General features: G+C 43.9%; 4 protein-coding genes and 1 long non-coding RNA gene across 7 annotated transcripts; 2 read left to right on the forward strand and 3 right to left on the reverse strand.

The window, feature by feature from the left end:
* Positions 1 to 3649: 3649 nt before the first annotated feature.
* Positions 3650 to 33788, forward strand: LOC146058881 (myoD family inhibitor-like). 2 transcript variants are annotated; one of them, XM_083171091.1, is made up of 4 exons: positions 3650 to 3769; positions 18397 to 18465; positions 28675 to 28884; positions 33224 to 33788. In XM_083171091.1, exons 1-4 carry the CDS (start codon positions 3724 to 3726, stop codon positions 33478 to 33480), a joined length of 582 nt encoding a protein of 193 aa, XP_083027217.1. In that variant the 5' UTR covers positions 3650 to 3723; the 3' UTR covers positions 33481 to 33788. The 2 variants fall into 2 exon arrangements, with proteins under 2 accessions (XP_083027217.1, XP_083027216.1); XM_083171090.1 differs by lacking the exon at positions 3650 to 3769 and adding an exon at positions 3834 to 4062.
* A 7995-nt stretch (positions 33789 to 41783) lies between these two features.
* Positions 41784 to 107175, reverse strand: TFEB (transcription factor EB). 2 transcript variants are annotated; one of them, XM_083172953.1, is made up of 9 exons: positions 106937 to 107175; positions 68495 to 68725; positions 67634 to 67888; positions 55259 to 55339; positions 54988 to 55108; positions 52489 to 52545; positions 47767 to 47842; positions 45465 to 45615; positions 41784 to 44737 (listed from the first exon to the last, which is right to left on the reverse strand). In XM_083172953.1, exons 2-9 carry the CDS (start codon positions 68690 to 68692, stop codon positions 44372 to 44374), a joined length of 1305 nt encoding a protein of 434 aa, XP_083029079.1. In that variant the 5' UTR covers positions 68693 to 68725; positions 106937 to 107175; the 3' UTR covers positions 41784 to 44371. The 2 variants fall into 2 exon arrangements, with proteins under 2 accessions (XP_083029079.1, XP_083029078.1); XM_083172952.1 differs by having other exon boundaries at positions 41786 to 44737; positions 45465 to 45618; positions 106937 to 107169.
* Positions 107176 to 113453: 6278 nt separating this feature from the next.
* Positions 113454 to 138881, reverse strand: LOC146060083 (gastricsin-like). Its single transcript, XM_083172954.1, has 9 exons — positions 138826 to 138881; positions 133959 to 134115; positions 133757 to 133874; positions 132234 to 132352; positions 129079 to 129278; positions 117467 to 117574; positions 116439 to 116586; positions 116124 to 116222; positions 113454 to 113606 (listed from the first exon to the last, which is right to left on the reverse strand). The coding sequence occupies exons 1-9, from the start codon at positions 138879 to 138881 to the stop codon at positions 113454 to 113456; spliced, it is 1158 nt and encodes a 385-aa protein (XP_083029080.1).
* A 31373-nt stretch (positions 138882 to 170254) lies between these two features.
* On the reverse strand, positions 170255 to 172647 carry LOC146058883 (uncharacterized). Its single transcript, XR_014470022.1, has 3 exons — positions 172251 to 172647; positions 171991 to 172068; positions 170255 to 170285 (listed from the first exon to the last, which is right to left on the reverse strand). It is a non-coding gene; the product is annotated as an uncharacterized LOC146058883 (long non-coding RNA).
* A 6345-nt stretch (positions 172648 to 178992) lies between these two features.
* LOC146060085 (uncharacterized) lies at positions 178993 to 189487 on the forward strand. Its single transcript, XM_083172955.1, has 11 exons — positions 178993 to 179057; positions 179418 to 179480; positions 179968 to 180048; positions 180442 to 180501; positions 180702 to 180782; positions 182583 to 182660; positions 183317 to 183385; positions 184771 to 184947; positions 185771 to 185821; positions 187661 to 187696; positions 189156 to 189487. Coding segments are annotated over exons 1-11 (774 nt in total). The 5' UTR covers positions 178993 to 179056; the 3' UTR covers positions 189233 to 189487.
* The last annotated feature ends 76859 nt before the right edge of the window (positions 189488 to 266346 follow it).

Raw genomic sequence — 266346 nt, forward strand, 5'->3', positions numbered from 1 at the left:
AGCAAATTAAAATCCATCATTGCAAGCTCTTGCATATACATTTCCCCAGGGCCGGATTAACAATGGGCCTGAAGGAGCTACATCTCCAGGCCCATTCTCCAAATAGGCCCATTTTGTAGATGATGACTGGGGCTTTCCAACGAGCCCAGCCCCGCATTGCTACCCCCCCGGGAACCAGAGATACCGCCGGGCAAAGCTGGAAAGTTTTCCCCATAGGATAACATGGGGCCCGCTAATTCTGACCCCCACCCATGTCGGACGGCTGCCAGTTCCCCCCCTTGGCATCACAGAAGCTTGAGGTTGATCTCATTCAAACTCGAATCACTGGGCCTTCAATCTGGTACCAGGCTGGTTCATATGGCTTAATTGGTTCCAGAGATATTCTTTAAGGGCAGATTTCTCTGGAACCAAATGGCCCAGTTTCATGGGTCCAAAATCATACAAAGCCCACGTAAAAGTTCTTCAATATGATACTGGTCTCCTGTAAAATGGGTCACTTGGTTTCCGAAGCTATAGCTTGTTAAACAATATAGCCGGTTAAAAGGGGGTGGGGGGTGGAGAGGTGGTTTTCTCTCCCCTTCGCACAAGAAAATGCAGGGACTAGGCTGGTGTAAAAGGGGCCAGCCTGGGAATGTCCCTGCATGATCCTGGGACCATATTCCTGGGTAAGTCCCTGCATTTTCTGGTGTGAAAGGGGTATTATTTCAAATAGCCAGGACCTGCAGTGCTCTGAATACAGCCGGGCAGCCCCCTGTTCTCTGCCTGGCTGTCAATGGCTACCGGGCGCCGGCTGTCCCCCAGTAATCGCGAGAATGTATTCCCCCTTGGCAATGAGCATGTAATCCCACATGGCAACGAGCATGGAACCTCTGGCAATGAGTATGGGACCCCTGGCAATGAGCATGTAGTAGCATAATTTTTAATTGGCATTATGGTGTTTGGCATAATACATAATGGAAATTATGGTGTGTGGTTTAACATGTAATGGGCATTAGGATGTAAATTTTGAGTGCGCACCTTCGGCGCGCAATGTCCCTGTTTGTGATCCATATTATGAATTTTGGCTCAATCCGTTTGGTATAGTGTGTATTTTGGCTCAATCCATGTGGCAAAATGTGAATTTTTCCTTAATCTGTGTGGCATAACGTGAATTTTGACTCAAGTATTTTTTGAATTTGGGTCCCAAAAAAACACTTACCTGTTTACACACAGACGAATTGGTGAGTGCCCTTAATTTGACCCAAGTGGCCCTATGGACTAATATATATATATATATATATTAGTCCATACGCCAACGCCTACATGTATATGATTGAAGATGAACTCATGTTGTCTAATGTGTTATTTGACCAGTACGCGTTTTTTTATGTGAGATACATAGATGACCTGTTTGTCATGTGGTCTGGTCCCAGGGAGACCATTGAAAAATTAATTAATGACCACAATAACTCTAAACATCCGGTCCAATTCACTCACAATATCAGTCATGATACTGTTAACTACCTTGATGTTCAGGTGAGCATCAGAGATGGGAAAATTTGCACTGAATTGTTTCGCAAGCCGACTGATAGGAATACCACACTGCATGCTTCCAGTTTTCATCCCCCTAAACTTAAGTTCTCACTACCTTACTCCCAATTCCTGAGGGCTATAAGGGCTATTGCCACTGATCATATTGACAGATTGATACGTGACTTTCTTATAAGGGGCTATGACAACAAACAGCTACAGTTGGCCAAACATAAAGCTTTGAGATGCCAACGTGATGAGACACTCAGACCCACTAACAAAAACAAGGACATGGAGACACGCTTCCCCTGGGTTAATCATTACAGCACTGCTAGCGACACCATCCGTAAAATCTCCAATGACTTATGGCCCATCGTACAGATCGACCCGGAATTACAGCTTGGGGCTAAAAGACTAATGCCTTGCTACAGCCGCGGTAAAAATCTTAGAGACTGGGTTATGAATGCAGACATTAGTGGATTGGACTCTATGCAATCCTTACAAAGCAACTTTTTGCAAAAAAGACCCGGTTGCTATCGGTGTCTTAATTGCGCAGTGTGTAGGGCACTCATGACGGGCAGCGACTTCGCACACCCCTTGACTGGCAAACGTGTCCCCATACGACATGTAGTCACATGCACGACTAAATTCATTGTGTATCTCATAATGTGCCCGTGTGGCAAAGGCGATGTCGGCAAAACTGATCGCACATTGCGGGAGAGAATTGCCGGCCATAAGTCGACATTACGTGCTGCGCTTGTGAGTGGACATAGTGACCAGCCTGTGGCTCGGCATTTTGTGACAACCGGCCACAGCATGAATCAATTAAAATACATCATTATTGATCATGAACCTGCCAATAAACAGGGAGGTGACCGGTCATTACGGCTGCTACAGAGGGAGGCTCGCTGGATTCACAGCCTGGGGACTCTTGCCCCTAGAGGGCTTAATGAATCCGCGGGACTACATTGCTTCCTGTGACCTTTAGTATTTTTTGATTTTTGAGTTACATGTTATTAACCGCTGCACATGATTTGCCATATCTATGTATTTTTGCATATTTTCGCCTCTAGCCGCAGTTGCGTACAGTACCTTCATTACCCTGGCATTTACTGCAGTACCCGTTACTATGTTTTGCGATCGCATACTATATTAGCTTCTTGCTGTTACCTTTTGCTCTATATCATGCAGACTGCACATGTACTATATGTGTTAACAGATTCTTGTTTTTATCTTGTATTGTGTATATTCAATATGTTTCACTGTTCCGCATTTTGTTTAGATGGTTGTCCGGGCAACGGGAGGTGGATGATGGCGTCATCAGTGGGCGCGTCATTCGTGACCGGAGCCGTCGGGATGATTTCACGTGGTGTGGTGTTCCTGATATAGGTATGTGCGTTCACTTGTTTTTTGCATCCTGATGAAGAAGTAATTAAACTTCGAAAACGTTCGATCCAGCTCTGCCTGATTTGCCTTATTGAACAGCCTCCGGGTGCCGCTTATTGCTCTCATATTATTGGATACCGTGGTATCATTCAGCTTGGCACCGGAGCAATTGTATGTGTGTTTGGACGTGCTGCCCTACTACCACTTTATATATATATATATATATATATATATATATATAATTATTTGAAAGTATTAAAGTATTTACACAAATAGAGACACACCCTTGAGCAGACCACCCAACCAGAACACTGATCACACCTCCCACATTATTAGGTGCTGGCCACAACCCCTATTATTGCGCATAATAGGCCCTTGATAATTTTCAGCTCCAGGCCCATTTAGACCTTAATCTGGCACTGCATTTCCCTGCACTGACTGTATAGTATTTCAGAAAACTTGAAACAGTCCCTGAAAAAAATTGTCACTTTATGAAATGGATGAAAACTTCAGGCATGGCAGAGGGGATTTAAAATAGCCCCCTCCAATTGTAAATAAAAACATATATTTATGGAGCTTGTTTGTAGAACCTGCTTATTAAAATCACACAAACTCCCACATTGTCCCCGGAGAGGAAATTCACAGACAGACTCCAGAGAGACTTCCAAAACCAAGGAGAGAGAGAGAGAGAGAGAGAGAGAGAGAGAGAGAGAGAGAGAGAGAGAGAGAGAGAGAGAGAGAGAGAGAGAGAGATGGACATTTAAGAAATAGGTAGAAGTTTTAGGAAAGCACAGAGAGCCACAGAAAACGTGAAGCGAGCAAATAGAGATGAATAGAGACTGTATTTTGAATGGAGAACCAAGTGAATTGAAAGGTATGTGAAAGGGGAGTAAATTGGAATAGTCTGTAACAAATTAACTAATTGTAATTCAGAGTTGTGGGGGGAGGGAAGGAGCTACCAGCCAGACAGGCGGAGGGAGGGCGAGACAGGAATGAAAAGATAGAAATAAAAATATTGACATGTTAAAGGAAATAGCAGGGTAAGAGGTACAGAAACAGGACGGAGGATGATTTTATGCAAAAGTAACCAAGATAAAGAGAATTCGGAGATCAGCCGCAGTTTCTGTGCAGATGACACTGGCGCCTCAAAGAAAAAGAACCAGGAAGGTGAGTGACTGTAAAGGGCTGCAGTGCCCATTTAGTGTCTGACAAATAAATATTGGAAACTTTTGCTGTACTAAAAGGACTTACATTTATTTAGTATCTCCTTATTTTACTCTGCATTTCTGGTTTAAGCATCCTATTACACTACATAAACTAGTTGTATCACCATCCTCAGGGACACCTACTAATCGCTTACCATTACCACTGGCTTATTGTCTAGCTTAGCAACAAAATCGTTGAAATGAATATAGTGGAAAATGCTTTATGTCTTCAAAAAAAATGATCCATACTTAAATGTGTTACATAAAGTGTGTCAGGAACCCTGAATTTGATGATATGCCTGGCAACATTGTATGTTTGTTTTCTGCAATTTGCAGACATTAAGGGCCTGTAGTAGCTATTACTACAATGTTCTTCTAGTCAGTAGAATGTTCTGTGTTTTGTATGGCGGTCACTGGGCTGCTCCTCGTACAATATATAGGTCACTGATGCTCTCTGTATTGTATGGTGACTAATAAGACTCTCTGTATTGTATAGCAGTAACTGATGCTCTCTGTATCATATGGTGATCACTGATGCTCTCTGTATTGTATAGCAGTAACTGATGCTCTCTGTATCATATGGTGGTCACTGATGCTCTCTGCATTGTCTAGTAGTAACTGATGCTCTCTGTATCATATGGTGGTCACTGATGCTCTCTGTATTGTATAGCAGTAACTGATGCTCTCTGTATCATATGGTGGTCACTGATGCTCTCTGTATTGCATATGGTCACTGACACTCTTGGTATAATATGGCGGTCACTGTAATGCTCTTTGGTGATGAAGGTAGTGTATAATAGGCAATGATGCATACCTTTGAGTCTTAGGAAAGTGTAGCCTGCATTCTCCATGTAAATGAGAAGAAGACACCCCAGACCCAAAGAATAAATGCAAATGTTGTTGACATCTCAATGTAATGGGAGCAAACACTTAAATCTTTACAAGCAAGACAAAAGTGACCACTATGGATGAGGGGTAGAATGTGGGAAGTATTCCTCTTGGCTGACACAAAGCCAATGTTCACCACTGGCTAAATATGTCTACAAGAATCAAATATGAAATACGATACTAGCAGTCCAATGAAAACACAAAGGTCCTGATGCTCAGGTACATGTGGTTGGGGCCACTTTTGTTGTAGACATGTCTATGACTTTATGCTAATGCTATATCAGCCATTCCAATGATGTACAAAATGTACAAGCACTTTGCTTGCTGGAACAACACTTTGTGCAGTTTTAGATGCCACCATCAAAACTTGCACCAGCCCTATGGAATGTACAGAATGAGTATGACCTCCAATGAGAACAATTATGCGTTTGTGCATGCAGACACTTCAGATACACACCTTTGACACTCCCATAAGGTAGACCATTTATGCAAATCTGAATAGCCACCTCCCAGTCAGCCCCCAGGAACACCCAGCACATTTCTGATACCGTGCATCTCAGTTGCAACTGTGCCTCTGTATCTGCACACAGTGTAACTCATGTACTGCTGGAATACTTGTCCATGTGCAGTAGCGACCTGTGCTGTCATATATAAGTCCAGTAGTGCTGCAATGGACTGTTGTATATTAGGACACTAGTGCTGAGCTGTGTAGCCATATATAAGTCCAGTAGTGCTGCCCTGTGCTGCTGTATATTAGACCAGTAGTGCTGCCCTGTGCAGCCATATATAAGTCCAGGAGCACCGCCTTATGCAGCCATATATAAGTTTAATAGTGCTGCCCTGTCCGGCCATATATAAGTCCATTGGTGCTGTCCTGTGCTGCTGTATATTAGTCCAGTAGAGCTGCCCTGTGCAGCCATATGTAGGTCCAGTCAGGGCTGGCAACCGAAATATTCAGGCCCTGTACAATTATATTTCTGGGGCCCCCACCTAATCCCAAATCCACACAACCCTCTTCTGTACGATCCTCATTTAACCTTTCGTTGCTCCAGATCCTGCTTGCAGACTTTTCTCGTTCTCAGTCCTGTCGGCCTGGCTCCTGGCTGCTGCCTTCTGCTGGCCTGTCACTTTCACAAAAGAACGCTGATCACTACAAGCAGGCATGGAACAGATGACCCACACATGTGTTATAAAGTACAGGAGCTAGAGACTACAGTGCCAGTGGCGGGTATGGCTGTGCACCTGTGGCCACAGGCCATGTGCACACACAGAGTAGATGGCTCTGAGCACCGAACGGCAGGGCGCACACACACAGTAGACAGCAGTGGCACACAGTGTCAGTCAGACTCAGCCACACACAGATAGTGCACAGTAGACGGCCTGGCCGCGAGGGTCACTGACAGGCCAGTGACCGTGATGGGGCATGGAAGCTCTGGGGCCCTTGAGATTGCTGGGGCCCATCACACTTGTCCCCCTTGACACCCCCCCCCCCCTGTCACCTGCCCTGGGTCCAGTATTGATGCCCTGTGCTGCTGTATATTAGTCCAGTAGTGCTGACCTGTGCAGCTATATATAAGTCCAGTAGTGCTGTCCTGTGCTGCTGTATATATTCCAGTAGTGGTGTGTGTATTGATAGAGAAATGGAGGACACACAATTTAAAGATCAGGAACCACTTCCTACTAGTGCTGAAACTGCTGCCACCAGTCATGACATTTATAATGCAGGTCCATCAACGTCATCTGCTAATGCCAATGCCCAGTGTCATAGAGGGCCTATAAAAAACAAATAAACAATTCTTCTGCTAATAAAGAAAAGCAATCAGTTAACGAGAAACTTAAAATTGGCAATATGCCATTTATGACATAAAGTGTCAAGAAAATGTTAAGGCCTATTTTCATGACTGATAGTTCAGCTTCTCATGAATATGGAAGACCTTCTCCCTCTCGAAAAATTTTAAAAATAAAACTGGTTAAAGCACAGATATCACAAATCTTCAAGGAGAGTCCAAAGGATTCAGTACTGAATCCCGGCGGTCGGGATCCCGGCGTTCAGAATCCCGACGCCGGAATCCCGACAGCCAAAATCCGACAAGGGGGGGACGTGGATCGCCCCCCCCCCCCTTGCTCGCCACGCAGCGGGCCCGGTGCCTCGCTACGCTCGGCACACTAATTTATTCTCCCACCAGGGGTGTCGTGGACACCCACGGAGGGAGAATGTGTCGGGATTTCGGCGGTCGGGATTCCAGCGTCGGGATTCTGAATGCCGGGATCCCGACCGCCGGGATTTTAACTGCATCCCAGTCCAAATATATCCTTGGTTAAGATGTCTCGGTTGAGATGTCTAGGCCTTATGTTTCTAACATGTCTAGGCCTGATGTTTCTAACACTAACACCATTTGCATGCCCTCTGCAAGTGCTGGGAGGAGCACTGCCAGTCCAGTTGCTGATATTTAGATTGAGGGTGCCACTGTAGAAATACACCAGGATGAGAAGGATATTGGTGTATCTAGCGCTGAGGAGGAAGTTGATGATGAGGCTTCTGCTGGTAATGTGGTTTGTTTGAATAAGGCACCGGTAGAGACAGTTGTTGGTCATGGGATGAAAAAGCCCATTGTCATTCCAGGGCAGAAGACCAATAAAACAACTCTTCGGTTTGGAATTATTTCTATCCAAATCCAGACAACTGTCTTGCCACATGCAGTCTTTGTAAAAACGTAATAAGTAGGGATAAGGATGCTAACCACCTAGGAACTCTCTCACTTATGTCACATGCAGCACATTCATCGTAAGTCATTTTCAAGTTACAAAATTTTGGCTAGGAGTGCAAGCAGTCCAGTGACACCTAAATCACTTTTTCCTGTTGTATACAAGCACTTACAATCCACACCCCCAACTCCCTCAATTTACTCCTCGATCAGAATAGGAAATAGTCCTGCAGGCCATGTCAATAGCATGATTGACTCCTCTCATATCCGGGATTCCTTTGGAGGATCCTTGAGTGCTACGCCTAGCTGCTGTGAGTCGACCGTCATCCCAGAGAGGAAGTTGGAAGACCAGTTTACTTTAATTAAGCAACTGACTGTTCAACAGTCCTTTACAAGGAATATGAAGTATGACAGCAGTTACCCTGTTGCAAAGCAGATTACAGAGGCCATAACATATTTGCTGGTGTTAGACATGCACCCAGTATCCGCCATCAGTGCAGTGGGATTTAGGCAGTTGATGGACGTACTGTGTCCCCGGTACCAAATCCCATCTAGATTCCACTTCACTAGGAAAGCAATTCCCATACTGTACAGGGATACTAATAAATGTGTCCTTAGTGTCCTCAAAAATGCCTTAGCTCCCACTGTCCACTTAATCACTGACATGTGTACAAATGGAACGGGGCAAACTAAGGACTACATGCCTCTGACAGATTACTGAGTAGATGTATTGCCTTACGCAGCAACAACAGCAGCACCAACTCATTCCTAGGCAGGCTTTGCTGTGTATCACTGATTTCTGTAAGAGACACACTACAGAGAACCTCTTAGAGGAATTCACGGACATCATCACACAATGGCTTACCTCATTTAGACTCTCATGGGAATTTGTGAAATCTGACAAATCCAAAATATTGTGCAAGCATTATATCTTGGCAAACTTTATTTGGTGGTGCAGAATTTTTTAAAGGATTGTGCAGGAGATGCTGTCTATGGCACCAAAAAATTGGGGTCATTTTCATCATTCAGCAACTGCATGTCAAAGTCTGGAGTGCCAACAAAATTGAACCTGCCCTACCCTAACCTGAAGCAAGAGGTAGTAATGAAGTGGAACTCTACCCTCTATATGCTTCAGAGGATGGAGGAGCCGCAAAAGGCCATTCAGGCCTATACATCCACCTTTGACAGGCAAAGGAGATGGAATGCACCTGACTCAAGCACAGTGGAGAATGATTTTTGTGTTGTGCAATGTTCTCCAACCCTTCGAACTTGCCACATGTGAAGTCAGTTCAGACACTGCCAGTTTGAGTCAGGTCATTCCACTCATCAGCCAATTGTAGAAGCAGCTGGAGAAAGTGAAAGAGGAGCTAAAATCAAGTGATTCCACTAAGTACAGTATGTGGGACTTGTGGATGGAGCCCTTCATTTTCTTTGAAGAAAAGCCCCGGTGCACTGAGTTCCACCCTGATTGGTTTGTTAAAGCATGCATGTCATATTTATACACCATAAGGGACACAAGGTGAATTCCATCTTGCACCTCTTTTCTTTGCATTATGTGCTCTTTGGGGCCTAGTTTTTTAAACTGCCATCCTGTCTGCTACTACAGTGCCACCCCTAGTTGTGCCACATGTTTGTGCCACCCACATGTGTCGCTTAGCTTAGTCATCGAGCTACCTTAGTGTAACCTTTTGGCCCAAAAACAATAATGTGAGCAGAGCGTGTTCAGAATGGACTGTAAACGGGTGGAAATTAATGTTATTGAGGTTAATATTACCTTAGGAAAAAAAAAACCTCCAGGAACAGTGGCTTTGTGTGTTTTTTAGGTCCAAAGTCCTTTAACTCTAAGGTGAGAAATAGAAGCCAGTGAGACTATGGTGCTCAGTTTTAACTAGTTCACGGCTCCTGTTCCCAGCAGTATAGAGGCATGCCCACTATGTTAGTAATTCAGACCTGATCACATGGCCACAAATTGGCAGCACCAGAGATCAGGTAGACACTGCCCACTTGAGTGAAATCCCACCTTGCGAATTAATGCGATCGCAGTGCGAAAAGATGTGCACAGCATTCGTAAGCCACTAACCATCAAATTATTTATTCACTGGGACCCATTCATTGCGGGCTCATCCTGACTGTTGTTGACGTCACACACCCTCCCCAAAAATGGGTGTGGTATAGGGGTCCGACAGTCAGGATCCCGACAGTCATTATCCCGACATCGGGATCCCGACTGGCCGGACCCAGACAGCATGGTGAGCGCACGCTGCGGGCACGGTGGCTCGCTATGCAAGCCACCTATTCTATTCTCCCTCTATGGGGGGCGTGGACCCCCACAAGGGAAAATAGCCGACGGCCGTCTGGAACCCGGCTGTCGGTGTTTTGACAGTCAGGTTCCCGACGTCGGGTGAATGCCTGTCGGGATCCCGACTGTCGGGACCCCGTCCGGCACCCCAAAAAACTTTTGGGCATGCCTGCGTTTTCCCTGTAACTCCCAGCGTTTTTTTCCAGCATGGCTAGCGTTTATGTTGAAATGAACGGTTACCACCAACAGATGCCTATTTCCTGTCAATCATCTTGCAAATGGCCAGCGATCAAAAAATGTAGCAGGCTTTCATCACAGGATGGCCTCGCGAATGCATACCATGGACCATATGCATGCGCAGTCTATCGATAATTGTCCACCGTGTGATCAGGTCTGAATATTACTCTTTCATTGTGCAGGATATCAGGTTAATAGACAGATTTAAGCACACTGCACACATTCGCAGAGAGAAGGGGGCCTGGCCGGAGGAGGCTACACATGGCCTCCTCCTCTCTTAAACACCCCTGCTGATTACCCTTATGTATCTGCATGCGATGGGCTGAGCCAGGGGCGGATTGGCCCACCAGGAAACCAGGCCGTTTCTCAGTGGGCCAGCACATTTATTAGCAGAAGTGGCCGCCCACCCTAACAACCTGGGCCACGACATCTTTGTGCAGGGCTTATTAAAGATGGCCGCGGCCAGCCTTGAGTTTGCCAAAGTTAAAATGGCTGCGGGAGGGCTGGTGCGCATGCGCACACAGCTGCTCCCGCGGTCCGGAGGTAGGATGGCTGCGCTGCTGCTGCCCACGTGATCATCTATCCCAGCAGCAGCGCGCAGGACTGTGTTGTGCATGCTGTGCTGGATCTGATGGGCGGCGGCGGCAGGAGCTGGCAGACAGGCCAGCGCAACATAAACAGCAGGTGACATTGACACTCTGACAGTCTGACACATAAAATGTGACAGCCATCGCACAGCCTGAGTCAACAGGATCTATGTCCGCAGCTGCTGCCTCTGCAAATGCGGATGACGGCACTGTTGTTCCTCAATAATAACATTTTCCTAGATCTTGTTTTTTCTGTCTTTTTATTGTTCTTCTAATTAATTGTATTCTCATGTAATCAATTTTTTCCTAGTTCATCTTCATTTTTAACTAAAAAAACAGTTAACAGTTAACACATGTCATCATTACTGTCAGGTGTATGATTTTGCAGGTGCGAATGTGTTCCTGAAACACCCCCACCATCCACGCCATCCCGAAGCGTGGCGAGCGCAGCAGTACGCGTCCTCCCGACCTTTTCATACCCCCACTATCCACATCAGCGTGGAGTTGATTCTATATAGTGTTGCGAGCACAGCGAGCCACCAAGCCCAAAGCCTGGCGAGCGCAGCATGCCCCACGAGGGGACGCGGAATACATGTGAAGTTATCTGCGTCCCTTTGCGGGGCGCGCTCCGTTCACCACGATTCGTGTTCGGTGGCTCACTGCGCTCACCACAATATATAAAATCAACTCCACGCCGACGTGGATAGTGGAGGTATGAAAAGGTCGGGAGCTCGACCTTTTCGTCCGTTCGCTACGCTTCGGGATGGCATGGATGGTGGAATAAACAAGGTCGACAGCTGTTATGTCGACTACTGTCATTGTGAACAGGTTTAATAGTGTTTTGCACACTGCACCCCTTTGTACCCCTATACCGAATGAATTTTGCGTCTACTACTTGGACTCTACAGCGTCCAAGCAGTAGCCGATTTTGCTTGTACTACTTGGACACTATAGCGTCTAAGCCAGGGGTGTACAAACTTTTTGCAAAGAGGGCCAGATATGGTGATGTGAAAATGTGTGGGGGGACCATTCAGCCTGACATTCTTTGAACCACTAATCACATCAGAATGGTCTCCCACTCTGCCCTCATTCACTGTATGTCCCCCAGGGGTGTGGTATGGGACTCCGACAGTCGGGATCCCGACAGTCATTATCCCGACGTCGGGATCCCGACTGGCCAGAGTCAGACAGCATGGCGAGTGCAAAAAAGCCCCTTGCGGGCTCGCTGCGCTCGCCACGCTGCGGGCACGGTGGCTCGCTACGCGAGCCACCTATTCTATTCTCCCTCTATGGGGGTCGTGGACCCCAACGAGGGAAAATAGCGGGTGGCCGTCGAGCACCCGGCTGTCTGTGTTTGTAAATGATTGTCGGGATCCCGACTGTCGGGAACCAGTCTGGTACCCGTCCCCCAGCGTGCCCCCACTCAATGTATGTCCCCCAGCGTGCCCCTTCACTGTATATTCCCCGCCTGACCCCCCTTCTCTGTATTTCCCCCAGTCTGCCCCATTCACTTTATGTCCCCCACTCTGCCCCCATTCACTGTATGTCCCCCATTTTGCCCCACTTACTATATGCCCCCACTCTGCCCCATTCACTGTATGCCCCTCGCTCTGCCCCCATTCACTATGTCTCCCAACCTGCCCACCCTTCTCTGAATGTACCACATACTGCCTCCCTTCACTGTATATTCACCTGCAGAAGACCGATGCTTGGGCTCCCGCCGCCGCCCTTCTCAGCTCCACATATCACGGGAGCAAGCTTCCCCTTTGCTGCTCCCCCCTCTTGGCACACTGCTGTCACTGTGATTGCGAGTGCTATATAATTGCAGGAGTTGGACACATACTCATCTGAAAGACGGCAAACAGGTCTCACAGTGGCAGGCGGCACCCCCTCACCAATGCAGACAGCAAGCCAGCATGGTAAAGGCGCGCTCGCCAGAGTCCCACCTCTAGAGTCCTGTGCTGTGCATCCCACATCAGCCTCCAGCCGCCCGCTTCTGGCTGGAGGCTGCGGGCCGCTTGAAGTGACATCACGGGCCGCAATTGGCCCTGGGCTGGACTTTGGACATGCCTGGTCTAAGCAGTAGACACAAAATTGAGATGCACTGTCAGCACTGAGGTGCCTCCGAGTCACTACACTGACAGGTCATTGTGGTGCCACAATGACCTGTCAGCGCACAGATGAGAGTGTATCATTGCATTGCTGCTGGAGCGTCTGAGACGCTCCTATGTATCACAAAGATGGAGCGCCTCTCCGCCGGCGCCCTCATGATCCCCACTCCACAGGAGAGAGGATGTCATGCGGGCACAAGCGCTGTGTGAGAGGCGCTCACTAGGCTTCACAGGAGGCTGATAACGTACATTACAGAAGTAAGGCGACACACGCTGCCGCCCTGAAACTAAACAACTAAGCAGCTGGCAAGCTGCCAGAATTCATAGCTAGAGCATCCTCGCGCTGCTGCCGCGAAACTAAAAAACTAAGCAGCTAGCAAGCTGCTAATATTCAAGCTAAAGCGTCTCGTGCTGCCGCCATGAAACTAAACAAGTACCGTGAATTTTGGATCATTCCATGTGTCATAATGTGAATATTGGATCATACTGTGTGGCATAAGGTGTACAGATTTTCGATATAGAAAGGGGCCCTATTGTTATGGTGCATAATGTGTTTAAAGGAGGTGGCCCAGGCTCAGTGTCCCACAGCAGGGGGGGGGGGGCAGTTGGGAGACCCCCTGTCACCCCCCTGTCTCTATCTCCCAGCCCCACAGGCTGCAGAATAGACGCTGTGCGCATGCTCAGAGAGTCACTAGCCATGCCCCCACAGCGGCGAAAATGGGGCGTGGCCTTGGTGAAATAGGCCCATGTCACCCGGCGGCGCCCCCCCCATCCCCCCCCCCCCCCCCCCCCCCCACACACACAAAAAAAATTGTCCATGCAACCGGCACGCAACAGGTTCCCCCCCCCCACCCCATTAGGGCTGCTTTAAGTTATTTCCCTGGTTTTAATTCCCAATCCACCCCTGGACTGAGCAAACCCTGCAACACCCACCCATCTAAGCAGTGCTTAAGTGTACTGAAGGATTCAATCTCTCCACCATCAAAGCATCATTGGTTACAAAATCAACTGCCCCTGTATGGTGCATAGTTTCCCTTGTAACTTTCTTAAGATATGGCTACTTCAGTGTGTATTTCTGAATCTGTCCCTCTATACCTTACCATCCAGAAGTGGTTTTCATTGCTTTAGCATTCCGTAAATATAATGCTCTCAAATAACAGTAAATGATAGGGGTGTGCACCGGCCACTTTTCGTGTTTCGTGCATTGTGCTTTGTGTCTTTATCTCTGGACATGTTTTGGATCTGGATCTGTTCCAAAACACCACCATTTTTGTGTTTTGTGTTTTGGATCTGGATTTAAAAACAAACAAACATAAAAACTGCTAAAATCGCAGAATTTGTTGTTGCTGTTTTTTTTTGCTCCTACGCTATTATTGACCTCAATAACATTAAATTCCACTCAGTTCCATTCTATCCTTAACACCTCACATCTCAGAATGTTGTTTTAAGGCCGAAAGGTTGCACCGAGGTAGATGGATGACTGCACAGTGACACAAATGGGTGGCACAAACTCTGGACTGATACAGCACACTTAGTAGCACCCCTGGACTGATCCAACACACTTAGCATCACTCCTGGACTGATATGGCACACTTAGTAGCACCCCTGGACTGATCCAACACACTTAGCATCACTCCTGGACTGATACAGCACACTTAGCAGCACCTCTAGACTGATACAGCACACAGCATCCTCCCTGGATTTACACGGCACACTTAGCATTACCCCATGATTGATACGCAGACTTGGCCCACCTCAGGAATTATACGGCAGATTTTGCTCACCCCATGCATTTTTAGACACAGATAGTGGCAACCTCACCTGATAAAGCACACATGGCAGCACACATGGAATTATACGGCACAGATGGCGGCACCCCTGAACTGATATGGCACACATGGCGGCACATATGGAATGATACAGCACACATGGCGACACTCCTGCAGTAAAAAATATTTTTTATTCTTTTAATTAAAAAAGGGCAGCTCCCCTGGACTGATACAGGAGACTTAGCAGCACCCCATGAATTATACAGTACACTTGGCTCACCCCTGGAATTATACAAGATACATGGCAGCACCCCTGGAATTATACACAATATATGGCAGCACCCATGGAATTATACATAACATATGGCAGCACCCCTGGAATTATACACAACACATGGCAGCACCCCTGGAATTATACACGACATATGGCAGCACCCCTGGAGTTATATGGCACACATGGGGCACCCCTGGAATTATATATGACACATGACAGCACCCCTGGAATTATACGGCACACATGCAGTGGCAAACGCAGGATTTTCAGAAGGGGGTTTCCAGAGGGGCGGAGCAAAGCACGGAGATGGACACTTAGGTGACCCAGTATATGCCGGGTCAGTTAAAGTATTATATATAGACCAAATGTATATAAATAATAATAATAATAACAATAATATATATACTGTATATATACACACACATATATACATACATATACATATATATATATATATATATATATACACATACAGGGGCGTCAACAGCAGTGTAGACCCCTGGGCATAGCAATGTATTGGGGCCCCTACTGATCCTCCAGCTGTAGGGGTGGGGGAAGCTTTGATGTCCCACGGGTGGTAGGGGGTATTATATCAAGTGCTCAGCATGTAGGGCCTGGATCAGTAATTTCCATTAATTACCCCTTTACTGCACAGATGGTGGGAGATGGGGTGGGAGAAGGGGGCATTGGTCTGAATGAAAGGGCTCTGATACATAACTTCCAGGGTGGTAGAGGATGTTTAATATGCAGAGGAGGGGTGTATAGTGGAGTGGGCTTATTATTCATAATTTACTGGTGGGAGGACAGCTTGCTTGACTGCAGATATCTCCAGTTGCCAGAAATAGATTTCTTAGATTTTAATGGAATTAAAAACTAGAGAAACCCACCTACCAAATGGTATTGGGGACTAGGGGATCAGAGTTCAGGAGGCAGAGCAATCTGCCAACGAATATATAAAACTACATACCAGGTGTGTGGAGCTGGAGCAATAACCAGCTGCTGGAAGGCTGATATCTCTGGTTCTGGGAACAGTAGAGACAAGTTACTAATGTCCACCAATGGGGGAGAGTCCCAGCTTTTGGAATATACCCTCAGAGAAACTCTAATGGCCCATACAGACACTACGGATGATTCCTTAATGATGATGAACGACCCCATTATAAATCACCTCCTGAACAACTCAGAACGACTTCGTTCAGGGTCGTTCAGGAGGTGAATCTTTCAACATCGTCTAGTGTTTATGCTGTGAATGATGGACGACTACAAACGATGCGCGTACCCGTGGGTCGTTAAAGACCATAGCCATCGTCCATGCATGCAGGTCAATTTGGCTATGGTCGTTAACAATGTTTGTTTTTTCAATAGAAAAAGGACCTGCATCGTTTGTGGTCATTTCTCATCTGTCGTGCACCAGCGATCACTGCAATGCTGAGGTCTTTCATTTTCACTTCAAGGGTGAAAATGAACGATGGTAGTTAAGATGTGACACATCGTAGTGTCTGTATGGGCCTTAAGTCAGACAGAACCTGAAATATCTGACTGGGAAGAGCAATTAACAGGCTTGGATGGGAAACACTGCTTTGAAGTCAGATATCTCCGGTTCCCAAGGGCCGATTTTTAAAATTCATGGAAAGAGGGGTCCCTCAGCTTTCAGCCTAGGGCCCTTAGACTCCTGGGGGGGTTTCTGGGTACCCAGAAACCCCCCCCCCTGCGTGCGCTACTGTCATGGGGAACCCCTGGAATTAAACACAACATATGGCAGCACCCCTGGAATTATATACAACATATGGCAGCACCACTGGAATTATACAGCAGTATTACTGGTCTGGATTTTAATGGCAGAACCAACGGATTTATGCAGCAGTACCACTGGACTGGAATTATACAGCAGAAACACTGGACTTGAATTATACAGCAGTATCACTGGACTGGACTTTAACGGCAGTATCACTGAACTTTAACTGCAGTACCAATGGACTTTAACTACAGTACCACTGGACTGGACTTATGCAGCAGTATCACTGGACTGGACCTATAAAGCAGCACCAATGGACTTATGGCAACACAGGACACCAGCACTAGACGGCACAGGACACCAGCACTAGGCAGCACAGCAGCACAGGACTGGACTACACAAGGTCACCACCCACACAAACCACCACAGCATCAGAAACCCGTCCACCCACTTCCCTCTCCAATGCTGGAGTGAAAGATGGCTACGACAGTGTGGGACTCATATCGAGTCAGGATCTTGCGAGATCCGGCGAAGGTTGATGATGTTTTGTCACGTTCTGAGCTCCGAATCTGGGCAGGAATACCCGAACAGTGCTGGGGTCTGTACTCGGATCAGGGGTATCCGGGTGTATTCGGATTTTGGAAATCCGAACCTGCTCACAGGTAAGTAAATGAGTGAATTCATGGGTTATGCAGAATTTATATACATAAATCCTCCAAAGACTATCCAAAGCCTTCTTTCATAATTAGGTAATAAGAGAGTGCACTGTGTTGAACTAATTAATATTTATTAATTATAAAAAGGAATACATGAATAAAATATAATCATACAAATTAAAAATAAATAGTAGCTGAATGAATTCATTAGTATAGCAACAACACACAATATCCACGTATTAATTCAGAAAATTCACAATATAGTAATATTTCATATGACCCTTTATAGCTCTTATCTGCTTAAAATCATTCAGCTGGGGAATTGCAAGGAGGTGGCCATTTTTCAATAATCCTTCTTCATAAGTAAAGCTCTTAAACAATGCTCCTTTTGGGGATGATAATCCAATTTCCAATATAGGCACACAATGGGTTATGTTAATAACAAATTGTTGGTACGCTGTGTATCCCGGTAATAAGAAGGTGCAGCACGTAAGGATCAGTCCGGTCTGCTACTACCGGTGTTGCTCTGATGGTAGTAGAGCCGGCACCGGGAGCAGACCTTACCGCTGGAGGTGGCAGGTGTGTATCCGCTAGCAACCAGCGTGTCTCTGATGGAATGGGAGCCGACGCTGGGAGCAGACAGAGTCCGCTTCTATCAACGTGACTCCGATATGGTGGGACCCAGCGTTGGGACCTGACAAGGTCCCTCTCGTGCGGTGGCCTTCTAGGTGTTAGTAGTTACCGGGGTGGGTGTAATTCACCACTTGCAGCTTGGGGGGGGGGGGGGGACGACAAGAATGTGCAGCGTCCTGGATGGTAGCTGGACCTTTAAGGAACATATGGTGAATGGTGGATATCGTGTAGATAGCTTGGCTCGACGCGTTTCTCCGTCCTAATAGCCCGGCGGTTTCATCAGAAGATCTTTCATAATTAATGGTTTGTGATGAGATATGGTTCAGTTTCATAATAATACAGTAATCTATATTTAGTTATCATTCCACTGATTTCTAAATCTAACAATTTACTTTATTTCAGGCACTTGTCTGATGTCTATGAAACCTCCTGTTCCTCTGGCAGACACTAGCGATTCCAGCTTGGACTCAGGTAAGCTTGGACTCTCTCTATATTAATTAATACCCACTTTTACACCAATGACTTGTAGCGGTTTCCACTACCAAAAATCCCAGGAAGGTGCATGTTTATGTGCAAAAACCTGGTATTTTTATGTTAGTGGATAAGCGGTATCAGACAAAGTGCCGGATGTACTAAGCTTTAAAAGTTATAAAATGGAGAGTGATAAATCACCATCCAATCAGCTCTTAACTGCTGTGTCACAGGCTGTGTTTGAAAAATGACAAGTAGGAGCTGGCTGGCTGATGGTTTATCACTCTCCATTTTATCACTTTTCAAGGCTTAGTACATTGTGTCCATAGCAAGACTCCCTGGTTTTAGACCAGACTTGGACAAACTAACCGGGACTTGCATTTGTCTGAAATGTACTAACATGGAAACACGTTCCTATGTTGACGCTCTGGCTATTAACCAGGGTTTTCCAGGACTTTTAATCCCACATCACACTTATGCCTGGTACACACCAGGACGACTAGGGCCCGATCCCCTCAATCTAGATCCAATTCCGACCAATTGGATGTAGATTGTGTGGTGATTGGGCCCTTTTCTGTCCTGGTGTGGACCGATACCGATCCAATGCACGGTCCCGCGGGTCGGTCGTTATTCAGATCCTGCCTGCTGCAGATCTAAGAGGATCTAAATTAGGACCTTTGTATATGTGTCTTTCGAATGTGTGCATCACGTTTGGGTTAACCCTATACAGGGTTGGGTATATACCCGCACAACCTATTTGGAACTTGGTCCACAAATATGGAAAGAGAGACCCCCAAATATTATATCCACAGCGTGGGGGGTGCAGTTCCCAACAGAAACAATGTATTTGTACAAAACGCACAAAATGTTAAAACGTAACTTTTATTAGTATATTCTAAGATGCCCTATATCCAAATCAGGGGCACTACATAAATAGCGAAAATAATGAAGAGGTTAAAAAATACATATAATGCACAGACAAAGTGAGTGATGGAAAAATAAAGAATTAGTGTGTTAAAAACACATTTGTTAATTAGGGAGAGATGTTATAGGATAGATATTGAGACAAAAAACCTCTCTCGAGGATCAATTCTTTATGTCATATATTTGACAAATAACCGTGGAGAAATATGGATTGTGGGCGAGTGGTTTGTATTACAGTCAAAACCAGAGTTATCCACTTGTGATGGGTAATCCACTCTCACTGGTTCCCCAATCACAAGTGGTGGCAGATTAGTGTTGTTTGTGTGTTATACTTGTAGATGGGCACTCGTTGTGGAGGGTGATCCCCTCTCACTGGTTCACCCCTCACAAAAATCGGGTTTGGGATGGCAGTCCCAAAGTATTCAGAGATATTTGTATTTATTTCTCTATTATGTTATACTTTATTGTAGTATCCCATTGGTGCCCTTTATAATTTTGACACACAGAGAAAAGGACCAACACGGTTGCCACCAATAAAGATATATCGCCACACTAGTATCTAGTGTTATTTCAGGAATGCCACTCTCACTGGCATTACCTGTTAGTACTAGTTGTTGGGTTGTATTACCCTCAATGTAGTAATAGGAATGCCACTCTCACTGGCATTGCCTGTTAATACTAATTGTTGGGTTGTATTACCCTCAATGTGGTAATATACTAGTACAGAGACACTATAAATTATTGCACAGTTCAGTGTGAAATTTCCTGTGTTATAGTAATTCAAGTGGTATTATTTGCTGGCTTAGATTGCCCTCTAATGGTTAGACCACATGAATTACAAGCATACTACTGTTGCAACATTGTGTTCAGTACATATATTAGATACATCTCTGATACAGTGTCTTATATTTCTCCTGACTCAAGTCTATCCAAGTCCTATCTCATGCAATAAATTTCATTTATCATAATGACAATTATATAATAAACTGAGAGGACTTCTCCCTAATATGACAGATGCCAACGCAGCGTTTCGCTATTAAGCTTTTTCAAGGCCAACCAGATAGCCTTACATGGAATATATTTATCTATTCGTGGCGGCCAATCACCAGGCCGTTTGGGTGTCACATGGTGCTCATTTGCGTGTGACTGCACTCATTAGGTACGTCGTCACGTGACCGGCGTCCCGCGTCACGTGATCGGCGTCCTGCGTCACGCGATCGACGATCCGCGTCACGTGACCGGCGTCCTCATTATGCGGTTAACATGCCGCGTCATCTGACCAGCAATCAACGTCAGGTGACAGGCTCATACTATATTGTAGCCAGTCACATGATCGTGCAGCGGCCAATCAGAGGGCTGTGTGTCATAGACCAGGAAGTGGAATCAATGAATATTACGATGCCCCAACCCTGGAGCCTGGATGGTTGATAACCTTTTGAATTCACATGAATATAATAACCTTAATAAATATATTAAATCTCTGCCGTTTCCAGTTGTATCTATCTGGTGCTATTTGGGTTAAATATAGATGATTTACATACTTTTGGAGTATGTAAATTGATGTTATTGTGGATACACTCAGTAAAGGTATTCATCTCGTTTCATGGGGCAAGGTATTGCTCATATTATAATAAAATTAATAGTGAATAGGTAAGTATGCATATATATAAAAAATAAAAAAATAGAAGTGAGGAAACAAGTGAAAAAACAAAAAATACAAAAAATACGGTGTGCTGTGGGTGATAACAAGAATATATATACTGCAGTCTGTTATATAATATATATGTGTGCCAAATCCCCTTATTTCAAGATTGGGGTTTGGAATAAAGTGAGGTCTTAATATAAGTGTTAATACGATGTGCAGTGAAAAATGCTGTACAAAGACATCTGTGATGATGGATTGAATATTGTGGTATGGGTATTAGTCCCATAGTATATAGTATAATAAAATTGGAACGTGAATTTCATCATTATGTTGATGAGTGTCAAACTTAGGGGGGGGGGGGGGGTTGTGTAAGGTGAGTATGACCTAGTGCTAGGTTCTGTCAAAATTTGATATATACCCTGCTATCATAAAGATTAATAACAGCAGAAAGTATCATGCTTTTTATGTCATATGTTGGCAGTGACTGATAGTTTATAACTTGTAGGTGATTGACAGGTTATTGTAACCACCCTCTATAGAGAGGAATCCCTACCGTCCCCTCCAAAATTGACAGCTCAATTGCAGGTACCAGTTATATGGTTAGAGATGAAAGAACTTCTAATGGATACGCATGGACCCTCATAGTATCTAAAATTGGTCATATACTTGTATAGTATGGTTATTATATTCCTTGATACAAAAAAATATAGATATACCTTCTCATTCAAGAAGTGAGAGGAAGGCAATTATATGGTATCTTCACAAACACAGGTTGTATTTGTAAAATCTCAAGGACTGTGATAAAGTCATAATATCATGGTGTGTTGTCCCTACAATCTATCAGTCGATATTCGTATATTGTAGATTGAGAGAGATCAGATTCAATAAGTATTATTGTTCATAAATCCATGATATTCATATCAAACAGGTTGTCAAGGTCAGGTTATCTGGATGTTATCATAAATACGGTACAAAACTGTTGTACTCGTTGAGGCCCTTTGGAAACAAACTGTCCATTAAAAAGATCATCTTGGTCTCAAATTGTAGAAGTGATCTATCAAGGTCACCACCTCTTATACCCAGCTGAATGTGTCTCATGCCAAACACCTTCAACCCATTAGGGTTTCCCCCATGGTTCATTAAGACGTGTCTGGCCACAGAGGTGAGAGTTTTATATCTCTGAGAATCTCGTGAGGCGTTCCGAATTGTCCCAACATGTTCCAAGATGCGTACCTTTAATGGGCGTGCTGTTTTGCCGATGTAGATTTTACCACATGGGCACTCAAGATCGTATACTGTGCCCACTGTAGTACATGTGATAAGACTTTCTATCTTCCAGGTTTTATTGAATTTATCTGAAAAATTCTGTTGTGGAATCATAAATCTACACGCTTTGCAGTTTCCACATGCCTTGGAACCTTTGTATATAGGTTTAGGTGTATTTATTTTGGACAGATGACTGTGGACCAGTTGATCTTTAACATTCTTAGATCTTCTCCAGCTCGTCTGGATGTTTGGAGGTAATATTCGGGCAAGATCTGAGTCCAATTTGAGGACTTCCCAGTGCTTCTGAAGAATTGAGTTAATTTCTCGCCAATGAGTGTTGAAAGTTCCGATGAATCGTATAGTCTCAGATGTGTCTTCTTTTCTTTTTGGTCTCAGAAGTTCATCGCGGGAGATATCATTAACTTGTTCTGTGGCCCTTCTGATGAGTCGATTACTATATCCTCGACGTTGAAATCGGTTGAAAGTTCCTTCTCTCTCACATGAAAAGAATCCGGATCCGACACGTTCCTTTTTGTCCTCATTAATTCTCCTTTTGGAATAGCTTTAATGGTTGAGGGCAAATGGAAACTGTCAGAATGCAATATGCTATTGGTAGCTGTTTTTTTCCTAAACATGTCTGTGGAAATTGTTCCTTCTTCATCCACTCGAATTTTTAAATCCAGGAAACTAATCTCTTTCTGATTCACCTCAGAGGTTAGTTTAAGGTTGAGATCGTTCTGATTAAGAATCCCAATGAATTTCTTTAAATCAGCTAGATCACCCTCCCACAGGAAGAGTACATCGTCAATGTACCTGAAGTACATCAGAATGTTTTGTGTGTACTCCTCCATGGATTCATAAAAAACAAATTCTCTCTCCCACCACCCCAGGTAGAGGTTCGCATATGAGGGGGCACATGCCGTCCCCATAGCTGTCCCTCTAACCTGGAGGTAGTGGGATTCCTGGCATACAAAAAAGTTTTTGGTTAATATGAATTCGAGCAATTCCAGCAGGAATTCGTTGAATTCTGAGAATGTTCCCATTTCCAGGAAATATCTGATGGCCTGGATACCTCGGTCATGTTTAATGCTAGTATATAAGCTTTCAATATCACATGATACAAGCCATACTCCTGGATTGACACAGACCCCGTCAAGTTTTATCAAAACATCTGTTGTGTCTCTAATGTAGGAGGGCAGTGCTGTTACATGATTCCATAAATATTGATCCATGAATATACTAGCTTTTTCCGTAAGACTACCCATACCCGACAGGATTGGCCTCCCTGGTGGTCTTTTCTCCTGTTTGTGTACCTTTGGGAGGAGATATAGGGTGGGTGTCTTGGGGTTCTTGATGGTAAGGAAGTCAAGATCATTCTTTTTAATAACTCCATTATTGTATGCCGTTTGAATCATTGAGGTGTATTGCTTGGTGAACTGCTGTGTCGGGTTAAAAATCAATTTTTTATAACATGAGGTGTCATTGACATGTTTGTTCAGCTCTTCCAAATACATTGATCGGGGCCACAGAACAACGTTACCGCCCTTGTCTGAGGGCTTGACAATGACGTCATCCCACTCAGCAATATCTTTTAGGGCTTGTCGTTCTTTTTTACTAATGTGTGCATCAGTCAGTTACGCGCAAATCTCTTGCTTGCACTATAAAATGATGCTTGCTGTAATGGAAAACTAGTGTCGTGTGTTTATGACCATTTACATTTTTTATGTAAAAAGAAAAGGTATATACTTCACTATATCCAACATAGAAGGCGTGATTTAAAAGAAGGGTCAAGTAAAAATGTCTGACATTTATGAGATTTATCTCTCTAATGCCCTGGTTGGGTACCAATATGAGCAGTCCTTAGCTATTGCTACATGGAGTGATGCAACAATCAAAGTATGGAATAGCTAAAAGCCTGAAGCACTAACTGTAAAAGCCTCAAACACTCACTGTTCTTTTGAGTCGCACCTTCTTTGAGATATATATATCAAAGTAGTTTTCTTTTTAACTACATAAAATAATGTAAATGGTACAAATTTGAAAGTTAGCTTTCCAGTACAATTAGCATCATTTTATACTGCAATTGCAATTGTCACTTCTGCAGTCAAAAGACTGTATGATACTGTATATGTGGTTTGCATTACCACTATCCATGTATCATACAGGAAGTGTTTTTGTTATTAGAGGAAGTGCTGCTGCAGTCAGTGTTCAGTATGACTTACAGGTAGTAAAGTCCTTCTTCAGCAGTTCTCCAGAGTCCTGTGGTAATAAGCACACAGACCACTTTACATTGAACCTCAATACCCTAAAGAAAATGAAAGGACAAAAGCTAGTAACACAAGAATGTTTGCTTTTTTTTATTTTTTTTATTATATTTTTTTAGAATAAAGTAGTAATGGTTCACAAACGGTACAGTAATTTTGACAATTAAGCATATGACAAAGAGAGAACGAAATGGTGCATAGACATAATTTGTGAAAAGGCACATTGTTAATCATAAAAGAGAACACATCCATGAAGTATGTCCGTATAAATTAAATAACAGTCAAATATTGAGGTAGCATGGGACATAGAGCTTGTGTCAAGTAGACATAAAATGTTGCTGCACAATATTTGAAGGTGAAGTGTGGTAAGGTCCAAATAAGGATTATACCAACAAAGTACGACAGCTTACATATAGAGCAATCAAGCATTGAGGGCAGGTCATCAAGCAATAGATTAGAAAGGGGGGTGTCCCCTTTCCAAAGTAGCCAAGTTGTACCAATTGGTAAGCTGGACTGCCTGTCTTACACGGTCTTTTTATGTTTGCTTTTTTAAATGGAAATTAATGCCATGGGGTATGAGGCCTCAAACATGACATATTTCTGCATATTTTAGAAGACATTAATATTTATTTTCCACATTTCTTAAATTAAACCATGATCATGGTATGTTCAAAAGTGTGGGCAATCTCTCCAATCCCAGCCTAATTCATACGGAGAATAAGAGAATTCGTAAACTGAGCTATTATTGAACGTCTGCGTACCGAAAGTCTGTGTACCGATGCACAGAGAATTAGTGACAAACAATGCATCTGGATCATAATCCTCCTGCAGTTTGAATGACATACATCCGACATTTGGGGGTGGAAACCCACAGTTTCCTGGATTTGTCTGAAAAAACATAGGTGTGGCCAGGTGCTTTCGAGGAGGGTCTATGATGATAGCAATGACCACTTCCACGCTGTCTCATTAGCACAGTGATTTTCAACCTTTTTATCTTGTGGCACATCGAACAACATTTCAAAACTGCCAAGGCACACCATTAGTCCCGCATGGGGAAAAATACAGACATATTGACACCCACAGGAAAAAAAACAAAAACAAATCCATTGGCCCTTGCATGAAAAAAAAAAACATTCTCACTGCCCCTAATAGAAACCCAAAATAAAAAAAATAAACACATTGGCCTCCAAGTGAACACAGTACAGTAAAGACCAGGGTCTGTGCCAGGACTATTTGCTTGTAGAAAGAGGAGAGACCTTATGCCAATACCATCTGTTTTAAATGTAGAGTGCACCAGGGTAAAAATTCCCTCGTGTACACCAATGAGTGTACCAGTGGCCAGGTTTGAACCTACTGACACCAGAGAGGGACTGGGGCAGGTAGAGATCAATACTACCTTAAAAGAATCACTGAATTGATGGTGGTGGCTGTACGCTGGCATAGTTATCGCTGACTCTGGTAGCACACTTGAGAACTGTTTACAGCACACTAGTGTGCAGCGGCACAGTGGTTCAAAAAGGCTGCAGAAGCAGATTAGTGGAAGCCTCAGGCTTACATTTGCACAGACAGTAAAAACCTTTCGATGGTCTGTGAATTGCATATTGTGTTTGCGATCTCCCAATTGTGGGCAGTTACTCTTTCTGGCTTGGTGGAAGCTTACTTATTGCAGCCCACTGATTATTCTCACATTAGTGGTGAAGTCTGAATGAGGCCCTCAGTGACACGCACTCCTTTTTTGCTGCTAAATATTTTTCTATCCTTGCTGTTCTCACACTCTTTCGCACTCTTGCTGAAATCTCCTAGCTGAGAATTATTGCTGTGCTTCCTGGTGTGATGCCATCCATTTGGCGTCTACATAGATTTTCAATATTATTTAAGTCCTGTGACTGTGAAGTTCGTCTCAAAACCAAATTTTTTGTCCCTGTAACGAGTATGGGCATTATTCAGACCTGCGTATGTTCACAGCCTAGCGAAGAGGTAAAAGCCGCCCACCGGCCCTGCCGACTGCTCCCCTGCAGTGCAAATTCCCTAACAAATCCACTTGCATGTGGCCGAATGGGAGAGAAATCCTTCGATGGTCGCACATCATAGAATTATTTTTCTCCACTTCGGTAGCAAAAGTCAGTCGAGTGAACGAAGTATCAATTGATATGTAAAAATAGGGACAGTGTGTGGCGGAGGCGTGCAACAATAACTTAGGGCAGGGCCACATAATAGTACCAATTCACAATACACACTGTGCCAGCCAGATTCCCTTAGATGCACTGTGCCCGCTAGAGTCCCTTAGACACGGCACCATTACACATTGTGCCACATGCTGTGATGCCCATTACACATTGTGCCACACACATGATGCCCATTACACATTGTGCCACACACTGTGATGCTCATTACACAGTGTGCCACCTGCTGTGATTACACATATATATTATGCCACATAGGTGTCACTTACCTACAGTACATACAGAGCTACCTCTGCTACTTTAAAGTAGGTATGCCAATCCCAGTGCATTTTTTCAATCCCGGGATTTGGGATTGAAAATTTTTCAATCTCGGGATTCCCTGGATACCTAGCATTGCGCCACCCTAATATATATGAAAGCCACCCTAATATATATGAAAACCATCCGCCTCACACATGGGCTGGCTGGTGGTCAGTTCGGTGGTGCAGAGATGCGGCAGCAGAGAGGTGCAGCAGGTGGTGCGGTGGCCGGTTGGCTGCAGAGAGGTGCGATGAGCAGTGTTCAATGGTGCGGCAGGTAGTGCGGTGGCCAGTGTGGATCCGGTGGCCTGCGGAGAGGTGTGGCATCCGGTAGGAGCCGAGCATTACAGCAGCGGGATATGCAGTGTGACCTCTGACATATCATACTGTGCAGCCAGTGACAGCAGCAGCCGGGCAGCATCTGAGTGGGTACTCAGACACTGCTCGGCACTAGATTGCAGTGTAATCCTGGAATCCCAGGATCGGAAGCTCCAATCCCGGAATTTAAATCCCAGCGATTTTAGGGCTAAAACATGGGATCATGCCAATCACGATCCTGGGATTGGCCTACCCTACTTCAAAGTTAGCAGCATCAACAGCAACTCCATGCACATTTGAATTAGCTTCATGGTGAGAATAAATATAATGGAATGGATACCAACAATGGGGAATGGAAAGATGAAGAAATTATTTGTTTCCATACCAGAAGAAATAAACATAATTTGCATTAGTGATTACATTATGGTGAGATACTTACAGAAAGAGTGTTAGAATATACAATCTATCTCTCTGAGTTGTTTTAATGGGATGTGTTTGGCATCCCTGAAGTCGGGATGCTGGCGTGCACAATACAGTCATCGCCATCCCGACTACCACCAGGAGACTAACATCAATGAGGATGCCGGCCCGGTTTGGGTTAAGATGGGGAAGGGGAAGTTACATAGGAGGGAGGGTTTCAAGGTTGCCTCCTCTTGAAAAGTGGCTCAGATTCTGATAACAATAGCAATGGTTTATATACATCATGCAGTGTAAGGGACAGAGCAGAGCTGCTGCACATGCCCAGTGTTAGCAGCTTCTTGCTGTGTGTGTGTGGAACTTCTGTGTGGAGTTCTCAATGAGTGCACTGAATCAAAGAGTATCTACCAGGAAGAAGTGAGAGGAGCCTTACCATGAGGTGGGAGAATGTCTGAAACTGGTTCTGTTATGTTTGTGTATTTATTTATCCCCACTACTGGTCATCTGTAGGTATCCTTTTTAAATCTATAGAGTACCCCTCCAGGGTTGAAATATATTTTATAGCAATAATACATTTGTCACTCTAATTAAAAAAAATAGTTATCTTGGCCAAGGCACAAATTAGGTATTTCTCTATAATGTACATATTTGGTAGAAGAAGTTTTTTTTAAAATGTACAAACGCAAACTATATATAATTTTGAGAATTTCTAGAGAACTGCAATGTTCTTCCTCATAATAAATATCAAATTAAATATACACATACATCATTAGATCATAGTATTTGAAGCAATTAGGATTCAATACAGCAACTTGTTCTCCAAAAGATTGTGACCATATTTGGTATATATTTTTTCTTACTGAGAACAAATTTGCCCAAGCTTCTTTTTGCAGGCCTTTCTTCCCTGGCGCCTGCTGTGACCCAAGCTCCCAAAGCGGCAAATGGGACACAGTGCTATCCTTACCCTGGGTTGATTCCTGCTGAAAATACTAAGACCAGCTCTCAGAAAAAGTCATCTTCCCAGCCACATCTAGGAAAGCAGAACAGCCGAGCAAGCAATGAAGGGAACGAGCCAACATACCTTCCTCCTGGTGCACAAGAAGGTATGTTCTCTCTGCAGTCCTGTCTTCCACTGTTACTTTATGCCAACCTAACATTATTTTTATGACCTGAAAAGAGTGTTGATACATTCATTCTCTAATGCAGGGAACCTTTGGTCCTGCTACAGTTTTGCTATTTGGCCATGCTGCTCTGACGCTTAAATTAACAGTAACGCAACTACAGTAGTACAAGCATACACTCATCATTAAAGAGAACTGAGAGGAATCATTACATCAATCACTCACTTTTCAATCACTTTTAGTTATTAGGAGTGATTTTCAAGGGGTCCATTCACTAAAAAGCAGATTTCAATATATAACTATTTTGTTTTTAAAAGAAATGTACCCATTATTTATCCTTGTATTTACCTGTTAGCTTATGTCCAGTTACTATCAGTAATGGTAAATTAACAACGGGAAGCCCCATATTTTTAAATACAAATATCTGCGAAAAATAATCTTAGAAAATATTCTATTTCGCTCCAGCCAAACACATTCTGCATGACACTGAATGGTCTTTACTCACAAACAAATGAATAAATGAATTATGAAAATAAACAAAGAATCCTGAAAACCATAATTATGTCCTAACCTTAGTCCACTCCACCCAATCATTCTTTTTCTTCACCATAAAGTTTGTGCAGAAGTATGTTCTTCCTACCAATGGTAGGTTGGTTGCAGGCACAGTAATGCTGTGTACACACAGTGAGATTCCCTTGCTATTCGACTTAAGATTCGATTGCTATGCAATCTTTGTACTATTTACATACAATCCATGCTATCTACATTCGATTTGCACTATATAGTCATTGCTGCCCTGTCTATCTGGGTTTCGATTTGTGCTGTCACGGGAGCGGGCATCGGGATCGCAAGGTAAAAAAACCTGTGCGATCTGCATGCGATTTTGACTATATAGTCAAAATCTAATGTCAAATCTCACCATGTGTACACAGCATAAGTCAAACTGTACAGTCCAAATAAATTATATTTTGAACATACAGTACTGTATTTTGAGGAATAAATGTAACCGATGTTTAAAATGTTTTTTTTTTTGTATTTACAGTTTTCTATTTTAATGTCTATAAAGTTTACTAAGGGAATAAGAAGTCCAGTGAGAGATCTAATGAAAAGCCAGTATGTTCTAAGTTTTCACACGTGGTATTGATTCATCTGCTCTAACTCAACTTTTCCCATAATCATAACCAAAAACAAGGACTGTATAATTAATTTTATTTTAGAAAGCATTTAGAATAATAATAATACTAAAGATTTTCCCAATACCATTTGAATAACTGGATCCAGGGACTTTTTCCCTAGGTCAAGATTACTGGTTCTCTGTCATGACACACCGAACAGTAACATCAACAACGTGACACGAAAATGTAAAGATATAAATATAAATAGATATACATACTGGTGAGTCCAATTTCACAATAAATTACATCCAAATTGCCAGTCTGCTAAATGGATTGTGATAATCAGAATTTTAGGCGCTCCTCTCTGTTTGGACTATTTAATAAAAAGTGATGTTAGGAAAGATACTTCCCTCAGTACGTTTTCTTTTGTGTCGGATGTCTCTTTCTTCTGGGATTTCTTCTTTATTGTATGTTGGTGATCAAGCGATGTGTTGCTTCAGTGGGAGAACAGCAGCCATCTGTATCTACAGTAGCGGCCGAGACATGAGGAAAGAAAGTGTAGCTGTAGCAAACAAGGCCTTTAAACTCCACACAGACATAGGCATTCATCCACACTCACACCACTTATCTAAGAAATAAAGACGCATACAACTGAATGGGCTTAAAGGGGACGGCTTATTTATTTTGAGCAGGGGCGGCCTATTTGAATCTAACTAAAATTTATGTCCCTGCTCTAACTAAGGTGGCGGGCAAAGAACGGCATGCAAGATAAATAACATTGCTGGAAAATAACAAAGTAATAAAAATAACAAACTCCGGATCTAAGGGCCACCTGCCCTTAATTGCCAAGGACCGGCCACCTGCCAGCGTCCAAGACAACAGCTCAATTATGAAGCAGACTTTTCAAAGGGGCCAATTGCCCTTAAGGTCAGGGGGTTGACCTTCTGCTTCTGCCCCTGACCTCGCAAATATCACTAAGGCAGAGCTCACCACTCTGCCCGAGTCATCAAAAAATTGGGCCACCTGCCCTCAACTACAAATGTCCGCAAGAATTTTCGCTATCCGAAGTAGATGATCGTTAAGGTCCAGATGCGGGCCCACCTGGATCGGTGATGCCCACATCTCGACATCAACCACCAGCTAAGTGTAAATACAGCTCTAATTTAACTACCGTTCTTTCCGCCAAGACAAAAATAAGCCGACAACAACTAAACGACTAAATGCAAACGACTTCTCAAAAACTAATTCTAACTCATAAATGGGGCGGGCGGGAGGGCAACGTTTCCTGAAGCAAGAGACAGAATCTTCTGGAAGCAAGAACATCACCCCATCAATCTCCACCTCTGACCTCAACCAGCCTATCCTGAACCGTCATTCAAATCAGCCAACCCGTCAATCAAGATAAGCCGAACCCCCGGGCCCAGATCAAGTGTGTGAGCTAAGGATTCCTGCAAATAGCCAGGTGAGTTTATGCTGTTTTCAGCCAGACAAGCTGGCTTCTACAGTCTTATTCAGATCTGACCGCAGTACAAATTTGTTTGGAAAATGGGCAAAACCATGTGCACTGCAGGTGGGGCAGATGTAACATGTGCAGAGAGAGTTAGATTTGTGTGAGTTATTTTGTTTCTGTGCAGGGTAAATACTGGCTGCATTATTTTTACACTGCAATTTAGATTTCAGTTTCAACACACCCCACCTAAATGTAACTCTCTCAGCACATGTTACATCTGCCCCACCTGCAGTGCACATGGTTTTGCCCATTTTCCAAACAAATTTGTACTGCAATCAGATCTGAATAAGTGCCAAGCTGCCTTGTCTGCTACAGCTCCTTTCCTCCTGTCTCGGCTGCTATTGCAGATACAGACGGCTGCTATCCTCCCGCTGGAGCCCAATCGCTTGATCACCAACATACAATGTGGCGCGGCTCACAAAAGGCACTCTGGAAAGGATTCAGACTTTGTGTATACGTCGGCATGTAAATAAACCTTTTTGTAGCAAAATAACACCCCCAGCAGTTCCTAACATACTAAGCACTCCTCTATCCACCCCCCAAAAACTTACCTTAGGACGCTTTGCTTTTCATTTCCTCTTAAGCTGGGTACGCACCTAATGATTTATATGTCCAATCTGTCTGGTTAGATGCCAGAGGTGGATTTTACGCAAGGCATCCTGGCCATCCAAAACATTCCTAGAGGAGCATTACGGGAATACTGCGTGATTTATGACATAACGTAGACCTGCCCACACTCTAATAGCCCATTTGATATTCTTTTATAGGATAAAAAAGGCTTAGACACACAAAACCCCGATATCAGGGTGTTTACCGCATCTCTGCTTTAGAGAATCCCGCCCTTCATGAGGTAAAAATCCACCTCTGTTAGACGCCTCTATATCAACTCTTATTGCTCACAGCCTCCTTCCTAGGATGGGCCCTCTCAGGCTCCGCCATTCCTGGACATGTCACAAAGAGAAATTCTGCATTCTGAGCACAAATTGCACAGCTAGACTAGACTGCAACTCCCAGAAGCTCCCGCGGTACTAAGCGACGCACGTCTATTTTAAACGAGGCCGTACAAATGACCGTACAGGCCTTATGGTACTTATGTAATATCTGGGCTCCCGTTTTTCTTATGACACCACGTCCGCTCACCACGCTTCGGGTACGGTGGCTCGCTGCGTTTGCCACACTATATAAAATCAACTCCATGCGTAGTTGGATAGTAGGGGTATGAAAAAATGGGGTGCATTTAATATGGGAGCCCAGATAATACATAAGTACCGGCATTTTTAATGCGATACCTACTGTACACCCATTTCCTGCTCTTTAGTTACTATTATAGTACCCTTGATAATATATTTAGTGTCTGTTTTTTTAAAAAAAGGCTTGCTTATCATTCAACGGCAGTAACCACTATATAATTACAACACATGCACTATAATGCTTCACAAACATAGCTGACAAGTACTGTATTTAATTACAGTAATACATGTATTCACAGAATAATTCTATTGGGATCATTTAAATTTAACATTAATTGAGTGTAATTAGAAATGATGAGTCATTTTCCTGTGTGCAATTTTGTAATATTGTAATTTTACTTGTTTCCAACTAGATAGATCTGGTATTTACAAACTAAGCACACTTTAACATTTACACGTCCTGGTGTCTCATTTAACTAACACAGGTTGTTGTTTCTCCTCCTCAGATTGCTGTGTACAGTGTACCTTGGCCCTGTTGTTCTGTCAGTTCCTGGCCCTGTGTAACTTGCTACTGGACATCCTGACTTGTGGTTCATGCTCGGCTGACTCTGCTGGGTTCTGCTGCTCCTGCTGCTCTGCTGGTGGCTGTCCTGACTGTGCTGACTCCTGTAGCACTGACTGTGGGATTATAGATGCTTGTTGTGAATCCGGGGACTGCCTTGAGATTTGTATGGAATGTTGTGGTCTGTGCTTTTCCTCTTGAAGGGCAGATACAGAGATGGGGTGAAACGTGAACATTAAAATTGTGAAGTGTTGATGTACATGTACAGATTGATGGGAAGTCCTAGGGAGCTGGGTATTGTGAAGCTTTAAAGTTACATCTTCACAGACTGGATACAATACGCTGTAGGCAACACACAATGGAATGTCTGGAGTTCTTAAGAAAACATATCCAGCATTTACTGTGTAACACACCTGAGCCATTTAAAGTAATCATCCCCTGAGCCCTTTTTTCTAACTCATGATCAACCTTGTGAGAAAACGTGCTATAAATAAAGCTACTGAACTTTGCCTTGTAATCTGTGTGTTCTCTGTATAACACTTTACCTAGAAATATGTGAGGGGTTTAATGGTAATTATGGCATTGGAGCCCATCATGGATTTATGGGGAGGAGCCAATCGCTCTTCATAATTTGGAGATGGGTCAGTATGTGCCAAAACCCCTTTCCTGTGGCAGCATCACCCGGGCACAGAAGAACCCTGATGCAGCTCTGTCTACCCAGGAATGTGTGTTAGAGTCATACCATACCTCCCAACACAACCCTCTCCAGGAGGGACACAACGCTCTGGTCCTGGACTTCCCTCTTAATATATGATTACAATCACCTGTGTGGAAACAGCTTGCTTATGACTTAACACAGTGGTTCCCAACCCTGGTCCTCAAGTACCCCCAACAGTGCACGTTTTCCAGGTCACCCAGCAGGTGCACTCATTATTCAGGCACATTTGAAAAGATCCACAGGTGGAGCTTATTATAGCACTTGTGATTCTGTGTGGAGACCTGCAAAACGTGCACTGTTGGGGGTACTTGAGGACCAGGGTTAGGAACCACTGACTTAACATATCGAACACAGGTGCTGGCAAATATACATTAGCAGGGAAGTCCAGAACCAGAGCATTGGAATGGGTCATGTTGGGAGGTATATCATACATCAGTCTTACCAGACTCAGGAGCTCCTTCCTAGACAGGTGTGTTCCTCTTTCTGGTAGAGCCCCGGGCAGAGAGATTAGTGAGATGGTGGGCCACTACAAGAACTGAGAGCAGAGCGCGAGGAAAGTTGCATCCCTCTCTGTAGTAACTAATTCTGACTGGTGCACTGAGCTAAGAAACAATGGCTGATGCACAGAAAAACGAAATAAATAAATAAAACCAAGCTGATAAAAACTGATGTCAGGTGAAGGTGAGAGGGGTTACATGGGTTAAAGGTTGGCAGAGCTTAGCACTTAAACCTTTAAGTGCCAATATTCCTGTAACAGCCCTCTACCCACAAGTCATTGCTACAGTGTCCCCCAGACTGGATGCAAGAGGAATACAGCATGTTCTTGATCACATTTATGATCACTTTCGGGATCAAATCAGCAAATCAAGGATTTCCAACATGTTTGATTTCACCAATTGAGAAAATGTGGAACTCAATTAGTTGTGCAGGCCCCTTAAAACAGAACAAATCACAGAGTAGTAAATATATTTTGTGCAAAGCAAAAGCATTTCATATAAACTAAAGAAAATCTAGAGAATATTAACCCTGAAAAGGGGAGTCGGTAATCCAAACAACATTTGGGCAGATGTATTAAGCCTTAACAAAAGATAATGTGGAAGGTGATAAAGGACCAGCCAATCAGCTCCGATCTGCCATGTTACAGTCTGGGTTTGAGGAATGACAATTGGCAGCTGATTGGCTGGTCCTTTATCATCCTTCATTTTATCTCTTGTTAAGGCGTAATACATTTGACCCAGTGAAATAATATTTATAACTACTCTCTAGTGACTACTGTAAATACACTGGATGCAGTGGAGATACTACCATTACACATCTCTCTTGGACCATACATGGAATATTTTGTTATAGGGCAGGGGTTCCCAATCTTTTTTGATTCACGGCACCCTAGAGAATCAGAATTTTTTTCACGGCACCCCTAGGTCACAAAAAAATTAAGTAGATTGGGTTTATATGCGATTCTTAGCGGCAGTTATGTGGTAAAGGGCAGGATTTGCTTCTGTTTGTACACATTCTATGATTGGCAGCCACCAGCACTGGTTTTGCTCATAAATAATTAACCATTAATAATTTGAGTTGGTCCTGGACCACCAACCCGCGGCACCCCTGCATGTGTCCTGAGGCACCCCAGGGAGCCGCGGCACACAGTTTGGGAACCACTGTTATAGGGTGAAAGCGATAAATAAAAGCAGGAAAAACAATGAAATTAAATGAATTAGCCTCCAGGGAAGGGGAAGCAATAATGTAAGACAAAGTTGTCATACATGGTAATTATTAAAATGAACCCCTATTGTATATGTATCAGATTATTTATATTAATACTCTCCCCCTGTCACACAATATGTTATTACATATTTTATATTAGATGGCGCTGTTTCAATAACTTGAATTGCTTTGTATCCCAAGAGATAGCCCAATGCCCAGCAATTGCAATATTATTCCCTAGTCCCATCTAGATTTTATTAGACTCACAAAAATTTGTTTAAAGATTAGTAAATTCATATCATGTTCTTGGACAGTATGCAGTGTATTGTTAGCAGACAAACTAATTAGAATATTCTAATCGGCCGCTGTGTCTTAGTCCTTAGTGATTTATGTTACTGATTGTTTTGGGAAAAGCAGAATTAATATAACTTCCCAATGTTATCTAGATGTAACTGCTTTAAGATTTCACCTCGTTGCACAGCTGATCTTTTTACCTAAATACTGACTATTGCTGGGAAATGTACACTGGTGATTTAATGGTGGGTGCAATAAATTGTACCTTATTTTAATTAACCAGAACATAATGATTAATCGTTATGGAATGCAGTGTAGTTTACTATATGAAACCCAAACAAAAACCGCTGATTGTATTGTGACCAGCAACCAGCAATATGAGCACATCCAGAGGTAAAATGCAGAGAAATCATCTGTTCCCTCCTTCAGGTTCACAGAAATCATGCAGGATCAGTGTCTTCCCATCTGACATGTATTCAGCCATGCATTTTCAATCTTCATAGGGAATGCTAATTAATTCACATGTTAAACTAAGCTAATTAGCTGCTTAATTACTTGGCATAACATAATTAGCAGGGTGCTTAACACTAATTAGCAAGTAGTGAAAGGAAATCTGTCGCGGTGCTGAGATGGCAAGAGAAGTACTGATGCTACATCGAGACCTACTACAACAGTTCTCACCTGTGGAGTGATTGAAGACTATTACAGGCTATGGAGGTTATTGTGATCATTCAGTTTCTCTGAAAGAAATGTAGAAATGTATTGATGTGTCTAAAATAAAAATTCACAACACTCTCAGGCACCGGGCACTTTGTAGATACTGCTTACATTTTAATTCTTCAAGGGTAAACTCAGCCACAGTATATGGCTTCTTGACATAACACTTCTTGACACTTGAAGGCAGAAGGTGACGGGGGAGCAGAGGGTGACATTGGAGAAAGAGGATTAACAGGGGGAGGCAGATGATGACAGTTGGGGGCAGAGTGTGATAGGGGAAACAGAGGGTCACAGTGAAAGGCAAAGAGTGACAGTTTGAGACAGAGGATGACAGGGAAAAGCAGAGGGTGGCAGAATGATGCAAAGGTGACAGGGGAGGAAGAGGATGGCAGTTGGAGGCAGGGGTGACAGCTGGAGTAGAGGGTAACAGGTGGGGCAAAGAGTGACAGTTGATGGCAGTGGATGACATAGCAAGGCAAAAGGTGACAGCCGAAGGTAGAGGGTAAAGTGATGGGTCATGGGGAGGCAGAAGGTGACGGGAGCAGCAGTTAATGATGGGAGGAGCAAGAAAATTACAGCTGATCACCTAAAACTATAAACTACAGAATAAACCCAAGCTGCGAATGGATGTTTATGCTAAACATATGGGATGTTGCCCATAGCAACTAATCAGATTCTATCTATTATCAGAAGTAGAAACTGATTGGTTGCTATCGGCAACATCCCATCTTTAATTGAACTCCCATCTTAGTAAATGTACCCCTATAACCTAGGGATCGTATTAACATTATTTTTAATGTTGGTAGTCTATTTAATGATACATGGATAGAAGAGCTATGTCCAATTCTTGAAATGTATCTTTAACTCTAAACGTAACATAACAGCTTTCATCCATTCTCCACTTAAATTATCTCATCTAGGGTATAACTGCAAAAATGAATGTGAAATTTATCGAGCAAGAATGTTCTCTCTAAGGTGTATACACACAATATGATTTGAGCTTCCAATTTTGACTACATGGCCAAAATCGGAAGAAAGGTTAGCACAAATCGCACAGTGGCCCTGATTCAGGTTGACTCGCAAGTCTGCAAAATTTTGCAAGCTTGCAAGTCCACCAGTCACCGCCCGCCACACTCACAGCCACCTGCCCCCCTTGCATGGCGCTATTACCCGCAGGCATGCGAATGGATGATTTGCATAATCATCCATTCGTAGCATTGCGTTCAGGCACAAAATCATTCGATCGACGCAGACCATCAAATGATTTTTCAAGCATTCGTACATGTAAGACACCTCTTTGGTGTCTTACATCTGCGACTGCCTGTACGGGAAGCGGGTGGGCAGCGACATCCACTGACATCAGATGCCCGCCCACTGCACCCACCTCACCAGGAGAACGACCAGTGGTTTTATGGGAACGCCCATGAAACGCTGGGCATTCCCATGGGCGAATCCCCCAGCCCGCAAACCCACGCTCCTCGCCCGCACTGATGTGTGCGAGCGCTAGTGAATATAGTAAATATAGTCAAGATTGTATGGTTCCGGGCTCTGGAGAGTTCAAGGGAAATGGCATAGTCAAAATCAGCCATAGACAAATTCTAACCATGCGTATGCACTTTTAGAGCCTATATAGTTAGATATGAACCTGAAATACCATAGAAACTTCCATAATTAATCTGCCATAAAGATCTCTTGCATGGAATCAAATATCTTCTCTCGGGGGGATTGATTCTGGGTTGTGCATAGGTGCAATTGTGTCTTTTGCCGCAGCCAAGTATTAATGCTAATGCTGTGGCGGAGATCTTGCAGTGGTGCATATCATATACATATATACACACACACACACACACACACACATATATATATATGTGCTGCGTAAAGTGCCTTGGATGCACTACCTGTCAAGGCTTGATCGTTGGGAAATTCTTCTGCCATCCACACAGTGGGAGAAAGATTGCATTGCGACACAAACTACACTGCCAACTGGACCATATAGTATACTTCCTTACATGCCCAAGCGGCCTAATGTATGTAGGGAAAACTGTGAGGACTCTGCGTGAAAGGATGGGCCAACATAGGTATACCATCAGATTGGCGCTGACAACAGGCACCACGGACAAACCTGTGGCAGCTCATTTTTTGAAAGAGGCATCAAGTTTCCAGTCTCCGTTATATGATCATAGACTGGATAGCCCCTTTGCCCAGAGGTGGGGATAGAGGATTGGCCCTCTTGAAGAAAGAGGCCTTTTGGATACACCATCTGGACACTATATCACCAAGAGGCCTAAATGAGAAGAATTCCCTGACTATGTTTCTTGATAATTAATCCCATTGTAGTTGCCATATCACAGAATATCGAAATAACTATTTAGTGAGGTATAGGTTTTCTCAAATTTTTATGGATAAGTTGTACGATAATAAGTTGTACGATAATAAGTTGTATGATTTTGAAATTTTTCTTGTTTTGTACATTTTCCTTAGTTGTGGTACTGTTTATTTTCTATAGTGTTAGGGTGGAAATGTGGTGTGGAGGTGAGCGGCAGGGGGCGCATTCATGTGGGGGATGACATTCTGCATTTGGAGTGACTCCCATTATGATTGACGCGCCATATTTCGTTTTAATATAAGTTTTAGATTTGATGCTGGGCCTCTCTAGATTGGTCTATAATGCCTGCAGCAGCCTTAACACAATATAAAGAATAGGATATGCAAATAAGAAAACATGGTGTAAATTGGTACACGCTTCCTGACATATGGAACGCACAAAGCGGATGCTGTCAGTGACAGTAGACAGCTTGAGCCGCTGGACGTAGCTGACAGCGTGATTTCCCCCTTGGTGGAACGCACGCTGCTTGCGTAGCGTGACGCTGCCGGGGGCACTTCCTGGCAATGGAACGCAGGCCGGAAGTATAGTAATATACAGCGCAACTTGCACATTGATGGCGGTGACGCGTGCTACCCGGACAGACGCCGGCAGCTGCACTGACTAGAAAGCTGTATGAGACAGGTATGTCAGCTGAATTTAATCACATAAGCACTACGCCTCTCTGATAGTTTGCAAGTAATGATTGGATGGAGTGTTAAAGAAGTGGGCGGGCTGCTTGTCATTTAAGGCTGATCTGGAGTGGTCTAGGTATCATTGGCAGCAATGAACCTGACTGTTTGGAGGTCTTGAAAAAGGGTCGTGCAAGGACCCGAAACGTTGACCATTGTGATGCAATTTTTAACAAGATGAATTAAAGCATTGGAATTTTATCGTTTTCAAGTCTGGTGAGTGCGCTGTGTGGACATTCCCTCTATGGATATAAATTGGCACACATGGGATTCCCCTAAGTGAGGCCTGGGCTTACTGGCACCCCAGCTGTAGACCTTGATGAATTTTGTGAGTGCAGCTTTCTCTCGTGGATATATATAGGCTACAGGACTATGAGATACTTCGCAGAAGTCTATTAAAGCAGCATAATAATGGATTAATTCACAATGAAGTGAATGATCCTGTATCATGTTTCATGTGTATGAATAACGGAAGCATGGAATTAAGGGAGATTTCTATGCAAGGGTATATTGTTTATTTACTAACACTGCATTTAGGTGTAAAATATGCACTGAATTATATTAACTAATCAGATGCTTTTTTCATTGTCTAAGCCAAATGAATTGCATTTGTTCCCATGCAAATGATATGTTGATAAACAATTCATCCTGTTATCATGTACTTGGACTTGCTTTTTTTTTTTTAGGCCAAAAACTTTTGACCAGGGGTGACTCAGGGGGTTATTCTGATTCACTCGGAAAGGCACAATCACTCTCTAATAGACAAAACCATGTGCACTGCAGGTGGGGCTGATGTAACATGTGCAGAGAGTTAGGTTTGGGTGGGGGTGTACTTCAAACTGATATCTATATTGCAGTGTAAGATTAAAGGGCACTTATATGTTAGTTGGGCACCCACTAAGCTATTTGTTTAGTTTTCCGTGTCCCCTTGCGGGGTTCGCTACGCTCGCCACGCTTCGGGCTCGCCACACTATATAAAATCAACTCCATGCCGACATGGGAGTGGGGGTATGAGCGTACTAACTATAGTCGGCGCCCAACTAACATATAAGTACCGAATAAAGCAGTGTTTACTCTGCACAGACACAATAAACACCCAAATCTAACTCTCTCTGCACATGTTACATCAGCCCCACCTGCAGTGCACATGGATTTGTCCATTAGAGTGATTATGCCTTTGCGAGTGAATCAGAATAACCCTCTCAGTGTAAAAACTCCCCATTACACGTCAGTCCTGCCCCTTCATCCATAAGTGTATTGTAGATATGATCTAAATCAGTGGTGACAAACTCATGGCCCTCCAGCTGTTGTGGAACTACACGTCCCAGCATGTATCTGTGGCAGGACATGCTGGGATGTGTAGTTCCACAACAGCTGGAAGGCCAGGAGTTTGACACCACTGAACTAAATGCTTCAAACTCACTGCATTGAGGTTGATTCGCAAGGCTGCCAATTCACAGCCTTGTGACTCCAGCAAACCCGCCTTGCGAATGGTTGGCTGGCGCCACCCATTGACAAGGGAGACTCACACGCAGGGCATGCGAATGGATATTAGACAGTTAAAACTTAAGGGATGTACACTTAGGGTAATTCTTCTAAAATCACATCGTAAAAATCACTTCGAAGAATGCACGGCCCCACAGCATCGCTATCACCCGGCCAAATAGTCAGTGCAGGCAAGAATATTCTTGGTAGACTCTGGATCTAGCCGCGGCTCCCGGGGCTGGAAAGATGTAGAGGGGGTTGTATCCAGAGGACTGGCTTAGTGAAGCCATTATACATCTCCCCCCACCTTCCTTGACTATCCTACCAAACATATAATTCACTTGTTTATTTTAGTCATTTGTTCAAATACACTCCTGTCAAATCTTGTTTGTAACTATGCCAATTTATGGTCAGATTGTTGCTCCTTTTACATTTTATGTGAGCCAAAGTTTATGAGAACTGTGTAAAAAGAAAGTAACATATTTTAGGCTGATGCATTTAGTTTAATCTCATCGAAGGTGCTTTAGGCTGGAAATGATGAAGGCATTCCCTTGGCAAGCACGATTGTCAGTGCCTTTGTCAATCAGCTATTTTATGAGGACTCATTCTGTAGAAGTTCATTTAGCAATTAGCACAGAACACTATAAATAATCCAACATTTGGTTTTTGCTGAATTTATTTAATACAAACAGCACCCTCTTGTGGCTATTGCTGGAAATGAATAGCATAAGAAATTACAGGAGCATAATAATACAACAGTGTTGTAAATAGATGCTTATATGAAGCAGAATCCAGTTATTATAAAACTAAACATGTGATTGAATCAAAACAATTAATTACAGAGCTTAACAGCGTTGGACATCTGTGAATTGCGTGCAGTCATTTGCTCCAATTAGACATTGGGAATTCTCTATAAAAAGAAGCCCTTTGGTGAAGGCTCTATGGTTAGAGCAGGCACTAAGGTGGGTTGGTACCAATATCTGGGGCATTGCTTTCTCTGCATGTGAATTAGAAATGTTAATTGAAAAAAATATATAGCACTTAAAATCCAACAGCAGGAATTACAGATCCAGTGCTATACATGATCAGTAAGTATTACAGACTATGTTGCTCTATGGAGGTAGTGGGTAAATTAAGTGGACTTTTGGTAAGGCTTCACAAGTCTGTGCATGCCTTAAGCTAAAGTGGTTATACTCAGATAAAAAGGGACAGAAAGCATAAGCTGTAGTAGACATTTCTTACAAAAAGAAAAAAGGTTTTAACTTTGACACAATGTAACTATAGTATAGTGACACAGGATTTTGAAATACATTATAATCCCTTTCACACTTCTTTGTAGAACAGGTTTGCTCAACATGCGGCCTTCTAGCTATTGTGGAACTACAAATCCCAGCATGCCCGGACACAGATTTGCTGTGGCCAGGCATTTGGGGATTTGTAGTTCCACGGGAGCTGGAGGGCCGCACGTTAAGCAACTCTGCTGTAGAACCTCGGTGAGGTTTTTCTTCATTTTATTCTAGTTAGTCCCATTTTCATAAAGATAAGCCGCTAAGTGCAATAACATGCTCAAAATACCCCACGCAGCTTAGCAGTCAATACTTTGTAACAATTATATTTTTAAGCAATAAGCTTGACAGGAGCTGGAAAATAAAAGTCTAAGGTATGTTTTACTAAAACATAGGCCTGCAGCATTTATCATAGTGTAAATGCAGCATTTCTTAACCCTCTGTCTTCAGCAAGCAATGGGGCAGATGTATTAAGCCTTAAGAAGAGATAAAGGCAAGGGTGATAAAGAGAGATAAACGTCTAGCCAATTACATCCTAACTGCCATATCACAAGCTGTGTTTGAAAAAAGTCAGTAAGGAGCTGATTGGCTGGACGTTTAGCTCTCTTTCACCCTTGCACTGATCTCTTGTTAAGGCTTAATACATCTGCCCCATTGTGTGAATTAACCAAGATGAGGCAGTTATGTGCTCACACGAATAATCCTTAAAACATGTCCTGTTGGAGGCATGCATGGGAGTTGAGTTATAATATCTAGACAGTGTTTCAATCCCACAGGTTCTACGACTGTAAGCATATCCTTCATATGCACTAGGACAATCTGAAATCACAGCACGCTACTTGGCAAAAACTCAAGCAGGCTGCACAAAACGTGAATGCCTTAACAAAATGTTTGAGAGAACGTCACAATCGTCAATGTGTTAGGTTGTCCTGAGTGTTTAGCAGAATTCTGTAGTCCAGTAGAAGCATTAAGGCACCCAGTGATCACAGTTACACAATCGAAGTCTGAGCCTTACATAAATCAACTGTTATATGTAAAAAGTGGTTACAAAAACAATGGAAACAATTAAGGTTGTGGTGTCAGCTGTGGATTTTCTCCTACGGTTATTGCTGCAACGGAGTTGAAGGCTCAGGTTAAGATCTGATCACTTGGTGGACAAGGCAAAGACAATACAGAGTGAAAAGATTGCACTCCCATAATTACAGATACAGTATGATACAGAACAGTGATCGCTAAACTAAACACACTCCAAACATTCAGAACAATGAAATTAACTCAGAATTGCAAATAATCATTAATTTAGAAAAGTTACAAAGACATGCTTACAATATATAAACTTTCACTGTCACACCCATTCGCTCCAACATTCATACACATGGTGACACTCAGGACCCAATCCGTCCACGCACATGAAGGCACTTCTTGTTTTTTGGCAAATTTTCCATGAGGAATTAAAGGCAGTGACAGAGCTGTGCCACTCATACACCGCTTTCAGGAAATCGATCCATGCTGGTACACAGTAACTAGCTATTTCTTGTGTAGACCGGCTGATAATCGCATGAAGAGGTGGAATACACATTTCCCGCATGTCTTGAACCATGCTACTGCCACTGAAATAAAAGCATTTATGCATACTTACCTGTGGTAGCTACACAGTCTGAATATACATATTTGCATATGTCAATGCATACATTTTGTTAGTCATATATCTGTCTAAACTGTATAACCCATAAATAAGGCAAGGCGATTCCAGGCTCTATGTCTTGAGTGAAGTCACAGTCCCAGGTACCCTTACTGGGTAACACAGAGGTCAAAACCCCTGTAGTCCATGATGTCACAGGCCATCTACTTCATCGATGCTGAAGCTGCTTCGCCGGCTGCTGGCCTTAGAGGTGCCAGGGGAAAGTGTTGACAATAGTGGGTCACAAGCCATTATAGGATCAGAAGTTAGCATGGTGTCCTCCATCAGCATGAGGTCTAGCTCTGTCCTAGAAAGAGCAGGAAAAGAGGTGTCTGCGCAGGCACTGGTTTGGTAACCAAGCCCTGCAGGAAAGTCCATCTGCTGCTGGTACTGTGCTTGCTGTGGGGCTGTCAGCTGTTGCTGAATACCTGGGATGGCATCTGTTTCTTGCTTGATGGGATCAGCTGGGCTTAAACCTGGAGGGGTGAGACCATGTGCCTGTGCCTGCAATTCCAGCTCCTGGAACACAAGTGTGAGCTATTAGCCAACCAGAGAGACAAATTCAGCTGATTCACAAACAGCACATACATCATCGCTACGGGTGCACACATTCTGATTGTAGACATGTAAAGAAAATCGGTACATAGAAACTCAGTGGCAACTTTTAGAGGTGCAAATGTCATTGCAAACATGTAATCAGCCAATCGTATGAGTGCAACTAAATGCATTAGAGCATTGTCAGGAGGTGCACACCAAATGCCAGACCGGGGTAGAAAAGTGATGAAAGGCGCTGACTATGGAATGATTAGTGCCAGACAGGGTGGCGTGAGTATCTCGGTAACTGCTGTTCTCCTGGAATTTTTATGGCCAACATTTTCTAGAATTCACATAAAATGGTGACCAAAGAAAGAAACAAACAGTGAGCCATGGTGGAAATGTCTTCTTAATGAGAAAGGCCAAAGGAGACTGGGATGTAGGGTACATTTAGGAAGTGGTGGAACGTGAGATTTGTTGCATGAATGTGCAACCAAAATCTGCAGCAACTGTGTAATGCTACAGTAACTACAGTGTGCTCAAAATCTAAGGAATGTTTCCAGCAGCTTGTTGAATCTGTCCCACAAAGTATTAAGGTATTATCCAGTACTAGAAAGGTATGCTGAATACAGTGGCCACCACATGTACATCACCCTGCTGTAGCTGTGTGGGACAGCCTAGATATGAAATAAGTGATCTGTAGTGCAGTCACCTGGATCCGAAGCCATAGCTGCTTATTAGCCTGTTCCAATTGCTTGGAGTGGCTCTCAAGATCTCGGCTCCGATGTTGCTCTTTCTGCATGTGCTTGATATAGTCCACAGATGCCCTCAGGATGGTGCCTTTATTCCAACGTGCATCACTACTGCTGAAAATAGGGAAAGTACTCATTCTGCTGAAAACAAAAGTGTGGCTCAACATTGTAGTGCTGTAACTAAAGACCCTTGGTCCTGGATGATAAATCTGAGCACACCCACCCACACATAATAACTGTCTACTAAAGCACCAGAAACATTCTGTCTACAGTATCTTGGTCACAATCATTTGCTTTCCTTTCTATGTGCATCTCAGCTTACAGTATATCCCCATGTCCCCCTCATGTACTTTTTGATCAGCACTTGCATCTTACTTTGTGTTACCAATTGGATCCTAGCCTAGTCATTATTGCAATCCCCCTTAGGTGGTTACACACTGGCTGATATATTGGCCATTCAATTGAACAACCGATATATAATGTGGACACTTCAGTAAATGTGTAAGAGCAATGCGGCAGGGAATGACTTTGTTTGTAGACATATTGCATCGACTGTGCAACATCTGCAGGCTGCCCATACACTTGCCGCTGGCAATTGGACAGAAACATGTAAATGCCCATCCAGTCAGTCTGTACCCAGACATATTAGAGGTGACTGGTGCTGTAAACATAGCAAGGTCAACATGCTTGGGATAGGCATATAAATATCTATACAAAGTACAAAGGATCAAATAGGGTAGAAGTTACCGAAAGGTTATAACAGGGGTTAGACTACATGAGACAAGTGGTTCTTATCTTCTGTCAAATTCGATGTTTCTACAGTATGTTTCTGTTACTATATGGCTGCTATTTCCTAACTGAAACAAAACTTTTAAAAATTCATGATGTTAAACATCATGAAGATTGGAACAATATAAATATATTTTTATTGTTAGCCTGAGTGGTGGAAATAAACTTTCTGTATATTCCATGTGGCTATTTGTGCTCACAGTAATAATTTTCAAATCTACCAAGGGTTTTAACAAAGTACAATAGGGAAGAGAAGTATTAGAACCCAAGGAAACATGCTAAAACTGGATGGAAGTAGGGTCAGGGGAAATTTCCTGAAAAAGGTAGTGGATAAGTGGAATAGCCTTCCTTCAGAGGTGGTAGAGGCTAAAAGCTATTTAAATATGCTTGGTATAGACATAATATCCTTACAAAGAATGAAGAATTAAAAAGGGTTGAGATTATACCTGAAGGATAAAAAAAAAAGGCGGACTAGATGGGCAAAGTGATTCTTATCTGCCGTTAAATCCTATGTTTCTATGTTATGTTTAGGAAAACTAGATGAGATCCTTGCACCTTCATCGGAACCATGCATTTTTCCTTCTGGACAGATTACCAGGCACAACAGCTATGTTGAGCACATTATATTGGTTAAATTGTTAAAATCAGTAGTACATAAAAACGAAAGACTCCGACACATCAGAGCCCTCCATAATCTGCTGATACAGACAATCTGTTGATCGGTGGCCATTGATGATCAGAAATCTGTCTGGAAATTAAATATGTTAAAAAACCTTAATTTCTTGCTGCAAACCAAAAACCTGGGAAACGGGCTTTTTAATTGTTGAATATTACGGATTCCCTGACTTGACTGTCAGTAAAATTGCTACAAAATGCCAATGATTTATTAAACATACAAGGATAAAATGAAGAGTGAGCTAAAAGTGAACACACTCTTAAACAATTCCATGGGAATACATAAAAAGAGTATTTCCGTAATAGGCAGTTCAGGAAATGATATATTTGTATATTTGTATATAGTCATATGCTGGTATCTGTCCACGCTGACCATGCTTCTTCCTTACAGAAGACACATGCACATTTCTCACCAGGAGCTACCACATATAATGTGTCCCCAACACCTCTTATTTGGTGAGTTCATTTGCACAGGACCTTCGGTTTTATGTCAACGGGGCAAATTTACTAAGAGGCGAGTTCTATTTCAGATGGGATGTCGCTATGAACAACCACTTAGATTCTATTATCTTCTCTAATGGTGCTAAATAAATAAGAAATAGATTCTCATTGGTAGCCCATATTAACAGCCCATCTTAGTACATAACCCTCAATGTGTGTTCTATGCATCATGTGCCTCTGTATAGTATAGCAATGGTATACTGTAAGCTGGCAGGTAAATAATGAGAAATTAGTATTCATTTGTGTTAATGTCACCATACTGCCAAACATGATAGATCTGCATGTTAAAGAACTTACAGGTCATTTGTTTTTGGGATCAAAGTACCCAGCTCTTTTATGCGATCATTGATGTTAAACCTTCTCCTTCTCTCAACTGAAAGATAAAAGAATAAACACAAATGAAAAGGTGGATAGAACTAGTATGCCTTATTTAACATTGTAAATATAAACTGTGTGTCTATTTTATGGTTGCATATAAGTGATGGACTTGGTGATTAACTGTATATCATATATCATGTACTGTATATTAAACCTACTCATATAGTCAGGCCTTTTGCAAAACTATAAAGGGCCTAATTCAGCATGGATCGCAAAGCAAATTTTTCTCTAGTGGACCAAACCTTGCTGCACTGCAGGTGGGGCAGATGTAACATGTGCAGAGAGAGTTACATTTGGGTGCGTTATTTTGTTTCTGTGCAGTATAAATACTGGCTGCCTTATTTTTATACTGAAATTTATATTTCAGTTTGAACACACCCCACCCAAATCAAAAGCTCCGTACACACGGAGCAATATGATTGCTGAACAATATTGGCTTAAAATCGCTCAGCAATATATTGCTCAGTGTCCCGGTTTCATCTGATGAAAATGAGACACTGCCGGGGGAAGCCGCAGGGGGAAACAGCTGATCGGTGCAAAGCCACTGGTCATAGGAGCCTGCTCCTTCAAGCATTGCAGTGCTGGTTGAGGGAGCGCGCTCCCGGCGACAGTCACCCATACGCACGGGAGCGACCATATCCCTGGTGATTCTTGCTAGAATAGCACCGTGTGTACGGGGCTTAACACTCTTTACATGGTATGCAGTCATGAGGTCGACATTCACTAGGTCAACCACTAGTGGTCGACAGTGACTAGGTCAACACCTTGAAATGGTCAACATACCCAAGGTCAACATTGACTAAAGGTTGACACAAGCATATAGTAGTCACGAATAAGGCCGAAATGAGTTTCATACGTTACTAACCATTTGGGCATATAAGAGCAAGGGGACGCAGTAGACTTATATGATGTCCATGTAGACATAGACCCCCCAAAAAGTGAAAAAAAAAAACAAAACATGTAAACATTATTCATGTCGACCATGTCTATGTCAACCATAAGCACGTGTTAACGTTTTGTCAGTCTTGGCCTTGGGTATGTCGACCATTTTGAAGTGTCGTTACTTGTGTACTTTCACGGCTCCCATCGCATGCCATATGTAGTGGCATGCGATTTTTGCCGTTTTTTAAGCATTTTTTTTTAAAAAAACGCATGCGATGCGATCACATGCGATTTTTAACAGAAATGCATCCAAATGCATTGAAATTAGTATCAAACATGTTCAATGGCCCCCAAATGTCATTTTTCAGGCTGTACCACCCCCACTATCAACGCGAACCCGAAGCGTGGCGAGCGCAGCGGTACGCGTCCTACGACCTTTTCATACCCCCACTATCCACGTCGGCATGGAGTTGAGAATAGAAAGTGTGGCGAGTGCACGCGGACACCTGTGAAGCCCGCGAGGGGACGCGTATACCTGTGTAGGTATCCGTGTCCCCTCGTGGGGCTTGCTGTGCTCGCCACGCTTCGGGCTCGGTGGCTCGCTGCCCTCGCCACACTTTCTATTCTCAACTCCATGCCGACGTGGATAGTGGGGGTATGAAAAGGTCATAGGACGCGTACCGCCGCCCCTCGTGGGCTCGCTGCGCTCGCCATGCTTCGGGTTGATAGTGGGGGTGGTACAGCCTCAAAAATGACATTTGGGGGCCATTGAACATGTTTGATACTAATTTCAATGCATTTGGATGCATTTCTGTTAAAAATCGCATGCGATTTTTTGCTATGCGATGGACATCGTGGGAGCCGTGATTGTACACAAGTACCGAAGTGTCTACCTAGTGACTGTCAATCTAGACATCGTCTACCATTTATACCATAGCCTCTGCATGTTATATTTGCCCCTTCTTTTTCCCCTTGGAGAAAAAAAATTGCCTCGTGAACAACTATGAATCAGGCTGCAAGGTGTACAATATATGGCTCTTTTTGTGCAGTTTAGCAAACTGATGCGTACTGTAGTACAATTTGCATGGATTCCTGGTCACACTGTGGCGGTGTGCCCTGACAGTGGGGGGTATTCAATGCTGTGGGCGAGCAGCGACAGCGAGCAGAGCTTCCTGCTCGCTGTCACCACTCACTCTGTCAGTATTCAACGCAGCCCCCCCCCATATGCCAATTCCCCCTCGCTCCATTTTTATATAAGGGGGAATTGGCATATGCGGCTCCTGAACCAGCGAGACTCGCGGCTAAATACAGCGAGTTTTCTGCATTAGCCGCGGGTCTCGCTGTTTGGGGGAATCCTCGCCGTCCTGTGACAGCGAGGATTCCCCCGGAACATTGAATAGAGCGAGGGGCCGGCGCGGGGGTTAAACAGCGAGGATCGCTGGTTTTCTGCAATCCTCGCTGTTTAACCCCCTCGCCGACAGCATTTAATACCTGCCACTGTGAGAAAATGCAACTTAATAAAGTCTTCACTAATAAACAACACTGTACAAAAGTGTTACGCAGGTGTGGAAAAAATGGTTCATAGTAACAATGCTTTAAAAAATAGAAGTCTTAATAGTTTTATTTTTATCAATTAACAAAATGAAAAGTGAATAAACAGTAGAGAGATCTAAATAAAATCAATATTCGATGTGACCACTATTTCCCTGCAAAACAGTATCATTTCTACTAGGTACACTTGCGCAAAGTCAGGAAGTTTGTAGGATTATGCGGCCTGATACAGATCCGATCGCACTGCCGGTAATTTGCGCGTCCAGCGTTCAGTTAAGATGCTGCCCCGCAGTGTAAAATCCCACATTGCGAAATGGAGGTGTATGGTACACATCAATTCACAGTCCTGCGAATATGTCCAAAACCCATCGTAACAGGCTCAAGATCAAATTATTTGGCCTCGTAGCCAGAGACTTACTCGGCGGTGCGATGGAAAAAGGCATATCCGCCACATGCGCCATATCCCAGTGTTTTTCTCAGTTTAGTAGAAACCAGTGTGACCCAGGTACACCCATATATTGTCTGGAGAAGTCTGCCCAGAAATTATCTTCATGGAAAAATTGCGGTCAAAAAGCCATACCTTCGACATGCAAATAATGCCTTGCAACTCATCTATGCATGAAAACATAGGAACCAGGGTATCGAAAAATGTCAGCAAGTGCCGTGGAATAAGGAGTCAAAATTCAAAAGATATTTGGCAGTAACAGAAGGCAGTTTGTTCACAGAAGGGCTGGAGTGCGGTACAATAATGAGTGCCTGGGCAACAATTATGCAGGATGGAAGTTCCATGCAGGTTTGGATCTGAATTTCAGCTAATATATTTGTGGATTTGGGTCCTAATCCAGCATGAATTGCTAATTAGAGTATTCGTAGTAGACTGCGAGGAGACAGCTAGCCGCCCAGACTTGCAAAATCACAACATAATTACAAATACATCGCTAATCACGATCCATTCACAAATCGATACGTAATTCCCTAAACATCCCAAAAAAGTTGCCGTCTGTAGGTCTGACGCTTTCTCTAATCTGCAACTGAGACAGTACTGACATCAGACCCTCCTCAAAAATGTCTGGGCAAGCCTGCGTTTCTTCAACCACACCCAGAAAATGGCAGTTTTCCATCCCCAAAAGCTGGCATTCTGCAAGTAAAGCGTGGACATCACTGCGTTTATGATCCACATGTATTTCCATTCACTATTTTCCCGCACGCATGTGCAATGCTTATGGTACTCATGCACAGTCCTTCGATAATAACTCGATTTGCAAATTCTCTATTTACCGATCCATGCTAAATTAGGCCATTGGTCAAGATTAATCAGTGCTGAGAAATACAAGGAGGTCCTTATCCAGAGGGCAATACCCTCAGGGAGGTGTCTTATTGGCTCCTAATTTATTCTGCAGCAGGACAACAACCCTAAACAAACAGCCAATTTCATTCAGAACAATCTTCAGTGCAAAATAGACCAGGGAGCAGTGGCGGTTTTTGACTATGGGCTGCAGAGCTGCAGCCCCCCCAGGTAGCATCTGCCACCGTGTGAAGCCAGATGCAGTCTGTGAGACTGCACTGGCTTCACTGTGACTGGCAGTGACTTCCTATTGGAAATCCGACTTGCTCACCTCTGTCACCAAGGCAGTCCAATTGGGAAGTGTTCCCTCCCTCTAAATAAAGGGTTCTGCGCATGTGCAGTACCGCTGATGATACTGCACATGTGCCGGACCCGGGCCATATACCATACTATGGGTCTGCTCCTGAAGCAGCACCATAGAGGCAGGGGCCACTGGCCGCACCGGAGGGCGTCATCGCAACCCCTCTCCTCTGCCAAGGTAGGAGCCGCTACTACCAAGGAGTCCTGGAAGTGATAAGGTCGACGCACAGCCCTGATCTCAACATCATGGAATCTGTGTGCAATTACTTGAAGAGACAGAAGGATTTCAGCAAGCCCATATGCACAGAAGATCTGTGCGAGTTCTTCAAGATGTTTGAAACAACTTCTCTCCCGAGTTCCTTCAAATATTGCGTACACGCATGCTTAGAATAATTGAGGCTGTTTTAGGCAAAGGGTGGTTGCATCAAATATTGATTTTAGATTTCTCTTCTGTTGATTCACTTATTTTGTTAATTGATAAAAATATTAAGGAATAGAAGTATAGACTGACAATAGAATGTATACATGCAGATTAAATAGTGACTGGAGTGAACACTACTGACTCATGTTATGTGTGTCCTTCTTTTGACGTTCACGTACAAGTGCACGATTCTCTGCATCTGTAAAAACACAGTGGAATCATTGCAGTATAAAAGCAGCATACACACTATAAATACAATAATAGTCATTTAAAAAGATGAAAAATGTGGCATCTTCCCGCAGCTTAACCCTACCCATGAGTGCCTAACCCTATCCCCTGTACACTGCCGCCTAAACCTTACCCCCTCGCAGTCCTCCCCCCCCCCCATCCCCTTCAAAGTACCTAATCCTAACACTCCCTTCTGCAGTCTAACCCAGAGTTATACTGGTGCACAGATATATAGCGACCAGTGTGCCCACCAGACTAAGGGCCCCATTTATCAATCCATCATTTGTGGCTATATCGGGTGTTTTGGGGGTTAGCCACAAATATTAAGTATCCCCCGAATGCATCAGGAGGGACCGCAGCAGGAATCTCCGATCAACATCGGTCAGCAGCGCATCGCATCCCTGGGCTACCGCCATTCTGTGATGCCGGTTGCCCATTGTAGCCTATGCAATGCTGCCGGGACAGTGCTGTCAGTGGGGTCGGTGGAGGGTCAGCGCTTACCGCGTATGTGCAGACCTCCTGGCGCCCGGCTCAACACATCGCAGGGACATCTCCTTTCGGTGCCCTGTCCCTGCAAGCGGGGGATTTTACAATGCGATCCTGGGAGGTAATATTCTGCCCAGATCGCATTGTAAATGCGATCAATGATAAATGGGCCCCTAACCTCCTTCAGCTGCAGACAAGTAAATAAGTGAAGGGATATGGGAAGATCTCCACCATCCTGGAATCCATTAACTTCGGGTAATCACATTGAGCAGTCACCAGATAATAGTACCTTGAACTATGGAATACAGATGTGTCCTCTATCTTGTTTCTATGCATACTCATCAGGGAAAGCTGCACTAAGTCGCACCTGCCACTTCCCCTATGTAAGCCAATGGATAGTGGGTGCATGCCTATGCACGCTCCAGCTGTACCATGCATGCCATGTTGCGGAGTAAGTGTGAGGACACAGCTGTACATTGTTTTCAATAGATATGGGAGAGCACTAAATGAAGGTCGACGTGGCTTAGGTCAACACATGAAATAGGTCAACGTGGCTGTTTGAAGAGGTTGTAAGGTCAACACAAGCATTAGATCGACATTGGAAAGCTCGACAGTCAAAAGGTCGATATGAGTTTTTCATGTTTTTGTCCAGCCGACAGGCGGTATTTCATGCCCTACCATCCACTAATGCATGGTGGGAGAATAAAATGGCGTGCTGGGCGTAGCAAGTCACCGTGCCCAAAGCACGGCGAGCGAGCCATGCGAGGGGCTGCGACACACTTGGACGTGTCCATGTCGACATTCGGAACAAAAACCCATGAACAAATCATGTCGACCTTTTGACTTTCGACATTTTCATTGTTGGCCTAATGCTTGTGTCAACCTTCCAACACTGTTGCCCTTAGCAATGCTGACCTATGTCATGTGTCAACCCAAGGACCCATACCCCTAAATGTCACCTAACGTCCCCATGCTGACATCTGCACATTATGGGTTAAATTGACCAAGATATGAGTTCTATTGAAGATGGGATTCTGCCCATAGCAACTAATCAGATTTCCTTCTAGGAGAGAAGAGAGAAATCTGATTGGTTGCTATGGGCAACATCCTATCATCAGTAGAACTCCTATCTGAGTAAATGCTATTTTTTCTAGAGTTGGGGGAATCTAATGCCTAGATCTCCCCTATCCTGGGTAAAAAAAAAGCCACATTCTCCACTATTTTCAAAACAGACTCTTGCCTTAAAAAGTAGAATGCATTCTTAAGGTGCCCATACACTGTACAATTATTGTATGCAATTTGGATTAGATTGCATACCTTTTGCAATGCAATGAGATGAGGTCTAATACAATAAGTATGTACTTATAATGTAAGTATGTAATAAGTATGTACTTATAGGCTGCAAAGATGAGACCTGCTACATCTGTACATACTTTTTGAGCTGTGCGATTGGATGTGTGCGCATCTTATCGCACCCGGCAATTGTACCATGTATGGGCACCTTTATATAATTTCTATTTTAATTTGTTTTAGCTATCTTATACTAATAAACACATACAATGTTTAGGCATAATATGGTAGCCTAACAAGGCATATTATTTTGAAAGCATATTGCATTAAAGGATGTGATCTCTGTTTTGACATTTTGGAAAAAGTGGATTAATGGTAAAGCAAGAGCAACAACATTTCTTTGCAGGGTTTAGGAGGAAAATATAGGCTCAGCACTGTGTGAGACAACATTCAGCGACACAGTGCCACACAGAACATGGATGCACTAGAATACATATTGGATCCAGGAAGCCCTCTTCCAGTAAGCGCATTATATGGCGTTTTGCTTACAATGTTGTGTTCCACAGACTAAACCCCCCAATAAAGGGAAAAGGGCAGATAACATAAAATGCAGCAAAAACAATTGTTGGTGTTTTACCTGATAATTCCCTTTTTACTGGTAGATCTGCAGGGCATGAATTGCTGGTAACACCTACAACAGTATCACTTAGATGTGAATCCTCACTGTACAGTCCCAAGTGACTACTGGAAAAAGGCAGCTAAAGAAAACAAGAGAATAAGTACAGGAGGTGTAATAACAAAGAGAGAAAAAGGAAACACTGGCAAATATTTACATAATAAACAGAATAGCAACAGTCACTACAGACACATGTAAAGTACTAGCAAGTGATTTACACAAACATACATACCGTATTTGGCATGGACAGAGCAGGTTCTGTGTACCCAAACATGTCATCTAGACCCATGATGCTATCAATCACATCATCCATCTGCAAAGTAACAGCAGTAAATGAGTTATGCCATATAAATCGCCAAATGGTTTTATTGCTCAGATGTTAGTAAATGTATGTACTATACATACTATCAAGAAGCTGGGTTCACACTAGATGATAGTTTGAATGATTTGCCCGGTACTAACGGATCGGAACAACAAATTGTTAAACTCTTTTAGTGTGTACGGGCTCAAAAGAGCCTGCAAAGCAGGAATATGCCGCTGTATGGAATATGACGGGCATAAAACAAGACAAGGGCCCTTATTCTGATTGATGCGTACTTTTCCGCATACTTTCGGATAGCGTCTTTACGGCGTCTGCGCATGCGTGGAGAACGCAACGCGCATGTGCCACGCATTGACTCCGTACCTGTTCGGCCAAATCCCGTACAAAACTGTGCACCGCAATCAGTCTGGAAATATGGGCGTATTATGGGCGTCATGCGGAATGACACATGGGCGTAGTTTAAAAGTGGTCAAAACTGGGAGGAAACATGGGCGGACACGGGGGAGTACACTTATGTTGGGGGGCGTGCATTCGGATAGCACTCCGAATGCACGCGAACAAAACCGATAGAAATGTGCGGTGTCCATAAGTCAAGTATTGCTTTGCGGAAACCACTCGGTCTTGCGGTAGGCGAACGGACCGCCTAATGACTACAAGCATTAACACCTGAACCCAATACAATCGACTCCTTTACTCATTACTCACTAATAGGACGCTTGTCAGTGCTTTAATTGAAACCATTGCACTTCAATTGCTGTAAGGGTTAATGTGTGCAATGCATGTGTTAGGCATGGTTGTAAGGATATATTGGCATATAATTGATTCCAATTCCAAATAAACATTTTTTTATGAGGATAGGTAATTGAATAAGTGGGTCATGTGATGTATTGCAGAATAGACATAATAGTGGGTAGTTTTGCGTAAATACACCGCTTCCGTGCGGACGGACCGCTTGCCATCCGTTCGGATGCGGTATTCCCGTGCATACTCTGTAATACCGTGCAGAATCTGAGTGTTTCCCCCGCACACGCATGGTTTGTATGTCGTCCGTAAACACGCCCTGTTCTTAAAGAGTGAGTCCGTCCGAATGCGGAGGACACGTGGGCGTTTCTACGGACGATGGCCGCACGCGGCAGCACAGCGTGGCGTGCGGACCGCACCGTAAGAATTCGGGAATATCCGCACCGATCAGAATAAGGGCCAAGGTAGCGTGTCTGTCCTCTCTCCCGCAGGAATCGGCCAGGCTTCAGCGAAAGAACATATCCCCCCTCCCAGTGTTCCCTCTAAGCTGTGCGCACGTGCGCGCGCACACAACTTGACGAGCGTGCGCACAGACATTACAACAGAGCGCACAAGGCAGCAGTGGTCCCTTTTTGCTGTTGTGGACTCAATTATTGTGTGTTTCACCTATTAACTACATTGTGTGCTGTGTTTTTAATGTTTAAATGTTTAATATCATTTTGAAGTAAAGTTAACACAAATGCTGAACATCATTTTCCAGTTATATATAAATGACGCACAAAATATTAAATTTCCTTCCAAAGTTGCACAGCCCAAATCTTTGGCCGCACACAGCCCTCGTAAAATTAGAGGGAACATTGCCCCCTCCCCTTAGACCCGCGCAAGATTACAGCTCCGCCCCTATTACACACCGCAGAAGTTCAAATTGCTGCCGCGGCGGGCCACGCTGTGTCCCTCCGCGGCTGGCTAGCGTAAAGCTCAGAGATTCCGCGCAGAGTGATCGGCGCACGCTACAAGGCGGCATCGCGTCTACCGGGGACAGAGACAGACAGACAGACCCGGAGCCTGCATCCCATGCAGGCGACTCCTCCAAGTGCCGTAGTTCAGGTCACTTCCACTCTGGCTCACCCCCATTTGTTCTATCCTCGCCCCCCATGTTCTGTCACTGTCCTCTCTGTGTTCTGTCACTCTATCACACCCCCTGTGTTCTGTCCCTACCTGTACCCTAGTGTCCTGTCACACACACCACCGTGTTCTGTAACTCTATTAAATGCTCTATGTGTTCTGTCACCAACCTTCTGTCAGTCAAACTCTGTGTTCTGTTACATCCCCCCCCCCCCTTGTCACTCTATCCTTCTCCCCCCTTCTGTATTCTGTCAGTGAACCCCCACCCCTCTGTGTTCTGTCACTTTCACCCCCCACCCCAGTGTGTTTTCTCACTCTGGGTAGGATGTTCTAACATCCGCTGCCCCTCTCTGCCACACATCGCCAGCTACCGCATGAATTCTAATAATCACATGCACTAACATATGCAATTAGTAAATGCAAAGGATGATAAGAGCTGTCCTTTGTGGTGCGGAGTGACGGCACCAGTCTCAAGGTACACTGGGAGGGATCTGCTGCAAAAGATGCCAACTCCATACCTCCCAACTTTGTGGTCGCTGCACCCGGGACACTGCTGATGCGTGCCGAAGGCGTGCCAAAATTTCCGGGGGGCATGCCCTAATTTCGGGGGTGTGGCCTATACGTGCAGCTCTCCCATGAGGCCACGCCCCTATTTTGCCGCTATGGGGGCATGACCCAGAGGCTCGGTGAGCCTCTAGCCATGCCCCCAGCCCCCTGGCTGCGGGAATAGACGCTGTGCGCATGCATTTTTGCCTTAGAGCACCCCCCCCCCCCCCATGTCACACCATTTCATTGAAGTAGTAACTGTTAATATTTCTGCTTTGCTGACAGAATGTGGGAATTCACAAATATTTCTCTTCTAATTCATTAATTGATGTGCTCAAAGACTTTAGTTTCTTTGGCAGTCCCCTGCACCCACAGAAGAGTGGGCAGACCTCCCGCAGACTGTCTGCTTCCTAGTGAAACATGCAAGATGAGATTTCACAGAGAATTTTGGGTTGGCAAGGAGGTGGTGGGGTTTAAGGTGTCATTTTGTGTCATCTAGCCCTGCTCTCTCTTCGCAGACCTGCAAATTACAGCCTATTGGTGAAGGCCTAGTGACTTTGGGAGAACCATGGATAGGAGGCAAAGACGGCAGTAAACTATGAGCAAGTGAAAATAGGGTGTGCAATACCCTTACAGGAATGAAAAAAAGGCAAACTTCACTGCACTAGTTAAATTTTCTATAAAAGTCAAAAAGCAGTTGTTTGTGTGCATTCATTTGCATCCATTATTTCTTGACACAGAGGAGATGTTGGCAAAATAATTTGAGAGTGATGCTGTAGAAGGGGGCCATCTGGTTGTTGCAGGCCAAGGTGGATAGGGGAGAGAGTAGGGATGGCCATCGTTGCCATTGCCATCGATGGCAATTCTGCAACAGGCCATCGATAGTGCTAAACTATGCAATGGATGACCATCGATATTTTTACATATCGATGGTCATCCAATGTGTTTGAATGATTGGTCTGTGGGCCAATCAAAACACGGGGGCGGGGCTTGGCGGGTGTCAGGGGGCGGGGCTATGCTCCGTGTCCCGGCACTTGGGGAAAAAAAAGAACATCGTTTTGCTGTTCCATCGATGGAGGGAAACCATCTGGTTCTCCCCCATAGATGGGAAAAGTATTTGACAGCGGCCAAGAACAATCGATGATTTCGAATCATCGATGGTCGATGGCCATCCCTAGGAGAGCGTAGAGCAGACCTGGCCTAAAGGGGGCATTAACCCCTTGGGTGGTATGCCCGGAAATTTCCAGGCATACCACAAATATGAAATAGGTGTGCACCACTGGCACAGCACCTCTTGAGCCCCCCGTCACATCCCCGAGCTCCCCCAATCACCTGTGCTCCGGCAATCATACGCTGGAGCTCTTCTAACCCCTGCCGCTCCTGCAGCCTCTAGCTGCCAGCCGCCTGTCATTTTGCAGCAGTGACGTAGGCGGCAGGCTCGGGGATGTTTGGGGCGGCTCGGGAGCACTCAGGAGTCCTCCCGAGCCATCGCGAAACATCCTTGAGCCTGCCGCCTGTGTGATGATTGACAGGCGGCTGGGGAGCTCCAGCGTACTAATGCCGGAGCGAAGGTGAGGGTGAGGGGGCTCCTAATGATCTGTGGTGGGTTTTGCTGGGGCAGGACAAACCTGACCTGGTAGGTTTGTCTTGCCCCAGCAAAACCCACCACTCAAGGGGGTTAACCAGTAGATCACAACAAACATAACAAATACAAACCTGTGTGAACTTCTAAGGACTCAGAAGCCCAGCTCCCGGTAATCCAGTGAGCTTTTTGTGTTTGCAATTAGTTGATACCTGTGACCATATTCATAGCTGCATGGATCTCCCCGATGTGTGCAGCAGTTTTATTCATAGAACAAACATTATACCCATGGCAGATTGGCCCTAATTACTGGGTTCATGACTGTTTGTTGCTGATTCGACCCGATAATAGGTGTTATCTGAAAAGGCTTACCAGGTCCAGCATCCAGTCATTAACGACCCGGTTCCCGTTCACACTGATGGAGGAGGCAGTGTTTTAAGCAGTGCCAGCTCCAAGCGCTGCCCCCTACCCTGCCCCTGATGACGTTGCTCCAACCCCGCATGGTGTCAGCGAACCGGCAATATTGCCAGGTCGCTGAAGGGGACAAAGTGCGCAAAATGACACCATGCAAATGATATCATCAATACAATATTCATAAAGTTTCGGCATATAGATGCTTGGGGTTGGGATTGTTTGGTCTACAACAACTAGGTCTACAAGCATTGGGTCGACACCACTAGGTCGATATGGGTTAATGTCAACATGGATCAAGGTCGACCTGGATCTAGCTCGAGGTGACATTAGGTCGACACAATCATTAGGTCGATGTGGGCTAGGTCGACAGTCAAACGACATGGGGTTTTTCGCAGTTTTTTTACCCGAATTTCGACATGGACAGAGTTTGAAGTGCACCGCATCCCCTCGCATCGCTCTGGGCACGGTGCCTCGCTACACTCGGCACACTATTTTATTCTCCCACCACGCCCTAGTGGATGGGAGGGCATGAAATACCACCGGTCGGCACATGTCTGCTCAAAAAACAGTGATAAAAAACCACAGGTCGACCTTTTGACTATCGACCTAGCCCATGTCGACCTAATGCTTGTGAAGACCTAATGTCACGTCGACCAAGACCCATGTCGACCTAGTTGTTATAGACCTAATGACCGTATCCCGATGCTTGTAGATCGTCAGTAAGCAAGTAAAGAAAAAGTAGATCCCAGGTCTCAAAAGTCCGGCCACCCCTGGAGTAGAATATCCAGTGAGGAGGACAGGATAGTGGGGTTGAGTCTTGACATTGCATCTGAATATCACAAAATAAATATGCAGGAGCTCATTCTGACAAAATTAACCTTCAAATTTCAAGCATAAAGGCCCTTATTCTGGTTCGCTCACAAAGGCAAATTCCTTCTCAAATGGACAAAACCATGTGCAATGCATGGGGGGGGGGGGGGCAGATGTAACTTGTGCAGAGAGAATTCCATTTGGGTGGGGGTTTACTTCAAAGTGATATCTATATTGCAGTGTAAAAATAATAGCAGTCAGTATTTTCCCTGCACAGAAACAAAATAATACCCCTTTTAGACATTTTACCCAGGAATTACCTGGAATTTTGACTGCCAGGTCATTTTCCCGGGTGCAGCCTGCACCCTTTCACACTTACAGCAGCAAATTACCGGGTGAAGCAGTTCTACCTGGTAATTTGCTAAAAAAACGGAAAAAAACAACAACAGGTTTTTCTTATGTCTTAAAGGGTCAACCTGGGTTGCAAATCCCAGGTCCTCAACCCAGGTAAAAAGAAGGGTCGGAGACCCGGGTTTTAACAACCTGGTTGACCCTTTCAGACATACCAAATTTCAGGGTTGATGCGTGTTCATGTTACATCTGCCCCACCTGCAGTACACATGGTCCATTTGAGAAGGAATTTGCCTTTGCGAGTGAACCAGAATAAGGGCCGACATGCACCCTGAAAAAAGGAATACCGTTTTTCACTTGCAGGGTTGCCTGTACATGCAAGATGCATCCAGCTCAGAAAAATTATAATATGCTAAAGTGATCGCAAATATGCTCCATACGACATGCTGTCAATAGTATAGCTACAATAGTAAGCCTGCAGTACAGTACTGAAAATGTTACATAGCGTTCTGCTTCGAGAGGGTTTAAAATTGTGCCAAAACAGCTTTAATCAATGGGACCAAGCACAAGTATATAGTTATAAGTAATTCTGCAGTATCTCCCCAGCCAATCACCGCTCAGTCACTGTGCAGTATATCCCCAGCCAATCACTGTAGGTGTGGAGCATGCACTCTCTTGCATCTGTCCACACAAAGCCACACACAGCAAAAAGAGCAGTCAGATGTTTGCCCAACTGTGAGTGGCTGCATCTCTAGTGCAGCCGCTATATTCTTTCCTTCATCTGCATGGTAACGAAATGCTCACAGTACATATATGTACACATTTTTTTCTAAAATATATGTTTTAATCTATTAAATTTGGAGGAAGTGATGCTTTGGTATCAGCATTAGATCTTTGAGTAACATATTGCCACAACTTTTCTTTAATATAATTTTATCTTTTGATTTGCTACCTATTAAATAGACCATTTACGGTAGCGATATATTGCACCACCTTCTCTTATTATATTTCATATTGGTTTCGGGGGTAAACCCAGGTGTGAGGTAGTGCTGATTACATCCAGTGAAGCCCCATTGTCTATTCCCTATAATTGCACGTCAATATTGGCTCTATGTGTGCATGACTGAGGGAGATGGTTGTGGCTGTACCATAAGTGAAGGAGACGATTGTGTCTGTCTGCGCTTGAAATGAAGAGATGGATGTGTGTACTGTGTTGATGATTGTTTGTTTGTGACTAGACGGAGGGGGATAAATGTATGTCACATCAGTACATAGCTGAGGCGACGGAGTGTGGGTTGTTACTGTGCTGAATAATGCGGGATTTGTCTGTGATTGTCCTTTCAGTAAATTGCTTTGGTGTCTGTTCTGTGGGAGGACAGTGTGTGTTGTGCCTGCATAAATAAAGGTGAGAGTGTGTGTTACATTTACGGATTGATGTAATGGGGCCTACAAACATAGCGATATATATTCATTTTGTAAGCAATCTCACTAGATCGCTTACAAAATGCCCCAACATCACTCCATGTGTAGGGGGGGCGATAGCGGAGCACGGCCCCGGGTGTTGCTATTACCTGGTGATTAATATCCACTATGCTGGATATTAATCGGTGAGGGCCCTGGCCCTGACAGATCGCTCAGCACACAGCTGTGTGCTGAGCGATCATGCTAAAGCATTCTGAGCGATCTAGCATCACTCAGAACGCTTCAGCATCGCTACGTGTTTAAGACTGGACAGGGTTAATAATAAATAAACCATTGTCAGGTGAAAGGAAATGAAAACATAGAAGTATTAATTAAGTTTAAAAAAAATCACATAGTCACTACCCTTTCAAAACTAAACAGAAATATGCTTTAATGCCGCAGGTAGAATGCAAATAATAATGTAACGATATATTGTACATAAATTGCAACAGCCACATAATGGTATTCATATCAATTGGAGTATGCAGATGCATTTAGCCAATAAAATCATCATTACCAGTTTGCATTTTGTACCAGGGATCGAGTACCTGCGAGTCATGTGCCTCCAAACAGGTATGTTTGTATATTTCTTGTGGTAAGCATGGAATACATTTCAACCTTGCTTCATTTTGCCATCTTGCTTTATCTAGGCTTATACACTCCCACACTAAGGTCAACAACACTTAGAATGGGGCGAATTCGGCCCAGTTACAATGTTTGGGAATCTGTGTATGCGCAACCGCGTATTTGCACATGTGCTGACCCAGGTAACGAACGGCTTCAATGCGGGGAGGATAAAAGGAAGTAAAATCTTACTTTTATCTATGAAGGGGAAGAAAAATCATTTGATGGTGAGCGACTATCGAATGTTTTTCTTCAGTTAGAGGGGATGTGTTATCTTACACATCTCCTCGCATCATTCCGAAGGGAGTTGGTGGCAGGGAGGGGGACAGGCATTCAGCTGTGCGGTATTAAGCTGCTTGGTAAGCAGTGAGCAACTGTTGCTTAATGAGCGGTAATGAATCACCCCCTAAGTGCCATGGGATGTGAATACAAGATGTGACTCAATAGGCTAAGGATTTACAATGACCAGATAACCAACAAATATCAAGGATTTATCCCAGGATAAAAGTACAGAATGCACTACAGTCAGTCTTCATATACAGACTATGGGGTGTATTCAATACGGAGGCGAGCGGGGTTTGTACGGCGAGGATGGCTTCTTTTGGCAAGGAAAAGCCATCCTCAACGTCCAACCCCCTTTGCCGTATAGGATGTTTGGGAGAATTCTCCTTAAACGGCGAGGTTCACTGCAAATGCAGCGAGCCCTCTGTGATTTGTGGAGAGCCCCGCCATTTTGATGGCCACACTTGCCGTTTCCATCTCGCTGAAAGGAACCAGCGAGGTGGAAAAGGCAAGTAAAGGGGAAGGCATTGAATAATCGTACGGTGAGCTATCGGCACTGCTTCGTCGGGCACTGCCCGTCAGGGGCTCGCGGACGGCATTGAATATGCCTCTATAGCTTTTGTGATAATAGGACCTGATGAGTGTGGACTTCTTTACTCCCATTACCCTGATAGGGGGACAGGTCTCTCTACCCAACTATTTGGGCATATAATTATCAGGTGCGGATTATTAGGTCAAAGGATTCTAGGTCAACGGTCAATAGTTTGACCACTATTGGTCGTCAGGCAATAGGTCGACACATGAAAACAGTGGACATGGTGTAATTTCGACTATCGCAAAAGGTCGACATGAAAATGGTCGGCTGAGTTTTTACACTTTGATTATGACGGTCAGTTTAAAAAAAAAATCCAGAAAACTCATGTTGACCTTTTCATGTGTCAACCATTAGCATGTCAGACTTTTGTCAATGTCAACTTATTGCATGTCGACTTTTTCATGTGTATCTACTGCATGTTGACTAATAGTGGTCGACCTAGTCACTGTCAACTGGAACCAATAATTATCAATGCTGTACACAATGATGATCAGGTCAGCTATATCTTCCTTGTACTGGTGCAGCGATTCCCAAACTTTCTTGAACTAGGGCACCCTAGAAAATCAGCATTTTGTTTATGGCACCCCTATGATAATAATTCTTAATTTAATATTTTTTTGAAAAATGTATAATAAAGTAAATTGTGCCTGGACGCGATTTTTTAATTGTCGGGGAAAAGGCTAAAAATAGCCCTGAAATCGCGTCGGTCGCATCCATCGCATACCTTAACTTAAGGTATGCGATGACCCGCGACGGGCGCCGTGCTAGGAAACAAGTACCGTCAAAACTATTAGTTTTGTTTCCTGTAATAAACTGCAGGTGTGTAGTTACTATATGCCATACTAAAGATACTTGAAATATGAAGAATAAAAGCAAATGGAATGGATCATCTTATTTTTATTTAGTCTTGTAATGTAATTTATTTAGTCTTGTCATGCTTTCTCATTGAAGCTTCTTCAGGACAGACCATTATATATGGGATTAACCCTGCATCACTAAGTGAGCGCTTCCGAAATAGATGCAGGCACCACAGTAATCGCCTTATAAATACTGTAAGCTATACCCACTCACAAAGCGAACAAAAGAACAATATACCGTAAATGATACACATAATCATATTTTCATTCTATCACAATTCTATTACAAATCATGTTGAATATTTTGCTGGAATCTATTGTAGTGACAAACCACCATGTTTTAAGTTGTAGAAATAAAAGATTATATTTTATATTATAATTATCAACAAGGCACCACCCACGAGGAGTCTCTTCTTTTATCTATAGTATGCTGTGTAGATCGCATTGCTCTTTTTTTGGCCTTCATTAAGCCTGCTAACATGTTCCTTTCAAGCAATTTATCCAGAAATAAATCAGGATTACAGGTGCACAAAATCCTAGTTCCAACTTGGTTCCCTTTTAAAAAGTCCTTACCACATATGCTTCCTGGTAATCTTATGGCTTCGGTTATAGCTTTGATGGAACCACCCATCAAATAAATAACTCTGCCTGGCCCATGAACTGTGCTTGTTTGAATTCACACAAGATACGCCAACCAAACAGAAGTGTTTTCTCATTTCCTACGGTAGTTATTTAGACTTTTTTCACTGTTTCCCTCTCCAAAGAAAAGGCTGCAGAATGACTAATGGTCATTAACGCGGTATCTAATTAGTGGCCTTCCCAAAAACACATGGGATCGTGGACTTATCCCCGATCCCAATGTGTTATCACAGGTCCCAGCAGATGCTTATAAGGGATAATGATTTGCGTGCCTCAGGCATGTGTAGTAGAATACCTGATAACAGCAGGTATCGGGAGAAGGGACACCGGTATTGGGGCTTATAGGATAGCCCAGGCCAAACCTATTAGCAGTGGTGGATCACCGCTGCTAATAGGATATCCACCGTAGAAGGTTTTCCTTTTTTTTTTGTTCTTCCAGTCTGAGGGAAGTTGTTGCACTGCAGCTGTTCCCATATGAGCATATTACTCCTCATAGTTGGTAACCTTTCAAACCACCTTTGAAATTGGCATACAATATGTTGAGCTATACATTTAGCTTGTATAGGTGGGTTCACTGTGGTAAGAGATATCCCGCACTCCTTTTGGTCCATTGCCCACTTCAATATCGTCTCCTAATTGCAGCCAGGCTACTTCTCCGTATCATCCATCATATTTAGGTCTCATCCTTTTCTTGTTTCCAGCATCTAGCTCATCAGTGAAAATGTTTATGTTCACATGCTGCTGCTGCTCTGTTTGCAGTCTCCTCAGCTCTTTTTATTGCAATAAAATAAAAACTAGCGGTGTAGCGGTTATGCTTTTGTGGTTCAGCTTTTGCTAGTCACAACAACTGACCCATCAATCCATTGAAGCAAATAAATCTCATCATTGATAACAAATCTGTTTGAAGCACACATCTGTCCATACAAGTTTTTAAACCCACTTACACAGCTATGACACTCCATAACGTGCCCATGAGATGGCTTGTTTTGTTACCTTCATGCCAGCGATCAGTCACTGTTCAGAAACGTCAATGGTTTTGCATTGATAGTGCTTATGGCAGCGACTCAGTCTCTGCATAGTCATGGAAACATATGAGCCTAAGGGGTTTTAGGATTTTTTTACACATGTGCAAAGATCATACAAAATTCTGTGTTCATTTGTTATACCCCCTATTTTATAATTATCTTCCAACAACATTCATTTTATTTCACTTATTTGTTATAATACGTTTTCTAACACAACTCCCGATTACTTATTCTAGTGATGGCTAGCCTTGACACTCCAGCTGTTGTTGAACTACACATCCCAGCATGCCCTGCATCAGTTTTACTATTTGGCCATGCTTAAACTGATGCAGGGCATGCTGGGATGTGTAGTTCAACAACAGCTGGAGTGTCAAGGTTAGCCATCACTGTCTAGGCCCTCAAACAACTTTTCTCCAATAACCCTTGACTAAACCCTTTCCCTGAGTTGATTATTTTACACACTGCTTCTAATGTCTACCTCCGTCAGTACCAGGAAGCATATAGTCACTGCCTAGCAGGCAGGCGAACGCTGCCACTCCGCCGAACAGAGCAAATCCCTGCACTAGCATGCGAGCGGATGTGTACGCTTACTCATCTGCTCGCATGCGGACGCACAGAGGAGAAATCATTCGATGGTCACTCACCATCAACAAATTTCTTCAGCCTTCGCTCTGAAAAGTAAGTTTATACTTACTTTTTAGATGCTCGCTATCCGCCGAATTGGGGCGGGTGCTGGCGTCATGTGACATCAGCCGCCCACCCATGCATGAGCATGCTTGCATTCGCAGGGGTATGCCCAGCATTTCCATGGGTGCGCCCACTATTTTTGTGGGTGGTCCCCTGCATCCGCCTCCTGCCCACCCCTTTTCTGCCCACCATTGAGCGAGCACCCCGGCGAGTGTGAAACTCCTTTCATATTCATGCAACTGCAAACTCCCACCATCGGGGCGAATTTGGACTTGAGCGATCAGGTCTGAATCATCACCCAAGTTTAAAACCTCACCCTGCACGCACACCAAAAAGTAATTTAGAGAGGATCAAATCCAGCTAGCATATAATAGAAACATGACAAAGAAGAAAAATAAATAGTTTCCTACTGTGTTGAGCTATATTCTTTCGTTAAACGAGGCACCTGCATCATTTTCATGAATTAATTTAAAGGTAATTGCAAGAGTAAATTAAGTTTGGTAGCAGTGCATTGTGTAAGAATGCAAGGTGTCGGAGTACACTCACTTCTCTTTCCGTGTTGGTGCACAAGTTCATTCTGGCCATGGGGCTGTTAGGAGCACTGTTTCCTGTCGAAGATGAAAGGCGCGCTGCCCGGTGTGCAGGAGATGTAGGAGCAGGTGGAGGCTTTGGCGACAGCCTGAGAGGACTAATGTGAGAAGCAAATTTGTTCCCGAAAGTGTCAGACAGGTAATCTCGAACTTTCTTGTCTCGGGACTGCTGTATGTGGTAAGTTGTTGGATTCTCAAGGTGCGTCTGAACCTGGAAAAAAAAATCAGATTTAGAATCTTAAACAAAGCTCAGGATGTGTACAATAACCGTAAAGTACAGTAAGAACTGTAAAGAAGTATATACTGTACATTTTAGAAGTCATGTAGTATTATAGATTTGCTTTATGTTCCCAACTAGTGAAATGGCCGATGTCGAATACTTTTGCTATCGATTGGGGGAGAACCAGATGGTTTCCCTCCATCGATGGAACAGCAACGATGTTTTGCTTTTTTTTCTTCAAAGTGCCGGGACATGGAGCATAGCGCCCCCCCCCCCCCCCCCCCATGTTTTGATTGGCCCAAAGGCCAATCAATCAAACACAATGGATGACCATCGATATGTAAAAATATTGATGGTCATCCATTGCATAGTTAAGCACTATCGATGGCCAGTTGCAGTATTGCTATCCATGGCAATGGCAACAATGGCCATCCCTAATTACAAAGTTGCTGTTCTACTTGTAGAATTGTATTTACCCCTCTTTGAGCTTTTGGTTACTTATAATATCCTTACAATTTACAATAAGGCATACTAGATTAATTACAGTGTTCTCCTGTAATGTGAAGCCTTCTAGAGTCGCATAGAGATAATGGTTACCTTCAGGACCTCCATGGGGACTGGTGGTGGTGCTTGATAGGAAGCAGGGGTGCTGATTGCAGGTGATGCATTGGAAGGCATGATGTGCTGCTGTTGCAGGAAATGTTGCTGATGTTGCATCTGCATTCGTTCACGTTGCTCTTCTTGCTGAGCCTGCTCCCTCATCAGCTGCATACGTAGTCCAATGCGGGATGCCATGATTGCAGAAAGACGACACCTCGTTCTAAAACCCTACAATAAAAATGATATCTTAAAATACCTTTTTGTAAATTAAAATGTTTCAACTTACTGTACATACATGAATAAACCAATTGTAGAAATAACCCCTTTTTAAAAAATGGCTTAATAATGACAAAATTATTTGTCCACCCTGATACACTCCTAATTTATGTACTTGAAGGGAAAAGGGGAGGGGGTGGTGACCGGTGCACAAGAGATAACAATTTGTTTAAATTTTTATGAAGAGAAATAGAAAAGATCCACAATCGAGAATAATTAGAGGGGATAGTTAGTCTCCCTATTCTTCACAATTTTTCGGGTGGAGGTGCGCCCTGGAGAGTAAATGGGTTACTAGAAAAGGAAGAGAAAAGACTCTCTCTTTGTTGGGGCACTCTTGGATTATTAAGATTTAAACAGTAATAATAGTCTCACATATATAGGTATTGAGTGAACCACACAGACCACTTGCCAATATGTGGCCCAAAAATAGAAAGAGTGGCCGGCTGAAAATGCTAGATAACAAAGTATTTAGGAGAACAGAGCTGCGGTACCCATGAACGGGGCTGTCTCCGAGTCCTATTTGTGAGAATGTTGCTAATATTAAAATATAGCTTTTAATGAAAAACTCTTAAAATATACTAGACAAACATGTAGACAAGACAAGGACATATATACGTGTAAGCAAACATTTGTGCAGCAGGGTATTACAGTGCAGCACAGTCTGATACCGCTATTGGTAACAGTACACAATTTAGCTCCTGTGTTGTGACTTTCTACATGCGTAGTTAAGTTATTGCAACAAAATTACTGTATGCAGTAAGGTCTGGATGGGTGGAAATACACCCGTCACATTTACACACAGGAAATGTTCCTTTACCTCAGTGATCGGTTACTGCCACAAATGGCCAATTCTCACACGCTGCAAAATTCAGGTATCAATATTTAGAACATACAACACATAACTGCCACAAAGGGCCAATCAGAACTTCTTTACACGTTGTGGTCCTATTGCTGCCACGGCGGGCATGAGAATTCGCTAAAGAATTTTTAAAAAACCTCAATCCAGCAGAGCAGTCAAAATATGTAGCAATACGTGCATGCAGTACAGACTATTAACATTCAGACTTCACTGCCGCTGATACACAATTCTAAACACCGGTCACAACACAGGAGCTAAATTGTGTACTGTTACCAATAGCGGTATCAGACTGTGCTGCACTGTAATACCCTGCTGCACAAATGTTTGCTTACACGTATATATGTCCTTGTCTTGTCTACATGTTTGTCTAGTATATTTTAAGAGTTTTTCATTAAAAGCTATATTTTAATATTAGCAACATTCTCACAAATAGGACTCGGAGACAGCCCCGTTCATGGGTACCGCAGCTCTGTTCTCCTAAATACTTTGTTATCTAGCATTTTCAGCCGGCCACTCTTTCTATTTTTGGGCCACATATTGGCAAGTGGTCTGTGTGGTTCACTCAATACCTATATATGTGAGACTATTATTACTGTTTAAATCTTAATAATCCAAGAGTGCCCCAACAAAGAGAGAGTCTTTTCTCTTCCTTTTCTAACACTCCTAATTTAATTAGACATGATTTCCATTATGGCACAGCGAGTGTTAATGTCCTCTCGTCCCTCATTACCCACATTAAGCTGCATTTAAATCAGAATCATCGGTGCTGCTAAGTGCTGCAGTATGAACTGGGCATTCGGGGACTGGTGCAGTTCTACGTGGCTGCAGTGTTCTCTTGGAGGGGGTCAATACTCTAAGCCTATTTCCTGTATCTTTTTAGCGAAAGCTTTCTGCTCAAATACATAATTGACTCAGTGTTGCTAAGGCCATAGGGAGGATGAAGTGAGTGGGCCTCCCTCCCTACGGCCAAGGAATGCCTGTGTTTCCTGGGGCACTCAAAGAAAAAATGGTGGCTTACCACCCCCCAAATGCCAGCAGGGTGTCACTCACCTTATGCACAGCGTACCGTGCGCATGCACGGTCATACAATAACCGCTTGTGCTGTTAATTTGCAGCACAGCAAACATGTCTGATATCGGACCCCACGTGCTGGAGTGATATCTCCAGCACAAGTTGGACCTAGAACTCCCTCTTGTTCACTATGTAGCAGTACCAGTCTCTGAGCTTCCCCCTGCAAGTTCTTTAGTGTCGCTAATCTAATCAACAGTGAATTATTAGTTTCATCCAGAGTAGTAATTGTAGTAGTAACCCTCTCACTCTTCATCACTTTACTTGAAATGTTCCAAATTTATCATTACAGTACAGCTGGGTACACACTAAATGATAATGGAAATGATTTTGAATATTCTGACGGGTAGAAACAACAAAATCTTCATATCATCTAGTGTTTACGCACTGATGATGCGTTCTCCAGTGTGTTGTCAACTACATTCTCAGTCATCTGTACATGTAAGGTGATGGAGGACATTGGCCTTCGGAATGCAGCATTGTCCCCCATACTCCGCTCCATTGCTGTAGGCACCGGCAAATGTGTATGCCCTTGCTGATGCACTACTTCCCATTTGCTTGATCTCTGGATAGTGTGACACACTAACCCTACCATGCATTCCACTGGATGTCCAGGAATAAGCCTCAGGTCACAATTCTGTGAACGGATGTGGTATAGAGATCCGACAGTCAGGATCCAGACAGTCATTAGCCCGACGTCGGGATCCCGAATAGCCGGACTCAGACAGCATGGTGAGCGTAACAAAGCCCCTTGCGGGCACAGTGGCGAGCGCAGCAAACCACCTATTTTATTCTCCCTCTATGAGGGAAAATAGCAGGTGGCCGTTGGGAACCCGATGTAAATGCCTGTCGGGATCTCGACTGCCGGGACCCCGTCCGGCACCCCTGTGAACATTTCACAAGTACCACTACCTTAGGGTGCTTATGAGGACTTTCTGACAAGAGATGTTCTTCCTCTTCAACCTATGCTGGGTGGTCCCCCTTTCAACTATTTTGGGCACCACTAGTTCTAGCACAGAGGGACACACAGTTCATCAGCTATTCCTTCTGTAAGGCACATAGTAATTGCAATAGAAGATTTCTTTATTGGGCCAACATACTGTCAAAATTGCACTCCACAGACTTAATCACACATTTACTGTATCTATATCTAGCTCAACAGATGCAGACATACTGTAGCATCTTACGTTGGGTTTGTTATGCTGTGGAATCTTCACTGTATGTTTAATTAGACCTCTTTCCACATCAGTAGCAAGTACAGAGTGAGATGATTAAGCATTGCAAGTCACAAAAGATGCCCACTTTATTCCTATATACATACACCTCAAAGCATTGCTCAGAAATAGAAAACAGTTCAGCCCTGTCGTATTCATTATTGCCATTTTCAAATGCATCATCAATTATTTCATTATTAGTATTGCTTGTGGCATATAAAACACTTTCCATGTCTTCCAAATGAACCAGGTGGAGGTTCCAGGTAAGGGTAAAATCTTTTTGTGCGGGCATATCTCCTCTCCACCTGGCAGCACCAGCCTTCCTAGTCACTGGTGCGTAGTGGGCGGCATATGGTATATAACTGCAATATGTGCTGCCACCACTGCTGTCACTCAATCCAGAACAAGCTGCCTTACTTCAATAGGGCAAATATGCAGGGATAGATCTTTCATTATTAGGTCCTTTAGACCTTGAAAAGGTATTTACAGCAAGTCCTTTCACCCATTGATGCAGTATGATCCTCAGATTATCCACAAAATAACAATAGAGGTCGGTAGAAGTGTGAAGTCCTAAACCTTTGTCTATAAATCTTTGCACTTAGATAAAATGTCATAATTAAGGCCTGCTTTACAGACTCATAATTGCCATCACTTCCCTGGGAAGATATCAGGCCCATTACCGCTGGGGGGCAACTGAAATTTCCATCAAGTCATTTTAAATCCGTGCAGGAAAATATCCAAGTTGTTATCCTCAGACATAGAAGGGAAATACTCATAAAAAACGAAACTGAGTTCACATTGCTGTTAGGGATCGCTTCTCCTTTACAGAGTTCTGAGTTCCTAATCAGAATCTAAGTTTGCTCTATTGTTTTCCACAAAAAATAAATGTCCATCACAAACACCTCCTGCTACCTCTGTTCTTGGACTAGTCCTCCGCGATCATGATGCTCTGCAACATATTGTACCAGCTCATGAATCAGTCTCTCCTTAATATGAAAAGGTCAATCAGTACCTCTTTGTCTGATCACTTGTAAACAGCTGTCGTCTGTCTCGAATGACTTGTTAAATAAAAAGATAGAAGAGAGGAAAAATGGGAAGGGGAGGGCATTGCATCAAATAAAAATCTCTTATTCTACTAGCTGCCAACCACTTATGTCAGGGAGTTTGCCCTTACTATGGTAACACTGACCACGTGGCTTATTCTGGCCGTGTGGCAAGGCAAGAAATGGATATGCCTGTCATACAACAGAAGGCTTCCATACTTTTCCCTTTGGCATCGTGATATAATGACCATGACTGACTGGCTTGTTAATGTAATCAGGGCTGTGCCACAATTGTAACTTTTAACCTATGTAAAACTGTAAATAAATTTTCCCTGTGTAACATTTACAGGAAAGTTGATATTATATTAAACTAATTTTTTTAAGTAATAAAATGAATGTAATTAAAAGCGGTTTTGGATCAAAATCTCTCACTTTCTGATTCTCCCACCGAATTACATTTGGCCCCTAATTTCTTCCAATAAGTCCCAAATGCAACTAACCAGTAAACAAATATCTGGCATAATTCCATTTCTGAAGTTTCTCTCTACAGTAGTAGAGATATTACTTTTACATGAGAGAACACATTTTTTCAGAAAAAAAACTGATGGGTAAAATAGGTGGCTATTTGGATACCCCTCTGTTTTCGGAGACAGTAATATGCAAAACCTGTTTTCCAATCTCCTCTATCTGGGGAACATGGTCTGCACAGGTAATTTTTTCCTGCTCACAGGATCATAATGAATGTACATACTACACCAATCCCTTCTTAGGCTTCATAAGTGATTTACATACTGTACTAAAAAAAAAAAAAAAACTTTCATGTGCTCTACATTCAATAAACTTTAAAATTCCTTGACCTCCTGCCTTTTGTGGATGATGAATAATAAAAGGGCATTCAGTTTACATTTGAAAAAACAACTATATATTAACTGTTTTATTGTATTAATCATTTGAGCAATAATTTAATAATTTTTTAGCTTGTTATCTGGACGGAGCATAGGTTCCGGATATAAACCTAGCAAATACTGTACTCAGATACACATTGCAGATATGAATTGTAAGCTTGCAGCAGGGCCCTCTTACCTCCATGGGCAGTATTCAATGAGGCTGATTCGCCATGTTCTGTGGCAAATGTGTGCTATTTTCATGCTCTAAGGTGAATTTTTTTACTGAAAAACTGATTCGCCCTATTCAACATGCACTATTCCCCGAAGGCGAACAGTGAATGATGGACAATTCGTCGTCTGATAGTCACCGTAATTCGCTGTGGTTTTTCACCATGTGTCACCGTGTAGCAATCGCCATCTTTTTAAGGTGAACTGAACTGTGATCTTTTAAAATAAAGTTTTTTATTTATTATTTGGTGTAAAAAAAATCTGTATTTTTTTCATGTGCTTACTGCACATAAATATATTTAATATTTTATTTTTAAAAATAAAAATTCGCTGTCAGGGATACCGAGCCTCTGCTGCATTGAATCAGGAGGGCTGGCAGCAAATGCTCCAGCCCTCCGGAACACGGCAACTGTGCAGAGAATCCTGTTTAGCGATTATTCACATTGAATACTGCCCCATGTCTGTCTGTTGTTACTCAGTTTGTTTTATTACTGTCTACAATTGTAGAGCAACTTTGAGGGGAAAAGGGTATTGGGAGTAGACCAAGGCACAGGTTAGCGTGTATTATCTGTAACAGCAAAAAAGTATATATAATCCACAATGTTTAGGAAGAATAACTCGGGCTAGTGTACTAGCGTCCTTGCGGAACAATATAGGTAGTGGAGGTGCTCCCTGGAGAGTATTAATAGTATTTTAGAAGAAAAGAAGGGAAAGACTCTCTCTTTGTTGGGGCACTCTTATAATGAAATTTTAGATTTCAATTGATCAAAGTAGTATTAAAGTATAAGGAAGGGACACACACAAAGGCCCCCCCAAAAAGAAGAACGGTAAGTATTAATTTGGATAATTAGTGCGACAATCGCTTTACATATGTATATGAAAATTTTTAAAATTCTCTTTAATAGTATATTTATTAAAACTAAGCACTAAACACAGACAGACAAAAATACATGTAACATAGAACACTGATGGAGCTTTAATTGGGCTTTGATAGGTAGTGGTAATCAGAATAATTAATTTGATCGGTCCTACGAAGACAAAATATGTTATCTCTAGAAAAGAGAGTCTCTTCAAGGCTCAAGATCAGTATCACACTGAGGTCATAGTCCCCAATCTTGAACTACTTCCCAAAAATGAGCTCAAAAAATAGACGTTCTTAATAGGGATAAGTTTCAAACACACAGAAACAGTAAGAAAAGAAAAGAAGGATTAATGCTGTATTGTGCGGCTTATTGCAGTTAAAGTGACATAGAAAGTATATCTTAATCAAATGATGGGCTTCTGTGCTGGCCCAGGTGTCCACAATGGTGACACGCTATTATCTGGTATAGATTGTCACTTCTTAAATAGTGCCACAATGAACGTCTGCATCAAAACTGTTATTTCTGTATCATACTGTCTGATATACGTCCCTATTAAACAGTCAGTAAAATGTGTATCAAATTATACAGTAAATTAGTAATCACACATCAATCAAAGGATAGCGAAAATATAGTGTACATTTTTAAGTAAATACAATGGAAACACTGTCACCTCTCCCCTAGAGGGTAAGTATACTGATAGTAGAGAGGAAAAGTAAAAATGGAAGAAAAGAGAGAGAAAACCACAATGATGGGGGGCAAGAGATTATGTGGGAGTAGAAAAAGAGAAGAAAGAAAAAAGAGAGGAAAGGGGAGGAATGAGAAAGAGGAGTGTTGCCTCAAAGGTTGACAGTTCACCAACTTTGTATACCTATAGTGTGTCAGGAAGGATGAGTTCTCGCAAAGAGGTCTCCCTCAAATGTTACTTGTCACCACCTGATACACCAGCTGCCATCTGTAATTGATGGGCCTTTGAAGGTATTGTGGGAAGTCAGACCTATGCTCCCTGATTTTGCCCCCCAGGGCTGCTGCTGCCCAGCTATATATACCTATGACCAAAAGGGGGTACAACGATTTCTTTAGAGGGGTCTCCCCCTACTGTGTACTCAGTTGTACCTCAAATTGGTCGGCTTCCTTTAGCAGGTAATGCAAAAAAGGGCTTTTTGAGGTATTGCGGGTGAGCGAGTCCTATTGATAGGGGTTACAGGGAGAGAGGATGGCACAGAAAAGAAAGGAAAAGAAAAGAAGAATTGGGAGAAGAGCAGGAGAGCTGGAAGTACCTGAGAACGATTGTTACCTCAAAGGTGACAAATCACCAACTTTATATACCTACAGAAGGCCAGGAAAGGTGAGTTATCACAGTGAGGTCTCCCCCAAGTGTTACTCGTCACCACCTGGCCTACCAGCTGCCATCTAAGGACGATGGGCCTTATAGGTATTGTGGGCAGTCAAACCTATACTCCCTGACTTAACTCCAAAGGACTGCTGCTGCCCAGCTGTATATACCTATGACCATGAAGTAGTACAACGGTTTCCTTAGTGGGGTCTCCCCCTTCTTGTACTCAGTTATACTTCACCCTGGTCAGCTTCCTTCAGCAACTGGTGCAAGAAGGGCTTTACAGGTATTGCGGGTGAGCGAGTCCTGGTATTTAGGAGTTATAGGGAGAGAGGATAACAAAAAGAAAAAAGAGATATAGAAAATCTCCCAAGACAATAATGGATTGGGATGGTTTAAATTCCCCCGGTTAAGGTTAATATGGTTTTAAATGATGTGTTTCTCAGCTACCTAGCTGAGAGAGGTGTCTCAGGCGGTATTGTTTCTATATTTCAGAAAGAGGCAAAACAGCACAATATGAAAAGAAAATATGAGAAAAAATAATAATAATATATAATAATAAGTAATAAAAGAAAAAAGGGGTAAATAAGTTGGGGGAGAGGCACAGTGGATACCTATAGTTTCACCCCGGGGATCTGGTCCTAGATCTCCACCGGGTCTGCCGCTGTGACTGGAGGTATGTGAGTCCCTGCTGTCTCAGAATTTACTGATCTCAGGAATGCTGCCGTCAGGTCACTGTATTAGCGGCTACAGAGTCTCAGGATCGTGGTCTCTTTGATGTTATAGATCAGCCGCATAAGTATCAGGATTGGAAGACATCAAACAGATATGCCGGCCGTATTGTAAGTCAGCGTTCCTATCCGCCGCATAGATGTAGTGCTGTGAGTCGGCGTCTCTCATAACACGCCGGATATCTCAGTAAGAGTGTCAGCAGGCAAGCGGGCAAGTGCGCCGGAGTCACCTGTATGCTGTAAAACAGCGTTTCTGTCCAACGGGTGCCGCCGGTCTGCAAGTCTGTCACGAGCGGGATGCACGGGTGTCAATGTCAGGGGGCACTGGGTAGATGCGCTGGTGTCCCCTCTCTGCTGTAAATCAGCGTTGTTCTGTCCACACAAACGATCGTTTCGCCACTGGAGGCTTTCTCAATGTGTAACAGTGAATGAATGTGACGCCCTTAAGTAGCGTCTGGGTCTGTAATTAGTGCTGATTGATCTGCAGCCTAAGAGGGAGTAAAAATTCTCCTTGCTTGTAATGGTAATTGCGGTATGCATATCTATCAGATTACTATGTATGGGTTTATACTATGGAATGAAAATAGAAGAAATGTATAACATGATTATGGAATAATGTAAAGAAATCTGAACAGGGGAAAAGGTCAAATGTCAGAATGACGGGGATGCTACGCTCTGTAATTGGCCGTGCTAGGAGGAAAAACCGGTAATGGATGGAGAATACGGTTTCTTTCTGAGTAGGTCGAAATATAAATAAATAAATAAATAAATATAATAATAATAAGATGGAGAAAGGGGAAAAGTGAAGTTAAGAACAGAAATTACCAGTATTAATTATAAAACTACATAGTTAGTATTTTGCGCGATATATAGGAGAAGTCGACATGAAGAAAAAGATGACACCAACCTATAAATTATAATTCTGAGGGCTATAAATAATAAATATGCCATTACAGACTTGATTGGATAATCTGAAAACGGTCCAAAGGAAGTTAGTATAAAACATAAGTACCACATATAATTTTTGAATATAGTGTTGTTACTAGTGGGGCAAAACGAAGGGTGATGCTGGTCAATAAAGTTTAAATTTATATGATAGAGAAAATTACATATGTCGGCTATGTCGTCTACTGTTCTATAAAAGAAAAAGAAAAGAAAGAAATAGAATTTAAACATAGATCGTAATGACTTGGTGCTATCTTAGTAATATCTATTTTTTAAATTTTGCATATGTATGAAAGGTTGATTAGGTTATCAGATATAGGTGATAATAGTGAGTAGTTGAATGAGTGTAAAAAAAAGGGGGGTGAGGTAGTATTATTATCCTTTGGTGGTAAGAATGTGTACTTACGTGAGTGAAGATTGTTCATAAATTATTTAAAGGGGAAGAAAATGATATATTAATTTCTTGTTTTTTATTTTTTATTTTTTAATTTTTTATTTTTTATTTTTTGGTAGATATAGTGACTAGGAGAAAAAAGATATATAGTGAAACAGGTGAATGGTGAACACTTCTAATATGTAGTGAAAAGAACTGTGAAGGTGTTTTGCCTAGGAAGTGATCTATATGGTGTAGATGCACCATTCTTCAGTAGGTGATCCAAAAAGGTGAGTGAAAGTCCTATCCTAATAGGATGGAGATCTGTGGATGAAAAACTGGTGTGGGCATAAAAGGCCCTAAGAGGGGACCTACCTAACCTACATAAAACTGACTAAGAGGTTTAGAAGGGAAGAAAACGGGAGAAGAGGAAAATGTAAGCAGGGGGATATATTTGGATAAAAGTATAAGAGATGGTTATTAGGTTAGGCTAATGCCTAAAAGAGATGTATTGTAGAAACAGAATTATGATTGGATTATATTATATGGTTCTAGTATGTAAAGAAGGAATTTACTGCAAAAAGGATCCGAATGTGTTGTTTTCATTTAAGCCGTATGGATTTACGGTATTCAATTCGAAAATCCATTTGCATTCCTTCCGTAGGAGCTCTTTTGTTAGATCTCCACCGCGTATTCCCATTCTGATATTCTCCAAACCATAGATTTTAAGTCCCTGTGGGGACCCTCCATGCTTGGTCCGGAAATGCCTTGCTACTGACGTTAGTTTTTTCATTTTCTGGATGTCAGTTTCGGCATTCCGGATATTGCCAACATGTTCCAGGAGTCTTTGTTTTAATTTGCGGCTGGTCATGCCCACATACTTCATATTGCAGGGGCACTCCAAACAATATATTACTCCTGAAGTTTCACAGCTTATGAAGCTCTGAATTTTGAGTGTTTTGCCAAATCTGTTGGTTACCTGGCTTTTTTTGACAATATAACCACATCCTTTGCATTTTCCACATGGGAATGTGCCTGTCACTTTTGGTCTGAATTTGGGATTTCTCTGAAAATGACTTTGTACCAAGTTATCCCTTAGATTTTTTGCTCTCCTCCAACTGAACTGTGGGCCTTTGGAGGTTATAGGGTCGAGGTCTGGGTCCATTTTGAGCACTGGCCAGTGTCGTTGGATGATACCTTGCAAATCTTTCCACTGATCACAATAGTTTGTGATGAATCTAGTGGTTTGTTCTTTTTGGTCTGATTTATTTTTAACAAAGATGAGGTCTTCACGTCTCTTGTTGGTTGCTTGGTATCTGGCCCACTTGACTGACCTTTTGCTGTACCCTCGTTCAATTAATCTGGTGGTCAGCTCGGAGCTCTGTTCCAGGAAGGTTTGGATATTTGAGCAGTTCCTTCTCAACCGTAGGAATTCACCTTTCGGGATGTTTTTAATGGTGGGAGGGAAATGTGCGCTACCTTGGAGTAGGAGGCTGTTTGTAGCTGTCTCCTTTCTGTATAGCTTGGTAAGTAATTGATTGTTCTCTGAGCGATAGATGTTGAGGTCCAGAAAGTTGATTTCATTTTTATCAATACAGTGTGTCAGTTTTAAATTCAGGTCATTCTCATTAAGTCTATTGATGAATTGTAGCAGGCTTGTCCGGTCCCCTTGCCATATGAGCATAATGTCATCTATATACCTGACCCAAGTGATGACTTTACTGGTATATACTTCATTGGCCTCTGAGAAAACATATTCCTTCTCCCACCATCCGAGGAACATGTTAGCATATGTGGGCGCACATGCAGCGCCCATTGCTGTTCCCCGGATCTGCAAGAAATATCGATCGTTAAAGGTGAAACAGTTACGGTTGAGGACAAATTCCAGCAGTTCTAAGAGGAATTCCCCAAAGTCATTGATACCTTCCATTGTTAGAAAATATCTAACTGCTGAGATACCAAGATTGTGGGCGATGCTGGTATACAGGGATTCTACATCCAGCGTGGCCAGCAGCTGATCCTCTTCCAAAATGACATCATGTATCCTGGCCAGGACATCCCTAGTATCCTGTACATAGGATGGTAGTGTGTGTACATGATGTCGGAGATGTTTGTCTATGAAGATGCTGGCTTGTTCTGATATGCCATTGATGCCCGACACTATGGGTCTTCCTGGAGGTTTCTGCAGGTTTTTATGCACCTTCGGGAGCATATAGAAGGTCGGGGTTCTGGGATGTTCCGTTTTGAGGAAGGCATGTTCACTTTTTAAGATGGTACCTTTTTTATAGGCTCCGTCAATCAGGCGGTTATACACAATCCTATAGTTGTCAGTTGGATTAAACATCATCTGTTTGTAACACTTAGTGTCCAGGAGTTGGCGGTTTGCCTCTTTGACATAGAGGTCTTTGGGCCATAGTACAACGTTGCCCCCCTTGTCTGATGGCTTAATAATGACATCATCCCATGATGAGATGTCCTTGAGGGTCTGTTGTTCCTCTCTGGTCAGATTTGGGATGTTACTAGGTCGAGTTTGTGTTGTTAGGTTGTTCATGTCTCTGGATACCAGGTCCAGGAATATCTTGATCTCTGGACTCAGGTTCTCCTGGGGCATGAATGTACTCTTTTTCTTGTAGATAGTTCGGCCAGGGGTATCCTCCGTTGTAGTAGGCGTATCTTGTAGTTCTTCCAGGTATCTTATCATTTGTAGGTCCTGGTCGACCAGCATCACCCTTCGTTTTGCCCCACTAGTAACAACACTATATTCAAAAATTATATGTGGTACTTATGTTTTATACTAACTTCCTTTGGACCGTTTTCAGATTATCCAATCAAGTCTGTAATGGCATATTTATTATTTATAGCCCTCAGAATTATAATTTATAGGTTGGTGTCATCTTTTTCTTCATGTCGACTTCTCCTATATATCGCGCAAAATACTAACTATGTAGTTTTATAATTAATACTGGTAATTTCTGTTCTTAACTTCACTTTTCCCCTTTCTCCATCTTATTATTATTATATTTATTTATTTATTTATTTATTTATATTTCGACCTACTCAGAAAGAAACCGTATTCTCCATCCATTACCGGTTTTTCCTCCTAGCACGGCCAATTACAGAGCGTAGCATCCCCGTCATTCTGACATTTGACCTTTTCCCCTGTTCAGATTTCTTTACATTATTCCATAATCATGTTATACATTTCTTCTATTTTCATTCCATAGTATAAACCCATACATAGTAATCTGATAGATATGCATACCGCAATTACCATTACAAGCAAGGAGAATTTTTACTCCCTCTTAGGCTGCAGATCAATCAGCACTAATTACAGACCCAGACGCTACTTAAGGGCGTCACATTCATTCACTGTTACACATTGAGAAAGCCTCCAGTGGCGAAACGATCGTTTGTGTGGACAGAACAACGCTGATTTACAGCAGAGAGGGGACACCAGCGCATCTACCCAGTGCCCCCTGACATTGACACCCGTGCATCCCGCTCGTGACAGACTTGCAGACCGGCGGCACCCGTTGGACAGAAACGCTGTTTTACAGCATACAGGTGACTCCGGCGCACTTGCCCGCTTGCCTGCTGACACTCTTACTGAGATATCCGGCGTGTTATGAGAGACGCCGACTCACAGCACTACATCTATGCGGCGGATAGGAACGCTGACTTACAATACGGCCGGCATATCTGTTTGATGTCTTCCAATCCTGATACTTATGCGGCTGATCTATAACATCAAAGAGACCACGATCCTGAGACTCTGTAGCCGCTAATACAGTGACCTGACGGCAGCATTCCTGAGATCAGTAAATTCTGAGACAGCAGGGACTCACATACCTCCAGTCACAGCGGCAGACCCGGTGGAGATCTAGGACCAGATCCCCGGGGTGAAACTATAGGTATCCACTGTGCCTCTCCCCCAACTTATTTACCCCTTTTTTCTTTTATTACTTATTATTATATATTATTATTATTTTTTCTCATATTTTCTTTTCATATTGTGCTGTTTTGCCTCTTTCTGAAATATAGAAACAATACCGCCTGAGACACCTCTCTCAGCTAGGTAGCTGAGAAACACATCATTTAAAACCATATTAACCTTAACCGGGGGAATTTAAACCATCCCAATCCATTATTGTCTTGGGAGATTTTCTATATCTCTTTTTTCTTTTTGTTATCCTCTCTCCCTATAACTCCTAAATACCAGGACTCGCTCACCCGCAATACCTGTAAAGCCCTTCTTGCACCAGTTGCTGAAGGAAGCTGACCAGGGTGAAGTATAACTGAGTACAAGAAGGGGGAGACCCCACTAAGGAAACCGTTGTACTACTTCATGGTCATAGGTATATACAGCTGGGCAGCAGCAGTCCTTTGGAGTTAAGTCAGGGAGTATAGGTTTGACTGCCCACAATACCTATAAGGCCCATCGTCCTTAGATGGCAGCTGGTAGGCCAGGTGGTGACGAGTAACACTTGGGGGAGACCTCACTGTGATAACTCACCTTTCCTGGCCTTCTGTAGGTATATAAAGTTGGTGATTTGTCACCTTTGAGGTAACAATCGTTCTCAGGTACTTCCAGCTCTCCTGCTCTTCTCCCAATTCTTCTTTTCTTTTCCTTTCTTTTCTGTGCCATCCTCTCTCCCTGTAACCCCTATCAATAGGACTCGCTCACCCGCAATACCTCAAAAAGCCCTTTTTTGCATTACCTGCTAAAGGAAGCCGACCAATTTGAGGTACAACTGAGTACACAGTAGGGGGAGACCCCTCTAAAGAAATCGTTGTACCCCCTTTTGGTCATAGGTATATATAGCTGGGCAGCAGCAGCCCTGGGGGGCAAAATCAGGGAGCATAGGTCTGACTTCCCACAATACCTTCAAAGGCCCATCAATTACAGATGGCAGCTGGTGTATCAGGTGGTGACAAGTAACATTTGAGGGAGACCTCTTTGCGAGAACTCATCCTTCCTGACACACTATAGGTATACAAAGTTGGTGAACTGTCAACCTTTGAGGCAACACTCCTCTTTCTCATTCCTCCCCTTTCCTCTCTTTTTTCTTTCTTCTCTTTTTCTACTCCCACATAATCTCTTGCCCCCCATCATTGTGGTTTTCTCTCTCTTTTCTTCCATTTTTACTTTTCCTCTCTACTATCAGTATACTTACCCTCTAGGGGAGAGGTGACAGTGTTTCCATTGTATTTACTTAAAAATGTACACTATATTTTCGCTATCCTTTGATTGATGTGTGATTACTAATTTACTGTATAATTTGATACACATTTTACTGACTGTTTAATAGGGACGTATATCAGACAGTATGATACAGAAATAACAGTTTTGATGCAGACGTTCATTGTGGCACTATTTAAGAAGTGACAATCTATACCAGATAATAGCGTGTCACCATTGTGGACACCTGGGCCAGCACAGAAGCCCATCATTTGATTAAGATATACTTTCTATGTCACTTTAACTGCAATAAGCCGCACAATACAGCATTAATCCTTCTTTTCTTTTCTTACTGTTTCTGTGTGTTTGAAACTTATCCCTATTAAGAACGTCTATTTTTTGAGCTCATTTTTGGGAAGTAGTTCAAGATTGGGGACTATGACCTCAGTGTGATACTGATCTTGAGCCTTGAAGAGACTCTCTTTTCTAGAGATAACATATTTTGTCTTCGTAGGACCGATCAAATTAATTATTCTGATTACCACTACCTATCAAAGCCCAATTAAAGCTCCATCAGTGTTCTATGTTACATGTATTTTTGTCTGTCTGTGTTTAGTGCTTAGTTTTAATAAATATACTATTAAAGAGAATTTTAAAAATTTTCATATACATATGTAAAGCGATTGTCGCACTAATTATCCAAATTAATACTTACCGTTCTTCTTTTTGGGGGGGCCTTTGTGTGTGTCCCTTCCTTATACTTTAATACTACTTTGATCAATTGAAATCTAAAATTTCATTATAAGAGTGCCCCAACAAAGAGAGAGTCTTTCCCTTCTTTTCTTCTAAAATACAATTGTAGAGCGCAACAAAATCTGATGCGTTATATAAGAAACTGTAAATAATAAATGTGTATGCACCTAAATCAGGAGGGTGGGTAGCATGAGTAAAGCTAAGTTACTTTGTACAAAGACTATCCAATTGATCTGTTATTCCTCCCAGTAGTCTTAAGGGGCTTACACAGGGAAGATGTCGCTGAGCGCTCTGATCAATGCTAGATCACTCAGCACACAGCAATATGTCAGCCTATTTTGGTCCTTCAAGTTAGTGGCGTAGCTTGGTTTGCCCCCCCCCCCCCCCCCCTCGCCGTTAATGGGGGGGGCGCCTCCCCGCTAGCCCCCCCATCACCGCAGGCTTACCTGTCTGCGCGTCCCGGCTCCCCTCCTGGCTTCAATTAATAATTCTATGCAGACGGACCACGATAAAATGGCCGCCCCCATACCGCAGACAGTTTCAAAGAACTGTCTGGTTTATGGGGCGGCCATTTTATCGTGGTCCGTCTCCATAGCATTGATTGAAGCCAGGAGGGGAGCCGGGACGCACAGACCGGTAAGCCTGCGGGGGATGGGGGGCGGGGGCATTACTATAGCACTGCAGCGGTGCTATAGTTACGCCACTGCTTCAAGTGATATCGTTTGTAATATTGTCTAGTGTGTATGCTCAATATTGTTAATGATGTGAGCTCCTGTGGGTCATTAACGAGGTCCCCTGTACATGCAGCTCAATTTTGGCTATGTCGCTGACAACTGCATGTATGGTGCGGGGACAGGATGATGTCACTGAATGATATCGCCAAGGTAGAACGAATCCAAAATGTATTTCTTTACTCACAAAAAAGCTATCTAGAAATTATTTTGAACACACAAGTGTATGGAAGGTTTTCAGAAGAAAAACCCAGAGGGAATATTTCTGTAATTATTTGTATTTAGGTTAATTGATATTTAGAAGTATTGGAGAAAATGTATTCACTGTACAATTGTGTCCATGTCTCACAATAATCTAATTGTACATTATATTTCTACTGAGGCTTAATGTTCATTATAGAGTCAGAACAAACATGTACAATATCTAGCCACAAACCAAGCACAGCAATTTTACACTTTGTTTTTGCATAAGAAAATGGATTCCAGACACAAAAAAAGCTATAAATCTAAACAAATGGTAAAAAAGATTAATTGATTATTACATGATAAGAAATAAATTCAATCCATGCCTATTATCGTGCAAAGCACTATGGACTGTTGGTACCGTCTCTGGGTTGCCCACAACATAACACAATATAAAAGGCATCCAGTAATTCTGGTTATTATATATGGTATGTAGCATAGATCACCGCTTTATAGTGGCCCATTCAGATTCTTTTTTATCGATCAAAAAGAATATGGGCTGGGAATGCACATCGCCACAAGAAGATGGACTGCAGTGTGCCATCCCAATTACCTTTCACATTCAAAGACAGACTGCCTTACATAGCAAAGCTGGTCTGTTAGACATAAAATATATATCTTACAGTGAAGTTATATTGATTTTCCATCTTCCATTTAACTAGGTACAGTTGACCTGACATGGTGTTCTGGGTTTTAGGACTCGAAGTTTAATTCATTCATGGGCCAACGTTTTACAGCTTGGAAGTATGTGAAAGGGGACCTGCACTCACTCATAACTCTTGAATTTAGACGCCTATGATTCATAACTTAAGCACTAAGCAACTACTCTAAGAGATGAGCACGGGACCCTATCTTCCCTTTTTTACTGCTTGCGAAGAATCATTGTTATGCAGACTATGGGCCTAATTCAGACCTTTATTTGTTTATTTATTAACAGTTTCTTATATAGCGCACACATATTCCGCAGCACTTTACAGAGAATATTTGAGCATTCACATCAGTTCCTGCCCCAGTGGAGCTTACAATCTATATTCCCTACCACAAGTACACGCACACAGAAATTCTAGGGTTAACTTTATTTTATTGGAAGCCAATTAACCTACCAGTATATTTTTGGATTGAGGGAGGAAACCAGAGTACCCGGAGTAAACCCACGCAAGCACAGTTAGATGGTGGGAATTGAACCCATGACCTCAGTGTTGTGAGGCAGTAATGCTACCAGGGGGATTACTGATAGACTGCGCATGCATATGGGTTGCAGTACGCCCGCCACTTTTTTCGCTGCCCATTTGCAATGTGATTGACAGGAAGGCGCCATTTTTGGATGGCAACCTGACGTTTTCTGCAAGTGTCAGAAGAAACGCTGCCCAAGAGTTTTAGGGGAGGGTTTTTGACATCGGTTTCGGCCTTGATTGGGCAGCTGCCAAGTCCACAACTACGCACAGGCTGCATAGTGGGGAGATTATTTGATTGTGAGCTGCAAATGGTTATGCAGATTTTCACTGGGGTGCGACATATTCGCTACCTATTCGCAGACTTGCAAAGGGCGGGATTACACTCTGGCGTGGTAGCGACTAACTATTCACATGGTGAACGCACGGCGCTACTGTCTAGCCAATGTATGAGCACAGCTCAAAACCTTAATAAACAATTTTTTTTATTATTATCTTCAATAGGATTAATTGCTAGCAAATGATAAAAAAAATTCAGACCTACATGGGTAGACGCAAATGCTGCAAATAAGTCAGTTTTGCTTCTAATCTTACACTGTTTGGCACTGTGCTTTCTCCATAGAAAAGCTACCGGAAACTTCCTCCTAACTGCCTCCTCCCACATCCAAGATTTCTCCATTGTAGCCCCCCTTCTCTGAAACTCCCTTGACCAAATGTCCCTACTGCACCTTTGTTCCACAGTCTCCACTTTCCCACTGGTAACTGATTTTGTCTTATCACATTTTTGTGTTGTGTGCTTCCTAAATCTCTGTGCAAGCCATCATTGCTTGCCTCTACAAACCATAGTAGGTCTTCTCTATCCTACTATGTACATCCCCTGTCCCTCCACTGTCATTCCCCATAGCAGATTCAGAAATTGTGGTGGTCCTTATGGCAAGGTAGAATCGAGGGGAGACTGACTATGTAAGGAGGTAAGACAACCTATGATTTGGACATGTTGAGGTTAGATGACAGCAGAGAGAAAGCGCCCATAAACTTGTGCCATGGTATGCAATGGAATATCATGCCGAGATTTCCCTTGCAGCTCCCTGTGTGATAAATCGCATCTTAAGTGATTTTAGCATTCAATGTGCATGCACTCATGCGATAAATTGCATGCCCCTTACGACCTGACGTCAGGTGTTGTAATGAGGGATGGGCTATCTGGGGGTATATAAATAGATCGCACACTGCATGCAATCGCACATATTATTATTATTAACAGTTTCTTATATAGCGCACACATACTCCGCAGCGCTTTACAGAGAATATTTGAACACTCACATCAGTCCCTGCCCCAGTGGAGCTTACAATCTATATTCCCTACTACATGTACACGCACACACATTCATTCTAGGGTTAATTTTTAATTAGGGTTATTTTTGGATTGTGGGAGGAAACCAGAGTACCCGGAGGAAACCCACGCAAGTACGGGGAGAATATACAAACTCTGCACAGTTAGGGCCATGGCGGGAATCGAACCCATGACCTCAGTACTGTGAGGCAGTAATGCGAACCATTACACCATCCGTACTGCCCCCATGTGATGCGATAATTATTATGTGCATCTTGAGAATCAAGATTCGCATGTGTCGGGTATACCTCACAATTGTGTGGTCTGCATAAGTTATAGAAGACAATAAAAAAAAAGTCACTGAAGTAGAACTGAGTGTAGAAGTACTGTAATAATAGTGTAGAAATGGCACTTGAGGCCAAAAAAGAAAATAAGCGTCCAAAGAGAACGTGTATCATAAGAAGAACGAGAAAACGAGACTTGTAGGTCCCCAACAGACAGTAGGAATACAGGAGAGGTTGTGCAGGAAGTATACACACTCAAGGAGCAATTTGGTAGACAGTAAGCTGTACAATACAATACAAAAACATACAATCGTCGGGCCGTTCTTCCGTTCTGAGTCGGACGGCCGTTCAATTGTATAGGTGTGTACGTTGTCCCGTACGAGCGATAAACTGCCAAAAACTTCCATTGTCCGTCCATACTCGGTCGGTCGAAGGTTCATTGCTGTTTAATTTTCATCCGACCGGCCGGGTCCATATCAGAACAAAAGTGCAGTGTGTACGCACGTTCGATCGATATGCTGGACGTTCTTGCGACTATACGTTTCATAGCTGCATGATCTCCTACAGTACAGCATGTAGTCACTCTCTAGATTGTCATTGCATGATGGTTAACACCCCTGCTGCACAGGTACTTGTAGTGCCACATAAAAATATGTAGTCAGCTGGCAGGGTGACTAGAAACAGGCATATGGCAAATAGCCGGGGTGCGCGTCTAGATGTAGTCAGCCAGGAGAGTGACTAGAGAAAGACATACGGCAAATAGCTGGGGTGTGCGTCTAGATGTAGTCAACCGGCAGACTTCATCTAGACGCACACCCCAGCTATTTGCCGTATGTCTGTCTCTAGTCACCCTGCCGGTTGACTACATCTTTTTACGTGGCACTACAAGTATCTGTGCAACAGGGGTGCACCATCATGCAATGACAATCAAGAGAGTGTGTACAGTGATACAATCTTTTTCTTGCGACTGTTTGGACGGGAGTACATCGGACGTCGCAAGTAAAATTGTACAGGTGTGTACGCACGTGATCGGCTGTTGTTTGTGGAGGTCCAACGGTCGCAAGAAAACGGATTGTATAGATGTGTACCCAGCTTAAGTGAACCAGGAAGAAGTCTGTAGTATGTCTGCTGGGCGAGTGAAAGAGCAGTAGGACAATTGAGCTACAGAATATGGGTCTAGCACTTTGATATATTAATAACATAGTACCTAATATATTAATATTAAGGGAATAGTGCTGTAGTTTGTAAACAGGAAACACAAATATTAGACACTTTATATATTCAAGAATAAAATAATGTCTGAGGTAGGACAAAGAGCTGATCTTGTAAACCTCATGACAATAGTTCTCAGAAATTCAGTTCAGTCATTTTAGAAATAATGGACTTTTGGAATCAATTTAATTTTTCAAAGTGAAAAATCCCCTAAAATGAAATGCAAGTGAAAAAAACTTTCTGTGTTGTTTAAGGCTAGTCACATTTTTGTTTAAATGATTAAAAATCATCTAATTTATATTGATAAAAGAAAAATAGATAAATCTGAGTATTTCATATCCGTTGTATAACATAGAGCTGCATACATCCTAGGGACATGATGCATGTTTGTTTAACATGCTCAGATCTAGTATCTCTGGCTCAGCGTAAGAAATCACAGGACAGAATGTGATCTCACAGTACGGAATGAGCTATACCAGTTACATTTCATCCAGAAGGATCTGTCCCTGCTGAAGAAAGAAAAGGGGAGAAAAAAAAAATCAAAAACCTTTTACTTGTTCAATGGACTAGCACAGTGGTTCCCAAACTGTGTGCCGTGGCTCCCTGGGGTGCCTCGGGACACTTGCAGGGGTGCCACGGGTTGGTGGTCCAGGACCAATTCAAATTATTTATGATCAATTATTTATGGATAAAACCAGTGCTGGTGGCTGCCAATCATAAAATGTGTACAATCAGAAGCAAATCCTGCCTGTTACCACATAACTGAACCTAAGAAGCACATATAAACACAATCTACTTAATTTTATATATATTTTGGGGGGCCTAGGGGTGCCGTGGACAAATTCTGATACTCTAGGGTGCCGTGATTCGAAAAAGATTGGGAACCCCTGGACTAGCACATCTGCAGTTGAGTTTGTTATTTAGTCAAATTAGAAACGTTGTGTACACACCAGGCCTGATTCAGAGCTGGACACTATTTTCTTTGCCACTAATGCTACAAAGACGCCCACGATCAGCATTTCAAATCCTAGTTCTGCGTCTCAAGGTTGCCATACACTGCTCCGACTTCTCGAGCAGTGTACAAACAGCCATGTGAAGTATTACACGAGATCCCGATCCCCACCGCCGGGAGGGGGCCGAATCCAGAGATCATATTTGCAGAACATAATCTCTGGATCCGATCCGTAGCACTCAGGGCAATGCAATGGATGTCAAAACACATCCGATTTAACCTGGTTTTATCCAATCCCTCAGCCCAATCTGTCGGATTGGATGAAAACAGGCCAAATCAGACCTGTGTATGGAGGCCTTAAACACAGAGCACCGTATAGTCATGGTGATCATCTGTCACAGCATCAGCGATCTGAATGAGACTAGGGGCCTGGATCTGTTTGCATCCTTGCACAGGGATAGGAAATATAATCCAGACTGATCGCCGAAATCGCATGAAAAGAGCCCAAATCGCATATGAATCGCCCTAGTGTATGGGCACCTTTAGCACACATTTTAAACTCATTCCCTCTCTTCCTCCAACAGATCAAGCACAATTCTGTTGCATTTGTGGTCACAAATCTCACATGCCCATCTGCCTCCCGATGCTAGGAGGAGTCGAGCTGCTTCTCATAATCTGCAGGAAAATAAAAACAAATGTAGTAGCTATATATATAGCCAATTTATGCATCTACTTCTGTATAGGGCAATTACAGCCAGGCAGGTGTATACCTATAATACCCTGACAGTGTCAGTCAAGTCCCTCTGAGTAGGGGGGAATGGGTGGGGTATCACGGACAAAAATAGTTTTCTTTTGCTGCAGCTCAGCTTGTTTATGTGTAACTTCTGCTTTCTGTCTGACTCAGTATGAGATCAGCGCACCAACAGACATTGTGTCAACTTTTTAAATCTGTGCATGATTTCTCACCACCACACAGATTGCTGTAACTACTGTCTGTGCTGTTACTTAATACACCTCATTCACTCAGATCACAAAGGGCCTTATTTTGGTTCATTCTTTCTGACAAAATCCTTCTTAGATGGGCAAAACCATGTGCACTGCAGGTGGGGCAGGTGTTACTTGTGCAGAGAGAATTAGATTTGGGTGGGGTTTTACTTCAAAGTGAGATCTATATTGCAGTGTTAAAATAAAGCAGTCAGTATTTTCCCTGCACAGAAACAAAATTACTCACCCAAATCTAATTCTCTCTGCACAAGTAACACCTGCCCCACCTGCAGTGCACATGGTTTTGCCCATCTAAGAAGGATTTTGTCAGAAAGAATGAACCAAAATAAGGCCCAAAGTGCCCCTACCAGGGCAATTCCAGATGTTCATACTGTATACAGTAAGAGGGCTTTGAAGGCACTTGCTGCTTAATAGAATCTTTCTAAAGCTGCAGTAGTTAGTAACACACTAACCATTAGGAAACATCAGCTGTAAATCTGTATTTGTGTCATAAATGCTTTACACTGGTAATTTAATTGGCTTCTCATAAAATAAACGGTACTTGTTTCCTAGAACGGCCACAACGATTTAGATCGTTGTGGTCGTAAGATAAAAAATCGGATCGATCGCATCGCATGCGATTTGGTCGCATACGATGCGACCGATCCGATCGACCGATTTTTCACCCGATTTTTTTTTTTTTTCACCTGATTATTTTCAATTGCCCCCACAAATGTTACTAAGTGGGCTAGACCCCACGATAGACGTCAACCCGAAGCGTGGCGAGCGCAGCGAGCCCGCAAGGGGCGGTGGTGCGCGTCCTCCGACCTTTTCATTCCCCTACTATCCACTAGGGCGTGGAGTGAGAATAGAATAGTGTGGCGAGCGCAGCGAGCCACCGAGCCCGAAGCGTGGCGAGCGCAGCGAGCCCCGCGAGGGGACGCGTCTAACTTCACAGGTATACGCGTCCCCTCGCGGGGCTCGCTGCGCTCGCCACGCTTCGGGCTCGGTGGCTCGCTGCGCTCGCCACACTATTCTATTCTCACTCCACGCCCTAGTGGATAGTAGGGGAATGAAAAGGTCGGAGGACGCGCACCGCCGCCGCTCGCCACGCTTCGGGTTGACGTCTATCGTGGGGTCATGGCGGGCACATAAAAAATGTGAAATGGGTCATATTGGCCCATTTCACCTTTTTTAACATTTTTCCCTATGTGAGATGGACTTAATCAAGTCCATCTCATCTTGTGCCATTATAATGGCACAAGACCGACAAGATCCTCCCGATTTCAATGTTAAAAGATTTTTTAACATTGAAGTCTATGGAAAAATCGGGTCAATCGGTCGGTCGCATCGCGGCCGATTTTAATTGGTCGCGACCGACCGATTGACCCGATTTCTGTCAATCAAAGTGAAAAAAGTGTCAAAAATCGGCCACATCGTGAGGATCGTGTCCCTTAATTAAGAGCCACGATCACTCACGATTGTGGCCGTTCTAGGAAACAAGTACCAAATAAACATTCATGTGTGTGAGAAGAGGATATAGACTGTAAGCTTCCCAGGTGCCAAAACTAAATATTACCTGCAAAAATATGTAAGCAACATATAAAGGGCAACTATAGAAACATGCACAGTAAACACTCTTATTTATCAATTATCGACTCAGAAATCTTGTCATTGTGCAGTTCTGTTAAGGCGGGCATAGGTGTCAGAATGGCCCCAAACATTTGAAAACTCACTGTACATGTACAGGGTCACCATCTAGTATTACCAATGGCAGTAGCAGGATGAAGACCACCCCAGGGCCCTTCTCCATCTACTGGGGCTCCAGGGCCCCAGCCCCCTGCACTCAGCTCCAGCCTCTACAGGTGTGTGGCTAGTTATCAGGTCGTCAGTGGTGTAAATGGGGCACCAAGGAATAGTACCCAGGTCCTGACCAGGGTGAAACATGGAGAGGACTTGGGTGGTGGAGCAGTGTAAACCGCTATCCCAGGTCATCTGACCCGGGGCCCATTTACACCAATGGTGGAACCCAACCTCCAGACCACAGCGACCTGTGGTCAGTATGGAGGTTGGGTGTGGGGCGCACATAGCCTCCGTTGCTGTCTGCTGTACTGTGCAGACAGCAGCGAAGCCAGGGAGGAGGTGAATGGATAAAAGGAAGGGCTGGAGCTACTGTGTAGCTCTATGGGCGCTGACAAGGGGTGTTTTGTAAAGCTGCTACCTATGGGACTGAGTGGGTCCCAAAACAACAGAGAAAAAAAAAAAAAAAAAAAGAGGTAGCGCTATAACCAATGAGGATTTAAAAATAAAATGACATTTATTGGTACACATACATGTTCAATTGTATAAAAAAATAGAAATTAAAAACAATGCTCACTGCCCGCAGGGCCACTTTAACGGTATTTGGTGGGGGATCCGCTCCTATTGATGCCGCCAGTTGGTGAAATAGGGGACCAGTTGGTTAAACAGGGGATTTGTAAACTTCCCTGATCCAAGGAATGTTAAATGGTGGATATAATTACCAGTGCAGTCCTTTTTGGTTGATTACTCTGGGAGATCTTTACATCCTTTTAGGATAGCATGGTAGCGGTGTCATCCCTTTGTTGATGGAACATGAGGAAGGTCCACATGTGGGGCTGAAGATATATTGTTTTTATAGCTGCTGACGCGTTTCACTGTCACTCAGGGACAGCTTTTTCAAAGGACTTTGAAAAAGCTGTCCCTGAGTGACAGTGAAACGCGTCAGAGGCAGCCAGGAGCTGCCACACTCACTCGCCCCCAACAGCCACTTCACGCATTTTGCAATATACCTTTGGGATCCAACTAGCCGCCTCCACCAGTGGACCGTACAATATATCTTCAGCCCCACAAGTGGACCTTCCTCATGTTCCATCAACAAAGGGATGACACAGCTACCATGCTATCCTAAAAGGATGTAAAGATCTCCCAGAGGAATCAACCAAAAAGGACTGCACCGGTAATTATATCCACCATTTAACATTCCTTGGATCAGGGAAGTTTACAAATCCCCTGTTTTACCAACTGGTCCCCTATTTCACCAACTGGCGGCATCTATTTTTTATACAATTGAACATGTATGTGTACCAATAAATGTCATTTTATTTTTAAATCCTCATTGGTTATAGCGCTACCTCTTTTTTGTATTTTTTCCTCAGGTGGTGAATGGATGCCCGTGTGCAGAATCCATTCAACTCGCTGATGGGGGCTAGGGGTGCACTTTGGCTGGGGGCAGCACAGCCATTTACCCTGGTGCCAGGCTTGACCCCAGGCCGTCGGTCGGCGGTCCCGGCGACTGGAAATGATGACATCTCCAAGGGCCACCCCCTGCACCCATGTGCAGTGTAAACAATGTCGGCCTGGGAAAATTCACAGTCAGCACCTCAGTGTAAACGAGGCAAATCCCAGATCCAACCTGGATTGGAACCGTGTTCCAAATACCGGGTCGGATCCTGCATTTTGGTGTAAAAGTGGTATTACTGTGCACGGCTCCTCTTATGAGACCAGCCCGGCACTCTTCTCACCTCTCACTTCATAATTTCCTCAGATCCACCTATGTCCTTTCTCTAACCCACTTCACCCGTCAAAAGGGCACAAACCCCTTTTCGGAGCATCTCCATAGATTTTACCTGGGATTGGGATAATAGTGTCTACATAATAAAGGTGCCCCTTAATGTTGAATTTTTAGTCTTATTTACATTCCCGTAGAGTGCTTAATGCTGTTTTTTTTTTTTTTTTTTTTTTTTTTTACATAAATGTGTGTATAGAAAGATAGGGTACTTCTTTACTTTCACGGCGCCAGCATGGCGCCGCTCGTACTTCCGGGTTACGCTCGCCACTAATTAAGTAAAATAAACTAAGCTAACGCCATGCCAACATGGATAGTTCATACCTCCACTATCCATGTTGGCATGGAGTTGATTTTAAATAGCGTGGCGAGCGTAGCGAGCCACCGAGCCCGCAGCGTGGGCGAGCGAAGCGAGCCCCGCAAGGGGACTCTGACGCGCGGCGCCATGCTGGCGCCGTGAAAGTACAGAAGTACCAAAGATAGCTCTGTCATCATGAAGATGGTGTGATGGGTAAAAGTGCATACGCAATGGACTATAAAAGTTAACGATATGCACAAAAACGATATTGTTAACAATTTTAACATGCATATCATCTGATGTCTACACGCTATATCATTACGACATGTAGTTGTTAATGATGTCCTCCGTCGTCCTGCATGTACAGACGATTAAGGACATCATTAACAAGGGCCATTCTGCAGAATGTGCACAGCAGTGGTTCATCGCACAAAGTAAGTACAGTACTTTCAGTCCACTATTCTACACGCATGAGATGGTGTGCATGCTTCCAGTCCACTATTCTACACGCATGAGATGGTGTGCATGCCTCCAGTCCACTATTCTACACGCATGAGATGGTGTGCATGCTTCCAGTCCACTATTCTACACGCATGAGATGGTGTGCATACTTCCAGTCATCTATTCTACACGCATGAGATGGTGTGCATGCTTCCAGTCCACTATTCTACACGCATGAGATGGTGTGCATGCCTCCAGTCCACTATTCTACACGCATGAGATGGTGTGCATGCTTCCAGTCCACTATTCTACATGCATGAGATGGTGTGCATACTTCCAGTCATCTATTCTACACGCATGAGATGGTGTGCATGCTTCCAGTCCACTATTCTACACGCATGAGATGGTGTGCATGCCTCCAGTCCACTATTCTACACGCATGAGATGGTGTGCATGCTTCCAGTCCACTATTCTACACGCATGAGATGGTGTGCATGCTTCCAGTCCACTATTCTACACGCATGAGATGGTGTGCATGCCTCCAGTCCACTATTCTACACGCATGAGATGGTGTGCATGCTTCCAGTCCACTATTCTACATGCATGAGATGGTGTGCATACTTCCAGTCATCTATTCTACACGCATGAGATGGTGTGCATGCTTCCAGTCCACTATTCTACACGCATGAGATGGTGTGCATGCCTCCAGTCCACTATTCTACACGCATGAGATGGTGTGCATGCTTCCAGTCCACTATTCTACATGCATGAGATGGTGTGCATGCTTCCAGTCATCTATTCTACACGCATGAGATGGTGTGCATGCTTCCAGTCCACTATTCTACACGCATGAGATGGTGTGCATGCCTCCAGTCCACTATTCTACACGCATGAGATGGTGTGCATGCTTCCAGTCCACTATTCTACACGCATGAGATGGTGTGCATGCTTCCAGTCCACTATTCTACACGCATGAGATGGTGTGCATGCTTCCAGTCCACTATTCTACACGCATGAGATGGTGTGCATGCTTCCAGTCCACTATTCTACACGCATGAGATGGTGTGCATGCTTTCAGTCCACTATTCTACACGCATGAGATGGTGAACATGCTTTCAGTCCACTATTCTACACGCATGAGATGGTGTGCATGCCTCCAGTCCAATGTACACGATGAAATAGATGGGATGGGGACTGCCAATATACAGAAAGGAAGGGAAGAAGAACCCCTGTACCAGTCACCTCCCATGAGTGACTCTTTGTTCTTTCTGGAATTGTTATGAAAAATCATATACTCAATAAAAACTTCATAAGACTTCTTTAGTCTTCAGCAATGATCAGGCTGAAATGTCTATGGAGTAGATAGTTAATGGGTGTAGACTACCTTTTTTCAAACAAGGGTTTCCCCATCCAAGTGCATGGATGGGAAGGATTGGGGCATTCAAGTTCCCACTGCCATACCCAGCCACTATGTCATGTTATTGCAAATACACAATGACATACAGTAATGTATGTACTACCTCTTTCTTGGCTCCACTCCGTTACTGATTACCTGTGGAGGCTAGGTGAGGAAGTATTACATTTATCTATATAGCATTTGTGTGCTGCAGGTGAGTGAGCTTCATATTCAGTGTGGATTTGTCTGCAGCATGTCATTGTCATGAAACAGTGTGTTAAGTCCCACTGGTTCTTAACACTTAAGGCAAGCATGTCCAAACGATGGCCCTCCAGCTGTTCTGAAAATACGCATCCCAGCATGCCTTGCCATAGTTTTAGCATTCCCTAATAGCAAAACTTTGTCAAGGCATGCTGGGACTTGTAGTTTCACAACAGATGGAGGGCCATAGTTTGGACATGCCTGACTTACGGGATAAAAAAATCGTTCAGGTTTTTTTGCATATTGCCTTGTTCACTTTGTATTTGGTTTCACTAGGCTTTCTCCATTTGTGAGATAGCATAACATATTGTCAATCATTACATGCAAAAATTGTAGGCCATTCTCACTACTGGACAACTTCCTTCTACACTTGCTTTGTAGTCACATGGCTGGGGGAAGGACAAGTTTTTGGGACTTTCAAGATACTTGGACTGTTGCAAACAATTAAGTTCAACATTCTTAAAAGTTGACCTTGTATTGAATGACATCTTACTGGCTAAAGACCATATTCTATATTTATAAATACGGTTTATGTTTCGTTTCATTTGTAAGAATAATCAGTTAAAACATATAGCCACAAATTATTATATTGTGTAACAAAATATGCTGGTACTCTATGTAAATATTTCTAACATTTATTTATAAATGCTTAATCGTTATTTTGTTAAGATCATATTTAATTTCAAATCTCCATAGGAACAATGTTGCAAGCAATAATCATTACAAAATATGGCTCTATACCTCACTAAGGGGGTATTCAATTAAAGTACATTTCTTTCAGCTAGCCGGAAAAAAACGGACTCTTCAAAACTGCATCGACGAAATAGGACAAATAAATCAATAGAAAACTGTGTCAATTTCGATACAAACTAGTGGATCGCCAAGTAATCCGTTGATCCACGGCTTTTGGACAGTCGAAAAATCTGCACTTTAATTGAAATGTAAATTGGACAAAAAAAAATGTCAAAAGTGTAGTTTTTTTTCGATTGTCGAAAAATCTGCCACAGAATTGAATACCCCTCTAAGAGTGGAATTTTTATATGAAAAGTTTTCTCTTTTTAATAAAAAGTAGATATATCACCTTATTTAATTGTAGGTGAAGTTAATTCTTGGTGGGATTATAATTTAATGTTACAAGGAATAATGAAATTTTGAAGTGACCCCACATTTTTGAATGGTAGTGTATATGTGTGTGATGTATGAACGAGACAGGTGTTTTAAAGATTGTCATATGCTTCCATACATTACCAGATTTTTGTTCTCACCAGACAGATAAATCTTAAGATGTGTACCCAACTTTTAAAGGTGTTTTTTTTAGGGATTATTTTTAAAGTGGCTTAAAATAATGCAAAAATATACTTACACACATTTGTATGCGCATTTATTTTGCAGAAAAAAACTTTTTTTTTTTTTACTGGTTTAGAAAAATGCCTATATCAGACATTTGGCAAACATTAAGAACCACAATCTAAATTACGGATACATGAAGGACAATATTAAATTGTCTTGTAAGTGCCTCGAGTGCCTATTACTTATCACACTTGTCATGCCCAAAAGACACATTAACCTGATAAACCTGTGCAAAGTCGGCAAACTATTGGGAATGTTGCCAAAAGAACAGTTTGGGCATTCAAAAGTCTGAATCATTAAGAATTTCTTATTGCTACATTGAGAGGTGGTGAGCAAATATAATGGCACATTCATTATGGGCACCCAGAGAGGGGAATGCTTTTGATCTACTTAGAAAGAGGAACCATATCAACACTTAGATTTTGTACCAAGGAAACGTACTGTACCGGAATATACATACTGTATATATCTAGATTTCTGGCAACAGAGTAAGCATTCCATTCTTCTTATAGTGGTAATCAACTGCCCAGAGCCAGCAATTACCACTGTACCTGTAAATAGCAACTGCCCAGAGCCAAGACGTAGCATGGCATGCATTCTACGAAGTTCACAGACTCCATAACTAGCATGGTTCCCAACCTATCCAGTGCAAAAATCTAGCATGGTATCCATTCTACCATGTTCCCAAATTCAAACTAGCATGGTGACCAACCTAAGTGCCCAGAGTCAAGTACTTGCATGACATTCATTCCACCTGCTGCTCAGATTCTGAACCTATCATGGTACACCGTCAACCAAGTGATCAGAGACAGAAATTAGCACTGTACCTATAAGCAACAAAAGCCTGGAGCAAGGAACAAACACAATGCCTTTATACATGAACACATATCCATGCCAACAGCTCCACTTCCTGTCTATTACCTTTTCTACCCCTCATCTCTTAAAGTGTCCACTCATTTTGGACAGGGTCATCTTTACTTTCTGTTTCAGGTCATGTTACATGATTCTTTTTTCTGTGTTTTAGAAAAAGTTAATGTATGCTGTATACATACTGTTTAAATTTGATTAATATTTTGTTCAGCCAATTAAATAAATTGTTCATTGCTTTCAGTTATTTTCTTGTCTCATGCCCTTAGTTCTCCAACTTCAATACAGTGGGGCAAAAAAGTATTTGGACAGCCACCGATTGTGCACATTGACCCACTAAAAAGATAAGAGAGGTCTGTATATTCCATCACAGGTACACTTCAACTGTGAGAGACAGAATGTGGGAGAAAAAACAAAACAGGAAATCTCATTGTATGATTTTTAAACAATTTATTTGTATATTCTTGCGGAAAATAAATATTTGGACACCTACAGTACCAACCAGCAAGATTTCTGCCTCTCACAGACCTGTTACTTCTTCTTTAAGAAGCTCTTCTAAGTAAAAGTCTTCAACTAAATCCATATAAATCACAATTCTTAACATATATACATATACAAAACCCTGAATTTTGAGAGGGCAAAGCAGGGCTACCTTTAAAAAATTGGAAACATCAAGGAATAAGTCGAGTAGAACATCTTATATATAGGAATCCAAATAAAACCCTCACATACTCTCAGACGGTAGGGAAGTATGGTGCTTTTACTACGCACAATATCATATTCCTCCAGGCCCAACAATACAGTCGGGTACTTCAACATTTAACAACAAGAGAACCGAATAACCCTCTTGATACATTACTAAAACAACATATTCCCTATAAGAAAATGATATAAATTCATTATAAAGTTCTACATCAACCATTAGACTATGATCAGATAAAAACGGGCATAATAAAATGGAGGGATGACTTCCCACACTCGACGATGGAAAAACTCATAATAACCCTCAAGGATTCAGTCAGATCCATATCAGCAATAATGTATACGGAAAAGTTCTATAACATTTTTCATCAAACATATTTATCCCCCAAAAGGAGGTTTAATATGGGTATAGCATTAGATAGTAAATGTATGTAATGTGATAAGCCGGAGGCAGATCTGTTTCACTGCCTGTGGAAATGCGTGCATATTAAAAAGTTCTGGGTGGAAGTATGGCAATTTGGCATGAAATTACTAGCCAACACTTTTCCACTGACCCCAGAATAGGCAATCTTTGGGATAATAGGGAAGGAGGGAAAGATTACGAAGGGTAAAAAAAAAAAACTTATTGGCATCAGCTGCGGCTAGCAAAAGAATTCTCCACAGGAATTCTCGATAATGAAACTTTTAGAAGATAAGTTATTCTATATATTCCGGATGGAATGGGTCGAGGCAACGCTCCAAAAAGAAAAGAGGGTGAAAGATCTCTTTGAAACTTGGGGAAATATCATAGGAATACAACTCATATCAATAAAGATACAACTAAGAAAATGTTTCCAAGTAACAAGTTGGTACGAAACAAGAACAGCGCTGTATGAAGACCCTATTAGACAAATCAATTAAACTGGAGGAAGGTAAGGGGGAGCGAAAGAACATGACGTAAGGGACCAGACCACAGATTATATATATATATATATATATATATATATATATATATATATATAGATATAGATATATATATATAGAGAGAGAGAGAGAGAGAGAGAGAGAGAGAGAGAGAGAGAGAGAGAGAGAGAGAGAAACGTAGAGAATAAGAACTTAAGATGATACCACATAAGATCTGTAAAAATGTATCAAATGATGTGATTGATTTGTTCAACATCTAAATTGCTGTAAAAAAATAATTGACTTAAAATGTATTTTTTACATTTATGGTCGGCAGAGACTACTGTAATTGTTACACGGGAAGAATAAACAGGATCAGAGCATTGTTAAAAAAAAAAGCTCTTCTATCCTCCACTTGTTACCTGTATCAATGGCACCTGTTTCAACTGGTTATCCATATAAAAGACACCTGTCAACACCCGAGAAGACTGCAACCTCCACCATGACTAAAACCAGAGAGCTGTCTAAGAACACCAGGGACAAAATTGTAGAGCTGCACAAGGCTGGGATGAGCTACTCGACAATATGCAAGCAATGTTGTGAGAAAAGATCAACTGTTGGCACAATTATTAAAAAAATGGAAGAAATACAAGATCACTCACAATCTCCCTTGACCTGGGGCTCCATGCAAGATCTCACCTCATGAGGTATCAATGATCTTGAGAACAGCGAGGAAATCAGGCCAGAACTACAAGAGGTGACCTGGTCAATGAGCTCAATAGATCTGGGACCACAGTCAAAAAGGTTACCATTAGTAACACACTACGTTGTCATGAATTCAAATCCTGCAACACCCGAAAGGTTCGTCCTCCTACTTAAGCCAGCATTTGTCCAGGCCCATATAAAGTCTGCCAGTGACCATCTGCATGATCCAGAGGAGGATTGGGAGAATGTCATGTGGTCAGATGAAAGCAAAATAGAACTCGCCCTGTTTGGAGGGAGAAGAATGATGAGTGGCGTCCCAAAAACACCATACCCACTGTGAAGCATGGGGGGTGGAAACATCATGCTTTGGGGCTGCTTTTCTACAAAGGGAACAGGACCACTGATCCATATTAAGAGGAGGGTGAATGGGGGCAATGCATCATGAGATTTAGGCCAAAATCCTCCTTCCCTCGGTAAGAGCATTGAAGATGGAACAGGGCTGGGTTTTCCAGCATGACTATGACCCCCAAGCACACTGCCCGGGCAACTAAGGGTTAGCTCTGCAAGAAGCATTTCAAGGTCCTGGAGTGGCCTAGCCAGTCTCCAGACCTCAACCCAATCGGAAATCTGTGGAGGGAGTTGAATGTTCGTGTTGCCCGGCGACAGCCCCAAAACATGACAGATCTAGAGAAAATCTGCATCGAAGCGTGGGCCAAAATACCTGCTACAGTGTGTGCAAAACTGGTCAAGAACTACAGGAAACATTTGACCTCTATCAATGTATTGAGTTTAATAGGGCCTACACATATGCTGATATTAAGGCTTTTTCTGAACGACTTTGCCTAGTTAGATTTCCTGGTTTTTTTTTTCAACACTCTGTTTCTCACAGTTGAAGTGTACCTATGATGGAAATTACAGTCCTCTCATCATTTTAGTGGGTCAACTTGCACAATCAATGGCTGTCCAAATAGTTTTTTTTATCCCACTGTATATTCTACTTAATTTTCAATAATGTTTACATATTTGTGTCAGGAAGTCTCTCCAACTTTCTGCATGACTTTTGTCTCTGGGTAAACCCCATATCACAAACAGTCCCGCTTCCTCAATCTGTGTTTCAAAGAAGTCACAAAGAAACACATATTTGCAGTTACTAAAGTTTTACATAACAAGTTTTACAGAGTCTAAATAAATACAGAAGATAGACGACCATTCATTTATTACAACAATGTAGTAGATGACAGGGTATTTATCGTAGCTTTGCAGAAATAAAATTGTAAGAACGTGCCAACCAATCAGATTCTAAATGTCATTTTTCAAACAGCCTGTAACATGCAAAGGTACTTGTGTACTAACACGGCGCCCACGATATTTGGTCGCACAACTTTTAATCGCATCGTATGGCATACACCCAATGCACTGCGATGCAAAATTGTATAAGCCCCCTATACGATGTTTAATTGTATAAGCACCCTAATGGGGGCTTACAATGTTAAATGCACCCCCACGCCACCCATACTATAAACGTGAACCCGAAGCGTGGCGAGCGCAGCGAGCCCGCGAGGGGCGGCGGTACGCGTCCTCCGACCTTTTCATACCCCCACTATACACGTCGGCGTGGAGTTGATTTTATATAGTGTGGCGAGTGCAGCGAGCCTCCGAGCCCGAAGCGTGGCGAGCCCCGCGAGGGGACGCGTATTACTTTACATGTATTCCGCGTCCGCTCGCCACGCTTCGGGCTTGGTGGCTCGCTGCGCTCGCCAGACTATATAAAATCAACTCTACGCCGACGTGGATAGTGGGGGTATGAAAAGGTCGTAGGACGTGTACCGCCGCCGCTCGCCACGCTTCGGGTTCACGTTCATAGTGAAGGTGGCGTGGGGGTGCATTTAACATTGTAAGCCCCCATTAGGGGCTTATACAATTTTAAATTGCATCGCATCGCATTGTATGCCATATAAAATGGTATACAATTTTAAATTGTATACCATCGGGTACCAATCGCGTCGCATCGCACGCCTTATGGTCTGTGATGCGATGAGCGCCGTGCTAGTACACAAGTACCCATGCAAATAAGCAGAAGTTTGGAACATGTGAAATTGGACATCTGTAGGCAGAAATTGCTTTGGAATTCAAAAGTATCTTACATTCTGGGGTGTAAGAAAATCAGATTTCACTTAAAGGGTAGGTAAGGTGCAGAATATGAGTCTTGTTGGGCAATTATGGCACTAGTTATCACAGACTGTTTGCAGAGGGCCTGAAAGACAGGACAGTGCTTCTGACTCACTGGCCCTATTTAGCACTGCAGATACAGAAGCATAGAAGTTGTGTTTGTGTGTGTGAGAAGGGATGGAGGGGGCTAAGGGTACCAAGCTTAGCTGTGAAATTTAAGTGGTGTGTTTGACAGCTGAAACAGGAGTGCTATGTGCGGCGAGTGTGATCCTCAGCGTGTTTAGCTGGGTGGGTGTGCCTGAAAATGTGACAGAGCATGCTTTTGCCTATCGGTATAGTGTAGATCTGAGAGATACATACAAAGCGGATTACAGGTGCACTTGTTCTCACATACAACTATGTACACTGTATTTTACTGTGTGCAATTCCTACACAAAAATCTTTGAGACCCTCAGAGAAAACAGTGATATGAATCCAAAGATCCAAAGACATTTTTATATAGGCAAGCCCAAACAATGTATGCAAATTTCAGTTGTCAGAAGGCTCTCAATCACACAGCCTTATGTGATCCAGCACACAGCTGTAAAATCAGCCAATGTATCATTATTAACACATTTCTAATGTCATCCAAGAGTCTCTTGTACGCCATTACAAATTTTAGTGGGGTATTTATCAAAGCCAAGAAATACAATCGTGAGATATAAAGTACGAACCAATCACTTTCTAAATAACATTTTACAGGCTGAGAATGAAAAAAAAAAAAAAGAGAGAGGAGCTGATTGGTTGGTACTTTATCTCCCAAAATGTTGTCTCTTGCCAAGCTTTGCTAAATACCATTCTTAAATACAAAACTCATATTTAAAAATAAAAACAAGACAATGCTGTGAAAACTATTTGATAAAAAGGTACTTATGTAGTATCTGGGCGCCTGATTTTTTGATTGTATGCCTTAAAGGTGCCCACAGACGCTACAATTATCGAATGCGTTTTGTACTTTTTAAGCACAAATTGCATCTTATGTACAATTATTGGATGGTGTTTATGTTCCCTGGAGCCCGATATTGTATGTCTAAAAAAGTACGTGCTGCACGTACTTTTTAGACTACATCTGAAATTTAACATTACAAACATGGGTTCATCACATGCATCCAAGTGCACATCTCATAGCAAGCTGGAAGAAAAATTGTATAGAACCATTGTACAGTCAAAAACGCATAGCACAGTACAATTGTAGCGTCTGTGGGCACCTTAAGTTAAGGCATACTATCAGATGCGATGCGATGTGATGCGATGCCCCGATTTTTCCATAGGATTCAATGTTAAAATGGACTGAGTCCATTTTAACATGGAATTCAGTGGGAAAAAGGGGTCCTTTTCATACCCCTACTATCCAAGTGGGCATGGAGTTGGATATAAACCTGTGGCGAGCGTAGCGAGCCACCGAGCCCGAAGCGTGGCGAGCGTAGCGAGCCCCGCGAGGGGACACAGAATACCGTCCGCTCGCCACGCTTCGGGCTCGGTGGCTCGCCACAGGTTTATATCCAACTCCATGCCCACTTGGATAGTAGGGGTATGAAAAGGACCCCTTTTTCCCATTGAATTCTATGTTAAAATAGACTCAGACCATTTTAACATTGAATCCTATGGAAAAATCGGGTCCATCGCATCGCATCCAATTTGGTCGCATGCGATGCGATGCGCCCGATCAGACCCGATTTCTAAATCGGGCGCCCAGATACTACATAAGTACCGATAAAAACAATATTTTGATGCTGTACTGTAACAATGTAGTACTTAAGCAGAAGAAAAGTCACAGATTACAAAGTCACAGATTACAACAACTGATATGGGCAATCATCATTTAATGATAATTCTGCTACTATAAGTGGCATACACGCATTTAAATGCATAGAAAATTCAAAATATGAACTTTACTTCTTTATTTAAACAACGTTTACAATGGTTGTGCAGTAAATAAATTAATGTGGCTCAATAAAATGTAGCTTATCAAATTTTGTACTTGAAAGAATATGGATAATGGTGCATGATTAGCCAATAGGTGCTGTGATACTGCAGTTAGTGTTGCTTTTATAAAGAATGCTCAAAAACACCTGAATGAAAGAACCATCATGAGAACTGGTACCTACTGTGATTTCCCCTTTATTTATTTTTTCGTTTTATTTTGACAACTTAATGGCGTCGTTATACCACACACATTAACTGGGTGTGTGTGAAAAAGGGGGGGGGGGGGTGGTCTGTTGCAATTATTGGCTCACTCATTGCACAATAGTTCTGTTCTGCAAAGGTCGCTCATATCTCTATAAACAATTATCTGAATGTGTTCCATTTTCTGCTAAACAGTGCCCATAGCACAGTATCAAGGGGCACCTGCATCATAAACACTAACAGAAATAACACATCCTATTATACATGTGTAAAGATAGGCCCAAATTATGCTATGGATCCACAAGACAAAACTGTGTGACGTCATCCCAAAAGGCTACGTCCAGGTACCAAAGTATGCCGAAGTAACTATTGACATACAGCCATATTACTGACCAAGACACATCACAAACAAGACAGGATAATTACATTTGTGGCTAGTCAAGAACAACGTAATGTATACAGATGCAGGGGATGCACAACAAAATAGGACTCGTGATACGGGTGCAGTGTTCCTAGCTAATCAGTGCTGGCACACTTATTAAATAAAAATATACATTATATATTGTCATACGGGTACTAATAAAACAATGCAGGCACAATCCAAACTGACGACTCTAGAACAAATTAAATGTTATATACACAACACATTCTGTCCGAGACATACTGTAAAGACAATCCCAGTTGTCAGAAACAGACAAGCACATGTAGGTGGTACAGCACCAACTATGACCCTAATAACCTCCTCCTAGCCCCGGATGTGTCCTTATGACAGGTGTCACCGGAGCTCCTCCCCCTGAGGCACTCCCCGTTACTCCCCCGGTGACTACCGTGCACGGTGCCAGCGTCTTTCATGGTTCCACTTGGTGCACCCCGGCTGCACTCACTGGCCAGCCTGACCAATGGGGCGCATCTGCCGTGTCCCCCTGAAGGTCACTGGCAGCAGCTGAGATTACCTGGCAGCGTCTCTTCTTCCTGACAGCTCTAGAAGCCGGTAAATTCGCCCAGCGGCTGTGGCCGGTGTAAGCCCCAGGGCCCCGTCCTCCCGTGCACCCCTCACGGCCGACTCTAGTCTCCCGCCCCCTGTCACCGGCTCCTGTCACAACTTAGTAAGCTTCAATCAGCAGGGGGAGCACTCGAGCCGCGGAGGAGACTGGGAGATGGAGTTCCCCACCGCGGGGCATTTCGGGAGATGAAGATGTCCAGACGTCAGCGCCGGCCATGTTTGTCAAGGGCAACTGCGTACTTCGGATCTCTCATTGTTTTTATTGGTCAAGTGCGATGTTCACGAGACACTTGAATATTAAAGTATAGTCCTGTATAGTCTGACGGCATGACTGAGTTTATAGCAGAGTGTCCACGTCTCTGTCCATGTGTGAAATGTGTCTCTAGGGGTGAACCGGAGTTATAGCAATTGTTTAAACTCCCCCCCCCCCCCACACACACACACACACACACACACCCTCCTTTAACCAGCGTGTTTACAAATACCTAGAATACCATTGCCACTCAAGACGACTGCTACAGAGATTGCAGAAAGTGCACATCGACCCTTACAATACACCATAGCTGCCTCCCCTCCTGCATTATGCAGGAGACTCCTTGAAATAGCAATCTCCCTCTCTCCCTCATTAGTCTAGCAATCTCCCTCAATTCACTTAGCCCATATTACACTTACATTTTTTGGGAAAAAAGAAATGAGAGATAGATACATTTACATCAGGGATGCCGACCCTCCCGGAATTTCCGGGAGTCCCCCCCCCCCTCCCCCCCCCGGAAGGGTGGGCAACCCTCCCGGATTCAGGGGGGACCCCCGCTGTCCCCCGGATTGTGGCATTAAAATGCCGCAACCCTCGGGTCTCAGAGGAGGGGGCGGAGCTAAAACGGCACAATCGCGTCATTTTAGCCCCGCCCCCTCCACGGAGATCCGTGAATTCGATGATTTAACATCATGGGGGTGGGACTTAGTGATGTCACTCTTAAGCCCCGCCCCTGAGCGGCTGCTGAAACTCTCCTCTCCGGGCTTCTCCCGGAGAGGAGAATAATAAAGTCGGCAACCCTGATTTACATTGAATAATCTGCACCATTTCCCAGCACTTTACCAAGTATAGTAGCTCTTACTAATTGCTTTGGGGCTCATCTACATTTGGATATGTAATTTTAAAAGATTCCTCTCAGATGTAGCAGTACACACACAGGCTTCTAGGTGCCACGTTCACAATATTGTCACAATCTCTCCATATATGGAACTAGACACTCCCTTTGGGAAAAGCATGACACGGCCCCTCAATGGGGCGCATTGCAAAATGCTATTACCAACTATAATCTCCCTGAAATTAGTTTTCAAAAGTAGGCAGGTATGATTTAGCCTCAAATATTGTATTATACATGTGGCCCTGATTAATTTAGCATTCAAATATTTAAGTGGATTACACCAGTAATATTAAGGCTTTTGTGTTCTTCTCTAACCCATGGTTGCCTACCTGACCCTCTCCTTCAGGGAGAAAATGCTCTGTTCCTGGACTTCCCTGGTAATGTATGTTTGCCATCACTTGTGGTGAAACACCTTTCTTATCAATTACCTAGCTCCCCAAAGGTGATGGCAATCTTACATTACCAGGGTAGTCCAGGAACTGAGCATTTTCTCCCTGAAGGAGAGGGTAAGGTAGGCAACCATGCAACGGTCTAACCAAAAAAAAAGAATGGCACCAAATTGCATACTTGCCTACTTTTGAAAACTAGTTTCAGAGAGATTATAGTTGGTAATATAATTTTGCACAGCACCCCATTGAGGTTACTTGCTAAAGTGCTGGGAAATGGTGCTGATGATTCAGTGTAAATGTATCTATCTCTCATTCCTTTTTCCCCCAAAAATGTAACAGTGTAATGTGGGCTAGGTGAAATGAGGGAGATTGCTAGACTAATGAGGGAGAGAGAGAGATTGCTTCTATTTCAGGGAGTCTCCTGCGGAATGCAGGAGTTTAGGCAGCTATGAAAATGGCACAATAGCAGGCCAGTGCTAGAGAACAGGTGAGACTGTTGTACAGTGTCATCAGTGGCGCCGGAACGGGGGGGGCGAGGGGGCAGCTTGCCCCCCCCAAAATTACTGAGGCGCCAGTATGTCCGGCCCGCCTATATTACAGCCGCCCGCCGCCTATATTAAAAAAGTATCATCCGCCCGGCTGCCTATATTTCATACCAGGCGCCGGGGATGGCTGCTGCTGCTGCCGCCGGGGAGATGTGCATAAGACGCGCCAGCCAATCACTGCCGGCGCATCCCCTCCACATACACTGTGATTGGCGGGCGCGTCTTCTACACATCTCCCCGGCGGCAGCAGCAGCAGCCATCCACGGCGCCTGGTATGTAATATAGGAGGGCGGGCGGATGATAATACCAGAGGCGTAGCCATCACGCCCGCTCAGGTGCCCAAGTCAGTGCGGCTCCCCCGCCGGCTGCCCGCTGCCCCCAGGAGACGTGGTATATTTAAAAGTCACTCACATCTCCCGCTGGACCGCGCTAGCCAATAGGCGCTCGCGGTCCAGTAGCCACCAGTTGATTGCCTGCTGGACCGCAAGCGCCTATTGGCTAGCGCGGTCCAGCGGGAGATGTGAGTGACTTTTGAATAGCAGCACTGTGCACAGCAGGGAGCCGGGAGCGGGCAACCCCGGCGACAGGGTGGAGGGGGTGCGCGGAAATCACCGCTGCTGCTTTGCCGACTGTGGGTGGGGTGGGGTGCACTAATCTCTGCACTATCCTCGCCCACCCACCCACCCTGCTGTGCACTATCCTCGCCCACCCACCCTGCTGTGCACTATCCTCCAACACCCACCCACCCATGCACTATCCTCACCCACCCACCCTGCTGTGCACTATCCTCACCCACCTGTGCACTATCCTCACCCACCTACCCTGCTGTGTACTATCCTCACTCACCCTGCTGTGCACTATCCTCACCCACCCTGCTGTGCACTATCCTCACCCACCCACCCACCCTGCTGTGCACTATCCTCACCCACCCACCCTGCTGTGCACTCTATCCTCACCCACCCACCCACCCTGCTGTGCACTATCCTCACTCACTCACCGACCCACCCTGCTGTGCACTATCACTCCCACCCTCCCTGCTCTGCACTATCATTTACTCACACCTTCCCGCCCTGCGAGCAAATTTCAGTCCCCCTTGGCAACGAGCAATTTCAGTCCCCCTTGGCATCGAGCATGAAGCCCATGGCATCGAGCATGAAGCCCCTGGCACCGAGCATGTAGGTAAGTGGCACTTATGTGTTAAATGTGTAATAGACATTACGATTTGTTAAATAGTGTGCGATGGGCATTGCGGTGTGTTAGTATGCGACGGGCATTGCGGTGTGTTAGTATGCGACGGGCATTACGGTGTGTTCTATAGTATGCAATTGGCATCATGTGTGGCCTTATGTGTAATTGTCATTATGGCATGTGGCTTTATGTGTAATTGGTATTACAAAGTTTGCTAAAATGTGCAATGGGCATTACGGTGTGTGGTATAATGTTGGGCCGTGCCCACTTTTCACGGAGCAGGAGCCTCACCTACTACAAATTGGGGGGGGGGGGGGCGCGAAACATGCCTGGCGGGCGGGTGGGCAGCTGATTAATCAGTAATATAGCCGGGCAGGTGGCAGGGAAGATGTGCGCCCGCCAATGCTGCTTCTCTCACCCTCCCTTCCCCAGTGACTGACACATCCAGGGGTTGTCATTTACCCCTGGATTCACACCCAAACAGGTTTATGTAATTATGTCTGATTATCATAATCAGACATAATCACATAAATCTGTTTGGGGGTGACACTGCCACTTTTTCCACTTTTTACGAGTAAATGACAACCCCTGGATTAATGTCAGTCCTGGTGTCTCTGGCCACATGTATATGCCGCTGCCCGGTGTATAATGCCCACGTGTATATGCCGCTGCCCTGTGTATAATGCCCATGCGTAAATGCCGCTGCCTTGTGTATAATGCCCACGCATATATGCCGCTGCCCTGTGTATAATGCCCATGCATATATGCCGCTGCCAGTGTGTATAGTGCCCGGGGGTAACATATAGCAATTTAGGGGGCGCCAAAATGAGATTATATCTTGCCCCCCCCAACCTAAAAACGTTCCAGCGCCTCTGAGTGTCATGGTTCTGATTCAAGAACGAGATATCTGTAATACAAGGAAGAAAGTATTTGAGACATTGACAAATTCCCGGGGAAAAAAAAGCAGAAAAATAAAATGAGAGATAATTGTAAAAAATGTGTGGCACCGTGCCCTCTGTTAGGTGCAGGCTGTGTACTGACAGTTGTTCTAAAGCAGAAGGCATATATGTCCATATTATTTTGGTATTTCTGCCCTTCAGGTACAATGTACAATTGGTACTCTTTACCTAGAAGGGCGCCCGTCGTGGTGATCGCGGGTACATTTATGTCTGGCCGCGACGCGACCGACGCGATGCCCGCGATTTCCCATTGAAACCCATGTTAAACATGGAAATCGCGTCGGTCGCGTCGCGGCCGGCCATAAATGTACCCGCGATGCGATGCACCCGATTTCCCATAGGAATCAATGTTAAATGGCCCGACCGACGCGATTTTACTGTTAAATGCCTCAATGGACCCGATGTGGCCATAGGAATCAATGTTAAATGGGCTACAGAGCCCAAATAGGCACAATTAACCCTTAAATGTCCCCCCAAATTTTTAACGCCACCCCACGATCCACGCCAACCCGAAGCGTGGCGAGCGGCGGCGGTACGCGTCCTCTGACCTTTTCATGCCCTACTATCCACGTCGGCGTGGAGTTGAGAATAGAATAGTGTGGCGAGCGCAGCGAGCCACCGAGCCCGAAGCGTGGCGAGCGCAGTGAGCCCCGCGAGGGGACGCGGATACCTTCACAGGTAAACGCGTCCCCTCGCGGGCTTCACAGGTGTCCGTGGCCACGCGGACACCTGTGAAGTCCGCGAAGGGACGCGTTTACCTGTGAAGGTATCCGCGTCCCCTCGCGGGGCTCGCTGCGCTCGCCACGCTTCGGGCTCGGTGGCTCGCTGCGCTCGCCACACTATTCTATTCTCAACTCCACGCCGACGCGGATAGTAGGGCATGAAAAGGTTGGAGGACGCGTACCGCCGCCCCTCACAGGCTCGCTGCGCTCGCCACGCTTCGGGTTGGCGTGGATCGTGGGGTGGCGTTAAAAATTTGGGGGGACATTTAAGGGTTAATTGTGCCTATTTGGGCTCTGTAGCCCATTTAACATTGATTCCTATGGCCAAATCACGGGCATTGAGGCATTTTACATGAAAATCGCGGTCAATCAGCCTTTTTAACATTGTTCCCTATGGGAAAATCGCGGTCATCGCGGGCAGCAGATTTTTATGTACCCGCGATTTACCCGCGATGCCCGCGATGACCGCGATTTTACCCCCGACGCCCGCGATTCCAATCGCTGGCGCCCTTCTAGGTAAAGAGTACCGTACAATTCTGTAATCTCAGCTACATTCCATGTTACATTGCACCATAATAACTCACTGTCACCAACTATGCTGGATCGTCTACAAATGTTTAATTTGGGTGTGTCTTCAGTCTATCTTGATTTTGTTTTGTGTGCACACATGCCATTAGGCCAGTGCTTTTTATATTGGTACCCAGACATACATAGTACCAGTACCTTAATTCTTATGACTAACTTTGAGGTAGGAGCAGAGACTGGTGATGGGGAGGAAAGTTTCTGGGCTAAAAACTGTCACAGTTCAAAGTGAAAGTACATTGCAGAAGCTATCATTTTGATGGGCTCTTAACTAGTGTATTAATGAATAAGCAGCTGTCACCAGTGAATGATAAGGGGCATCCATATTAGTGCATTCGTCCAGAACCTTCTCCTGCAGCCCCAGTTCCGTTCTATTTTGCTGTGAGATTTGTTTGGTATAGCTTGTAACACTTAAATCAAAAGGACTACTGATTTATTCTTCCAGATGAATGCCTCTGGGCGGGATGCACTAAAAAGAATTTTTTTTACCGCATTTTCACCAAGCCTCTGGCATTACCCTATAGAAGCCTATGGGATTTTCTTTACAGCGATGTCAGAGGCATCCCTCACGGATCCCTCCCAGCATGCCCAGCATTCACACAGGAGCTCCTGGGTCTCAGACCCAGTCAGATGTAGCGCCGCTCGCCACTGGGGGTGGTCTGGCGAGCCCCTGCGTTGGATGAGCGGTGCTACATCTGTATATGTACCAGGTGCCATTCTTACAGTCCCTTGGGGTTTGACAGTTTATTATGTGTACATTAAGCATGTGTCTTATTTTTATGTATGCACAAATACAATATATTCATCTTAAAGATATATTTATTTAAGTAAGCAGATGTTTTACATTTCATGCATAACTGTTCATGCAGTATACATTTGAAGCATTACTTCTGAATTATACTCTCGCATCTGTACGCTGACAGCCCTGGTGCCTTTATGCTGCCTGAGCGAAGCCCACCCTGTTGTTTCTCATGTCATAGACTGAGTAGTACTGCCTCAGGAACACATCTCCCAAGATCCAGAGTGGCTGACCATTCTGAGATGGGAGGTAGGTTTCCTCCACACCAACAGTACAGTAACCATTATTCTGAAAGAAAGAAAAAGATATTTAATAAACTGTTGCCTACATTATAAGACGCATCTGTAATTTGACGTGATGGAATCTGTAGAAAAATGTCACTATAAAGCCACACACTTAGTTAAAGTGGATATATCATCCCCATATGAAAAAACAATGGTTTCTTTAATATTGTTCCTAAAGATTAAGGGATCTGTTTCTTAATATAGGAATTGTTGCTGCAATAAATGTCATTTATCATGGCTGATTATAGTGCTGATGAAAACTTACTGAACCAGAGCAACAGTAATAACTTTCCACCTCACCAGGCCTGCATCCATTGTTACACTTGTGTTTTCAGCTCAATTATTTAAAAATATACTGTATTACTTGTATACGGTACTGCATTTTATAATAATATTGTTTTAAGGTACATATATACTGAAAGTTTTTGCGTTTTGTGTGATGTACAAATCGCTGTCCTATAAATTGCTCTGTGCACACTGAGTGGTTTTTCACCTGGCCCAGTGATTTTCACTGGGGGTGAACCCCTTTCTACAGTAGGAGACTATAAAGTGGTTCACTTGGCCTGTAAAACAGGCCGACGGTAGCTGGTGATGTTGCAGGAACACGCATCAGCGATCACCACTCATCGCGACCCATGCACACTAGACAATTTTCAGCTCAAAATGCCAAAAGTGAGCTAATTTGAACTCAAAATCGGCTAGTGTGTATGAGCCTTTAGTCCAGCTGATGCTATACCGAGGTTGTGTGGTTGTCTGAAAATGGTATAGAAAGAACAATAGAAAAGTAGATTGGTGAAAGGGGTGAGTAGGGTGAAAACGTGGGCTTTTGTTTTGTGGACTGTTGTAGATTTTCCATACCCCCAACTCTTGATTCCAGGCAGGAAGGACAATCTTGCACTCCCAAGGCGCACACCTGAAATTTAGGGATGTGGCCTACAAATTGTATCACTCTCGCAAGGCCACGCCCCCATTTTGCCGCTGTGGGGGGCATGGCCAATGAGTCTGTAAGCTGTTGGCCAGCCCTCAGCCCCTCTGGCTGCAGGAATAGATGCTGTGTGTATGCGCACAGCATCTATTCACTGCTGTCAGCTGGTGAAAACGGGGAAACTGCCATCCCCGGGCGAGATAAGGGAACGTCCCAAAAAAAAGGGACGTTCCCGCAAAAGTCGGGACAGTTGTGAGGTATGGATTTTCTACAAACAAAGCTAAAATGTAAACATCCCTAATAAATTGATTTACAAAAATGATTATATGTATATTATTGTTATGCATAGCAGAAACTAATGAATTTTACTGCTTTTTTGGCAAATTCAAAAACATTTTTTTTCTGCTAGTATAAACTTGTATAACTTATTCCATACATACAACAGAAACATTTACATAATTCCATTTTGCTCTGCAAAATAGGGTCTAATTCAGAGATGTTTGTGAAACCTCCCAACACAGAGATATGGTACGCGGCTGGCCCTTAAAGGAGGCGGAGCTACCGGGTGGGTAGGCATGGCTTCAGCTGGAGGTGGCATGGCCTAGGACCATGATCCCCATTTTCATCATTTTGGGGGGCTTGCCAAGTGTTCCCCTAGCTCCTGTCTCCCTCCATGCACTCACACCCTCCTCCCTGCACTAAAGAGATGCATGGTATCTCTTCATCAATCACCGCAGAGCAGCAATGATCTCCAACTCCCCCAACTGCAATCACCCACGGTGCATTGCTTCCCATGGGAGGGACAGCAGGACAGTCAAATAACTGCTCTAATTGCAACAGTTGGGAGGTATGCATTCCTATCTGATGTTTTTAAATCTGTGCTTGTACAGATCCGGGGCTTTGATGTAGCTTGTAATGCTGTATCATGATTGACATCCTTCACTGGCCCCGGCACTGTGATTTCACCAGACATCCTGAATAACCTTAGGAACTCAGATATCTGATGGTCACGCGGTTGATATGATTATAGTAGCCAACAGTGGGCATCTTTTAATTACAGATACCTCCTGCGATTTTGCATATTTTCTAACAGCTATTTCATACAAAGACACAGCAGCTTTGCAATGAGCACCAACCTCTGAATCTCTGAATCATCCCCATAGTGCTGTATAACTTCTGTACAATTCCATTAATTTGACGCTACTAATTGATTAATACAGTATGGAATTCTGTGTTACATTCTTTATGTATTGTTATGACATAACTGCTTTTTGTGGTTACAATATCTTAGTCAGATAACTGATTATTTGTCAAATTTTAATGATAACATTTTTATTTTGTGGAAAGTCTCCAAATAAGGTATATATAATTCCCAAATGTATGTGTGAGTTCCTTGCCACAATATTTTGTAAATAACTTGTGTTCTAGACAATTTATACTGAATTCTTATAATGCAGGGTAAATATATAACTATACTTTATAATGTAGAACTTTTTAGAACTGTGTGAATTACAGTATATATTCTCTATGATCAATGTTTTATCAATTTTAGTATAGCGTAATATAGCACTGGTGATATCAAAAATACAAGTTTACCTGGATTATGTATCCAGAGGGTGGAATAGGGAACTGGACTCCATTAATCGTGAAGCTGATTGGTGGCAGGTTCTGTACATTGTTGCAGTTGACCAGGTACTAAGTAGAGAAGAGAAAGTGTCACTATTTACCGATAACTGTCAGGGGATTTTCAGGAAATTTACTTTAACTTCATATACGGATCCAAAATATTCAGGGCTTGTATTCCTTAGCACAAACCCAGCGATAGACATAATGATGCTTAGGCATTGACAGATCAGATTAATATTGTCGGAAAGGAAGCATTGAAAGGTTTTGAATATTATTTAAACTTACCTCTCCGTTCTGCCCCTGTTGGGCTCCAAGATATTGCAACAGACTGCCCATATACTGCTGGGGGACAGTCAAAGGAGAGGTTCCAGTATCCACAATAGCCTGGCAGCCTTGGCTGCACCATCCTGTTGCTTGTCCATTGACTGAGAACCTTTATGGCACAAAAAGTTAAATAAAGCTAGATACCTGATCCTCACACTATCCAAAGAGCTAAGTCATTTGTAAGACTAAAAGACTTTATATAATAAGTATATGTCTGCCTAAGATGCTGTGATGTCTTTAGAGTTATGGCTCCCATACACTATGCGACTTCACAGAGGGGATGCAATGCCCCTTGCTGGCAGTATCACATATTATATAGCATACGTGGCCCTTTTGCATACAGTGTATCATATGCAATCCTATCACTGCTGCTGAGAGGTTCTCCAAATTGGAGGTCAGACATGCAGCAGGTACAATTTCCGACTCCGAGAGGGTCAGATGTCAAACACATGGGATTTGCCCACTTTTCAACAGATTTCTCGTCTCGATCTGTCGGAATCGGGTGAAAAGTGGCCAAATTGCGCTAGTGTATGGACAGCTATAGGCTGAATACACACCTAGACAGCTTGTCCCCTGAGCCTTTGTTGCATAGACAGTGTTGCCAACATTGCATTTGAATTTGTCACCCCAGCTGTGATGTCAGTCCCTGTAACCAGTATACGAGACCCAATATGTCTGTGAATAATGTTGTTTACAGAAATATCGGATGTACAGACCTGCCAATACTGTATGTTAGGTTGAACAGATAATATATATAACCAGCCTTAGTGTAGGGCATTTGCACACGGGACAATATGAATGATGCATTGTTCAAAAATGTTTATATATGCAATATATGTATGCATTGTTTAAAAATATCAAGACATGTAATAAATGATATACAGTGTATGTGTGTGAGTGTGTATATATTATATACTGTTTAGGGTTAAGGTACATTTCTTTAAGCCGTTTACATCTTGCTAAGAGTATGAGAATAAGAAGTAACTTACGCATCAATTCCAACCTGCCAGTAAACTTCCTGAGTGACTGGAGCCCATTGAATTTGTCCAGAATACAAACTATTATCAACCCCACCGAAGATCACCTCTCCTGATTGACTAAACACAGACAGAAATGCAAGAAAATTAAAATGTAGCATTATTTGCAATTATTTCAAACGTAAGCATTATATTAATGGGCAATTCCATCAAAAAGTGGATATAGTTTACGGGTCTGATTCTAATTCCTTCGGTCCCTGGCATGTTCACAAGGGGGCAGGGGTGCCTTTAGCTACTTGCATAGTCGCCGTGGTGCTCGCACAGGGTGGGGGGGTGCGGGATGGAGGTCGGCAACCATTGAATAATTTTTGCCCTGTACGCTAACCTGCAAATGGATTTTATGCAAAACATCCATTTGCAAAGTGGCGGGGATGTTCAGAGTTCAATACGGGACAGGCATTTGCACGCCTGACGGGCTGCGTTAGAAGGCTCGCTAAGCATCGCATTTTCGCTGCTTAGCGAGCCAACTATAATCACCTCTACATCCGTTACACATACGTTCCATTAAATAATGGACAAGGTATTAAGAATGACTTTTCTGTAAATTATACTAAAACAATCTGCGTGGTTTATACTTATTGTTAAAAAGTATGGAATAAATATCTGTTGTAGTTTCAGAGAAATCAGACCATATTTATTTAAAAAATGATGCATGTCCTATGATGGTTACATTTAAATGTATTATTATTTATAGCAGAGAACAATGGTGAGGCTTGTTCACACTGCATATTTTTAATCACCAATGGTAGATACAATTGTGGTAAAATTTGTGTATTTTATATTTGAAGCATTCCAGATACTTTTCCCAAACATCGTACTGCTTAGTTACATCCGTTACTTTGGAATTGCTCTAACATGTAATCTACCGTATTTGCCGGTGTATAAGACGACTGGGCGTATAAGACGACCCCCCAACATTTCCACTCAAAATGTAGAGTTTGTTATATACTCGCCATATAAGACTACCCCCTCTTCCGCACACCTCCCTGTCACTAGCAGCTGTCTGGTCCCTTGAGTGGTGGGTTTTGCTGGGGCAGGACAAACCTATCAGGGCAGGTTTGTCCTGCCCCAGCATAACCCACCACATAAAGTTTTAATACCCCCTCATCTGCAGCTTCCCTGCAGAGATGCCGCTGTCCTCATTAAAGGGTACCTCGGTATTCATTAAAGGGTACCTCTCCTCGGCCCCCCCCCCCTTCTTATGCATAGGTACCGTACCTTAATAATAAAAGATAGAAGTACGGTATTTGTCTGCATCAGTGTTTTCTTCAGCCTAACGGCCTGTCTGATTGCGCATTTGATGTCGGCGGCAGGCTCGGGTGTTTTCGTCGGGGCTCGGGGGTACTCGTGTGCCTGAGCGCTCCCGAGTCCCCCCGAGCCCCGCCGAAAACACCCGAGCCTGCCGCCGACATCAAATGTGCAATCTGACAGGCCGTTAGGCTGAAGAAAACACTGATGCAGACAAATACCGTACTTCTATCTTTTATTATTAAGGTACGGTACGTATGCATAAGAAGGGGGGGGGGGCGAGGAGAGGTACCCTTTAGTGAATATATGCCGTACCCGGCGTATAAGACGACCCCCCACTAGAGGGAAAATTTTTATGGGCTAAAAAGTCGTCTTATACGCCGGAATATACGGTAATAGTTTTTTTCTGATATCAAATGAAAATGAAGTTAATTTACAGTAAAGTGTTTCGGAGCTAATATAGTCAATCTTTTGTGCAAAAAAAAACCCCTCACTATTGCTTCCTTCAAATCCAGTGCAAATCCAATAGGAATAATTTAAACACTTGCAAAATAACAGTGAGGTTGCTTGTCATTCATATATACTGTACTGTGTAGATGTATAGTTAATGCCAGTGTATTTAAGATTGTGGCATTTGTCACGCCATCCTCATAAGGCAGTGGTAGCAGATGTCATTATTGTGGTCTTTATTGAGTGTTATCACCATCCAGTACTTATTGACCTGGTGAGAAGATTATGTGGGGGAAAGGTACATTTTGATGCACAGGGGTGTTTCAGTGCACACTAAACTATGTGGGGAGAGGTAGTAACCAGGGTAGAGGAGAGCATGAAAAGTGCAGTTGGGCACTAAGTGAATGCCCATACCGACCTTGGCGATTGCCAGGTCTGAAGGAGTATGTGAGGAAAAGGTCCCAATAGGAGAGCGAAGGCAGCAGGGGAGGCTGTGTCAGAGAAAGGTTTTGGGGATTGCAAGAAGGTTAAGAGAGAGGTAAATAAAGAGGTTGTGGATAGCAGGCATTTTAACACAGATGGATCTGCCTTTCAAGATTGTACAGGGGAATGGAATGGACTGGAAGGGGGAGAGGAGGCTGAGAGGGGCTGGTTTGTGGGTGAGGAGTGGTAAACCGAAACTGGGGGGAAGGTAAGATCCAATGCAGAGGATTGTGAAGGTAAAGTGATGAGGAGCCATACAGGCAACTCAGAACGTTGGGTGTGGGAATAGGAGTGGAAGGAAAATAATGACAGGCATACAAATAGGTGGCGGGCAGAAAGCACAGCAAAGGATACCTGCAAAGAGAGACAGGTCACAGACAGTGTTTGTTTGAAAAATGTCAGGTAGGAGCTGATTGGCTGGCTGTTTTTCACTCTCCATTTGATCACTTTTTGAAGTGTAGTGTATCTGGCCCATAATGAGTCAGTGCAATAAGTGGACACTAGTAGGTAAATAATGTTGGCTTTTTAAAAATAAAATAAGTAGTAAATAAATAAGAATTGGCAAATTCAACAGGACTTTCATTGTATAATCAGCACAAATACTTTGGTTCAGTTTTCCATGCAGATGTCTATAAATAAAAAATTAGGTACTTGTTTCCTAGCACGGTTCCCAATTTTTTTATCTTATGGCATCTTATGCCATCGCATTGCATTGCATGCCATATAGCCGCATACGATGCATGCAATGCGATACAATTTTTATTGTATAAGCACCCAAATGAGTGCTTACAATGGTAAAAGCAGCCCCAATACGATTTTTTATTGTTAAATGTTAAATGCACCCCCACCCACCCCCACTATCAACGCAAAGCCGAAGCGTGGCGAGCGCTGCGAGTCTGCGAGGGGCGGCGGAACGCATCCTCCGACCTTTTCATAACCACACTATCCACATCGGCGTGGAGTTGATTTTAGATAGTGTGGCGAGCGCAGCGAGCCACACAGCCCGAAGCATGGCGTGCGCATGAAGCGAGCCCCGCGAGGGGACGCGTATTACTTTACATGTATTCCACATCCCCTCGCAGGGCTCACCACACTTCGGGCTCGCTGCGCTCGCCACAATAAATAAAGTCAACTCAATGCCGATGTGGATAGTGGGGGTATGAAAAGTTCTGAGGACGCGGACCACCGCCCCTCGCGGGCTCGCTGCACTCGCCACGATTCAGGTTGCCGTTGATTGTATGGACCCATCTGGGTGGTTGTACAATAAAAAATCGTATACCATCGCATTGTATGCCATTGTATGGCATACAATGGCATACAATTTTTTATTGTACAACATCGCATCGCATCGCATACCATACTTAGTCTTATGGTATACAGGGGGTTATTCTAGTTCACTCGCAAAGGCACAAACACTCTCTAATGGACAAAACCATGTGCACTGCAGGTGGGGCTGAGGTAACATGTACAGAGAGAGTTAGATTTGGGTGGGGGTCTGTACTTCAAACTGATATCTATATTGCAGTTTAAAAATAAATCAGCCAGTATTTACCCTGCACAGAAACATAAAAACACCCAAATCTAACTTTCTCTGCACATGTTACATCAGCCCCACCTGCAGTGCACATGGCTTTGTATATTAGAGAGTGATTGTGCCTTTGCGAGTGAACTAGAATAACCTCCACAATGCGATGGGCGCCGTGCTAGGAAACAAGTACCAAAAATTTAAAAATGACAGTACAAATACAAATAGTTGTAGTGGAAGAACAGGTGAAGTGGAAAGTTCTTGCAGTGTCCAGAAGAATAACGTAATGACTGCCATAGGAAAGGAGTGAATTAAACATCCAAGGCTGTGTGTACACTATGGAGCATGTGACTCGGAGCCAATAGGAAAACAGGGGAGGGCAGAGTTAGCTGGGATAATAGGAACAGGGAAGGAGGAGTCTTCCTCTTTTCCCTGTGGAATTTCTGGTGAGTGGAAGCTTTTGTTTTTCCCCTCCCTGACCCTGCTATAGAATATAGCCCTAGGTTTGGTAGCTAGCCTTTGATCTATAGACATTGGTATTTAGGTAGACTTTAGCTAACCTTTAGGGACAAGGGGTTATACACTAGCATTGTACACTAGCTTTACACTCAGGATTACAAGACATATGGGAGAATTTTGGTTGTTAGTCTGCGTGCCCAGATTGTTCAGTCCATATTATTAGCCCAACTGTTTAATTGTGTGCCCGCCTGCACCCCTGAACGATGGCATCCGCCCGCAGCGCAGGTCCCAACCACCCGCATTATTTGCTGGGGAGGCCGGGCCTGTCCGCTCACCCTCGCAGCCTACGCAATCGTCCCGCTGCTGGCAGACAGCGTCCCCCTCCACGCACCTTATCGGGCGGTACTGCGGCAATGGACACATCACCGGTGTCGCTGCCTCACCGCTCCATGTCCCCTCTTACCTCCGTTCCCTGGCCGGATCATGGGAGAAGCGGCGCAAATCTAGGCCGGTCTGAGCTTCAAAGCCTCAGAGCCATCGCTCTGTTCCCCACGGCGCCCCGCTGCCTCCACGCAATGCCGGTCCATTAGCAAGGCACTGGACAGTGCTGCGGCGACCGACACATCAGCTGTGTCGCCGCGGCACCGCGCATTGTCCCCTCATACCTATGTCCGCCTGCCGGGTCCCTCTATGGGAGAATCCAGGGCTGCCGTACACACCCGCCCGGGGATGGCGGAAGGAAGGGGGAGAGTACAGGCAATCACGCCGCTGGGGGGGGAATGGCGGGTTAGGCGCCTAAGGGAGCCAGGCCAGCAAAAGCACCACGGCTCCAACCGGCAAGGCCTCGCAGGGAGCTGGAAGCCACGGTTCAAGGGTCAACGGGGGGTTGGCACGGGAGAAGCTGCGGGGGGGGGGGGAAAGTAATGCCAGCAGCAACAACTAACGTAACAGGGGGAGTCGGATCAGCCACTAGAGGGCGCTGGCGGCACGCACTCACCTCAGACTCACAGGGAAGGGGTAAGGCAGAGGAATTTGAGGTGGGAATGCGGGGCTCAGAGGCAGGGGAACACTCCAGGTCTTTTCTAAGGTCTGGTATTGACTCTAGATCAATCCCACCAGCCCCCGCATTGGACCCCTCACTCCTCTCTGTTTTCTTTAAAAGGGGCCCTACATGGCAGGGGTTTTAACACTACTGATGGAGGGATCTTCAGGGGAAAATAGGAAGGAATAGGAAAGCAAGGGTAGAGATTGGAGAAGCAGCGCAAGAGAGCCCAGGCAGGGAAAAGGGGATAACTCGGACTGCCATGCTTTACATTTATCCGTTGGCCCATCCTGTCTGCCCGATTAACCTGACAGCATGTTTTTAGAGTGTGTGAGGAAACCCCGAGTAACTGCTGGAGGCACACATGACACTGTTATATTTTGCCTCAAAATATCTGCTTCGGGCCTCACCTACATTGGGATATAAGGCAATTTAAAAACAAAAATAATAATAATTCCCCTCAGATGTAGCAGTACACACCCAGGCTTCTAGGCCACGTGCACAAGCTCTCCTTATAGGGAACTAGACACGCCTTGGGGTGGGGCATGACACGCCGCCTCATAAGGCACCGTCCAAAAATTATTCGACCAACTAGCATCTCCCTGAAACTAGTAGTCAAAGTAGCCTCGTATGTCCCAACCGCTGGTCAGGACACGGAGGCCACATAGATGTCATATGGCAATTGATTGCGCCCCTGACAGGGACCCCCTAGGTTTTTGGCCACCACCAGGACGGACGGCATTAGGTTTATATACTGCTACAATTGTAAAAATGAAAAAGCATGCTGGTACAGTATGGTTTTTAAACGGTTGGACAAGGTATTGCAATTACGCAATAACCCAGCTAGTAGCAGTGATACTAACCACTGTACTGCCATACTGCACAGATGCTGCCATATTGCCCACTGGCAGCAATTTCCTCTATAATTGATACGTTTGAATATTGATTTAATTAATTATTTAGAGTTTCCCATATAGTGCAGCAGATTCTGTTGCGCTTCACAGTTGTAGACAGTGATAAAGCAAACTGGGTACAAGTTTACAAGGTATACATATTCTGCCATATTGTTCACTAACAGCAATCTCTTTCTATAATTAACACGTTTGCCCTTTGTGTTTTTGTACGTCTCAATAAGATCAGCCGCAATCCCTAGGTATACAGTAAAAGGCGTTTGGCTCAGGTATCACCGTTCTCCAGTGCATTTGTCTGGAAGTTGCAGCCTTATAAAGGCATAATAAATAGACTACATAATATGATTGTGGAAGTACAGGGCAACGCATAATGAGTTATTTAAAAGCAACAGCTTTTAACGGTGAGAGCAGCTATATTCTAGGACAGGAGTCAAACTTCCTTCTACAATTGTCACATTTGCGCATTGATCTATTGATTTGCTGTTTCCTATATATCGCAGCAAATTCTGTTGCGCTCTACAATCAGAGACAAGGGGAAATCAAACGGGGTAACGACAGATTGGGAAGTAGGAGGACCCTGCTGCAAGCTTACAATCTGTAGATATTCTGTCATATTGCCCACTAACCGCAATCTCTTGCTATAATAACACTTGGCCCCTTGGTGTTTTATGTCTCAACAAGATCAGCCGCAATCCCTAAGTATACAGTGGTTAGTAAAAGGTGTGTTGTCTCAGGGATCACTGTTATCCAGGCATTGGCTAGAAATTGGGGCCTTATAACGGCATAATAAATAGATGACATAATATGACAGTAGAGGCACGGGGCGCAGCACAAGGAGTATTGAAGAGCACTAGCCTTTAAGGGTCGATTAGCTACATTCTAGGACAGAAGAGCCGCCATCTGCTACTCAGATCTGCTATTAAATAACAGCAACGGAAAAATTATGCCGTGCTCGGCCGCAGAACACAGAAGTGAGGTGCATGGACAGAGCTAGGTTCCCGCTCAGATATTCCCTAGGGCTTGGCATCAAGCAGCACCATAGGTAAAGCCTACACCTCCAGCATTACAATATTAACCAATGGTCCCAATTATAATATTCCACACTCATACTGGTACATGCATGGGTGCTTACAGCAAAATGAGCTTTAATGGGCATATGCGTCCATAGGGAAGGAAATATAGAATTTAAAATCCAGGGCAGTGCGCTATAGGTAAAAGGTTCCCTAGAAAGCACTATGTTATATAGGAACAATATGAATCACCGCTAACACATAGATAGTAGCAATTGCAGGAATACATACATCGGGATGATGGCATCCTTTAACCTATTATTCGCTAGCCATAGCGTAAGGAGCTGGCGTATATGGCCATATGTCGCAATACCATATTAACATTTTGAACCCACCCCCCAAAGCCCTACTTCACCCTCTGCGGATCGCACTATATATTAGTATATAACATAGCTCCAGCATCAGGGAAGTGTGAGGGCAGTAGGACAGGGACCAGTCACATGTCTCCACAGATGACAAATGGCTCGAGAAAACGTGGAAGGAATGGGAAATCGAATCCAAATCGAACACTGAGGTTGATGAGGTGTGGACAGCCGAGTCAGAGCAAGCAGGTGACGGTCCTTCCAGTGGTGAGACAATGTTTTTTAGTGTTCTTCCCTTTCTGCGCATGCTGTGCCTCACACCAGCCACTCTTGATAGGAAAAGGGGCCGGAAGTAAGTAGCACGGCCAGGGCTCCCAAGGGCACAGCCAGCCAGGTATGCCAGTAGGCGGGCGAGCAAGCAAGGACACAGCAATAAGAGCAGGAGGGCGGCTTGGCCAGGGGTGGTTCAATACGGCTACACCGCAGATACGCGAGGCTTGAAAGAGAGCCGCAGGCACAACAGCCAATTACAGCTATACGTCATGGCCCTTTCTTTCTAAAGGAAACACGGCTTAATGTGGAAGCTCACAGATCAGGGGGCCCACGGCCATCGCTACAGGGCAACCTTCACAATGGTTACAGCAGCCTTCAGCGGCGCAGTATTGTAATCCCTCTTACTTAACTACAGTAAGGGGAGTAAGTGGGGCTAAAAAGGGACATGCCGACCTTAAGGGGTCTAATACATACTAGCGCAGCAGGGAAGCTGCGGGCCCTGACCTGTAAGTGGTCAGTTGGCCATGGGCACAGCATGGAAGCTGGGGGCCCACGACCTTGACGGGTCTGATGCATATTAGCGCAGCAGGGAAGCTGCGGGCCCTGACCGGTAAGTGGTCAGTTGGCCATGGGCACAGCATGGAAGCTGGGGGCCCACAACCTTGACTAGTCCGATGCATATTAGCGCAGCAGGGAAGCTGCGGGCCCTGACCTGTAGGTGGTCAGATGGCCATTGGGCACAGCAGGGAAGCTGCGGGCCCTGACCTAGAAGTGGGGTACCCATTCAGCTGGATGTTGCGCTGATGCCTTGAAGGGTGGCCTCTCCCTAAGGGAATTCTGCACACACTCACAGAGTAGGGGCGGCTACAACCGCGGCAAGGGCAGGCCGCACGGCGGAAGAGTTTGAGGCTTTAGGCCGATGGCGTTCCGCTTGTTACAATAAGTACATCTGCCCGCATCTACTGCCATGAGGGCAGTGCGCCAGCCTGATTGCGCTAGCGCTTGGGTGGATGTTTGTATGTCAAGTGTGCCCATCCTACTCGGGGATTAACTACGCTCTGTTGTTGGGCAGAGCGTCCGGAGTTTTCACGCTTTTTTACCTGAACTGACAGACTGAATTCTATAGTCAATAGTCCCTCAGCAGGTCCAGACGTTTTTGTCCTCCGGCCGAGTAATCCCCATTCCCCAGAACCCTTCCCCCTTTGTGTCAGAAATGGGCGTTCTATTGGTACTTTACCAAATTATATGCTACCAAAATTGGGCATCAGAAATTTTTATTTTCTTTGGCAGATCCTCCTAAAATACGCTAACATATCATAGCCTTACAAACCAGTGCACAATTCTTGTACCTAGCGCAGCAGGGACGCTGCGGGCCCTGACCGGTAAGTGGTCAGTTGGCCATGGGCACAGCATGGAAGCTGGGGGCCCACGACCTTGAGTGGTCTGATGCATATTAGCACAGCAGGGAAGCTGCGGGCCCTGACCTGTAAGTGGTCAGTTGGCCATTGGGCACAGCATGGAAGCTGTGGGCCCATGACCCTGAGTGGTCTAATGCATATTAGCGCAGCAGGGAAGCTGCGGGCCCTGACCTGTAAGTGGTCAGTTGCCCATTGGGCACAGCATGGAAGCTGTGGGCCCATGACCTTGAGTGGTCTGATGCATGTTAGCGCAGCAGGGAAGCTGCGGGCCCTGACCTAGAAGGGGTCAGTTGGCCAAGGGCACAGCACGGAAGCTGCGGGCCCTGACCTCGAGTGGTCTGATCCACACTAGCACAGCAGGGAAGCTGCAGGCCCTGACCTGGAGCGGTCCGGTGGCCTTTCCCGGTTAGAATCCCCTACGTAAGGAAAGGGAGGCTCAGAGTTGAGGAGGATCTATTTCTAGGAGCGTCCTTATGGTGCTCTAGTCTGGTGGCGGGGCGGGGGTGTCCTGGGACCAGGACCCCCGCTTTGGCGGGAAAGAACGGCAGATTAATTGATTTAGGCCTTCAGTAAGCGATGTTTATACATCACATCGGTTGTTCTCGGTGCGCTCACCTCCATTGACTATAGGCCTGTGCTAGATCTCCCGCTCGGGGGGCAGCGAGACCACCCAGGCGGGTGGCAGTCAATGGAGTAGGTGGAGCCATACCGCTTGTGTAGGGAATACGTCATTACATACGTCAGTCGTGGGGTGGAGCTTAGATCACTAGCCGTTCTTTCTGGGCCACCATTTAATTAAGGAATTCTAATACAAGCAATTAGCTTAAAGTGTTTTCAATAAATTCAGCTAACAATTTCTGCCAAACCCAAGTCTCCGAGTCGTTATTTCAGGTTTATATAAGTAAGTTTTGAAATACGAAAATGTATACATGCACAAGGTCACACATCAGCTGCTAGGATGTTTAGAATAACGTAATGACTGCCATAGGAAAGGAGTGAATTAAACATCCAAGGCTGTGTGTACACTATGGAGCATGTGACTCGGAGCCAATAGGAAAACAGGGGAGGGCAGAGTTAGCTGGGATAATAGGAACAGGGAAGGAGGAGTCTTCCTCTTTTCCCTGTGGAATTTCCCACCCTACCCGCCCTATTACGATTTAGTAAGGGGGGGATAAAGGGGGGCTGTAAACGCGTTGGCTGAAAGGCGGGAAAGAACGGCAGATTAATTGATTTAGGCCTTCAGTAAGCGATGTTTATACATCACATCGGTTGTTCTCGGTGCGCTCACCTCCATTGACTATAGGCCTGTGCTAGATCTCCCGCTCGGGGGGCAGCGAGACCACCCAGGCGGGTGGCAGTCAATGGAGTAGGTGGAGCCATACCGCTTGTGTAGGGAATACGTCATTACATACGTCAGTCGTGGGGTGGAGCTTAGATCACTAGCCGTTCTTTCTGGGCCACCATTTAATTAAGGAATTCTAATACAAGCAATTAGCTTAAAGTGTTTTCAATAAATTCAGCTAACAATTTCTGCCAAACCCAAGTCTCCGAGTCGTTATTTCAGGTTTATATAAGTAAGTTTTGAAATACGAAAATGTATACATGCACAAGGTCACACATCAGCTGCTAGGATGTTTACAGTAAATATAATGCAGAGTTGGAAGGTTATGCAGACAGTAGGTGCATCTTCATTAGTGGCAGTTTTGCTTCGGTTTAACACCAATATAGTGTCAATATTTATTTATAAAAACTAATGACACCTTAGTTACAACAAGACACTTCAGATGCTAGACACCAAGGGCGTAACTACCATAGGTGCAAGGGGTTCAGCTGCTATCGGGCCAAGAGCTAAAGGGCCCCATATCTTTACTGTCTAAGTAATATGTTTACATACATTTATCACCATCAGCTGCTAAATAGGGGGCCCTTACAACCTTTTGCTATGGGGCCTATGAATATCTAGTTACGCCCCTACTAGACACTGTTCCAGCTTAGAGGCCTAGCAATCTACCTTATACTGAATAAATAAGGCACCAAACATGTGTATATCCTGATGACAAGCCTTCACCCTATACACACACCCACCTTCAACAGCAAAAGGTGTATTCCGATTGAACAATCAGTATAAATTCTTGACAAAGTACAGATTAAAACATATAACAATTTTTTTTTTTATTATTGCATTTGAGGTGTTGTCACTGCTGTGCTATAAAAACATAGATCACTTACATCTGATGGAAGTAGTGACTGATCAATTTACTAAATCACAATTCAGTACAAAAGTTGAGATAGTTTGTAGCGGTGATCTGAATATGATTACCTAAATTATTCAATGCACTGCCTTCTGTCTCAATGCTCTTTGGTACGTCCAGTGTTTATTTACCTGCTCATGTAGACACTGAAGATTGGGTAGTTAAGCAGGTTCTGCTGTAACATTCCTTGCATAGCAGTGGTGGCACCCCCTGCAGACATGGCAGGATATGCCATTCCAAAGATGCCATCAAATTTTGAGTAGTAGAAACTGTTGCCACTCTCTGAGTAGGTCAGTCCAATCTCCTGGTTAGTGAGGGTTAGTCCTTGTACCTACATGGTAACAAGATTTGTACTTCAAGGGACAAGTATTTTTTGGAGATGCAAAAAAATAAATATATATATATATATATATATATATATATATATGTGTGTGTGTCTTTGATGTTATACAACATTCCATTAAAATAGGAAAATATATCACTAGTGACTTCATGGGTGGATTATTACAAGATAAACTGTTTATTAAAAAAAATTATGGTTCAGGTCCAGCACACTTAGTACACAATGGCCCTTGTCTTCTTATTGAATGATATATATAGTCTAGTGTCCATTTGTGTGTCTCCGAAACACTGCCATCTGTGGGAAGCGAGAGAAATACATCTCTTTTTCTCTCACACAGGCACAAACACAAAAGGCATTCACAAGGTAGCAGACTAGCTTTTGAAGCCTTTGCTTCGGGCGGGCTTACTAGTAATATATATATATATATATATATATTTATATATATATATATATATACATATACATATATATATATATATATATATGTGTGTGTGTGTGTATGTGTATATAATGTATGTACTAGTAAGCCTGCTCGAAGCAAAAGCTTTGAAAGCTAGTTGCCTCTGTGAGAGAGAGAAAGAGATATAGGGCAATATTTAATATTATGTGATTTTTAGTTAAGGTACGTACCTTACCGCATTTTTTTAAAAAAGTTAAATTTTTTGGGGAGGAATTCGACAATTTAATGAGCAAAAAATGCGATATGGTGTGATTTTTAGTCATGAAAATGCGAATTTTAATCATTTTAGAATTTGAGGACATGTGCGATTTTGGGGACATGGTAATGTGCATTTTTGAGTAAAAGAAAAAGAAATGGCGTGGGGCCCCCCCTTCTTAGCATAACCAGCTGGACCTGGTTCCAAAAATATGGGGGGACAAAAAGTGTAGGGGTCCCCTGTATTTCTGAAACCAGCCCCAGACTCTTGGTAGTTTTAAGATTGACAAACCTTGCCAGTTTCAAAATATGGGGGACCCCCAGTTTTTTTGTCCCCCCGTATATTTGGAACCAGGTCCAACTCGAGGCTGAGGCTGGTTAAGCTCAGGAGGGGGAAGCCCTCGCCTTTTTTTTTTTTCACTTTAACTTTTACACATTTTTTAAGACCGAACCATGCACAGATCTCAATGATCTGTGCATGGTTCTGTCAAGTTCTCCTTTCAGAACCTGGTCTATTTATTTTTTTTGGTAACATTTATTAGAATTCGCACCCTATTAAATTAGCGAGTTGTTTACTTTATAATGGGAAAACATCTGCGAATTGAAGCGTGAGAAAAAATCGACAGGTCAAAATGTGCGTTTTTGTTGGAAAAAGTGTGATTTTTAGCTCAATTCGAATCTTATTAAATGTGCGATTTTTGGAAAATGTATGAATTCAGACTTTTTTATGAAAAAATCACAAAAGTCTAAACATCACACTCTATTAAATCTCACCCGTAGTCTCACTCGCTGCCAACAGATCGCAGTGTTTCAGAGACATACGGACACTAGATATATATAAATAATATATAAAAGACTGCTTCTGTCAAAAGCACGATTAGGATAGGGGGTGCTCCATAGTGCAATAAACCTTTTTTATTATAAAATGCACATGTATAACAAGCATCAATAAGTATTGCTTTTACCAAAGGACAAATCAATGGTATCCGGACTGATCATAGACTGACTCATGATAGACAGTCATATGGTCGACCACTAATGGTCAACACACAATAGGTCGACAGGGTCGAATGGTTGACATGGTCAAAAGTTCAACATTGAAAAGGTTGACATGGAAAAGGTAGACATGCATTTTTTTACAAAATTTTCAGCCGACATATGCCGACAGGCAGCATTTCATGCCCTACCATCCACTAGGGTATGGAGGGAGAATCAAATAGTGTGCCGAGCGCAGCGAGGCACCAAGTCCGAAGCATGGCGAGTGCAGCGAGCCATGCGAGGGGATGTGGTACAATTACAGAGTCCATGTCGACCTATGTCAACATAGACACCCTAAAATCATTTAAAACTCGCGTCAACCTTTTTAATGTCGACATTTTGTCCGTCGACCTTTTCACAATGTCGACCTTTTTCATGTCCACCTTTTAACCATGTTGACCTTTTACCTGTCGACCTTTAGACCATGTCGACCTTTTGACCCTGTCAACCTTGAGACTGTCTACCATTAGTGACCATATGACTGTCTATGATGAGTCATTCTATTGATGCATACCATAACCCAAATCAATGTGGGCTGGTTACCACAAGGCTTAATCATAGAGGTGTTACCAGTCAAACCTCTCCATCCATAGGTGCCGATTCCCGTATCCCGCTGCTGGGCTGCCATATTAACTTGCTAATTTGTGGCTGCAGCACCCACATTGCCGGACCCCCCACCTGGGAAACAGTATGCCGGGAAGAGTGTATTCTGTCCCGGAGTACCTGCACTGTGGGGGCATTTATGTACCTGCACTTTGGGGGCATTTATGTACCTGCACTGTGGGGGCATTTATGTACCTGCACTGTGGGGGAATTTATGTATGTGGAACTCTGTTGCTGTAATTTGAATATATGAGACAACTGTGCTCCGTAATATAAATTGGTATTATTGGTATTATCACCCCATGAAGCCACTCTATATTATTGGCTTGAGCACCCACCAGCAAAAATATAAATCGGCACCTATGTCTCCATCCACTACCATGGATACTGCCGGGAGTCTTAACCCCATGCCACTGACCAGAGTAAGCCGCTGTGCGCTGGAAACTGGAAACCAGGTCGAATGTGCACACAGAGGAGAAGCACCATGTCGGGAGGATCATACATCATTAGGTCACATCCTAATGTGTTTTGTGGCCTAGTGACGCACGATCCTATATGTGTATATATATATATATATATATATATATATATATATATATATATATATATATATGCATGCCAAAAGAGTTTAATCTCAGTTTACTTACAGCCACTGTGTCATAGCCGAAGACACCACTGACACTGCCACTGCCATAGGACATGGTGAACTGTTGGTTATTGGTTGTATAGGTAGAGGACTGGCTGGGATTGAACATATTGTGGTTGCCTGCATACAGCAGAAAAAACTCTTTACTCATTGTACATAAAATATGTCAAGTAAAAAATGAGCATCATCTATTAAATTTACACTTTTCATCATGAAATTATAAATAAATATTATTAAATGATTAAAAAAAAATACAGTTGTTATGTTTATGCGGTTGGTCCATTTTTTTTTTATTAACCAGCACTATTAATGCTTTTGCTCATGAATGCATTTATCCTGTATCTAAAGAGTCTGTACATACAACATATTAAACAGAAGGGCTAGAAATACAAAGCAGGACATTGGAAAAGAAAAACAGCATACCCTAAATTTTTCATAATATAAATGACAATGTTGAAATACGGCATACATACACCTTATTGGCAGTGGGGATGCCAGCGTTTAGAATACAGACGCTGGCATTTCAATGGAGGGAATGCCAACAGGGGTCCGGTAAATATACTTGCCTTCTCCCTGGCTTCTCTAACCGTTCCTGACTGCAGCCTAACCTTCTACACCATGCAGCCTAACCCTACCCCCCTGCTAGTGCCTAACCCTGCTACCCTACTGCCTAAACCTACCCCACACACACACACACCGTAGAGTCTAACTCTAACTCCTCCTAAGTGCTTAACCCTCCTTCCTCGCAGCCTAAACCCCGGCAGCATAAATGTAAGTCTCCAAGAGGTCAAACATAACACCCCCTCCCCCCAAGAACAATGCTAATGCTGCACACATACTTATGTTTGGGATGCCAGCAGGAAGGATGACAACAGTTGGTCTCCCAGCGGTAATTAAGATGCCGGCGTCAGTATTGTGACTGCCGGCATTCCGTCCACTGGGACAGTAAACGTAATTCTGAAATACAGTATACAGATATATGTGCATATTGCATAATTTTGTGGCAGCATAAAACAAATTGGCCCATGTTTATTGTTTACTACATATGAGAGTCTAAAATACCAGACAATTCAACAGATGTTTCAGACTCCTTGAATCACTGACTGAGATTAGAAAAGTCATCAGCCCGATGGTCACAACATGGAGTCGCGACCCCATGCTGAGAAGATCGGGACCCACTTTGGGGTCAGGACCCACAGTTTGAGTACCGCTGCTCTAAACCATCAATGTTGATGCCCAATCCCTACTGTGTACAGATTCTGATTAGGCATATATCGTTTTACAAAATAGCAAATAGGTTTAGCAATCTTAATAACCCACCATGGGCCTAATTCTTGGTAAGCAGCGAAATTCACTGCTTACCAAGCGCTGAAACACCACCCCGCGGAACGCCAACCCACCCCCGCCACCGAATCCCCTAGCTTTGAGCGATCTTGCATTGGCCGCCATGTGTAGTGAGGTCAGAATACTGTAGATGCTTTAAACCCAAACTACAATAACCTCCTAAGACAACTTAATACTTACTGCATGCTGAACTTTGACAGGAGGTGGATGGGACCCAGAGGTTGGAAGATCCAGTGTCGAACAGGACCAGGAAGTTTTGGGGAGGAGTTCCTATGCTGATCTGTCCATAGTAGTATGTCTACAAAAGCAAACAAAACTTAATCTGTATCTTGATACAATTCTATGACATTTATTTTTTTGCATATAATGACATATAACTCACATCCATGTACATGGGTTCATAGGCTACAGCAAAATCAAATTTCTGGTTGAAGTGGTACTTAAGTGCAGGATCTCTTTTATGTGTCTTCATATACTCTGTGAGAATACCTTTCTCCCGCATGGTATCCCTGGCTGACTTGTACCTCTTCAGGGGAACTCTGAAATGGGAGGTTTACAGAGGAAAATAATTATATATTTATAAAAGTTAAAAAAAAAGAACTTAAAAAGTACAAAAATGATTTAATTTTGCAACAAGTTTTTTTCCCCCGCTGACAAAAAGGATCCAGTGGAACCAAAACATTGATACACAATATAAGGCTACAGTAAATCACTGTATTATGCGACTGTCATAACTCTGTGTATGAGATTTTTGCCAGTCAGAAAAGTTTTAACGATATATCTGGGACGAGGTACAGCCTCCGAGCCTAGCAGTTGACCTTCTGAGGAAGCCTTTGACAAGCACAAGACACATTAAGGACCAGGAAAAAAGGATGTATTAGCCACTATGGCACGCTGCTACCCAGACCGGTGAAGGCTGTATTATTAGAAAGCACCAGCAGATGGGGACACTTCCCGGAACACAAGGGACATGCTCAAATGGACACCGCTGTGTCATAAGTATAATGAGTGCAATTTAAAGATATATGTTTGAAAGATTGTCTTGAAGTATATTTTCCAACAATTTGAATGACAGTTAATGCAGTGGACTGTTTTGTGCTTGGATATAAGCACTAATGATGGCATACAATCTTATGGGGCCTACACACTTAACAATTTAGGGGCATTTTCTAAGCGATTTGACTAGGTTGCTTAGAAAATGCTCCTACATTGCTCCATGTGTAGGGGCCATAGCGATAGTATGCTGGATAAATCTAGGAATATCACCAGGTAGGGAACACTGGCCCTGACAGACATTGCTGTGTGCTGAGTGATCTTGCTGTGCATTCTAAGTGATCTAGCATCGCATAGAATGCTCAGAAAATCTCCCTGTGTGTAGGCCCCTTTACATTATAATGTAATAATTAATCTCCTATATATTTAGCCAAATCTGTCAATCACTGTGTGTATAACGCTGGGCGGAGTTACACAGTGAACTCCACACCCCTCCCAGCATATTACACAGAGCCTAGCAATACACAGATTTGGCCTGCCCTTTCAAGTACAGCACACCTGGACAATATACCCACTTATGCATCGGACCTGGAAGTGTACATGCTGCGGCCGGTGCTGGATGTGTTACTTACACCGGGGAGCGGGAGACACAGAGGATGAGCTGAGACGGTGAGTACACATGGAGTGGGGTTGCGCCTGCTGCGTGGCAATATAAGGCTGACAGTGGTGGAGGTGCAGGATCAGGGGTAACATGAAGGATGGTGGTTATCTGCGATTCAGACGGCCCCAGGAACACCTGGGGATGGGGGTTGTCCTCCTGTCAGTGTTGCCGGTGATAGGAGGGTAGGTAGCTGTTGGCTCATGAGGACAAGGGCGCCGATTTATGTTTTCTCCGGTGGGTGCTCAAGGCGGCGCGCTCCCACATACCCCCCCACTCCTCCCCTTAGAGTTCACCCGCTGCTCATCATCCGGGATCCTGGCAGCATCGCAGCGGGGTCCCAGCAGCGGATATGCCGTCAGCAGTGGGGGTCCCTGCGGAATATGGGAACTAGCAGCAGTATTAATACCGCTACTAGCTCCCATCCGCTGCAGGGTCCCCCGCTGCTGACAGCATATTCGCTGCTGGGACCCTGCTGCGGCTGTAGTACCGTTCTGCACTTGCATCCGCACATTAAAGTCTCTCTCGGTAAAGGATTTTGTGTTGCTAGCCGTGCAGCATAATCGCCAGATGCCGACAGAACGGGTAAGCGCCTGCCATGGCCGTGGGTGCTCCTCACTTTCCATGGTTGCTCGGGCCCCGGAGCACCCACGGTTTCAGTGCCTATGCATGTGGATAATATCAAGGCAAAAGGCTGACAGTTCACTTGGATAATGAAGGGATTTTGTGGGATCAGGGGGTGTGATAGTTGTTGTGGATAATTAGTGTGGGGGAGGCTGTAGCTGATGGGAAGGATTCGGATAGCACCCCTGGACACCCTCCTGCCCCCTAAGCAGTACTGCATGCACACCTCCCACACCTGCAGCACACTCGCACACACCTCTCCAACCACCCGTGCCCACCCAGCACCGGAGCAAAAGACTACTGCAGTATGCCCACACCCACCACATCCCCCACCCATGTCACCCCTGCACACACCCAATATACACCCGCACCTCCCCAATCCGCGGTAACACTGCATCCACCTATGGCACTCCTGCAACCGCACCTACTGCGCACGCAGTATACCCGCACATGGATTACCTGCACCCAACTCTCACACACAGCCGCAGTACCCCCGCAACTGCCCCTCACCCACCCACAACACCACCGCACCTGCACCAACAACCTGACCCCCCGCACCCGCCCCTCTCCCAGCCAAAGAACCCCCACAAGTGCAACTCCACCACATGCAGCACACCCGCACTCTCCCACACCCACAGCACCACCGGACACCCACGGCACCCTGACATCCACCAGTGGACACACCATACCTGCCCCTCCCGCACCCGCAGTATTTCCCCACCCACCCCTCCCACACAAACCATATTTCACGCAATAAAGGCGTTCACAGGCTAAGGGGGTGGAGCCCCTCACAAAGGTGTGAAGTGCATCCGTAGGGCACAATGAATCACTTAGTAAGTATATATTATTTTTGAATAACATTGACTTTAATGTGTAAAACACTGTAGACACCTTTATGGAGCATAAAGATAAGTATTTATGCATGTATGTATTTATTTATATGAAACCCAGGCTGATAAAAGATGCATACATACTGGGCGTTTTGAAATTTGCTCACTGCATACATAATTCCAGCAGATCAGTGGTGGCAGCCATACACATTGGGTGGCTTTTGAGCTGAAAGCTCAAAAGGTTAAAGTAATCGCTCAGTGTGGGCCTACCCAGCCTAAACACCAGGGAATCAAGCGGTCATTGATAAACACTTTTACTATATAATATTTAAGATCTTAATTAATAAGGAATAGATTCACAGTATACACTTCTCTGCTTAATTAGCAGAAAATCTGGGAGATAATGTTCTAGCTTGTGGTAATACCACAGGTAGCAGGATAACTTGGGATCTCTGTGTGGCACTTAATGGTTGACTGGAGTCAGAAACACTGATTTTTAGAATTTTCCTGAAGAATTGCATTAGCAGAGCTAATTGTTGGTGAGTATATCTTGCAGGGATATTTGCTATTTGGTAGTAGGGCCGGGGTAATTGGAGTTCAATATAAATGATTCTATAGTGAAGAGCTTCCCTCAGATTGCAATATGCCGAATGCCATAATGAAATTAAGATAGTTAAAACTGTCACAAAGAACTTGCATTATTCAGATGTGTTGTGAAATAAATCAGAAACATTTTCAAATATATTATCTACTTTATTTGTTGTTGGTGAAGTGTGTGTGTGTGTGTTGTGGTGCTTACTTCCCTTATGCTGCTTTCCCACTGCAGACCAGTTTAAAGTACTGGTAATCTTAAATGGTATTTAAAACGGTATTAGCATTCCCACTGCAGCAGATTACCGTTTTAAATACCATTTAAGTACCATTCCCATTGCAGTGAACCGTGTAAAACATGGGTCTTCAACCTATGGCCCTCCAGATGTTGTGAAACTACATGTTCCAACATGCATTGCCACATTTTTTCCTATAAGAGCATGCCAAAACTGTCAGGGCATGCTGGGAAATGTAGTTCCACAACATCTGGAGGGCCACCGGTTGAAGACCTGTGGTGTAAAATGTAGAGTGCCTAACCCCCTCCCCCCAGTGTAAAGAGTGCCTAATCCCTCCCCCCCCCCCAAGTGTAAAGAGTGATTAACCCCCCGTACCTGCCCTGTGCCCCCACCTCCCCTCCCCTTGTACTTACCTGCACGGGGATGCAGGGCAGTGGGGGTCCATGCAGGGTACAGGCAGTCCCAGTGCCTGATAAGAACTAGTAGTTCTCTCTTTGTGCATATGTAATGAGCCGCTCATTACAAATGCACATATGTAATGAGCGGCTCTTTATTATGCACGTGCACTCATTACACATGCACAAAGTGAGAACTACTAGGTCTAATCAGGCACTGGGACTGCCTGGAGGCTAAATAACGTTTAAGAGGCATTCCCACTGCCTCTTAAACGTTATTTTAACGTGTAGGACTCTGCTTTAAAAACGGGTTGAAATACCATTTAGCTTTAAACGGTATTTCAACTCTTGCACTTTCCCACTGTAGCCTTAAAACGGTAAATTGCTCTGAAAATCAGCAATTTACCGTTTTTTAGCTGCAGTGGGAAAGGGGCATTATATAAGTTAAACCTTTAATTTGTTTTGGCCGGGTAGGTAGTTTTATACTGGGTAGGTAGTTTATTTACACTTTAAATATTATTATGTTTTTCAATATAGATTTAAAAAAAATGCAATTTACAAAACAGGTTAATATTCTGTATATAATGATATCAACTGTCTAATGTTTTTAATCAGTGTCTAAGAGGTTCTGGATAAAAGAGGTTCTGTATAAAGCCTCAAACTAAATTATGGTATAAGGTATTAAGGTATAATTATTAAGCAATACATATTTTCTACAATTTCTATAAAATAAAGAACAATGTTCAGTTATATGTTACGCATGGAATTATAATTCCTCGGGAGCTTGGAGAACTATGGTAGCAATACTAAATGTAAAATCAAAGAAAAAAAGATTATTCTTTAAGTTAAAATCTGGTAAATAATATTGGCAAGGCATTTATCGTCCATTGTATAGAATGTACATAAGATGGCTGGCACTCACCTTACCAGCCCCTCTGCCAGCTGGAGGCAGATGAAAGTAAACACCACCCACTTCATGTTTTCGTCTCTCCTCGCTAAAGAAGATTACAATGGAGCATTTAAAATGCCTTTTTATATTACCATGACTGTCCTCAGCTGTCCTTGCCCTCCCCATTTGTACCAATCAAACCCCAGATCTGTCTGATTCCAATTTTCCATTTAGAGTTCCAATTGATAAGAAAGATTAAATTGATAATAATGGTGGAACAGTAGTTGGCAGCCAGTAATCACCCATGCTCTTTATTCACCTTCAGGTGTTCTTGGTACAGTTTCTCCATGCTGATGAGGACGGAGACATTACAGTTATTGGACTTTGCGTAACAGTGTAAGCAGTTGGCGTAGATTGAAATCTAGTGTCAATTTAAAAGGTTCTCTTTGTTTAATTGGATGTAATTAGTTTGTAACACAATCTCCTGAATGTGCTTTAAATTGATGGGTGCTTAAAAATAACAACAAATAATACTAATAATTAGTGGTGTCTGAAAACAACAATTTAATATTTAGTCAAGGGTTCCATAGTGCCTAATAAAGTACAAAAACAAATGATTAAAACAAGAAGACATTCACTTATGGGGTCCATACTGTACATCTGCTGTTTATCAATATCCATACCCTGATCCCACTGCACTTGGGGATCGGGGTTATTAAACATGCTTAAAAATCCCAATTCCCCAATACCAATGGGGATAGGGGAAACAACAAGACTTTTTTACATGGCAAATGTTCCCGATCCCCCGGTGGATCCCCGATGATTGCTGCCAAACACTCGTCGCATATTGCCCCACGAGTATCGCCCCCACTGGTGTATTGGCCCCATTACAGTACAAGACAATATTGCAGACAGACAGGTGCCACAGATTGGGTATCCAGTGAGCATGATAAGTAAATCAAAACAAGTACAGACTCCCTACATATAAGTAGATCAAAGCAATAAAAAACATTTTAGGTGCAAGTGTTGTAAATACGATGGGCAGCCATGAGGTGATACTGTATGTAGTGGTGTCTTGATCATAAGGGCTTACACACTAGATATACAGGTCAGACTTAAGCTGGGTGTACATTAGCCACTATGCTCCATGAGCTATATCAGCGGTGTTTGAACTCCCAGTGAAACGATATAATGCATACACACTAAACGATATGGCTAACGATATCGTTCAGTGATTTTATCCTGTTCCCTCTCCATACATGCAGTCATTGACAATATATTCAAAATTGAGCTGCCTGAACATATTGCAGAAAACTTCGCTAACGTCCCACGAAAGCACGTATGTTTAATGATATTGAGCGTGCACAATGGGCAATATTACAAATGATGATGCTCAGAAGGGTCAAAATAAGCAATTTTGTTTGTAATATTGCGTAGTGTGCACCCAGCTTTAGAGAGCAGGAGCAAAGGGATGAGGATGAACATAGGAGTACATGCAGTGGCGTAACTAGGTTTTGGGCGCCCCCCTGCCGTTAAAGGGCGGGCGCCTGCCCTCCCACCCCGCCGCACCAACCCCCGCCGCACCAACCCCTGCCGCCCATGCAAACCCCCCAATCCCCCCCAATCCCCCGCAATCTTACCTACGTTCACCACAAAATGTCCGCCCCCATACAGCAGACAGTTTCAGAGAACTGTCTGCTAAATGTGGGTGGACATTTTGTGGTGTCCTCATAGCAGAAGAAGGGAGCCGGGACCAGCGCGTACTGAAGACAGGTAAAGACTGCGGGGGATCTCGGCGGGGCGGTGGGTTGTAACTATAGCACTGCAGCCCCCCGGCGCCCGCACATGCACAGCGCCCCCCCCCCCCCCCCCGCGCGCAGTTGCGGGGGCGGCGGTGCTATAGTTACGCCACTGATTACATGGAGCTCTCCACCTCACTCATTCAGGCTCTCCTATAACTTATATTCATTCAAGGACTAAAAACCCACCTTTTCACTCCTGCCTACTCTACCTCCAATCAGAGCGTTTGTATAATTGCAGCCATGAAGATTAGATTCTACTCTACTCCTTCGCTACTGAATCTGTTTTGACACTTTTGGGGCAGGTCACATCCCAGTACCTGCACAAGTTATCCATATGTTTTTTTTTTTCTTTGTTTTTTTCAGAACACTTGTAAGTTGGTGAAACCTTGATTAACTTTGCTTGTATCTTTTCACACAGCTAAGTCTTGTACAGGAGCACAAAAAGTGTGTGTGGTGGTGGTGGTGGTGGTGGGGGGGGGGGTAATTGAATTAGAAAAGACAGTGAAGTGCAGTTTTTCTTTACTGATCACTGTAAATACCTTTGGGGGAATTCAGTTGTTATTTTCGTGCACGATCTCTGTCCATGACCGGAAATTGCATGGGCGATATTATTTTAAATGTTTTTCTAAATGTAAAGCAGCCCATAGAAGCCGTTTAGGGCTGTACGGTAAGGCAGGGAGTGGCTTCCTTGAGGAAGCCAGCTCTATGCCTATCACAGCCTGCACAGTTTCAGAGGGAGGAAACACATCCCAATGGGACTGCCTGTCATGGGGGTGACCGGCAGGTAGGACTTCCAATAGGAAGTCACTGCCAGTCACAATGAAGCCATTGCACGGACTGCATCTTGCTGCTCTAAGGCTGAACAAGGTGGTGGATTTTACTGGGGCACTGCAGTCCTTCCCATAGGTAAAATCCGCCACTGGATTTGGGACATTTACCCATAGAATATGGGGTGTTTGCAGGTTTATTTGTTAACAGGGTTTCAATTAGCCTGCAGTAATTTACAGCAGCTAATTGAATTCCCCCTTAGGTTTTAATAATACCTGCACTTGAAAATAATAATGCTTATTTATTTTCATTCTTTTCTTTTTAAAGCCAATCTAATGCATCAGATGAGGAGACCCTATATTTAATGATGTCAGTATTGGGGTGGTACTGTCTTGTGATAATCAGAAATTTACTAAAGTAATTAGACTCCCCTTTTCAACAATGGTGCCTCTAATACCCCTTTCAGGTCACAAAATAACCCGGTTGCCGGGTCGCTTCCTGGGTCGAGGTGCAGTGTGAAAGCTTCACACCTAATAACTCAGGTCGACTAACCCGGCAATTCGACCTGGGATATATGAAGATTGCAATGCCAGGTCGAACCCGGGATATTGTATCGGCACTTTCTCACTAAATCCGGGTTACCCATTATTCAGAGGGCGACCCGGGTGTAGTGCCGGACTAAGATCTAAAAGCAGTATAAGTGTATAAATGCCAGGATGGAACATTAATTTTTTTGTTACCTATTTCAAGTAACTGGCCATCAGTACAGAGTATGCACAACATGCCTACAAATAATATTTCCACAGAACTTTACTGACAAGAAGACTACTTAGACGTATTGCTTACTTGTAGCCAGAGATCTTTGCAAAGGTTCTGATCTTGGCACTTGCCACACAATCCAGCTCACTCCTTCCCTACTTCTCCATCCAAACTAATAGGATCTAATTGCTTCTTAGTGATAAAAAAAAAAATCACTAGCCAATGATAGCATTACAGTTATCATTCTAAAAATATAATGTAACAGTTGTCAAAACAGTATATCACTCTTAAGGCCCATACACACTGGGTGACTGAGTTGAAAGCTGCTCAAAAGCAGGTTTGAACAGCTTTCAGCTCAAAGCCGCCCAGTGTGTATGCCCCGGTGATGAGTAGTGAGCGCTGCTTCGTGCTCCCGCATCATCGCCGGGAAAGCCGTTCATCTGCTGGTAATACCAGCAGATGAGCGGCTTTGAGGATGGCTTTGCATAGCTCTGTGCTATGCAAAGCCGTCCTCCCCTCGCTGACAGCACCAGGCAGGGGGAAAGCTGCTCCGTGTGTATGCACTAAGTGGCTTACCCTCAAGCGATGATATCAATCATCGCTGTTCATACACGCTGGGCATAATCGCCCAGTGTGTATGGACCTTTACAATGTACATTCTTACTTCACTTGTAGATCACTTGACTAATAAGAAATACATTTACAGCCTTTTGTTGCAAAATGTCATCCTTCACACTCATATAAAATAATATGGCAAATCTTTTCTTTCATTTTTTTCTTATATGTGTAAGTATAAGTTGTAAATGTATGCAAGGTCAGTATTATAGTGTCTTTAAGAAGAGCAATGCCGCACTAAAACCCCTTTTCCACTAGCAGAAATAACCCAGTCGTTTCAGTGAGGACGCGCATCTACTCGGGTTTTCTGCTAGTGGAAAAGCTTCCATGTCAAATGGTTTAAATTCACTGGCAATCCAACCCAGGTAATGATCAGGGTTGGATCCGGTTTGCACCCGAGTTCAGGGGTAGTGGAAACGCTCCCAACCTGGTATATTTTAAGAACAGAGCTGATTGGAGCATGTGGTCAGTTTTTACATGTCTAAGTACACCAGTGGCTCAGGTATACTGCAAACAACAGTTTTCACAAAACTTTAAAATGTCTTGTGTGAAGACACTTTTTAACAATTTTCATATTGAATATTTGGGACTGAAATAAAATAATTTTTTTTTTTCAAATAAATATTTGGGGTCTCTTCATTAATCAGGAAATGTTTTCTTTAATGGTGCCCCTTTTGAATAATGGTGCTCCTGTTTGGTGACCTCTCCCTTGGTAAAGCCCTTTAAAAAGGCATTTTCTTATGTAATCTATAGGAAAATCAGGCCTTACATGTGTTAAGTGTAAACGGGGCTGATTCAGCAATTTACCGGTTAGCACTGTAGTGAAAATGTGTCTTAAACCCAGGTATCAGTTGGGAGTCCACCCCTGTCATCCAGGAATAGATGCTGTGTGCATGCACACAGTGTCTATTCCTGCAGCCAGAAGGGCTGCTGGGCATGCCCCCACAGTGGCAAAAATGGGGTAGGCCACGCCCCTCAAAATACGGCACTCAAACTGTCCCGCTTGCCTTCCATCAAATGTTGGGAGGTATGTAATGAGACAAAGAAGTGAAGATTGCTCATTTCCAGAGTTGCTCATTACCATGCACTGCCCTTCACAATACCATAGTGAAAACCAGCCCAAGGCTAGTCATCTCAGATTTGGTGCATATATATGTGTGGTATTGTAGACATTAAAAACATCTACTGTCAACCCTCCTAGAGACTTCCAGCCAAGTGTTTGGGCCCTTCCCAACCCTTCTGGACAGTGGGGCTGGGGTAATTAATGAGACTAGGACAAAGAGAACATTTAATTATCATATAAACTTTACTTGAATTAAATATTCCACAAATCTTTAAATTACAACTTCTAGAAGGCCCTAAATAAATAAGTAGCATCTGATTGGTTGCTATGGGCAGAAGTAGAATCTGATGGGTTGCAATGTTCCGCTTGTAAACTGTCAAAAAGGGGGGGCGTGTTGGCGAAAATGGATGTGGATTATCGAGATCAAGCCATGAATTTGACATTCCAGAGCCAATTATTTCGACAAAACAGTCAGACCAGTTTTGCGGAAATCCGCCTTCAGTGCTTTTAGAGACGTCTGTATTGAATAGGCGTCTATTTCCCCCGGTCGGAAATAGCGCCAGGGATTGAAAACCCCCCACAGTGCACTTGATCAATAAAAATGTTTTCTGTTTATCTGTCTTTAGTCTGAACCCTCAAGTTGCTATTTTCTAGGGTTTTACATTTATGTGGTAATGTCATTACAGTGTCTGTGACAGACTAATGGATGCCATGTGGAGTGCTGCAGAACTCTGTTTTATATGTCAATATTTCTAGGCAGGAGCACTTTCATCTTGCCAGCAAAACATAGCCTGTTACATAAGGATCCAAATATGGGTGAGGTCATAGGTGAAAGATAACATCTCAATTAAACCATAGATTATTTTGTTTTGATCACTGATCAAACACTTACTGCAGGTCACCTCTGGCTAAATAAATAATTAAATAGTAGGTAATACAACACAAAATATTTTCTGTACTTGCATAGCGCAGCTTTCACCACCTCATTTGGGACACAAATCTAAGATCATGTTCCACAGATTCTTCTCTCTGGAGTTGCCCATAGCAATCGATCCAATACCAGCTATCATTTGTTTATGAAATAAGCTTGCAGTTGGTTGATGTTTTAAGTCATGTATCCTGACTGTTAGCGCTCACAGATACAGCACAGATTTGAAAGCAGGATATGAGAATTTTATTTGGAGGTAGCAGGCGAGTGGATAAGCTGAGGCAGGCATGTCGCTGAAAGCAAATCCACCGTGCCCATACACTAAGAATTTAAGAATGCATTACGTTAAGACTCCTGTTACACTTTAATTACCAGTAATTGCCTCCTCATATATTTATATATACATATATATATATAGAAAAAGGGGGTTGAGGCCCTGTCTGCGCTCTAAGGTTCGCAGCACCTCTAGATACCTCGCTGTTAATAGAGGTATGTAATGGACATGAAGACAAGAAAAGGGTATAGAGGTGCGCTGATAGTTTCACAGATTGTGTGTGCACACGAATATGTAATGACAGATTTTTTTAAAAAGAATTTATTTCATAAAATGACATAAAACATACTTAATCATGGATCTAGTAGGATAAATTTCATGTGTGACACACAATTTCCAACAGATTGTGATTATGATACAATAAAATTTCTTAATTTCCAGTTGAAGAACCCTTTATTCTGAAAGACCCTACGCGTTTTGTCCCGGTGGGACTTCTTCAGGGGTGTAAGGGTATCAATCGACAGGTGAGTTCAAATAAACCGGTTGGATGGAAAAAAAGGGAAATCTGTGCCCTGACCGGAGTGGATACTGTCAAGGTATCAAAGATCCAGAATAAAAACATAAGCCAACTGCTGTAGGTGTCTATGATCTAAATTCAGTGCTCCTCAATACCGTAGATAAAGAACACGGTGAGGTTTCTCCTCTGGAAGGATGAGTGTGTCTCAGCAGTCAGACACACTCATCCTTCCAGAGGAGAAACCTCACCGTGTTCTTTATCTACGGTATTGAGGAGCACTGAATTTAGATCATAGACACCTACAGCAGTTGGCTTATGTTTTTATTCTGGATCTTTGATACCTTGACAGTATCCACTCCGGTCAGGGCACAGATTTCCCTTTTTTTCCATCCAACCGGTTTATTTGAACTCACCTGTCGATTGATACCCTTACACCCCTGAAGAAGTCCCACCGGGACGAAACGCGTAGGGTCTTTCAGAATAAAGGGTTCTTCAACTGGAAATTAAGAAATTTTATTGTATCATAATCACAATCTGTTGGAAATTGTGTGTCACACATGAAATTTATCCTACTAGATCCATGATTAAGTATGTTTTATGTCATTTTATGAAAAAAAATATTTTTAAAAAAAATCTGTCATTACATATTCGTGTGCACACACAATCTGTGAAACTATCAGCGCACCTCTATACCCTTTTCTTGTCTACATATATATATATATATATATATATATCCCCTTCCCCTTTTCTTTGTCTCTCTTTTTCCTTTTATCTCTCTTCTCCCTTATCTTAAATCTTGCTGGATGGCTGGATCGGTCCATGGATTGGTTGATGGCCTGGGCACAGGAGTGGGACGATATTCCTCACGTTTACTATTTAGTCTGTGATTAAGTTTCATTTTTGTTATAAAATTCTTCCTTTTTTTTCTTTTTGATTCTGTTATTTGTTTGCAATTATTATTTGGCAGTCGATTCCTTTGAAAGTCATATGTTTAGGGTCCTTTTTATTCTTGGATATTTATTAACAGTTTCTTATATAGCGCATACATATTCCGCAGAGCTTACAATCTATATTCCCTACACGCACACAGACATTCTAGGGTTATTTTTTGTTTGGAGCCAATTAGCCTACCTGTATATTTTTGGATTGTGGGAGGAAACTGGAGTACACGGAGGAAACCCACGCAAGTACGGGGAGAATATACAAACTCCGCACAGTTAGGGCCATGGTGGGAATGGAACCCATGACCTCAGTGCTGTAAAGCAGTAGTGCTAACCATTACACCATCCGTACTGCCCATTGAACATTTACAATTGTAGTACCTATTTCTGGCTCTCGATTTTTCATCATTATCAGGCTGCGGAGATCACTGTGCTGTCAATTTTTCATCTTTTATTTAGTATTATACCTGTTTGCGTTGATATGTTTTTGGAAAATATTAGAAAATTGTGGATTGTGCCTCATTTACATTGTTTTTCACTTCTATTTTATATTTTGCAATCTATGTGCCTTATGAGGATCAATAAATATATTTTTGGGGAAAAAAATAATGCATTATGTATGTCTCTACAAACAGGGCCGGTGCTAGGGTGTTCGGTGCCCTCCTGCAAACTATAAATTTGCGCCCTCCCATACTTTACAAAGTGATCTCACAAGGAAGGGGCATGGCCACACAATAGTTCTCCTCTTTCAAATTACACCATACAGTAGCACAATCATATTCACATTACACAGCACCAGTGCTGTAACTAGACATGTTGGTGCCCTGTGCCAGAAAGGGAATTGGTGACTGGCTGACCAGCACAGTGAAAACAGGGAGAGTACGCGCCGAAGGCGCATGGCAAAAATATAGGAGCGTGGCCATATAAAAGTACCAATAACACTGTAATGCCCATTACACATTATGCTACACACACAGTAATGCCCATTACACATTGGCCCTTATTCTGATCGGTGCGGATATTCCCGCATTCTTACGGAGCGGTCCGCACGCCACGGTGTTCTGCCGCGTGCGGCCATCGTCCGTAGAAACGCCCACGTGTTCTCCGCATTCGGACGGACTCACTCTTTAAGAACAGGGCGTGTTTACGGACGACATATAAACCATGCGTGTGCGGGGGAAACACTCCGATTCTGCACGGTATTACAGAGTATTACAGAGTATGCTCGGGAATACCGCATCCGAACGGGAGCCAAGCGGTGCTACCGCCCGTAAGCGGAGTATTTACGCCAAACAACCCACTATTATGTATATTCTGCAATACATCACATGACCCACTTATTCAATTACCTATCCTCATAAAAAAATGCTTATTTGGAATTGGAATCAATTAGATGCCAATATAACCTTACAAGCATGCCTAACACATGCATTGCACACATTAACCCTTACAGCAATTGAAGTGCAATGGTTTGTATTAGACCCTGTGTAAAAGATTATAAACAATCTACACATATACTGTTTAATGTGCAAAGAAAACCAACAACTTTGAACTTGCATAAATTATTTATTACGAGGAACAATTAACAATTAAATATCAAAAAAAAAAAAAAAAATTAAAGAAGTAAATCGCGCAGGTCCTGCAGATCCGCGATTAATAATCGTAAATGGTGTTCCGCACGCAGGAGGGCCCCACGAACCCCCTCATCTGCCGGTGTTGTGTCATCTGTGGGCATGTCAAAGGGGCAAAAATTAGTCATGATATTCATGCATACATTTCACATACTGCTACATAAATTGCAGAAATGCTAGGTGACATGTGTATATATATATATATATATATATATATATATATATATATATGTAGAGAGATAGAGACACACATAGATAAATAGATATGACACACACATATATACATACATGCAAACTTATTTACTACATACTGTGTTTTTTTCCCTCTACCCTTTACTCTGCAGAAGACATAACAGTCATAGTGTTTCTTCTCATTTACAACCCACCCATGACTAACCAATGACAAGCATGTCATGGCCTCCGTCAATAAGAACTTTTCACAATCTCCTCAGTCTAAGTTCAGTGATGGTTCGTGGCATGGGAGTTATGCAAATGTCAGGAATGCACAGTACACATCCTCAAAATCATAATTCAGTCTAAACCAACCTACAATTCTGTGAGGCCAAAAAAACAATCTGAACTACAGGGGGTGTTTAGGTAGAGGAGGCTCCTGGGACACTGGCAACTTGTGACTCCATTCCAAGGTAGGCCGGCCCATACTCCATTTATAGCATACATCCTATAGTTTATAAATAACATTCAACAACAATATAGATTCCACTATATGATGGGTCAGAATCGAGGCTTGCAGCAGGTGAATTTAATCCACAAATGATCCACTCATCCCTTTACTCCAGGATCCTGTTTAACTGCAACGGTTATGTGGCAGTCAAAATGGAGCTCCAAGCCATCCCACAAACCTGTGTAATTCAGAGGTGTCCTGGATGAAAGGGATGCCTTGGACACCCCATCTAACCCGTCCCAGTATCTGTAGCTCCCCACTTTGGGGTCTGTATTAATAGTATTGTACCAAAATTTTTAATCACCAGTGCTACATAACAAATACCAGTCCAACTACTTCATGAATGATGCATTATGTAAACATACCGATCTGATGGGACTCCGGGGCCTCACACGCCTCCTCCCCCTCGGATTCGGACACCTCTGGGGCAACCGTGGCCTCCTCAGCCCCCTCCTCCGCCAGCTCCTCCGTCACCATCACCTCCTCCACCTCCTCCGCCACAACCACCTCCTCCACCACCACCACCTCCTCCACCACCTCCTCCACCACCACCACCTCCTCCACCTCCTCCTCCGCCACCAACACCTCCTCCACCTCCTCCTCTGCCACCAACTCCTCTTCCACCTCCTCCACCACCACCTCCTCAGGCACCTCCTCCTCCTCCACCACCTCCTCCACCATCTCCTCCACCTCCTCCACCATCTCCTCCACCATCTCCTCCACCTCCTCCACTTGCTCCTCCACCATTTCCTCCTCCTCCTCCACTTGCTCCTCCTCCACCCTCGCCGCCACCTCCTCATCACGCTCTTGCGCCTGCTCCTCCGCCAGGGCTGCCTCGGCCTGCTCCCGTGCCTGTCGTGCTCGGGCTCGTGCTGTGTGGTAGAAAACAAAATCATGGTCAATGTCGGGTCATTGGGGCACATGTAGTAATCCATAACAAGACATACATGGAAGGGTGATAATGTTGGCAAACGATGCTTGAAAGTAGCTCCTTACTGTTAATGGACTCCAAAATGTGACATTTAAGTTATTATGTGATTGTTAGTAATTTGTTCAATCATTACAACCCAGGCATTTATCAATGTTGAACACATATTAGATCTGGCACATTGTATGCATCTGAATCATGAATGCTATGTCATTACATATAAAAGCCACATGACTGCATGTTAACCAGGAAGAAGCACACATAACAGTCTATGGACTTGTAAACCCATGGACACCCACTTATCATGAGACACATTTTATTGTTTATAGATGGTATGATGTAAGCGCGAAATTTCATAGCTAAAATACTCACAATCAGCTATCTCGCCCCTAATTTGCTGGAGAAGCTGGGGCTGGCGCCTGCGGAGGTCCGACCACCGCCTCTCGAGCTGGCCGATGCTCCTCCGCACCCGGGTGCGGGCGTAAATCCGGCGCCCTGCCGCAGCATATGCCCGCCGCTTCTGCCCATTTGTGATAAAGGGCCCCGCACGGCCCAGCCTTGTCTCCATGACGGAGACCAGAGCCCTCAGCTCCGCAGGCGAAAATGGCTCTGCCCTGCGTGTCTCCGCCATGTTAACAATGGCATCAATCAACCAATCAGGTGGTGTCATTGGTTTATCACAGTTATTTGTGTTAATAACTTTATTGTTCATCTTTACATGAACAGCGTCTCTGCGCCAACACAAATGGTGACAAATTCGCATGCCTTAAAAACAGTAGTGCTGATGTATGGGAATGAGCAAATCTGATATATATATAAAACACAGTGTGTATGCACTTAGCAAATCCAATAAGGCCTCGCTCCGCCAAGCAACGCGTGCTATAGCTTAGCAACGCATAGCTGTACTTAGCATTACTTACTCTATGCATCTATGTGTATGCGTACATTTATGTTTAAAAGACACATACACATACTTGCAGGTATCCTGAGTCCAGCATTATACACCAGCGCTGCCTGCCTGGCTGCCTGCCTGGCTGCCTGCCTGGCTGCCTGCCTGGCTGCCTGCCTGGCTGCCTGCCTGCCTGCTCCTTGAAATGTTTAAACATGTTAATAAATTGAAATATCATATATATATATATATATATATATATATATATATATATATATATATCTGCAAACAAATCATACATCAACACAGGAAAAAATCCCCAACACATTAGAGAATAAATCAATGTTCTCACCAGTCATCAGGGATAGTATCAACTACAATAATGAAGATATAACAAACACATAAGATCCCTTGTACAAGGTATAATAATGAGCACCTATATTGTACTTCCCCCAAAACTAAGCACATATGATAAATATCTACGATTTCTTTGCCATTAGGAGGGCAGGCTGGCTAATTGTCGTTTTGTAACACTGACAACTACCACACTGTACTTATTTGAAGGGGTGATTTTTACAACAATTGGTGTGTTCTGGTCCACTAGATAAAATGTACCTGAAGTATCTTTGCGCCACAGAGTCCCGCAGCTGGTATCCCCTCCGGCATTCAGGGGCGCGGGATGGGCGCATGGGCGGATCTTGCGGCTCAGATGGTACCTCCCACTCATCAAAGGGTATCTCACGCCGCACAGCAATGTTGTGGAAAAATATACACAGGCCCACGATCCTCGACACCATTTGAGGCGCATACTGTAAGTCACCACCAGTGCGGTGGAGCACTCTAAATCGACCCTTTAAAAGGCCAATTGAGCGCTCCACCACTTGCCTGGTGGCAACATGCGCCCGATTGAATGCCTCCTGTGGGCCCGGTGCTGGGTAGCTGTACGGCGTAAGTAGCCAGGGCGTACATGGGTAACCGGAGTCACCCAGAACCCACGCATCACGGCCTTCCAGCTCTTGTAGTCTTTGCCATATCCCGGTTTGTCGGATGACATGAGAGTCATGGGCACTTCCGGGAAACTTCGAGTTGAAGGCGAGAATCTCCATGGATGGGCCACATACCACCATCACGTTCAGTGAGTGGAACAATTTGCGGTTCCTATACAGTTATGGCCTGGTACATCGTGGCTGCGTTGCGCATACAGTGCGCCATGCAAATCGCGCCTGGATCGCGCCTGCTCCTTGCGCTATAGTCCCGTTATAGATCGCGTTATAACGTAACGTAATCTTGTAAATGTAACCTGCACTTACACTCATTGACCACCAGATGTCACTTTTCCCAAACAGTACAGCGCATGCGTAAAAATCTCTTCTACAAAACAGTGGCCGCCACGACTTTTCACTACGGATTTTGTCCTTACTTTACGGACAGATTGTTTTGTATTTATTCGCAGAAGCAGCTACGTACGGTCATTTATGTAATTGGTACAGAAGCCATGCTAACCTTTGCTATTGCTGGATGACTACTTAAAACATTATTTGAGGACCTACAGTATCATACTTTACACTACGGATTTTGTCCTTACTTTACGGACAGAGTTCTTTTCTTTTATTCGCAGCCGCAGTGACGTACTGGATGGTCATGAACTGTATTTGATTGGTGCAGAAGCCATGCTAACCATCTGCCAGGAGTAAAATCACAGGCAATAGTGGCCTAGCGGGTAGAGGCACGGCTTCACTATTTCAGTATCAGTAGTTCGATCCTCAGTTGATTACATTATATTTTTATTTTTTAAACGTTTTTTTTCGCAAAATAGATTTAGCTTTTCAGGTAAAACTCCTTGCCTTGAGGACCGTGTTTCGGGATTAAATTCGCTAACCATTGCTAACCAGCCACTTTTCACTACGGATTTTGTCCTTACTTTACGGACAGATTGTTTTGTATTTATTCGCAGAAGCAGCTACGTACGGTCATTTATGTAATTGGTACAGAAGACATGCTAACCTTTGCTATTGCTGGATGACTACTTAAAACTTTATTTGAGGACCTACAGTATCATACTTTACACTACGGATTTTGTCCTTACTTTACGGACAGAGTTCTTTTCTTTTATTCGCAGCCGCAGTGACGTACTGTATGGTCATGAACTGTATTTGATTGGTGCAGAAGCCATGCTAACCATCTGCCAGCAGTAAAATCACAGGCAATAGTGGCCTAGCGGGTAGAGGCACGGCTTCACTATCTCAGTATCAGTAGTTCGATCCTCAGTTGGTTACATTATATTTTTATTTTTTAAACGTTCTTTTTTTTTTTTTTAAACTAATACAGTTACAGTAGTTGGTGCTTATCAAAATCTTTCGGACTTTTCCACAAACAAAAACGATAGTTAATACCCATACTGTACATACTGTACTGCGCTACAGAGAACGTTTTTTTTCAGCAACAATAGATTTCTCCAAACTCAGACACAGACCGACACCTCAGACAATAAGATGTTGATTGCAGTCATATGTTAATTTCAGTCTGCCTTTTTGTTTCGCTGGTAATTGTACATAATTCAAATGCACCTATCAGCTTCATGAAGGATTTCCTTTGTCTCTGCCAGCATAAATTCAGCTACAGTACATTAAAATTGTCAAACAATCCAGTTTGTTTTTCTGCATCTAAACCGTGTAGAATTGCTACGGATCGTCTCTTCATCTCTTGCCTGTATACAAGCACGAGATTCTACCTGTACACCTGGACTATTCATTCTGCTGAATCCAAAGTCAAGTTGTTGCTGCTTTCGTGTTTCTACCGTTTTACCATCATACTGCCTTCCTTCCGCAAGAACACTACTGTATCTTCTCGCTGGAGCAGTAAGTACACTATACAGTAGTACAGTCATTTGTACATTTCACTGATTGCTGCATTACAGTATACAGTAAGCAGCACTACAAAACGGTCCCTGCGCGGAAGCGCTCGGTTCCCACCCTTCCCTGAATGAAGATGTTTCCCTTCTTTCCCTACTGTTCAAATGCACCCGGTGCAGAATACTGTATACTGTACAAGTGCCATTGAGAATATTGTACAATGTGTTAAAATTGCCTGGTGTGTATGGGCCGCAAATCCCCGACTAGCGATGACAGTACTCTATTAGGGTGGGCTACTGTAGGCTGCTAAATACTAGTTCTCTTCGTAATACCATTGGTGTAATACCGTAAAACACGTATTTTTTCCTCAAACGAGGGGACCGGTGTTTTTCTCATGTTTACAGACTGTTTCGCAGAGTCAGTCAGTAATAGGAGCACATGTGATACAGTATCGTGATTTTCAGCCATGTTGGGAATCGAGATGGCTGCACAGTGCAGTAGAGATAGCGCCATGTGGAATATTGTACAATGTGTTAAAATTGCCTAGTGTGTATGGGACGCAGATCCCCCGCTACATTTGCGAGGGCAGGATCAACTTTCCCTCCCCCTTACTGCACTTCTGCTTCAGGTACTGTACCATACAGTAAGTACCATAATGAACAGTGCATGATTCTCTTGAGGATCATACAGTACACACTAAACGTTTTTCATCTGAAAATTGCCTGGTGTGTATGGTCCAGAGTTCCCCGACTAGAGATGAGAATACTTTATTAGGCTACTGCAGGCTGCCGCTATGGGTATTGTCCGTATAATGTGTAATAAATCCTGGATTGGGGTATTGTCAGTAATATTGTTGTAATACCGTAAATAACGGATCATTTGGCATTTTTTCCCGCATACTGTACTTGTAATTGAAGTAGTCACAGCAATAGGATCACGTGGTATCGTGATTTTCCGCCATTTTAGGGATCAACATGGATGCCACATACAGTACAGTGCAGTGCAGTAGAGATACTGTAGCGCCATTTAGAATATTGTACGTGTTAAAATTGCCTGGTGTGTATAGGCCGCAGATCCCCGACTAGTGATGACAATACTCTATTAGGGTGGGCTACTACTGGCAGGCTGCTACTATGGGTATTCTCGTATAATCTGTGCAACTGTAAATACTGTTGGTGTAATACTGTAAATACTGTATACTGTAGTAACGTATTTTTTCGCAGTTTGGGGATTTTTGCGCATATTAATAGACTATTTCGCAGACTCAGTCATACTGTTTGTGTAAAAAATCCCCTAGCTGTGTACAAAATCCCCTAGCTGTGGGTGTTCGTATTGTAATACTGTACAGTAATTACTGTACAGTAATACTAGATTACAGGTATCCGGAGAACCAGAATACTGTACCAGTTTATTTTTTTATTTTTTTTATTACATTTTTTATTAATTCATTGCATTATTATTATACAGCAGGAACAGCATGTGGTGTCATTGCATTATTATTATTACAGTATACAGAGGGAGCAGCCTGTGGTGTCATGGCATTACTTTTATATTATACAGGGGGAGCAGCCTGTGGTGTCATGGCATTATTACAGTATTATACAGAGGGAGCAGCCTGTGGTGTCATGGCATAATGCCATGACACCACAGTCTGCTCCCCCTGTACAATAATAATTATGACACCACAGGTGGCTCCCCCTGTATAATATACAGTAAAATGAATGCCATGACACCACTGGCTGCTCCCTCTGTATAATAATAATAATGCAATGACACCACATGCTGTTCCTGCTGTACTGTATAATAATAATGCAATGACACCACAGGCTACTCCCGCTGTATAATATACAGTACAGTACAGTAACAATAGTAATACCATGACACAAATTATTATACAGGGGGAGCAGCCTGTGGTGTCATTGCATTATTATTATACAGAGGGAGCAGCCTGTGGTGTCATGGCATTACTTTTATATTATACAGGGGTAGCAGCCTGTGGTGTCATGGCATTATTATTATGCAGAGGGAGCAGCCTGTGGTGTCATGGCATAATGCCATGACACCACAGGCTGCTCCCCCTGTACAATAATAATGACACCACAGGGTGCTCCACCTGTATAATATAAAAGTAATGCCATGACCACAGGCTGCTCCCCCTGTATAATAATTTGTGTCATGGCATTACTATTATTAATAGTAATGCCATGACACAAATTATTATACAGGGGGAGCAGCCTGTGGTGTCATTGCATTATTACAGATACTGTATGTCGTTTTAGATCATGTTAACTTACTACTATCCTGTGTTTTATCCTCGACCAGGCTCCTCCTGTCCTGCTGCGGCTCCACAAATTTCTGTTCCCCTCTCTGCGGCCTCCTGAAGCGTCCCCCACGAGTTGCTCTGCGGGCGGCCCCAGCCTTCCTCCAGTCTCTGAGTGCAGACGCGTGGGTGGGAGGCGTCAACGTCATGACGTCCACACCGCACCCAGCGTCTGCCGACTGCCACTGGGGATAAGAGGGAACAGGCTGCCGGCCGGAGCCCTCCTCCACGTAGCCGTGGAGGCCGGCGGCCATGTTGCTGTGGCCTCAGACATCATTTAAAAAACCACAGTAACATGGCCGCCGGCAGTGAAAAAAAAAACAAACGGCAATGCGGCCTCAGAAACGGGCGCGGCGGCGCGGCCCGCAGCACACCTGCCAGAGCGGCCTGGGGGGCAGATGGCATCCTGCCCCCCGGCCCAGCCCGCCCCTGCCTCCACCCCTCCTAGTCTGTCTGTCTAAGCCCCATCTGTTAACGTACTGTACTTTTGTTTATCGCTTCATCCCTTTTATTGAAAAAAAAAGCTCATGTCTATGCAGTACGGTCACATAATTTTCGGTACTTGTGACTTACAGTATCTGGGCAGCCAATGTTGAAATTGTATGCCAGTACCCTAAGCATGCGATTTGATGCGATTTCCCTTGAAATTCCTTTGAAGAGAAAATTGCTGTTGCATTGTATGCTATTGTATTGCATGCGATGCGATTTGATGCGATTTTAATACTGTACTGTATGTACAGATGTACCCAGATGCCTGTTTCATACAGTATGTGAAATGGCCCCCCAGACCCCATTTTTAATTGTATTCCCACCCTGATGGCTAAATGCCCCCATTGTTAACGCCACCCCACTATCAACGCCAACCCGAAGCGTGGCGAGCGGCGGCGTTACGCGTCCTCCGACCTTTTCATACCCCCACAATCCACGTCGGCGTGGAGTTGATTTTATATAGTGTGGCGAGCGCAAGTGGGGTGGCGTTAACAATGGGGGCATTTAGCCATCAGGGTGGGAATACAATAAAAAATGGGGTCAATTGTATGATTGTATGCGATGCAATTTGACGCGATTTTAGGTGCGATGAAGAAAATCAGGCGCCCAAATAAGTCACAAGTACTGTACCTACTGTAATTTTCACTACTGTAATACCATAATACAATACTGTATGCTACTGTATTGTACTGTAACTAATGTACTGTACTGTACAGTATGTACTGTATTAACTTGAATCTTATTGTTGTGTATTGTAGAGTGCACTGCCTACTGAAGATGGTGAAAACAAAAAAATTCTATTCTGGAGAACCTACACTTGCATGTCCCAAGAGAATGGCTGCATTAGTGCCAAACATTAAAAATAATATCGTTAAGAAGAAAGCAGGAAAAGAAAATATTCCTGTTGTCAAACTACGGAAAAATGCCAAGGCCAAGAACAAGTCTTTGTTCGCGACTATAGGAGAATCTCACGATGACTGTCTGGTGCAAGACATTAACACTGATGCACAGCAAGACATTAACACAGTGACAGATGTGTCAGTTCCCGTAGATAATGACTTGCACCCTTTGGAGCTTCACATTACACCTCTGGAACAAAAATCTCAATCACCGTCCCGTAGGAAACTTAACTTTCTGGATCACAACCCACCACAATGTAGCTGCACAGGGCTGGTGAGAGACATTTTGGGCAAGATGACCCACCTGGAAACCCAAAACAATGGACTGTCTGTACATGTGGATGAACTGAAAGCGGAAATTCATGTACTGACAGGACAAATTAAAGTGCTGTCAGGAGGTCTGACATGCTTGCTCAAGCCAAACAATGGCAAGCTGCTACAGGGCCACCCATTACACCCACAACATCTAATCCAGTACAATCACAATTTGACTGCCCTGATGCATTTGAAACAGAGGATTTTGACTTGGAAATGACCCAACCAACCACATCTTTCCACTTTTCTGATTTGGAGATGACACCAGCTTCATCCAACCGATTGGCCAGCCCTAGCATGGACACAGAAACTGTTTTACCAAATGAATTGGTGAACATGGACACAACACCAGTGTCATCTCACTGGTTGCCTGCCACACATAATGCTTCAGATACACAACAACGTCAGACCAACTTAACAAGTACCCCACTGACATCTCACTGGTTGGCTGACAGACACAATGCACCATCCCAAGCCTCTAACAACATGGACACTGCAATGGTTGCATCATCCCAATTGTCCCCTGGAAATATGATCGTCGCAACCTTACCTCAACATCAAAGAACATCACCTCTACATGAAAGAACACCTAGAATCATACCCAAAGAATTGTGCGCTGTGGGGATTTCCTTGCCTGACATGCCGCTCAAAGTCATCACAGCTGAGGGTGTCAACACTCTCTTTAAAGCAGCGAAGATGGAAATGCACCGTTATGCACAACAGATTTTCCAAGAGCATGTTTCTTTTGACCTGTATAAGAATTGGTGCAATCGGGTCAATTATGATGGGCAACGTAATAAATTTGCAATCCCAGAAAATCTGCGCCTCGATATAGTGACACGGCTCATGGGGAAATTTGAGCTTACAAAGGCTGATTGTACAAAGATAAAGGACACTATAAATGGATTGCTACGGATGCCCAGAGTTACACGCTGGACGTGCTTACTGTAGCACAGCAACTGGAGACGTCTCTTCAAACTGGCATCTACTGTACTCACAGAACAAAGGACTGGCAATGAAATGGAAAAAAAGTACGTTTATGATCTTACTGTACTGTATCTCTCTCCCTCTCTCCCATCCCCTTCCAACATACTGTATCTCTCTTTCCCCCCCCCCCCCTGACATCCTTGTGACCATTCAGTACTAACGCTATTCTCTTTTCTTCTCTCCCCATGCCACTCTACAATGAGCAAAATCAAGCGAGTTTGGGACCGAGAACAAAGGACTGGCAATGAAATGGAAAAAAAGTACGTTTATGATCTTACTGTACATTATCTCTCTCCCTCTCTCCCATCCCCTTCCCCTGCCAACATGTCCCCCCCCCCCCCCCCCCGAAACCCTTGTGACCATTCAGTACTAATGCTATTCTTTTTTCTTCAACCCTTATCCACCACATGCCACTCTACAATGAGCAAAATCAAGCGTGTTTGGGACCGAGAACAAAGGACTGGCAATGAAATGGAAAAAAAGTACGTTTATGATCTTACTGTACATTACTGTATCTCTCTCCCTCTCTCCCATCCCCTTCCCCTGCCAACATTTCCCCCCCCCCCCCTAAACCCTTGTGACCATTCAGTACTAATGCTATTCTTTTTTCTTCAACCCTTATCCACCACATGCCACTCTACAATGAGCAAAATCAAGCGAGTTTGGGACCGAGAACAAACGACTGGCAATGAAATGGAAAAAAAGTACGTTTATGATCTTACTGTACATTACTGTATCTCTCTCCCATCCCCTTCCCCTGCCAACATTTCCCCCCCCCCCCCCGAAACCCTTGTGACCATTCAGTACTAATGCTATTCTTTTTTCTTCAACCCTTATCCACCACATGCCACTCTACAATGAGCAAAATCAAGCGAGTTTGGGACCGAGAACAAAGGACTGGCAATGAAATGGAAAAAAAGTACGTTTATGATCTTACTGTACATTACTGTATCTCTCTCCCTCTCTCCCATCCCCTTCCCCTGCCAACATGTTTCCCCCCCCCCCCCCCGAAACCCTTGTGACCATTCAGTACTAATGCTATTCTTTTTTCTTCAACTCTTATCCACCACATGCCACTCTACAATGAGCAAAATCAAGCGAGTTTGGGACTGAGAACAAAGGACTGGCAATGAAATGGAAAAAAAGTACGTTTATGATCTTACTGTACATTACTGTATCTCTCTCCCTCTCTCCCATCCCCTTCCCCTGCCAACATGTTCCCCCCCCCCCCCCGAAACCCTTGTGACCATTCAGTACTAACGCTATTCTTTTTTCTTCAACCCTTATCCACCACATGCCACTCTACAATGAGCAAAATCAAGCGTGTTTGGGACCGAGAACAAAGGACTGGCAATGAAATGGAAAAAAAGTACGTTTATGATCTTACTGTACATTACTGTATCTCTCTCCCTCTCTCCCATCCCCTTCCCCTGCCAACATTTCCCCCCCCCCCCCCCCTAAACCCTTGTGACCATTCAGTACTAATGCTATTCTTTTTTCTTCAACCCTTATCCACCACATGCCACTCTACAATGAGCAAAATCAAGCGAGTTTGGGACTGAGAACAAAGGACTGGCAATGAAATGGAAAAAAAGTACGTTTATGATCTTACTGTACATTACTGTATCTCTCTCCCTCTCTCCCATCCCCTTCCCCTGCCAACATGTTTCCCCCCCCCCCCCCCCGAAACCCTTGTGACCATTCAGTACTAATGCTATTCTTTTTTCTTCAACCCTTATCCACCACATGCCACTCTACAATGAGCAAAATCAAGCGAGTTTGGGACCGAGAACAAAGGACAGCCACGCCTTGCAAGAAGCTTTGTTGTGACCAACAGTACTTTAAATTATTGTACCTAAAATACTGTATGACTTTGTCCTGTTTAAATTAATGTGCTGTGTTTTTTTTATTTTATTTTTTATTATACTGTATTTGAAGTCCCCACACATGATTCAAATTGTAATGAAACGTACTGACAGTAATGATTGTTATACATTTTTTATTAAAAAAAAAAAAAAAATTATATTAATCTTAATAATAAATTGAAAATGTGATTTATTATCCCCTGCAGCATTTGCACCACTCTTCTTAATTCTTCTGTGAAAATAAACAAACAAACAATGTACAGTTTTAGAACAGAAATACTGTACATGTTGAATACTGTACTTTACAGTACAGTAAGCATTACTATTACTACAGTATACTGTACTGTACTTTACCTCTATCCATGGGCGGATTTGGATGAGGGGTGGAGGCTGCCTCGTCCTCTTGTACCCTTGGCACTGTGGAAAAATGAGAAAATATACTTTAAAAATAAAGTTTTTATTACTGTAGTATTATTATTATTATTATTACTTGTAATACACTAGTTACTGTATGGTTATTACTGTAAAGTACAGTAAGTGTGCGATATGACGTGCAGCATACTGTATGGCAGCAGCTCAAAAGGGAAGGAGGCTGCTGCCAGGGCAATAAGATGTAATCCCTGGCATCGAGCAATAAATCCCTGGCATCAAGCATGTAACATCTAGCAATGAGAATGCACTGTAGGTAAGCCGCAGTTGTGTGGCATAATACTGTACAGTACAGTATGTACTGTAATGGGCATTACGGTGTGTGGCATAATGTGTGTCAAATAATGTGTAAAGGGCAATACAGTATGTGGCCTAATGTGTAATGGCCATTATAGTGTATAGCATTCAGTGTAATGGCCATTACTGTGTGTACCATTATGTGTGATGGGCATCATGGTGTGTGGCATAATGTGTAATGGGCATCACGGTGTGAGGCTTAATGTTGAATGGGCATCACGGTCTGAGGCATAATGTGTAATGTCTGTGTGACATGTAATAGGCATTACGAAGTGTGAGGTGTACCATGTAATGGGCATCACAGTGAGGGCATCACAGTTTGCAGTGCAATGGGCATTACGGTGTGTGGCATAACGTGTAACGGTGTATTGTTGGCTGATTGTATCCTGTGTCTGTTTTTCTTCCCCTATCAGAGCTTGATTATTATACTCATTGTTAGACTATTGTATTACTTGTTATACAGTACCTGTTATTTCCTATTCCTGTAACCCCCTTTTGTCCATTAGGGACTTTAATACATCATTTACGGAGTTTCTATCTCCTTACTTCTACAGTATACTGTGGTCTCGTCTGTTATTCGCATATAGCGATAAGGTATATTACGGACACTGTCCTTAAAGGTGTATTCGCAGATTAGAGACAGAGTACTGCGAAGGGATCTATTATTAAGGTATTGGTTCTTTGGTGTATAATACACAATAAAGGTACGCTACGCTGCGCCACGATTTGTTCGCACGTACCTACTGTAGGTATAAAAGGTACGCTGGTTACGGACATACTGTAATACGTAACCTAGGCTTTTCACTTATTGTCCTTTGGTCATAATAAATCAACATTAACAATTGGTGGGGGGGCCTGTAGAATGCCCGCAGGGTACCAGCGTGGGCCAATGGCACGCCAAGAGAAGACACAATTACTGTACAGTAGGAGAGAAAGAAAAAAAAAAACACAAACTCAATAAAGAAATGACAGGACTTACTCTCAGACGGAGCGGCTGAGGCGGTGGGGGCTGTTATGGTGCCCTGGTCTGCAATCGGAGTCACTGTGGGAAAATGTCAAAAATGAGAACAAGTGCTGTTTACTGTTAATAAACTTACCGTACTCTTAGTACTGTAAATAGGGCGGGGGTGGCTTTACAAAAAGGCGTGGACTGAATTTTATAAAGTGCTGCGCCCGCCATACTGTACTTTAGAAAATCCACTCTGCTCCACAGTGGATAGGACACATACCGCTGCGCATTCCCTGCTTGCGGCTGCCCTGGATAGTGGTTGTTTCAAAAGGAGGCATTTGCCAGTGCAGTACCGGATGTACACTAGTACTGCCAGTGGCAATTGCCTCCTTTTGTGCATCAGAGGCCTTGGCGCAACGCTCCACCCCCACCCCCCTGACATGGACACAACGCTGACTACGCAGGGCTGCGCTAGGCTGCCATTGGCCCACGCTACCAGCGTGGGCCAATGGCACGCCAAGAGAAGACACAATTACTGTACAGTAGGAGAGAAAGAAAAAAAAAAACACAAACTCAATAAAGAAATGACAGGACTTACTCTCAGACGGAGCGGCTGAGGCGGTGGGGGCTGTTATGGTGCCCTGGTCTGCAATCGGAGTCACTGTGGGAAAATGTCAAAAATGAGAACAAGTGCTGTTTACTGTTAATAAACTTACCGTACTCTTAGTACTGTAAATAGGGCGGGGGTGGCTTTACAAAAATGACGTGCAGCATATGGCAGCAGCTCAAAAGGGAAGGAGGCTGCTGTGGCTCTGGCATGTGGGAATGCAGTTTAAAAAGGAAGAAGGCTGCGGCTCCGGCAGGTATCTGATACGAAGAGTGCTTAATGCTTTCCGAAAGTGTGTGCAGTGTGCCCCCAAGCAATGAGCATGAAACTTCCACTGTCAATTAGCATTTAACCACCCCCTTCTCAGGTAGCATGGAACCCCTGGTAAAATGCATGTTACCCCTGGAAATGAGCAGTTCACCCCACCCCCCTGGCAATTAGCATTTCACACCCTCTGGCAACGAGCATGAGACACCTGGAATGGAGCATGTAGACCAGGGCAATAAGATGTACTGTAATCCCTGGCATCGAGCAATAAATCCCTGGCATCAAGCATGTAACATCTAGCAATGAGAATGCACTGTAGGTAAGCCGCAGTTAATACTGTACAGTACAGTATGTAATGGGCATTACGGTGTGTGGCATAATGTGTGTCAAATAATGTGTAATGGGCAATACAGTATGTGGCCTAATGTGTAATGGCCATTATAGTGTATAGCATTCAGTGTAATGGCCATTACTGTGTGTACCATTATGTGTGATGGGCATCATGGTGTGTGGCATAATGTGTAATGGGCATCACGGTGTGAGGCTTAATGTTGAATGGGCATCACGGTCTGAGGCATAATGTGTAATGTCTGTGTGACATGTAATAGGCATTACGAAGTGTGAGGTGTACCATGTAATGGGCATCACAGTGAGGGCATCACAGTTTGCAGTGCAATGGGCATTACGGTGTGTGGCATAACGTGTAATGGGCATTATGGCATGTGGTATACAGTACTACAGTATGTATTGGCTGTGTGACATGTAATCGGCATTACGGTGTAAATTTTTGACGTGCACCATTGGAACGCACATTTTCTATTATCCCTGTTTTACAAACATTGGTCAAGCCCTGGCATAATGTGTCATGGGCAGTATGGTGTGTAGCATTACTGTATGTAAAATGGTCATTACTGTGTGTAGCATTACAGTATGAGTGTTGGCCATTATGGTGTGTGGCATTATGTGTAATTGGCATTACTGTACTGTATGTTGGGTGGCATTATGTGGAATGGGCATTACTGTGTGTGGCATTATGTGGAATGGACATTACTGTGCATGGCATTACAGTACAGTATGTGGAATTGGCATTACTGTGTGTGTAATTACAGTATCTCTAATGGGCATTAAAGTGTGTGGCATTTTGTGTAATAATAGGCGGTGATGGACATGTCCAGTGATTGACATGCCCCTTGAATGGTGCACCCCCTAATAAAATGGGCTACGCACACCTACTATACTGTACAGTATGCGCAGCAATGCTTACAGTACCTTCTTCATGGCGGATGGAAGCACAGGGACTGTTATATTGGAAGGGGTAAAGAGGACGAGGAGGGGTGTCCAGCCACATCAAGGGCAGGGTGCCCTGGTCTGCAATCGGAGTCACTGTGGGAAAATGTCAAAAATGAGAACAAGGATGGATTGTATGGTCGACCGAAAGATTGTCGACAGTCATAAGGTCGACATACTGCAAGGTCGACAGGTGTCTAGGTCGACATGGGATAAGATCGACAGGTCATCAGGTCGACACAAGCATTAGGTCGACATGGTCTAGGTCGGCAGTCAAAAAGTTCACCATTGAGTTTTTCATTATTGTTGACTGAATGTCGACACAGTCAACATGGACAATAGAAAAGTGCATTGCGTCCCCTCAGCCTCGGCCAAAGGCACGCCAAGAAAATACACAAGTTGGAAAGGAAGAAAAAATACACAAACTCAATAAAGAAATGACAGGACTTACTTTCAGACGGAGCGGCTGAGGCTGTAACGGCCCGCAAGGTCAGGGTGTCCTCCTCGCCTTCAAGCGGTGGCACTGTGTGAAGATGAGAAAAATGAGAAAGTGTGCTGTTTAAATAAAGTTACTGTACTCATTACTGGGTTTACAAAAAGGCGTGGACTGGATTTTATAAAGTGCTGCGGCCGCTATACAGTAGTGTACTTTATAAAATCAACTCCGCTCCAAAGTGGATAGGACCGCTGCGCTTGGTATGGTCGACCGAAAGATTGTCGACAGTCATAAGGTCGACATACTGCAAGGTCGACAGGTGTCTAGGTCGACATGGGATAAGATCGACAGGTCATCAGGTCGACACAAGCATTAGGTCGACATGGTCTAGGTCGGCAGTCAAAAAGTTCACCATTGAGTTTTTCATTATTGTTGACTGAATGTCGACACAGTCAACATGGACAATAGAAAAGTGCATTGCGTCCCCTCAGCCTCGGCCAAAGGCACGCCAAGAAAATACACAAGTTGGAAAGGAAGAAAAAATACACAAACTCAATAAAGAAATGACAGGACTTACTTTCAGACGGAGCGGCTGAGGCTGTAACGGCCCGCAAGGTCAGGGTGTCCTCCTCGCCTTCAAGCGGTGGCACTGTGTGAAGATGAGAAAAATGAGAAAGTGTGCTGTTTAAATAAAGTTACTGTACTCATTACTGGGTTTACAAAAAGGCGTGGACTGGATTTTATAAAGTGCTGCGGCCGCTATACAGTAGTGTACTTTATAAAATCAACTCCGCTCCAAAGTGGATAGGACCCCTGCGCTTGGTATGGTCGACCGAAAGATTGTCGACAGTCATAAGGTCGACATACTGCAAGGTCGACAGGTGTCTAGGTCGACATGGGATAAGATCGACAGGTCATCAGGTCGACACAAGCATTAGGTCGACATGGTCTAGGTCTGCAGTCAAAAAGTTCACCATTGAGTTTTTCATTATTGTTGACTGAATGTCGACACAGTCAACATGGACAATAGAAAAGTGCATTGCGTCCCCTCAGCCTCGGCCAAAGGCACGCCAAGAAAATACACAAGTTGGAAAGGAAGAAAAAATACACAAACTCAATAAAGAAATGACAGGACTTACTTTCAGACGGAGCGGCTGAGGCTGTAACGGCCCGCAAGGTCAGGGTGTCCTCCTCGCCTTCAAGCGGAGGCACTGTGTGAAGATGAGAAAAATGAGAAAGTGTGCTGTTTAAATAAAGTTACTGTACTCATTACTGGGTTTACAAAAAGGCGTGGACTGGATTTTATAAAGTGCTGCGGCCGCTATACAGTAGTGTACTTTATAAAATCAACTCCGCTCCAAAGTGGATAGGACCGCTGCGCTTGGTATGGTCGACCGAAAGATTGTCGACAGTCATAAGGTCGACATACTGCAAGGTCGACAGGTGTCTAGGTCGACATGGGATAAGATCGACAGGTCATCAGGTCGACACAAGCATTAGGTCGACATGGTCTAGGTCGGCAGTCAAAAAGTTCACCATTGAGTTTTTCATTATTGTTGACTGAATGTCGACACAGTCAACATGGACAATAGAAAAGTGCATTGCGTCCCCTCAGCCTCGGCCAAAGGCACGCCAAGAAAATACACAAGTTGGAAAGGAAGAAAAAATACACAAACTCAATAAAGAAATGACAGGACTTACTTTCAGACGGAGCGGCTGAGGCTGTAACGGCCCGCAAGGTCAGGGTGTCCTCCTCGCCTTCAAGCGGTGGCACTGTGTGAAGATGAGAAAAATGAGAAAGTGTGCTGTTTAAATAAAGTTACTGTACTCATTACTGGGTTTACAAAAAGGCGTGGACTGGATTTTATAAAGTGCTGCGGCCGCTATACAGTAGTGTACTTTATAAAATCAACTCCGCTCCAAAGTGGATAGGACCCCTGCGCTTGGTATGGTCGACCGAAAGATTGTCGACAGTCATAAGGTCGACATACTGCAAGGTCGACAGGTGTCTAGGTCGACATGGGATAAGATCGACAGGTCATCAGGTCGACACAAGCATTAGGTCGACATGGTCTAGGTCTGCAGTCAAAAAGTTCACCATTGAGTTTTTCATTATTGTTGACTGAATGTCGACACAGTCAACATGGACAATAGAAAAGTGCATTGCGTCCCCTCAGCCTCGGCCAAAGGCACGCCAAGAAAATACACAAGTTGGAAAGGAAGAAAAAATACACAAACTCAATAAAGAAATGACAGGACTTACTTTCAGACGGAGCGGCTGAGGCTGTAACGGCCCGCAAGGTCAGGGTGTCCTCCTCGCCTTCAAGCGGAGGCACTGTGTGAAGATGAGAAAAATGAGAAAGTGTGCTGTTTAAATAAAGTTACTGTACTCATTACTGGGTTTACAAAAAGGCGTGGACTGGATTTTATAAAGTGCTGCGGCCGCTATACAGTAGTGTACTTTATAAAATCAACTCCGCTCCAAAGTGGATAGGACCGCTGCGCTTGGTATGGTCGACCGAAAGATTGTCGACAGTCATAAGGTCGACATACTGCAAGGTCGACAGGTGTCTAGGTCGACATGGGATAAGATCGACAGGTCATCAGGTCGACACAAGCATTAGGTCGACATGGTCTAGGTCGGCAGTCAAAAAGTTCACCATTGAGTTTTTCATTATTGTTGACTGAATGTCGACACAGTCAACATGGACAATAGAAAAGTGCATTGCGTCCCCTCAGCCTCGGCCAAAGGCACGCCAAGAAAATACACAAGTTGGAAAGGAAGAAAAAATACACAAACTCAATAAAGAAATGACAGGACTTACTTTCAGACGGAGCGGCTGAGGCTGTAACGGCCCGCAAGGTCAGGGTGTCCTCCTCGCCTTCAAGCGGTGGCACTGTGTGAAGATGAGAAAAATGAGAAAGTGTGCTGTTTAAATAAAGTTACTGTACTCATTACTGGGTTTACAAAAAGGCGTGGACTGGATTTTATAAAGTGCTGCGGCCGCTATACAGTAGTGTACTTTATAAAATCAACTCCGCTCCAAAGTGGATAGGACCCCTGCGCTTGGTATGGTCGACCGAAAGATTGTCGACAGTCATAAGGTCGACATACTGCAAGGTCGACAGGTGTCTAGGTCGACATGGGATAAGATCGACAGGTCATCAGGTCGACACAAGCATTAGGTCGACATGGTCTAGGTCTGCAGTCAAAAAGTTCACCATTGAGTTTTTCATTATTGTTGACTGAATGTCGACACAGTCAACATGGACAATAGAAAAGTGCATTGCGTCCCCTCAGCCTCGGCCAAAGGCACGCCAAGAAAATACACAAGTTGGAAAGGAAGAAAAAATACACAAACTCAATAAAGAAATGACAGGACTTACTTTCAGACGGAGCGGCTGAGGCTGTAACGGCCCGCAAGGTCAGGGTGTCCTCCTCGCCTTCAAGCGGAGGCACTGTGTGAAGATGAGAAAAATGAGAAAGTGTGCTGTTTAAATAAAGTTACTGTACTCATTACTGGGTTTACAAAAAGGCGTGGACTGGATTTTATAAAGTGCTGCGGCCGCTATACAGTAGTGTACTTTATAAAATCAACTCCGCTCCAAAGTGGATAGGACCGCTGCGCTTGGTATGGTCGACCGAAAGATTGTCGACAGTCATAAGGTCGACATACTGCAAGGTCGACAGGTGTCTAGGTCGACATGGGATAAGATCGACAGGTCATCAGGTCGACACAAGCATTAGGTCGACATGGTCTAGGTCGGCAGTCAAAAAGTTCACCATTGAGTTTTTCATTATTGTTGACTGAATGTCGACACAGTCAACATGGACAATAGAAAAGTGCATTGCGTCCCCTCAGCCTCGGCCAAAGGCACGCCAAGAAAATACACAAGTTGGAAAGGAAGAAAAAATACACAAACTCAATAAAGAAATGACAGGACTTACTTTCAGACGGAGCGGCTGAGGCTGTAACGGCCCGCAAGGTCAGGGTGTCCTCCTCGCCTTCAAGCGGTGGCACTGTGTGAAGATGAGAAAAATGAGAAAGTGTGCTGTTTAAATAAAGTTACTGTACTCATTACTGGGTTTACAAAAAGGCGTGGACTGGATTTTATAAAGTGCTGCGCCCGCCATACTGTACTTTAGAAAATCCACTCTGCTCCAAAGTGGATAGGACCCCTGCGCTTGGTATGGTCGACCGAAAGATTGTCGACAGTCATAAGGTCGACATACTGCAAGGTCGACAGGTGTCTAGGTCGACATGGGATAAGATCGACAGGTCATCAGGTCGACACAAGCATTAGGTCGACATGGTCTAGGTCGGCAGTCAAAAAGTTCACCATTGAGTTTTTCATTATTGTTGACTGAATGTCGACACAGTCAACATGGACAATAGAAAAGTGCATTGCGTCCCCTCAGCCTCGGCCAAAGGCACGCCAAGAAAATACACAAGTTGGAAAGGAAGAAAAAATACACAAACTCAATAAAGAAATGACAGGACTTACTTTCAGACGGAGCGGCTGAGGCTGTAACGGCCCGCAAGGTCAGGGTGTCCTCCTCGCCTTCAAGCGGTGGCACTGTGTGAAGATGAGAAAAATGAGAAAGTGTGCTGTTTAAATAAAGTTACTGTACTCATTACTGGGTTTACAAAAAGGCGTGGACTGGATTTTATAAAGTGCTGCGCCCGCCATACTGTACTTTAGAAAATCCACTCTGCTCCAAAGTGGATAGGACCCCTGCGCTTGGTATGGTCGACCGAAAGATTGTCGACAGTCATAAGGTCGACATACTGCAAGGTCGACAGGTGTCTAGGTCGACATGGGATAAGATCGACAGGTCATCAGGTCGACACAAGCATTAGGTCGACATGGTCTAGGTCGGCAGTCAAAAAGTTCACCATTGAGTTTTTCATTATTGTTGACTGAATGTCGACACAGTCAACATGGACAATAGAAAAGTGCATTGCGTCCCCTCAGCCTCGGCCAAAGGCACGCCAAGAAAATACACAAGTTGGAAAGGAAGAAAAAATACACAAACTCAATAAAGAAATGACAGGACTTACTTTCAGACGGAGCGGCTGAGGCTGTAACGGCCCGCAAGGTCAGGGTGTCCTCCTCGCCTTCAAGCGGTGGCACTGTGTGAAGATGAGAAAAATGAGAAAGTGTGCTGTTTAAATAAAGTTACTGTACTCATTACTGGGTTTACAAAAAGGCGTGGACTGGATTTTATAAAGTGCTGCGGCCGCTATACAGTAGTGTACTTTATAAAATCAACTCCGCTCCAAAGTGGATAGGACCCCTGCGCTTGGTATGGTCGACCGAAAGATTGTCGACAGTCATAAGGTCGACATACTGCAAGGTCGACAGGTGTCTAGGTCGACATGGGATAAGATCGACAGGTCATCAGGTCGACACAAGCATTAGGTCGACATGGTCTAGGTCGGCAGTCAAAAAGTTCACCATTGAGTTTTTCATTATTGTTGACTGAATGTCGACACAGTCAACATGGACAATAGAAAAGTGCATTGCGTCCCCTCAGCCTCGGCCAAAGGCACGCCAAGAAAATACACAAGTTGGAAAGGAAGAAAAAATACACAAACTCAATAAAGAAATGACAGGACTTACTTTCAGACGGAGCGGCTGAGGCTGTAACGGCCCGCAAGGTCAGGGTGTCCTCCTCGCCTTCAAGCGGAGGCACTGTGTGAAGATGAGAAAAATGAGAAAGTGTGCTGTTTAAATAAAGTTACTGTACTCATTACTGGGTTTACAAAAAGGCGTGGACTGGATTTTATAAAGTGCTGCGGCCGCTATACAGTAGTGTACTTTATAAAATCAACTCCGCTCCAAAGTGGATAGGACCGCTGCGCTTGGTATGGTTGACCGAAAGATTGTCGACAGTCATAAGGTCGACATACTGCAAGGTCGACAGGTGTCTAGGTCGACATGGGATAAGATCGACAGGTCATCAGGTCGACACAAGCATTAGGTCGACATGGTCTAGGTCGACAGTCAAAAGGTCAACATGGGGTTTTTCCACTGTTTTTTTTTCCCCGAATGTCGACATACAGTACTGTAGTTTTAAGTGTCCATGCACTCGGCACACTATTTTATTCTCCCACAATGCCCCAGTGCAGTGATGGCTAACCTTAACACTCCAGCTGTTGTTGAACTACACATCCCAGCATGCCCTGCATCAGTTTTAGCATGGCCAAATAGTAAAACTGTAGCAGGGCATGCTGGGATGTGTAGTTCAATAACAGCTGGAGTGTCAAGGTTAGCCATCACTGCCCTAGTGGATATTAGGGCATGAAATACCGCCTGTCGGCTCTTTAAACAGTGAAAAATCCTATGCCGACCTAATGACTTGTTGACCTTGTCCCATGTGGACCTTGCAGTATGTCGACCTAGTGGTGAGGCCCTAATGACTGTCGACCATCTTTAGGTCGACCAACTGAATGCTGCTGCAGGGGCAGAGGACTGGGGGGGGCACATGGGTGATGCTGCACTTTTATACCGCTACAGTATGTGCGCTTCATCACTGAATACTGTATAACTTTTTGACAAAATATTTTGCTAAATAAACCAACCAACATTTTTCAATGCTAACATTTCATGTCTTTTAATTTTTATTTAAATCATCGAGGGAAGGTTGGCTTCAGTTTCTCACAAATACAGTATCCTATAAACGACAATACATTAGTGGGGGTTGGTGGTGGAGAGCTTTAACACATAGAAATGCTAATGAGTTAGTGTACTTGGAGTGGGGAGGCTAATAGTGTGATTTTTCCTTTCACAGATACAAGATTCAAATGTAAATGTCCTTTTTAGACAATGCAGTCTTTAGACAATGCAGGTTTATAGCGACCCTTAATCAAATTACTGTATCTGTCTGCACTTAACACTACAGAAAGGAGGTTGAACTGGCATCTCTAGTACAATGCAGCTTTGAAAAGGGGAATCCAGTCATCACATTTGAAGAAAACTTTCAGATTTTCACAAATACAGTACAGTACAGTACAGGTTGAGTATCCCCTATCCGAAATGCTCAGGACCGCGAGCATTTTGGATAGGGGAATTTTCCGGTTTTTGGAATATTTTTTTTGCAGCCATACTTACCTGTCCCCTGATGGTCCCCGGGCGTCCCTCGGCGTCCGCGCAGTCCGCGGGCGTCCACAGCAGGCCTCCGACATCTTCTCCTGGTCTCCAGCGGTCCCAGGAATGCATTGCGCGAGTGTGCGCGCGCAATGCATTCCTGGGACCGCTGGAGACCCTGGAGAAGATGCCGGAAGCCTGCTGTGGACGCCCGGGGACTTGGTAAGTATGAAAAGAGGGTTAGGGGTTAAAAAATAGAAACAAAATTCAAATGATTCCAAAAACCACGGTAAGAAATGGCAGGACTTACTCTCAAACTGGGCAGCGGCTGCGCCTGTTGAGCCGGATGGGGCGGCTGTAGCGGCCTGCAAACTTTCAAGCGGAGGCACTGTGGGAAAATTAGAAAAATTAGAAAATGTGCTGTTTTCATAAAGTTACTCTACTCTTATTACTGTAAATGGGGAAGGGGTGGGTTTACAAAAAGGCGTGGACTGGATTTTATAAAGTGCTGCGGATGCCATACTGTACGTTATAAAATCCACTCCCCACCAAAGTGGATAGGACACATACCGCTTGCCACGCTTCCACTTGATGACAAAAGTGCCCTTTCCCTCCTCCTCCTCTGACGTCCTGTGTAAAAATAACATTTACAGTATACTGTAGTGTCCTTTCAAACATTAGTACAGTAAAGTACAAGTACTGTATTTTATTATCCCACCACGCTCTAGTGCACGGGTGTCAAACACAAGGCCCATGGGCCAAATCTGGCCCGCAAGACCTCGACATGTGGCCCACGCAGCCTTCACCTACAGTATTACAGCATTCCCGCCAGCCAATGTTTGTACCGTCATGTGATCAGGGACATCATCCATCAGACTTTGGCCTGGGTAATTTGTACCCCCTACCCCTTTCTCTCGGCACCCCTGATAATACCACACAGTAATGCCCCTTACACATGACACATGTTATTAATGTCCTTACTGTATAACCATAATGCCCCTTACACATTATAATAGATATGTATACACTGTATACAGTATATACTGTATATACAGTATATATATATATATATATTTATTATCTATAAATATAATATATATATTATCAGGGGCTGGCTGGCAACTTTTAGCCTAGGGGGCAAGTCCAGAGCACTGGCCCATAATCAGACAAGTCACCGACGGAAGGAATGCTTTTGCGCGCCGTAGGCGCGCCGAAAAATTAGGGGCGTGGCCTATCATAAGGGGCGTTGCCTGTACCATGATTGTATTGTGTACCTGCAGATTGCACATTTTAGCGAACCTTGTAATACCCATTACACATAAAGCCACATGCCATAATGCCAATTACACATTATGCTGAACACCATGATGCCAGTTACACATTACGCCCAAACACTGCGATGATAATTATTTAATACACCGCACACTGTGATGCTAATTACACATTATGCTGCACACCTTGATGCCCATTACACCCCATACTGTGATGGCAATTACCCAATGCTCCCCACACCGTAATGTCCATTACGCCCCATACCATGATGCCCATTACACCGCACAATGTGATGTCCACAGTGCCAGATATTCCGCCACAGTACCAAATACACATATGCCCCCACAGTGCCAGACACAAATGCCGCCACAGTGCCAGATATTCTGCCACAGTGCCAAATACGCATATTCCTCCACAGTGCCAGATATGCCCCCAGAGTGCCAGAGACACATATGCCCCCACAGTGCCAGAGACACATATGCCCCCACAGTGCCAGAGACACATATTCCCCCACAGTGCCAAAGACACATATGCCCCCACAGTGCCAAATACACATATGCCCCCACAGTGCCAGACACATATGCCCCCACAGTGCCAGATACACATATGTCCCCACAGTGCCAGATACACATATGCCCCCACAGTGCCAGATACACATATGCCCCCACAGTGCCAGATATGCCCCCACAGTGCCAAATACACATATGCCCCACAGTGCCAGATACACATATGCCCCCACAGTGCCAAATACACATATGCCCCCACAGTGCCAGATACACATATGCCCCCACAGTGCCAAATACACATATGCCCCACTGTGCCAGATACACATATGCCCCCACAGTGCCAAATACATATATGCCCCCACAGTGCCAGATATGCCCCCCACAGTGCCAGATACACATATGCCCCCACACAGTGCCAGATATGCCCCCACACAGTGCCAGATATGCCCCCACACAGTGCCAGATATGCCCCCCACAGTGCCAGATACACATATGCCCCCACACAGTGCCAGATATGCCCCCACACAGTGCCAGATATGCCCCCCACAGTGACAGAAACACATATGCTGGGGTGAGGGAGGGGGGGGGGGGGGGGGAGAGCGCTTACCCACTCGCTAGCTGCGGGCCGTGCTGCGGCTGGATCAGCTTCTCCAGCCCTCCTGCGCTGGCCGCGGCTTCCAGAACACGGCCGCGGCTACAGGAAAATGGCCGCCGGCCTCCTGCACTGAGAACATGTCCTCAGTGCAGGGGGCCGGCGGCCATTTTCCTGTAGCCGCGGCCGTGTTCTGTAAGCCGCGGCCAGTGCAGGAGGGCTGGAGAAGCTGATCCAGCCGCAGCACGGCCCGCAGCCAGTGGGTGGGTAAGCGGCCCGGGGGGCATATGGCACTCTGCCCCCCGGCCCAGCCCGCCCCTGTATATTATATATATATAGATATATAGATATATATATTTAACTATATACTGTACAGTATATACATAAATATATCTATAATATAAATACACTTGTGGGCAATCTCACATTGATGGCAGTGGTCTCATTTTATAAAAGTTTTAACAACTGCTTTTTTTTTTAACATACTGTATGAGGAGGCAGCGGCTGGGGACCCTGGAAGCTGCTGCGGGGGTGCGGGGGCATCCAGGCAGACATGTCAGGTGGGCGTGTGGCCGGAAGGACCTGCGGGCGGAGGGGTGCCCAGCAGCCTGATGAAATTGTGGCCATTCGGAGGGGTACTGTAGCCGGAATTTAGGTGCATGTTGGGGGAGGGAGCAGGGGGAGGCGGCGGGGCGGCATGCGGGCTGAAAGTGGCTAATCTTTCAGCCCGTGCTGCGTACACACATAATCCGATAGACCGGCGGGTACTTGTGTAGTTTCACGGCGCCACTAAATCGCATGCGATATCACATGCGATTTAATACCTGTTCATATCCCCACTATCCGCTGTGGCGTGGAGTTGATTTTATATAGTGTGGCGAGCGCAGCGAGACACCGAGCCCGAAACTTGGCGAGCGCCGCAAGGGGACACGGAATGCGATATCAGTAATGTACCATAATCCGTGTCCGCTCGCCACGCTTCGGGTTCAGTGGCTCGCTGCGCTCGCCACACTGTATAATTTCGACTCCACGCCGTAGTGGATAGTCGGGAAATAAAGAGGTATTAAATTGCGTTTGATATCGCATGCAAAATCGCATTTCTCCGAATATACTCCGCCCAGCGATCAATTCTGAATCAGGACCCAAAAACTGAAATGCACAGAATAATATGGCCCCTTCTCCCACCCTTGGAAATCAAACCCAGCCCATTATGTACAGTAAATAGCCTTTTACATGAAAGATTTTCAGCAAAGTCTTTCACCTCCTGAACATCTCTTGCTCTTTTGGGAAAATAGATCAGTGTGTACGCACTACTTTGGTGACAGATATATCTATCAAAGATTTTGGCAAAGTCTTTTGAAATGAAAATCTTCAAGTGTGTATGGGCCTTAACAGGAGTAGTGTACAGTACTTACTGGCGACGGAACGGCGCAGGGCCTCCAGCTTCGCAGGCTGCCTTGTGACTAGGTCACTCCATTTTCTTTGGAGTGACCTAATCCTGCGCAGCCGGCAGTACTTGCGCATTATTATCCTGCGCGCATCCTTATAAGCATTGCGCTTCTCCCGGTTACTGCTCAGAGGCTTGTCCCGGCAGCTAACCAAAATGATCAGCTCTGCGTAGCTGTAACGCTGTCTCTGTCTCTGAGCAGAATCCATTTTGGAAGTGAACACTCCCCAGCGCATGACACAAAACGCAGGACACATGGTAGTCAGTAGGCTAAAGTAATCAATCCAGTACTGTACAGTACTATACAGTGAATGAGTTTCTTAACTTTAATAAAATTGTGTCTTCATACCGTACAGTACAGTATATGGGAGGCCTCATACTGTATTAATTTAATTTAATAAACTGTGCGTTGCAGCTGCTACAGTATTATTCCTGCGATTAATACTGTACAGTATGTACAGTTTATGCGGCGCAAGTTTCTTCTGCGAATTTTTCCATATTTAGTGGAGGGTTTCCGTAATCTGTGAAGGCTGTACGGCGTTTAGGTTTATGCGGCGCAAGTTTGTTATGCGAATTTTTCCATGTTAAGTGGAATTTGTACTGCGAATTTTTCCGTTTTTAGTGGAGGGCTTCCGTTTTTTGTTTGACATGTGACCTGTGTCGACATGTGACATGCGTGGAAGGCGGCCACCATTACAGTATACTGTAGACAACATGGCGCACAGAAACAGAAACTTCTGTGATGCGGAGCTCCTGATTTTGCTGCGGCATGTGGACAAATCCTTGGCCAGTAATGCAGAGAAGAACAGCGCATACAGGAGCGCAAAGGAGGAGATTTTGGAAGTCCTGCACAGGGATAGGAGTATCCTCTCGCTGCAGAAGAGGTGGAGTGACCTGCTTCGGAGGCAGCCAGATAAACTGGCCAAATTGAGGGCCAAGCTGAGCAGAGGTACTGTACAGTACATGACATTAACAAAATTAAAGTACATTAGTACTGTAGTACAGTATTTACTGTTATTATAGCGGGTATGGATAATTGGATAGACACAAACGCAAGGGGACGCGGACACCTGTGAAGCCCGCGTGGGTAAGCGTTTATCTGTACAGGTACATATCCGTGTCCCCTCGCGGTGCTTGCTGGGCTCGGTGGCTCGCTGCGCTCGCCACACTTTCTGTTCTAAACTCCACGGCAACGTGGATAGTGGGGTTATGAAAAGGTCGTTGGACACGTAACGCCGCCCCTCGTGGGCTCGCTGCGCTCGCCACGCTTCGGGTCGGCGTTGGTAGTGGGGGTGGTTTACTATGAAAAAAGGTAATCGGGACATCGGTCAGAATGAACTTAGGTCTACAGTCATTAGGTCGACTGTCAGGAAGGTCGACATGGGCCAAGGTGGACATGTGATTAGATTGACACAAGCATTACAGTATGTCAACATTCAAAAGGTCGACATGGTATATTCCAGTGTATTCCAATGCAGGGCCGCACGCTCCACCAGGTCCCGCCACCCAAGACCACACGGACACTTGTCCGTGTGAAATCATGTATGGGGGCGGGCAGCTGACATCCGGCGATGTCAGATGCCCGCCCCCTACACACGCGCCCCCTTTTACACGCCCCTCTACGCCCCCTGTGCGGCGTGTAAAGAATACGTGCGGCGAAATCGCCTGCACATGCGCAGAGTGACCATCGGCGGGATGACCGCATGCGGAGAAATCTGCACCGATCAGAATAAGGCCCATTGTCTGGCGGGAATGCTGTAATAGTAGGTGTGTTGACCAAATGAAATGTCGACCTTGACCAAAGTCGACCAAAACCCATGTCGACCTTGCTTTCTGTCGACCTAGTGGTGTTGACCCAATGCACTAATGTTTGAAAGGACACTACAGTATACTGTAAATGTTATTTTTACACAGGACTTCAGAGGAGGAGGAGGAGGGAAATGCAGGCCGATACAGCCCCCACCGCCTCAACAAGCGGCGCCGCTCCATCTGAGAGTAAGTCCTGTCATTTCTTTATTGAGTTTGTGTATTTTTTCTTCAGGGGGGTGGGGGTGGAGCGTTGCGCCAAGGCCTCTGATGCACAAAAGGAGGCAATTGCCACTGGCAGTACTAGTGTACATCCGGTACTGCACTGGCAAATGCCTCCTTTTGAAACAACCACTATCCAGGGCAGCCGTAAGCAGGGAATGCGCAGCGGTACTGTATGTGTCCTATCCACTTTGGAGCAGAGTGGATTTTCTAAAGTACAGTATGGCGGGCGCAGCACTTTATAAAATCCAGTCCACGCCTTTTTGTAAACCCAGTAATGAGTACAGTAACTTTATTTAAACAGCACACTTTCTCATTTTTCTCATCTTCACACAGTGCCTCCGCTTGAAGGCGAGGAGGACACCCTGCCCTTGCGGGCCGTTACAGCCTCAGCCGCTCCGTCTGAAAGTAAGTCCTGTCATTTCTTTATTGAGTTTGTGTATTTTTTCTTCCTTTCCAACTTGTGTATTTTCTTGGCGTGCCTTTGGCCGAGGCTGAGGGGACGCAATGCACTTTTCTAGTGTCCATGTTGACTGTGTCGACATTCAGTCAACAATAATGAAAAACTCAATGGTGAACTTTTTGACTGTCGACCTAGACCATGTCGACCTAATGCTTGTGTCGACCTGATGACCTGTCGATCTTATCCCATGTCGACCTAGACACCTGTCGACCTTGCAGTATGTCGACCTTATGACTGTCGACAATCTTTCGGTCGACCATACCAAGCGCAGCGGTCCTATCCACTTTGGAGCGGAGTTGATTTTATAAAGTACACTACTGTATAGCGGCCGCAGCACTTTATAAAATCCAGTCCACGCCTTTTTGTAAACCCAGTAATGAGTACAGTAACTTTATTTAAACAGCACACTTTCTCATTTTTCTCATCTTCACACAGTGCCTCCGCTTGAAGGCGAGGAGGACACCCTGCCCTTGCGGGCCGTTACAGCCTCAGCCGCTCCGTCTGAAAGTAAGTCCTGTCATTTCTTTATTGAGTTTGTGTATTTTTTCTTCCTTTCCAACTTGTGTATTTTCTTGGCGTGCCTTTGGCCGAGGCTGAGGGGACGCAATGCACTTTTCTAGTGTCCATGTTGACTGTGTCGACATTCAGTCAACAATAATGAAAAACTCAATGGTGAACTTTTTGACTGTCGACCTAGACCATGTCGACCTAATGCTTGTGTCGACCTGATGACCTGTCGATCTTATCCCATGTCGACCTAGACACCTGTCGACCTTGCAGTATGTCGACCTTATGACTGTCGACAATCTTTCGGTCGACCATACCAAGCGCAGCGGTCCTATCCACTTTGGAGCGGAGTTGATTTTATAAAGTACACTACTGTATAGCGGCCGCAGCACTTTATAAAATCCAGTCCACGCCTTTTTGTAAACCCAGTAATGAGTACAGTAACTTTATTTAAACAGCACACTTTCTCATTTTTCTCATCTTCACACAGTGCCTCCGCTTGAAGGCGAGGAGGACACCCTGACCTTGCGGGCCGTTACAGCCTCAGCCGCTCCGTCTGAAAGTAAGTCCTGTCATTTCTTTATTGAGTTTGTGTATTTTTTCTTCCTTTCCAACTTGTGTATTTTCTTGGCGTGCCTTTGGCCGAGGCTGAGGGGACGCAATGCACTTTTCTAGTGTCCATGTTGACTGTGTCGACATTCAGTCAACAATAATGAAAAACTCAATGGTGAACTTTTTGACTGTCGACCTAGACCATGTCGACCTAATGCTTGTGTCGACCTGATGACCTGTCGATCTTATCCCATGTCGACCTAGACACCTGTCGACCTTGCAGTATGTCGACCTTATGACTGTCGACAATCTTTCGGTCGACCATACTGTACAATCCATCCTTGTTCTCATTTTTGACATTTTCCCACAGTGACTCCGATTGCAGACCAGGGCACCCTTCCAGCCCCCACCGCCTCAGCCGCTCCATCTGAGAGTAAGTCCTGTCATTTCTTTATTGAGTTTGTGTTTTTTTTTTCTTTCTCTCCTACTGTACAGTAATTGTGTCTTCTCTTGGCGTGCCATTGGCCCACGCTGGTAGCGTGGGCCAATGGCAGCCTAGCGCAGCCCTGCGTAGTCAGCGTTGTGTCCATGTCAGGGGGGTGGGGGTGGAGCGTTGCGCCAATGCCTCTGATGCACAAAAGGAGGCAATTGCCACTGGCAGTACTAGTTTACATCCGGTACTGCACTGGCAAATGCCTCCTTTTGAAACAACCACTATCCAGGGCAGCCGTAAGCAGGGAATGCGCAGCGGTATGTGTCCTATCCACTGTGGAGCAGAGTGGATTTTCTAAAGTACAGTATGGCGGGCGCAGCACTTTATAAAATCCAGTCCACGCCTTTTTGTAAAGCCACCCCAGCCCCATTTACAGTAATAAGAGTACGGTAAGTTACTTGTTCTCATTTTTGACATTTTCCCACAGTGACTCCGATTGAAGACCAGGGCACCCTGCCCTGCGGGCATGCTACAGGCCCCCCCTCAAGCATCGCCACGATGCTAAGCAGTAAGTCCTGTCATTTCTTTATTGTGTTTTGTGTTTGTGTGTTTGAACTTGTGTAGTTTTTTGCCGTGCCGTTGGGCGACGCTGTCAGCATCGGCCAACGGCAGCCTAGCACAGTCAGCGTAGTGTCCCCACGGGAGCCCTGCACAATTACCGTAATGTCCCCGTCAGGTACTGTAGCTCTGCGTCTCGTGCACAAAGGGGGTGGGAGTGGAGGCGTGCGGTACGTCTGATGCACGACGTTTTGACCTAGACATTATTTATCTACAGTATACAGTACTGCAATACTGTATACTCTACCATAACCTCAGTGATTACAGTAGTGTGTGTGAACTAATGTTTCAAAGGACACTACAGTACAGTATACTGTAATGTACTGTAATTATTTTTACACAGGACTTCAGAGGAGGATGGAAAGGGTACCCCCAAGAAGGTCCCCTCAAACTTTGGCAGCCAGTAAGTGTCCTCCCGACCTGTTCATACAGTACCCCCAGTATCCACGTTGACGTGGAGTCTATTTTATCAAGTGTGGTGGGCACAGCACTTTATTGAAAACAGTCCACGGCTTTTTTTTTTTAACACCCCCTCCTCCCCATTTAGAGTAAGAATAATAACTTTACAGTATTTTAACAGCACATTTTATCATTTCCCCACAGTGCCAAGCCTAGAGGAAGACCAGGGCACCCTGCCCTTGCGGGCCGTTACAGCCCCCAGCGCCTCAGCCGCTCCGTCTGACAGTAAGTCCTGTCATTTGTTTATTGAGTTTGTGTATTTTTTCTTCCTTTCCAACTTGTGTCTTTTGTTGGCGTGCCGTTGGCCGAGGCTGAGGGGACGCAATGCACTTTTCTAGTGTCCATGTTGACTGTGTCGACATTCAGTCAACAATAATGAAAAACTCGATGGTGAACTTTTTGAATGTTGACCATACCCATGTCGACCTAATAATTTAGTTTTCCTAATGACCATGTCTCCCTAACCCATGTTGACCTTCAGTCATGTCGACCTTCATGCTTGTCAACCTTCAGTGGTCGACCTAATGCTTGTAGACCTACAGTAATGTCTGTCTTTCCTATGACCCATCTTTGTTTGCTACTACAGTACAGTATACAGGTTGAGTATCCGGTATCCGGACATCCCTTATCCGAATGATTCCAAAAACCGTGGTTTTTGGAATCATTCGAATTTTTTTTTATTTTTTATTTTTCAACCCCTAACCCTCTTTTCATACTTACCAAGTCCCCGGGCGTCCACAGCAGGCCTCCGGCATCTTCTCCAGGGTCTCCAGCGGTCCCAGGAATGCATTGCGCGAGTGTGTGCGCGCGCCGGTGACGTCACCAGCTCCCGCACCCATAGACCTCACGGACACTTGTCCGTGTAAAAGCATGTATGGGGCCGGGCAGCTGACATCCGGCGATGTCAGATGCCCGCCCCCAACACATGCGTCACAGCCTCATTACCATGCGTACGCCCCGCGTTTGCATGGGAACGCCCATGAAACGCGGGGCGTATGCATAGGGAAATGAGGCTAAGTAGTCCCTCACGCCCCTATCCACCCCCTTTGCGGCGTTAAAAAAAATTGTGCGGCGATTTCGCCTGCACATGCGCAGATCGAAAACATCGGCGGAACGGCCGCATGCGGCCGTTACCGCTTAGATCAGATTAAGGGCCTGTACAGTATACTGTATTTGTGAAAATCTGAAAGTTTTCTTCAAATGTGATGACTGGATTCCCCTTTTCAAAGCTGCATACTGTACTAGAGATGACAGTTCACCCTCCTTTCTGTAGTGTTAAGTGCAGACCGATAATTTGATTAAGGGTCACTATAAACCTGGACTGCATTGTCTAAAAAGGACATTTACATTTGAATCTTGTATCTGTGAAAGGAAAAATCACACTATTAGCCTCCCCACTCCAAGTACACTAACTCATTAGCATTTCTATGTGTTAAAGCTCTCCACCACCAACCCCCACTAATGTATTGTCGTTTATAGGATACTGTATTTGTGAGAAACTGAAGCCAACCTTCCCTCGATGATTTAAATAAAAATTAAAAGACATGAAATGTTAGCATTGAAAAATGTTGGTTGGTTTATTTAGCAAAATATTTTGTCAAAAAGTTATACAGTATTCAGTGATGAAGCGCACATACTGTAGCGGTATAAAAGTGCAGCATCACCCATGTGCTCCCCCCAGTCCTCTGCCCCTGCAGCAGCATTCAGTTGGTCGACCTAAAGATGGTCGACAGTCATTAGGGCCTCACCACTAGGTCGACATACTGCAAGGTCAACAAGTCATTAGGTCGGCATAGGATTTTTCACTGTTTAAAGAGCCGACAGGCGGTATTTCATGCCCTAATATCCACTAGGGCAGTGATGGCTAACCTTGACACTCCAGCTGTTAATGAACTACACATCCCAGCATGCCCTGCTACAGTTTTACTATTTGGCCATGCTAAAACTGATTTTTGTAAACCCAGTAATGAGTACAGTAACTTTATTTAAACAGCACACTTTCTCATTTTTCTCATCTTCACATAGTGCCTCCGCTTGAAGACCAGGGCACCCTGCCCTTGCGGGCCGTTACAGCCCCCAGCGCCTCAGCCGCTCCGTCTGACAGTAAGTCCTGTCATTTGTTTATTGAGTTTGTGTATTTTTTCTTCCTTTCCAACTTGTGTCTTTTGTTGGCGTGCCGTTGGCCGAGGCTGAGGGGACGCAATGCACTTTTCTAGTGTCCATGTTGACTGTGTCGACATTCAGTCAACAATAATGAAAAACTCGATGGTGAACTTTTTGAATGTTGACCATACCCATGTCGACCTAATAATTTAGTTTTCCTAATGACCATGTCTCCCTAACCCATGTTGACCTTCAGTCATGTCGACCTTCATGCATGTCAACCTTCAGTGGTCGACCTAATGCTTGTAGATGATGGCTAACCTTGACACTCCAGCTGTTAATGAACTACACATCCCAGCATGCCCTGCTACAGTTTTACTATTTGGCCATGCTAAAACTGATGCAGGGCATGCTGGGATGTGTACTGTAGTTCAACAACAGCTGGAGTGTTAAGGTTAGCCATCACTGCACTGGGGCATTGTGTGAGAATAAAATAGTGTGCCGAGTGCATGGACACTTAAAACTACAGTACAGTATGTCGACATTCGGATAAAAATGTCGACCTTTTGACTGTCGACCTAGACCATGTCGACCTAATGCTTGTGTCTGGCGTGCCGTTGGCCGTTTGCTAATTGCGGTGACATGTCTTCCAACAGCCCAGCAACCCCCTCAACAAGTGGGAGCTCCCAGACAGCTCTGGAGAGGCCGTATCAGCCCTCCACCTAGTAAGTACAGTACATGTTTTTGTTTACAGTATTTGTTAGTTTTTCTCTCTATGGGGCTGCATCAGATGTTACAGTATTGTACAGTGGTGCAAGTAGAATTTTTTTCTTGGTGGTACTGATAGCTTCCACCAAAAATGGGCGTGGCCATGTGTCATGAGGGGGCATGGTCACACAAAGCTAGGGGAGTGACTTATACCCACTTTAAACCAAAATCCTTGGTTAGACCTGATCTTTGTACACAGGAGTTTCCAGGGTTGAACCCAGCTTTATACCCCATTTACACAGCACTATGTCCCAGGTCGGACCCAGGTCTGCGCCATTTATACTGAACCTGGGTCAGCCCTGCTTTTCCCTTTGGATGACATTAAAAAATGTCCATTTTAGGACTGATAAACTTCCAGTCAACCTTCCGTCATTGATTAAAAAAATAAAATAAAAAAGACATGAAAAGTTAGCATTGAAAAATGTCGGTTTGTTTATTTTGTTAAATATTTGTTCAAAAAGTTTTATTCAGTGCTCAAGGACACATAGCGGTATAAAAGTACAGCATCAACCATGTGAGCTCCCCTGTGGAACCTGGGGTGGGACCATTTACACCACCCACGACCCAGGTCCAACCAGTGTTTAACTTCGGTCAGGACCTGGGTAGGAAACCAGTGTTACTGGACCAGGGTGGCCCCTTTTACACCAACACTGACCTGTGTCCAACCTGGGTTTCTCACTTGGTGTAAAAGGGGTATTAATGACAATAGTAGCATGGCATTGGGAGACAGGGAATGAGAAACAGGGAATGACTGGGGGTGGGTTGGCTCTTGCTTGGGGAGAGCCGGGCAGCTTGTACTGTACTTACAATTGTGGAGCCTGCTCTTCATGCTGTCGGCACCGTGTGACAGGCTAAATCAGCAGTAGCCAGTAGCTGCATACAGCACCAATCATAACACTGGGTGGGCGGGCTGCGGATGCATTACAGTATATTTAGACTTACAATAAAAATAGAATTGACAGTGGGTCAGGGAATACAGTAAGTGGTACTGCGTACCTGCAACATACAGTATTTCTCCGTACCACGCCGTACCCCCTTACTTGCAACACTGGTACTGTATCTCTACCAGTACAGTACAGTACAGTATATTATGGAGGCAAGTGCTGCTAATATACCCCACCTCCCTTCCATGCCCTCTTACACATGCGCAGAAATACTGTACAAGTGTGTCTGCTTGTGCTCACCTCTGAATTAGGCACTCTGTCTCTCTTCACCCCTCTCTACTGTACAGCATACAGTATCCTCTACGCTCAAGACTTTATTGTTACCTATTGTATTTATTGTTACCTAGTATACTGTACTGTATCAGCAAGCTCAAATTTTGGTGCAATTTTTTTTACAGACCTGCAATACCCAGAGGTGCCAAAGGAGGACAGTATGGACACCTGCAGTATGGACACCTGGAGCTGTTCATCCCCGGAGCCACAGGAAAATTGGAGCTACTGTTCCTGCCGCTCGGAGGAAGAAAGCGAGGTGGCAGCAGCGCTTCCTCCTGCATCCAGCAGAACTCCCCCAGGGTGTAAGTACTGTACTCATGGCCAGCAACAGCAATCCTGGGGCCCCATAAATTGATCTCTCTGGGGCCCCTTCCCCATCAAGCATAGTAGTGGTGTGGAGCAGGGGGGGAGTAATAGTGTGGAGAAGGGAGGGAGGGAGGGAGTAATAATGCAGAGCAGGAGGGAGGGTGGGAGTAGTAGTGTGGAGCAGGGAGGGAAGGTGGGAGTAATGGTGTGGAGCATTGAGGGAGTTGTGGAGTCCACCTGTAAAGCCATACTGTATACTGTACAGTACTGTACTGTACCTGTGCACTACAAAATTCCCTCAATATTGCCATTCTGTATACTGTACAGAATGACCCATACTGTATGAAGAATGCCCCCCTTTAGTGCCTACAGTAATTACAGTATGCATTCAACCCCCCCCCCCCCATCACCTAATGCACAATGCCCCCTGACTTGTGTAATGCCTTCATTCATCAACACTCACTGCTGCAACTGCTTCTGCTGCATTGAATACTGGCCTACAGTATGGATAGCTGTCCTGAGATTCTGTCTCCAGGAGCAGCTGAAATGGGAGCTGCTCCATCTGTACATTACTGTACACAGAAAGTTGTGCTCCACTATGACAATTCTTATGACTTTATTGGTGTTCATACAGTACTGTACAGTACACTAGTGTACAGTACTGTACTGTATGTGCTGCAGTATGAGACACTATTGTTCAGTACTGTACAGTAAAGTATTTGTACTGTAGTGTACAGTAATGTACCGTATGTACTGTACAATATGCTGTACTGTATTACTATTGTTACAGAAAATGATCAAACATTTCTTTTTCCACAGTGCATTCCCCTTGGCTACCTTGGCAGTATGAACAAACTCCTCCCCAACCATGTAAGTAGTAATAGTAGCAGTACGTTTATTTATTAGGCGCCACCAGTGGCGCCGGAAGGGGGGGGGCGAGGGGGCAGCTTGCCCCCCCCCAAAATTACTGAGGCGCTAAAGCAGCTGTGCGGGCGGCTGATTAATCAGTAATATACAGTAGGCGGGCGGGCGGTGGGCTGATTAAGCTTGATCCAGCCTCCCGCCCGTCCGCCTATATTACTGATTAATCGCAGCCGCCCGCCCGCACAGCTGCTTTAGCGCCTCAGCAAGAATCCGATTCCTATTCGCAGCCGTCCGCCCACATGGATGACTTCTGCGGGGAGATGTTGAGAACCAGCGCCCGCCAATCACAGTGGCTGTGGATGTGATGCGTCCACAGTGATTGGCGGGCGTGATGCGGGCCGTAGGGAGGGAGACTGGTCGCGTGGATCAGTGCATGGGCGGGAGCCGCGGGAGCATCCTACAACAGCCGCAGCAGCAGCCATCACGCTGTGCTGCCACAACTAAAACTTAAAGGTAAATGCTGCTCCTCTCACCCTCCCTTCCCCAGTGACTCCTGGATCCAGGGGTTGTCATTTACCCCTGGATTCACAACCAAACAGGTTTATGTAATTACTGTATGTCTGATTATCATAATCAGACATACTGTAATCACATAAATCTGTTTGGAGGTGACAGTGCCACTTTTTCCACTTTTTACGAGTAAATGACAACCCCTGGATTAATGTCAGTCCTGGTGTCTCTGGCCACATGTACTGTATACTGTATGCCGCTGCCCGGTGTATAATGCCCACGTGTATATGCCGCTGCCAGTGTGTATAGTGCCCGGGGGTAACATATAGCAATTTAGGGTGCGCCAAAATGAGATTATATCTTGCCCCCCCCCCCAACCTAAAAACGTTCCAGCGCCCCTGGGCGCCACAAAGTGTCCACAGCGCCGTACATACAGTACTGTAGCAAACAAAAAAACAAATTACAAGGTAACGTACTGTACAGGGTGTGTTGAAAATTACAGCATACTGTAAATAGGGGTACAGTATACTGTAGCTGGTAGAACTAAAATCAGCATCAGTTCAGAAGTACTGTAGGTGTTGAAATGAAGTACAGTACAGTACAGTAGATGAAGGGAACAACAGGAGAGGAGCACAGGTGAGGTAAAGAGGTAGGGTGAGTACGTGAGGAAGGAGGGCCCTACTCATAAGAGTTAACAGACTACAGTAAAAGGAGGACGAACGAAAAACAATAGGATACTGTACTGTAAGTACTGTAGGAACAGATGGGAACGGAGGCATGATAGGAGGATCAAAAGAGGTTAGGAGGAGGGATAGGCTAGTCGAAAAAAGTGGGTTTTGAGGGAGCGCTTGAAGGAGGTAAGGGAATCAGAAAGCCTGATACAGTAGGTGGCGGGAGGTTGTTCCAGGAGGCAAAGGTAGAGTGGCGGGAGAGGAAGATGAGCCTAGCAGCAGCGTTAATAATGGATTGGAGTGGTGCAAGGCGTGTTCGAGGTAACCCAGAGAGAAGGATGTTGCAGTAGTCAAGGCGGGAGATGACAAGAGAGTGAATGAGAATTTTGGTCGTGTCAGTGGAGAGGAATGGTCTGATGCGTGAGATGTTGCGTAGGTTAAAACGGCAAGACTTGGAGAGAGCACGAATGTGGGGGGTGAAAGAGAGGGAGGAGTCAATGATGACACCAAGGCCGCGCGTTTGGTCGGTGGAGGTGATCTCGGTTTCACCAATGCTGATGGAGATAGTGGGAAAAAGGGTACTGTAGTATGTTCGGGGGATGGAAGATTAGAAGTTTAGTTTTAAACTAGTAGTAAACTGACAGTGCTTTTTTTTTTTTTACAGCAACTCCTGCACCATCTGAGGATGAAGACCAACAAGGTACAGTACAGTTTTATACTTCTTAATACTGTAACTTACAGTACAGTACAGGTATTTTTAAACCTTTTTTTTTAATTGCAAGATCCCCAGCATACAGTACTGTAGCACAGAGCCAACAGTAGGGACAGCGCTGTCCCTGCTGTTGAGATAGGGCTACGCCAGCCTGCTGCTGGCGCAAAACCAGCAGCGGGCTGAATGGTCAGCAGTGCTGACCGTTCATACATTTGGCCTGCTATCATTTAGATAGCAGCGCCGATATGGACAGAGGCGCATAGTGCCCCTGTCATTTACTGCATGCTGGCTCCTTAATACATTGGGGAGATGTGGTATCAGTGCACATAACGTGCGCTGATACCCCTTCTCCCTCATATCGATCTTTAATACATCTGCCCCTCTGTACCCAGTGTGCTAGGTGCCAGTCTGCATTGTCCCAGGGACGCTTTAAGGGGCGGGGGGGTGTGTGTGTGCCGGTGGGGAAGCAGTGCGGCCACGGCGGTGATCATCAGTGTGCTGTGTGCAGGGGGCAGGCAGCAGCGGCAATTACAACTTTAAAATAATGTGTCCATTGACTGTCCGTCTTCTGATTGGCTGAGATAGAGCACTCTCAGCCAATAAGCTGCCGCCAGAGGGAGGCCGCTGATTGGCTAAGAGTGCTCTATCTCAGCCAATCAAAAGCTGGACAGTCATTCGACACATTATTTTAAAGTTGTAATAGCCGCCGCTGCGGCGGTGCACACTGATGATCATTTGAGATCCGCCGCAGCCCGCCCCCACTGCTCCTCACAGGAACCGCTGCTGCCCCATGCCTGCTCCTCACCGGCACCGCTGCTGCCCGCCCCACTGCTCCTCACCGCCCTGCAGCTCCCCGGTTTTGTAATTGCACATCAAGGGCCAAATTGTTTGTGAGCCTCCCGGGGAGCTGCCGGGAAGCTCGCAGGAGAATTGGGTCCGAATTGTCCTTAGGACAAGTCGGTCTAATGTACAGTATGGGGGCCTTTAGCCAGTGTGCTTGGTGCCAGCCTGCAATGTCCCATAGACGCTTTAGCCAGTGTGCTAGGTGCTAACCTGCATTGTCTCAGTGGCACATCCAAATTTACATCAGATAAATCACATGTGATTTATCTGACGCAAATTGGATGTAAAGAATGGCACATCTAGTGTCAAATTGTACAGTACTGTACAGTATGTAGGCCTCCTGGGAAGCAGCCGGGGAAATTCAAGGGAAATCAGATGCAATTTTACAGGTACAGTAAGATACAGTAAATCTCATAGTGCATGGGGGCCTTTAGCCTCTGCTTGGCAACATCATGACGTCAGGCCATCTGCCAGTCATGATTCCTCTTGGCCTTTTTGTGCCTTGCTGAATGCAGGAGCTTATAAACACTGTAATAATGTTTACTGTAAAGTACTCAACTTGTATTATTGTTCTAAAACTGTTCATTTTTTTTTATTTTCACAGATGCCATACGAAGTGAAATCGGGAGACTCATTGGGGCAGAAAATCAACTCTTTGATTATATTGTAAAAAATATATAAATAATGAATTTTGTTTTAAATGTGCAGTGCTATTTATTTGTGTTACTATCCATCTTAGTAGTAGACTACTTTTTTTGGGGGGGTTGATCACCCCGCCCATGGAAACGGAGCCACCAGGGCAATCCCTGGCCCGCCAGAAGGCCGACCACAGCGCGCAGCATGTCACTTGCCATCTCCCCGGCACTGGCACAGTGGGGGTCATGCAAAGCAGCAGAGATTTGGAGACAGGGAAGTTATAAAACAAGTCCCATTCTACCCACCCCCCCACCCCCCCTTAATGGAATTACAGTACTGCGGTGAATTACAAGGTGAGCAGGAGCCGGACAGCCAACACAATAATCTCCCCTGGTCTCCTTCACACTGCCGGACAGCCTCTGCACTAATCCACGCTGGTCTTCCACGCAGCCACACATCCCAGAGCATGGGCTCTGCCGACCTGCAGCAGCGGCAACGCTGCTCTCTCCCCCCGGCTGCTGAAGCTCACGCTCCACTGGAAGCACCCTCCCCCTTCACCTCTCCCGTGGTCATCTTCTTCCTCCCGGGTTCCATTGGCAGCACAAAGAAGAAGGCTGGCTCTATACCTAGCAGCTACAGTAACTGCGGACCACAACAGACACAGGTACAGTACTCCCACTCGCCTGCTCTCTCTCACACTGTGCATCTACAGTATACCATGCTCTCTCTCACACTGTGCATCTATCCCCTGCTCTCTCTCACACTGTACACCTACAGTATCCCCTGTTCTCTCTCCCACTGTCTCCCTATCCCCTGCTCTCTCTCCCACTGTCTCTCTATGGCCCCCATTTATCATTGATCGCATTTACAATGCGATCTGGGCGGAATATTACAGTACCTCCAGGATCGCATTGTAAAATGCGATCATACAGTATCACCGGGATGTACTGTATCACCTGCTGTGCGCAGGGACAGGGCTCCGAAAGGGGGGCTGATACATCGGGCAGCTTCGCATCCCCCATAGAAACCTATGGGGGATGCGGCCGGCGGTGCTGCAGGGGGGGATCGCAGCAGGGATCGGAGATTCCTGCTGCGGTCCACCTTAATACTGTACATTTCAGTGCTACAGTACTTAATATTTGTGCATCTATCCCCTGCTCTCTCTCCCACTGTCTCTCTATATCCCCTGCTCTCTCTCTCACACTCTCTCCCCAATGAACCCCGCCCCCCCAGCATTACACACACACACACACACACAAAAGCCAAATACTGTAGTACAGTATATGCACCCGCACCCCCTGACACACTTCCCAGGTCACAGCACAGACACACAGGTGTACTCATTACTCACTGACACACTTCTGCAGAGTGCGCACAATGCCTGCTACCCTCTCCAGCCGCGACCTCCAAGCTACAACTCCCCTCACAGCCGCAAAGCCGCCTACTACCTCCGCAGTGCCGCTACCCTGACACCCACCACTGCACTCAACTCTCCGCCGCTGCCTGCTACAGTACTTCAGCACCTGCAAGGACTACCGGTACTTTATTGACAAAACACAGCATTGACCAAAAATATTGTACAGTACATTACAGCACTTCATTTTTCTTAAAACATACAGTACAGTACAATACAGTGCAGGAGAAGTGTTACAGTATTTACAGTATGCATGTACTGTACATTACATTACATTCAATGACGTCAGGCAAGACCCTGTACAGATGGTTTGCAGTTTGTCTGGGGACTTAACGTAGAATACAGTATAATAATAAAAAAGTACAGTAATTCAATCAGTCCTAACACAGTATTTTAAGTAAAGTACAGTACAGTATTTTACAGTAGGTGACAAGAAAGCTTTTTCCAAGGCAGTGGGTCTCTCTTTTGTCCCAAACACGCTTGATTTTGCTCATGGTAGAGTGGTATGGGGAGAGAAGAAAAAAAGAATAGCGTTAGTACTGAATGGTCACAAGGATTTCAGGGGGGGGGGGGGGGGGAGGGTAGACACATGTTGGCAGGGGAAGAGGAGGGGATAGAGGGAGAGAGATACAGTAATGTACAGTAAGATCATTGGTGACATTTACAGTATTAGAGATCGATGGTGGGTTTTTGGCGATTTTTATCGCCAAAACGGCCGTTTTTTCATTGTTTTCCCAAATCCATTTTTGTAATGGGTGGCGATTTGCGGCATACTGTAAATCGCACTTTTCTAAAAGTGCGATTATTTTTAACTCCGGAATTCGCATTCGTGTGCTTTATTTTAACATTCTTTTTACAGGTGGGCTACTAGTCCCAGCGGGCCCATTAATGCCACGCATGCTGGGACTTGTGGTTCCCCAAGTCCCAGCCTGCTGGGGAGGTCTGCTGGCACTTGCAGTTCTCCTGTATTAAGCAATGCTAGGAATGACAATTTAACCCTATCAGGCCGGCGTCCAATGGCCAGGGACGCCGGTGACAGCCCCAGGCTTCAGCCCTGGACGGGTGAAGGCTGGGGGGGGGACCCCTTTATTGGGGGGGTCCCCACTCCTCCAGGTACCACTTTTCATGCCGGAATACACACCTCATTAAATATTCTAGTTCTGGAAAAAAAAGCGATTTAAAAAAACGGCGATAAAGGGCGTTTTGAGCAAAAATCGCATTTTCGGAAAAACGGTAAACACAATAAATCTCGCCCCATAAACTTACTTTTTTCCATTTCATTGCCTGTCCTTTGCTCTCTGTCCCAAACACGCTTGATTTTGCTCATACTGTAGTATACAGTAGTGGCATGTGGTGGATAAGGGGAGAAGAAAAAAGAATAGCGTTAGTACTGAATGGTCACAAGGGTTTCGGGGGGGGGGGGGGGGGAGACACATGTTGGCAGGGGAAGGGGATGGGAGAGAGGGAGAGAGATACAGTAATGTACAGTAAGATCATAAACGTACTTTTTTTCCATTTCATTGCCAGTCCTTTGTTCACTGTCCCAAACTCGCTTGATTTTGCTCATGGTAGAGTGGCATGTGGTGGATACAGTAAGGGGAGAAGAAAAAAGAATAGCGTTAGTACTGAATGGTCACAAGGGTTTCGGGGGGGGGGGGGGGGAGACACATGTTGGCAGGGGATGGGAGAGAGGGAGAGAGATACAGTAATGTACAGTAAGATCATAAACGTACTTTTTTTCCATTTCATTGCCAGTCCTTTGTTCACTGTCCCAAACTCGCTTGATTTTGCTCATGGTAGAGTGGCATGTGGTGGATACAGTAAGGGGAGAAGAAAAAAGAATAGCGTTAGTACTGAATGGTCACAAGGGTTTCGGGGGGGGGGGGGGGGGACATGTTGGCAGGGGAAGGGGATGGGAGAGAGGGAGAGAGATAATGTACAGTAAGATCATAAACTTACTTTTTTTCCATTTCATTGCCAGTCCTTTGTTCTCTGGCCCAAACACGCTTGATTTTGCTCATGGTAGAGTAGAAAAAATAATAGCGAGGGAGAGATACAGTACACATGACAATCTGTAAGAGTGTTGTACAGTAAGATCATAAACTTACTGTACTTTTTTCAGGCCAGTGGTTCTTCCTTGTTCTCTGACCCAAGCAAACTGCAATGTGTAGTACATGTCAAGTAAACATTGAAGGGAGGGAAATACAGTAAGTTGTGAGGTGGACAGCGAGTAAAAGGAGAGGTACTGTACTGTACAGTACAGTATACTGTACTGTAAGAGACTGCTGCGAGGGGTTCATTTTTACAGGTACAGTACTTTATACTGTATTATACAGTACTGGAGAATCTACTTAGCAGTTGCATGCCCATTTCGCTCAATGACGACAGGCAAGACGGTGTCCAGATGGTTTATGTACTTAATACACTGGACACGTGTCAGTTTTTTTTCCCAAAAAGTCCTGATCCCATCCAAAAGTTCTTGTTTATTTTTCGGTTTCACTTCATTCCTGATGAACTTCTTCATTTGTGCCCAGACCATTTCAATTGGGTTCATGTCCGGTGACCTAAAGTATACGTAGTACAGTACATACAAAAGTTAAGTACTACTGTATTAACATACTGTACAGTACAGTAGTAATAAAATCACGACTGTACAATAAGTAGTGTACTGTAGTTCAGTAAATGCTGTTCGAATAATACTCACTCTGGTGGTGTGCGTTGCCAAATTATTCCTCTCTCTTCCATGTATTTTGCAGAAGCAGAATGTTTTGGGTCATTATCTTGGAATACTCTGTGTCCAGATGGATAGTATTTTCTGATAAATGGCACCAAAACACGATCGACTATTTGTTCTTGGAAGAAGATCTTATCCATAATCCCTACAGAGATACAGTACAGTAAGATGCCATTAACATGTACACATTTCAGGGTTCTGAGTTGTTTAAAACTACAGTACAGTAGAAATGTACAGTACAGTACCTTCAAAAACTAACATAGGTCCAGCACCCCTGCGAGATATACCTCCCCATACGTGGACTTTTAATGGAAACTTTGCTCGTGGTTTCAATGAGATAAAGGTAGGTTTGCAGAAGGACATTCTTGAGAACCTCTCCATAGAAACAGAAGTTTCATCTGTGAAAAGTACATCATTAAATTTTTCGGCACTGTCAATCCACTGTTGAGCTTGTATCACTCTCTTTTCTTTATTGACATCTCTTATCATGGGATGCAGCCTAGAGGTACAGTAAGTAAAGAAAAATTAGGACCATTGAGGCATTAAATGCTTATGACTTGCAGTATACAGTATTGTAAAATTAAGGTTGATGTACTGTACAGTACAGTACTGTATTTTACATTACCTTGTGCGACAATATCTCCATCCCATTGTTCTTCGCATCCGTTTCACACTGGAAACTGAAACGTCCATATCATAGTCCGAATGAAGAATGTTTTTTATTTTTCCAGCAGTACGCTCATCATCACCACAAGTTAATTCTTCTACAATCTTTTGGACTTTCCTATAGTATAACACAGACAAAAATGATTGTACAGCATACTGTACAGTACAGCAGGCATGCCCAAACTGTGGACCTCCAGCTGTTGTGAAACTACACATCTGTATCTTTCTCTAATAGCAAATCGATGGCACAGCATGATGGCAATTGTACAGTAGTTTCACAACGGCTGGAGGGCCACAGCTTGAAGCCGCCTGGTACAGTACAGTATACAGTAGTAATGTACAGTACAGTAATTATAGAATCTGCTAATACTGTATAGAGTACTGTACTTACAATGTGCAGTGAGAAGAAGTTCTGTATCTGGGGCGCATCCTCATAGAAGCATGATTGCGCACAGTCTGTAAATGAACTTCAGTACCACTTTCTTTCAGCCAAGCCTGGATCTCTCGTGTTGTCTTGTTATCTTGCTTCATCTTGACGATGATCTGGCTCATTTCTTTGGTGATTTTTGGCGGCATGTTTAATCTCAGGAACTGTGGAGACAAGATACTGTACAGTAATGTACCGTAAATACAGTACTGACCAGTAATGGAAATTTTGGTACTTCGGCAACAAGTCGACTGGCTGTCAGCCGGGCAGGCAGGAGTGAAGTTGGGGCCGGACGTGCTGCCAGTAGGGTTGCCTTCCCTTAATTAGTGGTATGCGATGCGATGATAATAGACAAGTACCAAATACAGTACAGTCTCCAGGATTAAAGGGATGAGGTGGCAACCCTAGCGGCCGGTAATGTGTGGCTCATAACAACACAGAGCAGGGGGAAGGAGCAGGGACAGGAGAAGGGGAGGCGCAGAGGCGGTCCGCAAGTTGAAAGCACGCGCGGTGTACACACACACACAGCGATGATGGATGAAAAATTATCCATCATCGCTGGCATGCTGGTCAAATCAGCAGACGGGAGACTTTGCTAGTGTTGTGTCTCCCATTGGTGGCCTACACTATACACACTTGGAGATTAACTGTAGATCTGAAAATTGGCAAAAAGTAGCATGATTAAAAAAAAATGGGGTACTTGTGTATTATCAAGGCGCCCACCATTTCCATCGCAGGGCATTGTACAACCAAAAATCGCATCGCATGTGATATGAAGCGATAGGACCGATTTGTAATTGTACAGGCAACCAGATGAGTACCCTGATGGGTAATGACTATTTTAAATGCACCACCATTGTTAACGAGACCCCATTATCAACACCAACCCGAAGCGTGGCGAGCGCAGCCAGCCCGCGAGGGGCGGCGGTACGCGTCCTCTGACCTTTTTATACCCCCACTACACACGTCGGCGTGGAGTTTGGAGTTGATTTTACAGTACAGTATATAGAGCGCAGCGAGCCACTGAACCTGAAGCGTGACGAGCGCAGCAAGACCCGTGAGGGGACGCGTAATACTTGTGAAGTAATGCGCGTGCCCTCGTGGGGCTCGCTGCGCGCGCCACGCTACAGTGTATACTGTACTGTACAGTAAGATCAACTTCACGCCGACGTGGATAGTGTGGGTATGAAAAGGTCAGAGGATGCGTACTGCCGCCCCTCGTACTTACAATACGAACACCCACAGCTAGGGGATTTTGTACACAGCTAGGGTATTTTTTTACACAAATACAGTACAGTATGAGTGCAAAATAGCGAAAAAATACGTTATTTACAGTATTACACCAATTGTATTACGGAGAGAACTAGTATTTAGCAGCCTAAAGTAGCCCACCCTAATAGAGTACTGTCATCGCTAGTCGGGGATCTGCGGCCCATACACACCAGGCAATTTTAACACATTGTACAATATTCTCAATGGCGCTATCTCTACTGCACTGCACTGAACGTGTAAGGCATCAAAAATCACGATATCACTACCACTGTAGATACTGTATACAGTAAGTCTGCGAAACAGACTCTAGTATTTATGGACAGTGGGGCAGGTGTATTAAGCTTTAACAAGAGGTACTGTAAATCCAAGGGTGATAAGGAGAGATAAACATCCAGCCAATCACCTCCTAACTGCCATGTTACAGGCTGTGTTTGAAAAAAGTCAGAAAGGAGATGATTGGCTGGACGTTTATCTCTCCTTATCACCCTTGGATTGAATCTCTTGTTAACGCTTAATACTGTACATCTGCCCCAATACTCATAGCGGCAGCCTGCAGTATCTGAATACAGTATACACAGCAAGCGATGGTATACAGTATTCTGCACCGGGTGCATTTGAACAGTAGGAAAAGAAGGGAAACAGCTTCATTCAGGGAAGGGTGGGAACCGAGCGCTTCCGCGCAGGGACCGTTTTGTAGTGCTGCTTACTGTATACTGTAATGCAGCAATCAGTGAAATGTACAAAAGACTGTACTACTGTATAGTGTACTTACTGTACTGCTCCAGCGAGAAGATACAGTAGTGTTCTTGCGGAAGGAAGGCAGTATGATGGTAAAACGGTAGAAACACGAAAGCAGCAACAACTTGACTTTGGATTCAGCAGAATGAATAGTCCAGGTGTACAGGTAGAATCTCGTGCTTGTATACAGGCAAGAGATGAAGAGACGATCCGTAGCAATTCTACACGGTTTAGATGCAGAAAAAAAAACTGGATTGTTTGACAATTTTAATGTAGCTGAATTTATGCTGGCAGAGACAAAGGAAATCCTTCATGAAGCTGATAGGTGCATTTGAATTACTGTATGTACAATTACCAGCGAAACAAAAAGGCAGACTGAAATTAACATATGACTGCAATCAACATCTTATTGTCTGAGGTGTCGGTCTGTGTCTGAGTTTGGAGAAATCTACTGTATTGTTGCTGAAAAAAAACGTTCTCTGTAGCGCAGTACAGTATGTACAGTATGGGTATTAACTATCGTTTTTGTTTGTGGAAAAGTCCGAAAGATTTTGATAAGCACCAACTACTGTAACTGTATTAGTTTAAAAAAAAAAAAAAGAACGTTTAAAAAATAAAAATATAATGTAACCAACTGAGGATCGAACTACTGATACTGAGATAGTGAAGCCGTGCCTCTACCCGCTAGGCCACTATTGCCTGTGATTTTACTGCTGGCAGATGGTTAGCATGGCTTCTGCACCAATCAAATACAGTTCATTACCATCCAGTACGTCACTGCGGCTGCGAATAAAAGAAAAGAACTCTGTCCGTAAAGTAAGGACAAAATCCGTAGTGTAAAGTATGATACTGTAGGTCCTCAAATAAAGTTTTAAGTAGTCATCCAGCAATAGCAAAGGTTAGCATGTCTTCTGTACCAATTACATAAATGACCGTACGTAGCTGCTTCTGCGAATAAATACAAAACAATCTGTCCGTAAAGTAAGGACAAAATCCGTAGTGAAAAGTGGCTGGTTAGCAATGGTTAGCGAATTTTATCCCGAAACACGGTCCTCAAGGCAAGGAGTTTTACCTGAAAAGCTAAATCTATTTTGCGAAAAAAAACGTTTAAAAAATAAAAATATAATGTAATCAACTGAGGATCGAACTACTGATACTGAGATAGTGAAGCCGTGCCTCTACCCGCTAGGCCACTATTGCCTGTGATTTTACTGCTGGCAGATGGTTAGCATGGCTTCTGCACCAATCAAATACAGTTCATGACCATCCAGTACGTCACTGCGGCTGCGAATAAAAGAAAAGAACTCTGTCCGTAAAGTAAGGACAAAATCCGTAGTGTAAAGTATGATACTGTAGGTCCTCAAATAATGTTTTAAGTAGTCATCCAGCAATAGCAAAGGTTAGCATGGCTTCTGTACCAATTACATAAATGACCGTACGTAGCTGCTTCTGCGAATAAATACTGTACTAACAATCTGTCCGTAAAGTAAGGACAAAATCCGTAGTGTAAAGTATGATACTGTAGGTCCTCAAATAATGTTTTAAGTAGTCATCCAGCAATAGCAAAGGTTAGCATGGCTTCTGTACCAATTACATAAATGACCGTACGTAGCTGCTTCTGCGAATAAATACAAAACAATCTGTCCGTAAAGTAAGGACAAAATCCGTAGTGAAAAGTGGCTGGTTAGCAATGGTTAGCGAATTTAATCCCGAAACACGGTCCTCAAGGCAAGGAGTTTTACCTGAAAAGCTAAATCTATTTTGCGAAAAAAAACGTTTAAAAAATAAAAATATAATGTAATCAACTGAGGATCGAACTACTGATACTGAGATAGTGAAGCCGTGCCTCTACCCGCTAGGCCACTATTGCCTGTGATTTTACTGCTGGCAGATGGTTAGCATGGCTTCTGCACCAATCAAATACAGTTCATGACCATCCAGTACGTCACTGCGGCTGCGAATAAAAGAAAAGAACTCTGTCCGTAAAGTAAGGACAAAATCCGTAGTGTAAAGTATGATACTGTAGGTCCTCAAATAATGTTTTAAGTAGTCATCCAGCAATAGCAAAGGTTAGCATGGCTTCTGTACCAATTACATAAATGACCGTACGTAGCTGCTTCTGCGAATAAATACAAAACAATCTGTCCGTAAAGTAAGGACAAAATCCGTAGTGAAAAGTGGTTAGCAAAAATCCGTAGCGTAAAGTCTTAACGTGGAGCATTAGTCACCCAGTGGTTAAACTATGTATTGCATGGCGTGGTACATAACGCAGGACATAACGTGATCTGCAACTCGCGAGTCAGAGCCCTCAATGGCGCGTTGTAAACCACGATGTACTGTGAATACATCAGGTAGTAATATTTGACCACTGTATTATCCATTTAAAGAGCTCTCTGTTTTATTACTAGATGAGAATGATGTGAGCGAAAACCAATACTAGAGATAGTTGAAAGGTTCAAAATGTAGCTATTGATAACAAAGTCACCATAGAGGATTAGAACATCAGTATATTCATTATTGATTTGAAACTTTTTTAAGATTTGCTGTTCAATATACAATACATAATATGACTTTTCATATGGTATTTGTCTGTTTGGTTAAACTTAATTTTGGTGCTTCTAAATCATTCAAGTTTTCACATTAGCTGAAATAATATTTTTTTTTTATGGACACTATTTGAGCCTACAATTGGTCAGCAACTAATTATGTAGACAGCAACAGGTCAATGTTTCTTTTGTCATCCCCTTCCCTCTGACCATCTCGCTCCCAATGCCTGACTGCACTTAGCATACCCCAACGTTTCCCTCTTCGCTGGAAATTTGCCCTCATCCTTCACTTGTGCTCATCTCACCCATCCTCAGGGACAGATCCGGGATAAAATGACAGGGGGGCACCATGATAAAAGAGGGTTTAGGTGGGGGAGGGGTGGTGTTAGTGGTGCCAGTGTACATGTTAAGAGAGCGGCAGAGAGAGGGTGGGAATGGGATTAAAAATAGGCCCTGGCATTTAAAGTATGCAGGTCCACCATGGCGACAAAAGTGAAGGATGTAGTTGTGCGCACGCTGAAGGCCCCATTATACTTGCCCCTTACACATGATGCCAAATGGAATGAGCCAAAATTCACATAATGCCACACGGATTAAGCCAAAATTCACATAATGCCACACGGATTAAGCCAAAATTCACATAATGCCACACGGATTGAGCCAAAATTTACATAATGCCACACGGATTGTGTCAAAATTCATATAATGGCACACGGATTAAGCCAAAATTCACATAATGCCATACGGATTGAGAGAAAATTCATAAAATGCCACATGGATTGAGCCAAAATTCACATAATGCCACATGGATTGAGCCAAAATTCACATAATGCCACACAGATTGAGCCAAAATGCACATAATGCCACACAGATTGAGCCAAAATTCACATAATGCCATACGGATTGAGACAAATTTCACATAATGCGACACGGATTGAGACAAAATTCACATAATGCCACATGGATTGAGCCAAAATCCACATAATGCCACATGGATTGAGCCAAAATTCACATAATGCCACACGAATTGAGCCAGAATTCACATAATCCCACACAGATTAAGCCAAAATTCACAATACGCTTCATAAACAGGGACATTGTCCACCAAAGGCGTGCATTAAACATTTACACCATAATGTCCATTACACGTTAGGTTACACGCCATTATGTCCATTATGTATTATGTCGAACACCATAATGCCTATTAAAAATTATGCTACATAAGTGCTGCTTATCTACATGCTCATTGCCAAGGGTTCCATGCTCATTGCCAGAGGTTCCATGCTCGTTGCCATGTGGGATTACATGCTCATTGCCAAGGGGGAATACGTGCTCACGGTAAATGGGGGACAGCCGCCGCCAGGCAGAACTGACAGCCACTGACAGTGGCAGAGCCTGGCTGTATCCAGAGCACTGCAGGTCCCGGCTATTTGAAATAATGGGGGAAATTTACTAATATGAAAAACCTAGTTTTTCATATTAGTATTTTCCCTACGACTGCATAAGACTGTTTCAGTCGCATGCAAAGTCGTGTTCCGGAGGGGACTGTACAAAGCAGTCAGATACGACTGCTTTGTAACCCTCCGATGGTGTAACCATTCGTATTAGCTGGCCGTATATACGGCCGCTAATACGAATTAGTAGAGGCAGTCTGCATGGATCAGTCAGATCCGTGCAGGCTGCAAGGTGTAAAAAAAATAGAAAATTAAATAAATTTTAAAAAACGGCGCGGGGTCCCCCCCCAGCTGTAACCAGCACCAGGCTGAAAGAGCCGGGGCCAGTAATTAAAAATCAGGAAACCAGACAAATAGGGGTTCCCTGATTTTTAACAACCAGACCCAGGCTTCAGGTCCGGGGCTGGTTCCCAAAATACGGGGGACAAAATGACTAGGGGTCCCCCGTATTTTAAGAACCAGCCCCAGGCCAAACCAGCCAGCAGGGTAATGTCACAGCCGGGGGACACTTATTATATAAGTTACCGCGGCCAAAACATTAACCCCCTGACCGGTCAGCCTGGCCAGGGGCCCTGGGGGAGTGGGGACCCCCCCAATAAAGGGGTCCCCCCCCCCTTCAGGACTTACCTGACCAGGCTGAAGCCTGGTGCTGTCCACAGTGACCCTGGGGTGTGGTCACCGGGCTGATCTTGGTATAAAAAAAAAGATGAATAAACTATTGTTTTAAACTGTGGAACTATGAGTCTCAGCAAGCCTCCCCTGCAAGCTGGGACTTGGAGAACCACAAGTCCCAGCCTGTGGGGCATTAAAGGACCCGCTGGGTCTTGTAGTTCCACAGTAAAAAAAATAGTTAAATAAATACACACTGACACCTGAAAAATAAAAGTTTAATGCATCCATTACACACACACTGATACTTACCTATCTTGATCCCGTAGGTAGCCCTCTGTCCTGGTGTCCGGTGTCCTGTGTCGTCCTTCAGGTCCATGTTGGCGCTCCGTGACGTCCTCCAGGTCCATGGCGGTGTCCGGGTCCGAAGAAATCCATGTTGGAGCTGTGGAAGGAAATCCTACTCACCTGGTCCTGTGGTGAAGATGTATTCTCTTGGTCCGACGTAGTCCAGGTAATCTTCAAGCTGTCGCCAGTCCCCGCACTGTCTGCATCGCACTGAGGAGAGATGCAGAGATATTTCATACTCGGCCATATAGCCAAGAAAGTCGGCTCCTGATTGGCCGCTAGGCGGCCAATGGAATCATTCTGAGGAGAGGCGCCAAGTATGAAATATCTCTGCATCTCTCCTCAGTGCGATGCAGACAGTGCGGGGACTGGCGACAGCTTGAAGATTACCTGGACTACGTCGGACCAAGAGAATACATCTTCACCACAGGACCAGGTGAGAAGGATTTTCTTCCACATCTCCAACATATATTTCTTCAGACCTGGACACCGCCATGGACCTGGAGGACGTCACGGAGCGCCGACATGGACCTGAAGGACGACACAGGACACCGGACACCAGGACAGAGGGCTACCTACGGGATCAAGATAGGTAAGTATCAGTGTGTGTGTAATGGATGCATTAAACTTTTATTTTTCAGGTGTCAGTGTGTATTTATTTAACTATTTTTTTTACCGTGGAACTACAAGACCCAGCGGGCCCTTTAATGCCCCGCAGGCTGGGACTTGTGGTTCTCCAAGTCCCAGCTTGCAGGGGAGGCTTGCTGGGACTCATAGTTCCACAGTTTAAAACAATAGTTTATTCATCTTTTTTTTTACACCAAGTTCAGCCCGGTGACCACAGCCCAGGGTCTCCAGTGACAGGAGAAGGGGAGACCGGAGAGCTGGAGAGAGGTATATAAACCCTGACCAGAGACACATCAGTATACCTTTGAAAAAGTTGTCTGTGGACGACGAAACGCATCAGGCCAAGCGTGTACAGCCTGATTACTTTGGGATTACAAAAAGGAATTCTCACTTGGACCAACTCTCCACTTCCCCACACTTCCAACTGTTGGACGTTTACTGGACACTGTAAGGGACACCACCACCTGCTATTTTCACCTGGAGCTACCTTATCAAGGACTGAAACCTAGGATCCCTACATAATCTGGATCAGGTTCTAACAACTCCAGCAGGTATATGGACACCCGCCATCCCAGTTTCTCTCGAAATACATGTGGGATTTTTTGACATTCCAATCCGGGAGAGTATTTCTAGGAACAAGTGAGATACCCCATACTGCTTATATTTATGTTCAAATAATCTGTGTATCCCACCTCAGGCTGTATACTTTTATTGCATTTTCATTACGCAATTGCTTTTAAGAAAATGTATTTTTAATAATAAATAAAATATTTGTAATACCCAATTGGTCATACGTATATAACTCTTTTTCTGTGTTAACGCTCCACCACCTGTTTTATCTTCCTCCATTTCCATTTTCTGGGGGTTGACCTCCCCACAATGTGAGCAGCTTGCCAAACGACTCACCTTGAAGCGCCTGTATATATTGTTCCACCGAGGTGGTCCAAGATATAACTTTTGTTGTTCATCTGTATGAACTCTGCAAAGTCTGGGTCAGTTTATTTGCTCATCCTCTATGAAGTGTAGCCCTGTGCACTGGAGAAGGGCCACACATTACACCCATATCCTATTGTACACCTAAGCTTATCAAAACATTTGGATCCATAAAAAATCCAAAGGCTCTTCATCGGCAGTTACTATGAATCACTGATTGCTGGTAAATTTTTAGGCTGTGTTTTCAAAATGGCTCCTGAAACATCATTCTCCAATAGGTGTAAACCTTAATTTAACAAACAAAAAAGTAACATGGACATATTGATAATATACCGCATTGCACAGATATAAAAACAGAAGTTATGACCATATTAAGCCCACCATTGTCTGATGGCGTGCAATAAAAACATAACATTGGTTTCCCATCCTACACTACTATTTCCAGCAGAATTTGCTACAGTATCTTACATTGTACTCTGTCTATGATGTACTCTGCTTTACAGCATTGGCTGTGCATATATAGTTAGTGCTGTGAATGTCTGTACATAGGGAGCAGATAAGAACCATGTCAGTCACATACAGAGGGATTAGACACAGCTTCCTGGGAACCTCTTATCTCAGGTGGAGAATAGGGTCTTGCCCTTGGATGAGCTGCACCTGTCTGATAACAAATTCAATTCCCCTCTAAGCTACTGTTTAAGGATAGGGAATTAACTGTTTGAATCCCAAGAGCCTGAGAATGCTCACAGTGCAAGACAAAGATATATACTAGGACAAAAATAATGTTTACACACAGGAGACATACGCGACATTAATTTATGTATAACCCCCTGTTATGTCTGTAGAAACAGTAGAAACAGTTCTTTGTGATATTGTTACTTAAGTATTGATTTGTCTAGTTAAAGAATAACAATCCCTAAATGTAAAAAGCCTTACTTATACTGAGAGGGAGTCCGGAATATATTACAAATAGCCTTACTTTAGTATTTATTGGAACATGTTTGCATCCCTAGATTTGTCAGTAGATACTGTAATGGAACTGGGCAGGTGTAGCTGAAACTCACTGTGGCAGACACAGATACAAAGACAAGACACCAGATTTTAGTCATATCAGTTCAGTGTGGGTCATTTCCAAAGGGGAAAAGGTGATCCTTTTTGTTTGCAGATCCCATGCACGGTTGCACACCACCATGTCGGCAGATGCTGTACACATCCACATGCCTTTCATTACTTTTGGAACAACCAATTGAATAATTACGTTTCCTTTAGCTTCTAAAATACTGGTTATATATTACACTAGTTTATGTGTACATACAGTATGTTACTGTATACATCCTTGCTGGCGGGTCGCCAGAACGTACGCGCTGGCGACCCGCCAGCAGTCTCGCCAGCGAGGAGACTGAGACGCGCGTGCGTCTCACGCGCACGCGCGTCTCAGTCTCCGTCGCTAGCGCGACGGAAACCCTGTCCGTCTCCGCCTCAGGGAGACGGACAGGGTTAGGGGGGGTTAGGGGGGGGTGCGGGCAGGCGGCGGGGACCCCTGGTTACCGCCGGCAAGCAGGTGGGGACCCGGGGGAACAGATCGAAGCGCCGTCGGAAGGGGACGCGTGCCGCTCGTGCGCGCGCGTCCCCTTCTCACCATCGCCATGGCGCTGGCGGGGGATGGCGGCTGGCGACGCCAGCGCCATCCCCTGCAAAGATGGGACCTGACCCATCTGTATGATTAAAATTGATGGAAAAAAATTTAATCTCATTGGAATGTGTGTGTGTGTGTGTGTGTGTATGCATTTTCTGTGCATGTGCTCTCCTCAGTAACCAAACTGCAAGTGCTGCACTTGCAGTTTGGTTACTGAGGAGAGCACATGCCGTATGTAAGATATATAGTATGACCAATAATAAGGCGGTAAACAGTATATGCATGTAGCGGAAGGATGGAACAGGAGAAAGAAATGAGGAGTAATATTAATACGAAGAGAGCAAAAGGGGGGTGAAAAAGACTATTTGTAGGGATCCTTAGTCCAATGCACCCATGTGTTACATGAAGTATATATATTCTGGTTACATACCAGTTGGAAACAGCTTTCGGATGATTAAAAGCAAAGTATAAAATACTCTAGGGCAGTGGTAGCCAACTACGGTCCTCGAGAGCTCCCAACAGTTCACATTTTCCAGACAACCTAGCTGCTGCAAAGTGCACTCATTACTAGCTGAAACATTTTCAAAGATCCACAGGTGGAGCTAATTACATACTTATTGTGCATTTCAGATGGACCTACCCATATAGTAATTATAATGAACACATAATGATAAAAAAAACAATAATAAAATTATTACTATAAAAAAACTATTTAAAAAAAATCAATTTCCATGGGAATTTTCACATTATTTTTCTCATTGTTAAATGGAGTTGTATCACTACATTTTACATCAAGGAAACATCTCACAACATAATTAGAAATGTGGAAATTCCCATGGAAATTGTTTTTTAAAATAGTTTTTTTTTATAGTAATAATTGTATTATTGTTTTTTATAATTACTATATGGGTAGGTCCATCTGAAATGCACTATAAGTATGTTCACTGGCACCATATCCATTTTATCAGACATGTGATTGAAGCTATACCTCGGTATATGAAATTAGGCTTCAATACCTTTCAAATCGATACACCCTAGAGCTGGGGTAGCCAACTCGAGTCCTGGAGAGCTACCAACAGTTAATGTTTTCCAGATCTCCTCACAGAATCACAAGTGAAGTAATTAGCTCCACCTGTGGATCTCTGAAAATGTTTCAGCTAGTAATGAATGCACTTTGCAGCAGCTAGGCTGTCTGGAAAATGTGAACTGTTGGTAGCTCTCGAGGACCGTAGTTGGCTACCACTGCCCTAGAGTATTTTATACTTTGCTTTTAATCATCCGAAAGCTGCTTCCAACTGGTATGTAATAAGAATATATATACTTAATGAAACACATGGGTGCATTGGACTAAGGATCCCTACAAATAGTATTTTTCGCCCCCCTTTTGCTCTCTTCATATTAATGAATACTACTCCTCATTTCTTTCTCCTGTTCCCTCCTTCCGCTACATGCATATACTGTTTACCGCCTTATTATTGGTCATACTATATAACTTACATAAGGCATTGTTTCACCATCCAGATCCTTTGTTACCCCTGAGGAAGTCCCTATGGGACGAAACACGTAGGGTTATTTCAGACTAATATATACCAAAGGTTGGTTCGGGTATCAAAATCCCTATGTGAAACCACCTATTGGAAAGTTCTTAACTGCTGTTCAGAATTAATGTATTTTATGTTTTCAATATGTTTCAAGCGCATCTCTATATCTTTATTTCTCTCTCTCTCTCTCTCTCTCTCTCTCTCTCTATATATATATATATATATATATATATATATATATATATATATATATATATATATATATATATAGTGAATAGTTAGAGGCCAGCATCACAAAATGAATTAGCAAAAAAGTAGCAAAAAAGTGAAAAGCTGTTTTTAATGATCATAAAGGTGGACACACCAGCATAAGAAAAAAGTCCATATACAAATTACCAAGTCCAAACAGCAGCATGGCAAATAGAGCATGGTGGTCCACCTAGAGAGTCCCTGATGGCATCAGTGACTCTCTAGGTGGACCACCATGCTCTATTTGCCATGCTGCTGTTTGGACTTGGTAATTTGTATATGGACTTTTTTCTTATGCTGGTGTGTCCACCTTTATGATCATTAAAAACAGCTTTTCACTTTTTTGCTACTTTTTTGATAATTCATTTTGTGATGCTGGCCTCTAACTATTCACTATATATATATATATATATATATATATATATATATATATATATATATATATATATATATATATATATATATATACCTGTATATAATTTCCTGATGAAGGTTTTAATAAACTGAAACGTTGACTTGCTATTACTGCACTGGTTCTCTGTAGAATGAGAGTGCCTCCTGTTAAATTCTGCTTATCTATTCTGACTGGGGGGCACTTGGCTGGGTGTAACAAATGCTAAATTACTGAGTGCCAAGTATTCTGGACTGCAAATCTAGATAGATAGATAGATAGATAGATAGATAGATAGATAGAGAGCGAGGCAAACATCTGGGGGCGGCACTCACAAGACTTGTTTTAAAAAATATTCCTCAATAACTCTAGAAAAATCCCCTTTAGTCGACATTTCAGTCTCATGTAACCTTTTTTAAGTATAATGTATACAGCAAAAGCCAGGCCTGCTGTGTTTAGGGTTGCAGGGACTGCGTGTGATGTCACACAGCTACCGCAGCCCTCCCCAAACAGTCCGGACACACTTGTGTTGTCTGGACCGCCCCCCAAAGATGCCAAATTGCTGACCCCACAACCACTACTTAAACTGCGGTTGTGACACAGCATAGTGTGCACCCAGTTTTACAATTGCATACAGCTCCTTTGAGATATTTTTACCTCCCTACAGTCCAATGGCGGTATTCAATCTGGGCCATTTTCAGTCCTTCCAACAGGAACTTGACAGTCAGTATTCAATGTACCCAATGTCGAGTGTCAATCATGAATTTGACAATCTGTGGCCATTTCTGTCAAAACAGGTCCAACTTGTTTTAAAGTCAGATGTGTTTTGTCGGAAACTTCCTTCAATGCTGTCGGTAGTGGCAACAGCGAATAGGCAAGGGCCGATATTTCCCCCGGTGGAAATAGAGACCGGGATTGAATACCACCCCAAGTTGCACTTCTAGTTTGAAGAAACTATTCATGAGAGTGTAAGGTAAATATGCACATTCTACAATGCACTGCCATCCAATGCACTTCATAAATGAAGTCTACAGTGGCTAGATCATTGAATAAATTCTGACAGGGGTTTTATATCCTGTACATTTACATGTTCTTTCTGTTCATATGTGAGTTTCCTCTTGGTGCTTTAGTTTTCCTCCACATTGCAAAGGCATTCTGGTAGGTTAATTGGCTTCTTACTACAATTAACCTATGTGCCTGTGCCTATGTTTGTGGGCCTATTTTAAGGAAATTAAATTTCAGCACCATTAAAGGGAAGGATTGACTTTGAATAGGTCATATAGTAATATGTTGACAAGTAAAGGATAATAATATAAAAAATAGTACTAATATACAATGGGCTGTTGATTAGCACACCCGTGTTTTCCATTTCACTGACGGCAATCAGTACAGCGTCATATGTGCAGACCATGGAGTCAATTTACCAATCAGCAGATTTCCTGGAATTTTTTTTTTTATATTTGTAACATATTACTATCAATCTGTGTTCTCCAAACTTCTGGACTCATTATCATTATTAGTTTGGAGTGTTCAAATCATAAGTAAGTTGTGAGCTGATTTCAAAGCCCTAAATTGAAGAATGAAAATGAATGCAATTTCTAGAAAAGTCACCATTTTCCATGGGGGCGAACATGCAGGCACCCACACCTAAGCTTGCCTACCAATGCTATGCAGTATCGGCTTCATCCTGGTACCACTGGCAGGAAGTGCAGAGGGGGGGGGGAGCAGGAATAACAAAATAATGTTCTCTCCTCATGAATTCCAATATGTGTGTCTGTAACTGTATGTGTACTGTATATGTTGCCCATACTTTTTATTAAATTTATATTACTGCATATTATTATTTTTCTCAAACAATAGTGTCTCCTTGGCCCTTATTCTGATCGGTGCGGCCGGATCCGAATATGCGGCCAGCACCGTGCGTCCTAAACCCCGCCTTCCATACAGATCGCCAACTCTGTCCGAACGCGGTAAGAAGCTGTCCGAACGGACCGCACGTGTATTTCTCATGAATACACCTCCTTCATCTCAGGGAACCTCCCCCATCATTCGCTGGTCGCAGACCATCGAATGCAGGACCGAGTGGCCAGGCAGCTCCCGCAACCTCAGACCACACGGGCATTTCTCAGTGCAAAAGCAGGGATCTGGGCGGGCAGCTGACATCCGGCAATGTCATAAGTCAGCCCCCTAGACGTGTGTCACGGTCCGCATTACCATACGTACGCCCAGCGTTTGCATGGGAACGCCCATGAAACGCGGGGTGCAAACATATGGTAATGAGCCCAAACCGCCCTTCACACCCCTCTCCACCCCCTGTTCGTAGTGTACACATTTCATGCGGAATGTGGCCGTGCATCCCGCTCGCACATGCGCAGAGACGCCTCTGCACATGCGCAGACACAAAACATCGGCGGCACAAACGCACGCGGATATTACCGCACCAACCAGAATAAGGGCCCGGCTGAACTCTGATGTTTTTTTTTTAAGGAGCAATCATTTACATTGAAAACCATGCATTGTAACTGACAGCCCCTTTAAAAAAAAACACTGAGTTTGGCAGGCAAATCACATGGCTGCTGGAATCGCATTGAATTACATCCGGTTCCAAGAGGTCTTCAAGATTGTTGTGTTTCTGTGGGTATGGATTCACAATATAACAATAACTATGTCAACCTTCATAAAGAGGACGCCAGAATGACAAATTTTATGATGTGGTTGAGATGTCAACATAGACAAAATGTCAGCATTAGCAAAAACATCTAAAGCTTTTACCCATGAACTTTCCTCTGGCCCAATACCCTACTTTGCTACCAGGAAATAAAGTGTTCCATGGGAAATTTGAGAGTGCAGTAGCTCATTTAATTCAAATACTTCCGGCTGTTGTATTAGAACTAGGAGATGGAGTAGAAGAAGAAAACAAGTTGACTACAAGGATGTTTTAGGAAAGTGGTATGGAATGTCTATGGAATTTGTAAAGCTCTTAAGAGTTCAAGTCAGAATGTTATTGGCTTGACTATTTGGGAAATATTATAGAGACCAATGAAGCAAAGGGCAAACTTCATACTGGGACTTTCAATCTGAAATATTATTGCATTGCCAAGTCCAATATCTCAGAATAAGGGACGAAACCAAATGCCATTAGAGATTTTGTAAAAATTTAAGGATTTAAGAAGAATACTCTTCACTCAACTCCATATGGACATACCTAGAACTTGCAACCGTTACTTAAAATCATGGAAAGCTTGCTAGGACTGGCATAGAGATATGATTCCATACACAATTAAATATTAAGTTTCATCAGAAGTCTCATCATTGTAGCAGTTATTGTGGGTAATTTTTGCTTTGGGGGAAGGTGAAAACATTCATCCACGAAAGCTGAAGTATAATTTTTTTAGTACAGTATTTTCTCCAACTTCATTCATTCTTTAGACTATAGATGGTATACCTTTGAGTAATTCAATTTATTTATTCATTTTTTGCAAAAAACCCTCTAGAACTAACATGTAAATACTGTAAAGTGCTGCGGTCAGCTACAATTTTGTTGTGGGTGTCATGGAGACATAAATAATCTTGAATACACAGTGAAGCCAGTTTAGGTGAAGTGGACAAAACTTTTAAATAAATTTTATTCATTATTTTTGAAAATCAGCTCATGATCACCCAATGGTTCTGCAAACACACACACGGTAACCACAGGTAAAGTCCATAAAGAGATGAATCCTTGTTTTGTCTGTCAGAAGAAGTGGCAAGAGATTTATATTGTGCGTCAACTAGTTCTAGTAACCAAAAATCTCAGACCGCTACCAAAAACCTCTAAAAACCAGCTTGTAGTTTTCCTATACTGCAGCATGTCCAGAGAATTCATAACAATGGGGGTTATTCTAGTTCACTCTTTCTGACAAATTCCTTCTTAGATGGACAAAACCATGTGCACTGCAGGTGGGGCAGATGTTACTTGTGCAGGGAGAGTTAGATTTGGGTGGGGATTTACTTCAAAGTGAGATCTATATTGCAGTGTAAAAATAAAGCAGCCAGTATTTACCCTGCACAGAAATAAAATAACTCACCCAAATCTAATTCTCTCTGCACATGTTACATCTGCCCCCCTGCAGTGCACATGGTTTTGTCCGTCTAAGAAGGAATTTGTCAGAAAGAATGAACGAGAATAACCCCCAATGTGCTGAAGTTAAAAAGATGGAGCTTAAATCCTAACTCACAAAGGATTTCCCTGGAGGAGGTCTACAATTCTCTAAAGTAGTATCTGCTAATTTAATACTACAAGGCTTCAATATGGATTTTAACTCTGAAAAACAATTTTTTTTCAGTCAAAATAATGAGAAAGAGCATCAGTTTTCTTAAATCCTTTTCAGGACAGGAGGTGTTTATGATGTAAAATGGGCATAGAGTTACCGCCGTGCTTGACCAGGATTTTAGTCACATGGGGCCTTATTCTAGTTCACTCTTTCTGACAAAATCCTTCTTAGATGGATAAAACCATGTGCACTGCAGGGGGGCAGATGTAAAATGTGTAGAGAGAATTATTTTTGGGTGAGTTATTTTGTTTCTGTGCAGGGTAAATACTGGCTGCTTTATTTTTACACTGCAATATAGAGCTCACTGAAGTAAAACCCCACCAAAATCTAATTCTCTCTGCACATGTTACATCTGCCCCACCTGCAGTGCACATGGTTTTGTCCATCTAAGAAGGATTTTGTCAGAAAGAGTGAACTAGAATAAGGCTCTGAATTTTCAGCAGGTAAGACAGATTTATGTGATCAGTTAAGACGTTCACAGGGTGTATTGTTATCTACAACGAGTGGTGCCACTACTCAGTTGCCACTACTTTTCAATTGCAAGGAATTTCCTAGAAAATAATTGACTACTGTGAATTATTTATGATTCCTGTTATTACTATCCAACTGATCTAGGACAGAAGCAGACATGAACATTTTCTTCAACGCATAGAAGACTTGAATTGCCTCACAAGGTCAGGTTGTAAGATTATCTACCTGGATAAAAGCAGTTACCATAGAAAAGTACCCCTAGATAAATTTTATATAATAGTTGGCAAAGCCAAGAAACTGCTGGGTCGATTCAAGGCCTGAAGGATTATGACAATTCGGAAATGTTTTTACTTTCTCTGGAAACATTGTGAAGACCCTGACTGGAACTAATGTAGATAAGGACAGCAAAGAAACAGCACTCCAGCATTGGTTGTATGATATGTTAATCATGGTAATTGTTTCAGCAATGCCTTCGATGGGTTTACTTTCTAGCGGTATTCACTATGAAACCAAACTCAATGGTTGACAGAGCTGTCACTCCCATGATTAAACCATACACATAAACCTTATCTGGCTTTATTAAAGGTGACTGGCTACATTAGATGCCAATCATTCAGAAGTCCACCTATTATTGGACAATATCCACATATAGCTCTTCTGCATGTCAGCCAAGCATTATGATCAGTCATTTGCTTTACATCCATACATATTTTCTGTTTGGGTTCAGGACTTTGTAATATGTTGACAAGTAAAGGATAATAATATTAAAAATAGTACTAATATACAATGGGCTGTTGATTAGCACACCCGTGTTTTCCATTTCACTGACGGCAATCAGTACAGCGTCATATGTGCAGACCATGGAGTCAATTTACCAATCAGCAGATTTCCTGGAAGTTTTTTTTTATATTTGTAACATATTGCTATCAATTTGTGTTCTCCAAACTACTGGACTCATTATCATTATTAGTTTGGAGTGTTAAAACCCTAATCATAAGTAAGTTGTGAGCTGATTTCAAAGCCCTAAATTGCAGAATGAAAATGAATGCAATTTCTAGAAAACAGTCACCATTTTCCATGGGGGCAAGCATGCAGGCACCCACACCTAAGCTTGCCTACCAATGCTATGCAGTATTGGCTTCATCCTGGTACCACTGGCAGGAAGGGGGGTAGGGGGAGCAGTGTCTCCTTATGATTTAGCATAATTTTAATAAATATAGTGTTCTTCCCTCAGGCACTGTTAGTATGGATGGCTCACAAAAAAAAAAAACTTGCTGCACATACATCTCTTCAAACTACCACAGAACTGACAGCCAGGACTTCAATTCTCACTCCTCCATGAGGGTAGAACACAGACATGTGTACAGCAGACATATAGGCACATCAAAGGCAGAATGTAATGCGGTATGAGTCTGGTGGCTATGCAGGATGCCGGCTGAAATCTGATGGTTTTTTTTAGAGCAATCATTTACATTGAAAACCATGCATTGTAAATGACAGTCCCTTTAATAAAAAACACTGAGTTTGGCAGGCAAATCACACGGCTGCTGGAATCGCATCGAATTACATCCAGTTCCAAGAGTTCTTTAACCCCTTCCCGACATTTGACGTACATTTACGTCATGGTTGGGATGTACTTCCCGACACATGGCATAAATGTACGTCATGAATGTAAACTGTCACCGCGTCTATATCAGCAGTTTTTTTTTATTTTTATTTTTTTTGGAGGGTGCTGTGGGGTCTATTTTTAAAAAAAATTTTACACCCACGGTGATTTTGTGGGTGTCCTGTGGCCGCTGAGCGCTGATCAGTGACGGACGTTACTGACCAACATCTGTGCTCAATTTTTGGCGCAGGAGCTTTTTTTTTTTCTTTTAACTTACACGTGTTAAAGCACTACATACACACTACATACCCCCCGTGTTGAAATAAAGTTTGTACCCCCCCCCCCCTACACTATACACGTGTTGAAACACTACACTTACACAAACACAAAAATAATAAAAATGTCCCAATCATCGCAAAGACTGTTTTCAGCGGAGGAGGCATATGCCCTTATTGCCTCTGACACTGACACAGCCAGTGAATAAAGCGATGAATTTGCATTCGTCTTAAGCTCCTCTTCCTCCTCTAGTGATGAGGGACCCCCTCAAAGACGCCCCCGTAGAGCAGCTGAGACCCCCCCCCCCCCAATGATTGATCTCGTATGGACCCCACCACCAGACAATTTTGAGCCCCAGGTTCCTGAGTTTTTGGCCAACCCAGGAATCCAATTTGATACTACAGGCCTCAAAGAAATTGACTTTTTCAAAGTCTTTTTCTCTGATGATTTTATAAATTTAATGGTGGACCAAAGTAATTTATATACCCAGCAGTTTATTGCCCAAAACCCCACGTCATCATTTGCTAGGTGGACCCCTGTAGATGCAGTAGAGATGATGACATTTTGGGGTCTGGTGTTACATATGGGCATAGTTAAAAAGCCAGAAATTAGACAATATTGGAGTACAGATGTTCTGTACAGCACCCCACTTCATCGTATGGCCATGACCCGGACTCGTTTTGAGACGATCCTTAAATTTTTGCATTACAACGATAATGCACAGTGCCCACCCAGAGATGATCCCACCTTTGACCGGTGGTTCAAAGTCAGGCCGGTCATTGATCATTTCAGCGCCAAATTTGCTGAGATGTACATCCCCGAAAAATTCATTTGTGTAGACGAGTCACTGATACATTTTAAAGGAAGGGTTAAATTCCGCCAGTACCTTCCCAATAAGAGGGCAAGGTATGGCATAAAAATGTATAAGCTGTGCGAAAGTACCCCAGGGTACACCCACAGGTTTAGGGTATATGAAGGGAAGGACACAAGAATTGAACCGCCAGAATGCCCCCCCTCCCTCGTAGGTGTTAGTGGAAAGATTGTCTGGGATTTAGTGCACCCCTTCCTGGATAAGGGTTATCACCTCTATGTGGATAACTTTTACACCAGCATCCCCCTGTTTAAGGCCCTTGGTTCAAGAGGTACAGCAGCTTGCGGTACTGTGCGCAAGAATCAAAGAGGCCTCCCAAAAATGCACGTTGCCCAATTACTGAGAAAGGGTGAAAGCAGGGCACAATCCACCGAAAATATGTTGTTGGTCAAATATAAGGACAAGAGGGATGTCCTTATACTGACAGTACCACCTCCGTCCCTGTACGAGGTACCAGTACCCACACCTCAAAACCTATTTGTATCCTAGATTACAATAAGTACATGGGCGGAGTGGATCTTTCAGATCAGGTACTGAAGCCGTACAGTGCCCTGCGGAAAACAAAAATATGGTATAAGAAGCTGGCCGTGTATATCATCCAGATGGCACTGTATAACGCTTACGTACTATTCCGTTCTACCAGCCAGACGGGGACATTTATGCACTTTCAAGAGGAAGTCATAAAGGGCCTAATATTTGGGAACCAGCAGGCAGAGGGCCCCAGTACTTCTAGTACTGGCCCCAGTACTTCTAGTACTGGCCCCCGTATTGTATCAGGGCAGCATTTTCCTAATGAAATCCCCTCCACTGGAAAAAAGGGCAGGACACAAAAAAGGTGCAAAGTTTGCTATAAAAAGGGAATAAGAAAGCAAACTATTTTCCACTGTGAAACTTGCCCCGACAAACCCGGCCTATGTATGAAGGAGTGTTTTAAAATATACCACACATCTATGGATTATTAGGTTCATCATTTCACCGTGCTTCGGGGGTCTTGCTAATGCGACATAGCACCCACCATTCATTCCACCAGAATCTGTGCTGCAAAATCCAAATATCACTCCTTCCCTTCTGAGTCCTGCCATGCACCCAAATGGTATTTTTTGGTCACATATGAGGCATTGCCGTACTCTGGAGAAATTGCGGCACAGATTTTGGGGTGCTTTGTCTCCTTCATTCCTTGTGAAAATGAAAAATTTTGAGCCAGAACTGCATTTTTGTTTAAAAAAATGTAATTTTTCATTTTCACAGCCCAGTTGTACCAAAATTGGTGAAACCCCTGGGGGTTTGAAATGTACACTATACCCCTAGATGAATTCCCTGAGGGGTGTAGTTTGCAAAATGGGGTCACTTGTGGGGGGGTTCCACTGTATTGGTGCTTCGGGGGTCTTTCTAATGCGACATAGCACCCACCATTCATTCCACCAGAATCTGTGCTGTAAAATCCAAATATCACTCCTTCCCTTCTGAGTCCTGCCATGCACCCAAATGGTATTTTTTTGTCACATATGAGGCATTGCCGTACTCGGGAGAAATTGCGGCACAGATTTTGGGGTGCTTTGTCTCCTTCATTCCTTGTGAAAATGAAAAATTTTGAGCCAGAACTGCATTTTTGTGTAAAAAAATGTAATTTTTCATTTTCACAGCCCAGTTGTACCAAAATTGGTGAAACCCCTGGGGGTTTGAAATGTACACTATACCCCTAGATGAATTCCCTGAGGGGTGTAGTTTGCAAAATGGGGTCACTTGTGGGGGGGTTCCACTGTATTGGTGCTTCGGGGGTCTTGCTAATGCGACATAGCACCCACCATTCATTCCACCAGAATCTGTGCTGCAAAATCTAAATATCACTCCTTCCCTTCTGAGTCCTGCCATGCACCCAAATGGTATTTTTTGGTCACATATGAGGCATTGCCGTACTCGGGAGAAATTGCGGCACAGATTTTGGGGTGCTTTGTCTCCTTCATTCCTTGTGAAAATGAAAAATTTTGAGCCAGAACTGCAATTTTGTGTAAAAAAATGTAATTTTTCATTTTCACAGCCCAGTTGTACCAAAATTGGTGAAACCCCTGGGGGTTTGAAATGTACACTATACCCCTAGATGAATTCCCTGAGGGGTGTAGTTTGCAAAATGGGGTCACTTGTGGGGGGGTTCCACTGTATTGGTGCTTCGGGGGTCTTGCTAATGCGACATAGCACCCACCATTCATTCCACCAGAATCTGTGCTGCAAAATCCAAATATCACTCCTTCCCTTCTGAGTCCTGCCATGCACCCAAATGGTATTTTTTGGTCACATATGAGGCATTGCCGTACTCGGAAGAAATTGCGGCACAGATTTTGGGGTGCTTTGTCTCCTTCATTCCTTGTGAAAATGAAAAATTTTGAGCCAGAACTGCATTTTTGTGTAAAAAAAATTTAATTTTTCATTTTCACAGCCCAGTTGTACCAAAATTGGTGAAACCCCTGGGGGTTTGAAATGTACACTATACCCCTAGATGAATTCCCTGAGGGGTGTAGTTTGCAAAATGGGGTCACTTGTGGGGGGGTTCCACTGTATTGGTGCTTCGGGGGTCTTGCTAATGCGACATAGCACCCACCATTCATTCCACCAGAATCTGTGCTGCAAAATCCAAATATCACTCCTTCCCTTCTGAGTCCTGCCATGCACCCAAATGGTATTTTTTGGTCACATATGAGGCATTGCCGTACTCGGGAGAAATTGCGGCACAGATTTTGGGGTGCTTTGTCTCCTTCATTCCTTGTGAAAATGAAAAATTTTGAGCCAGAACTGCATTTTTGTGTAAAAAAATGTAATTTTTCATTTTCACAGCCCAGTTGTACCAAAATTGGTGAAACCCCTGGGGGTTTGAAATGTACACTATATCCCTAGATGAATTCCCTGAGGGGTGTAGTTTGCAAAATGGGGTCACTTGTGGGGGGGTTCCTAACTTTTAGCATCTTATGGTGCCTAGAAGCCTACATGGTGCCTAAAAAATAATCTCATAAAAAGGAGGCTCCAAAATCAAGTAGGTGCTCCTTCTATTATGAAGCCTGTGGTTTGGTCAACGTGCACACTAGGGCCACATATAGGATAGTTATGAAAACAAAATAATTGGGGGAATCAATTTTTAGTCACATTTCTCTAGTAAAATCTACAGTGTTCCTTAGAAAAATGTATTAAAATTGAAAATCAGCAAAAAAAATGAAATTTTGAAATTTCACCTACACTTTGTTTTAATTCCTGTGAAACACCTAAACGGTTAACAAACTTCCAAAATGCTGTTTTGAATACTGTGAGGGGTGCAGTTTTTGAAATGGCATCATATATGGGGGTGTCTCACATACAAGTCCCTCAAAGTCACATCAGAACTGAACTGGTCCCTAAAAAAATGAGTGTTTGAAATTTTCTTGAAAATTTGAGAATTTGCTATTCATATTTTAAGCCTCCTAGTGTCCAAAAAAATTAAAAGGAGGTTGAAATAATGATGGCAACATAAAGTAGACATATGGTCTTTGTTAGTTATTAACTATTTTGAGTGGTATGATTATTTGTCTCACAAGCAGAAAATTTAACATTTTGCAAATTGCAAAATTTTAAATTTTTTTACGACATTTTGGTATTTTTCACAAAAAAACACAGACTGTATCGACCAAAATTTACCACTAACTTGAAGTACAATGTGTCACGAGAAAACAATCTCAAAATCACTGGGATAAGTAAAAGCAAAAAAAAGTTATCCCCACATAAAGTGATACATGTCAGATTTGAAAAAAAGGGCTCTGTCAGGAAGGCAAAAACAGGCTGCGGCGGTAAGGGGTTAAGATTGTTGTGTTTCTGTGGGTATGGATTCACGATATAACAATAACTATGTCAACCTTCATAAAGAGGACGCCAGAATGACAAATTTTATGATGTGGTTGAGATGTCAACATAGACAAAATGTTAGCATTAGCAAAAACATCTAAAGCTTTTACCCATGAACTTTCCTCTGGCCCAATACCCTTCTTTGCTACCAGGAAATAAAGTGTCCCATGGGAAATTTGAGAGTGCAGTAGCTCATTTAATTCAAATTCTTCCTGCTCTTGTACTAGAACTAAGGGCCTTATTCTAGTTCACTCTTTCTGACAAAATCATTCTTAGATTGACAAAACCATGCACACTGAAGGTGGGGCAGATGTTACTTGTGCAGAGAGAATTAGATTTGGGTGGGGTTTTACTTCAAAGTGAGATCTATATTGCAGTGTAGAAATAAAGCAGCCAGTATTTACCCTGCACAGAAACAAAATAACTCACCCACATCTAATTCTATCTGCACATTTTACATCTGCCCCCCTGCAGTGCACATGGCTTTGTCCATCTAAGAAGGATTTTGACAGAAAGAGTGAACTAGAATAAGGCCCTAAGAGATGGAGTAGAAGAAGAAAACAAGTTGACTACAAGGATGTTTTAGGAAAGTGGTATGGAATGTCTCTGGAATTTGTAAAGCTCTTAAGAGCTCAAGTCAAATGTTATTGTCTTGACTATTTGGGAAATATTATAGAGACCAATGAAGCAAAGGGCAAACTTCTTTCTGGGACTTTCAATCTGAAAAATGATTGCATTGCCAAATCCAATATCTCAGAATAAGGGAAGAAACCAAACGCCATTAGAGATTTTGTAAGAGCTTAAGGATTTAAGAAGAATACTCTTCACTCAACTCCATATGGACATACCTAGAACTTGCAACCGTTACTTAAAATCATGGAAAGCTTGCTAGGACTGGCATAGAGATATGATTCCATACACAATTAAATATTAAGTTTCATCAGAAGTCTCATCATTGTAGCAGTTATTGTGGGTCATTTTTGCTCTGGGGGAAGGTGAAAACATTCATCCACGAAAGCTGAAGTATAATTTTTTTAGTAGTCATTTCTCCAATTTCATTTATTCTTTAGACTATAGATGGTATACCTTTGAGTAATTCAATTTAATTATAATTTTTTTGCAAAAAGCCCTCTAGAACTAACATTTAAATACCGAAAGTGCTGCGGTCAGCTACAATTGTGTTGTGGATGTCATGGAGACATAAAGAATCTTGAATAAACAGTGAAGCCAGTTTAGGAGAAGTGGACAAAACTTTCAAATAAATTAAATTAATAATTTTTGAAAAGCAGCTCATGATCACCCAATAGTTCTGCAAACACACACATGGTACCCACAGGTAAAGTCCATAAAGAGATGAATCCATGTTTTGTCTGTCAGAAGAAGTGGCAAGAGTGTACCATATGGCTTTATGACATTAGATTTATATTGTGCGTCAACTAGTTCTAGCAACCAAAAATCTCAGACCGCTACCAAAAACCAGCTTGTAGGTTTCCTATACTGCAGCATGTCCAGAGAATTCATAACAATGTGCTTAAATGTGTTAAAATGATGGAGCTTAAATCCTAATGCTGGGTACACACTAGGACGGCCCGCTCACGATGCACATCGTGAGCGGGTCGTCAGTGCTTTTTCCGACCCACTCACAATGACGCGGGGGGCACGACCCGCTCACGATGTGCACGGTGAGCGGGTCCGATCTGATGGTGACCCGCACCCAGGAGTATAGTCATTCGTCAGATCCTACCTGCAGCAGGTAGGATCTGAAGAATGACCGACCGACCCACGGGATCGCGCATCGGATCGGTATCGGTCCACACCAGGACAGAAACGGGCCCAATCACCACACAATCTACATCCAATCAGTCGGAATTGGATCTAGATTGATGGGATCGGACCCTTGTCATCCTGGTGTGTACCCAGCATAACTCACAAAGGATTTCCCTGGAGGAGGTCTACAATTCTCTAAAGTAGTATCTGCTAATTTAATACTACAAGGCTTCAATATGGATTTTAACTCTGAAAAACTAATTTTTTCAGTCAAAATAATGAGAAAGAGCATCAGTTACTTAAATCCTTTTCAGGACTGGAGGTGTTTATGATGTAAAATGGGCATAGAGTTACCGCCGTGCTTGACCAGGATTTTAGTCACTGAATTTTCAGCAGGTAAGACAGATTTATGTGATCAGTTAAGACGTTCACAGGGTGTATTGTTATCTCCAACGAGTGGTGCCACTACTCAGTTGCCACTACTTTACAATTGCAAGGAATTTCCTAGTTCCTAATTGACTAGGGTGAATTATTTATGAGTCCTGTTATTACTATCCAATTGATCTAGGACAGAAGCAGACATGAACATTTTCTTCAACGCATTGAAGACTTGAATTGCCTCACAAGGTCAGGTTGTAGGATAACTAATCTGGATAAAAGCAGTTACCATAGAAAAGCACCCCTAGATAAATTTTATATAATAGTTGGCAAAGCCAAGAAACTGCTGGGTAGATTCAAGGCCTGAATGATTATGACAATTCGGAAATGTTTTTACTTTCTCTGGAAACATTGTGAAGACCCTGACTGGAACTACTGTAGATAAGGACAGCAAAGAAACAGCACTCTGTCATTGGTTGTATGATATGTCACTCATGGTAATTGTTTCAGCAATGCCTTCTATGGGTTTACTATGAGGCTGTATTCACTATGAAACCAAACTCAATGGTTGACAGAGCTGTCACTCCCATGATTAAACCATACACATAAACCTTATCTGGCTTTATTAAAGGTGACTGGCTACATTAGATGCCAATCATTCAGAAGTCCACCTATTATTGGACAATATCCATATATAGCTCTTCTGCATGTCAGCCAAGCATTATGATCAGTCATTTGCTTTACATCCATACATATTTTCTATTTGGGTTCAGGAACTTTTAGTTTCAAACCTCCTATGAAGGTTCCTTAATGGAGAGAACCCCATCAGGTGCTGTGCTAATATTTCTTCTACTGTGTTTGTGGTGTTGGAACTCTTATTTCCGATTCAGTGTTTCATGGGGAAAGCAGATTACAACAACCCAATTAAATACACATATTCAACCTTTTCCTCTTAATTTCTCTGCCTGTGAGGAATCATTTTATGTGAATCACCTATGCAAATATACTTTTATGTCACTGTGAAATGCCATTTTGTTTCACAGACTGTGACCGTTACATAATTATATTGTGCTTTTTTTTACTATTTGCTTTACTGTTTCCCAAGTTGTGACCATTATTTGATTGCAATTTACTGTCTTATTTACCCTGGAAACCAATTAATGTAAATACCTTATGAAATATAGCTATTAATGCCATTGTTAAAGGTTTTATACTCCTCAGAGGTGACTATTATCCAATTGCATTGTGAATATACAGTATGTGTAAGGTGCAGCAGATGGTAATGCTGTAGAAGAATTTGCTTGTTCAGTCACTGTATTGGCCAGATGAAAAGTATCCAGATGATCAACCCTATTGTGGAAACTTAGCATTATATGTTGCTGAGACCTCTTTTTGATATGCTTTTTGATAGTATTCAAGCCGATCCTTTGGAGAAGTGTCATCCATTATTTTGACCATAATACACTATCACCCTTTAGGTGGATAGTATAAAGTCAGACCAGGATTTGTCCTCGCAGGTTCGAGGCACAAAATCGAATGGAAACCCCTGCAAGGTGAGCTGGGCTTTGCTACCTGCAGTCTGAAGGTTGCAGACCTCTAACTGCCCCCTGTTACAATCTAATAATAATGTAGACAGGTAGTCTAAGGTCAGGGTAACGTCAAGTAAAAATACGGTGAGACAACCCTGTCACAATCCGGGTTACAAAACATACTTTGTCATCTGGTCAAGTGTCTTAAGTGTCTTAAGTGTCTGGTCAAGCTGTCACTGTGCTCCAACTCTGGATATCATCAGAGCTGTGTGCGTTCTGTGCGCAGTGCAGCGTCCCGACAGTAATCTGGCACTGCAGTCCCTGTTATACAGCATCCTTAGCACATCATGTTTGACTGTCAGTCTCAGCTTCCGCAGCTCCTGTGCTGTCACCATTACTGCCAGGCCGCAAGCATGTGTAGTACAAACACACTTTCCCTCCAAATCCAAACATGCGAGCAGCCATGTTGGGTCCAGTCACCTGTGACTCTTGAAACTATCCCTGAATACCTTCTACAGTTGATTGCTCCAGCCAATCACTGTACACTAGCTCTTATTAGAATGCTTGGTAAGAATTGCCTAATCGGCAGTATACTGCTTATTATTGAGACTTCATTAGTGTATTCACACTGCACCTATATCGCATCTTTACCAATATCTCTTTTAGGACTTCATTAGTGTTCCTACACTGCAACCCGCTGCACCGTCGCCATCGATGCTACTCCCTTCAGTATTTCCTCTTTTCTTAGGCATGTGATTACTGATTGCAATATCCTTTGGTACCGATTATCAAGTCATTTACCATCTCCTGCAAGCATAATAAAAGACGTGTTTTACAAATACCATCTCCTCCGTTCAGGTCACAACCTTCGGCCAACCCAATCGGTAACCATATCCTGGTGTGAGCACAGAAGCCTTATTAAGGCTCCCCGGTTCCACTATCAGTCAGCCCCTATACCTGTGGCTCCTTGTTCTGACCAAACCTCAGGCATGACAAAGCCAAGGTCACAGGACAGGTGTCAGACTCATTGTCAGAATAAGCACAATAAGTCAATACACAGACAAAAATGATAACAATTGCTGGAGTAACGTGATGTGACCTAATACTCAGGCACTTGAATAGTGCCCTGAGACTTACTTAAATAGGGACTGAATTTGAAATAGGCATCAACTTGATGTCGCATTTACACAAGCTTGTGCATTTAAGGCCGGGGAGAAGCAGCATGTGTGTCCCTATGTGACGTGCCACCAATGGAAGAGATCCAGAGCCTGTCTGTAGGAGCAGCTGAGGAGAGTGGACAGCCTGGAGGTCTTGCCAGACACACACAAACACAGACACACACACATATTATACATATACATACATATATACATGCATGCATCTGGAATTGGGGGATACATTTAGTTTATAGTACTTCTAGAAGAAAATTCAGCATCTGATTCCCTTGTAAGGCACTTGCGATAATATTCTAATGGTTCAGCCACCATCTTGTGCGCGGAGTCGGCTGCTGCCCTCAACTCTCACAGCCATCACACATGTACATAATACTTAATATCAGGTACATTGCACTTTGTTGCACCCTCGGTCCTCAGCAGTTCTCTGCTGTTTTAGACAGAGGGCAGTATTCAATGAGAATTTTGACGATGTGCAGCGAATCCTGTTTAGGATTCGCTGCACATTCGCCACTGCCCGCTGCATTCCGGAGCCTCGCCGGCTCCAGTATTCAACGAGTCAGGGGCTCACTGCCCCTGACCGGCGAATTTTAACTCCTGCGACGATGCCGCAGGGAGCCTGAGGACGGCGGCAGGCAGGGAGATGGAAGTCTCCCTGCCTGCCCCAGAACGTTTGTGGGGGGGGAGGTGGGCTCCCCAGGAGCCAGGCAGCACAAACTGCCCTCCAGGATAGCCAACAGGGGAACGGGTATTCACTACACCCGATCATGCATATGTAATGATCGGGTGCAGTGAATATATGAATATCTAATGAGCGGCTCGGCTCCGGCCCCCTGCTGGCTGCTCTGTGTAAAAAAAAATGTAAATATATATTCATGTGCTTACAGCACATGAATAAAAATAGCATGCCCCTCCTCAGAATAAAATTCCTGATTTTTTGACACCAAATGTAAAAAACAAAACACTTTATATTAAAAGTTCACATTTCACTTCACCATAAAAAGATAGCGATTGCTACTTGGTGAATCATGGCGATAAAAACCTTGAAATGTATTCGCCATCTGGTCATTGAATAGGGTGATTCACCTTTTTAGTCATAAAAATCGCCTTACAGCATGAAAATAGCACAAAATCGCCATAAAACATGGCGAATCAGCCTCATTGAATACTGCCCAGAGTAGCTCTACTAAAAAGCTGTGAACAAATATGCAGTGGCTGAAACAGTCCCGGCACACCTCCATATATTCAGTCACCCCGTTACCTCATCTAAATGCTGAATACTTATCACTCACTGTGCAAACAAATTATCTGCATGTGCACTATCGCTACTCAATGTCATCACATGAGCTTTGGCGTATGTACAGTGGCAAAAGACCGCTGTACAGTGTCTGACGTTGGCATTGATCTATCTAATTCAGGTCACGGGCCAGAGGTGGAACTACCATCGTTGCAGCAGGTGCATTGCACTGGGGCACCTGAGGACTGAGGGTCCCACTGCTGCCCCCTACTGCTGTGTGGCATTTTTGAACGTGCCCAAATTATATTCTTGCACCTGGACCAACCACTCACAAGTTCCACCACTTTAAAATGTGTGGGCAAATTTATAGTAAGGATTAGCTGTGGAAATCCAGTCTTCCCAGCATTTATATGCCACATATGACAGCAGGCAGTATTTCACCAGCGCCTCCTCTCTTCCTGGCATTTACACCCCTGCATGGAAACATGGTGCGTGTACAGGTGCATACAGTATCTGAGACTAGATTCATTCTTAACCCTCAACAAAGTCCTATGTACAGTACCGTGAAAACGTAAAAAAAAAAAACACATATTGCATTAGATTTGACTAAAAGGTAACTCTCTCCGGTGCCTAAAGTGCATTGTAATAAACACAGCAGGGTAATTGTCCCCAGGGGGTAACAGAAAGAGCAGGGAGGGTGCAGGGGTTGACAGGTGCGATATTTGGATGCATTAAACACCTCACAAATCATTCAGGTAATTACTTGAGATGCATTAGCGTGTCTGTTCCATCTCGCTTCCATCATTTAATGGTAATTAGTCTGTGTAAAGGAAAGGCAGAGTAATTTACTGGTGACGTGTGAGATACAGCATAGTCTTAGTGGTGTCAGATTCAGTGTCCTGCTGTTCTTTTCAATAGAACCTAGGTACCAAATCTCTGCTGTATATATTCACTAGATGAACACTATGAAAAATAATAGTAGAAGATAATAGAAGCTAATCAGGTCCTAAGTGAAACCTTAGGTGTTATATCTATGCAACAGATGAAGGAACAGTAATGGAAATATAATGTACTACATGGGAGTAAAAGTATGCAGCCATTATACTGTAAATATAGAACTAGTCGGCCAATCAAGAGAAATCGGATTTTGATCACCTATGGAAATCTGAAGTTTGGCTCTCGACATACATGATCAAAGTGCAGAATTAACATGCTGCTTATTCATAGGAACAACAGACTAGGGGGGAGGGTCCTTTAAATGTCACCCAGTACCCACATGAACGCCTGCCCCGCCCCCCCCCCCCCCCCCTTCCCACCACCACCACCACACACGCTGATGTTTGCAAGCGGTCACAGATGTAAGACACCTCTCTGGTACTTGCCCTGGCAAAATCACATTTTTTGCGACAGTGATAACGGGGTATAACACGTACAGATATGCACTAGACGATGGACGTATCCTGATGAGGGACACGGATATGGGTAACATATATTTACTGAACTGTACAGCACCCAGGCAGCCATTTATCGGAGCCACTTGGTGATCGCTCCAGCCAGAGAGGTAGACAAAAAATGTACAGATATAGGACACGTACAGATATGCACTAGATCAATGGTTCCCAATCCTGGTCCTCAAGTACCCCCAACAGTACACATACACCCAGCAGGTGCACAGATTATTAAGGCACATTTTAAAAGATCCACAAGTGGAGCTAATTATTTCACTTGTGATTCTCTGTAGAGACCTGGAAAACGTGCACTGTTGGGGGGTATTTGAGGACCAGGGTTGGAAACCACTGCACTAAATGTATCCCGATGAGGAACACAGACATGGGGAACAAATATTTACTGAGCTGCACAGCACACAGGCAGCCATTTAGTGGTGCCACTTGGGGATTGCAACAGCCAGATAGGTAACAAGTAAAAAACAGTACAGGTATGGAACACTACAGGGGAGACAAGGGGTACATATTTTGGTTAGGTGGCACAGATCTTAGGCAGCCTTCAACGGCACCATCTACTTCCAGTACAGCAGTGAAAGGGCTCAAACAGGCCATCTCCCATTGAGCACACCAAGGCCTGCAAGGATAGGTCCAGAGGCTAACCTGCTGTGGGGCTGGGGTTTGGGCCAGTATGTCAGGGGCCCTGGCTGGAGCTGCGGCTGGAAGGAGAGCCAGTGTGGGGGGGGGAGGGGAGAGAGGCAGCGAGGCAGGGGAGGTAAAAGTCAGTGAGGCCAGGGGCCATATTTGGGCCCTCTCTGGGCTGAGGTCCATTTCTGATCCCCCCCCCCCCCCATTGCAGGAGCAGTTACTGTCTCCCTTTGCGGTCCTCCAGGGGGGGGTGTACTAAGTTCCAGTGCAGCCTGGAGCAGGAACATCGATGGCGGGGGATGCTCTTGCAGTCCTCTGCTCGACTCCTCCTCCTGCAGGCCGAAGATTTCTGCCAGCGCACCTAGGTGTCTTGCCAGCTGGGATGTAACTGATGATCTTTCCTCCGGGAGGTCCCCCAGGCCTATGGTGTTGCAGGGAGGCTGCAGCGCTGCCCGCCTCTGGCTGGGTGTTGCTGCGTCCTGCACCAGGGGACACTGCACTTGCTTCCTCCAACCTCATCCACTCCGCTCGCCTCCTCCACTTTGCTTGCCTCCTCCGCTCGCCCACTACTCCAGCGACCAGGGATGGTGGAGCTCCATGGATGGGAGATCGGAGCTCCACGTGTATGCAACCATCCCAGGCCCCCACCAGAATCTACACACACAAATTTTGGCATTGGGACACACTTGCTGGTGGGGGTTGGGGGAAAAGTTATACATTTAGTAAATAAATATATTTTTGTTTGTGGCACTACTGGTCACAGCATGTCCTGGCACATATTAACTGTATACTGTATGTATGCAATTACTTATAGAACTGCATGTGCATTTGTAAAACATCAAGCGCCAGCAAGCTCTCATTGGTCTGGGATCCACATTAAAATGCTACATTAAAAATACCTTATATAAAGAAATACAAACGCACACACACACTATGATAACCACAAATTATAGTCACTAATATTAAAATGTAACCTTTATTGATACTTTCTAAAAGGCTGAGAAAATATTAAAAACATATAACATACAAGGGTGGATTCACACACATTAAAACGAAGGTGGCAGGCAGATGTTGCTGGATATGTCTTTGTAATTTTGCGTGTAATGATTGTACAGTGTGTGGCTAACCAGGTCTGTGCAGTGGATCGCAATCTGTATGAGAGCCGATCCCTCCCTGCTAGGCAGAGCCTGATGGGTGCCGTGAGAGACTGGGTTAGCAACCTCCAGTCACTCAAGATGTCAGCACGAACTTCAATGTGATTCAAATTACACTGTCACTTATATCGGGCGCTGCGTTTAAATAGATCACAGTCACCCACTGAGTTTATCCGGTCTAGATGTTAGGGGTGTCTTCTCTGAACGAAATTCAGAGAGACCTCAACCCCGGATGACCAATAAACAAATAAAAAACAGATAGTATTTGGTGGTGTCGCTGAGGTGGAGTGCCTCCCTGTAAATGGACCAGGGGCGCTATAGCCTCCAGAGAGCACCACACACTATAGAGTGTCAGTATGCAAGGAACCCAATATATAGGCTTCCTGAGGAAGCTTAACTGCGAAGCGCGTGCCGGCTAGCGGTGCGCAGGCAGTTTTGTTGCTGTTTTGTTATTTTTCTTATATTGCATTTTGATTTCTGTACCTACAATGTGGTGTTGCAGCAGCCCTTATAAGGGCTCAAACTCACACTTGTGCTCTAGTGAGGACACCCTATATATTGGGTATATAATTTATCTTACACACTTCCCAATGTCTTCCGGTGACTTCACCTCAAAAAATATAAAAATATATCCAATCTGAAAAAACATGGGTGGGATACAAATGAAGATTTTTAATCTATTTTATCAGTGATTATAATAAGTGGTTTTCTACTTTTAATTCACCATGGCAGCCATGCCCAGGGATTTATAGTACCCAGGAAATCCAATAGGAAGGGCAACAAAAATATCAAAAACCATACTACAATCAAATATTTATTTAATTGGCTGTGTGGAAAACATACTGTACTGTATATTCAAGCCAGAGAATTAGTACAGGATAATATATCCAGCTGATGACTGGAGAAGGTACTGTAACAGGGTTAGGGGAACAGGAATAGTGTTGGACTGGCCCACAGGCCAACATTGGAAACCCCTGATGGGCCCCACTTCCTGGGGCCCCACCTCTTCTTCTAGGGATTATGTTTTTGGTGCAACTGGCCTCTATCAGTTTTATTAAGCAGAACAATAAAATAAAACATTAAAATAAACACAATGCTTGTCTGGCACTAAGTGAACAAAAACATTCCTGACTATCCACCACAATACATTTGAATGTTTCAGGAAGTGTAGCACACTTGTAGCAAGTAACAGGTTTCTCTCACAGTAACACTTTTCTCCATGCGGTGAGAAACAGAGGGGTAGATGTATGAAACAGTGATAAGGGAGAAGTGAGCCAGAGGAGAAGTGGCACATGGCAACCACTCAGCTCTAAAGTACCATCTATAATTTGCATAATTAAAAATGCCACTTCTGGCCACTTCTTCTCTGGCTCACTTCTCCTCCCTTATCACTGCTTCATACATCTAACCAAGAATGACCAGACACACTTTTGCGCAGGTTCTATCACTAATTAGCCTAATTTGAGGCTTAAGGTGCTAGGGCCCTATAAGACCTAAGCTTGACCTAATAGTTGGAGCCCACCATCACTCTCTATCCATAACAGAGGAACTCCTTACCAAAGCCCAAAATAAGGATGGGTCATTCGCAAACGAAGCAGATCTTTTGGACGATCCCCCCCAAAAAGAGTGAGTGAGCCGCCGATACCAAAAGGGAACCGTCATTCTTTTAGTTTCGTTTTTCATTACAATGCATTTGCCTGAGCTCAGCACTGCTACCTGTGGCAGCTGAGATGTACTAACTCTGGAGACTGAGTACAGTGCTGTGACTGCAAGTGAAAGAAAGAATAACAAGGCTGCTGCTGTTAGGGATGGCCATTGGTGCAGACGCCATGGTTGCCATCTATGGGGATTCTGCACCCTGCCATCAATCAGTGTTTTACTCAGTCATGTATGTTCTTATTTGTTCAGCTCACTGTTTAAAAAAAAAAGCTTAAAAAAAATGTTGATTTTACCGTTTATGGCAATAAATGATTGTAAAACAAATTATGCTTGGATTTTCAAAGTGATCCGTTGATCCGCCTAAAAGATCCAGATCTTTTCACGGATTGATCAACTGATCCCAGATCTTTTTAGTGACCCATTTTGCCCATCTCTAGCCCAAAAGCTGTTAATAACTAGAGTTCATCCCTATAGATTGTAAGCTTGTGAGCAGGGCCCTCCTACCTCCATGTCGGTTTGTATTTACCCAGTTTATTTAATCACTGTTGTCTCCAATTTAAAAAAAAAGGAATATGCTGCGCTATATACGAAACTGTAAATAAATCTATAAATGTGCGTGTTCGGTTTTTCACAGATTTAATTGTATCTGAAAAGTGGGATCTTATTGGCTATTCAAAGCACGTGACAGCCCATAGCCAATCGGAAAATTTGAATTTGTGATAATATGGCAATAAGAAGTAAATCCGGTCCTGCACATCTCTATTAATAACACAACACACTTTCCTGCAGTTTTAAAATATGTAGGTTAAAAAACTGGGCCAAATATACCTTTCCTCAAACTCTAATCCAGTGTTTTTGTCACAGTACTTATAGCTGTCCAGGCTGCTGCCTTGCAAAAGTCGAGCCGAGGTCGAAGCCTTGTCTGTCGGAGAAGTAACTCCAGCTGAAATAGAGTAAGCTGTTAGTATTTGTGGCATTTCATGCCCAATCTTCTTGTATGCATGTGTGTTTACTTCAGTAATCCCCCTTGAAATGTGCTGTTTGGAAGGGGCACGACCTTTCCAAGCTACAGTTGGAATTGCAAACAGCTGCTCTGTATTCCTAAGACCTTCTGTCCTGGATAAATATATAGTTATTGCTCTCACAAGATATAATAAATGCAGTTTCCTCTCCTTTTCATTCGCCAGGTATTAAAAAAGGCTGGTTAATCTGAAAAGTTGAAACAACCGTGGCAGGGAAAAAGGATTCACTCTCAGGGCCACTTTGTCATCAAAAATAATTAAAAATGGTCCTTTGAACCCCTTTGCAGAAGAAAATGCAACTAAGAAAGTTAATTTTAAAGTCATATATCTCCTAGGACAGTGGTTCCCAACCTCGGTCCTTAAGAACCCCCAACAGTTCACGTTTTCCAGGTCATCCGGCAGGTGCACTGGTGCACTCATTATTCAGTGACATCTTTTTAAAAGATCCACGGGTGGAGCTAATATTGTCACTTGTGATTCTGTGTGAAGACCTGGAAAACGTGAACTGTTGGGGGTACTTAGGGAAATAATTTGGGAACCACTGTCCTAGGATCTTTAAGGACTGGTTCATACTGTGCACCTGTAGATACCCAGAAGTTTGTTAAAAACAATAGGGACCCTATTTTTATACACAAAATGCATTACAGCAGCCTGTAAAGCCCAATGCTATGACATGGCCAGGGCAACAGAGAGGGGGGGAGCAGGTACTAATTACCAGGGCCCGGGCTTGCTGGAGGGGCCCGGCAGGGGCGCGGGTCCACCCCCCCTCCTGCTCCGTCCCTCCCGGCATCAGCAGCAGCACACATATAGCATGTGCTGTGCTGACTGCAGGCTCAGCATGTGTGTCTCACTGACAGCGTGAGAACTCATGCTGTAGGTGTGTGCTGTAGGTGTGTGCTTCTGCTGCTGCTGAGTTTAGAGTTTTCTTTCACCCCCTATAAACATTTTGGGGGTGTGGCCTAAACGCAGGATGTGGCCACACTTCCCATGCTTAGGCCATGCCCCAAAATTTTTACCGGGGCCCGGCATTCCTCTCGGCTGCCCTGGACATGGCTGAACTTTGGGTGACCCTGTCAGGTATTCTGACATGGAGTCTAGTGTCATTGGACAAGGATGTGTAAACTTTTGCCCAGCAACTGCCTTAGGCTGAAAAAATATACCCAGGGGACCGGGTCTGTTACCAGGGCCACTGGATTCTGCTATAATGAGGAGCACAGGAGTGAGAGGAGGCTACTAAGCCTAGTGGGACCCATAAAAAGAGATCATGCAGCAGCAATCTGTAAGTGGAACAGTGTCTAGGGGCTGACAGGGAGAGACTGATGAGAGAGTTGAGCAGTGCCTGGAGAGCGGTAGCTGGCAGTGGAATCTGGCTCAGGAGAGCAGACTGATACTGATCCCTGGGAGGATTACTGGAGAGCATTGCCTAGGGAAAGAGACCCTGGAGAAAGAGACTTTTTGTCTGGCTGAGGAAGAGTGGAGCACCTGTCCTTGCAGCCATCCGGACTATTGTTCATTGGAGGGAGCAGGGTACTGGCAATCCCCAGCCAGTGGCAAAGAACCCTGAAGGAAGGAAAGAACAGCAGCAACAGCGTGGAGCTAGTTATTTGTCCAATGGAGATTGTCAGGACATGTGAAGATGTCAGGAAGTAGAGCCGGAGATGGACAGGTGCAGCAAGGGCAGCCACACGAAGGCCCCAAAAGAACTCACAGAGAAGTAGACCCCTGGGAGAGATAAGTGCTGTCCACTTCACTGCCCCTCTGCACAGAGTACCCCGTGAGCCGTGGAAGAAGACCAAAGAGCCACTGGAGAAGACCTTCATCTGATGAAGAGAAGCAGAAGAGCAGTATGAACCATAACCCATGGCAAAAACACACAAACATTTAGGAAGGCCACCCATCCCCACGAAGGACCCCGCTGACTCCAGAAGCAGAAGGACAGCACTAACCAAAGAAGCAGTGAAGACTCCGGCACTAGAGGGAAAAGACCATGCAGGCCGAGACCCAGATCCCAGCTTAGAGAGTGCAGCCAGGTGCAGTGCCACACAGCCTGAGATTGCTGAAAGTTGGAGGAGTAACGCAAAAGTGGTATGCTTTAAAGGACCTTTTGCAAGTACTGGATAAAGTTTCTTAAAACCAACCAGTATATGTTACCTGCTCACCTGAGTTATATATATATTATAGGGCCTATTGTTAGTGCTCGTTACAGAGAGTTTTTCTTAAAGCCAACCAGCCTCTGTTACTGCTTACTCGCTCACCTGAGTGATATATATTAAAGGGCCTATTGCTAGTATTGGATAAAGTGACTGTGGGCGGGATGTTCTCTCATTCCCAACCTGTTTTTGTCCCTGTCTACCGGCTACAGCATCGATACTTATCGCATATGCTCTAACATATGCTATAAGTAAAGCAGAGGACAGCTGTTGTGTTAAGAGCTGTCCTTTGCAATGCAGCGCCGTCCCTGGACATCCGGGTTCTGAAACCTGGGAGTCCCTCTGCGCATGTGCAGAGTATTTTGTAGCAAGTTTCTCACCCAGCTACAGTATATTACCCCTAGTCCCACCTCCTCCATTTTATTAATCAAACTCTTGTGTGGTACAGTATCAAAAGCCTTTGCAAAATCCAGGTAGACTATGAAAATAATAGAAATAAGAGAGATTTTACAGAAATGAGGTAGCCAGGTTAGTGAACTGGAGCAAAGTAAACCAGCTGGTCTTAAATGGTGTATAATGGAGCATTAGCCCTGCTTAGTCGTCAGTAATAATAGAGGAGACTAATATTGGGATCATTGACTCTTTTAGGTTTCTAGGTACCAGGGTTTTAAATAATTTTACATGGTCAACAAATGTTTTAGTAATTTAAAAGAAAGTTCAGCAATGTCTCTTCTGAGTGGTGGGTGTGAGACAAGACACTCTCCTACATTTTTATCGCTGCACCATCGAGAGTGTTCTATCATTTGGAATAATTGCGTGGTTTGCGAATTGCACTGCAGGGGAGAGAGGGGGGTTGGAATGTCTTGTCAGGACTGCAAGAGAAATCCCAGAAAGCACACAGTATTATGTGAGACCCTGGTCATCCACATTGGGGACTCTTTGTAAAATGACCATCAAATAAAGGCTCAGAGAACTACAGATGAAGCCGCACGTATTCAACCCCCCTGCACGCCATAGCGTTCCGTCTTTGTGCACCGTTCATCAAGAGGGGACGCGTGAGCATCTCACACACACGCAAGTCACGCTGGGGGACTGAATAAGCATGACAGTTTTTTTCCATCATCAATTTGTATGTTGAACTGTAAGGTATTAGCTCATGCTAGAAATAGTTATTTTAGCTCTTTGGTGTTGTATTTGAATTTCATTTAACAATTCATTTTTGTCTTGTTTAATGACAATAAAGCTATCTTTGATTTGAATCAGGCAAAGACCAGAGTGCTGAAGTTTAAGTTTTTCTGCCTGCACTACAATATTGAATTTATCCCCAATGCTTTACCCCCTGTGCTGAGTTAATTATTACCTACTTTTGTAGAAATGATGGATGATGATTGTTATATTTTTCACTTTTGTTCTGCTAGACCAATATTTCCCAAACACAGTTCATATGTATCTAATACAACTCAAGAATTGACAATTTCTAAGGTAAATTTGCTAATATGGGAGTTCTATTGAAAATGGGATGTTGCCCATAGCAACCAATCAGATTCCTTCTACAAAATAATAGCATTTTATTGGTTGCCATGGGCAACATTACATCTTCAAAGAACTCCCATCTTAGTAAATGTACCCATCTGTCTGCGGAAACCGGTAGAATAATCACTGACTCAGCCAAGTAGACTGTTATCTGGGCATGATTAACGAAATCCTAAAAACAAGAGTGGGTATGAGTGACAGAGGACAGATTTTGGAAAACACTGCGCTAGACAAAAGGTCTGGAGGTGCTGACATGTTGCAGCTATTGCAATAAACCGTTACTCATCTTTAATTCATAGGATATTCATTTATTCAGTGGCACAATTTAATATATATATTCGCTATATTGGATTTGTGCTGCAGATCCTACCTTGGCACTTTGACAGATTACCAACATCTATTTGTTATGTGACTCCTTCCAACAACAGAATTTAATTTGTTACTATAGTATATGTCACTGCTTTTAACTATTGTATTTGTCTAATCAATGTAAGACTAAAATGAGCTGCTGACAGCATTGTGTATCATGTAATATAATAATAATTATAATAAGCATATTAATAGTAGCAATAACACCATCTACAACACCACAGACATATTAGATAAATGGGTACTTATGTATTTGCCGGGCGCCCACTAAGCAAATAGCTGAGTGAGTGATTCTGCGTAAGAAAATCGCATTGCATCGCATGTGTTTTTTGCATGCGATCGCATGCGATGCAATGCGATTTTCCTATGTAATTTATTCACTGCTCTCTGGTGTGGCGAGCGCAGCTGTTATAAAACCACAATAACAGATTTTCAAAGTTTATTGATGTAATATAATCACTACCATGTTATAAAAACTCACATAGCTTAACCTTTTGAGTGCCAAGTGAATTTGTCAAAGTAGGTTTGAAAATTGCCAAGCAAACATTTGTATTCATCATATAATATATAGGGTGACATTTAATAGGATGAGAGATTCAGAAAGTGAGAGATTTGGTGAGAATCTCCAGGTTTTTTAAAGCGGCAATCAGTTACACCGCAAAATCAAACTGGTTTTGCAGTGTAAATGATTGCCGCTTTAAAAAAACTGGAGATTTCTCACCAAATCTTTCAGTTTCTGAATCTCTCATCCTATTAAATCTCACCCATAATCTTTTTAACACAACATTTTTATTTGTATTTATATAACAATGAGCATACAGTAGTAGTTGATCAAAATTATTATCAGTACAAATCGCTGTAATAGTCTGCAATAGTGTCCGGAATAGGTTACTGCTGAGGCAAAGGAGAGAGGAGGAGTCAATTCCCAATCGCTATTCAATTAATTTCTAACAAATAAAACACTGGTATGAAGCTGCTATTGATTTTAAGCTGAACCCTTATAACTAGACCCTCCATATACTAAACACTATACTATCTTGCTATATAACATGGTATCATGGGGAGGGATAGTTTTATGGTTAAGAAATTAGATGGCTTCTTTGGAATATTTAAATAAAGTAATTGGTGTAGGTCAGAGAGGACATTAAAGTGCTAAGACCAATGTTCATCAATGTGTATCTCCTATTACAGCATGCACTGGCCGCACCAATTGAGAATCAGGTACCAGATCTCATAGTAGCTCCAGTAAGAAAGTTAGAGTTTTTTGTGCTGGTGCTGGCTGAGAAACACACACAAGACGGTATATCAATTCTTAATTTTTAATGAATAAATCACAATACATAAATAACATGTAATCTGCAATACAATGAAAGATAACAATTTTTTTATTTTTAGATGACTAAATATAGGGCTCAGTCTCTCAATCAATTTTAGTGGTAAAAAGACAAAGTTAAAATGATAGAGCATTGGAAAGCACTGGTCCATTTAACCAAAAATCGTGGATTACAATTCCCTCTATAAACATTTATGAGGAAGATCAAGGATGGTAATGTTTACATACCCCTATTCAACTAACATATGACTTTTTATATTTGTCTTTTTACCACTAAAATTTATTGAGACTGAGCCCTATATTTTGTCATCTCTTTTTTTATTTTATTTTTTTTATCTTTCATTGTATTGCAGATTACATGTTATTTATGTATTGTGATTTATTCAGTAAAAATGAAGAATTGATATACCGTCTTGTGTGTGTTTCTCAGCAAGCACCGGCACAAAAAATCTATTTATATTCCTATATTATTAGGGACTGACTATCCCTTGTGCTGGCTGCTGCTAATTGCGCACCACACATACCCCTTCTTTACAGTAAGAAAGCTATTGGTATCACTTCCCAACTTTTATGTACTACAAGTGAATCCAATAATAGTGAGTTAGTGCAACTCAGGTTAAGCTGGGAGACTGATCTAGTGTTTCTAGTGTGTCCATTTGTGGAGGGCTATTGTAAGCAGGTCCCATGTAGACAGCCTTTCTCCAACAGGGCTCAAAGAGCTCACCACCGCTTGGACTGCGGTGGCATTGTTACGCAACTGATCCTCCTATTTGAGTTTTGAAGGAATGCCTTTTGGTATGGCACGGGTAACACAATATACATAATGGGTGAAATATAATAGGGTGAGAGATTCAGAAATTGAGAGATTTGGGAAGAAATCTCCAGGTTTTTTTAAAGCGGCAATCATTTACACTGCAAAACCAGTTCGATTTTGCAGTGTAGGTGATTGCCGCTTTAAAAAACCTGGAGATTTCTTACCAAATCTCTCACTTTAAGAATCTTTCATCCTACCAGATTTCATCCAATGTTCTTCACCGTCTTACATATTACAAATATCTGATACTGTAGATACGTGTTTTACTGAAAATGTAAACTATGCACAATAAGGGATAGATGTTTCTGTCCTTACTATGTAATGACTGTATGTTTAGTAATTGTTATGTACTGTAGGTTGTAGAGTTTTTATTAGCCTATGCAAAAACCTATAAAAACACTTGATTAAAATAAAAGAGATGATAATGTGGTACAAATAGCAGGCATGCTTTACATTTTGGGTAGCTGGCAAAAACATCGCCATTCCAAGTGAAGTATAAATACTTGTTCTTGCTTTTTACTGCAAACGCTTCATTCATTTGCATAACATTTGTTGCTCCATCATAATATATAGCAACATTTACACAAGTAAATGACACCTTTACTGCACAGTAAGTAGACTTAATGATTACACTAATGATTTTTTTTTTAAATGCAGCCACAGCTACATTTTGATATAAGCAGAATAATAAAATATGAGATGGACGGTTTCAGGAAAATAGCAAATATTTTCTGTTGAGGTCAGGACATTACAGAATTACAGCTTCATAGTTGTGTATACTGGTTACAATATATCAGAATACTTTACTGAACGCCATTCATGTCAAACATGTCAGTAATATTCAGGACATGATATCATTTTGGCCAAGGCCAAGCATTACTTATAGCCAACATAAAGCTATGGGGTGATTTAGACCTGTTCTCTAAGCTGCGTATATTCACAGCCAAGTGAGAAGGTAAACACCACCTGCCACCCCACCAAATGTGTCTCTCAGACAAGGTTCTGTAGCTGAATCTGTTTGATTTAAACAATTTGACTGAATGTTTTTGTCGAATGTTTTTGTCCATTTTCCTGGGTTTGTGAGAAAGGTGCTGTCACTTTCTCCCTTTGATAAAGCTGCAGTTGGCAGTGAAACGCGTCAGGTGGACTGCCTTGCTCTTCATCCACAGGACCTCAATTGTGGACCCCGATACCTGTAATTGGTCTCATCTGCTCCAGGTGTATTATCACCCATATTTTTTCCCCCCAAGAACTTTCCTTCATTCAGTCTGGTGAATACTGCGCCTCCCAAATACACCCAGCGGCAAAATTTCAAGTTGCCACCAAACAGTAGGACACTGCTCAGTAAGCTGATATCACCACTCCACTTGGTTTTGGCCAAATCGGCAGACACCGCTCTTTGGGGATAATCCATCTCTCCCCATCCCCCTCCATCCAACAGATGAGGGGTACTTAATTAAGCGGAAGCCGTTTTGCCCTCCTAAGGGTGCTACAATACTGCACACCATCGTGGGGATCTTACTACCACCCAAGTGGAAACCTTGGACACCTTGACCTCCAACCTCTGGTAAAGTGCAGTTACCTGTGACTCCATTTCAGTCGCCCCATCCCCTCCTTCATCCAGCCACACATTTGCCTTGGGGTCACTATCGTACCCAATGTATTATATATATTTTTCCTGTGATATGAAGAGCTTATTTATATGCCATTATTAATTGTTTTTATATTGTGATGTATTACATGTTTCTTTTTATTTAGTAAACTTATTTTTTTATTGCAACAAATTACTGTGTGCCAACCTTTACTTAGCGCTGCTCACACGACTTGAGCGTGATTGGTGTTGTTGGCTGTCACTTTCTCCCATACAGTACCAGATTTTTATCTAGTTGGATGTTGGATGCAAGTTGGTCTGGTGCGTGGCCAGCATACAAACATACAAACTGCCTGCACTGACTGAAATGAAGCACCTATTTAGGTTACAGTATATGACATTCAGTGGCGTAAGTTCGTTCTAGTTGCCGGAGGCAAGATATATATTGGTGCCATAGGCGTGCGCACGGGGGGTGCCGGGGGTGCACAGGCACCTCATAATGCCCGCCGGCACCCCCCACGCGATTGCACACAAAATGTTTAAAATGTAGCACAGTTAGCCGGTGGCGGTCAGGACAGTCTTACTTGCCTGCTGCCGCCGCCCGCTGCCGATCTCCAGCCTGGAAGCGCTGTCCGGGACGTGGGTTGAGCTGCTCAGTGAGCTCCGTTCACATTAGCCCCCGGCCCCGCCTCTATAAACGTCACACACAGACGTGGTGACGTCGCACCGCACACCCGTCCTCCTGCCCACGCTCCCGTCCTCCTGCCCGCGCTCCCGCCATCCTCCTACTGCCTGAGAGAGCAAGCCCAGCAGCAGCACGCGCCCTGGGCTGGCAGCAGAGGCAGTGAATGATCCACCACGAGTAGGAGCCAGCCAGCATGAGTGACCTGGCTGCCTGCAGTGTTCCTCCTAGGAGGAAGCAAGCTAGGTTAGGTTTTTATTCATAAAAATTAGCAATTAACCCCCTGAGTTGTTGGTTTTGCTGGGGCAGGACAAACCTACTAGGGCAGGTTTGTCCTGCCCCAGCAAAACACACCACAGATATTAGGAAGCTTCCGCTCACCCCCCCCCCCCCCCACTAACCCAGGAGGGGAGGGGTTAGTACGCCAAACCCGGTTAGTACGCCAAAGCTAGCTCGGTGATAGACACGCCCAGTAGGTGGTGATAGACACGCCCAGTAGGCGGTGATAGACACGCCCAGTGGGCGGTAATAGAAATGCCCCTCCAATTGTGCACCTACTAATAAAATGGGCTGCGCACGCCTATGATTGGTGCCCCCCCCACACACACAATATAACCTATAAAATATATATGTCTGTTCAAAAATATAGATAGAGAACACATATATATTTCAGACTCCAGCCACAGAAGCAATATCATTGGCTTTTAAATAACTGAATTAAACTTCCAGGGGGAGGAGAGGTGCCCCCGTGGGAGCAGGAGCCCGGCGGCAGATGTCTCCATTGCCTCCCAGAGTTCTGCCTCTGATGACATTGAACCCTACAAATATACTAGGACCTTTCTTTGTGTACATAACAAGTTAGACTGCAATGCAAGCATTTTAAATGCACTCATTTGGACAACCTGCTAGAATCATTTGCATTCGCTCAGTTTATTTTAACTGTGATTTTGATCTTAATCTCACGCAGGCTTTCTTCAGCTCAATATATGTATCAATCAACTTCACCACCCATGTATTAGGTTTGAGTTAATAGCATACAGCCTTTTAATTACTTTACTGCCTACCAACTAAGTCTCAGTATATTGCTGAAAATTATACTGAGCTAGAAACTGAGGACTTGATCAAGGCAATATTAAAATGTGATTAACCATTTTACAGCCATAGGTTCTGCCTTGAAAAATCACTCCTTTATGCTCGGCTAGAGTTATTTCTTTTTAAATACACAAAATAAAGTTTTGAAAATATTATTACTTTTAAAATGGTTATAAAAAACTCTTTTGTAGCTACTGTATAATCTTTTTTTGTTGGATTTCCCCCTATTTGTGTTTTCTTTCCCCGCCGAGCTGCACAGTGCCTAGGCAGCCATCAGCGGCGCCACTGGTCACTGCAACAGCCAGGTAGGTAACATTACAAGCAGAGATAGTACCGTTATCACACAGGGAACATATTTGGCTGAGCTGCACAGCTCCTAGGCAGCCATCAGCAGCGCCATCTTGTGCATGCTGCTCAAAGGCAGCAGTAATAATATTTTTATTTATGTAGCACTTTTCTTCCAAAGCTGGCACACCCTGCCAGCTTGTTGCTGGCAGGGTGTGCAATCAGCGAAGGTACAGCATACAGGCTTTGCATACAGTGGGGGCAGAGGTATATGATGAAAATCATGATAAAGAAACAGTAAAACAAAAAGAGTCATATATAGCTTTCCTCAGCTCAGAGGCTGAGACAGATGGTAATTTGGGAAAAACAAAAATAAAACGTGGCAGTGTTTCGGTTTACAGTATGTTCAAATCCAGTCCAAACTCCAGTTCAAACTCATTGCTTGCTTTAGACGACTTGCTTTAGATGGCACGCAAGCCTTGAGCAGGCTACTCAACATTTACCATTTTAAAGGAAAGTTTGGGTCAGCTGGTACAGGGGGAGGGGTTGGTGTTTGCACACATTGCTCAGCTATCTAATTAAAGGTGGGGGATGTTGTAGGCTCCCAGTAACAAAACACATTTTCAATGCAGACTGTTATTTTAAATGAAAAGCATCAGGTTTTGGAAAATGGCATTCATGTACCTGTACAGAGGAGATGAGAGATGGTTTTAAAACTTCATTCCAGTTCTACCTCATTGCTTGCTTTAGACGACTTGCTTCAGATGGCAGGCAAGCCTTCCTCAGATGGCACGCAAGCCATATATATATATCTATATCTATATACTGTACCTCCTCTAGCAAAAGCTAATTCAAACAATCAGTTTTACATATACTGTACATAGCAGCAAGGAGGTATTTTGTAGAAGCTTTTTTTTTTTCTTTTTTTGGTGTACATTTATTTTATTATTTGATTCATTTATTATGAATCACCAGGACACTACTCTGTGGTGTCATCTTTGGGAAGTTGGCACCTCACAGTGAAAATAAAGACTCACACACTGTGCTAGAGACACAGGGGAATAGGGGAAACACCTAGGGGCCCACCTCTTCTTCTAGGGATGAAATTGTGCACTTGATTTATACGTTATATATGTTACCTTATACTTTTATTACTCTGGTACATGACTGTGCATGCACTAACCGAATTTACTATGATTTAACATACTTAGGGCCAGATGCACTAAGCTTCAAAAGTGATCAAATGTAGAGTGATAAACAGCCAGCCAATCAGCACCTACCTGCCATGTCACAGACTGTGTATGAAAATTGTCAGGTAGGAGCTGATTGGTTGGTTGTTTATCACTCTCCATTTTATCACTTTTGAAGCTGAGTGCATCTGACCCTCTCTCTCTAATGGCTAGCCAAACCTCTGTGGAAGCTGGACACACCGCCTCTGAAGACTATCCACACCCCTAAACATGGGCCCCTATCACTGACTTCCCCTTTGGGCCCATCATACCCCAGTTCAACACTGCAAGTGCCATCTTCCCAAATATCACTGGGAAGATAGTGCCATAGAGGAGGAGGCACCTGCTTCTTAGCACACAAGGTAAGTTGAGATGTGCAGCTAAAGGGTGAAGTTTTAAAAATGTATTTAAAGGTCTAAGGGGACAAGTTATCACCATCTGCTTCCTCAGATGAGATGTGCTTTGATAATATTGGTCAAATCCGCAGTCCAAGAAGTCATTGCATCACATGAATGTATTAATTATTGCATGCAGGGACAGGAAGGAAAGAGTTATTCCCACAGACACAGTAATGCACAACCAGACTAGTACAGTATGCACAAGAATGGAATATTTACATGAGCCAAAGTGAGAACTGGAATTGTGCAGCAAGATGGTTGTAATAACTTAAATTCCATGTATATTAAGTTTATTGGCAGAGTGTCTATAAGTACGTGCAGTGTGGTTGTCAGACCTCACACTTAGAAGATATAACCAAATGAAGGGTTTATTCAAGTGGCAGGCTTGTAGGTTACAACAGTACTTTAGTAGTTAACTTCAAGCGGTAATACAAACTGGTACATTGGGAACGACAGTCTCTGGTTGTTACTTAGCTGTAGCGTTTTGGCGCGTGCAGGGTCAATGACAGTTTGCTGGTTTACGCTGCGGTATCTCTCCCAGTCTCGCTGCTGCCAATGATGACTGATCTCCCTGTGCAAAAGGTCACGCTGGTAACGGGATTACAGCGGGGACTTGCTCCTATGCGCTCCGGTGCACGTGGAGCTACAAACAGCATGGACGGAGTCACATACGCTCTGAGGCACACACTACGCGGGGACTTCCTCACAGGAAAGGGAACGCTGCCAGCAGGGTCAGGGGTCTCTGCCCTGCTATTCGCTTAAGCGAGCTGTCACTCAGGGTGACGCCTAGCTGCGTTAGCTGCAAGGGGACAAGGCAGACTGTAAGCCTTACACTAAACAGTGTATGGAGACAGGCGCTGAGCGCTGCAATCTAACACTCCCCCTCGCTCAAGGCTGTCTTCGGCTACATAAAAGAACTTAATACAATTCTCTGTCCTTTTGTGATACCTGTAACCGAAAATATGGTTAGAGAGAAAAGACATTCAGAACATCAGAACTTCAAATCAACATTTTGAACTTAGACAAGTCCACAGTCCTTCACGAACTTAATAAGCAAGTTTGTCGACAGTCCTTTAGTAAGCATGTCAGCGACATTCTGTTCACTTGCAATGTATTCAACATCGATGGACTTGTTCTCCACTAGTTCTCTGATGAAGTGGTGTCTTATCGCGATGTGCTTCGACCTTCCATGGTGCTTGGTAGTACAGGAAAGATCTATTGCTCCCCTGTTGTCACATGCGATACTGATAGTCTCTTCTTCATAAAGTAGACCTAACTCACACAAAGTCTCTTTGATCCAGAGTGCTTCTTTTGATGTCTCTGTAAGAGCCATGTATTCGGCCTCAGTTGTTGAGAGAGCAACTGTTGGTTGTTTTCCACTCGCCCAACTAACTGCTGCTCCGGCCAGTGTGAACAGGTAACCGGTGTGGGAACGACGATCATCTTCATCTGCTCCCCAGTCGGCATCGCAGAAGACTTTCAAATTTGAATTGCTTGTCTTGGCGAATTTTAACTTCAAAGAACTTGTACCTTTTAGGTATCTCAGAATCCTCTTCACCGCAATCCAGTGTTGTCTTCCAGGATTTATTGCAAATTGGCTCACCCGACTGACTGCATGAGTGATGTCTGGACGGGTTCCAATACTTGCATACATAAGACTTCCAACCACGTTCTTGTAAGGAACATCTTGCATTTCCTCTGCTTCTTCTTGTGTGGTTGGTGACATACCTTTTGTAATCTTGATGCTTTTGTCAATTGGTGTATTCACTGACTTGGAGTCTGCCATCCCATACTTCAAGATTGTTGCCTCGATGTACATTTGTTGGTCGACTGTGACTGTTCCCTTTTGCAAGTTTTGAACAATTCTCATGCCCAACAGATGATTGGCTGGACCTAAGTCTTTCAACTTGAATCTCTGTTTCAGTTGATCTCTTACACTTGTGATGTGATCTTCGTGACCTGCTATAAGTATATCACCCACATAGACTGCTATGATGAACAACTTTTCTCCCAGAGTTTTGTGATAAAGGAAGTGGTCAGTCTCTGATCTAATAAAATTCATTTCAAGTAGTACTGTGTCCAATTTTATGTACCAGCAACGACCACTCTGCTTTAGGCCATATATGGATTTCTTCAGAAGACACACTTTCTCTGTCTGAAGTTCATTCTCATCATAATGATCTGGTGATTCCATATAGATTTCTTCAAGTAGCTCTCCATTTAGGAACGCTGAGTCGAAGTCTAGTTGGTATAGCAGTAAGTCTTGTAAGGTGGCGACTGCAATTACTAACCTGAGAGTGTTATACCTCGCAACGGGTGAGTATATCTCCCCATAGTCAATTCCGGATCTCTGTGTGTATCCCTTAGCAACAAGACGGGCTTTGTAACGGGCAACTTCTCCGTCTGAATTTAACTTCTTGCAGAAGACCCACTTGTTCTTGACTGTCTTGCGGTTGCTTGGCCTATCTACTATGGTCCAAGTATCGTTCTCTCTCAGTGCTGATAGCTCTGTGTCTATTGCAGATTTCCATTTCGCCCAATCACTGCACGCTTTCGCTTCTTGAATACTCTGAGGTTCACTGAAAGCAATATTCGCATATTCTTCCTCATATCTCCTGGCTGGTATGCCCTTGTTTCTTCTTACAGAAGCTCTATTAGTTGGTTCGCTTCCTTCTTCAGTATTTTCTGTTGCAGGTATGCTCTCTATTTCACATACCTCTACTAGTGCTTGCTTTTCTTGCTCTTTTGCTTTTGTGGGTGATGCTGTCTCTTGAAATATCACATCTCTTGATTTTAGAAGACGTCTGTTCTCTGCATCCCAGAGCCTGTACCCTTTGCTCTCCTCACAATAGCCTAGCAATATGCACTGTCTTGATTTTGGGTCAAGTTTCTTCCTTTTCTCCTTTGGTATATGCGCATAAGCTCTGCTCCCAAAGACGCGGAGGTGACTGATGTCTGGCTTCTTCCCAGACCAGGCCTCTAAGGGGGTTTTTCCCTTCACGGCCACTGTAGGTGTTCTGTTTTTCAGGTATACTGCAGTAGATACAGCTTCTGCCCAAAAACTCTTCTCCAGGCCAGCATCGTTCACCATCGCTCGTGCTCTTTCAACGATTGTTCGGTTCGCCCTTTCACTTACGCCATTCTGTTCAGGCGTGTAGGCCATCGTCAGCTGATGCTTTATGCCATGTTTTCTGAGAAAGTCGGTTAGAACTTCATTTTCGTACTCTCCCCCATTGTCGGACCTCAGGACCTTTAGCTTTAGGCCCGTCTGAGTTTCCACTAGGTTCTTGTACTCCACAATTTTCTTGACCACCTCACTTTTCTTCCTTATGAAGTATACGTGTGTCATTCTTGTGGCGTCATCGATGAGAGTCATGAAGTATTTGTAACCACTGGTTGACTCCTCTTCCATTGGTCCGCACACATCTGTGTGCACCAGAGCTAATTGTGTTTCTGCTCTGCCTGCTGACTTGGGAAATGGGTTGCGGGTCTGCTTGCCTTTTATGCAACTCTCGCACACAGGTCTTCCGGTGTCCTTCACTGTGATTCCTGTTGCCATTCCATCAGCTAATTTCTGGACATTATCATATCCTAAGTGTCCCAAACGTCTGTGCCAGAGTTCCATCGACTCATTTTCAGCAGAGGCTGCCAAAGCTACACATTCCTCTGTGTCTAGGACGTATAGTTGGTTGCATCGGGTTGCTGAAGCAATTACAGTCCCTCTTTCATTATGCACCATACACTTGCCCTTTGCAAACTGGACTCTGTAGCCTTTTGCCTCGAGTACGCTGATAGCGATGAGGTTACTTCCCAATTCTGGTACATACAGGACGTCTTGGATATCTGTGACTACTGTCTGTCCCTCAATTCTTAGTCTCACTGTGATTGTCCCAACATTTGAAGCAGTAAGGACCTTTTCACCAATCCCGGTAACTGTTGTGGGGTTACACTGTGTTAAAGAATTGAACCACTCCTTGTTGCAGCTGAAGTGTCTAGAGGCTCCCGAGTCCATGTACCAGAGATCCCTCCTTGGCTTGTCTGTTACATTCAGTGCTGACTCGTTCTTCTTATCATGCCGCTTGTGCATGCCACTAGTGTTCTTCAGCCTGCATTCTGAAGCCTTGTGCCCTACTTTGTGGCACACATAACATTTGAATGTGCATTTCTTGGGTTTCGCACCCTTTGCTACTAAGGCAGAACCCTCAGCTATGGCATCCTTGTGGATTCTCTCTTGGAACTGTAGTAGTTTGGCTCTCACAACTTCAGTTGTAAGCTTGGTTTCATTTGACTCTAGTGCGACAACTAAGAAGTCAAATTCTTCTGTCAAGTTCTGCAGCATTACCATCGCCACTTCTTCCTCATCCACTTTTGCTCCTACACATGCCAATTGCTGAGCTATCGATAGTATCTTATCAATATAATCGTTCATGTCCTTGCATGCATTCAGCTTTGTTCCATACAGTGTGCGTCTCAGACTTATCCTTCTCATTAAGCCTTTATTCTCATAAGCACCTTGTAGAGTTGTCCACATGTCCTTAGCGGACTCCTTCCCACAGATAGTAGAATAAACATGCTGCTCCACAGCCAGGCCTATTGTGCCAATGGCCTTGTCTACCTCTTCTGGGTTTGGACTATCTCCTGGGGCTATTGTGACTTTCCATAGCTTCTCCCTCTTAAGCTGCATTTCCATAGCGAACTTCCATGTAGTATAATTCTCTGAGCCTTTGAGCTTTGGAAAGTTCATGCTATGCCCTGTACTGTGCATTCTCGTTAACTCTCCCACAAATGGCAATTTAGAAATAATTCCTTTGTGTTCTTTTATGTACTGCGCTAGCACTTTGTCTTCAGGGGGTTAATCTTCGCGCACGTGACGTGCTGGGCCCATAACCTATTGGCAGAGTGTCTATAAGTACGTGCAGTGTGGTTGTCAGACCTCACACTTAGAAGATATAACCAAATGAAGGGTTTATTCAAGTGGCAGGCTTGTAGGTTACAACAGTACTTTAGTAGTTAACTTCAAGCGGTAATACAAACTGGTACATTGGGAACGACAGTCTCTGGTTGTTACTTAGCTGTAGCGTTTTGGCGCGTGCAGGGTCAATGACAGTTTGCTGGTTTACGCTGCGGTATCTCTCCCAGTCTCGCTGCTGCCAATGATGACTGATCTCCCTGTGCAAAAGGTCACGCTGGTAACGGGATTACAGCGGGGACTTGCTCCTATGCGCTCCGGTGCACGTGGAGCTACAAACAGCATGGACGGAGTCACATACGCTCTGAGGCACACACTACGCGGGGACTTCCTCACAGGAAAGGGAACGCTGCCAGCAGGGTCAGGGGTCTCTGCCCTGCTATTCGCTTAAGCGAGCTGTCACTCAGGGTGACGCCTAGCTGCGTTAGCTGCAAGGGGACAAGGCAGACTGTAAGCCTTACACTAAACAGTGTATGGAGACAGGCGCTGAGCGCTGCAATCTAACAAAGTTCACTATCAAGTAAATGCCATCCCATGGTCACTGGTAACCTTATCAGTAACAAATTATTACTATAAAACAGCAGAAGGTTTAAAGTAATGCAGGGTCCTTTAACCAAAATACCAATATTCAGAACACTATGAAATTTGATATAGATTTTGCAAATGCCTAAAATCTGGATCACATCTAAACCTCTGTTGGGAGGTATGATTTATCCCATTGCATTTTACTGCTAAGCGGTTCCCCCCAGCTCTCCTCTCTCTTTTTTTTTAACTCAATTGGGTTTAAAAAGGTTCTGGCCTCTTCTCAAAATGAGCAAATTGGCCACAAGATGGCTGTCATTTTAATCACCTGTAAAGTACTATTTTCTAAAGCTGCATATTATAGACAAGTCTTTGAGTGATACCATACAGCTGCAGGGTATTACACAAGCATAGGAGCTTCATCTCATATCCTAGAAGCACATACACTACAGAGACTGGAATGTGTCTGCTTCATTCTGAGGTGAGTAAAGCAACATTAATGTTTCATGGACTAGAAGGGTTACATTTCAGGATGTGCTTTATTACATGTATCTGTGGACTTCAGTAAGCAGTAAGAAGTAATACACACTATGAGCCGCATTTACCAATGGAAAAAATCTGTGGCATAGCTCCCACACTTTTTCCCACTTGCAGTGTTATATACATCTACTGGTGCCATTTAACACTGCTGTGCTGTTCAGCAAGCGGTAGTGTTACATTCTAATCCATGGACACCAAAAAAAAATAAAGAAGATTAATGGTAGGTTTATATGTACACTGACTGCAAGAACTTCAGCACAGAGAGCAGGAGGGAGGGGCTGAAGAGAGGGAGGGGACAGGAGGAGGCGGAGCACTGCGGTGTAGAATGCAATATTACCACTCACCAATGCAGTTGGACACCAGGATCACCTGGGAAGTTTGAATATTCACAAGCGATAAGGCTGCTCATTGTTAAATAAAAGTCCATGTTTCCGAGAGACCTGCTGGCTAATATAAAGACCCTGGCTTTTAGTAAAATGAAACTCATGATTTGTTGGCCTTTTGTATTTTGAGTGCTCTCCTTTGTACTGAAATCCAATCCATTACCATGTTCTACCTTTTTATTTTCTTTCCCACAAACATAGCCATCAAGATAATTCCCCTCCCCACCATCACCTTTTGGACCTGTAGCAGCGGATTGCTCTGATAATAAGGTGGGAGTGTGTCCTGAATATCTAAGGATGCTGCATGCTATTTGTCTTCACTGAGGTAAATTGTACCATTACTGTTCCATTATTTATTGCTTGCTTTTCCTGTGATTATGCTTCAGGTCTACACTGTTTTCAAAAAGTATGAATGCTGTTGTCCATAATACAGGTTAATAATACATTTTAGCAGTTGAGTCATTCTCTTCGGATGAAGGCTGGAACACACTATGGAACAAAGCTTGCAATCTTGTGTTAGATTCTGCAAATGGCACAAATGGCACAAAGGACTTGGTACAAACAGAAATGAAACATGTTATGGACAGTGTATCTGAAAAACAAAACACTGGGTTAGATCACTGTTAATAATCATTATTTATGATCTGTCTTGTACAAAGTGGTTAGTCTTCCTCAGTCCCACAAATCCTTTGTCCTCTGAGGGATAAAGTGGCATAAGATTAACGAGCCTCACAAAGGGCACTGTGTGTTACATCGTTCTAGAGACACAGAGCTCCAAGCAAAGAAGTCTAAAATATATTTATGTGTAATGTCCCTGTGTGGTTAGAACATGTCTGGAAAAATACAGAAACATCAGTAAAGGCAACATTTTGAAAGCTGTAATGCAATCAGTGGTGCTAACACCTGCCTTGTGGGTAAACAAAAAGAATACAAAATGAGTTAAATGTTTGACCTTGATTTAATTGTAAAGAGAACGTACCACCTTTATTATTTTTATCAAGTCCTATATTTCCTTTCTTCTGAAATGGGTATTTTGTAGGATAAATTGATTTTATACCTCTATGTAATTATCTTCATGTACGGGAGAAACCCATTTAAACTAAGGGGCCGATTCAGACTTGTTCATTTGCATCTAAATTCCGCCCTGTCCCCGATGTTTGGGGTTTTCGCATGCCAAACTTGCCAGGCCATTCGCTTTAGGAGGGGAGGGGGCAGCAGCAGGGAAACACCCAGCATTTTATTAGCGTCCCCATAAAAATGCTGAGCGTTGGGGCAGATGGCTGACATTACATGACTTCAGCGCCCACCCCAAATTTGGCGATCTGCGGATATAATAAAAGTCATTTTAGACAAACTTATTAGCGAAAGGCAGAAAAATCATATGATATAGAGCGACCATCCAATGATTTTTCAACCGTGCAGCTGTATGTGAGTGTGTTAGCGTACACATTCCCTCGCATGGTACCAAGGGGACGTGCGAGGCGGGGGTCGACTGGCAGGCGAGTGGTGTTTACTTGTTCGCAAGGCTGATATTATGCACTTATAAGTAAATTGAAAGGGGCATGACAACACATTTTCAGAGAGTTGCATCATCATGGCCATGCCCCTATTTTATGGCTTGCGATTTTATGCATTTTGCAAAAGTCATTAGGGAGGGCTAGCGTGGCTCTACAGTTTTTAACTGGTGTACATAGAACAGAAGTGCTCCATGTATATATACACAGTAGGGCTCACGCTAGGATATTTTGGGGCAAGGTTGCGATGGCAAATGTTGGACGCAATGCTATAGCTGATGTATACAGTTATCATATTAATGTAATAAATGGTAATGTGGTCTCCTAACTAAAATAGTAATAAGTGTTAAACCCAACCTACTTACCAAGTGCCATACCTTTGATAAAGTCGTAAGGCTACGACGAAACATGTTAGGCAGCACTTGCTACTTTTAACTTGGACTCTGAAGGACCTCTGTACACTGCTGCTTTTTATTTCTTGCCCACCCTTGGACCCCCTCCCCCCCATTGCCTCCAAACTCCGGATTGCCTCCCCCCTTGTTTGGGACTTCTACTTTTATCCACTGTGGACCCCTATTTCCGCATACATCGTGAGGACTTTTCCTGCTCCAAGGAATCAGATCATCCTCCAGCGTGAGTTAACCCACTGTCGATTACAAATTTCGCAATATTGTGAGGACCCCACATCAATTTGGGAATAAGACCATCCTCCAGCGTCATTTTTACATTCCAGGACGGCAATCTGCTTCCACCATCTCCACAGATTACATATCCATTGGATCAAGGAGCCCATTATCCATATGGGATAATATCAGCAGTATTCCAGAGACATAAGTATAACCCTTCCATGTCCTAATTTTTATACATACATTACTATTAATGTCATTGATGTCTTTTTTTATTAATAATTAATTTTATTTCTTTCTTAATAAATTAATTTTGTAATATCCAATTGATCCGTTTCCAGCGCTCCACCTCTTTTTTCCTTTCTTCACCCCCACTGTAGAGGGTTGACACCCCTCAAGTCGGAGCAGCTCGGCACAACACCCCACAGGGCGCCTGTTCCTACTGTGAGTACCCCATCTCGAGTATACCACTTTTTCCTAACTAAAATACACAAAATTACAGTGAGACCCATAATAGTAACCCATGGCTTTTACCAAGAGGGAGATATTGTAAAAATCTTAACAGACTTAAGGATGGCCATTATACATTCTCCCAGTTTGCGATGACCAAGCCATCACTTGAGCTGATAAGCAAGGATCCATAAGAGAGCAGTTGAAGATTAATGGCTAAGGAGAAAAAAGGACTAAGTTGCACTGCACAGGCAAGAGACGCCTACAAAGCTTTTTGAAGAACCAGCTTCCCAAAGCAGATTAACTGTACCCAAACTCTACCAACTTCACTTTGGCAGCACCTGAAAATGAGAAAGACAAGAAAAGGGGAAGGTAATGCTGCATACTCCCCATCCTCGCTGATGTCGGATCAATCCCTGTAGTCCTACAGTACACCTCTTCTGGGGCTGGATTGTCACCACCCATGTCCTCAGGAGGGTGGTTAAACAGAAACCCTACACTGTGGGACTTCAGCTTTTACATGTGGAGACGCGGCAAGTAATAGGCACAAAGAAATTCTCAGAAATGAAACTCTTATCTTATCCCTTTCCTTATTCTTAAGCATGGAAAAACTTGTGATCAGACCCCAAAAAAGTATCCCCGCTCTAATACATCTTTGGACGAGATGTTTATCTATTGCTGAAGTGAGAATATTTTGATAAAAATTCTAAAAAGTTAATTAATCATTTTTTGCAACAACAGTAACTTGGAATGATCTCTCTCTCTGGTTAAATGTTCATTTAACTGGCAATCAACAGAGGTTTGGAATGGTGAGACATCTGTAAAATCCATATGTAACTAATGTGTAAAGAAATTTGTAAGTATATTTAGCATCAAAACTTTTATGTCAGGAAGTCTTCTTGTTACACAATACCCTTGTCATTTTACAAACTAAATGTTTCATCTAAAAGTTGCTTTGATGTAATACATCCAGCTATAATAAGATGAAAAAAGATCATTTTCAACACTGCAGAGAGAGATTTCATTGAATTACTACCCAAAGTAAAGATTTATTTATTTATTAACAGTTTCTTATATAGCGCATACAGATTCCGCAGCGCTTTACAGAGAATATTTTGAACATTCACATCAGTCCCTGCCCCAGTGGAGCTTACAATCTAAAGATCAACAATTCCTCACTCAACACATGAGACAAATTAAGTACTATAAGTGAAATTCCACTGAAGCCATAGTTCAGGCATTCCCAACCACGGTCCTCAAGGCACACCAACAGTGCAGGTTTTAGTGATCCAGGCTTCAGCACAGATGGTTTAATCAGAATCCCTCAAATACTAATTAAGTCACCTGTGCTCAAGCCTGGATATCTACAAAACCTGCACTGTTGGTGTGCCTTATGGACCGTGGTTGGGAATGCCTGCCATAGTTCATATCTTCATTGATTAAGGGAAGACAGACATCCCCATGTGAGAATTGTGGTTGAATGAATAATGGAGATATTCAAATTTATTTTTTATTGAAGCTTCAATACATAGCATTAAAACAATAAGTACAATTGTTTACTGCATTAATTATTATCGTCTGCATCAAAATCAAGTTTGGAAATATTAATTGAAAGTCTTGCCCAGTAAGTGTTTATCTATTTAACGTCAGTACATATAATGAATGTGTTACGATCTGCCTCCAGCGGATCGGTGTATATCTGTTGCAATATACTCTGTTTGTGGTTTATATGTTTCCATGGATCAGTACTCCGGGTTTTGCTGATCCAGCCTCCCTCGGTTTCCTGCATACCCTGCTTCTTGGGTGTGGCTGCATGCTAGGTTATTTCGTTAGGCTCCCAGCATGCTGACCATGCCGGTTATACAGTAGTTCTGCTTTAGTCTTGTCAGAGTTTTGTTTAAGCCTTGTCTTGGTCTGGTTTAAGTCTTGTCTGAGTCCTATCGTAGTCCCGAGTATTTCAGCAAGCACTTCTTCCGGGTGTCCTGTGAAGTCCTGCCTGTGGCTGTGATTCATTGCTACAGTCTGAGAAACCCTGTATGAACACAGTGCTGGTTTTTTCCACCTTCGGTTTTTCAGCTTCTCCCTGTTAGAGTTTAGCTGTGTGGAGTATATGTCCTCTCTTAATAGGGATTTTGCCATCCAGCTTCACACAGGAAATATATTGTTTATTATTACCATCTTCATGCACTGTAGCATTAATGCCATTAGCCAGGACATACTGTGTTTGCATCCTGCTGTGTCTCTGTAGTGACTAGTTTGGGTTTTTGGGAATTGTATTATTTCCAGGTTCCAGCTCTGCATTGTTGCACCCATGTGTTAATTTCCCCACATATTGGTAGACTGGGTGTGAACGCCATCTCACCCCAACTTGCCATGTTTTCTACTTCCTGCAGGCCACCTTGTTCCACTCAAGACCAGGCAGCACCGGTCTGGGACCGGGATTAGGCCCTTATTCTAGTTAACTCGGACGGATTAATATTTTCGGAAGGCCACCAAGTGTTCTTAGCCCCACCTACCGTACGGATCGCTCACATCGTCCGAATGCGGTAACACGCAGAGCGAACGGACCGCGAGTGGATGTTTCATGTGAACAACTACCCCATCTGTGGGAACCTCCCCCATCCTCTGATGGTCGCCGACCATCAAATGATGGACCGAGCGGTCAGACAGCTCTGAGTGCTCCAGACCACTCGGACATTTCTCTGTGCGAAAGCAGGGATATGGGTGGGCATCTGGCATCTGGCTATGTCAGCTGTCCGCCTCCCACACGTGCATCACGGCCGGATAATCATACATACGCCCAGCGTTTTCATGGTAACGCCCATGAAACACGGGGCGTACGCATATGGAAATGAGCCCAAACAGCCCTTCACGCCCCTCTCCACCCCCTGTTCGGATTGTTCTTACCAATCATTTTCCAGCCCCGGTGTGAATAATGAAGGACCCATGCTGCTGCCATCGCTGTGCACCGCGGTAGACATGGGAGGGAGCTGCCTGATTTGAGAGCTCAGCTGGGTCTGTCTGCAACAGCTGAAACCTGGTGCAGAACTGCAGACCAGTGAAAGACCAGCGCCGACAGGGAGACCTTCCCTCAATGCTAGAGGTAAACTTCGGCACTTATGTTTAAGGGTGATGAGGACTTGGGAGGAGCGGGGGGGGGGGTGTAAGTATAAAGTGCTCTACCTCCCACACTATCTAACCTCTCTCATGTTTCTGTCTCTCTCTCTCTTGCTCTGTCTACCTTCCCCCCTATACTTTATCTTTCTATCCTGCACTCTCTCTCTCCTCTGGTCTAAACTCCCTCTCCTCTGCACTCTCCCCCATTTTGCTTTATCTAACCTTTCTCTCTCTATTTCTCTCCTGCACTCTCTACCCCCACCTCTCACTCTCTCTCCATCTAACCTCTCTCTCTTCTCTTTCTTCCTCTCCTCTGCTCTCCCCTGTGCCTCTCATCCATCTACATTCTAAACTCTCTCTCTCCCTAACCACCCCTCTCTCTCCCGACACCCTCTTTGGCTCTTAATTCCTTCTCTCTTCTGCCACTCCAAGGGGCATTTTAGTGATAGTTGGGGGGGGGGCTTTCAGGATTTTGCTAAGAGGCCCAGAAGGTGCTAGTTACGCCCCTGGTCTTGCCGTAGTTGTTTGGTCTGTGACCTTGCACGGCTTTACCATGCAGGCCATGCAAGAGTCATTAGCAGGCCATGCAAGAGTCATGGTGCCTGTCCTTGTGTTTCCCCCCTATATCCCTATAGATTGTAAGCTTGCAGCAGGGCTCTCCTACCTCCAAGTCTGTCTGTTGTTACCCAGTTTGTTTTATCACTGTCTATTATTGTAAAGCGCAACGGAATCTGCTGCGCTATATAAGAAACTGTAAATAAATAAATAATTAGCAGCTCTAAATTTGGCTTTCACTGACGGTAAACCTGGGCGGTAAGAGTTTCTGCAGCGGTCCCTACTGCAGCTGCAAAAACTGTTAACCTAAACTTTTCTGATCCTCCCAGAGGTCACTGGGGTTCAGTCGGTCCCTAATGAGACCCTGTCTAAGAAGTTATTAGAGTGAGTCCTCAGACCAGAAGGCCCAGGAAAAGCATAGAAATGTTCTACAGCCAAAGCTTTCACGGGAGGAGCGTCAGTGGCATAGAAACTTAAATCTGTGTTTATATTGTGGAGATTCAGGCCACTATCTCCAGGCTTGTGAATTGCAAAACCCTGGTGGTAGCGACATGTTTTTTCCTCCGGCCAAGTCGAGGCAGTTTGTTAGATCTATGCCTGCCTCCATTATGGCAAAGGAACTTGCCGCTGAATCATCCATAAAGGGCACTCTGATTTACAACTGAGATCCAAGGACTAAGGAGCCCCATTATAGGTTCAGGAATCAACAGAAGAGGTTCTCCTCACATAGTATGATTTCTGATAGAGATGCATTCGATGCTGAAACTCCAAAAGGAGTAATTGATGTTGTTCAACCAAAATCAGAGTCGCAAACCCCAAAGGGGAAATCCCAGGTGATAGTCTCAGGTATGTTGAGGTTCCCGGGGTTGCCTCCGATGTTGAGTATCCTGAGGTCACCTCCGATGTTGAGGTTCCAGGGGTTGCCTCCGATGTTGAGATTCCCAGGGTCGCCTCCGATGTTGAGATTCCAGGGATCGCCTCTGATGTTGAGGGTCTTGGAGTCGCCTCCAATGTTGAGGGTCCTGGAGTGGTACCCGATGTTGTGGGTCCTGGAATGGTACCCAATGTCCCGGTCCCCACAAGCGAATCTGATGCTGGGGGCCAGCCGGGCGAGAACGATGCCGTGGCTCCACCGAGCAAATCCGGTGCCGGTGTCCCGCCGAGCGGGTCCGCCGAGTTAGTCTAAGGCCACAAACCATAGTCTCAGTTTCTAGCCCCAAGTGGGGGCCCACAGTCTCAGTTTCCAGCCCCGAGTGGGGGCCCACAGTCTCAGTGCGGAGCCCCAAGTGGGGGCCCACAGTCTCAGTGCGGAGCCCCAAGTGGGCGCTCACAGATTGCAGCTTTGAGTGGGGGCCCAAAGGCCATTGCCTCAGCTGAGGTCCCGGAGGCCACTGCCTCTGCTGAGGTCCCGGAGGCCACTGCCTCTGCTGAGGTCCCGGAGGCCACTGCCTCTGCTGAGGTCCCGGAGGCCACTGCCTCTGCTGAGGTCCCGGAGGCCACTGCCTCTGCTGAGGTCCCGGAGGCCACTGCCTCTGCTGAGGTCCCGGAGGCCACTGCCTCTGCTGAGGTCCCGGAGGCCACTTCCTCTGCTGAGGTCCCAGAGGCCAGTGCCTTTCCAGAGGTCTCACAAATGCCTTCATTTCAAATCCTCTCTATCCATGCCAGCCAAAATCGTGGCGAGCCCCGCGAGGGAACGCGGTATGTATCCTCCCGACATGTTCATACCCCCACTATCCACGTCGGCGTGGGGTTGAATTTATAAAGTGTGGGGAGCGCAGCAGATTACTTGATGTGTATTCCGCTCTGGCTAGCTGCAAATGGGCAGGAACACTATGCTGATACTGACTGGGATGCTGACTACGCTGGCCGCAGGAACACTACGCTGATTCTGACAGGGACGCTACGCTAACTACGTAACTGCCGCCATGAAACTACACAAGTACTGAGATAAGTGCTGTTTTTTTGCACTTTCAGTAATTCAGCTTATCCCTGTTAGCAGTGGCGTAGCTAGAAATTTTTCTCCCCCCCTGCGAAAAAAAATTACAGCGCCCCCCCAAGAAGGGGTGAGGTGATGGACTACGGGAGCCGTAGTTACATATGCACGGGGAGGGGACCCGCTCATTAAATACGCACTTCATTTGGTCCCGCTCATTAGATATGTAGAGGGCAGGACCAGCTCAGGGCTCACTGCTGCCTGGGTCACCTGTCAGTTCAGCCAGTGGCGCCCACCACAGACCCTGCTGGCGCTGCTCCCCCAAGCCACCGCAGGGTCTGCCACATATGAGTGCTTCTCCTCAGCCTCTGGACTTTACCGTGGACGACTGTACTCTATGTGAACGCTACCATCTCCATTTCCCATTGTGGTTTCTTCAAACGGCGGACACCGTGGTTAGCCACTCCTGGTTACAACATCCATACCAGTGTGAGTTTCTATCTACACGGAAGCCATAACCCACCACACCTACACCGACTGGGTATTTCGTATTGGATCCTCCGGCGATTTGAGACCAAGAATTACCATCTTCTCTCGCTGTTCAATAAGAGGACTGATTCCATCCGAATTCACCTGTTTCCTCCAGTGGCCACTCCACCTGGCCACCTACATCGTGAGGATTCCCAGTCTTGCTATAATTTTCGTGGGACATCATTGTTCACTCTGGTAATGTGCACTTACCCGACCTTCAATAAGTGAACCATATATTCTACAGTTGTGTCCATTGAGGCGAGGACTCATTCATATTCTTCAATTTTATCCTTTTAATATTGGTTACATTAATTCCAATTTACGTTTAATTACCTACCTAATTCCCTTTTGTTTATTTGCATTATTGTTTTATTTATGTGCATTTTTAACAGTAAAATTGTTACAATTTTTACCGTTGGTAGTATTCATTGTGTTAAGCGCTGCTCGACTCGCCTAGTGCGTGTTTTCCCTTTTTCACATATGTAGCTACGCCACTGCCTGTTAGAGTTTAGCTGTGTGGAGTATATGCCCTCTCTTATTAGGGGTTTTGCCATACATCTTCATGCACTGTAGCATTTATGCCATTACCCAGGACATACTGTGTTTGCATTCTGCTGTGTCTCTGTAGTGACTAGTTTGGTTTTTGGGAATTGTATTATTTCCAGGTTCCAGCTCTGCATTGTTGCACCCGTGGGTTCATTTCCCCACATATTGGTAGACTGGGTGTGAACACCATCTCACCCCAACTTGCCATGTTTTCTACTTCCTGCGAGCGACCTTGTTCCACTCAAAACCAGGCAGCACCGGTCTGGGACAGGACTTAGGCCCTTATTCAAGTTGATTCGCACGGATGCGTATTTCGGACAGGAACCCAGTGTTCTTAGCGCCGCCTATCGTACGGATCGGTCACACCATCAGAATGCGGTAAAACGCCGACTGAACGGACCGCGAGTGGATGTTTTATGTGAACACCTCCTCCATCTGTGGGAACTTCCCCCATCCTCCGATGGTCGCCAACCATCGAATGATGGACCGAGTGGTCAGACAGCACAGAGTGCTCCAGACCGGACATTCCTCTATGAAAGCAGGGATATGGGCGGGCAGCTGACATCCGGCTATTTCAGCTGTCCGCCCCCCCCCCCACACACACACACGTGCGTCTCGGCAGCATTACCATACGTACGTCCAGTGTTTTCATGGGAACGCTGATGAAACACGGGGTGCACGCATATGGTAATGAGCCCAAACAGCCCTTCATGCCCCTCTCTACCCCCTGCTCGGATAGTTGCCAATGATCATTTTATGCACGGACCTCACGCACATATGCAGATACGCCTCTGCACATGCGCAAAAACACCAACCATCAGCTGTCCGTCCGCACTCGGAGCCATCCGTCTCATTCAGAATAAGGGTCTTAATTCGGTACCACAAACATGGCTGTTATTGGTGAAGCCTTAGCCCGCAGGAGGCCAGCAGGACCATAGAATCACAGTAACCTGGTCGACACACCCAGTTCTCCCTAACAGAATGTTACATTATGTGAACTGGAACTTAATGTCCCTAATTGATATTATGCCACATTGGTGTTCCCACATTTTATATTATGTCACACAGTAGTGTCCCCAATACAGACTTGAGCAATGTTGATTCACAACACTGCTGTGCACCATGAACCTTCTCCTCCACTCACAGTGCAGACCGCTGGACGGGTGGATCAAACTTGCGTCACACAGCCTTGCCCCCAAATGCATTTTGTCATGGAGACTTCATCAGCGAGCTGTTTTGTGTGACACACAACACTGACTTTAAGACCATAACAGCCAATCCCTGTCGCTGGACAGTCAATCTATTAGAAAAATGGGTGCTGTACATTATACTTATCTTAATGATATCTTAAAAAGTTCATAACTTAAAAAATATATATATATATATATATATATATATATATATATACAGGAGCTTATTCCAATTATACTTACAATTTATCTTTATATAGTACTAATTTTAATGTGCACACTATAATTTGCAGGAACGTGAGTAGATGTTATGAAAATAGATGTTTTAAAATGTTTTATAATGTTTTTAACTAATGAATCTGATTGCTTTCATATTTTTGCCGTGTGACGCGAGTTCGATCTACAGTGGTCCGCACTTTAAGCGGAGGAGAAAGTTCCCAGCACACAGCGGTGTTCATGGAGGACGCCCGGCGTGACGTGTGGACCCGGAATCCCTGCGAGGAGAGTTGAGCCAACACATACCATTTTTGCTTTTATATTTGCCTTATTTATAATACAACATTTTTATTTTTTACTGATCTGTGGAGCTGTATTCACAACTATGCTTTTTGTTCATACGGTACCCATAAAGCTTCAACTTTGTGGGGAAGTTACATTTGACTTGTTGAACAATGTTGGATCGGGTCCACGGACTCGGGTATACGTCTTATGTGGTGGGAATGGGATTAATTATTAATATATTTATATATCATTTGCATGGTTATTATGCATGTCAGTTAGAATTGTTAAAATAATTTACTGTATGTTTTTTGCAAACAATTATTATAACCTTATTTCTGTTTATACTTTATGCCAGAATAGTAGTAATATTAGTGCAGTAATCTGTTATAGGATACTAAAATTAAAGTGTTCTGGGAAAATGAACTAAAATGACTTCAGAAAAGTTTGCTTTTTGCATCATGCTGCCAGCCTTTGTCTATTTTGCTGTTTGGAATACAGACAGTTTAAGATTAAATTGCAGGGCGTATGTTCAAAGTCAGTTACAACCCTGTAACCTTTCAGAGACAAATGTCAGGTACAAATAAATTGTTGCTACGTGGGAGCGCAGCACTTATTTCAAATGACCAGCCTGAGGGGCGGGTTGATTACAAACCCTTGCAACAAGACACAACACAAAACACAGAGAATATTTAAAGCACGCTTTTAAAGTAGATATTCATAAATTACCTTGAGTTGCAATATCCTGTTCTCAAACTCGGTCCTTAGGACCTCACACAATTCACGTTTTCCAGGTCACCCGACAGGTGCACTCATTACTGACTAACACATTTTAAAAGATCCAAAGGTGGAGAGAATTCGATTTGGGTGAGTTATTTTGTTTCTGTGCAGGGAAAATACAGACTGCTTTATTTTTACACTGCAATATAGATCTCACTTTGAAGTAACCCCCCCCCCCAATCTAACTCTCTCTGCACAAGATACATCTGCCCCCCTGCAGTGCACATGGTTTTGTCCATCTAAGAAGGAACTTGTCAGAAAGAGTGAACCAAAATAACCCCCTCTGTGAGGAGACCTACAAAGCATGCACTGTGAGGACCAACTTTGAGAACCTGTGATATAGAGCAGTAGTTCTAAACCTCAGTCCTCAAGGACCCCCAACAGTGCATGTTTTCCAGATCTCCACACACACAATCAAAGGTGAAATAATTAGCTCCACCTGTGATCTTTTAAAATGCGTCAGTGACTAATGAGTGCACCTGTTCACCTGCCAGGTGATCTGGAAAACGTGCACTGTTGGGAGTCCTTGAGGACCGAGGTTGAGAACCACTGCTATAGAGTATATTATATCATCTTTATTGTTTGCCAATATGTACAGTAGGAAGAGAAGGGTCATAGGAAAGCACTTGGAGAAAAGCAAGGGCAATATAGAGATCCATTAGACCACCAATCTGAAGCCCTCAGATAGAAAACCTTGAGAGAGAAATACAAAAAAAATTGCCAAAGTAATCACTCAACGTATGGAAATGAAATAAAAAACTGTTCCATATGCTTCCATAGAGTAAGTAGCGGACAGCTCTCTGATGGGTGGATAGTTTCAGTCATCTACCAGTCAGCATGCTGGCAGTCATTTACTGTCTGGCTGAAGGCTAGGAGATAGGTAGAGAATGCAGAGGGGAACACGGGATAATCAGTGGCGTTTGAACGCTGAAAAGCACAGGACAACTAGCAGCAAAGCGCTATAGGAGATCCCGGGTGTAACATCTTACCCTAGTGTAAAATGCAATAAGAGAGGCATCCTAAAAGTACAGTGATGCTCCATATGACTTTATACTATACTTTATACTATCCGACTTATGCTGACTCAGTGTTTTAGTGGAATTCGGAAAGAACTCTGGTGTGAATTATGTTTTTAAAGTAATAATTTTATAAGAAATAAAAAAAAAAGATCTACTTTTTATTCATGGAATTCTGGTGTTTTTGAATGCTGACTGAAGAAAAAATTATAGACACAAACCTTTTGAAGTAAAAACTGTATTCGTAAGCTGGAACATATATTACAGAAATGTGGATCTTCTGAGACTTTTGATATATTCAAAGCGAGAACTCTTCTAAAATTAATCCTTTTGCATTTTGGGAAACAAAACAACTTATTTGATTTACCACTAAGTAATTTAATTTGTCAGATTGGTCAAAAGAGATTATACCTTTGTGCCAGAATTTAATTAAACAATTCTGGTTGCGACAATACGGATAAGGTTTGAAAAGAATAATACCCCTGTGGTGGCTGTGGCACATTCCAGACTTTAAATAGGGAGCCACACCAATTTGCCACCCCACACACTGCCAAACATCGCTTGTCTGGAATCCTGCCAGTTGGTGTGGTGCCGCTAATTGAATGTTGGGTTGTGCCACAGCCCCATCTCTGGAGCCTCCACTGAATGCACTGTTCCAGTTACATCGCCCATCAGAGACAACACCTCCCTCCAAGTTTGGCCTGCAATATCTTTTATTGCCACCAGTAACTTGAAAATTTGGCAAAACAAAATTAGTCCCAATGCAAAACCCCATGAAAAATCAATATATATATATATATATACAAATCTGTAGGGGCGGCACTCCACTGTGGAAATGGTCCAAACGTGCGTGTGTGGGTGATCTGGTGCCCTCCGTGTCAGGGATGTTGACCATATACAAGGTGTGGGGGGACGGTGGCACTCAGCAAAGAAATACACCAGGCGAATTTAAAGCCAACGTTTCGAGGCACGGCGGCCTCTTTATCAAGGTGAAACAACAACCGTATATATATCAGAAAAGAAGGGTTGTGACCTTCCCTGCGTGTGGGTTGCTGTGTGGGTATCTGCCCTTCTAGGTACCTCGCTGTTAATAGAGGTACAGAGTAGGGATAAAAAAGAAAGGTTATAGAAGTGCGCTGATAGAAGTTTTACCAAGAGTAATTACACATCAGTATAAAATATATAAAATTTATTTCGTATAACAATAAAAAAACTATGGTATTTCATACAAGGTTTTCGCATTGAATGGTCCTGTGCTTGATACCGCTTAGAGCCAATTTTCCTGAAATCACCCTCCACTTGATATTTCATGAAAATTTCTTGGCCTGAGCAAAGTTTCTGCATGCTTTGGTGCCCCATCAGCTGACTTGAGTGCAGGAAGAGGCTCGGGTTACTTTGTGCCACAACATGCTGGCCAGGTTTCATGACAGTTGCCCTGGGAGATCACAATTGGTGTTGAATCCTGGATCTATTGTTTCAACCCTGAGACCAAACAACAGTCAGCCAAGTGGACCCCAGTTAGAGATAAATCACCAAAAAAGTTCAGATGTTAGCACAGCAGATAGTGGCTGCTTTTGTGGTCAAGACTGGTCATGTAGCTAACATACTTTTGATGCTACTTTAACCAATGCCTGCTGCAAGTGGTGGAAGCCATTTCCAGGTGCCATCCAAGAAATCACTCATTGGGCCAAATGTAATAGTGTGTAAGAATCAGAAAGTGAGAGAATTTTTGAATATTTTTTAAAGCGGCAATAATTTTCATTGCAAAATCTGTGTTTGCAGTGTAAATGATTGTTGCTTTAAAAAACATTCGGCCAATTGTGTCCTTCTCTTAAATGGTTTGATAAGTAAGCCTTGCCTCTATTTAATTGGTTGAAAGGTGTTTGTAGTGTATAATGAATGCACTAGGGTGGAATTTGGTACCATCAATTAGTTTATTTATCAAACGTGTGACAGGGTTGATATTTGTGATAAAGGTAAAAATTAAGGGTAAAAATAAGTCAGTAACGTGATTCGGTTCACAGGAGAGGGGGTGGGGTGGTGGGACTGAATGGCCTTGATTGGTCTTAAATGGTGTTTAATTGGGTCCCCAATTGCTGCGAAATTTTCACTGAAGTGCCACTCACGGGAGATTCCCTATTGGGGTTCTGGAGGTCTTTTAGGGACCCCTTTACACTCCCGTAGGTCTCTTTAAGAGGCCTACGGTCTCCCCTGGTGATTTGTGGTGAAAATTTGCACAAAACCCACAAAAAAAGAAAAATCCCGGTAACCTTATTAGGTGTTGATCTTTTCCACTTTAACCTTTTGCTTGTGTCGACTTTTTGTCAACCTTTTGCCTGTCGACCATTTAATGTTGACATTGTGACTGTCTCCCTAAACATTGTCTGCAAGCTATACCACATTCATTCCAGTACACCTCTACTTCTGTATGGGAAGGAGTCCCTGTTGCAAAGACGTTTGCGCCGGCAGTAATGCATGTGTGACCCCAAGGTCAGTCATACGCAATAGCACTGCTGAGGTCAGACTGAAGTAGCTATGGAAGATAGCTGAGTTTCAGATTATAAATCTTTGTGTCAGAGCACCGACACTTTGCGGTAGTAGAGATTGTAATTATCGTGACCTGGCGCCCCCCCCCCCCCCCCCCCCCCCGATAATTAGAATAATGAAGAGGGTTCTTGGTGTTTATTTTTAACTCATTAATTCCATTATGTTTAATACCTTTGTTACATAGGAGCAAGTTTAGTAGTGTTAGTATTACCCTTGCTTGAATGTGAAGATTTTTTCATATTTATACTGTTACTTCTCTATTTTCCTCACTATTGTCTAACTCATAGTACAGATGTCAATTTTGATGTGGTTTACAATAATTGTTTTATTTTATAAAATCCATAATAAAGACATATTTTAAAAAACACATATGTCTAGCTGTCATATGAATAAAATGCGCTTCTCAGTCAAAGAGGCGAAGGTGCTTAATGGTTGTAATTAAAAGTAAAGAATAAAATAAGAATACTGCCTTTGCTGAGCTGGTACAGAATTCTAGCATATTTGTAGTGTGAGCAGGACGGTGGGCCTGATTCAGACCCGCTCAGTAAGCAGAGTTCTTTTGCTGCTTACCAATCGGATATATGCCGCCAGCCGCCCCACTGAACAACTGCCCTCGCCCCTTCCACCAGCACCGCCCGCATCCCCTCGGTAACATGAAAGGGTATGTGCACGAGAACACATTCCATCGCATGTGGCCGAAGGAGAGAGAATTCCTTTGATGGTCGCCGAACATCTAGGGCCTTATTCTGGTCGGTGCGGCCGGATCCGATTATGCGGCCAGGACCGTGCGTGCGAAACCCCGCCTTCCATACGGATCGCCAACTCCGTCCGTACGCGGTAAGAAGCTGGCCGAATGGACCGCACGTGTATTTTACACGGAATACGCCTCCTCCATCTAAGGGAACCTCCCCCATCATTCGATGGTCGCAGACCATCGAATGCAGGACCGAGTGCTCCACCAGCTCCCGCAACCTCAGACCACACGGACATTTTTCCGTGCAAAAGCAGGGATCTGGGCGGGCAGCTGACATCCGGCGATGTCATATGTCCTCCCCCTACACGTGCGTCACGGCCACATTACCATACGTACGCCCAGCGTTTGCATGGGAACGCCCATGAAACGCGGGGCGTATTTATATGGTAATGAGCACAAATAGCCCTTCACGCCCCTCTCCACCCCCTGTTCGGAGTGTTCACATATCATGCAGGATTTGGCCGTACGCCCCGCTCGCACATGCGCAGAGACACCTCTGCACATGCGCAGACACAAAACATCGGCGGCCCGAACGCACGCGGATATATCCGCACCGACCAGAATAATGATTTCTGTCCCCTTCGGAAATAATTGTTAGTGAAAACTGACTTTTATTTCCGCCGCTGATCATCACCCCAGCAGACATTGCCCCACCTGCACTCCCAGGGGAATGCCCAGCATTTGTATGGGGATGCCCCATTAAAACAAACTTAAATCACCCCCGTGTGCTCCTCTGTACAGCAAAGGAATGCACTCAAGGGGTGTTTTCAATGCGGCAGGGAGCGCCTTTAAACAGCGAGGTTTTACTGCAAATGCGGCAGGTCTGCTCCATTAGGGGGCGAGCCCCACCGTCTTGATGGGCACACTCGCCATTTCCACCTTACTGAACAGAACCAGCGAGGTAGAAACGTCAAGTGATGAGTAGGGCGTTGAATACTCTGCCATATAGCTTGCCATCAGGGGCTCGCCGACGGCATTGAATACACCCCAAAACATGCTCCCTCTCCATACTTTTTATATAATTTCTATGATGAAATAGTGTAATTAGAAAAACTCAATGCCTCCCAAAACTTGGTGTGCCAGGGTCTTGCCTCCGTGCATTCCAATTAACATCCTTATTTCACTCACCTCCCCCCAATAGCATCAGCAGACTTTTGTCCTTTTTAGTCTTTACCCTCAAGTCTATTGCATTGACATAATCCTAGACACACTTGCACTATGCAAGGTGCTCATTGGGACAACAGTTGATGTTACATTGAGGCAGTTTCCTCCTCTAGCTATGTGTTTGGTTACAAAATCACCATCCTACCTCCCAACATGCAAGCCTGCTATGGAGGTGTGTAGGAGAGAGAAAGGTGGAGCTTAGCAAAGTAAAAACATTCCAGTCATATATTATTCAGGTAAGTATCCCACAGTCTTTGAATAACATATATTATAAATACGAGAGTTACTTACTCTTCACCAATAGTAGTCTGCGTTTTTTCCTAAGTAAAAAAAAAATGGCAAGAATTCAAATGCCTCTAGCTGACACTGAATGCTGGTAATATCTGTATAAATGAGTTATGGTATCTGTTCCAGAATGAGCAGGGAAGACATGCAATCTGAGTGACAGCTGTCTGTTAGCTTTACAGATCTTTGGCATGCATTTCATACTTTCACAATTTCAAGTTATAAAAGGCTAAAATGCTTGGCCACCATGTAATATACCACGTCCATTTTTATCCACTCATTGATTCATAATCTGCCCAATTGAGCTATTGATCTATCATCCATACTTCTGATTGGTAGCCCCCCTTTTTTTGCTCAGAGTAGATATTGGTCTGTTTGGAAATGCAGTATGAGACATAGGTACATTGATTCATTTATTGTATTGTATTTATCAACAGTTTCTTATATAGCGCTGCATATTCTGCTGCACTTTACAATAGGATGGGAAAGCTGTATCATTTATGGCAGTGGCGTAACTACTAAATGTTTTCCGTCCTGTCTCATGGTACCTGCTCATTGTCAGAGGTTCTGCTTGTTGTCAGGGCATCCTCCACCCGGCGGGTCTGCTGTTGTGGCAGTGGCTGCTGATCATGGTTGCCTTTTACATACTATTGAAATGTAACTCCCAAAATGTCCGCCACCCCTAGCATCCTTAATGTCTCCTCTGAGGCAGCAGAAATTTTGTGAGGGATATCTCTACCACAGTGCTGGTCCTCAGGCCAGCAGCTCC

Source organism: Crinia signifera, chromosome 2 (genome assembly GCF_055691185.1).
Source record: "Crinia signifera chromosome 2, ASM5569118v1, whole genome shotgun sequence".
NCBI lineage: Eukaryota > Metazoa > Chordata > Amphibia > Anura > Myobatrachidae > Crinia > Crinia signifera.

Excerpts from the sequence above, each read along its gene's own strand:
- LOC146058881 (XM_083171090.1), top strand. The coding sequence starts at position 3,963 with ATGATTTTATGCAAAAGTAACCAAGATAAAGAGAATTCGGAGATCAGC. Across the intron at positions 18,466-28,674 it reads CGATTCCAGCTTGGACTCAG|GCCTTTCTTCCCTGGCGCCT; the intron begins GTAAGCTTGGAC and ends TTCTTTTTGCAG. Across the intron at positions 28,885-33,223 it reads TCCTCCTGGTGCACAAGAAG|ATTGCTGTGTACAGTGTACC; the intron begins GTATGTTCTCTC and ends TCTCCTCCTCAG.
- TFEB (XM_083172952.1), bottom strand. The coding sequence starts at position 68,692 with ATGGCATCCCGCATTGGACTACGTATGCAGCTGATGAGGGAGCAGGCT. Across the intron at positions 67,889-68,494 it reads TCCCCATGGAGGTCCTGAAG|GTTCAGACGCACCTTGAGAA; the intron begins GTAACCATTATC and ends TTTTTTTTCCAG. Across the intron at positions 52,546-54,987 it reads AGTAAAAAGGGAATTATCAG|ATGCAGAGAATCGTGCACTT; the intron begins GTAAAACACCAA and ends GTGTTTTTACAG.
- LOC146060083 (XM_083172954.1), bottom strand. The coding sequence starts at position 138,881 with ATGAAGTGGGTGGTGTTTACTTTCATCTGCCTCCAGCTGGCAGAGGGG. Across the intron at positions 133,875-133,958 it reads ATGAACCCATGTACATGGAT|ACATACTACTATGGACAGAT; the intron begins GTGAGTTATATG and ends TTGCTTTTGTAG. Across the intron at positions 129,279-132,233 it reads TCGGCTATGACACAGTGGCT|GTACAAGGACTAACCCTCAC; the intron begins GTAAGTAAACTG and ends GTTACCATGTAG.
- LOC146060085 (XM_083172955.1), top strand. Across the intron at positions 182,661-183,316 it reads CTCAGCCGCTCCGTCTGACA|CCCAGCAACCCCCTCAACAA; the intron begins GTAAGTCCTGTC and ends GTCTTCCAACAG. Across the intron at positions 187,697-189,155 it reads TGAGGATGAAGACCAACAAG|ATGCCATACGAAGTGAAATC; the intron begins GTACAGTACAGT and ends TTATTTTCACAG.